This window comes from Equus caballus, chromosome 8, assembly GCF_041296265.1.
Source record: "Equus caballus isolate H_3958 breed thoroughbred chromosome 8, TB-T2T, whole genome shotgun sequence".
Taxonomy (NCBI): Eukaryota; Metazoa; Chordata; class Mammalia; order Perissodactyla; family Equidae; genus Equus; species Equus caballus.
The window spans coordinates 7,177,437-7,392,071 of NC_091691.1; the positions used below are offsets into that span (position 1 = coordinate 7,177,437).

The 214,635-nt window shown below is 47.2% G+C and overlaps 3 protein-coding genes, 1 long non-coding RNA gene and 1 other non-coding gene across 22 annotated transcripts; 2 read left to right on the forward strand and 3 right to left on the reverse strand.

Annotated features, from left to right (window-relative positions):
• Positions 1-13,012: 13,012 nt before the first annotated feature.
• On the reverse strand, positions 13,013-194,068 carry OSBP2 (oxysterol binding protein 2). 13 transcript variants are annotated; one of them, XM_070276204.1, is made up of 15 exons: positions 193,960-194,068; positions 178,101-178,233; positions 145,958-146,166; positions 46,118-46,371; positions 31,236-31,428; positions 30,443-30,560; positions 28,678-28,729; positions 28,258-28,404; positions 26,874-27,119; positions 24,034-24,154; positions 23,645-23,748; positions 23,478-23,573; positions 23,214-23,398; positions 14,745-14,971; positions 13,013-14,587 (listed from the first exon to the last, which is right to left on the reverse strand). In XM_070276204.1, the coding sequence occupies exons 3-15, from the start codon at positions 146,151-146,153 to the stop codon at positions 14,445-14,447; spliced, it is 2,082 nt and encodes a 693-aa protein (XP_070132305.1). In that variant the 5' UTR covers positions 146,154-146,166; positions 178,101-178,233; positions 193,960-194,068; the 3' UTR covers positions 13,013-14,444. The 13 variants fall into 13 exon arrangements, with proteins under 13 accessions (XP_070132305.1, XP_070132304.1, XP_023502608.2 ...); XM_070276203.1 differs by lacking the exons at positions 178,101-178,233; positions 193,960-194,068 and adding an exon at positions 176,861-178,094 and having other exon boundaries at positions 13,013-14,590; XM_023646840.2 differs by lacking the exons at positions 178,101-178,233; positions 193,960-194,068 and adding an exon at positions 176,861-178,074.
• Positions 125,803-144,140, forward strand: LOC111774602 (uncharacterized). Its single transcript, XR_002809626.2, has 4 exons — positions 125,803-126,000; positions 126,647-126,700; positions 143,256-143,304; positions 143,849-144,140. It is a non-coding gene; the product is annotated as an uncharacterized lncRNA (long non-coding RNA).
• MIR3200 (microRNA mir-3200) lies at positions 151,409-151,551 on the reverse strand. The gene has a single exon (NR_128022.1). It is a non-coding gene; the product is annotated as a microRNA mir-3200 (primary transcript).
• Positions 187,785-196,667, reverse strand: C8H5orf52 (chromosome 8 C5orf52 homolog). Of its 2 annotated transcripts, XR_011441721.1 has the most exons (4): positions 196,338-196,667; positions 193,960-194,068; positions 190,602-191,159; positions 187,785-189,660 (listed from the first exon to the last, which is right to left on the reverse strand). XR_011441721.1 is itself a non-coding variant. In XM_023635172.2 (3 exons), the coding sequence occupies exons 1-3, from the start codon at positions 196,604-196,606 to the stop codon at positions 190,962-190,964; spliced, it is 576 nt and encodes a 191-aa protein (XP_023490940.1). In that variant the 5' UTR covers positions 196,607-196,667; the 3' UTR covers positions 189,749-190,961. The 2 variants fall into 2 exon arrangements, 1 of the variants encoding a protein (XP_023490940.1); XM_023635172.2 differs by lacking the exon at positions 187,785-189,660 and having other exon boundaries at positions 189,749-191,159.
• Positions 196,668-196,723: 56 nt separating this feature from the next.
• Positions 196,724-209,251, forward strand: DUSP18 (dual specificity phosphatase 18). Of its 5 annotated transcripts, XR_011441724.1 has the most exons (4): positions 196,778-196,903; positions 197,088-197,155; positions 200,031-201,649; positions 203,330-203,556. XR_011441724.1 is itself a non-coding variant. In XM_023635173.2 (3 exons), the coding sequence occupies exon 3, from the start codon at positions 200,100-200,102 to the stop codon at positions 200,664-200,666; it is 567 nt and encodes a 188-aa protein (XP_023490941.1). In that variant the 5' UTR covers positions 196,778-196,903; positions 197,088-197,155; positions 200,031-200,099; the 3' UTR covers positions 200,667-205,893. The 5 variants fall into 5 exon arrangements, 2 of the variants coding, with proteins under 2 accessions (XP_005612489.1, XP_023490941.1); XM_023635173.2 differs by having other exon boundaries at positions 200,031-205,893; XR_011441723.1 differs by lacking the exons at positions 196,778-196,903; positions 203,330-203,556 and adding an exon at positions 208,467-209,251 and having other exon boundaries at positions 196,991-197,155.
• The last annotated feature ends 5,384 nt before the right edge of the window (positions 209,252-214,635 follow it).

Genomic DNA, 214,635 nt, shown 5'->3' on the forward strand with positions numbered 1-214,635 from the left:
GAGACATACACAGATTATCTTTCTCTCGCTGGCTTATTTCACTTAACATAATTCTCTCAAGGTGCATCCATGTTATTGCAAATGGAATGATTTTGTTCTGTTTTGCAGCTGAGTAGTATTCCATTGTATATATGTACCACATCTTCTTTATCCATTCGTCTGTTGATGGGCACTTAGGTTGCTTCCACGTCTTGGCTATTGTAAACAGTGCTGCAATAAACATTGGGGTGCACAGGACTTTTGGGATTGCTGACTTCAGGCTCTTTGGATAGATACCCAGTAGTGGGATGGCTGGATCGTATGGTAGTTCTATTTTTAATTTTTTGAGGAATCTCCACACTGTTTTCCATAGTGGCTGCACCAGTTTGCATTCCCACCAGCAGTGTATGAGGGTTCCTTTTTCTCCGCAACCTCGCCAACATTTGTTGCTATTAGTTTTAGATATTTTTGTCATTCTAACGGGTGTAAGGTGATATCTTAGTGTAGTTTTGATTTGCATTTCCCTGATGATCAGCGATGATGAGCATCTTTTCATGTGCCTATTGGCCATCCGTATATCTTCTTTGGAGAAATGTCTGTTCATGTCTCCAGCCCATTTTTTGATTGGGTTGTTTGAAGTTTTGTTGTTGAGTTGCGAGAGTTCTTTATATATTATGGATATTAAGCCTTTGTCAGATATATGACTTGCAAATATTTTTTCCCAGTTAGTGGGTTGTTTTTTTGTTTCAATCCTGTTTTCATTTGCCTTGAAGAAGCCCTTTAATCTGATGAAGTCCCATTTGTTTATTCTTTCTATTGTTTCCCTTCTCTGAGAAGGCATGGTGTCCAAAAAGATCCTTTTAATACTGATGTCAAAGAGTGTACTGCCTACGTTTTCTTCCAGAAGCCTTATGGTAACAGGTCTCACCTTTAGGTCTTTAATCAATTTTGAGTTTATTTTGGTGAATGGTGAAAAAGAATGGTCAATTTTCATTCTTTTTCATGTGGCTTTCCAGTTTTCCCAGCACCATTTGTTGAAAAGACTTTCTTTTCTCCATTGTATGCCCTCAGCTCCTTTGTCAAAGATAAGCTGTCCATAGATGTGTGGTTTTATTTCTGGGCTTTCAATTCTGTTCCATTGATCTGTGCACCTGTTTTTGTACCAGTACCATGCTGTTTTGATTACTGTAGCTTTGTAGTATGTTTTGAAGTCAGGGATTGTGATGCCTCCCGTTTTGTTCTTTTTTCTCAGGATTGCTTTAGAAATTCGGGGTCTTTTGTTGCCCCATAGGAATTTTAGGATTCTTTGTTCTAATTCTGTAAAGAATGTCATTGGGATTCTGATTGGGATGGCGTTGAATCTGTAGATTGCTTTAGGTAGAATGGACATTTTAACTATGTTTATTCTTCCAATCCATGTACATGGAATGTCTTTCCATCTCCTTATGTCGTCATCCAATTCTGTCAGAAAGTCCTTGTAGTTTTCATTATATAGGTCCTTCACTTCCTTAGTTAAGTTTACCCCAAGGTATTTTATTCTTTTTGTTACGATTGTGAATGGTATTGTATTCTTGAGTTCTTTTTCTGTTGGTTCATTACTGGAGTATAGAAATGCTACTGATTTATGCAAATTGATTTTATACCCTGCAACTTTGCTGTAGTTGTTGATTACTTCTAACAGTTTTCCAATGGATTCTTTGGGGTTTTCTATATATAAGATCATGTCGTCTGCAAACAGCGAGAGTTTCACTTCTTCCCTCCCTATTTGGATTCCTTTTATTCCTTTTTCTTGCCTGATTGCTCTGGCCAGGACCTCCAGTACTATGTTAAATAAGAGTGATGATAGAGGGCATCCTTGTCTCGTTCCTGTTTTCAGGGGGATGGGGTTCAGTTTTTGCCCATTGAGTATGATGTTGGCTATGGGTTTGTCGTATATGGCCTTTATTATGTTGAGGTAGTTTCCTTCTATGCCCATTTTGTTCAGAGTTTTTATCATAAATGGCTGTTGGATCTTGTCAAATGCCTTCTCTGCATCTATTGAGATGATCATGTGGTTTTTATTCTTCAGTTTGTTGATGTGGTGTATCATGTTGATTGATTTGCGGATGTTGAACCATCCCTGTGTCCCTGGTATGAATCCCACCTGATCCTGATGTATGATTCTTTTGATGAATTGCTGAATTCTGGTTGCCAAAATTTTGTTTAGAATTTTTGCATCTATGTTCATCAGTGATATTGGCCTGTAGTTCTCTTTTCTCGTGGTGTCCTTGTCAGGCTTGGGTATCAGCGTAATGTTGGCCTCATAGAATGTGTTAGGAAGTGTTCCATCCTCCCTAATTTTTTGGAATAGCTTGAAAAGGATAGGTATTAAATCTTCTCTGAAAGTTTGGTAGAATTCCCCAGGAAAGCCATCTGGTCCTGGGGTTTTATTCTTTGGGATGTTTTTGATTGCTGTTTCAATCTCTTTCCTTGTGATTGGTCTGTTCAAATTGTCTGCCTCTTCTTGAGTGAGCTTTGGGAGATTGTAGGAGTCCAAGAATTTATCCATTTCCTCTAGGTTATCCATTCTGTTGGCATATAGTTTTTTGTAGTATTCTCTTATAATCTGTTGTATTTCTGTAGAGTCTGTTGTTATTTCTCCTCGCTCATTTCTGATTTTATTTGAGCTTTCTCCCTTTTTTTCTTTGTAAGTCTGGCTAGTGGTTTGTCAATTTTATTTATCTTCTCAAAAAACCAGCTCTTTGTCTCATTGATCCTTTCTACTGCCTTTTTCGTTTCAATAGTATTTTTTTCTGCTCTGATTTTTATTATTTCTCTCCTTCTGCTGACTTTGGGCTTCATTTGTTCTTTTTTCTCTAGTTCAGTTAGGTGTGCTTTAAGGTTGCTTATTTGGGATTTTTCTTGTTTGTTAAGATGTGCCTGTATTGCGATGAATTTTCCTCTTAATACAGCTTTTGCTGTATCCCATATGAGTTGGTATGGCATGCTATCATTTTCATTTGTTTCCAGGTATTTTTTTATTTCTTCTTTAATTTCTTCCATGATCCATTGCTTGTTCAGTAGTGTGTCGTTTAGTCTCCACATCTTTGTGCCTTTCTCAGCTTTTTTCTTGTAATTAATTTCTAGCCTTATAGCACTATGATCTGAGAAGATGCTTGTTATTATTTCAATTTTTTTAAATTTGTAGAGGCTTGCCTTGTTTCCCAACATATGGTCTATCCTAGAGAATGTTCCATGTGTACTTGAGAAGAATGTGTATTCAGCTCTTTCAGGGTGGAGTGATCTATACATGTCTATTAAGTCCAATTGTTTTAGTTTTTCATTTAGCTCCACTATTTCCTTGTTGATTTTCTGTCTGTATGATCTGTCCATTGATGTGAGTGGGGTGTTGAAGTCCCCTACTGTTATTGTGTTGTTTTTAACATCTTCCTTTAGGTCTGTTAATAGTTTCTTTGTGAATCTTGGTGCTCCTGTGTTGGGTGCATAGATATTTATAAGCGTTATTTCTTCTTGATGAAGTGTCCCTTTGATCATTATATATTGTCCCTCTGTGTCTCTCTTTACCTGTCTTATTTTGAAATCCACTTGGTCTGATATGAGAATTGCAACACCTGCCTTTTTTTCCTTGCTATTTGCTTAAAGTATTGTCCTCCACCCCTTCACCCTGAGTCTGTGTTTGTCCTTGGGGCTGAGGTGTGTTTCCTGGAGGCAACAAATTGTTGGATCTTGTTCTTTAATCTATTTTGCCACTCTGTGTCTTTTTATTGGAGAGTTCAATCTGTTTACATTGAGAGTGATTATTGATGCATGTGGACTTAATGCTGTCAATCTGTCACTCATTATCTTGTTTTCCTGTGTTTCTTTTCCTGTGTGCTTTAGACTACCCATTTAATACTGCAATTTCTTATGCTGGGTTTCTTAGATTTTTCCTTATTTATGACTTGTGACTCTGTTCTGTACTTTTTTTTAGTGTCTACCTTGAAGTTTGTATTTAGAATCTCGTGTATAATATAGTCTATTCTCTGGTGGTCTCTTACTTACTTGACCAATACTGATTTAGACCCTTTGCTCTTCCCCTCCTAAATAATTATTTTCATTTTTTATTCCAACTTGTCTTATTCATTTGTAGTTAGAGTGCTAAGATCGTCCTTGTTTTGGTAGTTTCCTTACCTTTACCCTAATGCTATAATTGAATATTTGCTATCCTGTTCTGGTTGTATCCATCGGTCTCCCTAGTTTGTGGATTGTGTCCCCTTTCTCCCTTTTTTCTTTTTTCAAGTATGAGAGCCTTCTTGAGGATTTCTTGTAACGGAGGGCTTTTAGTTACAAATTCCCTTAACTTTTGTTTGTCTGGAAAAGATTTAATTTCTCCCTCATATCTGAAGGAAATTCTTGCTGGATAGAGTATTCTTGGCTGAAGGTTTTTATCCTTTAAAGCTTTGAATATATCACTCCATTCTCTCCTAGCTTGTAGGGTTTCTGTAGAGAAATCCGCTGACAGTCTGATAGGGGCTCCTTTATAGGTTATTCTCTTTTTTTTCCTTACTTCCCTGAGTATTCTCTCCTTATCATTCCTATTTGCCAACTTTACTACTATGTGCCTTGGGGTAGCTCTTTTAACATTGACAAATCTAGGAGATCTAAAACCCTCCTCTACACACATTTCTCCATTGATCCCTAGATTTGGGAAGTTCTCTTCAATAATTTCGTTAAGCACACTTTCTGCTCCATTTTCCTTTTCCATATTCTTGGGAATTCCTATGATCCTTATGTTCTTACTCCTCATTGAATCCATTATCTCTCGGAGATTTTCCTCATTTTTTTAAATTCTTAATTCTCTTTCTTCCTCTGTCTGGCGCCATTCAGCCTGTCTGTCCTCGATTATGCTAATTTTCTCCTCTATGTTGTCTACATGGGCATTCAGGGAATCCGTATTCTGTTTTATCTGGTCCATTGTGTTTTTCATCTCAAGTAATTCTGTTTGATTCTTCTTTATGATTTCAATCTCTTTTGTGAAGTAACTCCAGAACTCGGCTTGTTTCTCTATCTTTCTCTCTACCTCATTGAGTTTTTTGATTATAGCTGCTCTGAATTCATTATCACTTAGTTTACCTAATTCCAAGTCCTCAGGACTTAATTCTGTGTTTTTATTGTTTTCCTTCTGGTCTGGGGCTTTTATAAATTGCTGGATGGTAGAGGAGTGGTTTTTTCTCATGGTGGTAGAATTCAGTTGCAGTTACAGCCTGTCGCCATAAGATGGGGGTCGAGAGCGGCGTGTTATGAGCTCTCCGCCTTGGGGCAAGATGGCTGAGCCCACTGGCTTCGCTGGGGGGGAGGGGCTGTTACACGTGCCGGTCTGGGTTCAGATCAGTTCTGTTCTCTGATCTCCCAAGGCCCTTCATTCATGGGGTCCCCGCAGACAGAAGCTTTCCCCCCGTCAGCGGGTCTCCACCGAATCAGCGGCAGGAGTCCTGGATGATCCCCCAGTCGCGCGGCCCCTCCCCCGCTCCTTCCCGACCCCCGCCGCAGCAATCGCAGACTCTAGGGGACGGAGCGATGTTCTCTCCTACCGTTCCAGCGCCTCCGAAGGTGTAAGCAAGGTTTATGATCTCCGCCTTCTTGGTATTGTAGGTCTCTAACGAGCTGGCATTATTTTTGTTCTCTGAAATTCAGTTCTTCCAATCTTTTGTTGTATTTTGGAGGGGAGAGAATCCCGGGTCAGCTCACTCTGCCATTTTGCTCCGCCCCCTCCATATCTGTGGACATTCTTGTTCATGTCTCCTGTTGCCTGCACAGTCCTTGGAGTAGACTGGCTGAGTCAAAGGTCATGCCCATGTCAACTTTACTGGGTAATGCCAAATTGTTTTCAGAAGCAGTTGTATCAGTTTACATGCCTATTGGCATGAAGTGCTTCATTTCTCTACCTCCTTGCCTATGCTTGATATTGCTAGACTTGAAATTTTTTGCCAGTCTGACAGGTAGTGTGGTGGAATCTCACTGTGGTTTGATTTGCATTTCCCTGATTTCTAATGCAGTCGAGCACCATTTCATGTCTGTGGACCATTTGGATTTCTTCTTTGATAAAGTATTTCCTCAAGAATTTTGCCCATTTTTCTATTATTTTGTCTTCTTGTTATTGATTTGTATTTTTGTATATTCTAGATACAAATTCCTTGTAGTCATCTGTGTTGCAAATTTTTTCCACTCTCTGGCATACTTTTTTTGCTCTCTTTTTATAGAGTCTTTTGATGAGTAGAAGTTCTTAATTTTAGTGGAGACCAATTTATCAATCTTTTCTCTTTTATTGTTTGTACTTCTTGTAATTTGTTTAAGAAATCCTTTCCTACCCTGAGGTCATCAAGATATTTTCTATCATCTTCTACAGCCTTTATCGTTTTCTCTTTCACACGTAGATCTTTTAATCCACCTGGAATTGACTTGTGTCTGGTGTGAGGTAGACCTCCAATTCTGTCCTTCCTCCTGACTGTCCCCACACCTCTCACTGAAAAGTCTTACCTGTCCCCATTAATCTACAGTGCGACTTCTTTCATACATCATATATTAATATAGGTATGAATCTGCTTCTGGATTTTTATTCAGTTACATTTGTCTGTTGTCTCTCTCCCTGTGCCAATACCGCACTCATTTAATTATTGCAGTTTTACAATACGTTTTGATATCTCATAGAGCCAGTCCTATCAATTTTTCTGCTTCAAGAGTGTCTTGACTATTCTTGGTCCTTTGCATGTCCATATAAATGTTAGAATCATTTTATCAAGCTCCATGAGAAAACCAGGAGGGGTTTCTTTGGAATTGATTGTATGTCATCAGTTTGAAAAAGCTGATATCTTTATAAGTCTTCCAAACCATGAAGATGATATCAGTCTCCATTAATTTAGATCTTTCTTTAGTCTCTCTCATAAAAGTATCATAATTTTTCCTTTAGAGGTCTTGCATGTCCTTTGTTAGATGTATCCTAGGTACTTGATGATTTTTGATGCTGTTGTAAATGATATTTTTGAAACTTCATTTTCTGAGTTTGTTGCTAGTGTATAAAAATGTAGTTGATTTTTATATATCGGTTATTCTAATTTATCTTTAGATTCTTTTGGATTTTCTAAGATATGTCATCTGTGAGCAATGATAATTTTGCCAATTCGCATACCTCAGATATTTTTCTTGTCTTATGGCATTGGCTGGGACTGCCAGTCCGATGTTGAATGTAAAAGGTGAAAACAGGTATATTTTTTGTTTTCTATCTCACAGGGAAAGGTTTTTAAAAAATCATTTTTTTAGACATCATTAAATCAGATTAAGGAAGTTCCTTTCTACTCCTGTTTTTAAGCCTTTTTTTTTCCTTTTAAATATCATGGATGCATGTTGGATTTTATCTGAAGTGTTTTCTGCGTCCATTCAGATGGCTAGGTAGTGTTATCCTTTAATTTGTTAATGTGCTGAATCACATTGGTTAGTTTTCTTGTTTTTAGAGTAAACTAACCTTGAATTTCTGGAATGATTATAATTGTTTTTTCTTCTTCTTCTTCTCTCCAAAGCCCCCCCAGTACATAGTTGTATATTCTAGTTGTAGGTCCTTCTGGCTCTGCTACGTGGGACACCACCTCAGCATGGCCTGATGAATGGTGCTAGGTCCACGCCCAGGATTCAAACCAGTGAAACCCTGGACTGTTGAACACAGCACATGAACCCAACCACTCAGCCATGGGGCTGGCCCTCTATAATTTTTCTCTGTTGCTAGATTTGTTAATATTTGTTTTGAGTTGTACACTAGTTTGTAATTTTCCTCTCTCATACTGTCCTTTATACAAGCCTCAAGAACCAAGCTGGGGAGTATTTCCTCTACTCTTGGGGTAGTTTCTGTAAGGTTAGTTATCCCTTGGTCAGCTGTGTCTGGAGTTTTGTGTGTATAGAGATTTTTAACTAATTTTTAAAAAATGGTTATACTACTATTCAGGTTTTTCTAATTTTTGAGTCAGTTTTAAGTTATATTTTTCTAGAATTTTATCTCAGTTTTCAAAGTTATTGTCACAGAGTTGTTCATGATAGCCTGATTTTACAATATCTCTAGCATCTCTGCTTATGTCCTCTTTTCATCCTGAATATTATTTTTTAGGTTCATCCATTTCCTCCCTTCTTCCTTCCCTCTTTTTGTCTTAAAGTAAAGTTTGTCAATTTTAGTTTTTCTAAGAATCAACCTTGGCTTTCTTGGTCCTCTCTGTTATGTTTGTTTTCTCTTTCATTAATTTCTGATCTTTATTTCCTGTCTTTGAGTTTATCTGGATGTCTATGTTCTTACTCAAACTGGATGTTTAGCTCATTATTTGAGCTTTTAATGCTATAAATTTCCCTCTAAGTACTGCTTTACCTGTATCCTATAAGTTTTAATATATAGTGTTTTAGTTAACTGTATTTTCTGATGTCTGTTTTCTTCTTTGATCCATGAGTTATTTAAACATATATTTCTTAATGTTCCAACATGGGTTTTTTTCCCTTCTATTTTTGTTATTGATTTTGAACTGTCTTCATTGTGATCTGTATCCAGTCCTTTGGAATTTGCTGAGGCTTTATGACTGGTGCAAATATATGGTTAATATTCATAAATGTCCCATGTGCATTTCAGAAATATGTATTCTGCAGTTATGTGTAATGCCCTGTATGTTCCCATTACACCAAGTTTGTTAATTCTGTTGTTCGAAACCTTGTGAAATTTTTTTGTCTGAGCTCTCATTACTGGGAGACATGTTAAAATCTTCCATTATGATTGTGGATTTATCTATTTCTCTTTGTGATTGTGTCCATTTTACTTTATTTTGAGATGTTATTAGGTGCATAAGAGTTTTAGAACTTTATGAATTTTACCTTTTATCATTATAAAGTGACTTTTTATTTCTAGGAGTTGGCATCTAGTAATTTTTTTTTTGCCTAAAATCTATCTTATCTGTATTTTTATGTTTTAGGTTTATTCTTGTAAATAGCATATAGCTTGATTTTGTTTTTATTCCACATATTTTTTGTTCTTACCTGAAGCATTTAACTTAAATTTTGTATAATTATCAATGCCTTGATCATTGACTCATTTCTATCCTCTTTTTTTCTTTTCTTTTCTTTCTTCTTCTTCTTCTTCTTCTTTTTTTTTTGCTGAGGAAGATTCACCCTGAGCTAATATCTGTGCCAGTCTTCTTCTATTTTGTATGTGGGTTGTTTGCCACAGCATGGCTGACAAGTGGTGTAGGTCCATGCCCAGGATCCAAACCCATGAACCCATGCTGCTGAAGCAGAGCACGCAGAACTTAACCACTACACTGTGGGTTTGGCCCCTTATTTTGTAATTTTTATTCCACCTTATCTGTGTTCCTTTTTCCTCTCCTTTCCTGCCTTCTTTTAGATTGATTGAAATTTTCTCCCCCACATACAATGTTTTTCCTCTGTTTTGGAAATTGAGTATTCCTATTCCTTTAGTGATTACTCCATACATTTTACATAACAGTTAACTCACCGAAGTCTAACTCCACAAGATACTTAACATTGTTTTAATAAGTTTTTGTTAATAGCTTTATTTTCCTTTGGTTCCTGAAAGATATTTTTGCTGGGAATACTAACATTTTCTCCTCTACTTTGGAGCTATCACTCTCAGTCTAATCCATGCTCTTTGAAGGTAACCCCCCCCCCCCCCCCCCCCCGCCGGCTGCTTAAGATTTTGTTGCTTTAATGGTCTTGCAATTTCACTATATTGTTTTTATCTGTGTATGCCTTTTTATTTACCCTGATTAGGATTTGTTGGAATTGACTGTGTATTGGTGTTTCTTAAGAGTTCTCGGAAATTTTTCAGCCATTAACTCTTCAAAGATTGCCTCTGCTCCATTTGGATTAGACACATGTGGGACGTCCTCACTTTATCCTCTGTGTCTCTTAGCTTCTCTGTTATATTTTTCACCTCTTTGCGTTTCTGTGTTGCATTCTGGATACTTTCTTCAGATCTCACTTCCTTGTCACTAATACTCTCTTCAGGTGTGTAATCTGTTACAAAATTATTCTTTTTATTGATTTTTTTTTCAATTTCTGCAAGCTCTTTAGTATTTTTTTGAATACTCTTTACTCATTTTCAAGCCATCCTTCTGTTTCTAGAAATATATTAAACAGGCTTATTTTATATTCTGTGTGTGATAATTTCACTATATGGAGGAGTTTTATGTCTGGTTCTGCTGTTATTTCTCTTGGCCCTTGCTCATGGGCCATCTTGTGTGTTGTGTTTCCTTGTGCATTTAGAGATGTTATACTGTGAGCTGCTCATTTTCCTTGCAGCTTTGCATCTGGGGTCCCATACAGCCTGGAATGAGGGGGGTGGGGGCTCCAGAGAGGATTTGTTTGCTTCTCTGGTGTGATTGGGGACGTTGCCAGTTCGGGACCATGCTGTAGTCTCTGCTAGAGGTTTTATTGGACCATTCAGGTAGCATGTGTTTAAGCTGCAAAACCAAACCAAGTGAGGTCTGCTCCCGATTACAGATCCTTAGGGGAATTTTTCCAGCTCTGCTTAGGACTAATCTTTAAGACAAGCAATTTTCCTTGTATTTTATCTTGGATTCACGATTATATTGAAGATACAGCCCTTTGGGGACCCAGCTTTATGGGGGACATCTCCTATGAGATACTCTACCTTGGGAGGGTCATTTGAGGCAGGGAAACTTACAGTTAGGTCACTGGGCAAGTGAATGGCTGTGAGGGAAAAGCAGACTTCAGAGCCTCTCTTACCTCTCCAGGTTTCCAGACCCACTGACTCTGTGGCCTGAGTATTCCTTCTCTTCCTCCAGCTCATGGATGCATTTAAGATGTTTTAAAATTTCATCCAGCATGTCTGCTTTCCCACAGAGGAGGATTATCCGGGCACCTGGTCTACCATGTTGCCAGGAAGAGAAGTCCTCCTTCAACTGGTTGATGCATCAATGATTTACCGTGAAAAGCTTCCTGACATTGACCCATTCTTGCATTTCTGTGGTAACCCAACTCGGGCATGGGTTTACCAACTTGGGGTGTCACTCTTTTGTATCTGGCTGTATTCTGTTTGCTGTTGTCATATTTGGATTTATGAAAATTCTATTCTGGAGACTGAACTATGTATTTCTTATATTTTAGTGCTGTCTTTGTCAGGTTTTGTTGTTGAAGTTATGCTGGCTAGCTTCCAAAGAAGAGTAAGTTAAATAGCATTGGGATCATCTCTGGTTCTGTTGTTCTGTGTTACAGGTTGAAATTTTTCTCTCTGGTGTCCTCTGCTCTCCATGCTGTGCCCCAGCCCTGGAGACGATGGAACCTCAGCCCTGCCCCCGCAACCCCACCCAGTCTGTTAGGAGCACCAACTTGGACTCTAGGGTTTGGGGGAAGCAGGAGTTTCCTGGGCCCCTCAGTTCAGCCCTTCCCAGTTCCACCCCTCAGCCCCCCTCACAACTTGATGCTGCAGCCACACTCCCAGCTGCCCCAGGGGTGTCCCCCTGAGCGTTTGTTCTGGCTAGGCTTCCTGGCCTGGAATCCATTCCTTGAGCACCTACTGTGTGCAGGCACAGGGGCTGCTACCATGTATCAGACAGACAAGGTCCCTACTCTCACGAAGCTCACAGTCCACTGGGCGTGAGGGAGACAGAGAGTCAACAAATGGGTAAAATACATGGTACGACAGATGATGCCAGAGTGTGGGGGAGAACCAGGAAGCCGTGTGCTGGTAGCATGTTTGGGTATCTGCGGTCAAGTCCACATTGTTCCCTGCCCTGTCTCGTTCTTCTTTTTAAGAATTGCCTTAGCTATTTTTTGTGCAATTACTCTCCCATTAAATTTCACAATCAACTTGTCAAGTTTCTGAAAAAGTATTGGTAGGATTTTGATTTGGATCATGTTGAGTTGTAGATTTGGGAAGAAACCACATGAGAGAGTTTGGCCCACCTGTGAAGATGGTGTTTTTCCTTTGAACTCAGGTCTTCTCTATCACTCAGTAAAGTTTGAACGTTTTATGATAAAGGTCTTTACATCTTTTTGTCAGATGTATTCCGAGGCGCCTTCCAGCCTATGCTGCAGAACCTTTTTTTCTGTTACATTTGCTCTTCAGTGATGGCTGGTGTACAGACCACTGAGTATAGGCTGATCTTGTGTTGTGCTGGTCAGAATGGTCTTTCTAGAACACGTGTCGCATGTCACTCTCTGTTCAGAGCTCTGGCTGGCTCCATTCCAGGCTCCTCCATCTCTCATTTTGCCTCGGCAGACTGGCCTTCATCACCTCTGGGCTTTGCCCATCCAGCCCATCCTCTCCCCTGGCAGGCCTCTCCCCCATTCCCCCCCTGGGTCAGGTCCATCCTGGGGTTGCCTTGCCCCCCGCTATCTAGTGAGAGGTGCCCCTCCAGCTCTTCTGCCAGGACTCACCAGGGCCTGCCTCCCCACACATGGGACAGCAAGGCCCTGGGAAGGAAGGAGTTGTGTGGGGCCAGCCTTGGGTCCCATGGTGCTGGGGTGTCAGGGCAGATGGCTAGAGCCTGGCTCTGCTGCCCCTGTGGCACCCTGCCGGACCCATCCTCTCACCTGGAAGTGCTGGCAGTGGGAAGAGGACCCAGTGGGCCGGAGCAGCTGCTCTTGGCCAGGGCCTGGGAGCTAGTGATTCTAGTTGCTTGGCAACAGAAGCAGCCCAGGTCACCACTGTCAAGCAGCCTTGGAACTCAGCAAGGTTGAGTGGTGGGTGTTCCCTTGTGGAGGGTGGTGGGTGCCTTGGCTCGGCCCCAGACAAAGCTGTGACCCCTCCCCTAGGTGCTGTCTTGGCCCTCTGCAGCCTTCCTGGCCCCACCCCCTCGCACCAGGTCTTCCAGCACCAGGTCTTCCACCCGCCACCCTCCATCCAGACCAACCTCCTTCTGCCTGCCTGGTGCTGAGCAGGATGAAGCCCCAGGCTCCTCCCCCATCTCACCTTGTGGGCTGTCACCTGTGCTCCTGCGTCGGCCCTGCTCCACCCAGCCACAGACTCAGGGACAGGGCCGAGGAAAACTCCAAATCCAAGGTTTTTATTACCGGTCAGCAGGTGCTCGCTCACAAACAGTGTTGAGAAGAGGTACATTTCACAGCGCTGCTGCAGGCCCGCCCGGGGTGAGGGGCACCCCGCCCACCCTGACTCCTGAGTGGGCACGCTAAGGCATGTCATACATTGATGTTTTCACTTCTGTTTTTTTATAAAAACAAAACCAGTCCTGGAGTAGAAAGAAAAAACCCTGTGATGAATTTTCAGGACCAAACTGAAGTGGGAAGGGTTGGAGTGAGGGTTCTGGGAGGCTGAGACGGTGGTCACAATGGCCCAGTCTCCCCACCACTGGCAGAAGCCATTGGAAGGGGGTTCAAGGAGAGGGGAGGACACAGCTGACAGGAGGACCAAACTCAGACAGGAGTGCCCTGTCTTCATCATTTTTTCACTTTCATATACCATAGAAATTTAAGCAAAATAGCTATTTTATATATATTTATATATCATATATATAAATCAGGCGGATAAAGAGTTCAGGGGGCACTGAGACGGGCATCCCAGTGGCGCCTGAGGGTGGGGCGGGCTGCTGGGTCTCTGGTGGCCCAGGCGCCAGCCCAGGCTGAGCTGAGGGTTTGTTCTTATTGCTGATGTAGGGCCTGGTTCTGGGCCGGGAGCACCTGCAGGCCCTGCCCCCAGCCCTTCCTGGCCTCTTTGGGGCCAGGGAGCGCCCCGCATGGCCCAGGCAAGCCAAGGGGCTGTTGCCCTCAGATCCACCTGGAGGCCCCTCAGCTCCCCCAGCCCCACGGAGGGAGGGGCTGCAGCCCAGAGACAGCTGACTTGTGCTCTTCTGGGAAGGGCTCTCCAGTTCCCTTCTCTCTGGGCCCCTGGGCTCTGGGGGGCGGCCTTGCTATGTTGCGCTACAAAATGCTCCCGACTCAAGGGGGCCTTCCTGATGTCTTAAAAAGAAGGGGCTCTTGCCAGGACATTTTTGTGGCAAGAAAGCACACTTAGAAAGTTGTCTGCTAAGTGCCGTACTAAAAATATTTACTAAACATCTTGGCTGAAAAGAAATGGAGATTGTTTTTCTAAAAAAGTCAAAAGTGGCTCCCTAGGAGGGGCCAGTTCCTCCCTGGGGGGGCTGGTGACTGGGGCGGCCCAGGGCCGGGCCAGCCTGCCTGAGTTGGGGTGACTGGGAGCTGGGTCCCTATGGGGCCCAAATCCAGAAAGAAGGGGTGCCGGAGACCTGGGGCACCTGGGCTGGAGCGAACCCGGGGCACCAGTTCCTCCTTCAAGGTGGGCACTCCAAAACAGTGTTATAAAAAAAAGAGGAAAAGAAAACGGTGTGGGGGTGGGGGGGCGGTGAGTACTAAATTGAGCGCATTAAAGAAAAGGTGGCCCGGGCCGTGCGGGCGCCTGTATTTGGGGGGTGGGGGTGGGGGGGTATGTGTTGGGGGGGTAGTGCTCAGAAGATGTTGGGGCACATGTGCCAGTCCTGCCGCTCCTTGGCCTCCCAGTAGCCGCCCTTGTAGATGCAGGCCATCTCCCCGGTGTGCGGGTCCACTCTCTTCTCGAACCACAGCGGCATGTACACGTCCGTCTCCTTCTCTGCTGGGTGGGCACGGTGGGCGGGTGGGCGGCAGCCTCCTCCCCGGCCCCCGGAACTCACTGCCCCTCTTCAGGAGGCGCCCCCAGCACCCCGCCTCCTCTCCCGCTGGCCCCCCTCCGCGCCCCCGCCCTCCCCCTGGCCCCCGCCCGGCCTCACCGTCCTCGGAGCCGCAGCCCCGCGCGCAGGCCTCCAGCCGCCGGCGCCGCGACGCGCGCTGCTTCTCCTCCAGCCGCTGCTTCTCCGTGTTGGCCTCGTCCCAGTGCCCCTTCTCCATCAGCCGCTGGTCGGGCCGCAGGCGGCTGTCGGTGGGCGCCACGCCCTCCTCGTGCTCGTTGAGGGTCAGGGCCAGCTCCGAGAAGTAGTACATGTTCTCGGCGTTCTCCCTGCGGCGGCCGCGGCGTGAGCGGTCCCCGCCGTCCCGCGCCGCCCCCGCCCCGCCCCGCCCGGCTCGCCCCCCGCGGTGACCCGCGCGCCCAGCGGCTCGAGCCCGCTTCGTTCTTTCCTCCCCGCGCCTCGCACGCTCGCTCCACTGACCTGCGTCTGTTTTGCTGCATTATACCCCTCTGGGAATTTGCCCATTTCGTCCAATTTCTCAGCGTAAAGTCATTTCGTAATATCCTCATTATTACTGCTTTAATGTGTGACACAGCAACGTCCCCTTTCGCATGTGTGATGCTGGTTCTGTGGCTTCTCTCCATTCCGACAGTCACGTCGGAGGTTCGTCTGTTTTCTCCATTGGTTGAGGATGAAAATTTGTTGATCCTATTTTAGGCTTTTCTGCTTTATTTTGTTTTCATATTCTTCCTTCTACTTTATTGGAGTCTATTTTGCTGTTCTTTTTCTAACTTCTTGAGATGGATGCTTGGCTCGTGGGTTTTCAGCGCTTCCTCTTTCTAACGTGTGCATTTTAGCGCTGACAAACGTTCACTCCCAGTACCGCCCCCCACCCCCGATTCTGGTATGTATTTCTCTCCTGATCACGCAGTTATATTTTCTAATTTCCATTACATCGCCTTTGCTCTATGGACTAGTTGGAAGTATAGTTCTTAAGTTTATACACATATGGGGAGTTTTCTAGTCATCCGTATTTCTAGTATAATTGCCTTGGAATCAGACAATATACTTGGTATAATTTCAGTCCTTTGAAATTTGCTTTGTGGACCAGGATGCGGTCAGTGTCTGCAAACGACCCGTGTGTAATGAAGAGACTGTCTCCAGTTCCTAGTGCGTGTTCCGCACGGTCCAGTGGGTTCTACTGTTCAAACTTATCCTCTTGATGTTTTCCTTCCGCTATCCATCACTAAGAGAGGTACGGTAAAATTTCCCACTTAGGTTGGAAATGGATCCATTTCTCCTTATGTTTCTCCCAGCCTTTTGCTGTGCGTATCTGGGGCTATGTTATTAGGTGCAGGGTGCATTCGGATGTAAGCTCGTCTGCTGAACTGAACCTTTATCATCACGTCCCTTTAACCCTTTAACCTCTAGTCAGACTTTTTGTGTTAAAGTCTCTCCTGCAGTATTAACATCACCACAGCAGCTTTTGTGGAGCATTTCTATGGACATATCTCCTTCCACCCTTTCACTCCAGTCTTTGTTGTCTTAGACAGCGCTCTTGTAAACCACTTACACGTAATATTGACAACTTGTCTGCAATCTGGCGCCTATAATGGGGGCACCCAATGCAATGACTGCTATGTTGGCTTGAAAGCTACTGTCTTGTGTTCTCTTTTTGGCCTGCTCCTTTTTTGGACCTGAGGTGCACAGTTTTGGATTCCTCATAATCCTTGGCACAGGACATCCTCTCTTGATAGGTCCTTGCATGGTCTGCTTTTATTAATGCACACTTGCCACCCGGAACAGAAGGTAGAATCTCGACAAACCTATGTCCAACCGAATGGAAGACTCACCAATCCAGCCCCTCCTCAAGTAGCCATTGGCAAGGCTCTGGGTTCATCAGCCCCTTGCTTTCCTTTTAACATAATTTTATTGCATCTTTAGTAATCTTCAGTGTGTGTGTGTGTATTCAATACACATATTTTACATACTTTTTTTTTGAGGAAAATTAGCCCTGAGCTAACATCTGCCACTCCTCCTCTTTTTTGCTGAGGAACACTGGCCCTGAGCTAACATCTGTGCCCATCTTCCTCTACTTTATATGTGGGATGCCTGCCATGGCTTGATAAGTGGTATGTAGGTCTGTACCTGGGATCCAAACCAGTGAACCTCAGGCCATCGAAGTGGAATGTGCAAACTTAACTGCTGCACTACCGGGCTGGTCCCTACATACTTGTTTTTAACTATATATAAAGAATATCATGATGTATGAAACCTTCTGGGACTTGGTTTTTTCTTTTTCTTTTGCTGAGGAAGATTAGCCCTGAGCTAACATCTGTGCCAATCTTCCTCTATATTTGGGTCACTGCCACAGCATGACTGACAAGTGGTATAGGTCCACACCCAGGATCTGAACCCATGAACCCAGGCTGCTGAAGCCGAGTGCACTGAACTCAACTACTAGGCCACAGGGCTGGCCCCGGGACTCACTTTTTTTAAATTTAATATTATATTGCTAAGATTTATCTATATTGTTGTATGTTGCTGTGGTTCATTTGTCCCAACTATTGAATAACATTGCCCCCTGTGAAAATACCACCATTATTCATCCAATAAATTTGGGTTGTTTCCTAGTTTTTGCTTTGGAGTAAACTTAGGCATGTTTCCTGTTATACATTTGCAGGAATTTGTCTTGAGCATAGACCTAGAAGTGGAACCGCTGGGCCACGGAGCCTGTGATGTTCTTCTTTAGGTGGCGGGGCCAAACTGCTTTCCAACATGGTAGCACTAGTTCACACTCCCACACGCGATGTGTAAGAGATGCTGCGGACCCACATCTTCTTCAACACTTGGTATCATCAGACTTTTTCAGTTTTTCAAATCAAATGAAGGTAAAATGGTATCTCGTGGTTTTGATTTGCATTTCTGATTATCAATGATGTTGATCATTTTCATATGATGACTGGCCATATATGCTTCTTCTGTGAAATTCTTGTTCAAGACTCTTGTACTTTTTCCATTGGATAGTTTGTTTTATTGACTGATTAGAAGTTTTGTATGCATTCTTTTTTTAATTGTGGTAAAATACTCTATGTATTCTTTCTTTTTTTCTTCTTCTTCTCCCAACTCCCCCCCCCCCCCCCCCAATACATAGTTGTATATTCTAGTTGTGAGCACCTCTGGTTGTGCTATATGAGACGCTGCCCCAGTATGGCCTGATGAGCGGTGCCATGTCTGTGCCCAGGATCTGAACTGGTGAAACCCTGGGCCGCCGAAGCAGAGCCCGTGAACTTAACCACTTGGCCATGGGGTTTCTTTGTCGGGTATAAGTATTCTGATTACCTTCTCCAAGTTTACATATTGTCTTCTCACTTTAGTTTTTTTTTTTGTTTTTTTTGAGGAAGATTAGCCCTGAGCTAACTGCTGCCAATCCTCCTCTTTTTGCTGAGGAAGACTGGCCCTGAGCTAACATCCATGCCCATCTTCCTCTACTTTATATGTGGGATGCCTACCACAGCATGGCTTGCCAAGGGGTGCCACATCCGCACCCGGGATCCGACCAGTGAACCACGGGCCGCTGAAGCAGAATGTGTGAACTTAACCACTGCGCCACTGGGCCGGCCCCTGCTCACTTTTAATGAGTAAAATTTCTTTCAATGAACAAAAGTATTTTAATATAGTTGAACACATCAGTGCTTTTTTGTGTCTTGTTTAAGATATATTTCCTTAAGGTCTGAAAGATATTCATCTATATTTTCTATGTAGAGTTTAACTTATTGTTTAAGAGCAAGTCAAACTTAATACTTATTATAAGACCTTTATGTGGAGTCAGTCTTTTTCCACATGGATAACTGTTTTCCCCAGATCCTTTTAGTGAACAATCGCATATTTCCACATGATCTGATATACCACCATTGTCATATATTGAAGATACATACACCCAAGGGCCTATTGTGGGCTTACTCTTCTTTGCCACGATAGCTTCAAAATAACTCCTGATATCTAGTAGGGGAAGTCCTCTTTTCTCTGTTCTTCAGAAATATCTTGGCCCTTTATTCTCTAATATAAATTTAACAATCTTAGTATCAAGTTCCATGAAAATCACGGTTGGGTTTTGCTTGATGGACTGACTCTGTAGATCACGACATCTTTATAATACTAAGTCTTTCTATCCAGGAACATTGTATCTTTCTCCATGAATTTAGCTCTTCTTTGATATCTCAGTAAAGTTTTCTAATTTTCTCTATAGAGGTCTTGAAATATAAGATTTATCACAAGCTCCTTGATGTTCTCTGATACAATAATTGATATCTTCTCTTAAGTTATATTTTCTAGCTGTTTGCTTTTAGTGTGTAGAAATACAACTGACTTTTTGCATATTAATCTTATACTGAGGCACCTAAAATGCTTTTTCTGAATCTATTGAGAAGAGATTTGTTAATGTGATCAATTAATTTATGGATTTTCTAATATAAAGTTATTCTTGAATATCCAGGATAAACTCAACATGATTGAAGAATGATACTTTTTTATGCACTGTTGGGTTGGATTTTGTGGTATCTTGTTGTGGAATTTTGCTTCTGTATTCATGAATGGAATAGGGTAGAACTTTTATTTTCCGACTATTGTTTTAGCCTAGTTAGGTATCAGGATTATCCTGGCCTTGAAGTACTAAGAGAGGAGAGTATTTCTTCTTCTTCTGTGGTCTGGGAGATTTTATATAAAATTAGGATAATATATTTCTTGAACATTTGGAGAATTCACTTATAAAATTATCTGGGCTTTATGTTTTCCTTGTGGAAATTTTTAAACTACTGCTTCAGTTTATTTAATTATTATAGGACTATTCATGCTTTTTATCTCTTCTAGACTCAGTTCTTATAAGTTATATTTTTCTAAGAATTTGTCCTTCCTATCTGAATTTTAATATCTCTTTATACTTTATATGTCATATGAAATTCTTTTCAATAATATTTATTTCTATATTCTCTCTTGATCAGTCTTGCCAATAGTTTCCTGTCAGTTTTTTTTCCTCAAAAAATCAACTTTCAGCTTCTTAACCTTCTTTATTTTACTTTTTTCTATTTTATTAATCTCTGGTCTTATTTTTAAAGTATATTTTCTTCTTTCTTTGGGTTTATATGTTAAACTTGCTCTGATTTCTTAGAAGGGAAACTCAGAAAAGAAAAAGCCTCAAACTTAATGAGCTTATCTACCTATTTAAGGCAATACATTTCCTTTGAGGCATTGCCTTTGTTACATCCAGTCAGTTTTTTTCCTCCTCCCCAAAGGCCCCCAGTGCATAGTTGGATATTCTCGTTGTAGGTCCTTCTGGTGGAGCAATGTGACGATGCCTCAGCGTGGCCTGATGAGTGGTGCCAGGTCTGCGCCCAGAATCTCAACTGGCGAAACCCTGGGGCGCCAAAGTGGAGTGTGCGAACCCAACCACTGGGCCACAGGGCTGGCCCCTGTCCAGTCAGTTTTGATACCTTTCCATTATCATTCAGTTCTAGGTATTTTTACTTTTCTATTCTAATTTATTATTTCACCCATGAGTTATTTAGCAACTTAAAATTTTTTCCAAATATCTGGGGACTTTTTGTCATCTTGTTCATAACTTCTAACTGTCTTATCCTAGACTGCAGTCTGTATGCTACCCTCTGTAAATCTGCTGAGGCTTTCTTTAGGGTTGAGTACACAACTGATTTTACATGCATTCCATGTATCCTTGAGTAAAAGTATGTTCTCTGATTGTTGCCACCATAAGTATGGGTGTAGCCTGCATGGTTTTCGTCTCCTTCATATCCTTGCTGTGCCCCCCGTCCCCCTCTTTGACCTATCATTAAGTGAGAGGGGGGTACTGAAATCTCTCAGTTTCCCACTATGCTGATAGATTTGTCAATCCCTCTCTTTACTATCAATATGTGCTTTGTATATTTTGAGGCTGTTTCATTATGTGCATAATGTTTGAAACTATTATAGCTTCTGGAAGAAGAGAACCATCTCTAATAAAAACGTCTGTTTTACCTGATACTAATATAGCCATTACAGCTTGTTTGGTTGGTATTTTCATGATGTGTCTTTTTCTTTTTTTTTAAAAGATTTTGTTTTTTTCCTTTTTCTCCCCAAAGCCCCCCGGTACATAGTTGGATATTCTTCGTTGTGGGTCCTTGTAGTTGTGGTATGGGGGACGCTGTCTCAGCGTGGTCCAATGAGCAGTGCCATGTCCGCACCCAGGATTCGAACCAACGAAACACTGGGCCGCCTGCAGCGGAGCATGCGAACTTAACCACTCGGCCACGGGGCCAGCCCCCTCATGATATGTCTTTTACTTCCAACCTTGGCACATCTTTGTTTTGGATCTCTCTTAGAAGGTGCATGTATCTGGATTTTAACAAATCCAATCAGTCAGTATTTTGCTTTTTAGCTGGTGAGTTTCATGTATTTATACTTATTATGTGGACCTATATCTGCTGTGTTAATTTACTGTTTTAATTTGTTCTACTTTTTCTACTTAATCTTTTCCTATTATTTTTAAAATCCTATATCTGTCTCTTCCCTCTAATAAGAACTAGCATTCCTTCACATCCCTCGGTGTCCTTCTCTGCTTCCCTAAAACCCATCATGTTAACATTATCTGCACTTTTAATTCTGGGTTATTATGGGAATATTTTCTCTTTTCCTTTGTTCTTAGTAATTGTTAAAAAAAAACAATACCAACTTTTACTTCATGTATCTATTGCAGCACCTTCTGGATTTTTTTCTCCCTCTTTTAAAGTACTACTATGTCCAATACCATTTTCATTGTGGGTTTTGTGTGCCAAACCTTCTGAGGCTGTATGCACGAGGACATTTTTTTATCATGCCCTCATATTTGAATGATAGCTTGGCTGGATATAAAATATTACCTCTAATTTCATTTTCATCGTTACTTTGAAAATATTACTTCAGTGTTGTCTGTTGAAATATGTGACATCAATCTGATTCTTCATCCTTGACTGAAATCTTCTTTCACTCCTCTCTGACAACCATTAGAATTTTCTCTTTGGTATTCTTAATTTCCACTATAGCATGGTCTGGGCGAACCATTTTCTTTATCTCTTGCCTTTGGCAGTCTGCAGGCCCTTTCAATCTGAGGTTTTTCATCTCTTTATTTTTATTCTGGGAAATTTATCTCCATTATTTCTTTAACTATTTCTCTCTCCTCTCCATTTTTCTTTCTTTCCTTTCCTTTTGGGATTCCAATTAAACATATTATTTTAGTGGTTACTCTAGGAACACAATACACATACATGATACAGTCCAAAGTTAATGTGCATCTTGACCCTCCTCTTGGGTAGCATGAGGGCCTTCGAGACATTTCCATACATTTATCCCTCTTCTGACTTACGTGATCGTGCAGCTGTATTTTAGCTTTATGTTTAGATTTTAAACCCCCCAAGTAAAAATTATTCTTGTTTATTCAATGCTCTTTTAGGTTCACAGAAGTTTTTGTTCTTCATTCATTTGTACATGTCAGATCTTCCATCTTGGATCAGTTTCCTTCTACTGGAAGTATATCCTTCAGTGCAGGTCTGCTTGTGGCAAAATGTGTTTATTTGTCTGAAAATGTCTGTGTCAACTTCACTCTGTAAAGACGTTCCCCCTGGGTGGATAATTCTAGGCCGGCAGTCAGTCTTCCCACACGTGGGAGAGCTCGTGTGACTGTCTTCAAGCTCCCGTCATTGCTGAGGAGGAGGCAGCTGGCAGTCTGCTGTTCCAGGGAAAGCCATGTCTTTGTAAAATCTGGCTGCTTAATATTTTCTCTTTGATTTCGTTTCAACAGTTTCACTGTATAGATTTAGGCGTGGGAAATCCTCTGCTGTATTCTCTTCAGATATGGTGTCTTTCCTTCTGGACTCTGACTAGAAGCAGGCTAGAGCCCGCTTCAAACTTGACGTGAGCACGGATACCCGGGGACCTCGCCGAGATCCTGCACTATCACTGGCCGCCGGCTGCCGGCGACGCTGCTCCGGGACTCACTCTGGGTCACTAGGTGGGAAGCCTTCTCCCGCCAGCTTCTCGTCTTTTCCAGGTTTTGTCTCTTTATCTGCAGTTTTTGATTACTTCTTCTGATCTACATTCAGTTGATGGATTATCTCTATGAAAGCTTCCCAGGGAGTTCTCAATTTCAGTTGTTTGATTTTCCCTTTGTAGAATTTTCTATTTCTCTCTCTTTGAAATCTGCTGTGCTACTTTTTATACTTTTTTGTTTCTATTTCATGTTTGGTGGTTGTTCCTGGGACCGTGCAGGGACTCTGTCCAATCAGCCTGTTTAAAGTCTCTGCATAGGACTTGCTACCACCTGATAACGTCCCCTTATTTACAGCTGGCTGCCTGGCTTCCACAGTGGGATGTCAGCCACATAACACTGTTCTCTGCCCACATGTGGACTAAACCCTCCTCACAAACTGCTGTGCCTGCCACTTGCTTCTTGTCTGGCCGGGCAGGGCCCCCTGCCTATCCACTGTCCACTTGCCTCCTTCTCTCCCTCTCCCTGCCTGCTCTCCGCCCGCCCCACAGCCCACTCACGGCAGTGGGTACTTCTTCCACAGCAGCTTGGCTGGCAGCGTCTGGTACACTGTCTTCTGCTTCCCATCGGAGCTGGGGCTGCTGGGGCTGCTTTGCACGATCTTGGCGCACTCCATCTGTTCATCCCACGAGCCTGACAGCACATATTGGGCCTTGCCCTGGCTGTCACTCACCACTCCTGACACCTGTGGACATTGGTAGGACTAGCGTAGGCACACGCCCAGCAACAGGCCCCTCGAGGCTCTGAGAGGTGGCCTTGCTTACCTTCCGGTGTACCTCTTTGGAGAAGTAGCTATAGGGCAAGAACTTCAGCTGGCACTGGTCCTTGGTCTTATGGTTCACAATCTCAATGTCCCCTGTCTAGGGAGGGAGAGGGGTGGTCAGTGGCCAATCCCTGGGTCATATGCCCCGTCCCTGAGGGCGCCCCTGACCTGGTCGATCCAGAGCTTGCCCACGATGATGTTATGCACCGTCGAAGTGCTCTTCCTCCACACGTAGTGATTCCCACTGGCCTGGAATTCTAAGTGGATGGCACCTGGAGGCCAGATAAAGGGTCAGAGGTCATGGCCTGCCATGCTGGGCCCCAGCCAGTCTGCCCACAGGCCTAGGGTCCTGAGAACGGGACCCTGGTTTTCACGCAGACTGAGGGCAGGGCACAGGCCAGGGAGGTGGCCCGGAAGCCTGTGGGGGAGAGGGGAGCAGGCCTGCAGGGAGACTAACGTCACTCCTGGAGGCCCCAAGCTGGCTTCCGGATTGGCAAAACCCTCTGCCTCCTCCAGAATGTCTTTCTACCCTGGGAGGGCTCAAGGCCCCAACTCACCTAGTGGCATGATGGAGAGGTATTTCCCCCGGAACTTGCTGGAGATGGTGATCTCCTGCCAGAGGCTCCAGCCGTGCTTGGAGAACACGTGGTGCGCAGCTGATGGTGGGTGGTGGCTCACCTGAGAGCAGACCCACAGGACATAAGTGTCTGCTGGACATGGGCGCAGGCCTGCCTCCCAACCAGCTGGGGGCAGAGCCTACCCCGTGCCAGTATGCCTGGCTCCATGGCCTTAGGAGCAGCCCTGGCTGCTCCTCTGGGGGTCCCAGACTCAAGGCAAGTCCACAGGAAGGGCAGTGCTCTGAGCAGAAGAGCAAGGGCACGGCAGTGGGAGCAACCTGGGCAGTGGTCCTGGGCCAGCCGCAGCCTGCTGTGGGCATAAGCCGAGGGCCGGGGCATCTCTGCACCTGGCTCTCAGCCTCTGAAATGGGGATGATGACAGCGTGTGCCTGAAGGATGTACCAGTGACAGGCTGCACTGAGGACTAACAAAGTGAGGGTGTTATTCTCCACCGAGGGCTTCCGTGCCCAATTTCTAGTTAACCTCCCCACATGCCTGCCAAGGGGCGTGTTACTGAGCCATGTTACACGGAGGAGGCCCAGACTGGGGAAGCCATCTTAACCGAAGGGCAGGGTTGGGAGTCCAGATCAATGTCGGACCTGGATGGCGGTGTAGCAAGCTCTGCGCACCCACGCCGGGGCCTCCAGTGCCTCTGCGCCTTCCTCTCGCAGCACTGGGCATCCCTGACTGCTGTCTCACCTGCCAGGACACTGCCCGCCTACCTCCTCAGCTTTCCTTGTCTGTTCTTCCTTATTTCCACTGCTCCTTTGGTTGCAGGGTCCTAGGGCTCAGCTTCTCCCCAGCCTCCTCACTCCCTAGGGCACCTCGTCACCATCTCATGGCCTCGTTCAGCCCCCTGCCCCAGCTTCTCCCCTGAACTCCAGGCGTGCACTCCAGCTGCCCACTGACCACTTCTACTCGGACGGCTTCTCAGACTGACCAGAGCTCCTGATGCCCCGCCTGCATCTCTTCTTGTCTCCCATCTCTGTCAGTGGCACTCCCTCTTGCTTCTTACATTTCAGAAGCACAGGCCAAACCCGCCAATGGCTCCTGTACAATGCTGGGTGAGCTGTCCTGAACCTACCCGTCACCTATGGCCAGGGCCCCCACATGCCCACTGGAGCCTCCCCGCCTCCGGCAAACTTAGGGATGTGACCCTCAGGGGCTGGCCCTGGACTCTGTGCCATGGCTTCCTTCCCAGGTAGATGATCCAGTCTTTCCAGCTGCTCACACCAAATGCTTTGGAGTCATCCCTGGCCCCTCTTTCTCATGTTCCTCATCTAATCCTTAGCAAATCCTGTCTGTTCTTCCTTCCAAATGCATTGGGAGCCCACCCCTTCCCCCACCCCCACACTGGATGGGTGCAAAGGCCTCCACCTGCCTCCTTGCTCCACCCTCAGGTCCTGTGCTCCATTCTCCCGACTACAGCCAGAGGGATCCCCATAAAACAAGTCAGGGTGCCAAGCCCCTCTGCCCTGCCCTGACGGCCTCCCACGCAGAGTCTGCCAGCTGCCCTAGCTGCCCACCCCGGTTCCTCTCCGGCCTTGGCTCCTCCTTTCTCCCTCACTGTCTGCATCACTTCTTGACCAACCACCTTCTAAAAGAGCCAGAACCATCGGACATATACAGTATAGTATCTGCCCCCACCACCCTGTGAGGACAGGCACCCCATCTGCTCACTTCCCAGCTAGCTGTACCCACAATGCCTGAACAGCACCTGGCACATTGTGTGCACTTGATCAGCTCTGTTGAACGAAGAAATTCATTCACTCATAATTCAAGCCAAGAACCCTGGGGTCATCCTTGACACCCTCCTCCGCCTCCCTCCCTCTCACTCTCTCCCCTAACATCCAGAACATCAGCAAACCCATTGGTTCTACCTTCTAAACATGCCTGTGCTCTGACCTTCCACCTCTCCCTGGTCCAACCACCATAGCTGCCTCCTCTGGGTCCACACAGCAGACAGAGCACACCCTTTAAACTAGCCACCACATCTGTGAACTGTCTGCTTTCTGAGCTCAACCCCAGGGCCCAGAGCAGCGCCTGGCACACACACCCTAGAAGCTCTATCCTGGCACGTTTGTGCGGCACCCTCCTGGGTCCGCCCAGCACCCGGTGAGGCACCAACAGAATTGCCTCTCATCAGACAAGGCCCCCAAGGCTCAGGGTTGAGAAGCCGCTGCTGAGGCTCGCAGCCCCTGGGGCTCAGTTTTGGCTCTGCCCTACTGGGGCAGAGAATAAGTGTCAGACACAGAGTGTCAGTTTGGGGAAGGCGTGGAGAGGATGGAGGTGAGCCACCCCGTGCCCCAGGTGTGCTGATCCCTGGAGCTCCTCACACTCCAGCCCTCTGCTGGGACTGACCAGGGCCCCGCATGCGCAGACTCCTCCCCGTCTCCTGCCTCCCGGCTCAGTCGTGACCCGATGGTACGGCCCACCTGGACTCCCTGACAGTGTCCTGCCAATGTCCCTCCATCTCTGCTCCACGGTTCCTTGCTTGGAGACGAGTCCTCCCCTTCCCTGCACACTGTCCTCAGAAACGGACAGAGACTCGACTCTCTCCTCTCCAAGCTCTCCTCCTACGGCGGCCCTCACCGTCTCCGGGAGGCCTGCTGGGAAAGCGTGTCCCTGGACCTGCCCTTGCCACAGGATGCCCAGCTGCCTGACTGGACCTCGGCTTGGTGACCCCCTGGCATGTCAAGGTCAGAGGCCGCATCCCATTCGTCTTGCTCTGACCCTGGGCCTGGCAGAAGCAGCTGGACCAGAGTGTGAGCGGGCCTCACCTGCTCACAGAGAGAGCGCAGGCCCATGTCATCGAGGCGGTCGAGCTCAAAGGTCTCCCCCAGCATGGGGTTGAAGGGCTTGGCGATGCGGTGCACGGTGGTGGAGTAGGAGGACACGGAGAAGGCGGCCACCAGGCACATCTGCTCCACCGAGCTGGTGCAGTGCACCGCCTTGTCCAGCAGGTGGTGGTACTCCAGGTCCTCCGTCAGCCGCTGGAGCATCGACAGGGGCTCGTTAAAGTTGACCTGTGGGCCGGCGGGTGGTGGTCAGGCTGGGCGTCTGTGCAGGCCGCCCACCTGCCAGGCCCAGCTGAGACTGCCGCTCCTGGTGCAGACCTGAGGTCACAAGCACCCTGCTTTACTCAGATGTTCGGGGGCATTGCTGCTCAGTGAGGTTCTTCTGCTGACCTTGTCTAAGATGCAGCTCCACTCGCTCGCCTCCCCAGCCCCTCCTGCCTCAGTTTTCTCTAGCCCTCACCACTTTGCGACCTGCTGTCTCTTGTACAGTGTCATTACGTTTCCTGTCAGTCTCCCCTCCTAGGACGTAAGCACCATGAAGGCCAGGGTTTCTGACTTGTTCAGCACTGAATCATAGGAATCAGTTGGTGAATGAGTGAATAAACGAATGAATGGATGGATGAAGTGGGTCTTCCTCATATTCTGAGCTATTATGCAAGTTTTCTCTCGAGAGCTCCTGGGGAGGGGCCCCCATCTCGGCCTCAGACAGGGCAGGGGCACTTGTCCCCTGTGATGCTGGGCTGTGACCCTGAGCCAGCCACAGGGTCTTCCCTGTGTTCTCTCATTTCACCCTCCAGACACTGTGAAGCGGGTGCTATTATTCTCCCCACTTTGCAGATGTGGACACAGAGGCCAGGGATGTGAAGGGACTCATTTTGGGTCACACAGCAAAACCAAGTCCGGCCTGGAACCTGCAAGCTCTTCCTCCATGGAGATGCCATCGTGGCCTGGTGGGACGGGGATAACAGTCCTGCCCTCTCCCGCCGTGTGACCTCACTGGGGTGGGCACCAGGAACAGCTTCCGGCACAGAGGAGGGCCTGCCTGTGTGCACACACAGCCCCATGAAGTCGGGACAGCCGGGACGTTGTGAGGCCCTGTCAGATGCAGAGCTGCCCTGGGGGCCCCCACACCTCTGATCAACACAGAGCCCCTCTCAGGCTCCGTCCCTCAGAGCCTGAGACCTCTGCTCTTGGGGGGCCTTCAGCAATGCCGATGAACATGATTCAGTAATTCGTGAATGCTGCTCAGGTGTCATGAGAATGACACCCTGGGCGGCTTGTACTTCACACAGGCCATTACTTCTCATTCGCACCCAGGAAAACAGCCCCTCGGGACCCACTGAGGCTGCCCTGCCGAGCCCCCTACCGGCATGGGGATCTTGGAGAGCTCCCGGCCAATGCAGTTCTTCATGATGCTCCAGAGATTAAGGCTGTAGTTGGGCTTGTCAGGGATGCGGACACGCCTCTTGACTTTTGGGGGGCCCTTGGGCACAAGTGAGGTGTTGTCTAGCACCTGGTGGAGAAGGAGAGTGTGTCTGTCAGTGGAGTCCAGAGCGCCCCCTCGGCCCTCCAGACCTTGCCCTCACCTCTGACGCAGCAGAGTCTGGGGACCCAGCAGGCCACTGGCACATTGCTGGTGGGAGGGGCAGCCTGACTCTGCCTGAACTGTCAGATGAAGGCAGACCAGGGACCCAAAGGCACCAGGGCGCAAAGCTCGCCCTGGGGGCCTTGAGCTCAAGCTGGCCTCCCCTCTCAGCCACCCTCAGGGTGGTCCCCCCTCACTCACATTGTCTGTTGAGGTCCACTCCACAGAGCCTGTGGTCCCACCCTCAGCTTTTCTGCAGGAAACACAAAAGGGGAGGCAAGTTATTTACAAATCCTGAGGCCTCCTCAGGACCTGGCCACCTTCTATCCAGACCCCTCAGTGAGGTTAGAGGGCAGCCCACCCCAAGGCTGCTCCTCTAAAGGGCTGTCTCCAATTCAGGACACTCAAGTAGGGCTGAGGGACCGAGGGCAGTGATGTGGAGAGGCTCTTACCCACTGCTGCCCTGTGGCAGCAGGTGCTCAGCAAAAGCCTCACCTGAGGTCCCTCCACACAGACCCTCTGGGGTACTGGCTGCCCCAGGACCCAGATGAGGCTGAGGAGGCAGGGACCTCCTCTGGGAGAGCCTCCTGGAGCACCTTGGAGCTCCTGTGTCCTCACTGTCTGCTGGTCTGACTCCCACACTAGACCAGAAGGGGTTCCAGAAGGGCAGGAAGTGGGTTGGATGAATACCTGTGGTAGAGATGGTGAGCCAAAGCAGCAGGGGCTCTGAGGGAGCCCCAAGGAAGGGTGACCTGGGTCGGGTAGGGTGCGGGACGGGCTCTCGGTAGTCAGGGCCTCGGGATGGGAAGGATTCACCAGGGTCATTGTGGGGAAGGGGGACAGGGCGCTGCAGACAAGGGGACACACAGGCAGAAGACATTGGCTCCAGGGGCCTGTGGAAGGCAGCGTGCAGTGCGGTGGGCAGCGGGACAGACATGGGGAGAGAGGCCACGGGGGCACTTGCAGTTCCTCATCCAAGATGGCCTGAGCGCCCCGCCTGAGGCACACGCGCGTGGGTCAGCACGGGCGGCCTTGTGACTCTGACATGCCTCGTGGGCGAAGGCGGCAGTGGGCGGCGAAGGCTGTGGTCAGTTAGGTCGCTGTTCCCCAGGCTCGGAGCAGCAGCTCCTCCTCAGGGAATGGCAGGGGCCCCAGACAACTGTGCAGCTCAATGGCCCCCTCTGTGTCCCCCAATGCTGCCATACTCGCCAACCCTTCTATTGTTAGGACTTTAAGCAATTTGATGAGAATAAAAGACCCCACTGAGGACAGGACTCCCAATTATATTAAATCTATATTCAAGCCCCGGCACGCTGCCCTCTGATCACAGCCCGGCATGGGTGGAGCCCAGCCCGCCCACCTGTCCCACGCTCTTCCCTCAGCACATGTTGTGCACCAGCATGGTCCACACCCACAGGCACTTCCTCAGGGTCCCAGAGAGTCTGACAACATGACTCTCAGTTCTGGTCAATGTCCTGGTCACTACTGTGTGATCTAATGTGTGTTTAGAAACATCCTGAAAGAGCAGGCAGTTATGAAAAATGAAACAAAGGCTTGGAAATAGAAAATAAAAGAGACTTCCGGCATCTCTTGTCTGTTCTGGAATGCTGACATGGTGGGGGGAGTGGTCGGGACCCTGTGCAGCTCTGAGGCAGGAATGAGCAAGCCCCAGCCTTCTGGGCCTCAGCCCTTGGGCCCCAGTCACTCTTCCCCTCCACCCCCCTCTGGAACTGGATCCAGCCAATCCCCTGTTCTCCATCTCCATTTAAAATTAAATCCTGATACAAACTCTATTTGGGCATTTTTTATTTAAGGAAGAAGAGAACCAAGCTAAGCAAAAATGCCATCTGGAGCAAGATTTAAAGAAAACCCCAAGTACAGAGAAGAGCAGATGGAGCATGAGAAGAACAAGGCAGGGATGGAGAGAGTTCCTTCCAGAGCGGCCAACCCCGCCCAGGGAACCCACCTGTCCTCCTTGGCCTCGGTGATCACCGTGATGAAGGACGTGGAGTCTTCCATGGCATCGAAGTACTCTGTATCTTCATCTTCCTCACTGTCCTCTCCTTTGGGAGTCAAAAAGCTTCCTAGAGAGACAAGCAAAGCTGCTGCCTCAGTTTGTGACTTCAAAAAACTGGCCTGCTTCAGGAAGTCCAGAGCCCAATGGCCGCCCCACCTTTGACCCTACTGCCCCCTCTGCAGGAACTCCCCACTTCAGTCACCTGGTCCAGATTGAGCTGGCTGTCACTGCCCTTGCTCCCTTTCTGGAACGCACTTTCCTTTCACTGCTCTGGCTCAGAGGCCTCCCTCCTTCTGGAAGCCTTCCCGGATCTCTCAACATGCTGGTCAGTCTATCTGCGACCCAGCTTCCCTTTCCGACGGACCCCCTTCTGAGGGGACCCATGATCCCTAACCCAAGGTTAGGTGGCCTGCCATCTGGCACCTGGGCAGCCCTGCCAAAGAGGGAACAGCTGGGCTCACTGAACTTTTCTTTTGAGGATTGGAACCTAGATACAGGGAGACTGTTGCCCGTCGGTGGTGGGCATGAGAAATACAAAGCCACAGGGGCAGGCCAGAGTTGGCCAAGACCAGCCCAAATGTGGGCACGTTAAGGGGTATGTGTACTGGGGGACTGTGTAAGCAGAGCCAGCTGGCAGAGGGGAGGCTGAGGGTGGAGTGGATGGAGCGCCAGTCAGATGGACAGAGGCTGAGCGGCCTGGAGCAAGGGACCCAGGCGGGCCTGGCAGCTCTGCCCGACTCACCTTCGCTGAAGCTCTTGGTGGGGTTGCTGGCCCGGCCAGGGGCGCTGCGGAAGGCCCGCTCGAGGCTGTTGTGCTGCTTGGCCAGCTGCTCGATGGTCTCCTCCAAGTGGATGCGCTGCTCTTGCTCATACTGCAGTGCACGCTGCCATTTTCGGCTGTGTGTCTCTGCTAGTTCCAGGAAGTCCCTGCAGGCCTAGGGAGCGAGGTGTGGCATGTGAGCATGGCACCCGGGACAGGGGCCTGTCTCCACACTCCACACCCTGCCTGCCACTTTCGGGGCAGTGAGGAAGGCCCTGGGGGGGGAGCTGTCTCTCCTACCCCCCACTTCCCTGGAGTCATCAGAAACACCTTTGCTGCCCCCTTTGGCTTCTGTGGGGACATGAGGACCCTGCTTTCTCACAGCCAGCCGAGGTACTAGCATCTGCCGTGGTCAGTGTCCCATAGTCAGGATGCCACTTGAGAGCACCAAACCTGGTGCTCTCATTGCTGGTGGACGCTGCCTCGCCAGCAGTTGCTGGGGCTGCTGAGTTTTCGTCACAACTGGGGCCCAACTCTGGGCTGCTGCATCCTCACTGTGGGCTGGACCTGAGGTTTGTCATGACCCCGTCCCTACTGGAACCCAAGGCACTTCTACCAGCTCAAGCCAGTCCCTGGCTTTGGCACAGAAGGAAGGAAAGCCACATCCTACTATATTGCCCGGCTCAGAGAGGTAAATGGTCTTGTCTGGCAGAGGAACTGGGACTAGAACTTTCCACCAAGCTACCTCAAAGTCTGTGTCACAAAACTCTGCTTTTAAGGTTCCCCCTTCAAACTTGTGGTCTACTATGACATCCAGATTCTTTTCAGCTTCCCAGGTCCATAGGTGGTTCCACCACACTCTTATGCAGCAGGGGTTGGTCGTTCTGCCCCTGTCATCACAGTGGAGAGGAGGGCCCAGGCCTCAGCTGTCCCTGGAGGGCAGCAAGGTCCAAGCAGGGACCTCTGGATTTGCCCTTTCTGGACTCTTTTAATGCAGTAGGAAGGGACACGTTTCTCCAGCCCAACCTGCATCGTTGGTCTCTGACTGCCACTCCCCAACACTCCCTCCCCACACTTTGTCTGACCCCACGTGTTAGAGACCTGCTTTCCTGGAGGGAGAGGCACACGGCCCCTCACCTGTGACTCAGGGACAACGCAGCACTATGTCATGGGGAACCAGGGAGGTGATGTGGAGAATCCTGGGAAGGAGCACTCAAGAGGCACCGTCGGGGGCCACCCCCGATGTTCATGCCTTCGCCTGCCCGCTAACTCCTCAGCCCTCTCGCCTCCACTGCATCTCATGTGGACAAAGTAGCTTCTCTAGCAACTGTGCCTGTTGCTCTTCATCCCACCGAATCCCCCAAACTCGGCAGCTGCTCCAGAACGTTTGCTGGATGAGTGAACGCTCTGCCGGGGGGTCGGTGTACTGGGCCTCCTCAGGAGAGCAGGGCTGGACCAGCACCTTGCAGAGGGGGTGAGCTCCTCATGGCTCTGCGTCAGGGCACTCGCCTGGGCTCGGCTGGCTCTCGCACCCCACAAGGAGAGTCAAGCCTTGGGGGCCAGCCTGCCCTAGTGGAAAGGGCCCCCAGCCTGGGACTTGAGAGGGCAGGCTGGTCAGCTGGCCCCAGGCACGTCACTCCTTTAACAAGCCCTCCTCTGGACGCCTTCCTGCCATCATCTCATCTCACCCCCCAGCACCCATGCAAGGCCTCCCCCACCCCCATGCTGAAGATGTGGAAATGGAGGCCCAAGGAAACCAGCAAAGCACAGTGGAAAAGGGCACATTATCAGGAGTGGGATGGCCTGGGATCCTGCACAAGCCACTCTAGCTCTCTGAGCCCTGTCCTGTCTGTGAGACGAACAGTAATGTCCAACAGACCCTGCACTCAAGGCCCCGTCTCAGCTCACTCAGCAAAATCCTTGAGGTAGGAGGAGTGGGATCATCCCCATTTGACAGATGAGCAAACTGAGGCTCAGTTCCCAGCAGCTCCCCAACAAGGCTTTGGGGAGGAGGTGTGTTCACTCCATCTCAGGTTCGGGGACCTCCCACCCTCCACAAAAAGGTCTGGGTGCTGGTGCCTGCCTGGCCATACCTGAGCCACTGTAACTCACTTCTCCAGAAGGGGGGCAGAGATTTACACTGACAGGTGTCCTGGCACAGGCTGGGGTGGGAGAGAGACCTCCTCGGGGAAGAAAAGCAATCTCCTTAGGCACCTAACAGGCTCTGGGGAGGGGAGATGCTGCATCCAGGGCAGCTGTGGGTCTGGCCTATTTTGAATTTGCTAATTATGGATCTGTAAGGCTCACTTGCTGGTGTGGAGCTGTGGTCACTGACTGCTAAGCCATTTGGGGACCCCCCTAATGTCGACCTGAGACTGCTCCCTGGCTTGTGACCTGGAGCCAAGCCTTCACTGCCCTAGGTCCTACAGTGGCCTCCAGCCTTGTCCTCAGTCCCTGCCCTCCTTCACTACTGCAGGCCTCAGGGTAGGACCCCTGACAGCAGACACAGCAACCACCCATCCCAGGGCCAGAGTAGACGGCACCTCTTTGCTGGGTCTGCACGAAAGGGTGTAAGAAGTGGTAGCGGTGGGGGAGCAGAGTATCCCTCTGGGTGCCTCAGGAACATTCCAGACCCTCACAGGAGTCCTGTGAGATGAGTGGCAGAGACCCCCCACCCCATTCCATGGTAGGTGAGACTGAGGCTCTGAGGTCACATGGGAGGAAGCAGTAGACCCAGACTCAGACCCCAGAGCTGGGTCTATGCTGAGCTGCTGCTCCTGAGAGAGCTGGGTCCCATGTCATTCTTGCTTTCCTGTAGCCTTAAGCCTGGCCCCAGCATCCAGTCAAGTTAGTCTCGGTTCCTGCCACCTGTTGGCTGACTGAAGAAGGGGTCTTAACACGGGGAGGACACTGGTCGACTCTGCCACTGGCCGACTCTGCCACTGGCCCAGGCAGCTCACAGGCCCTGCTGAGCTGGGTGCACAGCACACATCAGAAACTCCCCGAAGAGCCCTGGCACTGGCAGAGGGGGAGCACCCTCATCTCCCTGGGCAGGCGCTGGGCACCAGGCACACTGCTTCAGGGAAGCTCCTTGCCAGGTCCTCTTGTGCCCCCAAGACTGAGGGCCAGGAAGAAGCGGGTGCCCAGGTCAACAAGGGGTAGGCGGAGTGGGAACCTGGGTCTATCCGGCTGCAGAGTCATGCTCCCTCACCACAGAGCCAGCCTATGTCCATCTGAGGCATGGTCCCCTTGCCTGCCTGATGGGGGTGAGGGTGCAGAGGCCTGGGCTGTGCCTCGCATGGGGCCTTATTACAGGCGAGACACATCATGGATGTTTCATGGTTTTCTGGGCTCTGCCTGGTCTGGGTGCCCTGCCGGGTGGCCTGACAGACTGGCCTGGCAGCTGCACAAGGCCTCTTGCCTCTGCCCTTGCCCTCCCCCGGCACTGTTCCATCGGATCTGCCGCCATCACTCCCTGCCAACCCTCTACAGCTCCTGTAATCATCTCGCTGTCAATGAGTTTTAACATAGATGGGTGCTTTGCTTTCCTATAACTCACGGTATTTAAAACAAGACTTGTGAAAGAGTCAGAAACAACAGTATAAAAGAGTAGCCAAAGGTCATGGTAAATAATTCCCACAAACTCATGTCAGAGGGCTCCATAAGGCCTCTGGACTTCCTAACAGCAAAAAGAAAAAAAGAAAGATGATTATAGTATGAAAATGAATTATGCTCCCTACCTCTTACCCTTGAAGTTCATGAGCTCTAAATACTTTAAGAATGGCCATTTTCTCTTCCAAGGGCAAATGGAATGTTTGTTGTATTTCCTGGGACAGTTGACTGCCTCTCAGAGTCTTGGCCCAAATCCTCTCCAGCCTCATCCCTCCCCACGCCCTCACGTGTGGCCCACCAGGCACCGTGTCTGCCTCCCCTTCTTCGGCTCAATCCCGAACACATCTGCTCATTCTGATGCCGGCTCACCTCCCTCACGACACAAACCCACCGTGGGTCAGGGCTGTCTGGAGCATTCTCACAAGCACTGAGGGAACCGTTTCAATAGTGTGAGGAGGAATGGAGGCTCAGGGAGGCCAAGGGACTTGCCCAAGGCCACTAGGCGGTATGTGTAGGGCCCATGGACCCCACCTGCAAGTCTCCCAGGGCATGGGATCAGCACCATCACTGCTTTTATTTTGTAAATCACTGTCTGGGTGTCCCTTGAGGGCAGAGGCAGTGTGGGGTCCCGTGGCCTTCCTGGAGTGGAGCTGGGCTCCTGGAGATGCTCACTAGCAAGGATGTCAGGGAATAACCCTGTCTGAGCAACAGGACCCAGCCCGGCCTCAGCCATGCCTGCCTCCCAGCACTCGGGCCTGCAGCTGAAGACAGTGCTCACACAGCCAGGGCAGCTGGGTGATAACCGGGCTGTGTGTGACCTCTACTTTGCTGCCACTGCAGGATAGGCTAGTACGGAGCGGCAAGGGGATAGGAAGTCAAATCCCCGGGACAGCTGGGGCTTCGTTTGGGCCACATGTAGCTGGGCTGGGTACACAAAGATCAGGCCACTCTGTCTTCTGCCTGAAGAGGAGGGCAGGGTGGAGGTTGCTGTCCCCCAACATCGAGGGGCCCATGTAGCTGGACCAGGGCCTTTGCCACTGCCACTGGGAGGGTCATCTGCAGCAGATGAGCTGCCCCGGTCACCCTGTGGGCTGTTGTGAGCCCGTCTGCCCCCTCCATCCCCATGTGCCTACCTGGTGTCCATCCCCAACTCCAGGTGTTTCCTCTGATGCTGGCCTTCTCCAGGCTTCATCCTGGCCATGCCACAGAGAGGCAGGCGCTGGCCCCCCTGAAATGCTGAGCTGGGCTGTGAACTGTGTGCTCACTAAGCTGGATTAGGCCTGGGGCCCAGCGGAGGGGCCGGCTGGGGGCAGCTCCCCAGGGGCCCAGGGAGGGCCTGGCTGACCAAGGCCCTGAACACAGTCACACTTCCTCTGAGGCTCTGTCACAAGCCTCAGAGAGCTCGTGCCCAGCCCTAAGCAGGAGCAGCGCCCCTTGGGCCTCCCTCAAGCCCCCTACCCACACTATACTTGCTCCTAAATCACACAAGGGGCGGGAATGGGTGGAACAAGGAGCCCAGCATCTGGGCCCCTCACAGGCTCTTCCTTGCTGCCCACCCTGAGGCAGGCCCATAGCCTCCTGGGCTTTGGCATCCTCACAAGATGAACAGAGGGCTGAACCCCAGGACTCCTGCAGAGTCCCTAGTTCTGTCGCCTGTTGGAGTGATGGTCCTCAGGATGGGAACAGGGTTCCAGTCTCCCAGCCCTACCCCTTGCCCCCCAACCAGTGCTTTCAAGAGGGCCCCTGAGATGAAGAGGTGCAGGGTCCTGCGGGCAGTGCAGTTCTATCTCTGTGGGAGGGTGGGGAGCCTGTTAAGCCACCCCAAAACAGAGTGAGAACCAAAATGCCCAGGATGGAAAAGGTGGCCCCTCGCACTGGGGCTGGCCCTGCTCAGCAACAGGCTGGGGAGTCGGCAGGCCATGCCTGCCCACCGGGGACTCTCCCTTCCCAGAGGCTGGTGAAGGGGGCTGTGAGGGATGCCCACCCAGGGGAAACTGTGCTGAGGCCAAGCTGTGTGAGCTCCAAGGGGAACTGCTGCTGTCACCCTAACAGATGTCCCATGGGACAGACGCAGAATGTTTCAGAGCTGGAAATCTTTGCCCAGCTAACCAGGAGGGAGGAGGACAAACTCTAATCGCTTTTGCTGTTCCTAATCCTAATCCTGACAATGACCTTGCCGGTCCCCAAACATGGGTGGGTGAGCAGGGAGGGCATGGGGTCAGCCGGCCTGGGTCCCATGCCTGTCCTGTGTGTGGTCTGGGGAGCCTCTCAAGCTCTCAGGAGGGTCTGCAGAGCCAGGACCCCACTCGGGCCTGGCCTTCAGTGGCTGCTTGGAAACCTTCCCTCGTGTGGCACTCAGCCTGGGCTGCCTGGCACTGCAGAGCCAGCCCTTCCCAAACACTGAGGGGCTGGTCACGGCTTCTCCTTCATGTGACTCACATACTGCTTTGGGGAGACAGCTTTTCACTTCAATTCAAACTTTAAAATAGCCCTCTCCACATTCAAAATAGTTTACCCCTTGTGCATAGGAACCGGCACCATCTGGCCACCAGTTTGTCAACTGATTTTAGATAGTTCTGGAATCTATTTTTGTTCATCTCCCCAGGCCCCAAATGAGCAAGCTGTCAGGAGCAGAACAGTGGTCAGTTGGACAGGAACCTGCCCACAGGCCCCGGAAGGATGAGGGCGGGAAGCTCCAGGGCCCCTCACCACTGCTTCGCTCGGCACAAGGAGCCACACGTGATCTCCACAGGGGCTCAGAGAAGCCTCAGAGCGCTTCCAGAAGTCAACAGCTCCTTCTGCTCTGGGTCTTGATTTCTATGATGCCCCAAATCTGAGGCCTTGGCCAAGAACACTGTATCCGCATACCCACCCCACCTACCCCTATCTGGCCCTACTTGCCCCCAATCTGTCCCTACCTGTCCCCATGTGCCCCACCTGCCCCCACCTGTCCTCACCTGCCTGTACCTGCCCTCTCCCTGTGTCCCTCTCTGCTCCCCCACCATGCCTCCTCCCCCATCGTGTTCTGCTCTTGCAGCCCCCTTCAACTGGAGTTGGAGCCAAGTCCCTCCCTCTCTGGCTGGGCACCCCTCCTCCACAGCTTTCCTGTGTCCTTGCCATGAGGATCTGCACCCCATCTCCCTCAAACAGCTCTACTGCAGGCACCAAAGTGTGTCCCTCGTGGGCCACCACCTTCCTTGGTAAACTCAGGGGCCCAGAGTGCAGTGTCTGTTCCATCGGCCCTTTGAGGTGGGCCTGGTGGGCAACCACCCTCTGATGGCCAGGCCCTCTCCCGCTTTCTAACCCCACTGGGCACCTCGATTGTCTCTGGTCTCCTGTAGGGCTTACTTGCTGCCCAGCTCTGCTCACCCCATGGCTACACAAAACCTGTTCCTGGCGAAGGCCCTCCTGCATCCTGCCCGAACCCGTGGGGCTCACCTGTGGGCCCATGTCCAGCATGTGAGAACTGAGGGGGGTCAGACAGCAAGGGCGCCCCATCCTTCCAGTGGTTCAGCCCACACCCTGCAGTCCTTCCTGAGGGCCCCGCTCCCTCACCCCACAGCAGCTCTGCTGGCTTTACCCTCAACACTCAGCCACAGCACTGCTTCTCGCCAGCCAGCTCCTCTCCTCCAGTCCCAGCCACCATCCCTTCTTAGGTGACAACAGGGCCCTCCTAAAGGGGCTCCAAGCGCCTGGCCCTGCCTCACCCACAGCCCCTTCTCTAAGCAGCTGCAGGCTCTTGCTGAAATGCGGTTTGGACCATTTTCCGTGGCTGCGCGAGCCTCATTCAGAGTGGAAGGCGAAGTGCTCTCAGTGACAATACTCAAGGACCCCTGTGACCAGGCTCCTGACTCCCCCACGGCCCTGGCCTCCCGCTGCTCTTCTCCCCACCTCCCTGCAGGTACCTCGTCCCCTCCTTGCTCCAGCTGGTCTGTGCCCGTGACCTCTTGCCCCACCCAGCAGCCTGCTCCACTTCCTCTGAAGGTCTTTTCCCTCTGACATGCCCTATCATCTATGTGGTTATGCGTCCCCAGGAAGATGCAGGTTCCACGAGGTGCGCTTTATTTGCTGTTTGCCCAGGGCCTTGCTGGATCACGGAGGGATCATGGAGGGCCTCCTGTGCCTCAGTGTCCAGTGGCAGCTGCACACCACTCTGCTGCAAAGTGCTCAGTGGCTGTGAGCCGGGCTGACCTGAATTCATAGCTCCTAAGAGCCATGGGGGTCATGGGGTTGAGGGGCTGAGTTCTAGGCACTGGGACAAGTCACCAACTCTGAGGAGCCTCTCACAGCTCAGGTGTAGGAGCCATGTCTGAGCAGTCTGCCTTGCTTGGGCCCCACCTACGGGGGTCTGGAGGAGCAGCCGGCAGGGAACAAGCCCATAGGCTACCAACCCACCGAAGGGCTCAGCACTGCAGCGGGAGATGACCACCAGCACCTGCCACACAGCCCTCAGCGCCTTCTAATTGGGACTGTGGCTGCCTCTCCCCCTGCCAGAGCTGAGGGGAGGAGATGTGAGGGGGTGGCATAAGGAGGTCCCAAGGGCTCAGTGGGCAGAGAGGTGGGCCTATGTGAAAGTCACAGAAGCAACACTTCCCCAGCCTGGCTCTGCCACCCTGGCCCACAGACAGAACCTGCTTCCACAGACCAGGGAGGGAGCCCTGGCAGCAGGGGGTGTGCACCCACATCACCCCATGGTAAGCTTGCCCCCAGAATGACCATGGAAATACTGTGGGGTTCTTCTGTTGAGGACAGGGGCCGTGAGGCCAGAACACGAGGCTCAAGGGCAACTCATGGGGAGCCCAGGTCACCCAGGACAGTCCAGGGGCGCTGGCCTGGTGACAGGTGATGCACCCCTAGTCTTCCACACAGATCCCCTGGCAAGCAGTGGGGATGGCCCAGGGACCACTGGCTATGACCCCAAGTGCTCATACAACAGCCGGGCCTGCAACCCTTGGGCAAAATGATCACCCTGGGCCTCAAGGTGGCACCCAAAAAATACAAATGATGATCACGACAGGGAAGCTGTAACGACACCAACCTTGTGTGGCTATTGTGAGGAGCAAACAAAGTAATGGGAAGAAACTGGGATGGGCTGCTGTTGTAGCACCACCATCATCACAGAGGCCTGTCCTTCAAACCAGGGCACTTCACTTTGCTACAAAAATAAATTTATTGGAAAAGGGAATAAAACTGGAGTTTATTCTTTTCACTTTACGGGAACTAATACCCAAAATACTAGCTGGTAATACGTATTAATTCAATCATTCTCCACCTTAACCACACGGCCGATCCAATGCTACAACTCCAGGCACATCCTGCTCCCAGGAAGGACACTGACGAGGAAGGATTGAGCTTGCGGTCCCCACACCCAGGCCTGGAAGAGCACCTGCGCACTGGCACTCTGTGGTTCGAGGCTCAGTCTAACAAACCAAGACACCTATGGTGCTGTGAGGCTCCTCCGAAGCGGCAGCCTACTTCATAGTCACCCAAATGGTAATCTGAAAAGGGAACTGCTGGGCTGCCTTTGATCAGACTCATGAGATCACCCGCTAGGGAATTTTGCCAGACATGAAGCGATTCATTCATTCGCTCCTGCGTTATTTCACAAGCTACTCTCTCTCTCACTCGTTTGTTAAGGCTCCTGGATGCCGGGCCCTGTGCCAGGCAGGGAAGCTCCAGGGCTTCCAGGATTGCGAGGGAGACTGTGTCCTGTCCTAGCAGGGTGCCCAGCCCAGCAGGGAGGATGGTCAAGATGCTGCAGTAGAAAAGTCTATGAGACACTGTGGACCCATAGACCGGGCGGTGGGTCAGCGGAGCCGGGGTGGGGATGCGGGGCGAGGGTGGGCAGGAGAGAGTTTCCTGACCCTCTGGCCCCTGCTCAAGGGAGGGGCGGGTTTATTTTTCTCCTGTGAGGCAGCAGGCTGCAGCGAGAACCTTGAAGAGCTGGGCACACCCTTAGCAGCGGTTTTCCCCACTGTAAGCCTGCTGAGTGGGCGGGGGAGGTCACATGTGCAGAACGCTGGGCACACAGAGCCACCATGGAAAGTTAACTCCCTTTCCTGACCCGGCTCTCCTCTGGTCAGAGGCCTGCTCCAGCCCCTCCCAGTCCTTTCCTCAGGAGCTGGGGCAGGGGTGAGGGGGAGAGGGGCTGCCATCTGGGAGGGAAGATGGCATGCAGGGCTAAGCCAGCTGGGTAGACTGTGAGAAAGGGCCCTGGGAGCAGCTGTGGGCTTGCGGGATCAGGGTGGAGGGCTTCCTGGAGGAGGTGAGTCCATCTGAGATGTGACAGGTGGGAATGGGGCTGAGAGACTGTGGTCTCTTCAGATCTGGTGAGTGACCCAGGCTGGCGGGGGATGGGGATGGGAGGTGGAGCAGAAAGGGGGAGGTGAGGGGGAAAAGGGGAGGTGGGGTACAGGTGGGAGACAAGACGGGGGAGGGACTGCTGGGCCCCCGGGGATGCTCAGGAGTCATGTGACTCACACGTCCTGTTTCTCCCTCCTAAGGAGGGAAGGAGATGTGTCTGCTCTCCTTTCCAGAGCAGCAGGTGGGGCCACCACCCACACAGTCAATCAGCTTCACCCAACAACCAGGTCCTGCCCATGGGGCCACCATGACTGGAGGCCAAGGAACTGTCCCCAGAGGCCCAGGAAAGGTAACAAGGTGGGTGGATTTAGAGGTGAAGCAGTGTGGGTCCCTGTCCCCGTGCGCCACTTACAGGGAACTGCATGTGTAAAGAGCTCAGCACCCCCTGCACGCAGCAATGGCCCGGCAGTGGTCACTGTTAATATTTTCCTTCCCTGCCTGGGAGAAAACTTCCTGACCCTTCCAGGCCCCGCTCTGTGGCTACTACCTCTGCCCTCTCCAGGCCCCACCCTGGCTCCCAGGACACACAACTGGCACCTGAGGAGCGCTCTCCTGTGGGCTGTGGTTAGCCGGGGCCGAGCCCACCTCCCTGGCTGACTGTGAACCTCCCCAGCTCTTCCCCAGCCCCTCCACAAGCCTGGCCTTCAAAAGCGGGCATGTGAGCAGCTGCGCCTGTGCAGGTACTCCTGGAGAGGGCTGCACTGCTGACCCCACGTGTGATGCAGCCTCACTATGTGAGTCCTCTGGACTGTGAGCTCCACGGGCAGGGCCCAGTGCCCCCCTGGCACGAACCCAGGCAGGCTCAGTAGGAAGCTGCTGAGGTCTGCGTTCCCAATTCCCATCAGGCAGGACTTCCCTAACTGCAAGAGCCACGGAGCCACGGCTTCAGTGCACGACGAGGGGGAGGGTGGCCCTGAGTTCACTATGGTGCTGTCCTGACCTGCTCAGATGCTGCCCCCAGAGAGGCCCCTCCAAGGCGCCACCCTCCAAATCCTGGCAACAAAAACTGCAAGAGGAGGGAGGGGGGCTCAGTGTGGTGGTCTCTTGGAAAACGCAATTACAACTTAATTTCACGAAGCACTGTTCTATTTCTTGGTGACCAGGCTGGGTCATTTCTCTGCAAGGCCAGGTGACCAGGTGCGTGGGACAGCAATGAGCGGCTCTGCAGGCTGAGCCTGGGCTTTCTCACTGACCCTGTTCAGGGGACGAAACAGGCCCGGAAGGGCTTTGTAAACGGTAACACAGCAGGCAAACCTGACATGTGGGCTACTGAGAACTTTTTTCCCCAAGAGATGAGACCCACTTTGGTTGAAACATCACATATTAGGCACTCCCACTGGGCTAATGTTGGGGGCACATCTGAGTTAAGACCTGATCCTGACCTCAGGGGGTGCAAAGCCTGGTGAGGGAATGGATGTTGAAATAACAGGTGAAACACCACATGGTGGTTCCCTAGGTCCTGGGGGGTTCTAGCCTGGAGGAACGGCTTCCTGACTGGGAGCTCGGAAACCCATGGTGATGTCCATGTGCATCTCTGAAGGATGAAAAGGTATCTAAAGGTATGGGGAAAGAAAGGGTGTTCTAGAAGGTACAGCACAGGCAAAGGCACAAAGGGGCTGAAAGACCGGCACTGTTCAGTATTCCTGATCCGGAAATGTCCTCTGAGCAACTTGTTCCCTCAAATGCCTACAGAGGGGGCCATCCTCGACTCAGGGCTCGCTGTACCATGCCCGGGGAGCAGTGGCACAGGAGCGGGCCTGCGTCACCACCCACGGATCCTGGGATCTTGGGAATTGTCCAGAGAGGCCCCCTCCCTGCCCTGCTGGGGCTCGGGACCTAAAGTCTTATGACATCAATGCCCTTTCCCAAATTTGAAGGAGGTTTTAAGACTGCCCCTCTGACTTTTCTCCTGAAGGCTGAACCACCCCAGATTCTTGGCCATCTTGGAGAAAAGTGAAGATGAAGCAGCTGATCCCTCCTCGAGTGGGAAGGGGACTGCTTGCCCAGGGCCCTCTGAAGGATGTGTCTCCCTGCAGCCTTGGTCTGGCCAGCCGTCCCTCATTTTCTGCTCCACTTCCGTGACCCAGGCTCAATCAGAGCCCATGAGGTGAAAACCCCACAGTCGTTCACCATTTACAGGAGGGGCCTGCCCTAGCCGAGAGCGGCAGTGGGAATAGAGGTTCTCCAAACTCAGCATGGGCGCTGCTGGAAGCTTCCCCACGAAGGGCTCATGCCAGCCAGGGCAGGGGGCAGGGAGGGAGGCGGTGGAGTTGCAGTGGGATTCCAACAGCTTCCTCCCCATACAGCAAGACCTGGAACGATCTGGGGGATCATGACTTGCGCCTTCTGGCAACAGCAGGGGTTGGAGGGGCTTCCACCATCCTGAGTGCCCCGCTTCCCAGGAAGGGCTCTGATGGGGCTGCAGCCTAAAGGGAAAAGGCATACCATGGACTCTGGTCCCTGAGATTGGGGGTTCACCCCAGGCGGATGCAAGGCCACCCACTCCATGTGCTAACTTCAGACAGGTAGGGGGCCTCTGCAGCGCTCTGGGGTCTCACCCTTACCACCTCCGAGAGCATGGGGGCCATCACTCCCGAAGCAGGCTGCACAGACCTGGGCTTGCATCCCAGCTTGGCCACTTACCAGATGGGTGACCCTGGGCAGCTCAGGTGACTTTTCTGAGCCTCAGATTCCACTTTGCGCTAATAATACCTAATGGTACTAATGATGGTGTAGGGAGGGGAAAGTGGTCCTGGGTGTGAATCTGCTCCCCTTGGAGCTTGGGGTTGGGAGCCACATCGTTGCCTTAGTTACAGATCCCTGGTCCAACTCCCTCCAAGGCCAGGCTAGAGGTGGGGATGCTTCACCTAGGTGGCCCCTCTGCACACACTGGGGACATCTGAACCCTCCCAGAACTGACCCAGTTCCTGCCAGAGGAGAGGCCCTCATGACAGGTTCACAATAGCAGGTGGGCAGAGCCCTGCCCAGCGTCCAGCTCTCCTGTCACTGGGGTCTGACTCTCCTGGTGCCAGCGGAACTGCAAACAGGCTTTGTAATCAACCCCAGGGGGCTGCGCTTCCCACCAAACAATTCATTATATACTTAGATGACAAGCTGTTTTTATGGCTTCGTAAACACAGATGAGCCTCTGATGTCTGACAAAAGACTTTGCTAGAGATGCCAGCTGAGAGGTTCATTTTCTGGGAAAAGCCAAAACTGCTTCCTTGAGACAAAGCAGCTTCCGTTTCGCGGGCAGGGAGGCAGTGCCAGGGAGGCCAGGGGTGGTGGTGGCTTCTGGGATGGATGAGGAAACACAAATACATCATTATGTCACTAAATGCTTAATATCTGTGCCTGTCACCAGAAGAAGTGCAGGGGCCCAGATCCCTAGAATCTGGGGTCTGTAAGGAGGCCAGCGCGCCAAGAGGGTGGAGGCAGGAAAATGAGAGGGATGATGGGGCCAACTCACAGGGCAGCCGCAGAGCTGCGGGGCAGCAGCCTCTCAGCGCACGTATGTCAACTGCACCCCTGCGTGCTGTGGACAAAGGTGGCACACCTGCAGTGCTCAGGGAGCCTCACACCTGCAGGCCATGATTCCCAGCAGTCTGGGAAGAGGGTGCACCTCGTCAGCCTCAAGCACCAGGGAGGGGATTCCTAAGGCTTCTTCCTGCACCCAGGGTGGTTCCAGGCCCAAGCCTGTCTGTGGCAGGGGTAGGGGGTGGGGGTGGTTCACCTGTTCCCATTTGTGCTGCCCACAAGACCAGTAAGGCAGGCTTGGGGCAAGTCTTGGATTCCCAGCATTTCACCTGGGGATCTTGGCCTGCGGTAGGGCTCCAGCTTCCACCTTCCCCCTTCCCACCCTGCCCTCGGGTTTTCTGGTGGTGGGCCGAGAGCCTGGTCCTGACTCCTGCTCCTGCTCTAATCTAACCCCTTTGCTTTGGAGGCTGGGTCCCCTAGGTGGTACTACCCACTGTCTCCAGACAGCTTGATCGCCTGCCTGAACCGCATTCTATGGATCTGGGCCCCTCCCCTGCATTTCCCCATACCTCCCCTCTTGGGCCCCCTCGTTCCCAGCATGCCACCCCGGCCTGGATGTGTCTCTTGGGAGGAAGCTGTCACAGTCAGACCTGTGCCTGCAGGGTGGAGGCCTGGAGGAGCACACAAATCTCTGGGGAACACTCACCAGGCAGAAAGAAGGGCCCAGAAGCACTGTTAAGCATTATATTCTCTGCCACCATGGAGAGACCCTCCCAGCACCCGGTCACAGCAATGTGGCTTTGAGAACCCCGGGGAGCAGCGACTCCTGTGGCTGTGCCTCTCAGTTTACAGCCTCCACTTACCCATTTGGCTACTGTCAGGTTGGTAGGACCCATGGCAGGTTCAGCTTTAAAGCTCTTTTGGCTAAGGGAACCCCCAATGCCAGCCCCCCACCACACCTACATGGTTCCCCGATCCTGGGTCCTGATCCTGCTGCATCTGTCCAGTGGACTCGGGGAAAGAGCAGTGGCAGGTGTCGTGGGCCAATGTGGGAGCCGTGTCCCCACTCTGTGGGCAGAGTCAGCTGCTCAACTTGGGGCCCTGGCCTTCTTTACCCAGGCCTGAACCACCTGCAAACCTCAACCAGATTCCATACCCAACTCCAGTTTCCACCAGACGATTAAAAAGAACGTTCTCACCCACTGACAACCAAGTGGATGAGATGACACAGAGGATCAAGAGGGAGCTGGAGGGTGCAGGAGGGAGCTGGCTTTGGGAAACAATGTGAAGCCACTGGAAACGGAGGCTTGGTCTGTCAGCACCCCAGCCGCCCGCTCAGGGACTGAGTGACAAGGAGCCATGTCTCTTTCAGGGAGCCCTGTGCCAGGACAGTGATGCTGGTGGGCACTTACGTTGATCATAGCATTCGACGTGATGCGGAAGAGGGTGGCCCGCTCGTTCACAGCCTTCAGCTTCTCACTGCTCTCGTATGGGATTTTGAGGCCTTCCAGCTCGCTCAAGGAGCGCTGGAGCGCCGCACCATGCTTGGCGATGAGGTCATTGCACGTGCCGAGGTCGTCCAACTTCAAGGAGAGGTCCTTGATGGTGCAGTGTAGCTCGCTCTTGTCAGTTGGGGAGGTAGTCTCGTCGTCGTCCCCAGAGTCATCTGTGGAGGGAAACAGAGTTGCCATGGTTCTTACTGACCAACTTGGCACTGAGAGGCCCACATGGCCTGGGCCCAGGAGGGAAAAGCAGGTAGAACCACTCGAGAAAAGAGAGTGCCCTAGAAGGTGCCAGCTCCTGCTCCCAGTCAGCCTGAGGTGTCCACCAGCTTTCCTGGAGTGGGCGCAGGCCCTTCTGAGTCAGTGGGAGGGCATGGGAGGGGGACCAGCTTGAATGACAGGGTCTAGTGATGCTTCGGAGGGGGAAGGCCTGCAGGCACCCAGCCAGGTGCAGGGTGCCAGCTCCCTGACGCTGTGACGTGCAGGCAAGGGCTGTGCTGGGTGGAGAGGGGAGAATGCTGTGTGGGAGCAGCTCCCCTCCCAGACCACAGAGCATAAAGCCCAGGCGCCTTTCTTCACACTGCAGGCCCAGCACAAGCTGACCCGCACCTTCCCTGCCAGCTTTACTTTACTCTCCACCCACCCCCCAGCCACACCAAACTGCCCCCTGTTCCCTGTAAACACTTAAGCACTTGTGCTTGGGGCCTTTCCCACTAGGTCCCCACCACCTGGAACCTCCTCGTACCTCCCCCGCCTCCTCAGAGGTCTCACCCCTATGCCACCAATGACATCCCATCTTCAAAGCCTGCTTGAAGACCCCCTTAGGCCAAAGTCGCAGCTCCCGGATCCCTGCTTCTGCTCCAGCCCATCCTCCTGCAGGTCATCACCCATCTCCCCTGCAGGAGTAAGGCCACTCCCATTTATCGAATGCCTTCTGTGTGTACATGCTGGCTGTGGCCTCTTAATGGCCTTGTCAGGGTAGGGACTGTACCATCCCAGGGGACAGATGAGGTAACTGAGGCTGAGAGAGGTGAAGTCATGCCCGGAGCACCCAGCTAGTCTGTCTCCAGAGTCACCATCTTCATGCCATGCTTCTGGGGCGTCTGTGAGCTGGCCCAGGTGGGCGCTCACTCTCCTGCCTCTCCCACTCTCTCTCGCCTCTTGTGCAGCGGCCCAGGTGCTCTTGGCTCATCCCTTCCTAGGAGTCTGGGGCACCTTGGAACCTGGCCTGCTGCCAGCCCAGCCTATATCCAAGGGTGTGGAGGGCTGTGGGGGCTTCTGGGGGATGCACTGCAGCAGGTAGGGTGGGTGGCACCCACTCAGTTCCAAGGCCATGAACGACCAGTGACAGCCACACTCTCACGTAGTCCTCCCACCTCCACCAGTCCTCAAGAAGGAGGGAGTGGGTGTCATTCAGAAGCTGACATGTGGTCCAGCCTCCCACATTCCCACAGTGTCTCGGGCTCTTCAGACACATGCTGAGCACAGCAGTATGAACCCCCTTCTCAAGCCTGGGTGGAAGCAGATGAACAATGAAGGGGACTCTGCCTCCAAAATGGTGAACTCTGGCCATGTTGAGTCTCCAAGTCTCAGTTTGAGATCAGGGGTCCTTGTGAGGAGCAAACCCACATTGAAAAGACAGATGATAAATATTAGAGACACAGATAAAACTACTTAATGTGACATTCCTCAAATCAGAAAAAAACAAATGGCATTAAATTAGCTTTTGATTTCTCAAGGATAAACCAGCAGATACCCATCAAGAGTGATGAAAATGATTCCCTGGCTCACTTCTCCCTCTGACAAGGAACTCTACTGGTTGGGAACTTACTCCAAAGGAAGGACAACACTTGTACGTACAAAGTTGTTAGGCCTATGCTTCTCAAGCTTATGGCCTTAGGGGTTCTCGAGCTTTTATGACCCCACATGTCCCCTGTTCCACTTCCACTAAGAATAAAACTCAGTGACAGTGAGCATCTCAGAGAAACACAGTAACAATCCACATAGCAACGACACAGCAGACACTAACCTATCCAGAGGGGTAAAATCCTACAGAAGTTTTGCAACTATATTAATGTAAGAACAGCAGCAACGGAAATCTAGGGCCAAATCAAAGCCACACTCCCAGGCACAAAGGAGCCCTCGCCTGCCTCAAAGCCCACATGAAGGCCAGGACTTGGTGCTCTGAGCAGCTCTCGGGGAGGGGCTTGCCAGGCTGCCTGGGTGGTATAAAAAGTGAGGTGGGCGGAGAGAACAGGCTTGAACGCCCGAGTTCCTGGTTCACACTGAGCTCTGCTGCTTTGTGTGGCCATTTCTTTCTCTCCTTTCTCTCCAAGGAGCAGCCTTGTACCCTGCACAGTGATTTCTCTTTTTCACAGGGCTAATGGGAACATCTCATTTTGCCCACTCCTTATAGGCCTACGTCACCTCACTCCCTCTCTGAGACTGTCAGCCTCATCAGGAAGAGGATAGAGCCAGAATATCTACACTGGGGGGCTTGCAGACCCCATCACCCCAAGCCCTCATCTATGTAGGAGGGCTGAGGCTCAGGGCAGGAGGCGTCTGGACCAAGACCACCAGGTAGCTAAAGAACAGCAGTCAGGGTAGGAGCCCACATGCCTGCACTGCTGGTCTCCAAGGACACAGCTCACAAGGACAGTGACCCCATAGGAACCAAGCAGGAGGGACTGTGATGGAGGAAGGACTGGAGAGCTGGAGGGGGTAAGATGGAGGGCCTGGGGCAGGAGGCAGACGGCAGGGACTTCTGCCTTCCCATCCTCCTGCGTTGCCCAGCCCCTGCTTTTCAAAGGACCAGCCATTTCCCTGCTGTGCCTCCCAGCAAGACTGCCAGAGCCATCTATCTGAACTCCTACCTCACTTCCCCAGGCCTTGCTCTGTCTGTCTGTGCACTGCTGATCCTGGCATGCTTCTAATGTTCAGATCAAACCTTCACAGAAAAGTGAATAAGCAGGAGCCCAGCGAGTTGCTCTGCCATTTGCAAACGCCTCTGAAACAAGGACACCAGGCATGGAGGGCAGAGCAGCCAACTCTGCTCTTCATCATCCCCAGAGACAACTCAGGGCCAACGCGGGCCTGCACCTTCTAATGAAAATGACTTCTTGGTAATGGCTGGGCAACTCAGGCCTGACGTTCTTCAGCTAGTGGCGCTCCCAAGACTCCCTGGCTAAAGTGACAAAAGCAAACAGCAGCTCCAGCTGTGGAGCAGAAACAGAACAATCCAGCCTTCAGGCCAGGCGCAGAGCTCGAGATAAGGTGCAGGCAGCTCTTGGGATGGCAGGACCACGTGGAGCAAATGACCGTGGAATAAGCACTCCAGCCTATTCTCAGACACCACCATTTCTAGAAAAGCACCGATTCCTAAAATACTTATCAATTTTCACCAGTTACATACAAGAATGAATTCTCCTTTTTGTTAGATTAAGTCCATACAACTCAGTTTACCAATGTGTTGCAAGGCAGCAGTCACGACCTCTCTGAGCGTCCTGGCCAGGCCAGCAGAGTGTGGCAGTGACTTCTCATCTGTGGCAAGCTTCCTAAGTGGATGAGTTTCCAACCCTTAGCGGCTGTATTGGGATGGCTAGTGTCCCCACAAAATTCATGTCCTTCCTGGAGCTTTGGAATGTAACCTTATATGGAAGCACTGATGTGGATGTAATTAGTTAAGATGAGGTCACATTGCAATAGGGCGGATCCTGAATCCAATACGACTGACGTCCTTAAAAGAAGAGGAGAAAAGACAGAGACACATGTAATGAACGACAAACAGAGAGACTAGAGCGATACGTCTACAAGTCAAGGAATGCCGGCAAGACAAGAAGCTGAGAGAAAGGCCTGGAACAGATTCTGCCTAGGCCTTCTGAGAGCATGGCCCTGCCAAGACTTTGATTTCGGACTTCTAGCCTCCAGGACTGTGAGAGCACAAAATTCTGTGGCTTTAAGCCACCAGTTTGCAGCAATTGGTCATGGCAGCCCTAGGAAACTAACACTGGGGCTTAAAACGACACACGTTTATTATCTTACAATTGTGGAGGTCACAAGTCCTAAAACCAAGGTGTTGGCAGCGCTGCATTCCCTCTGGAGTCTCTAGGGAAGAATCTTTCTTTGCTTTTTCCAGCTAAAAGAAGCCCACATTCCTTAGCTTATGGCCCCTTTCTCCATCCTCAAAGCAAGCAGAGTAGCATCTTCCAATCTCTCTGACTCTGACCCTCCTGCCTCCCTCTTAAAAGGACGCTTGTGATTATATTGGGCTCACCCGGATAATCCAGGATAATCTCCCCATCTCAAGATCCTTGACTTAATCACATCTGCAAAGTCCCTTTGCTATATAAGGTCACATACTCACCAAGTTCTGGGACTTAGGATGTTGACATCTTTGGGGGCCCTTATTCAGCTACCACACAGAGTAGCTGTGGCTGAACTGGACAGTAGGCCGAGTTCTCACCTGTCAGGGATCATTATGTTGGACTTACTGCCCTGGGAGGTGGTCCCTGGATGCTCTCTGTTAGGCACAAACTCCTACCTGGGCACAGAGACCTCACAAGTCCCTCTGTCCTCCCCTCAAAGCCTGGCACGTAAGCCTTCCTGATGGCTCAGGGAGGAGCTGGGTTCTGTGCCAGGCAGTCACGTGGCCTTGGTTAAGAGCACTCGTTCATACACTGGGGATATTAATCTTTCTCTGGAAAAGGATGTTAAGCACCGAATGTGCAGCCAGTATAGAGCTGGGACTCACTGGCCCCCTTCCTATCCATGACTCCCTCATTGGCACAGATCACTCTTGCATGTAACTGGTCTTGAGTTTACTTCAAATCATAGAAGGTTTGAACCAGAGGGAGCCCTTGTGTGTTTGCTGTGCCCCTTGCCCCCGCCCCCAACTTGGGGCTCTCCTCGAACCCTTGAATAGCTGGTTCTGGCTGAGGAGCCCACTGGGCATCCACTCCAGGCCTGGGACCCTCTTTCATAGGGAAACTCCTGGGAAAGAGCAGGTTGCTGTGGAAACAGCCAATGCAGTGGAGCCAGGTGGGCTATTTTTAGAAGTGCAGCTTCTTTTTTTTCATCTTTGGAAGAAAACGGATCAAGTTTCTGGTGGAGAAACCCTGTCAGGGGGCAGTTTTTTTAAACCAAGGAAGCAAAAGCCTGCATAGACTGGTTTGGAAGTGGGGGGAGGTAACATGATGGGGACGTGGGAGTCAGAGGCCCTGCAGCCACCCCATGTTGCACCATCTCCTTCTGGTTTCTCTGGGAAACCTGGCCTTGCCCTCACCTACGAGCTCCTTGGGCTCAAAGCACAGGATGACCGGGGGCCCTCTCTCCTCACACAGTGGCTGGAGATGAGTGAGAAATGCCCTGGCTGAGGAGGGCCTCAGGACAGCAAGGACAAGGCCAGGGGCAAGCCCAGCACTCACCTCTCCCTCTGCACCCACACTTCGTGCTGGGCTGGACGAGTTTTGTGGGGAGGTGGTGCTGAGACAGGTCCTGACAGAGGGACAGGACTGCAGGGGAAGGGCACTGGCCTATGGGGGTGGAGGCACAAGCGCAGGGGCCCCAGCAGGGTCCTGAGCAGGAAGGGACACTCAGATGGCTCATCCACCTCTGGGGGACAAGAAGGCAGGGACCCCCCGCCCTGTCCTTGCCCAGGTGCAGTGCCAGCCAATGTCCCATGTCCTTTCTCCTTCTTGGCTCTTCTGTGGCTCACCCAGGGCCACAGGTGGACACTCCACGGCCTCAGTGCTTTCCTACTTCTGCACCATTCCCTGGATTTCTTTCCTCCTCTCCTCTATCTGGCAGATGGCTCCTCCCCCCGGACAAGGTACACATCACTTCAACTGAGCAGCTGCCCTGAGCCCTCGGGCTCCCTCCCTTTTGGCTCCTCAGCACTGGGCTCCTCCACCAGACTCCAGCCAAGTGGAGTAATCCAAATATGTAAAAAGAACATGGTGGCTTCTTGGATGACAAGGTTCAGAGCTTGCTCATCTCTGCATACCCAGCAGCAAATCGGGCACTAGGCCAGAAACCAGGCAGGGACCTGGGGGGAGACAAAGAGAGAAGTCTTGCCCCACTCCTTGGGAGTTGCGGGAGGAGGCAGCCACTTGAGGGGCCCCAAACAATCATCCATGGGATGGGCAGTGCAAGGCAGGCAAAGGCCAGCAGACAGCCAGGGAATGCCACTGGCTGGGAGTGGAGGTGGTAAGGGACACATGCTGTCTGAGTGCCTGTGTATTCTTGCTCGCCCCAGACTGGCCCCACTGGCCCCGTCCTGGCCCTGCTGCTGTGCCACAGATGAGAGGGCACAGGAAGGGTAGTGAAGGACACCCCCTTCCCAGCACCACGCAGGGGAGCCTGCATCAGTGCAGCATGGGCTCCACTGCACCCGGCCTGAGACTCGACTTTCCAGCAGCAGCTGATGGGCACTTACGTCACCAGGAGGACTGGTTGTGACCCAGTGGTGCTCCCTCCGGCCAGCAGAACGGTTATTGGGGACAGGCACTATTCCCTTCCCTCTCTGCCGAGTCTGATGGGGAGGGGATGAGGACGAGGCCGAGTCCCTGAGCCCTGGCAGCTTTCCAGCCAGTGGTTGTGGTCCCTGAGTGGCCATACAGGCGGCTTTCATCCCATCCTGAGTGCTAAGGACTTTGAGCAGGGAGTGCGTCCTATTTTTTTGCAGTCTGGCTGTGCGAAGAGATGCCCCACTGCAGGGCCTCTGAGGAGCACAGCAGGTGTTGGTTTCAAGTGAGAACGGCGGGGGTGCTACACTCTTGGCAGAAAAGAGCCATTTCCAATCAGCAATGTTAGTGCCTCAAAAATTCAATTACAGCAGGTTTGGTGACTTTTATTTAGATTTCACGAGGTTTGTTAAGCTGCCTGAATTTGATCACAGAATCCAATCAGCTGGATGCTGAGAAGAGACAGAAACAGGCCTTGAAGCAGGTCCTTAGGAGGTCAAGTGACTTCCGTGGGTCTGAGAACCAACAGCCTGGTAGCTTAGTGCCTGCCTACTCTGAGCTCCCATATGTTGTGTCATTTCCACGTAGGACCCACTATGCTGAGAGAATCACATCCAGAAGAGGAAAGGGTGGCATGGAGAGTTACAGATGGTACCCAAGACCCCAAGGCTCCTAAGTGGCAGAGCTGGGAGTGGTGGCATGGTTTTTACAGAGAACCTCATGGCACCTACCACCCCCAAGGCCCTGGAGACTGAGAGACTGCAGCAGCTCGCCCACACCTAGCCCTGAGATGACGCTTATGCCTGCTGGTGCCCTCTGGCCTGGCCTGGAGTGGGAAGGCGGGGAGGTGAGCCCTGCCTGGGGGGTGGTGCTGGTCCTCTGGTCCCCTGCCCCAGAGGAAGACCTGCCAGTGCTCCGCCCCACTCAGGCAATGGGGAGAGGGAGGCTGAGAGGTTTTCCAGGAGCTCCCAAGAGAACAGGGAGCCCAAGACCATTGACAAGAGAAGGGGCTCAGACAGAAGCCCAGGGTGGGGCTGTTGGAGAGATGACTTCAGGCTGGGGTGGGGCCCCGAGAGGACTTTGGGAAGAGATGGTTGCCTTTGCAGATAGATGCACACTGCAGGAGGGTGACGCAGTGGCGAGTGGCACAGGAGAAGAATGCTGTTCCAGGGAGAGGAAGGAACAGAGCATCGAGCCAGAGGTGGGACGGACCAGAGCACTGAATATGAGCACCCCTCAAGTGCAGGGCATGAGGCAGGTCAGAGGCCTCAGTGCTGGAGAGTGAAGCATGTGGACCAGGTCAGAGGTGACAGGAGCCACGGAGGGCTCCTAGAAATGGGAGTGGCCCCCTGAGGCACTGCCAGTCCTTTCTGACTGGGAAACCCAGAAGGAAAGCATGTCTGCCTTCCCCAAAGTAGGTCCTGTGGGACACTAGTCCTGCAGGGGGTTCTGCAAAAAAGGGAATCAGTGATAGGAAAAAAAAAAAAAAAAAACTTTGGAAAACAGGATGAATGACGTCCCTCCCCTCAAGGAGGTAGGTGACTGAATGCTCTGAGAAGCTTGGCCTTAAGGACACTGGAAGGCATGTCACGATCTAATCTGATGGAAAATCAGATAATAATAAATAATAAATTGTGAAACCCTGGCAGGCAGAGGAAACACAAGCCACAGTACCAGTGTCATCTTGACCTTCGCGGTCCTCTGTGGCTCATCTCCCCTCCTCTCTCATTGGTGATCAGCACAGGGTGTGTTGAGGACATCGGGAACCTGGTGAGACCACATCAGGGTTCTCCAGCAACTTCCTCTGGAGAGGGGAGCAGGGGTGGCACCCTAACTAGGCACAGCTATCAACAAGGCCAAGGTGGGGCCTAAGGGATGGGTGCCCTGGGCTGACGTAAAAGCCAGCCTTTGCTTCCACTCTACCAGGGCTGCAGGGGCAGAAACCTCAGCCCACAAACACCAATCTGTAGGCCAGTATCTGTGGCGGTTGAATCTCCAATCATCCCAGGGGAATACCCTCCCTGGGACCCCTCGGCCGGCGGGAGAGGCCAGCAAGCAGTGAAAGGCTAGGCAAAAATCTGGGAGGGCAAAGAAACGTGCTGCCTTTCCTCTCACTGCAGGGCGCTGGGGCACAGGGTAAAAGCCACGAGGCTAAATGAAGGGTGAAAAGTAAGTGCATGTGAGTGATTGTTAGGACGCCCACAGAACCAGGAGCCTCCCTCCTCAGCAGAAGGCTGTAACCCAGAGCCACACAGCATCCTCAAGAAGACAGACAGCTCTGGGAGCAAGGTCCACCTCCAGGGAAATAAACACAGGCAGAGAGATGGAACGTAAAAATAGAGGCGCGTGCTCCAATTATGGCATCTGCTGTGATGCTGAAACAACCTGCCACCCACAGCCTCCTCCAGCCGGCAGTGCCCAGCCTACCTATGGCTTCCCTAACTCGGCTTCCATGGGGTGTCCTTGAGGAATGGGAGTGCCCATCCCAGATCTGGCACTGCAGGAAGCTGATCCCCCCAGCCTCGGGGCCTCTGGGCTCATTCGCCTGCCCTGTCCTGCTTTGAGTCTTGCCCCAAGGTCCCAAGGTGCAGAGGTAGCTGCTCCACAGCCAACCCGAGGTAGGTACGGGAGGGGCTGGGAGCTGAGGCACTGATGCTCCCTTTCCTTTGCCCAGCTGCATCTTAGCATGATGGGTGCCGCCCCGAGGCACCAGGCCCGAGGTTGGTTGGTTTCTGTGAGCCTGCCCCACCTAGACAACAATGAGCTTCCTTGGCTCCTCCCAGCCTCCACTGTGGGTCTTTAAACCCCAAGCCATTCATCTGCCTGCTCCTGGTTCAATCAGAAAGTCCCTCTGCAGCCCAGCCTCCTGGTCAAGGGAACTGCCTGGTTATTTGGTGGCGAGAAGGGCATGAGTATTTTTAAAAAGCTTCTCCAGGAGATTTTACACTGCAGCCAGACTAGAACTGCTGCGTTAGATGCCGGCAAGGCCCCACCAGCTTTAACATCCTGGAATACTAGAGTCTAGCCACATACCTTGCCCCAGTGCTCCATATCTGTCTCCTCCCCACTCTGCCCCCTGCAGCTCCAGGTGCTGCCTCCCAGCTGTGCAGAAGAGGGAACCAAGGCCGAGAGGCTGGAGCAGGGAGCCAGGCATAGTAGGCCCAGGCATCTAGCTCCTGCGGCTCCCTCTCTCCTGTGCCCTATGTGGCCCTCTGGGTAACCAAAGAAAGGGAAAAAATTCTCTCATTACCCTGACAGTTAAGGAAATTAAACAATGTCCTTGCTTCCATGTTGAAGTCTAGCCTTTGCCCACACAACACAAATTCAGTTTTGTGTGTTGCTTTCTCACCTACTGGTCCACAAGTCTTTTGCCAGTCTCTATGACTTGGTTACTTGTTAGCAGCTGCCCCACTTCCCATCAGGTGACAAGCTGTGGCCTCCCATGGTACTGGCTGTTGGGGCCGGGCTGGAATGCTGCAGGAGGACTTCCTTCTGCCCTTGCTGGCCTGTGGGGAGGCACCACCCTTGGCCCACCTGCGGGCACAGCTCCTCAAAAACCACGGACCCTACCTCACACTTCTCTCAGCCAAGTCACCAGGCACCACCCAGACCCCATCACTTGGCTGACAGTTGTGGGGCCAGCAGCCCCTGACCAGCGAGAAGGATCCTTTAATGGACAACACGGAGCCCCACCTGTTTCATTTTGCTCAGCACAAACATCTGTCTCAAGGCCAAAGCAAGTGGGACTAAATTCCAAAGCAAGGTCTGGCAACCTACAGGCGAGAACCTACTGATCTGTCCCAGACGGCGCCAGCTCTGCTGAGCAGGTCACTGGAAAGTACGAGTTTACATTTTCCTGGCCTGAAGACAGCCACGGCTGCTTATCCCTGGAAATTATCTGATGCCCATGTAATCACACGAAAGAGCTTTCCACATGCGGCTGCCTCTAGGCATCAATGACACAGCGTGAGCTAAGACTGGGGGCCCGGAAGGGGCAGGGCTGCATCTATCTGGTTGACCCCCACATCTTGGGACCGGGCATGCAGCAGGTGCTAAATAAGTGCCTGTTGAATGAATGGGTGACATGAGACACATGGATGGAAAAGTGTTTTGTGAACTGAAAGGCAGCGTGCAGGTGTGAGGGGTGAGGAATAAGGTGCTTTGGGGTTAGGAGAAGAGTCCGGGTTCAGGGTTTTCCTTTGTGCCGCCCCTGCCTCTTGAGCTAATACAGGAATCCAAAGTGAAGTGAATCACAACCTGATGGCCCGGTGACCTGGCTCCTTGGCCAGGCCTCAGCTGCACAGTCCCTGCAAGTCCTCTTTCCCACCCTGTAGACCTTCTCTGGGTGCCCTCCTGCCTCTTCTGGCTGCAGCGTGCTGAGTGGGGGCCCCAGCCCTGGGGTGAGCTCTGTGGGGATAGCGAGGAGGAGACCCACAGTTCCTGCCGAGGTGGAATCTCACCCTCTGCTCCATGTAAGGCAGATGGGCGAAGTCATGTCTTCAATGAACAAGGGGACAGAAGAGCTGCTTTTGTTTAATTGCCCTGGAGTCACTCTCTGCTTTTAGCAGCCAGGCAGACCTGGAAGTCCTTCTTTGCTTTTTATAAACCCTGCAACCTTGCACAGTTACTTAACATCTTAACCCAGCTCCTCATCTGTAAAATGGGCTAATGCCTGTAAAGTGCTTAACATAGTGCCTGGCCTACAGCGAGGCCACGAACATCGGCCATTATTACCTGGCTATAAAATGACTCCCACTGAAAGCAGAAAAATCAAAAAGCTCTATTAAGAAAAGAAAAGCATAAAGTAGCAAACAATCATAGCCATCCTCCTCAAGATGACCTCGTCCATCTGTCCGATGCCGGTGGCAATTCTTCCCTGCTCACTTCAACATGCTGCACAGAATGGGGGCTGCCTCCATTGTTCCAGTTCCATGACTGCCAGGCAACCAAGAACACCCAAAGAAGAGACCTCTCCAGAGCCAGGAGGGCAGATGGGAACTTTCAGCACTGGAAAGGCATGTGCCCTGAAGTCCACGCACACCTGGAGCCAGGTAAACATGACGACCCTCTCCCTGCCCGTTGGGGGCCCTGGAGTCAGTCCCTGAGGCCTGGCAGCCAGGCCTGCAGAGACAGAGTGAGCAGACAGACCAGCAGAGCTGAAGGTCAGGCCAGCAGAGGCGGCCATCTGAAGTGCCACCTGGGGAAGGCCCATCTCTAATGGCAAAACTAGAAAAGGAAACTTGGCAGAATGTGTTTGAAGTGAACAGGCTCAAGGAGAGGCCGTGAGAAAGGGGCAGCGGGTGGGATTTGTGGAGGCTGTTCTGGCTCCTCTTTCATTCTTCGCCTAGTTCTAGGCCACTGTAAATGCAGCTGGGAGCCTGGCACCGGCCCTGTATCTGCAGGCATCTAAACATTCTTTCTGGAGGACACTGAGGGTGACGTACAGTCCTCCCTCAGGACCCACCATCCTTGGGAAGCCAGTGCCCTCAGGCTGCTTGGGGCTGTGAGCCCTGACCCAGAACTGACTGCGAAAGGCCAAAGGTGAGGGTCAGCAACGCTGAGGAAGACATCCGCACCTGCAAGACTTTAGGGACTTTCCAATGCCCAGTCTAGTCCTTTAAGTTTTTTATGTTCCCAGGTTAGCAGGAAGACTGCTGGGTGAGCAGGTCCTGAGCTAAAGTGTTGGTTCAGCCACCAACAGGCTATGTGACTTTGAGCAGGTCCCCTCTCTTCTCTGGGCCTCCACGGGGCATACCCACACTCCTCTGCAAACAAGGCCCGCTGGCTAACGCAAGCACAGGCTTGACTCTGGGTGTGGGGGCTCCTCAGCTAGTTGCTCTGTGGGAGAGGGAGGAGGAGGAAACAACCATGGAGCCATGGAAGCATCCCCACTCCCCGCCCCCTGGGATTTGACAACGCAGTAGAATTGGTCATTTGTGAAGAAGCCTTGGGAGGCCAGGATCCAGCAGGGCCCCTGACCACTGCGTGACAGGGGCAGAAAGCTGACTGAGAGTAACTGCATCCAGTGGGGCAGGCAGAGACCGGATCTACCACCTGTGATTCAGGGCCTGGGGCTCAGACCCACAGGCGGAGCAGGAAAAGGAGCTGAGGAAAGGTCTGCAGCAGGAGAGACTCAAAGGAGCCATTCGCCAGCGCCCTCTCCCCCTGCACTCTTCCTTCCTCCTACGGTCAGGCAGCGTGGAAGCAGCTCCCAGGGAGGCTGTGCCCCAGCGCAGGTCCCCCATCACTTCCCTTGCCCGGTCCCCTCCATACCCCACCAGCTGGCCTGCAGTCATCACCCACAGCTTAAAGGGACCCTACCAGCAGGACCAGTGTAAATATCGCTGTGGGTAGGTGGCTTCCAAGGCTTGCTTTAGTGAAAAGCTACCCAAGCTGTTGTTGCAAAGGAGGAAAAAAAAAATCAATCTCAAAATAATGAGGTCCTAGTAAAGTCCACATTCAGGAAGGAAGCTGCTTAAGAGGAGCTTAACCAAAGACAAACGAGGTGGAATTTTAGCTGGCCCCCTCCTGGAGAGGGTGAGAATGAAGGCCTCAGCCTCAGCCTCCCTACAGCCCCTGGCTCTGACCAGCTGTCTGCCCAGCGTCCTTCAGAGAACTGCTTTCTACCGGGCCAGCAAGCTTCATTCTCAGGTTCTAGGCAGTTACATTTCTTACTGTAAATTAATCAATTGATTTATTTTCTAAAAGAAATGGAAATTAGAAATTCCAATACGTGATGGTATTTGTCAAGAAACTGAAGGTGACTGTCCCTAAAAACTGAACGGGGCTGTTTCCAGCTGCCAAGTGCTGGTGACTAGGAGCTGGTGCCTAGGCAGGAGACACGGCTTCAGGGAGCCTTGGGGAGGGTGACATGGTGGAAGTGAGAACCCCTGTGAGGCCAGGGGAGAGAAAAGCCGGCAGAGATGGAGGAGGGGCGGGGTGGGGTAAGAGTGGGAAAGGAAGAACTCATCTCAGAGCAAAGCCTGAGAGGAGGCCACTTGCCCACCTTGGCTGTGCCAACAGGCTCTCGACGCCAGTTCTGGGGACCCCACTACTCAGCAGCTGCTCCCTGAGCATGCCAGGGGAGGCTCCTCACAGCTCGAGCAATGCCAGATCCCCAGATCCTGGGGATCCGCCCCCTCCCTCCTGAGGGGCATCCTTCCCCTCACCTGCACAGCCAGTTTAGGCCCAGGGACTTCTCACTCAGGCTGCAGGGCTGAGGGAGAAACCTGGATGCACCCAAAGACACACCCACCATACAGTCTGCGGGGTGTGAGAACACGATCCAAAACCCCGCAGCCAGGTGGGCTTGAATTACAGCCAGACAGTCTGCAGAGATCCAGCATCTTTGGGCCAAGTTTCCACCCAAGACCCATTTCAGCTTGGCTCCACGGCGGCCTGGTGGGCTCCCCTTAAATAGGTCACTCTGTGGCTGAGAACTTTTTGGTGTCCATGCCCTAGACCCAGCCATGCTGGAAGGGGGAGTGAGGAAGAGTGTAGCAGGGTGCGACGCAGCTTTTGGAGGGCTATACTGAGGAATATCCAAGGCCATTTAGGACAGGAGAGCCGTGGGGCATTGGAATGGCCATGTCCTACAGAAGACCCCTCAGGTGAGCCTGAGGCAGAGACCCAGGCAACAATAACAGTGGCCACTGCCTGCTGACAATATAGTCCCTTTACAGTTCATTAAGCACTCTGCCAGACACTTCCCCCTAGGGTTACCACACCCCTGTGATGTGGGCTCGATTCCAGCCCCCTTAAATGTCGGGGGTGCTGAGGTCACGTGGGGCAAGGTGCCTGCCCACAGTCATCTGGTGGGCAGCTTTGACTCTGGGATTTGGCTACTGGGGCCCTGCGAAGGGCTGGGCCAGGGCAGTGGGAATGTAAGACAGAAGACAAAGAAGAAACAGCTTCTTTACAGTGCTGAAAGAAAACAAAAAAACCCTAGAATTATATAGCTCATAAAAATGTCCTTCAAAAATAAAGGTTAAGTAAAGATATGTTCAGACAAATAAAACAAAATATGTTCAGAGAATGTGTGGCTAGTTGATCGATGCTACAAGAAATGTTAAAGGAAATTCTTCAAGCTGAGAGGAAAGGATAGCAGACGGAAACTCAGATCTAGACAGGGGAATGAAGAGTCCTAGAAAAGATACACATGTGAGTAAATATAAAGGGCACTGGTTTTCTCACTTTTAAACTTCATTTAAAGAAAACTGTAGAGAGCAAGGAAAAAAAGCATATTGTAGGGTTTATGTCATCTTCAAAAGTAAAACAGGACACAGCAGAAAGGGTGGGTGCAATGGAAGCACATTGTTTTAAAGTTCTTAATTATAGCTGAAACAGTATATGATTTGAAGAAAGATTGTAATGTAAACCCTAGAGCAACCACTAAGAGATGTATAGTTATAAACTAATAAAGGGGAAAAACTGAATACTAAAAATAATACTACAGATGGCAGGAAAAGAGAAAAAAAATAGATGAGACCAAACAAATAGCAAAAGGGTAGATTTAATTGCAACCACATCAATAATCATATTAAATTAAAATGATCTCAACATTCTAATTACAAGAGACTTTATCAGACTAGATAAAAAAGCAAGACTCATATGCTATCTATAATAAGACCCCTTTAAATAGAAAAGCAGAGATAAAATAACCAACCATATGCTTTCTACAAGAAACAGACTTTAAATAGAAAGATAGGATGAGTTAAAAGTAAAAGATTTGAAAAAGAAACACCAGGCAAACAGCAATTACAAGAAAGCTGTGATGGTCTTATTAACATCCAAAAGGAGTCTTGAGGACAGAGATAAGGAGGGAAATTTCATAGTGACAAAAGAAGTCAATTCATCAAGATGACACAAACTCCTGAATGTGCATGCACCTCATGACAGAGCTTGAAAGTAAACAAAGCAAAAACAGAAATGAAAAGAGAAGAGACAAATCTACAATTACAGTTAGAGATTTCAGTACTACTCTCTGAGCAAACAAATGAGGATTTAGAAGACGTGAATCTTCAAATATCTTTTATCAATTAACTTCACCTAATTGACATTTACAGAATATGACACCCTACAATGGCAGAATACACATTCTTTTCAACAATACATGAAACGTTCACCAAGACAAAGCATATGCTAGGCCATAAATCAAGTCTCAAATTTAAAATGATATAATGTATGTTCTCTGGCTACTACACAATTAAATTAGAAAGCAATAACAAAAAGCTATCTGGAAAATACCCTAATATATGGAAATTAAACCACACACTTCTAAATAACTAACGGGTCAAATAAAAAACCACAAGGGAAATTATAAAATATTTTGAAATGAATGATAAGAAAATACAACACATTAAAATTTGTGGGATGCAGCTAAAGCAGTGTTTGGAGGGAAATGCATAGCTTTAAATGGCTATTATAGAAAAGAAGAAAGGTTTAAAATGAATGATCTAAGCTTCCACCTTAAGAAACTAGAAAAAGAACTAATCATACTCAACGTGAGTAGAAGGAATAAAATGATAAAGAGCAGAAATCAATGAAACAGAAAACAATAAGAATGGAAAAAATTAAACTAAAAGCTTTGTAAAGCTTTTCTCGAAAAGATCAATGAAATTAATAAGCCTCTAGCTAGATCAAGAAATAAAGAAAATACAAATTACCAATAAGAGGAATGAAATAAGGAACATCACTATTGACATTAAAGGGAAATTAAAAGAATATTATGAAAAATGTTATGCTAATAAGTTTGACACCTTTGATGAAATGGGAAATTCCTTTAAAGAACAAATATCAAAATTGACACAAGAAAAAAAATCAGATAAGGCCTTTATAAAGAAACTGAATTTAAAATTAAAAACCTTTTCCTCAAAGAAAATTCAGGTCCAAATGGCTGCACTGGTAAATCTACCAAATATTTAGGGAAGAGATAATACAATTCTTATAAAAACTGTGTCAGAAAACAGAAGGGGGGAAATAGTTTGCGATTGCCTTATGAGACAGTATTATCTCATCTTATGAGGTACCAGTATTACATTGATACCAAAAGCTGACACATTACAAGAAAAGAAAAATACAGCCAAGATTCCTCATGAATATAGAGGCAAAATTCCATGACAAAATATTAGTAAAGAAAATCCAGCTAAAAAGGATAATAGATCGTGAACAGGTGGACTTTTTCTCAGGAATGCAAGGTTTAACACTTGGAATGAATATAATTCACATTAACATAGAAAGAAAAAATACAACCAACTCAACAAATACTGAAAAAGCATTTGACAAAACTCAACACTCATTCAGGATAAAAACTCAGAAAACTAGAAATAAAAAGGAACTTTCTCACTACTATAAAAGGCATCTATAAAAATCCTACAGCTATCTTCATACTTAACGACAAAAAGTTGAACTTTTTCCCCTAAGATCAGGAACAAGGCATGTCTGCTCTCACCTCTTCTATTCAACATTACACTGGAGATTTTTGCCAGGGCAATAAGGCAAGAAAAAGAAACCAAAAGCAGACAAGCTAAAAAGGAAGACGTAAAAAAGCTTTTAGTTACAGACAGCATGGTCACATACCCAGAAAATCCTAAGAATCTAAAGAAAAGCCACAAGAACTAACAAGTGAGTTTAGCAAGACAGTAAAGGCCAACAAATAACAAATAAAAAGCCAACGAATAACAATCAATTGTATTTATACAATACTAGCAATGAACAACTGGAAAATAATATTTTAAAAATAATACCACCTTTATAATAGCATCAAACCTTACATAAATACTTACAGATAAATTGAACAAGATATATGCAAGAAAACACACGGCTAAGAGAAATTAAAGAAAAGCTAATAAATACCATGTTCATGAATTGGAAACTTTAATAACATTGATATCAATTTTCCACAAATTGATCTACAGATTTGAAGCAATCCCAATCAATACCCTAGCAGACTTTTTCGTAGGAACTGACACGTCAATTCTAAAATTTACGTAAAAAAGCAAGGACCAAGAATAGCCAAAATAGTTTTGGAAAAGAAGAACAAAGCTGGAGGACTTACACTCCCTGATATAACAATTTACTGCACAGCTATAACACTCAAGACAGTATAATGTTGATATGAATACAAATTTGTAATGGAACATAATAGAGAATTCAGAAACAGACCGGTACATATGCGATTAACTGGTTTTCAACAAATGTGTCAAGGTAAGTCAATGAGGGAAAAACTTTATTTAAAAAAATTGTGCTTGAATAACTAAACATCCACATGGAGGAAAAAGAACTTTGATAATTACCTCACACCATACACAAAATGAACAGAAAATGGATCATAAACTTAAATGTAAAAGCTAAAACTATAAAACATCTAGAAGCAATCAGTACTATCTTGAGGCAGGCAAAAATTTCTTAGAACACAAAAAAGCACTAACCATTAAAGAACTGATAAATAGATCTAATAAAAATTAAAATCTATGCTCTTAGGAAGATATTAAAATTGAAAAGTAAACCACAGATTAGGAGAACTTTTCTCAATATATATTCCTGAAAAAGAACTTGTATTCAGAACACATAAAGAACACTTGAAACTCAATAATAAGGCAAATAATGCCTCCAAATAGGCAAAAGATTTGAAAAGGCACTTTAGAAGATAATATATACAAATGACTAAAAAGTACATGAAAAAATGCTCAACATGATTATTAATTAGAGAAATATGACTACAATAGGATATCACCATACGCCCACTAGAATAAGTGAATTTAAAAAGACTAATAATAGCAAGTGTGGGCAGGATGCCAACAGGGCAACTGAATGTTCATATAGTCATGCTCCATATAGTAGCATTTTGGTCAATGATGGATTGCATATATGACAGTGGTCCCATAAGATCAGTATCATATAGCCTAGGTGTGTAGCAGGCTATACCATCTAGGTTTGTGTAAGTACACTCTATGATGTTTGCACAACGATGAAATCATCTAATGACACATTTCTCAGAATGCATTCCCACCGTTAAGTGAGGCTTGACTGTACATTGCTGGTGGGAATGTAATATGGTACAACCACTTTGGAAAACAGTTTGGCAGTTTCTTATAAAACTAAACATACAATTACAATATGACCCACAATTCCATTTCTAGGTATACCTAAGAGGAATAAAAACATATGTTCACAAAAATACATGCATTTAAAATGTTTATAGCATCTTTATGCCTCATAGCAGCCCCAAACTGGAAACAACCCAAATGTCTAGTAACAGGTGAATGAATAATTGTGGTATATTCACACTATGGAAAACTTCACACAACAAGGATGCACCTAAAAAACATTATGCTGTATGAAAGAAGTCACACATACTACTGTTTGATTCCATGCTATGAAATTCTAGAACTAATAAAACTACAGTGCAAAAAGAATATTAGTGGTTGTCTTGGGCCAGGTATAAGGGACATTGACTGCAAAGGGGCAGGAGGAAACTTTCTGAGATGATAAAAATGTTCCATATCTTATGTGGAGTGGTGGCTACATTTGTTAAGACTCACAGAATAGTTAAAATCAGTTCATTTTATCTTTTTAAAATTATACATCAATAACATTGATTTAAGAAAAAAAGAGGGTAATTACCTACTGATCCAGTTCTAGTAATGTATCCTATAGACATGCAGATACACATACAGATATCTGACCAAAGACTGATGCACATAAAATGTACATTTCAGCATTTTTTGCAATAGTAAAAAGTCTGGAAACATTCTAAATGCCTTTCAAAGGGACTGGTTATTAAACTATGATGCATGTATAAAACAGAATCCATGGACTTCTGTGTGATATGAAAAAAAGCTTTAAAACATAGTCAATGAAAAACATCAAGGTGCAGAACAGTATGTATAGTATGATTCACCTTGCCTTCCAAAAGGTATCTATAGTATATACGTTTTTAAAGAACACAAAAGAAAAACAGCAGATAAAAGCAATAAAACCAAAATCTGATCCTTTGAAAATATCAATAAAATCTGTACACTTCTAGCCAGATTGAGGAAGAAAAAAAGATATGACCAATTACCAATATCAGCAATGAAAGAGGGGACATCAGTACAGATCTTACAGACATTATAGGATAGTAAGGAAATATCAGGAACAACTTTATGCCCACACATTTGATAACTTAGGTGAAATAAATCCTCGAAATGCAAAAATATCAAAACTCACTCAGTAAAACAATAGCCTGCATAATCTATTAAAGAAATTGCTTTTATAGTTAAAAATCTTACAACAAAGAAAACTCAGAGCTCAGAAGGTTCTGCTGACAAATTCTACCAAACATTTAAGGAAGAAATAATGCTAATCCTACACAGACTCTTCAAGAAAATTAAAGAGGAGGGAATACTTCCCAATTCATTTTAAGGCCAGTGTTACCTAATACTAGAACCAGACAAGGACATTACAACGAAAACAGCAATAACTGTACACCAATATCCTTTATGAGCAAAGAGACAAAAATCCTCAGAAAAGTATTAACGAACATAATCTAGCAATACATAACATGGGTTCTACATCTTGATTAAGTGAAGTTTATCTCAGAAATGCAAGGTTTGTTCAACATTCAAACACCAATCAACGAACGACAACCCAATTAAAAGTGGGATTTGAATAGACATTTCTCCAAAGAAGATATATAGATGGCAAATAAGCTCATAAAAAAATGCTCAGTATCATTAAAAAGGAGATAAATAAGTGTTGGTAAAGATGTAGAAAAATTGGAACTCTCATACTGATGGGAACATAAGTGGTACAGCCATTTAATAAACACTTTAGCAGTTATTATATAACCCAGCAATCCCATCCTAGGTATACACCCAAGAAAAATGAAAACTGTCCACACAAAGACTTGCACATGGATGCTCACAGCACAGCGGCATTGTTCATAACGGCTAAAAAGTGAAAAGAATCTAAATGTTCATCAACTGATGAAGGGATAAAAATTGTATATCCATGCAATGGAATATTACACAGTAATAAAAAGGAATGAAGTACTGATACATGCTGTAATATGGATGAACCTTGAAAACATTACAATAATTGAAAGAAATAAGTCACAAAAGGCCATACATTATATGGTTTCACTTATTTGAAATGTCCAAGATAGGCAAATCTCAAGAGAGAGAAAGAAGATCAGTGGTCGCTTAGGGTTGGGGGGTGGGGGTGAGAAGAAATGCAGAGTGACTGCTAATGGATCCAAGGTTTCTTTTGGAGGGACAAAAATATTCTAAAATTGAGTGTGGTGATGGTTGTACAATCCTGTAAATATAGTAAAAGACATTGAATCGTACATTTAAAAAGCTGAATTGTACAGTATGTGAATTATATCTTGATAAAACTGTGAAAACAAAACAAAAAACTAGCATGTATGGAGCACTTTGCAGGTGCCAGGGGCTTTACATTTATTATCACAAATCCTCCCAACCACCATACAAAGAGGAACAAACATCTAATATTTAATAAGCATTTACTTTGTGTCAGACACGGAGTGACTTACACAGATCAACTCTTTTACTCCTCACCTTATTGTCAACCCCACTTCACAGATAAGGAAGTTTGGTGAAGCTTTGTAACATGCACACATCCGGTAAGAGAGAGCGTTAAGTCTGAACCCAAGCTGCTGGCTCACCTTTTCACTGTTCCCCACACCATCTCCCTCCAAGCTGTTTATTAAAGTGGCTCTCAAAGTGTAAATCCCAGACAAACATCATTTGAGAACTTATAAGAAATGCAAATCTCTTTTTTAAAGATTGACACCTGAGCTAACATCTGTTGCCAATCTCCTCCTCCCCCTCCTCCTCTCTCTCCTCTTTCTTCTTCTTTTCCCCAAAGCCCCCCCCCCCCCCCAGTACATAGTTGTATATTCTAGTTGTGAGTGCCTCTGGCTGTGGCATGTGGGACACCACCTGAGAGTGGCCTGATGATCTGTACCACGTCCGTGCCCAAGATCCGAACCGGCGAAACCCTGGGCTGCCGAAGCAGAGCATGCAAACTTAACCACTTGGCCAGGGGCCAGCTCCAGAAATGCAAATCATTAAGCTCTATCCCAGACCTACTGAATCAGAAGAAATTCTGTGGATGGGGCCAAAATATAAAAACCAATATAATCCATCATATTAACAGACTAAAGAAAAAAGCCCACATGATGATAATTTCAATAGAGGCAGAAAAAGTATTTGACAAAATTCAACACCCATTCATCATAAAATGTCTCAGTGAACTAAGAATAAAAGGGAATTTCCTCAACATGATAAGAGATCTGGAAAAAACTGAGAGCCATCTTCATACTTAATGGTGAAAGACTGAATGCTTTCCCTCTGACTGGGAACACGGCAAGGATTTCTGTTCTTACCACTTTTATTTAACATTGTACTGGAGGTTCTAGCCAGTGCAATAAAGTAAGAATAAGAAATACAAGAAAGTACATCACAATATATGTTTGTGGACTTATGCTCTTTTATTTCCTCATATTTTTCTGTATTTTTCAAAAATTGTATAGATGTGAGTCAGACCTGGTTCTTATCCTCAGGAAATTTACGGTGTTCTATGATCACAGCCCCAGGGACCCCTAACACTGGAACACAAGTTGGAAGGGAGGCACACTTAACCTTTCAGTCTCCTCATGCCACAACTGAGGACCACACCGAGTGCTCTGGCTCTGCGTGCGGCTGTTGCTGGGGCTGCCTAAACTGGACAGCTGGTGCCGCAGGAGGGACGGGGACAAGTTCTAGATGCTAAGAGGTGGGCTCGGCCTTGCTTCACCTCTCAGTTCTGCTACCTGTCACCAAGTGACAGTCCTGCTGTGACTAGTTCCCTCATCTCTGAAATCAGAACAGTGATTATCTACCTGAAGGGTTGAAAAGAAATTAAAGGAGACAATGTACATAAAGGGCACAGCACAGTGTGTGGCACAAAGAAAGCACTCACTAAAAATGATGACAGTGATGCCCTTTCACAAGCCACACATAAGCTTTAAAAATCAAGGCTCACACTATTCTAAAGAAGGTTTACATGTCCAATCAACATGTGAGAAGTGAGACTTGAGCGCTATAGAGGAAGGAACGAGGACAATGCTGCACCAAGGTTTAGCCCCACTGACCCTATGGATCCCATTGCTTCCGTCACACCCTGGGTTTCAGTCTCATTCTGAACCTGCCAAGAATCACATCACAAGCTCAGCCTCTGGTTGAGGGTCATGTGAGTGAGCAGCTGGCAAACAAGGTCAGGGCCCAGAGCCGCACATGCTCAGGGAGTTGCAGGGTGACCCAAATTCTAGGACACGCCACTTAGAATGGCAAGGCGCTCCATTCCTTCTGAAATGGGCACTAGGGAAAAGCGGAGACATCTTTCCCTTGAACAGTTTCTGCTTCACACAGTGCAGGATCTTGGAGGCCGTGAGCTGCGCCTACAAACCGCACGCAGCACTGCTGGGTGGCACGGCCCACCTCTTTCTCACAGGGACATGAGAGTCCCTTGCAACAGGGATCTTAGTGGTTTTCCATGCTTTTGCATCATTGCATGGGCAGAAATAACCACATCTATACTCCCTAGTGAAACAGATAAGGATGTCAAGGTCCATCAGGGCTAAGGTCAAACTATATACACTGGGACTAGGGTGAGAACTCTGTTCTCTGATGCCCAGCACGCTGCACTGCTCAAAAACACTGACTGACAGCTTGGAGTCGCAATTCAATTAGCATTTTTGCTATGTTAATCACATTCACTCACTTAAGGAGCTTTGACTGAGAACCAACTGTGAGCCAGCTACTACGTGAGGTGCTGGGGACAGAGGCAGCAGGTCCTAAAGGTCACTAAATCTCCAGGCCTCATTCTTTAGGCAACATCAACCGAGAACTCCAGTCATCACCCCTCTTGAGGTTTCTGGAGTCTCTCCTGTCCCAACTGCCCGCTCTGTCTGCTAACCATGGGTCACCTGCCCTGCCATGTCTCACCCGCTCTCAGGCAGCTCTTCTTTTGACCACACCTGCATCTTTGCCTAGGAGCTTGCCCAAAGATGTAGCAAACATCTTTGAAAAACTTTCCTTGAAATATCTCAAGTTTGTCAGCAGGAAAGGGTTAAAACCTCAAATGAACCAGATCTTGTTTGGGGGTTACATTTAAAATTATTTATCACACCTTTGCCAGGCAAAGAAAGAGAAGGGGGTAACGTTTTAAAGTGTCAGCTGATGGAGCAATTGTAATCTGTATGTTCAGGGATGCAGAGTTCAGAAGCTAAGAGCATGGGCTGCAATCCTAACTGCCTGAGTTCAAACAAGCCCGGCTCTGCCAGTCACTAGCAGAATGGCCTGGGATGTAACCTCTCCAGTCTCAGTTTTCTCATATGTAAAATGGGAATAAATATAACAGCACCCTGATAAACTGGGTCACTTGGCCTACAAGATATCACACTGTATTATAAAGTACTTAAGGTAGCATGGTACTGGCACAGGGAAAAAAATTGACCTATGAAACAAAAGAGGGAGCCCCAGACAGACCCAAGCATATGTGGAACTCTGACAGTTGTCAGAGATGGTAGAGCAGATCAGTAAAGAAGAGGGACTGCTCAATAAGCAGTGCTGGGCCAAACGTTTGACCACACGGGGAAAAATGAAATTAACTTCATATTTCATATCCTATACAGAAACCAATTCTGGATGTATTAAGGACTTCACTGTGAAACTTAAAACTTTTAAGGAGAAAGTATAGGTAAATATGTGATTTCCATGCAGAAATCTAAGACTGAATTTATCATAAGACTGATAAATTCAACTACATTAAAATTAAGAGTGTCTACAACAGTGTGGTAATGGCATAAGGATATACATATAGATCAATGGAACAGAATTGAGAATCCAGAAATAAATCCTTTATTTATAGTCAACTGATTTTCAATAAGGATGCTAAGACAATTAAATGGATAAAGAATAGTCTTTTCAACAAATAACAGTGGAATGACATGCAAGAGAATGAAGCTGGACCCCCCCCCCCATCATATATAAAAATTAACTCAAAATGAATCACACACCTAAATGTAAGAGCTAAAACTATAAAATTCTTAGAAGAAAACATAGAAGTTAATCTTCATGAGTTTGGATTAGGCAATGGGTTCTTAGATATTATCCCAAAAGCACAAGAGACAAAAGAAAATATGGATAAATTGGACACCATCAAAATTAAAATTTTTTGTGCTGCAAATGATACCATCAACAGAGTGAAAAGACAACCCAAAGAATAGGAGGAAGCATTTGAAAATCATATATCTGATAAAAGACAGATACAGAATATACAAAGAACTCATACAGTAATAAAAAGACAAATAATTCAAATAAAAAATGGACACAGGATTTGAGTAGATATTTCTCCAGAGAAGACATACAAATGACCAACAAGCACGTGAGAAAATGCTCAACATTATTAGTCATTAGGGCGATGCAAATCAAAACCACAATGAAATACCACTTCACACCCACTAGGATGGTGGTAATAATAATAAAAATGATAATAACAATAATAATACAAGTGTTGGCAAGGATATGGAGAAACTGGAACCCTAACTGCTGCTTGTGGTAATGTAAAATGGTGCAGTTTTTGTGAAAACTAATTTGGCAGTTCCTTTAAAAGTTAAACCATATGACCTAGCAATAGGACCACGTGACCCAGCAGTCCCACTCCTCGGTATCTACCCAAAAGAAATGAAAGCATATATCCATAAAAACTTACAAACAAATGTTAATAATAGCGGCATTATTCATAATAGCCTAAAAGGAGAAGCAACTCAAAAGCCCATCAGCTGATGAATAGATAAATAAAACGTGGTACAAGCACATACATTCAATACAATGGAATATTATACGGCAATAAAAAGGAAGGAAGTACTGATACACACTGCAACATGGATAAACCTTGAAAACACTATGCTAAGTGAAGGAAGCCAGACACAAAAGGCCACATATTGCACAATTCCATTTATATGAAACATCCAGAATAGGCAAATCTATAGAGACAGAAAGCATCAGTGGTTGCTTAGGGAGGGAGACGGGATGGGGATTGACTGCTAAGGGGTACACGGTTTCTTTTAGGAGGGACAAAAATGCTCTATGATTAGATTGTGGTGGTGATTGCACACCCTGTGAATATACTAAAAAACACTGAATTGTACAATTTTTATCAGTGACTTGTATAGTACACAAGTTATATTTCAATAAAGCAATTTTTAAAAAGTGTTTATGGGGGCTGGCCCCATGGCCGAGTGGTTAAGTTCACGCGCTCCGATGCAGGGGGCCCAGTGTTTCATTGGTTCGAATCCTGGGTGTGGACATGGCACTGCTCATCAAACCACGCTGAGGCAGCCTCCCACATGCCACAACTAGAAGGACCCACAACGAAGAATATACAACTATGTACTGGGGAGCCTTGGGGAGAAAAAGGAATAAAAGAAAATAAAATCTTTTAAAAGTGTTTATGTTCTGCAAAAAATATCATAAGTAAAATGATACGAAAATACAAACTAAAAGCTTATAACTGACAAATGGTAGGTATCCAGATCATATAAGAGCTCCTACAAATTCATAAGAAAAAGACGAACCATCCAACAGAAAAGTGCATTTCACATAAAAAGAAACATATATTTACCAATAAAATGCTCATACTATTTTGATATCAGGGAAATGCAAATTAAGATTATACAGAAATACCATCAGACTTGCAAGAATATATGTTACAATACCAAATGTTGGAGAGGATCATAATCAAAGGGAACTCACCCACTGCCAACGGGAGGGTAAATTGGTACAACCACTTTGAAAAACAATGTGGTATTATTTTTCAAAACTTGTCATTCATTTATCTCATGACCAGAAACGGCCCTTCTGGGTATACCCTTGACTTCTGTACATGTGTGCCTGGAGATTTGTACAATAATGCTCACAGCAGCAGAGTTCATTACTGTCAAGAATCAGGCACACATCTAACGTCCATCAACAGAAGAAGGGTAAATGAATCGTGTGAAGAATACTAGAAGCAGCGGAAAGGAATGCAAACAGCTACACCAAACACCATAGATAAGTCTTAGAAACAAAAGGTTGAAAGAGAAAAGTTTCTAAAACTTCAAATCCTAAAAGAGGTATATAGTCTTTTTATTTGAGCCAGAAGAAAACACTAAACAATGTGCCCTCCAAACAAAATGACATTAGTGACAAAACTGTATTTTTAAAAAAGCAATCAAATGATAAACACAAAATTTAGGATAGTGATTCACTGCAGGGAGAGGAAGAAAGGGGATCAAGTAAGGGATAAATATAAATATATGCAGGTGAGTGGTAACAGTCTAGCTAACTCTTGAGTTGGGAGATGGGTTCACAGATGATGATTATTTTTATGCTCTGTAGGTAACATTCATTAAATGCACAGTCTTTTCTCTTGCAAGTGTCCTCTCACGCTGAGGATGGTGCACACTCACGCTGAATGATTTTCTACATTCAGTATCACCCCATGATACTTCTGTTCAGCAAAGTATCTGCCCTTTCCAAAGATTTACCAATATTTTAAGCCTCAAAACACATGTCAAACTCAAAAGGGTCTTCCCATATTAGGGTTTGACAAAATTACAGTCAAATCCCACTTTCTTATCTTTATAAAATAATACTAAAGATTATCTGGAAAAAAATCCAGATTATTTCATAGTAAAAAAATAAAGACTAAAAAAACAGGTAAGAATAGCTCTGACATTTAAAAATAGAATGATAAATCACACTCAGATATCACTACACATCCTTCAGAATGACGAAAATCAAAAAGACTGATACCACCAAATGTTGATAAGGATGTGGAGCAGCCTGAATTCTCCTGCACTGTTGGCGGGAGTGTAAAATGATATAACCACTTTGGGGAACTGTTTAAGTTCCTTTGAAAAGGAAACATAACACCTATCCTTTAATTCAGCACTTCCACAATTAGATATTTATCCAAGAGAAATGAAAGCAAATGTCAGCAAAAAGACTTGCACGAGAATGTCCACAGCAGCTTTATTTGTAATAGCCCCCAAACTGGAAACAGCCCAGGTGGCCATCAATAGGAGAAAGAGTAAACTACGGTATATTCATACAGCAAAATACTAAGCAATAAAAAGAGCAAACTTATGACACATGTGACAACACACATGAACCTTAAAAACATCATGCTGAGTGACAAAAGCCTTGCATAAGGGAGTACATACTGCATTATTCCATTTATAGAGCTTGTAGAACAGGCAAAATAAATCCATGGTGAAATAAATCAAAAGAGCAGTAATGCCTGGGGGTGAGGTGGGGACTGCCTGGGAAGGGGCCTGAGGAAACCCTGGCGTGGCAGACATATCCTGTATCTTGACAGGGTCTGGGTTACAGAGGTGTACACACTTATCAGAACTCAAACGATGGTACACATAAGATTAGTGCAATCCACGATATAAAAATGCTACCTAAAAAAGTAAACAAATACTGAAGTCTGATAATGGTATACATGCTGGAGTGTTTGGGAGGGGTGAAGTGTATTAATGTCTGCAATTTACTTTGAAAAGCATTTTAAAAACCAAGATGGACTTGGTTTTAATGGATAGAAGGATGGATAGAAGGTTACATAGGTGATAAAGTAAATATAATAAAATGTTACTGGTAGAATCTAGGTAGTAGGAAGACAGGTGTTGACTGTACACTTCTTTCAACTTTTCTCTGTGTTTGAAATTTTTTATAATAAAGTGTTGGGGGAAAAAAACACTGATAAGTGAAGACTTGCCCTACCACAGAAAACATACTTTCCAACTACAATAAATCATATCAATGTTGTCCAGATGCAACACTAGACAAAACTAGCACAAAGAAGTCACAGACCTGCGAGAGGCTAATAAATAGATGAAAAAATTTAACCCCATTAGAAATCAAAGAGATGTCCATTAAATAATGAGATACCATTTTCAATTCTCAGCATGTGTCACAATGCTACTAAATGCTGGTGCGGGTGTATGGTGAGACTAGCGGCTGGGTTTGAGTCTAGTTACTAAGGCTGTGTGTGACTAGGTAAATTTTGTCTGTTTCTGTCTCAGCTCCTACACTTGCAAAAGAGGGGGGTGGATCTCAAACTACCTGGGGCTCAGGTTGAAAGCGATCAAAGGGACAGACAGAGATGGATCACACACGTATGCCAATGGCACAGGTTCTCAATGCGCAATAGCTATGATTTGTGGTTATTTCTGTGCAATAGAATTACAGGTACTTTTTTTTTTCTTCTAAATGCTTTTTCTTTACTAAAGTCTCCACAATGTGCACAAATTATCTTTGTAATTTGGAAAAAATGTCAAAAGTTATTTTATCAACCAAAAGAAATGATTTGAGATGGCTCCTCTGATCTCTATCTCTAGCTGTGGATGGCTAGCTGTGTGGCTTCTTGACTGTGTGACTGCGTCCTTCCTGGTCTCAGTTTCCCTGTCTGTACCATACGAATTAGATAAATCACCTCCAAGATCCCATTTGATTGTGACAGCTGGGGATTCTATGGCTACAAGACTTTCCTTCTCAGTTCAACGTGCGAACTCTCACACTGACACCTTCCTGACTCAAACTTTGAAATGTGGAAAAAACCATGAGTGTAACGCCACATTTCCCATGAGAGTAAGAGCTAAAGCAAGCCACAGGCCATTGATACAAGAAATTTTTATACATTGAGGGGTATGGGGAAGCCATTCTGGTTTAAACTTGATTCGGCTTAAATTTATTTGAACCAAAGAAGCCTGACTTTGAGCCTGTCAAATACATTGTACATCTGCTTTAAACATTACCCTAAAGTAAGGATGTACTCTTTGAAGATAAGAATTGATGCCTCCCTTCTTGTGAGGCCAACTCTGAAGATAAGTCTCCCTTCCCATGACACCAAGGTCAAGTTGACTCGCTGTGTACATGCTCATCTGTAACCAAAATATCTCCTCGAACGCTTGAAAGAATGTACCCCTGTCATGCTTGACATATGACCCTTTGTTTGGCAATGGTTTACGACTGTGCTGAAAACCACTCTTCCCTAGAGTGCTTTCTTCTCTTGTGAAGGTTGTGAATCCCAGGCTATGGTCCTCAGTTTGGTTCAAATAAAACTCTCTCTCTCTTTCTTTTACGATAGAATGATTATTGATTATTTGCATTAACACCATTTAAGAAAGCTTCAAAATTATGCAATTCACAGGCAGAAACTCCTGGAATGTGGCTCCTGCTGCTGTGGCCAGCTGGACAGTCAGCCCCAGGTTCCTTGCAGAACGCTACTGCCCAGAACCCACACCAGGGGTCCTCTTCCCTCCTTCTACAGAAACCCACCTAGTCCATTCAGAAGGCCACCATGTTTCAGAGGCCCCTGCAAAGTTAACAGCCCGTGAGGAAGCTCTGCTGTTTGGGTGGGAGCATGGGGACTGTGACCAGGGAGACAGCCAGGCATTTCCAATTAACAGTAAGCGCAACCAGACATTACTGATTATCAGCAGTTTTCTGCAGCCAATTGGACTACCAGCTTCTCACTGTACAAGCGACAGCTCTTCCTAGCCCTGGGCTGGCAAGGAGAAGACTCTGGAGGGGGAATGTGAGAGAGAAGTGGGCGAGGCAAAGGTGAAAGCACACATTGGAAAAACCGCACAGAGTGTTAAATATTCAGGGCAGTGAGCAAAGATGAGCAGAAGGCCCAGCTTTCCACCAGAAAGAGCCGCTAGTGGTCAGGGTGAGGTGAAATTGGCCACAGAATGACCACGGAGGAAAAGACAACCAACTCCAGGGCTCAGGAGACAGAGACTGCTAAGGGCCACATGCGGCCCCATGTCCAAAGCCTGCCCACACCTAGATCTGGAGCGGCCCTTGGGAAAGCTAATGGGTGGATTTGGCATGGTCAAGCAAGCCACTTCCAAACTCTGTCCACTCCAACAAGATGACTCCAGAGCATGGGGGCAGGGTGTCCGTCACAGGCGTGTGACCTGTGTACACACATGGGCCCAAAGTCAGAAGGGCCCCGTGCTTGGTTTAATGCTTAGCTGTCTATCTTGAAACTCAATAATTTTTGAACAAGGGCCCCACAAGTTGTGCAGTGGATCCTGCTAGGGGATGATATTTCCAGGGACCACTTCTCTGAATCCCACCAACTAGGGAAAGCAGAGCAGTGCCAGGGTCCCAAGGAGTCCTGTCTGGCTTGGGTTCCAGCCACATCCAACATAAACCAACATTTATAACACTTCCCTTTGGGTTTCCACACAAGGGCAGGAGAAGATGCAACTGATGAGCCACGAAAGGGTACCCACAAATAACCACCACAAACTTGTGGAGAAAATTCATCCTTTTTCAGTTAGTCAAATGCAAGTTAAAAGACTAACAAGGCACAATTTTATGCCTGGCCAAAAAACACTCTCAGAATGATGGAAGCCTAATGGAGGGGAGATGGAGAGAAGATGTTCACACTGAGCCCCGAAAGCATTAGGGACCAGAACGCTTCCATTGAGGGTGATGTGCCAGAGGAAAGCAGTCACACCCTTTGACTCAGCTACTGCACTCCCGGGAATTAGTCCCAGAAAGAAACACCTGAGAAAAATTTTACACGCCAAAGATGCTCAGGCAGCAGTTTGGCTCTTGGACAATCTGGGAAAAACAAAAATGTCTAATAGAAGGAAAAGGCATTCCAAGTCATTCAACCCATACATATTAAGCCTGTGATAACGTGGGAAAGTGCTTATGATGTACAATCACACGAAAATGGTAATTTTTTTGTCTCTCAGTGATGTAAAAAGGATGTTCACATAAAGGAAAAATACTAAAATAGAGACCTAAAAACAGTGACATGAGGAGTAATGAAGTTATGGAAACACCATGATCTTGAACATGTGGAATTGTTGCCTTAAGAGCAAATAAGCCTTAACAATAATGAATGTATAGGGAGCAGAGGACTGGGCCAGATGAACCTCAGGGTTTGGCCAGGAACAAAGCGTGTGTGTGTTGGGGGGAGGTGAGGAGTGGGTTTGGGGAGGGGATTTCATCAGGCAGATGAGCAGCTGCCAAATGGTTAATGAGCTAAGAGTCACGTTGCAGGGACCCCACCCCATACAAACCACACTGATGGAAAAATACCCCGGGTGGAGGGAGGTACCCAGGGGGCTTGGCTGGCTGTCAGTTCTAGCCTCTCAGGAAAAAACATTTGTCCTCTAACCAGCTCCCACCTATAGTTGCAAGGACACTGGGCACACTGGGCCAGGACGAGGGAGGCTGCCCAAGTGGGGTTCTGTTCCTCAAGTCTGTGACCTCATTCCGCCTCACCACAGCGCCTAGCCTGGGCAGCTACTATTTCTGAAGAATGTGCGTCAGGAATCATTATTCAACACACACATCAGAGGGAAACAGGACATAAAAGGAAATTTATCTTTGGCAGCCTGAAGCCCATAACTTCATCTTTATTCATATTGTTCATCTATTTGATCAGATGCTGCTGCCGTACCGAGCTGACTGGCACTTTATGGAAAACGAGGCGTCAGGGGGATGACTCGTGTCTGCTGAGGGCAGTGCCGCATGCTGCTGGGAGACGCTCCCTGATGAGGTCAGAGGAAGATGCACCGAGAGCAAACCTCTCAGTCCTGGGCAGGAGAGGACTTGGGGCTCAAGCCTGACCCCATGCTGGCCACTGAGGCCTCCCCACCCAGCTTCTGAGGGCCCCTCCGAGCCCTGCTCCCACTTTGGCCTGTGCCAGGCCACCTGCAGGATCACCTGTCTTGGCTTGGCCACCTGGGCAGCCCTCTCTTTCTTGACCTGGAGTCTACAGAGGTCATTGTGTTATCCTCAGGGCAGCCAAATATTGCTCTGGATAAATGTTTATATTAACAGGGCTGTTGCATATGGTTGAGCAGGTTGTGCACTGTACAACCCTAGGGGGCACCTTTCACAACAGACACTGTAGATTTGTTTTTATTATAAAACACATCAACAAATGGAAGAAAAGAGTATTTCTCTGACAAAATCAGTACGTTACAACAGTTTCAGTGGAAGTAAAGGGTCTTGAGGAAGTAGTGCCCTTTTCCAAAGACGGATGCCAACTGGGTCCATCACAGCCCTGCACACCAACCTGTGAATGACAAATGAACCAGTTCCCTGCAGAGTGCACCACATTCTCCAGGCTCCTTGGGGCCACCAATGGCAACAGAACCCAGGCTGGGGCAGCCCAGGGCCTGTCACAGCCTTGTCAGTCTCGCTCGGCCAATACCCTCCTCACTGGCATGCTGCTGCTCGAGGGAATGGCTGCTGCGTACAGGACTGGCTCCTATTCTCCGCTGTTCCCAAGGCAGAGGTCTCTCGTGATTATCACCTTCTTTCCTTTCCGAGCCCTCACAATCCAGCACAGCGGTCCACTCACCACCCAGGGGCTCAGTTTTGGCACAGACATGAAGCCTGTTTGCCGAGGCAGACTTCCAAACAGCCAATCCAAAGCAATGGGGGAAGCCTGCTCTGCCCACCTTTCCCCTCCGCTCCCCCACCTCCTGGCTTCACCGCTCCAATCTCCCTACCCTCGGCCTGCCCCCGCCACACAGTGACATCCACATGTACGCAGGTGTGTGGTCCTCCTCGGCGCCCCCAACATGCCGCTCCCTCTACCTCGGACACTCTTGCATGTAGCCCACCCAATCTACCCCTTAGCTTCCTGCCCACCTCTCTGCCCCGTGGCAGTGCCTTTCCTCAGAGCTCATAGACTCCTGTGCTTCTCAGGCTGGGTGAACATTCCCAAATCTTCTCTATACGGCATGACCAGCACCTCCTGCACTTTGAGTTTGGCCAGCCAGGCCCGTGCCCCATCATCTGTCCCTTCCCAGGGGAGGCACCGGTGCGGGGGTCAGAAGGATGCTGGCTGGACTCCAGCATGCCCAGCCCCTCTGGGCTGGATTTCTGTTACCCACTGCGGACATAGTGTGCCCCACACAGCTGCTGGGACAGTTCTCAGCACAGTGAGTGGCCAGATTTTCTGCTAAATAGAAAAGACAAATTCTCTGTCTGCTCTTACTATTTACTGCTCTTAGCTCTGACTCAAAAGCATCAAAACTTTTGAAACTTCCCCCTGGCACTTAGCCTCTTTCAACAAGGAATCACCCAAATCACCACACTCTACATTCCCCAGATTCTGCCCCAGAAATTGAGCCCCCAGCCCCACCCACTGTGGCCTCCACTCAGGTCAGCTCCTGAGAGTCCCTCAGATTCTTGGTCTATAGCCTTCCCTGCTGGCCTTCCCCTGCCCCTTGACTCTCCATTCCACCGTCATGCAAAGTGCTGGCAGAGCGTGCAGGCTCTGGTCCCGCTCTGCCTGTGTGATCTTGGGAAAGTCACCTCTCCTCCTTTACCCTCGGTTTCCTCACCTGTTGAATAATATGGCCAATAATTGTTTTACTTGCTACCGCTGATAAAGCCCCCTTATATGTGGCAAGGGCTTCACATTGCCCCTCATTTCATGTTCCACGGCAGCCTCACCCCACTAGATGGGGAAGATGGAGCAGCCTCTCCCGCATCACCCTTGGGTCTCATCTGGCTCCAAAGTCCAGACTTGTACCATGCACAAGATCCCACAGTTGCCTTGGCAGGCCGGCTTGCTGAAACTGTTCTTCTCAGCCTCTGTGGAAATTATAGCAGTAAAACCCTGCTCCCCCGACAGGTATCTACTTGCAAAATAATGTGCACGCATACAAGTAGCCATACTTATGGTTGGAGGGATCCAAAAAGTCATAATAATAATAATGACGATGAGCAGCTACCACGTGCCAGGAAGGGGTGGGGGGCTTTCATAGGTATTACTGCTGTCAGGTTAATTCACCAGGTAGAATTCTCACCACCTCCATCCTACAGGTAAGCAGACAGAGGCTCCCCCAGGTGACATGTCTTTGAGAGAATGCCCTGCTTCCATGTGTCACACCAAGTAATGGTGACCACTCATGAGGCCAGATGTCCTTCCCCTCCCTGGGTGCAGGGAAGACATTAACGGGGTCAGTGCTATCCTGAAGACTCCTTTTTGTAAGCCACATACCACCTCCAGAGCCGGCAGAACTCACACCCCTTTCTGCCCACCTGTCCTTTTTGATCCAACCCAACAGTGGGGCCCACGCCTGCCTCTCACCTGTCATGAGGCCCTGACACCTCACTCGAACCTAACTGAGCACCTGCCTGTCACCATCCTCTACCTGCCTACTCATCTTCCAACACCCAGCTGGGTATCCTCCAGGAAGCTCTTCATGGTGCCTTAGGTTCACCCAAGAGCCTCCCCCTCCGCACACCTCTGAGCTTCCCCAGTTGTTCCAAAGGAGCCACTCACCATAGAGAGGGCAGGACAGACTCCACCCATCTCTCCAGTCCTCAGTTAGGAGTGTCCCGGTGAACCAGGAGAAATTCCCAGAGGAAAAACAGGAGGCTAAGGACCCCAGCTGGAAGGGAAAACACCAGCCCAGGATGTTCCTTGCCGCTCAGCCTCAGATGGCCCTTCCTTCCATTCACTTCTAGGCTGCTGGGCTGGTCATGGAATAGTAATTACACAAGAGCACCGAGTGCCAGGTTGGGGGGCACATCACAGATGCAAGTGAGACCCAGCCTCCACCTTTGGGAGCTTACAGCCTCAGAGGAGGGCAAGACTGGCAATCAAACAACCCAGGCCTGCTGCAGAAGGGAGCCCAGGAGAGCTCTGAGGGGAGGGGTCACCTCTAGCCTTGAGGGGTGGGAGTGAAGCTTCTAGTTCCAGGAGGAACTTACTGGGCACTGGGCCTGCGAGGTTGAATTTGATCAAAATGTGAGGGACAGGCAAGGACATTCAGCCGAGTAGGCAAAGCAGGGTCAGGCTGTACTGGCCTGGCTGTGACACCAGGCCCAGCGAAATGACAGATGCTAATCCCCAGGCACTAGGAGGTCATTCTGCACACACATGGAAGATGATTAGAGCAGAGAGCCAGTCCCTCACTTCTGGCCTTAGTCCTTCCTCCCAAGGACCCCAGCAGACACTGAATGCAGGGAACACAACACAGACATCTTGGCAAGCTATCCCCAAAAGGACCCCACCTGTGACTTTTTGAAGGCCCCTCCCTATGGCAATTCTCACTTGATGTTCTATGAATTTCTTTCTCTAAGAATGGTACCTGTCCTAGAATTCAAAGATGCAAAAAACCTCATCAAAACAACATGCCCTCAGAACATTCAAGTACCTGGACTCATGTCCCTGATCCCCTCCTGTTTCCCTGACACATGGCGCAGTCTTTGTCAAGCTGAGTTCAGCTCTCTACACTGCAAACAGTGCGGTCAGTCACATGGAGGGTGGCTGGTAGGCACGCAGGGGCTCTTTGAGGTCCCCAATGAGAAAGTGGCAACCCAAGGCCACCCAGTCCTGACCTCTAGTAAATTTACCTTGCCAGGGTGAGGGTCCCTATTTTCTGCAATTTCAGAGCTTTGCATTCCAACCAGAAAAGATGCAGAAGTCCCACATACATCCATGTACACACGTGCATACACCCAAAGGCAAAGGAGTGAGCTGCCGAGGGCTGAATTCAGTGCTTACGAGAGACCCGGAGTGGGCATTTCCCCTATTTGCGATGCCCGGCTCTGTCTGAAGCAGAGAGACACAAATAAATAGACTGATTGATTTATCAGTAGGTATAGACACATATTATCTCATTTCAACCTCCCAGCCACCTTGTCAGGTAAGTGGGTTTAATGTCATCTTTTAGACAAGGAAACTGAGGATTAAAGAGGCTAAGAAGGTCAGGCATGTGGTAGAGGTGCAGTATGAACACGCCATTGCCTGCTGAGGAGCAGCTTCCTGTCAACAGCCTCCCCAGGCCTCCTTTTCATGTGCCCAGGTCCAAGAGCAGGGTGTAGGCCAGCCCTTCTCAATCCACTCCTCCCCTCATTTATAGGAGTGGGGGCAACTGCGGTCCACAGAGGGGCAGGGACTTGCCCATGGTCACACAGCCTGGCAGCAGAATCAGGACAAGAACTCAGGTCCTCTGATGCCCTGGCTACATTGTGGGACCCCCAGAGTAACAGCCCATGTGATGAACCTCCATAGGCCCAGACACTGTCCTACCACTGAAATGGCCACTGCCTTGCCCTCAGTCCCTAATCCCCCTGGGCAGGCTGCAAGCCCAGATACCCACCAATTTGCACACAGATGGGCTCAGGAGTGTGATGCAATTTCACTGGGACCCTTTTCTAAGGGGAAATTTGTCTGGAGTGACCTCTCATTTCAACACCGTTCAATCTGTCTGAAAAGAGGCCAGGACCCATGTCTGTGCCTGCCACATGCACAGTGAGGGGCCAGGAGGCTCCCACCTCCCAAGCCGACAGGTAACCAGGCCTCCCGCAGACCCCATCTCTGCCTCTGTTACTCCTCTCTCTTTAGCTGACAAGGTTCATAGGCATTATCCTGCCTGCAGAAATGTTCTGTTTAGACACGTGCAGATTGTTTTAAAAATGTTTTTTGGCCAACATTTAAAAACAGACATTTCCAGTTTCTCCTGAAAACTCCTCCATTCTGGCCTTCTTAGGCCCGCCTTCACAAAGAGAACCCAAGGGAGACTCTGCTGTTTGCCCCTGGGGTCTCTGACATTGAAGTTGAGTCCTGGCTGCTCTTGACTGCTGTGCTGGCTCCTGGGCCTCCTCTGGCTGGCACAGCAAGCTCTGCTCCAGGCCCTGTTCTAAGCACCGTGCCGACATACCACCTCCTGAGCTCCTCGTCCCCAGACCCACTGTGCAGAGTGGTATGGTGACAGGCGGGGTAAGAAGCAAGGCCTGGCCCAGAGGGGTCTGGCAATCAACGAGGTTACCCTGTCACCACTCTTGAAGTGCAGCTGCTCTGGCCACACCTGAGTTTCCAAAGGTGAGTATCCCTTCCACAACCAAGCAGAAAGCAAGTGGGTACCAGGCCCGATGCTTCCTGTTGGCCACAAATCTTCTAGAGAATGGCAACCAAGAAAATCACCAGACAGGCCAACAGATGAAGAACACTTTAACACCTATCTTATACATACTTTCTTTTCTTTTTTTTTCCTAACTCCAAAATTCACCCTCAGAATAAACCCATCCAAATTGATAACAGGAACATCATTTAAACTTTGCGTAAAGAACATAAGTGCCTTAAAAATGATTCTATATCCAAAATAAAAACTGGAAATTAAGATCAATCTTCTAAAATCAGAAGGCATACTTTGGACAAAATTCACTTGCATGTTTCTTTAAAGGATTCTTAAGACGGAGCTGAGGTATCAGCTCCCCATGAAATACGTTTCAAATGTTTATAATTACAAACACCCTAAGACTTCAGGTGGTATTTTCAGGAGAATTTGCATGGTTAAACGTGACTCTGGGGCTGAGGCTTGGGGTCTGCAGCTTCAAGGATGCCTGCACTGGGCCAGAGCCTTATGAAGCCATTACTGTGGCCAGTCAGTAGGCAAAGTTAATTACAAGGTTTATTACAGATCAGAGGGCATTAATTTCTAAAAGGAGCTGTTTCTAATAAACTAGAGTTAAGTGAAATTAACTGCCTCTGTGTCTTTTAGGTCTACAGGGTCAAAGAATCCTAATTTTTCCCCAGAGTTTCAAATTGTAACAGAAACACTCATTAAAGTAAACACAGCAAGTTTCACTCATGCAAAATCTCCCATAATGAAGGTGTCAAGCATCAGGAGTTGCATGCAGGAGCTTAGCCAGTTTGCAAGCTTCAACCTTAAGACAGCTAAGCTTTCCCCCTAATGCTGACAAAGGGCTCTCAGGCACGGATAGTGCCGGCACTCCCCAGGGCTGTCATTCAGGACCACCATCTTTTGGGGCAGCATCCTCAGGGCTGGCCCTGGCTCAAACCCAGGAGGCCACTTTATAGTGACTCTCCAGTTCTGTCGCAGCTTCTCCAAAGGGCAAAGGAGAGAGGGTTGGGTCATGCACTGGGCACAGTCGACACCACGGGTGGCCCCAGGACTAGGACATTGTGGGCAAAGCAGTAATTCTGCCCAGGCTCCACGGCATGTGGGCCCCAAGCAGCTCTGGGGCAGAGGGGTAGGCGGGTGGATCAAACACGGACCTGCTGCTTCCCCCTTCTTTCCAGAAAGCTCTGGATTATATTTCGTTTCTTTTTTGCAGAGGTTAATTAGACGGTCACATCTCTAGCTACAGCCCCCTCTCCAAAATGCCCCGCGCGTAAAGCTAGTCCAGAGCGCACACCAGCGGGGTACCGGGCCAGGGGTTTCCCGAGGCTCCCCGCGCCGCGAGGGAGTGACATCAGAGACTCGCGTGGACTGATCATGCAGCAAGCCCGGCGCCAGGCGGGCGTGTGCGGGGAGCCCGGCCTCCGGGAGGAAGCCGAGCAGCACTAACCCTTCTTAAATTTATTCAGGCAGCCGGAGCTGCAGAAGGAGCGCACGGAGGCCGTCTCCCAGCAGCCGCGTCCCTTCATCCCCGCGGCAGGGCAGCCTCCGAGGGGCGCTACATGGCGCCGGGCCCCCGGGGGCTCGCAGGGACGCGCGCACAGCTCGGCGGGCCGCCAGGCGGAGGTGGCAGGCGCTCACGGGTCCCAGTGCCGCGTTACCACAATGCACCACTGCCGCCCGCCCGCTGCCCGTTGCACGAGCCCATTAACCCCGTCGGTGCCATGGGAGCCGAAGGAGGGAGCCCTGGGAGCCTTCTCCTCCCTCCGGAGAGCGGCTTTGGCCCGCACGCCTCCTGCTCGCCCCCTGCTTGCCCGTGCGTCGCCTAGGGCACCCGGGCGCCCGGGCAGGCTCCCCATTTAAACGTCACATTCTAATTGGAAAATCCGAGCGAAGTGCCACCCCAGGCAGCAGAAGGCTTGGCGTTGTTTTATTTCAAAGTAAAAGATGCCCTTGAGAGCCAAGAGGCACGTGGGAAATAATAATGGCCTGGGGCATGACGGTGATTCCAGGAAATCAGGGTCATCTCTGAGACCTGGTCACCCTCTGGTTCTGCTGTGGCAGCTGGTGCACCCGTATCCGGCCACTTGCAGCCACCTGTCCACTTTCTCTGAGGCAGGCAACAGGCGGGGCCCCAGGGAGCAGGGCTGCCTTGGTGCTGCTACCACAGGGCTGCGGTCAACTGGGGACAAACGTTGGTCTCCGCCAGACATCTCTGAACGCAACTCGCCTGTCCAGCTGCCTGCAGGACTTCTCTATGGGATGTGTGATGGACATCACAAACCCAACTGTCCAAATCCCAATGGTACCCCTAGACCTGTGCCCCTATCCTCCCCCAGTCCTCCCCAACTCAGCCAGCAGCAGTGCCATCCTCCCAGTTGCTCTAGATAGAAACCATGGAGTCATTCTTGACTCCTCTGTTTCTTAGACTCACCTCCAGCTAGTCAGCACATCCTGACAGCTCTACCCTTAGAATACAGCCAGGATCCCCTCCTGTCTCACCAACCCCACTGTTGCCACCCAGGCCTAACACCACCATCTTGCCTGTGGACTCTTCCAGGGCCTCCTTAGCAGGTCTCCTGCTTCCACTGGAAGTCTGCACTTAAAACAACAGCCAGAAAGATTCTATTCCAACGTATGTCAGGCTCTGTCACTCTTCCCCTCAGTGGTCTCCAAGACCCCGCAAGCAAGCCCATTCTGTTCCCCTCCCTTCTGCTCTGGCCACACTGACATCTTGGCTTAAGCACACAGTCACTGTAAGGCAGTCCAGGCCTGGGCCGGCCCCACTCTTTGGCCCTGGCCCCACCTCACTCTTCCCTGTTTATGTCTTGTCTTTTCTCCTGGACTACAGACTCTGAGCCCTAGGCCTGGGTTTTAGCCACTGTTCCATCTCTGACAAAGCCTCCCCAACACCACCTCCTCACAGGAGCTCAGTAACCAGAATTTATCAAATGTAACTTACTGAAACTGAATCAATCAATTTTCACCAATTTAAAGGTTTTCAAATACACAATGAAGCTCCTGTTATAAAGTAATAGACTCAGGGAAGGTGGTGCTGGGTCGCTAATTCCCTTCTGGGCCTTTGAAGCAACTACTTCTTCCACCTAGAGAATTAATCCTTAGCAATTGTGTTGGATTCACTGCCCCAGGGGATATAAGGCATTTTGTTACCCTGGGCCTTGGTTTTTTGCCAACAAAATGAGCATCATAATGATGCAAATGGCTACCCGTGATGGAATGCTGCCGAAATGCCAAGTGCTGGCGCTGCCAGCTGCCAGCTTTCCCTACACTTCCTGCAGTTCCTCATTTAATCTCCACTGAATAGCCTTGTTCGGTAGGTTCCACCAACACCCTCTTTTACAGATGAGAAAGCTAAGGCTCTGAGGTAAAGTGACTGCCCAGGGTCTTGGAACCGGCCTGTTCAGGCTGACCTTGGAGGCCACACTCTGAACCATGCTGTGGGGTCCCTTAAGCGGAATACTGCTCCCTGGGCTCCCAGAGGCCTCATAAGGAAAAAGGGGGTGAGACTGGAGCAGTGTCCTGAATGCTTTGGGAAATGCTCATAAACACAGAGGCAATTTTTAAAGGATTTGCATGTGCAAGAATAAATCCAACTGAGGATAATTAACCAGGTGCCAAGTATGATGGACTCTGGAAGCTGGCAGAATCTTTCAACTCCAGAGCCGTGCCCTCCATCTCAGCGATAAGGAAGGGGAAGGCAGAGGGGCTGGGTGCCTCGAGCTGTCCTCACAGGGACGGAATACTGGGGTCACTGACCCTGTTTCCTTTGTCTGCCTACCCTCACCTAGAGCCACACCTGGCTGATAGCTGTAATGGAGCAGACAGAGAACAAAACACACCAGGGAGGAAACCAAACAATAAAGAGAAATACAAAAGAAAATCACGCAGTCCTACTAAGGCAAATACACACACTATTTCTCCTTTGTACATAATTATTTTACGCTGTAAGACACATCAAACAATTATCAGATTCTGCTCATATGACATACTTAAAAATCTGCAACCTAGCTTAGCAGCCAGCCAGAAGGGTGCCAGTTTGTCTTTAAAGAAGAAGATACATTAGCTGAAAAGTCTTAGTTGACCCAGCAGCAAGAAAGCCAAGAGACCAAGCATAAGATGATGGATGGGTAATTTCAACTGCTCTGCCGGCTGCCTTGAGCCCCATACAAGTTCCCCTCCCGTCCATGTGCAGCAATGCTGAACCCCAGCCCTGCTCCTGCCCCCACACTCTAACTGTAACTTCCTAAAACCAAGTGCACTGACTCCACGACCTTCCTGAGGTCCACTCATCCCTAAATACTCTGTGCTGGCAACCCTGGAGGCAGCTGTAACCCTCCCTCCAAGCTCGTATCTGACCTCATATCAAGACCAGCTGATCTGATCACTTCAGAGTCTTTGGTTTCCTCTCATAGCTACAGTTACCACTTCCCTGTCACAGCCCACCTGGCCTGCGGGTGCAACAGCCTCCCTCGAGGCTGGCCTCCCCACTTCCATTTGCTACCAGAACACTGTTAATCAGATTCTGTTCCCAATATGTTCCATCCTTTGCTCAATAATATGGCACACACATCCACTCAACTAAAATTCTCATATACATATCCGTATGTGCATGGAGGGGTGGGTGTGTCTGCTACCCATTCCAGTACTCGGAAACAGTCCTCGGAAACTAGTGCGAGGCCTCTGGTGGCCACGTGGCTGTGCACAACAACCACAAGTACGTCTATACCCTACAGCCCAGTGTGAACAATGGGAAAGAAGCACAAGACTCTGAGTGCAATGCCATTTGTTGCAAAAACCTAAAAGCAACCTGAGTCTAATAGCAGGTGAATGTTTATTTTATCAACTTCATGGCATATCATGGAGCCATTCAGACTTACATATGTGATGGCTCTGCAGAAATAAGAAACTGCTTAAAAACAAAATACTGAGAAGAAAAAGGTAAATCATATGATATAGTTATAATTGTGTGAAAATTATGCATATTTGGAAATGTTAAAACAATAGGATCACAGGTGAATTTCCTTGAGTCTGGGCTCCCAGAATGCCCTGGGCTTCTTTCTTTCCCAGGACCTAGAGTGCTCTGCTATGGGTTCCTATTTATTTGTCTATCTCCCACACCAGACTGAACTCCTTGAGGGCAGAGACTGGTCTTTTCCTACTATTCTCAGCCTCCAGTGTGGCCCAGCACATGGTAGGCACATATTGAACGAGCATAGGAATAAACAGATCCATCAATTGATCAATGAAAGCAACTTAATCATTCATCTGGAGCCCTATTTGGCCTTGCCTATACATGCATACCACCTTCTTGCCTTCTCAAGCCTTCCATCGCTGCCCCCTCTCCCAACTCCTCACAGACAGCATTTCTTGTGCACAACACCATGCAGCCCCTTCTCCTCTGCACCTCTGCCGTTGACTGGACTGCTCAGAGGTGAGCATAGGCTTGGGAGTCCCACAGGGGCAGGATCCGATGGTGGCTTCCTGACCTGAGTTGGCCACAGCCCTTCACCACTGTGAGAATTAGGGACCTTTGGTTCCCCATCTGGGCCTCAGAGTCAACATTAATGAGGGGCTCAAGCCCACAGAAGAGAAGCGCTGACCTTCTCCGTGTTGTCTGGAGAATCAAGTTCTCCAGCAGTCTGTCTAGCATACAAGTTCCTCGTGAGGATATCTTAAGAATGAAGCCCTTTAAAACAGCAGTGTTCTATGAATAGCCATGCGTAATGCTGACTGTCATCATCATTAATAAATGATTCTACGCTGAAGCCAAAGAATTAATTTGAGAGCAATTTATGATAATGTGTTGCTAGGCAATTAAAATAAACTTCCTAGAGAAAAAAAATTTTTATCTTGTCATTGATTATTTTAGGTCAGAAAAATGGAACGGGGGAGAGTGCACTATTCAAGTCACTTTGAAAAAAGGCAAAAATGAGACATTTCAGTAGGGGTGGTGCCTAGGCTTGACTCTGCCCACACGTGCCCTCTATTGCTAGGGGCAGCTGAAGAGGCAGAGCTGAGCCTGGCCCCATACAAGTTTCCTTCCCATCCACGGTGGGGGAGGCTGAACCCCAGCCTCTCTGGGAGTTGAGCCTGGTGGGCTGTGCCCTGGAGCGAGCCAGGGGCTACACTGCATCCCTGCACATGTATGTGGAAGGGCCGCCTGCTTGAGGACCAGGTCACCTGAAGGACCCCACAGAAAATGGGGGTCAGGTCCCACCAGGTAGCTCTGAGGACACTAGCCTCTTCTCAGCCCCTTCTCTTTCCAGAAGTGGCCGGCCTAACTGGCCCCATTCAACTGCTTACATTAGTTATTGACCAAAAGGCCTTCTGCTTGTTGAAGTCTAAACATCAATTTCACCAACAAATCCTTCAAGACAAAGCAATGGTATTCCCAAGGGATTATGTCCATTTGTGTAGTCTTTAATTACTCCTTTTTTAAAAAAATTAAGTGACAAGAAAAAGAATTGAAAATACAAATCTGTTGCAGAACGTTTCTCCCTCTTTGTTGGTTATTAAAATACAAAGTAAAGCAGCATTAAGGTAGATATCCTTTTAAGTATATTAAGATGGTCAAAAATGTATTTAATTAACCCCTAATGCCAGTGAGAGTGCAGTGAGGCTGGCACGCTCACTCACTGTTGGTGGCACTGAATATCAGTACATTCATTCCATAGAGAGATTATAGCTTGTCGAGGCCCATGATGGTGCTGCCCTTAAGTCAGTAATCCGACTCCCAGGAATTTTCCCTCAAGAAATAACTCAAGAGAGGGAAAAGCTTTCAGTACAAACACATTCATTGCATCATTATCTACAATAGCACAAATGGGAAACACAAATACTCAACAACCGGAGGATGATTCCAAACATTAAAGTACATCAACTCAGTGGAATATTATGCAGCCAATAAAACGATCATTATAAAGACAGAAGACTGTTAGCTATCAGATGGGGTAGAAAAAGCAGAGCATGAAGTGTCATGTTTAATATGATGCCAAAGATGTGAAATACAAGTGTATGTGCAGGGAGAGAAGGGAAGGGAACGTGCAAAAATCAAAAAGTTTTGTGAGGGTGTGAGGCTACTGGGGAATTTCCTATATTCCACATGTTCTTCATCTTACTGTGCAATCTTTCCTACAACAATGACAAAAACTGAACAAGCTACATTCAGTCAAGTGATTTATTATTTGAAACTCTTTCCCAAGGGGACAAAGGAAGTACAGAAGAGTTGGCTGGGAATAGATGCCCTGCTCAGGGAATGTAAGTTGTGATGGCAGGATGTCAGGGACACAGGCCGGGACCAATGAGCAAGAAGTCAAGGCAGACAAGGCCTGTGCTGGAAGACTGGGTCTCAATGTCTATCAACAAATTAGTTTAACTGTGAAGTTCAGAATGGCTATGAAGCCCTGTCAAGACAGCTTCTCCCATGATCCTCATGGCAGCTGGGGTGAGGTTGGGCAGGACAGACAGCACTGTTAGATAGCTGGCAAAATTGAAGTTTAGTGAAGTTAAGGGGTTTTGTTCAAAGTCAAAGAGTAAACACAGACCAGAGAAGGGTCAAGAATGCAATATTTTAAACCTCCAAGCTCCATTTTTTCCCACTAAGTAAAAATAAGCCTCTGATTGATCTTACAACATAAATGTTTAGAAATTGCACAGCATCACAGTTACCATAAACAGAGTTAAAAGATAAGAAAGAAAGAGAAAATACTTGCAAAATATATAACCAACAAAGGAGAAATAACCGTAACTTCGAATGAGCTCCTACAAATCAGCATGAAAAATATAAATATCTAAATAGTAAAATGGCAATGAACATGAATATTCAAGTCACGAAATGCATATAATTGGTCAATAAACAGATAAAAGTATACTCAGTCTCATTGGTAATAAGGGAAATGCAAAACAGAGCAAGGAAATGCCTTTTCATTCACCCATCAGAGTAACAAAGAATACAAAGAATGATGGAGTAGCCTCTGTTTACAATCCACACTGTTGGGAGATATAAATTTATGCATTCTTTTTGGCTGACAATTTGATAGTGTCTGTTGATAGTTATCACGGGCATGCCCTTATAACCTAACAATTCCACTCCTAGGAATCTATGCTATGGAAAAACTTACACAACGGTGCACGTACAAGAAGGTTCACTATCATATTCTCTGAAATATGAATAAAATGTAAAGAACCTAACTGTCCATCAAGAGGGAAATGATTAAATAAATTATGATACACTAAGGAATTCTATGCAGTTATTTTAAAAATGAGTTGGGTCTATTTGTATTAACGTGTAAAGATCTCCAAAACATACTGATAAGGGAAAAAGCAAGCTGCTTATCAATATGCACGATACAATCTCATTTATATATATGTCAGTATGTGTGCGTGGGTGCGTGTGTACTTACATGGCTTTGTAAATGCATGGGAAAAGATCTGGAAAAGGACCCAAGTTAACAAATGGGTATGTATATCTCTTGGGAGGGGAGTGAGATGGAGGGAGGTAATGAAAGATGACTAAATTTTGTTATATATTTTAGAATCATTTAAATATTTCACAGTCTTGTGTTTCCTAACTAAAGTAATCTCCCAACAAATTACAATTGGAAAGAGTGTGCCAGAATTAACTCCTGCTCATGTTGAAACCTAGGAGACCCTACAAAAGACTCTCTAATGGTGGAAGGTCAGGCATGAAGGAAGGAGCATAATGAGTGAGTTTTAGGGAAGGAGGGCCCAGAAGTCACATCAGAGAAGCCACTACATCAGTGCACACAGACCAACCTGGCAGGCAGCAATCAGAGAGGGGCTGGATCATTTGGCGCACCCGTGGCACAATCCCCATGAGGCGGAGGAACAGAGCCGCCCATGGTGACGGGCCCTGCAAAGAATGGACACAGCTGCAACTGGATGTAGGGGGGAAGGAGGCTCAGGCACCTATTATCCAGCCAGGCTGCAGGCCTCACCCCACCCTCAACTGTTAGGGTGCTGGCAGACACTCATGGCCATGGACACCAGTGACCTTGAGAGTAACGGCTGTAGCTCAGGGATGAGGCCCAGGAGAGGCCACCGTGTGAGTGTCCAGGCATCCACCTGTTTTCACCTCACCAGGCCTGCTGTGGGCTGCATGGTCCAGAGAGGTGTCAGGAAAGGTGCCAGAAAAGAAGAGAGGATGGCGTAGGCAAGTGCAGACAGAAGGTATAGGGAAGGAAGAAGTGACAGATGTGCTGCTGCTCAGAAGACTCATCCCTGAATGTAGCCACCCTGTCTGATGCCCCCTTTAGGGCCCTCACTGTGATGAGCATGATTCACACCAACTGCTTCTCTTTGAAACCCCCTGCTTTCTGGTCCTGTTGCCACACACCCACTGTCCTCCCAGGCAGGAGTCAGTCCTCACTCCCTTGTTCTTCCCACTCCATGCCGGGGCCCAAGTGATGCAGCCACGCTGATGGCTCATTGTCCTTTCTCCCTGTTTGTGTTTGCCCGTCTGTACCATGAATACAGTTCTTCCCTCCAAGCTCCAAATCCCCACAGCCACCTGGATGTCCCCCACACTCAGCCTGTCCCCACCTGAGCCCAGCATCTCTCCTCTGCTCCCTAATGACAACCTCTCCCTCTCCAGACAATTCTTTCTGGCCCCAGGCACTAGGCTGGAGACCTGAGGATCAGTTCTGGTGGTTTCTCTCTCTCCTTGGGCCCCAAGATACAATGAGTCCTCAAGTCTTGATGACATTAAATTCAAAACAGCTTGCAAATCCATACCCTCTTCTCCACTTGGGAAGTGAGCCACCCCTGGCTCAACAAGGTCTCAGCTTCCATGTTTACCCCTTCTGACCCATCCTTGATGGGGACAGTTTACTGAAAACATCATCTGCTCTCTGTCACTTCCTTTCCATGGCTCCCTGATATCCACAGCAGCAAGTTCAAGTTCAAACTCCTTGGCAAACCACAGCTCACCAGGAGCTAAGCCTCGTGGGCCTCAGCAACTCCTACTCCCCGCTCCTCGGCTCTACCCACTGCTCCTCCCTCCCATGCCTTTGTTCACCTGGCCTGCGATGCCTGCCTTTCTTTCCCTTGATTGGCTCCTGTCATCTCCGGGTGTGGACCTCCCTTCCCTAAGGGAGCCTTACTTGACGGTTGCCCCCCAGAGAGGGGAAAGAAGGCTACTTGGAGGAGGGCCCTTCCTCAGGTTCTCCTCACACCCTCGCACGTCTCTTGCTGCCTTTGCTACACTGACTCATAAGGGTCTTGTCTGTCTCCCTGCAAATGGTCAGCACCTTGAGGGGCGGGAAGGGGTCATACTCACTATATTAGTTTCCTAGGGTTGCCACAAACTGGGTGGCTTCAAACAATGGAAATTTATTCTCTTAAAATTCTGGAGGTTAGAAGTCCACAATCAAGGTATCAGCAGGGCCACGCTCCCTCTGAAGGCTGCGGGGAAGAATCCTTCTTGGCCTCTTCCAGCTTCTGGTAACTCCAGGCATTCTTCAGCTTGTGGCAGCATCGCTCCAATCTCTGCCTCCATCTTCACATGGCCTTCCCCTCTGTGTGTAGTCTGAATCCAAATTTCCCTCTTCTTAGAAGGACACCAGCCATACTGGATTAGGAACCACCCTACTGACCTCATCTTAACTTGATTCCATCTGCAAAGACCCTATTTCCAAATAAAGTCACATTCACAGGTACTGGGCATTAGGACTTCAACATATCTTTTTGTGAGACACAACACTCACTTCGGCATTAGTGGTGCCCAGCACCCAACCTGACCTGCAGCAATGCTCAGACAATCCCTGTGAATGAATAACTAAGCCAGTGTGCTCTGGGGCTAGGCAGGGGAGGAAAAGTCAGAGGAGAAAGGCAGCTTGAAAGAGGCAGCCCTGAAGCTGGGCCTGAAGGAGGTGGGAAAGGGAAGGGATATGTCCAGGTGGAAGGAGGAGCACTGCATGGGAGAGGAGGGAGAGCCAGACTGCAGGAGAGGCCTTGGCTCTGTGCTTTGCAGTGCAGGCAGCTGGGCCAGCCTGCAGAAAGGTTTTCCAGGCTGGGCTGAGGCATCAGCCCTCATGCTGGAGGCAGTAGGGGGCCAGGAAAGGTTTGTCAGGAGAGCAATGACAAGAGCAAAACTAGCGTTCCTGAAAGATTAATCTCCCTGAGGCATACAGGAGCAAGTCTAAAAGGGGCCTGCCTGATGCAGGGAGGCAGCTAGGTCAAAGGATATTGCAAAAAGGATAATGAGAAACTGAATCAGGGCAGTGGCAGCATGGCCTGAGGGAAGGGACAGAATCCAGAGAAAATGAGGTAGGAAGATGGACAGGGCACGGCCTCAGGCAGAAGAGAGGAAGGAGTTGAGGCTCGCAGGGGCTGGGGTTCAGGGTGGGAGACATAAGAGGATGGGGGCCAGTGACTGAAAATGGCAGCCCAGGGAAAGCAGCATGCTTGCAGGAGGAGCGATTGGTTTAGCCTCATGAAATGCCGTTCAATTAAAAAGCAAGCTCACGGGTACACTCATTAAGTAACCACTGAGGCGGGGCATGTGTGCAAAGCAGCTATAAGACAGCCACACGCTTCGTAAATAATTCAAGTTTATGGGCAACAAGCAAGTCTTTTTATATCAAGGCCTGGTACCCAGGCTGTTAGCAGCAGGCATTTTTGGAGAAAGATCTCAAGCCAAGGGAACTAGAAACTCAACTGAATAACCTTTAAATTACCTCGTCACCCCAGGAAATGGAAATCAATGCAGTCTGCAAATGCAACCACGTGCCAGAAGAGGCCAGATGGAGCTGCTTCCTGGGCAGGCGAGTCAGCGGCAGAGGGAGCTGCCCACCTTGGGGACATCTTTAGAATGGCAGAGGTCCCTGGACTTAGGATACCCTTTCTGATGTTGCTACCAGCAACACCCCAGGCTCCCCAGAGAGGCACTGCTGGAGCAGTCCATTAGGAGGGGCTTTTGTCCTGGGGGATGGAATAAAGACCCTCTTCCCCACTCCCCTTCATGGATGAGTCATTCCCTCTCTGGGCCTCAGGCTCTTCACATCATGAGAGGTCGGCCTCATTAATTTCCAAGGGCCCTTTCACCTTCCAGCTCTGCTTATAGCTGTGGCTGTGGTCCCTGCTGCCGGATCACAAGCCCCATTCATGGATGAGGATGAGATGATCTAGAAGCGAAGGTCCTGGACACTAACTTCTCCCCGTTGTGATTCTCTCCAGCTAACCCTAACCCCTGCTTATTCTTCCTCCTCCTGCCACCCAGCAATAGGCGCTGTCACCTCAGTGTGAGGTGGGAGCACTGGATTTTGAGCCTGGAGTTCAGGGTGACCATGGTATGCCACTCCTCCTTTCTGTGTCCTTGGCTCATCTGTGAGGCCCTCTCCTTGTGCAGGAGAGGCAGGTGCTGCAGTCAGACCTTCGGCAACTGCGATCTAACCTCTCTGAGCTTCCGTTTCCTCGTTGGTATCATAGGGATGGCAATGGTTCTCATCTCACAGGGTTGTTATGAGGATTCTACAGGAAAGCCCAGCCTGAAGTAAGCTCCCACCCAGTGTTAGCTGCTGTTACCATGGGGCACGTGGGACATAAACAGGAGAAGACACACGTTGTTGGAGGAAAACCCAGTATCATCAAGAGAAAACCACAGGAGGGACAGCAGCAGCCTCTCCCTGCAACGAAACCTCCCCTACCTCAAACCATTTCCTGGAAGGGTTTCTCTGAACAGAGACACCTCATGGCCTCTGGCATTTAGGCTCCATTTCTCCTGGAAAGAACAGTCCCCCCTTGTCCTTTTGCCCAAGCTCCACTGCTGGCCAGCCAAGGTCCCTGGATGACACCAGACCCAAGGACAGTCCCCACCTTGGGAACACCACCTCCAGCAGGACCAGGCAAACTACCGGGTCCTTTCACGGCCCTCACAGTTTGGTAAGTGTGGGGATTTTGTCTCAACACACTCACATTGCTCTGATAACCACAGCCTACCTATGGCAAGAGATTATTAAAGACAACATTGAGCACCTACAATCTTGTGTTAAGTTTACATACCAGGCAGGCGTTACTTTCTTTATTCTACAAATGATAAAACTGAGGCTCAGGGAGGCTAAATCATGGCATATACTTAATAAGAGGCAAAATGAGAATTCAAACCCAGGTACGTCAGTCTCCAAAGCTGGGCCTCTTTTCACTCCTTTATACAACACAGATGTTGCCACCATCCCTAACACCATTCCACCAGGAACCCCAACTCAATTGCTTTCACTAAAATGAAATTTGTTCTATTATTAAATATTCATCACTATTTCTTTATTTTCCACCTTAGCCTTGAGAAATCCCCCAGAAAAGTTCTGCTCATATTTTTCATGCACAGATGCAGGCCTGCGTGTTATACAACCAAGTGCAAGACTTCTGAACAGAGACTGTGAGGTGGACGGAGGACTATGTATCACCTAGTCAACCCTCAAATGTTATCTTCCTCAGTTACAGAGGAGAACTTGAGCCCACCTTAATTACTGAGGAGGTTTTACGTTGCTCAGAGTATGAAAAAAATAGGTAGCCTGACTGCATTACATGTGCAGAGCAGGCTAAAAGTATATATACCCCAACTTGATCTAGTTACGGAAAACTTTTGGGCTATAAATCTATTTTCAAAACAAACAACATGAAAAGCTCAAACACACTATTTTCCCAAAACAAAAGCAATGGCCTGCTGCTTAGACGGCCTGCTATCATAGCTTTTAGACTTCATATTTTTATGAAACAAGTCAGCAAGGATGTCAAAGCACAGTTATGAGTCAGCCGTCCTTCCAGGCAACTACTCTCTAAAGAGGTTTATTTATCTGGCCAAAACAGAAAGTGTTTACATGGTAGGTAAAAACTTACCAACCCAATACAAAAATACTTTTGGGTGGAAAAAAGTGGTCAAGAATAATGTAAACATATATGTGCAGTTATTATACTTTCCCCCTTATGACCTTCCCTCTCTATAGAAAATTGGCAAGAGACTAAACGGTACCTGGGTACCTAGTGGTCTGCTTTATGCCAAGTAATGCTAGCACATCTTTGGCATGCATTTCCATCAGCACTGCAGCACCATTGTAGCTCACACTGACCCTAAAACCAGCACATCATCTCACACATCTTTTCCCCCTCTCTTTCATTTCATCGGCACTGTTAGGCATCTGAAGATCCAAGAACGTTGCCCACCAGTCGTTTCTGACGCACACAGCTTAGGCTAGACAGATGGAACAAAACATAGACCCCAGTTCTCCAGCATGAGTCTGACGAGATTCAGAAGCTTCATTTACATCCCTCAAGCTAGAACAGGCGCCTCGCACAGCTTGGACTCTAGCATAACCAGACCTCTCCAGGGCCTTGGAGGATGGTCCCTCCACCTCCACCCCCCTTCTTTCCACCCCATCACCTCCCCAACACACCAAAAGTCCTTTGTTAAGGCTGTAAAGGCCCCCAACAGCCCACCCTTCAGGCTCTAGGAGATAAGAGGTCTATGTGTCTGACCTTGCCAGGTGATGGAGATGGGAACCGAGTGCTGGTAGGATCGAAGGCAGAGGTGACCCATCAAGTTTAAACACATCTCCCCCTTCAGCGGATGGCTCAAGGCAGGAGGGGCAGCTTTAGGGACTGAGGAAGCCCAAGGCTCCTCTGGTTGGGTAGTTGCCCAGCGTGACCCCAAACTGCTTACTCAGAGGCACAGGCTGGCTGGACAAGGGCTTTTCCTGTGACAGGCACCACTGGAGTTTAAAATCCCCTTTGCGTGCTGAGAAAACATACACACACACACACACACACACACACGGAGTGCCTGTTCAGTATCCACTCCAGAGCTCCTCTGCCTAAGTCCAGCTCACTCACAAGAGCCAGGTGCACTGAAGTGACCCTCGCCCCTGAAGCCCTGGTTATGGCAGCTCAGGTGCTGAAGGAGACTGGAAGTAGGCAGGGAAAGAGCTTTACCTCTCACTTGCAGCCCCAGTGAAGGCTCAAGCCTGCCTTCTCTGCTAAAAGATGGCTGGCCTCTGGTTCCGCTGAATTCCAGCGGCTGGGCTGCCCAGGGCTGGCCCCCTGCACAGAGAGGGGAAGTATTGCCCCTGTGACACCAGCCTGGGCAAACAGCCCTTCCCAGGGCCATGTAGTGGGCTGCACTCAGGGTGGGGAGGAGGACATGCCTCATGACTGTCCTTTGACTTCTGGCTAAACCCTTTGTCCCCTGGCCTGTGAGGGCAGAGGGACCTGCCCGCTATCCCTGTCTTGGGAAGTATCAGGGCAAAGATGTGAGCCCTCAGCCCTGTAGGCTGCTCAAGATCGGGGCTAGAAGAAATTTACAATGGGGAAGGAAAACATAAAAGCCCAAGAGATCCCATGCCCCAGGACCCGTCCGCCCCATCCCTGCTCCATCTGCCCCAACTCACCCCAGGGAGGGGCTCCCCAGTGTGCAAGTGGGTCCGGCCCTGAGGCTGCGGGGACTCTTGCAGCTGCTGCTGCTGCTGCTGCTGCCGCCGCCGCCGCCGCCGGCGCCGCCGCCGCCTTCCCGCCGCTGCGCTCTCAGTCCATCTCGGTGCAGTGCCAGTTGCCACCGCCGCGCCGAGCCCGGGAGAAGGAGGGCGGTCCCCAGATTGGGTGTGTGCTGCCTGGCGGTCCCGGACCCGCCTCCCTGCCGCCCCTTCAGCACTACGGACAGCGGCCAGCCCGCGTGCTCCCCGCTCCCGCACCGAGCCGGGCCAAGAGGAGCCCTGCGCTCCGCTCCCCTCGGGTCAGTCAGCCTGAGCACAGCAGGGGTGCCGCGCACCACGTCCACATTCCTCCAGCTTCCTCCCCACTCTCCGGAGGAGGCCGCCTCCACCCACCAAGGTCCCGCTCCGAGACCGAAGGGGGCCGCGTGCGAGGCCACCCTCCAGGCCCCCAAGGACCAGACGCGCCTCCTCCACCCTCGTCCCGAGCAGGGATTAGTGCTCTCCTCCCGCCCAGAGGGCTAGACAAAGGCGACCTCTCTGTGGCGGGAAGCGCAGCTCAGCCTCTTAAAATGCGAGAGCAAGGCCCGGAACCCAACCCGGCACTAAGGGCGCTGTCGTGGCCCAATCAAGGCCAAAGAGGGCTGGCCCTTCCGCCTGAGCCCAGTGGGGGCGGGGTCCCTTGAGTGGACTTTGGCATAAGCTCTCATTTCTCACTGTCATATGCCCTGAGCTTGCAAGGAGTTAACCAGTCAAGAGTCTGCCTTGGGAACTAGGGGAGGGAGGGCCCTTGGGGTCCCATCCCCTCCTGGAATCCAATTTCCTCCCCCACATCCTTGCTGCCGGAGCCTCAACCAACCAACAGATGGGACTACTGGTGCCTGGTGACATCACACACAACCGCTTCCACTTTTTCATCTCTGTTCAAATCCCTCCCACTGCTCCTCGCCCCCAGCTAGGAAAGTCCCAGAATGAGGGGGGAGAGGAGTCCTGGTTCTGACTTTGCCTGGGCCACAGACTAGAAACATGACCTGGGCCACCCTGACCTCTGTCCTCAGTGAGCCTCAGGTTCTCCTTTGGGACATGGGGGTGCAGTGGGACTCCTCCTGGTTCCGTCTGAGATAACCTGCCCTGTCTGTCTAGCCAAGCAGAGGGGAATCCACAGACTGGATGCCCCAAGACCCACTCATCTCATGGCCTCACTCAGGCCTTTCTGGAGTCCGAGATGAGGTGCTCCTTCTCTTCACTGGACTAAACCAGAAACTCTTGGCTAATTCTTTTTAAAGCAACCACAACTTTTATGCCTCATTAATTTGAATCCAAAGACATCTTCATTTTTACCATTTGGTTGAGCTCCCCGCTGTTTGAAGGGGAAACCCACATGGAATGAATTTAAGTTGAAGTTAATAAATGCTGTCCAAGCAGGCATGAGGGACTCTGCTCAAACATTCAGGGATCATGGCTGCTGCACAAAGAGCACAGAGCTGAAATATTCACGAAGGGCACTGCAAGAACAGGAATGGGCATTCGCCATCCAGGAAACATGGCAGGCAGGGGGCAGGGGCTCCTTCAGTTTTCACATCAAGGAATAATAATCACAATCCACATGTGATGCATTAAAAAATAAATCAAACTACTACCTCTACAGTCTTTTAACTTAACATCTTTTTTTCTCCTTTGAAAATTACTTCCAAGAGCTTTTTTGTTTAAGTAGCATGCTATCAAAATCCAAAGATAGGAAACAAGTCAGGTGCCAGGAGCACCAGGTTATGTGGGCTTCCTGCTGCAATGGTCACAGGCATCAGATGGGGGGATGAGGCGCCCAACAGCCTTCCAACACCCAACATATGCCAAAGGGACTAGTGACACTGATGAGGAGAGTCTCAAGTCTTTCTTTGTGCCTTTTCTCACTTGGAATAGAATTTCTTGAAGATTTTGTGACAAAGGATCCCTTCAATTTAATTCCTTTAATTGTCTAGCTTACAGACATTTAGCAATCAACAGGATGCCCTTGCCTTTCAGGAGACCAGTGAGGCATCCAGCAAAGCCCATTTTCTACACACACACAAACAAACATACACACACACACACACCCACACACACCCACACTCACACAAAGCGCAGAATTTCTACTGATATGACATGCTCACATTTATACTGAAGACCCCTAAAAATTCAGGGTTTGGAACTAATAGAAACAATCCAAGCCATACAACAAGATTTTAAATTTGACTTCACTTATTCTCTAGGTTCTGGAAAAGCCTAAAACTGGAACACATTCCATTGATTCTCATCCACTCCTACTCCAGGCCCTCTTCCTCCCTCTGCCCCAGGGCTCAGGCTCTTTGACCTTCTCACTAAACACTCATCCTGGTGGGCAGACTATGACTGCCACTGCTGCTGAAAGCTAGTAAGCCACCTGACCTGCCTGGAACGCCACCTTTACTACCGACGTTGCTGTTAAATCCCAACCAAATCCACCCTTTGCCCTCCCAGCCCAGCTGCACTTCACTCCCTCTGTCATGCCCTGACGACACGAGCATGTCTGTGCTTGTCCCTCCTCCTCCCTCACAACCAGCCTGCCCCAGGTTCCACCAGCACTCTCTTGGCCCATTCTTTCCTTCTGACCTTGCTGGGGACAGCGACCTACGCCTCCTCCTCTCTCCCTTGTCCAACATGGCAGCCTACTCCCTGGGCCCCTGCCTCCTCTCTTAACCTTCTCTCTGGCCACATGACTCTTCCTAAGACACCTGGGATAGCCTGTCACTACCCCTGTTACAAACCTAAAATGCCACCAACCTGCTACTGACCAAGTAAGGTTCAACTTCCCAGCCTGACCCTGAGGGTCCCAGGTAGACATCCTATCTCTACGTCATCTCCGAGGACTCCCTAAAGACAGCTCTGACCTCTGGCCATGATATCTCAAGTCTTTGCCCCATGACCTTGACTGTCCTTTGTCAACTCTGAGCCTCTGCTCCACGATCCCTCACCTGGAATTCAGGTTCCCTGTCCACCCACTGGAACTGCAGAGCCCTTAATCCAGAAGTGCTCCCAAGTGCTGCTGTGGCCAGTGCTGGGCCTGGTGCCACGGGGTGCATGCTCACTGTCCTGGGGCATGGCTCCTCACCTTGGCCTCCACCTCTACCTCCTTGAGCCCCCAGGGCACTCCCTGCCAGGACCATGCTCTAGCCACTTAATCATTCCAACCATCCATACTGCTACCTATTTGCTCCATGCCCAGGCATCCTACCCCTCCAGAAAGTCTACAAGAGTCTCTGTCTTCTGTTTTTGTGGACACCTGTCAGTTCCCAGCAAAGTGTTCATAGTACTATTGAGAGGTGCTCAACAGTTCTTGAATGAGCAAACCCAGCACAGGTAATACCAAGAATGGCAAAACTTTAAATCTGCTCTTGAATTTTATCTAATTCATAGTCTCTCTCTCTCTCCTCACACCCAGGCCACATCCTGCCAAGCCAACCTTGGGATGACAGACAGGGGAGAAAGGCTCTAGGCTGCCACAGAATCCACAGAACAAGTTCCTTGCCAATGGGTGATAAAGACAAGACTGAAAAGGCGTTCTGCATATGTTATTACATAGCTGTTTTCAGAACCCTTCAAATAACTCTGAAACCAAATGGCAGGACAAATTGGAACCCACCGAACAGGCCGAGTAACCTATTCTCACCATAGTAATGCCTCAAAAACACAGCTGCTGCCAGTGACTGCTCCACAGGAGTGGTGAGGGGATGGGTAAGCCACAATTCACTTTCTGCAGAATGGAAAATGTATTTACTGATTTCACCAAAGTAGTAACTGACATCTAAGAACAAAGCAAACTAACAATCAGCTTTTAAAAAGATTAGATATGAAATCAGGCAGGGGATGGACTCCTAGCTCTGTTACTCACTAGCCATGAAACCCAGGGCAAGTCGCTTTCTCACTTTGGGGCTAAGTTTCCTTATCTGTATTAAGGCGGCATTGGATCAACTAATTCTTGCAGTCTCTTTTAGCACTAAAAACACAATGGCTCTTCAAAAATAAACCTTTGCATATATAGTTTTTTGACAAAGGTGCCAAGACCATTCAGTGGGGAAAGGACAGTCTTTTCAACAAATGGTGCTGGGAAAACTGCATATTCATGTGCAAAAGAATGAAGTTGGACCCTACCCAACACCGTATACAACAATTAACTCAAAATGGATCAAAAACCTAAATGTAAGACCTAAAGTAATAAAACTCTTAGAAGAAAACATAGGAAAAAAGCATCATGACATTGGATTTGGCAATGATTTCGTCGATATGACACTAAATGCATAGGTAGCAAAAGAAAAAATAGACAAACTGGATTTGATGAAAATTAAAAACTTCTGTGCATCAAAGGATGCTATCAAACAGAATAAAAAGGAAATCCACAGAATAGGAGAAAATATTTGCAAATCATGTATCTGATACAAGATTAACAACCAGAATATATAAAGAACTCCTAAAATTCAACAACAAAAAAAAACCTGATTCAAAAATGGGCAAAAGACGTGAAAAGACATTTCTCCAAAGAAGACATAAAAATGGGCAATAAACACATGAAAAATTGCTGAACATGACCAAACATTAGAGAAATGCAAATCAAAACCACAATGAGATATCACCTCACATCCAATAGGATGGGTACTATTAAAAAAAAAAAAAAACCAAAACAGAAAATAACAAGTGTTAGCGAGGATGCAGAGAAACTGGGACACTTGTGCACTGTTGGTGGGAATATAAAATGGTGCAGCTGCCATGGAAAACAGTATAGCAGTTCCTTGAAAACTTAAAAACAGAATTATCATATAGTCAAGTCAATTCTACTTCTGGGTATATACCCAAAAGAACTGAAAGCAAGGTCTGGAAGAGATATGTGTACACCCAAGTTCACAGCAGCATTATTTACAACAGCCAAAAGGTGGAAGCAACCCAAGCCTCCACTGATAGATGCATGGAGAAGTGAAATGTGATATATATATATATAAAGGAATATTACTCAGCCTTAAAAAGGCAGGAAATTCTGACACATGCTACAGCATGGGTGAACCTTGAAAACGCTATGCTAAGTGAAATAAGCCAGTCACAAAAAGACAAATATTGTATGATTCCACTTATCATACAAGGTACCTAGGGTAATCAAAATTATAGAGACAGAAAGGAGAATGGTGATTGTCAGGGGCTGAAGGAGGAAACAGAGAATTAGTGTTTAACGGGTATAGTGTTTCACTTGTACAAGAAAAAAGGGCTCTGGAATGGATGGTGGTGATGGTTGCACAACAATATGAATGTACTTGATAATCCTGAACTGTGCACTTAAAAATGCTTAAGATTATTCAACTACTCTGAGTTTTCGGGGGGGGAAAAAAAGGTCAAGATGGCAAATTTTATGTTATGTATATTTTACCACAATAAAAATACTTTTAACCCCAAATATATATATATATATAAACAAAATATATATATATTATATATAAGTATATAAATAGTAACAAAAATATATATTAACAGAGAGTGAAAGAATTTAAAAAATATTAGGTAGTTAATTGAGCTTAATATAAGTCATTTCCCTTGTAAATATGTTTACAGTGTTTAAAAACTTGTGATATACAAGGAGTAAAAATAGGAAAACAAAAAAGTTCAACCTCAAATACTATCCTTGTCACCCTAACTGACCAAGGGGCTCTCAGTTAGGGTGACCCAAGCCCAGGAGATCAGCATTTCCCTCTGCAGTTGCCAAGCAGCCACATCTCCAGACATCTGGGGCCTTGTATCCTCACAGCTCCTAGGAAGTTCTCAAAGACTTAATGTTCTCCCCACATGAAGCCCAGGGGCGGTTAGGGAAACCAAAGAAAACACTGCAGAAGACAAATGTAAATTTTCAAAAATACAGATGGCTGAAATGTCAAGAGCCAGTGAGAAGAGCCATTTGGCATATCTAGTGTGTCCTAAGCAGCTTGATTGGAGAGAAGCTTTACTTCAAAATAACTATGATTAATAAGTTAAAAAAAAGAAAGGATAAAAGGGACAAAATGGATATATGGATGGAACATTTCAACAGTACTGGAAATCTATAAAAATAATCAAATGGACATTCTAGGATTTAAAAATATAGTATCTGAGATTGAATTCACTGAATAGGTTTCACAGCAGAATGGGTGAAGCAGAAAGCAGGATTACTGAAGTCAAAGCCTGGTTAATCGAAAATATCCAGAGATAAAAAGATGGAAAAGACAGAACAGAGCATAAAAGACATGTGGGAGATAGTCCAAAGGTCTGACATACACATAATTCGAGTCCCACAAGAGGAAGAGAGAAGAGAGAATATAGGTTAGAAGCAGTCATGGAAGAAATAATGGCCATGAATTTTCCCAGATCTGATGAAAGACATTGGCCCACAGATTCAACAAGTTCAGTGGGCCTCAAGAAGGAGAATTATAGATCAAACCTTACCTAAGCACATTACAGTCAGTCCTAAAAAACCAAATATAGAGGAAAGAAACCTTAAAAGAGGCTGGAGAAAATAAAAAAGGTGCATTATTTTCAAAGAAGCAATAAGACTGTTGTCTTTTTGATATAAAATACAGAAGAGGGAAGACGACAGGATCTTTGAAGCTTAAAAAAGGAGGGAAGGAGGGGTTGAGGGAGGAAAGGAAGGAGGAAGGAAGCTCTGCTAATTTAGAATTCTATTCCCAGTGAAAAGATCCTTCAAAAATTAAGGCGAAATAAAGATGTTTTCAGGCAAAATAGAAAACAAAAAGTAAAGAATTCACTGCCAGCCAACATGCATCACAAGAAATACTAAAAGAGTTCTTTAGACTGAAGGAAAATGGTCCTAGACGGAAGCAAAGAAATGCAGAAAGGGATAAGAACATCAAAATTGTTTTTTTAAAATGTAGATAAATATTGTTTAAAACAACAACAATCATAATGCTTTGTGGCATTTATAACATATGAGTAAAATATATAACAGTAATATGAAGAGTGAGAAGGGATAAATGGAATTTAACATGTGAGGTTCTTAAATTGTTTGGGAAGTGGCAAAAGTACTAATTTAAATTAGACTATAATATATCAAAGATTCATATCATAATCTCTTTTCTTAAAAGAGTGAAAGTACAAACAAGAATGAATAGAGAGAATGAAATAATTAAAAAAATGATTAATAATAAAAAAAATGAGAGAGAAGGAACATCGATATTGTCACATGTGTTGGAATTTCCTTCCTTTTTGTGGCTAATAACATTCCATTGTATGGCTATGCCAAATTTTGTTCATCCCTTCATCACTGGTGGACGCTAGGACTGCTTCCATCTTTTGCCTATTGTGAATAATGCTTCTATGAACATTGATGTACAATCTAAATCACTTTTAGATCAACTTTTTAGTTGAAATACAACCTTAATCACTCTTACCTTCAGTTTTCAGACAATGTGGTAGACAGGATGGGGCAGAGAACCTGAAGTCAGGTAGACCTCGGTTCAAAGCTAGGCTCTGCCACTTACTACCTCAGGGACTGTGGGCAAGTTACTTGGAGGCTCACACACCAAGCACGTACAAATGCCAGGCACACAGCAGGCACACATGGCAGCGATTATTAATGTTACTTTCAGGAGCTCAGAGCACCTCTCTGATGTCAGGCGGGCTGGGGAATGTTAGAGACTCTGGGTCCTCACGGTGCTCGTGTAATAGATACCTGAGACTTGTGCTTTTCATATTGTTCATTTTCTCCCCAACAGACGAGAAGACAAACCAAAACTTATAACAGCTGCCAATCAATGTTTATCTCTATAAAACACATTGTCAACCAATGATAATTGGCCAAAGAGTATTTTACATTTTGCTTGAAAATTCAGTTTCGATTCATCTTACTTTAACTGCCATGTGTTGGTGGCAAACCCAGATTATGAATGATTCATGCATAGACACAATGACTAATTAAACCCAAAAGAGATTATTCATTAAAAAATATAAATGCAAACTTTTTACCCACGGGCTTGCAAGTAGATGTCTGCAGGAAGCATTTGTAGGAAGGTTTATAACCTCAGCTTCTTCAGTGAACAATACTGCAGCTGGCAGATGAAAAAAATACTTGTATTCACACACTCTTTCTTATCATGTAAACCACAGTGATTGAAGCATCTGTACGTGGTTCCTAAATACTTAGTTTTTTGCTGTTTTGATAAATGTTTATGGATTTTTTTTATCATCAGCCCTCTGAGTCTATTGCTCTATTTTGGTGATATCTATCTATACACCCATTGATTTGGGGACAGAGAAGGAGGCTACCTGGGTTCTTAATCAAACCATTTACTGCCAAGACTCCTGAAATTCCCGCTGGTCTGGGAGATAACTGTGACCCTCTCAGTCTCACTGCTCTGCCATTCCATAATTCATTTTTCTCTATCCACAAAATCGAATTAAGATTGACAACATATTTCATAAGTCTATGGCATAGATATCATAAGGAGACAGAACTAACTGCATATAGAATCTCACAATACACCTAAGCTCTTGCAACCTGGATAAGGGCAGTGTTTGAAACAGGAATCACACCGGCCTTGACGGTCAAAGACCTTCCAAACAATGCAAACAATTCAAATACCAATCATCAGATCCTATTCCCCTTAGTTTCAGGGCAGCCATGTGATACAATGAGGCAAGCATAGAGATAACAGAAGAAACATCCCTTAACTGATTTTTAAATAGTTGATCCAAAAGCTTATCGTCTTGAACAACCCTTAATCACATTTGCCAGTGGATTCTCAGCAAGTTACCACAACTCAAACAACAAGAAAAAATTTAACCTATTAAGTATTCCCCCATCTTTTTCTTTTTTTTTTTTTTTGTAAAATGCAGTTTCCTACATCCCTTCAGGCTTGCTTTTATCATTTTGCTTAGAGTCTTGTTGAAATACTGCCTGAAAGCTATGGGCACACAGTTTAAGAAAGGAAACAGCAGTAGAAACCAGAGCAAGCAAACACACACACACACTCCAAATCCAGGCCCCAAACAGATCTCCTTACATTCTCAGGACTAACATGGAGCCTCTGGCTCTGTCCTCGTTCCCGTCTCCCTCCAAATCCATCATTGGGTCGTGTGTGTGTGTGGAAACGCTCTACAAAGCAGGTGACGGAGTTTCAAGTCGTCAAATCTTTTCTACCCCTTCTCTCTCTCTCTCTCTCTCCCTAAAAAGGGAATCAATAGCAGTGCCATGTACTTTCATGGGGCTACATAGGCAAGTCTTTCCGGAACTCTGGAATGCCTGCAGGCTGAGGGTGAAACTTGAGAGGACACAGAGAATAAACCCCGGGCGTCATCCAGCCAACCTCTGCCTCCAGCCCGAGGAGCCCACACCCAATGGGCCACAGCAACAAAACTACAAGTCTGCCAACCCCAGGGACCCACTCCACCTTCTGCAGCCCAGTCACCTTCTAGCATGGAGAGAGAGTCGCCCCCTCAACTCTGTTCCTTTCTGATGACAGCCATTGTCACATGCATAGAGAGGCGCACAAGAAACAACACGTGTTCTCTCTGAGATTCATGTCCCGCCTACCCCCAAAAACATGGCACAAAATAAAATTAAGTTACACTCTAAAATGGAAACAGTTTCCACTGGAGGAGGGAGCAAAGCTGTTACAGAGAAAGAATATCAAGGGCAGACTCTGTTCTTAGAGAAAATTTCACTCTGCCTTGTGCAATTGGGGCTAAAACTCATGTCTGTGCACCTTCTAGTCATCGCTGCTGCCTTTCAGAAAGGCTGCACCCAAATCATCTCCAATCAAACCAGTTCTCTCCCCTTAGGGTCCTCCAGTGGACTCAAGCAAATGGTTGTTCTACATGGTGAACCAGACAGAGCTGAAATGGGTTGTCCTGGGGCTCTTTTGGTTTTTTTCTGATTTTCGTGTGCTCTGTAAGTTTGTTTTGTTTTGTGTTTTTTGCTGAGGAAGATTCGTCCTGAGCTAACATCCATGCTGATCTTCCTCTATTTTTTAGCATGTGGGCCTCCAGCACAGTATGGCTGCTAACAGAGTGGTGTAGGTCTGTGCTCAGGAACTGAACCCGGGCCGCCAAAGTGGAGCATGCTGAACTTAACCAGTAGGCCACCAGGGCTGGCCCTGTAAGTTGGTTTTTCCCTCCCTAAGTATCTGAGCTGACTTGGTGGGCTCAATGGAAAGGAAACCTCAGTCACTTGTGTTAGCTACTAGCTCCTAGAAACAGTGGAAGACGTACAACCTGGAAAGAAGATAGGTCAGACTGTTTCTAAGAGGAGGCTGACTTCACTGGCCTGAAAGCCTGGCTTTGAATGTGCCGAGGAAGTGGTTCCCACCTGCTTGCCAGGCTCAAGCCCTTCCCTTCTGGTCAGGGTTGGACTTCCTTCCAGAGTCTCTCCCTGCAACCTCCAAGATGCATCTCAGAGAAGGCACAGTAAACCCTCCAAGAGCCTCCTTTCAAGCTTAAAAATAGTGTAGTTCTTTCTAAGAGGGTGCAACAATCAAAGCTGATGTTTCATCACTCAGCCCCAGGAGCAAACCTGTCATCTTTCCCTTTGGAGCACAGTCTCTGAGACAGCTAACAGAGTCCAGGCATACCTGGCAAACAGGCTACTGGCACACCATTTTTTGCCCTTTCATGATATTGCATGTAGATTTATCCCAAGCTATTAAAAATTAATTATTCACCCCCAAAGAAGCTCTGAATCAGAAGTCAACATTTACAACTCATTAATTAACACGGTCCCTGGCATTAGAGACTCATTATACTGGAGCTACAGTGCTAATCTAATTTTACATGAAAGGAGACGTGTAATGGCAGGAGCTCTGCAAGTCTGAGCCACAGCAAAATCATTTTATGCTCCTCTTTGAATCTGTCAGATTAAATCATACCAAAGGCCTTGGCTGGTTTGTCAGTCACTCCAGAGCACATCTGGCCTTTGGACTGAGGGCCCCAAGTAAAAGGGGCGTAATACAGCTAAGAGGCCAGGGCCTGCCTCAGCACACCATCCACCACCAGCTCTCCATGCTGCAAAGGGGTGGGTCCTCTCTACTGAAGGGTTATCGCTGGAGGAAAATATTCCATGGGAACTGGGTGGGATTCTTCAGAGAGATTAACGTGGCACTGGGGAAACAGGAGACAAAAGGAGATGGTATCATTCTTTTCCCTTCCCCTTTCCTACTCAGCAGGAGAGGACACGTTGCAGCTGATCAAAGTGCCCCGACCACCATCATTATCACTGTCACTTGTATTGGTGCCATACGGGCCCGGCAGCCAGGCACACTGCTGACACTTTATACATCCTCACAACAGCCTGATTCTTCAAATAAAGGAACTGGGGCCGAGGAGGGTAGGGGGTTGGGTTAGATCATTTGTCCCAGGTCATGTGGAGGGAAAGTGACACAGCTGAGATGCCAGTTTGGTTGGACTCTGGTACTGAAGACACCATGAGAAACAAACAGGACAAAGAGCTTTGCTCTGCCCCTTGAAGCTCTCTCAAATCCCAATGCTTCTCTCCCTTCCCTACTGCCAACCCCCCTGCCAGCGCCACCTGTCACCTGGAGCCACTAGCCCCTCAGCCACAGTCCTGCCTTGCTCTGACACATTCTCCACCCTGCAGCCAGAGGAGCAAAGCTGAGTGTGTCAGGCTCCAGCTGGCAGCCCTTGGATCCAGTGGAGAATCTGGCTGGGAAGGCCTTTCTTGATCCATTATCTGGCCCCTGCTGGTCCTTCCAGCCTCATCTTGGGACATGCCCACCCCACCCCACCCCACCTCTCCCTGTTCCCGCCACCCTTGAACTGTCTTTAGCTCCCTGGATAGCCATGCTCTCTCCCCCTCCTCCAGGCCTCACTTTCACTTGTTTCACTGTCACTTCACTAGACTAATTCCTCCTTGCCCTTCAGGTCTCAGCTTACACATCACCTCTGCCAGGAAGCCTTCCCTGACCCGCCAAACTGGGCTGGCTGCCTCTCCTTCTGCTTCCTTTGCCAGGGTGAAGCACTGGACACACTCCACCGTGATTTTCTGTTGATTTGTCTGCCTCCCACAGCAGGCAGTGAGGTCCCTGGCAGCAGGGACTGGTTTTGTTTTCCACTAAATCCTCACCTCCTAGCACTGCCTGGTACAGAGAAACAATAAATATTGTGGAGTAAATATTTATTCTACACCAACTTAAAAAATACTAACCTCTATAAAATTTAGCAAGAAAGCACGTTGTCTAGCTCAGAAATATTAAGCACTAATATGTGCAAGGTACTGGTGCTCCGGATCTATGATTAAAATTATTCAAGGAACAAAATGTGGTCCACACTTTACATGGTTAGAGAGGAAAACTTAATCTACAGTTGAAAAGCAACCCCAAACAAAATCCCAAGGGAATATTTTAAATGAAACTAAAGCTGATTTTAAAATTTACACAGAAAAATCCCAATACCTTTTTGAAATTAAAGAACAATGAGAGAGGATTTATCCTACCAGCTGTTAAACTATTCTTTAAAGCTACAGGGATTAAATTGTGGGATACAGGCACAGGATGGATAAAGACATCAATGGCCAGTAGAGTGCTCAAAAACAGAATAAATTCTGTTGGGAAAATTAAATATACTTTTGGAAAACATAAAAATAGATACCTACTTCACACCTTGCACAACAAATTCCAGAAGGATACAATTTAAAATACACTTGTTAATGGTCCCTTCTCCCCTAAGAGATTTGAATGGCACCTTTATCGGTGAATTCCTGTAAATACATAAATCTATTTCTGGAGATGCTATCCTGGTTTTAAAAATGAAAACCCAGGATTTCCACCCACAGCAGACTCGGCTCTGTGAGACTACCCACTCGGGCTGGACCATGGACACCTGAGCCAATTCTGAAAATACTGCTTCTAAAGCCTCTTCATGGGAGGGGACAGTCATTCTAAAGGTACTCACACGCTGAAGACAACTTTTAATTAATACAGTCCTCATGATTATGATGGACATTTCTGAGACTCCAGCTCTCCTGGCCATCACCTGCCTGGTGGACCAAAACAGGCATGGCTCTGGGAAGCCCCCAGGGCCCAGGGGCAATGTTGGTGAGGAACACCAGGTTGAGAAAAGGCACATTTTGCATCAAGGTGCCACAGTTTTTCTATTTCCCAAAATAAGGAATCTTCATAAATTGCATTCTTATGCAAACATTCTCAAAGGTAAAGATTTCATATAACTTGTCTGATTTGGGGAGTAACGGTATCAGCAGTATTATAGAGTTGTTCATTTACCTTTAGACAAAAATATGCTCTCTGAACAACTCTCTCTGCTTCTGAGATGTGGTATTTCAAGACCCCAGCAGAATGAAAACAGGCAGAACTTGTGTCTGCGGTGAGCTGTCTTCCCCGATTCCCCTCGGGGTACCAATGAATAGGACATTATGTGCCCAGGTTCCCTACTCTTTGAAGGAAAGAGGACATAAGACACTGTAGTGCCTGAGAAAATATACAATCATTTTTAAAAAGGCAAAATGAGTGTTTCTTCATCAAGAAAACCTGTGTTCAGAGCCAGTCCTGATGGCCTAGGGGTCAGCATGCTCTGCTTTGGCGGCCTGGGTTCAGTTCCTGGGCACAGAACCACACCACTCCTCTGTCAGTAGCCATGCTGTGACAGCAGCTCGCATAGAAGAACAAGAAGGACTTACAACTAGAACATACAACTATGTACTGGGACTTTGGGGAGGAAGGGAAGGGGAAAAAAAGAGGAAGATTGGCAACAGATGTTAGCTTAGGGTGAATCTTTCCCAGCAAGAAAACCTGTGTTCAAACCTTCCTCAGGTTGTCCTGGGACAGTTGACTCTCCCAGCCTGGACTCTCACACACTGCTGGTGGGCATGCAAAATGGTACAACCACTTTGGAAGACAGTGTGGCTGTTTCTTGGTAGACATATATCTACCCTATGACCCAGCTATTCCACTCCTAGGTATTTACCCAAGAGAAAAGAAAGCAGATGTCCATACAAAGGCTTGGACACGAACGTTCATAGCAGTTCTATCTGTAAATAGCCAAAACCTGGAAACAACCCAAATGTCCATCAACAGGCAATGGATAAATTGGGGTGCATCCAACAACAGAATGCCATTTGGTGATGAAAAGAAACAAAGTGGCGATATGTGCAACAACGTGAAGGAATTTCAAAATAGTTAGGCTGGGTGAAAGAAGGCAAACAGGAGTATACACTGTACAATTCCATCTGTATAAGATTCTGGAAAATGCAAACTAATCTATTGTGCCAGAAAGCAGGTTAGTGGTTGCCTGGGGAGGTGGGAGGGGCTGGAGAGGAAGAACAAAAGGGCATGGGGAGTCTTTGGGGGAATGGATATGTCCATTATCTTGATTGTGATGATGGTTTCACGGGAGCATACATATGTCAATAGTTATCAAATTGTATACTTTATAGGCTTATATTGCATGTCAGTTATACCTCAGTAAAGATTTTTTTTAAACATATGTATTCTAGACAAGAAAAGAGTGGTTGGCCATCAAGAAACCCCGTGCTCCACACATCCTCTGCAATAGCCACTGTAAGCCACCAAGACCACAAGGCCCGGCACCTTCCTGTGGTCAGACCTCCCACCTCCTGCTGAAAGCCCAGCTGTCTCCTGGCTCACTTGGGCCACCGGCCCCCACACTGTCCCACCCTGGGCAGACAAGACTCCCAGTCAGCCCATACAAGGCCAGCTCATAGTCCATGGTCCATGCTGGGCCATCATTCACATTCCTTGGAGAATCTCCACCCCAAGTGGATAGGACCTTTGCAGGAGGCAGAGGTGTTCTTCTGACAGGATTCAATTTGTGATTGCAGCTCATCTTCTCAAGCTGCTTTTAGGCAGAAGGACACCAGTGCTGTAACTGATAAAAACCCAACTCACATGCTTTACTTCCCTCTCCCTGAGGTTCAACGTAACAAGACGGCTGCTATTCCAAGGAAGCAGGAGAGCACCTGGGCTTTCAGGAAGCTGCATGAATTCTTTCAAGCCGTGGCCTAGAGAGCTCCAGGGCCAGCTTCCTGGGTGTCCCCTACCAAATAATAAGCAAAACAAGTCTTACCTGTTCCTGCCCCTCACTACATTCTCATCCGGGGATGCAGCAAGGTACAGCTTTGAAGCTGCAAAAGTTTGTGTTTGGATTTCGGCGCCACCATGCATTCCCTGGACATTTCCTGAGCATTTCCCGTGTGGCAGGCCCTGCACTTGGCACTCTTCTTAGAGTCAATGGTCTAGGTGGGCAGACAGATGTTGATCACAGCAACACCACTTCCTAAGAGTGATCTCGGGCAAGGCACCGCGGTCCTCCTCTGTGGTAAGAGATAACAATCCCTCCCTCTCAGACAGACTACCCGACTCACTTGGACGGTGCTCCAGATGCGCCCTGTACAGGACCCAGCACTGCCCACTGTCAGCCTGAGCAACTAGGTGCAGGGAAAGGACATGGGGGACATCCCTTAATGGGTCTCCTTCCCTCCAAGCAGCCCAAGGTCAGAATGCTTCAACCCACTGCAAGGGCATTTCACACAAAGAAACAGAAAAAGCGTGTCTCTGGGGAGTGTAGGCTCCCTTGGAGAGGTGAAGAGGTGGAACTGTGGGCACCCTCGCCGAGAGGCCCCCGAGCTCCTGCACTGGCCTCTCCACACCCACAACTCAGGTTGGGGCCTGAGCCAAAGGACAAATGACTTGGTATGGCAGGAATCATGGAGTTAACCAAATGCAGGAAGGTGGGGGAGTGGGGCTGCTGCTTTTCATTACTAGCACTATTTTCACTCCTTTCCTATGTATATGTATTAGTGGGCTAAAAGAAACATTTTTAATATTAAAATATAATTACTACATGGCATTTACTTTTGGGTTGCTTGAAACAAAGTGACTTGACACAAGTTAGAGCCACAAACACCAAAGGGATCAAATTAAAATGGCCTGGGTGCATTATAGCAGAACGTGGAAAATGCCAGAGTCACAACCCTGCAGCACTGATCCCCATCTCATAAGTGTCAGGTTTTCACACATAGTAGCGGCTGAGTAAAACTCACTCATGAGATTTTCAGCAGCTGTGCCACTCACTAGTGGCTCAATGTACCCCGGACTTATTACTGGATAATCACTTTGCCAAATTCTGAGAGGAAACGAATCCATTGTAGCATATTTACTGCAAAAGCATTGGCACTGGGCTCTAGAAAATGATACTGGGTGACTTGCAGTTTTTAAATAACACTAAATAAGCATGCCTTTCTGCTCACCCGGGGCTGTGAGCCCCTTGAGGAATGGATGCTCAGCCTGAATGATCATTCAATTCAGGCATCTTCATTTGGTTTTAAATAGACTACAAACAGACTAAGGGTTTTTGCTTCATATTGAATGAGAATCTGACTGGCACACACAGAATACACGTCTAAAAGGAAAAATGACGATCAAAAGAATACTGAAGAGCAGAGGCGAGCCTGAGGAATGGGGATAAGCTGGATTTCTGTGTAACAGAGGAGCTGGGAGGGAACGTGAGGGAGAGAGGAACAGCAAAGGGCAGTGCTGCAAAGGTGGGCTGGGACGGGCAGCAAGGACCAGCTACTCGCAGGGAAAAGAGCACCCAACCACCAAAGGGGCCACGGTCCTTTTGCCTTGGGTCCCCACCAGTCAAGTGTGAGACTGAACTTCTCCTTTGTCCCCTCGGCTCTAATTCCACTTCATTCTGGGAAGGAACTGGGGATATTTTCAAATAAATGTGCTTCCTTTCTTTCTACGGCTCTCCCAGGGAAGGGCAGGATGTGGGTTCCTGCCAAGCAGAGTCACTTCTGTCTAGCTCCCGCAGCAACAAGTTCACCCCAGGAAGGGCACGGAGGCCAAGGCAACTGAGGCAGGATGGCATCGCTTTCCTGAGAATGCTGATGTCCATCCATTCAGGAGATGGCAGGTGGCAGTGCTGCCTGGGACTGCCTTGCAGAAGCATTTGCCAAATGTCTGTGGAATGCCACTCTGTGCTGGGTGGTGGACACCGAGAGGAGTAAAAAGTGGTGCTGGTCCTCAAAGAACCCACAAGCCAGACATCCAAACTGTTATGGTTATGCACCCCATCTGAAAAAAGTTTGATCATGTGCCCCCAGTACACGAATAATTATTTCTAGATCATTTTCATGTTGTACTACTTATGCTTTACGATGTTGTGCCCTCCTGGGGACGGGGTACTCATCCTCTTCTTGAAAACAACTAGAGGACAATGGAATCAAGAGCCACAATACCATCCACACCGCCTACCCAATACAGCTTTTCCTGGGAAAATGTCATAGAAGAGAAGGGAGCTACACGAATGGATGTGTTCAGTGAGGCGTTATAGTTATAACAGTTATAACTGCGAGCTGCTCAGCTGTCCAATCAAAGGACAGCAGGGTAAGAAAACTGTGACCCAGCTCTTGACAGAAGAGAAACAAGCACAAAAAGTGCCAACCAAGGCTGCAGAACAGCCTGGAATACCGATGCTGTAAAGCTGAGTGAAAGGAGAATGTGCTGATGGTCGCTACAATTTCAGTTGTGTGTGGGTGTGTGGGTGGTATGAGTGGGGCCCCAAAGGAATGGCAATGGCTGGGATCATGGCAATGTTTTCATTTCTTCTTCTAAATTTCCTTTAATGTCACTATAATGTTTTTAATAACGTAGGAAATCAAGTTTAAGTGAATAGCGGAGGATGATTTTTCTCACCAGTTCCCTCTTCCTCCCTCTCCTCCAAAAGATGGAGTATCAATTTCCTCCCACCAGCTTCCCTGGCTTCCAGACTGATGAGAGTCTCTGCGAACCAGCACGGCTCCACTAATAGGGCTTTCTGTCTTCCTACTCTCCCAGGCTGCTGCCATTACTCTCCCCGACAGCTCCGTGCCCTCCCAGAGCTGAAGGGCCGCGTGGGCTGTCACCGTGGGCACTACGGCATTTTTCTCCCACATTCAGTTATCAACTGATGGCCTTGAGCTACAATTGCATCCACGAGACCCTGAGCCAGTGAGACCAGGCGTTTCTGTACAAGCGGAAGAGTAGCAACACTTTTACATGAGCTATGGCAAAGGATTAACATACGAATATTTCCAGGGAGTACCTCCCCTTAACCAAGCCATGCATCTTCTGCTAACGGGAGTGTAAACTGGAACAAACTTTATGGAGGATAATTTGGCAACAATGTCAAAACAGGAAGGATGCACTTGACCTAGTAATCCCTTTTCTAAGAATTTACCCCTAGGAAGTAATCACACCAGTGGGGGGAAAAAAAAATGTGAGCACAGAAATGCCTGTCCCAGTGGGTTTTTTTTTTTTTTTTTTTTTTGATAATAGGGAAACAAGCAAACAACCTGAATGGCTAAAAAATGTTTAAATTATGCTATATCCATTCAATGGAATATTATACACTAATTAAAATGACACTATAGTTAGATACTTGAACAGGTGATGATATTAAAGAGTTGTTATTTCAGGTATGATAGTAGTCTTGGATTTATGCTTTTAAGAGAGTCCTTGTTTTTAGAGATACACAGTAAAATGTTTGCAGGTGACGTTTGCTTTAAAATAAGAGAAGAGGAAAGCAAATTAGTGGTTGCCAGGGAAAGAGAGGAGGGGGAAATAGGGTATGACTGCTTAATGGTATGAGGTTTCGTTTTGGGGTGATGAAAATGTTCTGGAACTAGATAGAAGTGATGATTGCACAACATTGTGGATGTGCTAAAAGTCACTAATGGTGAATACTATGTTATGTACGTTTACCACAATAAAAATAATAGTAATGGGGAGAACAAAAGATGGGGCTGAGATGAAATAAGACTGGCTATAAATTGATAATTGTTGGAAAGTGAATGATAAGAACATGGGACTATATATATGGATATGTACGTGTATATATACATGTATGTAACTTGTTAGAAAGTTTCCCTAATAAAAAGTGATGCCACAGATGTATATTCGTTGGCACGGAATATCCACAACATGTCGAGTTTAATGAGTCAGTTACAAAACCGCATATTGGGAATTTTCCCATCATGTGAAATTATATACCTAGATCTAAAGGTGTATATATGCACAAAGAAATGTTTGGAATGCTGTTCAGTAAAGATTTAACAGTGATCATTTTGGGGTTAGTAGATTCGAGATTTTTCTCCCTATTATCTGTTTTTCAGTATGGTTTGCACTTTTCTTTTTCCAGTGAGTATTTTTACAAAACAATAAAGCTTTCTTCTCAAAAGAAATGTTTGGGAACCCCCTTTTCACCTCCAGCATTCTGACCGAATGGTCCTGGATGATGGCACATTCCTAACAAAAGCCACCTGGCTAGCTTGATGCCTGGGTACTGACTCCAAAGACAATGCTCTCCACGGTGGCCATCACCCCACAGAGGGGCTGAGGTGGCCCAATTTTATTGTTGGACACCCCTGCCAATGATGACAACCCAACAGTGACCCCTGGCAACTCTTCCTCCTGCACACACTCATCAAGCCTCACAGCCACCCTGTGAAGTCAGCTGGGCCAGGACTGGGGCTGTCCCTGTTTCAGAGATGAGGAAGCCAAAGCCAGTGGGCTTGCCGGAATACCACAGCTGAGTAGCCAAGGCAGGATCCAGAGCCGTAGGGTCTCTTCCTTCTCTCAGGAGCCACCGCTCATTGGTGGTTAGGATCCTGGTGCTAGGGGCTGGGGTTGTTCCTCCACTCAGGAGATGAAGACTACAACACAGTGATCTTGCACAGGTGCAAAAGTCAGATACCTGTATTATCACTCATACCGACATGTTTCTAGCCTCCACCGCAATTCACATGAACAGCAGCCTCTGGAGGGCTAAATATGGCGACTCCCGCTGGACTGCACATTGCTAAGGACACCATTGCTCCTGCTGAGGTCTCTCCAGCTTAGCTGCCTGGAGTCACCCTGGGGTCCCTCCTGACCTCCCACACTCCTGATAAGCCCTTCAGAAGGACCTGCTTTTCAAACTTGGCTCTGTAAGGACTCCCACACAACTTACCTGCATGGCCTGGAAGCTCTGCACCCAGAATGTAGGGACCAAAGGAACCACTGTGCCTGGCCAAAGCACCAGACACCCAGTTCTCACACTTGTTCATTCATTCTCTCTCCCTCCATCTCTCCCTTTATCCACCCAACAAACAGTTGCTGCATGTCAACTCTGAGAAGAACAAGGCCTAGGCACAGGGATTATCAGGGAAGGCAGACATTAAAACAGATAAGTACACAAGTGAACAATAACCACAACTGTGGTGAGTGCTATGAGGAAGAGGCACCAGGGGCCAGGAGAGCAGCCACTGGGGGTGGTTAGCAGACCTGGGCTGGGGAGTCAGGAGGGTGTTCTGGCGAAGAACACTCATGACATAACAACAGCCATCCCCTGTGTGTTTTACTCCACAGCCCATGGGGCTCACACCAGCTGTCTCTCGTCATTTTGACAAAATGCAGGTTCCCTCCTGCAGATGGGAAGCTGAAGTCCAGAGAGGCAAATGGAACAGAGGATGGCACTCAGCTGAGGGGATGGAAAGCCAGGCCTAACCAGTCACAGGTTTGCCTGGAGCCGGCATAGCTGCCACCAGGATGGCTAGGGCTCTATGGCTTCTGTGGCCAGGCCCTGAAGGTGACACTTCTGGCTAAGCTCACAAAACGTCCAAGAGTAGGAGTTCTCTGCAAACACAGAGCTGCCTTATCAGTGACAAGATGTCCCATGGGGCAGTCTGGCCTGCCCACTTCTGATGCTTAACAGAGATGAGGAAAGATGGGCTCACTGTAGCTGCACTTCTTCCAAGGCAGGTACGGTGCCATGACTCAAGAGCCTTATTAAACTGAAAACCCCATTCCTCAAGAGAGACTTCCTCATCTCCGAGCAGTCAAGCATTTCTGACTGCCTTCCAAAGAAAAATGTAAGGTGGATACCGGTGGGAGAGGAAAACCCACTCAGTCATCTACAGCCAGAACTTGCCCACCAGAATGCCAGCTTGCAGCCTCCATCCTGGTCCCCCACGAACCCACTACAATTAATTCTTCTCACTCTACAGAGGGCAGTGCCCGAGGCTGCAGGAGCCGCTAACTCCTGCCTGAGCACTCGGCCTGGCTCTCCGGGCTTGTGGCTGCCTGTTGGCCCAGCTTCGCTTTTCTCTGCTCTAACCTGGACGAAGGGGGCCTACGAGTATGTGGCACTGTGCACACCAAACATCTGGGGCTTGGATGGAATGTTTCTTCTACATCCAGGCATTGAGGGCCTGTGCACAAGCACGGCCTCTCTCCTTTCTGTGGGAGGAGAAAGGACCCCAGATGTGGTAGCCCCTGGAGAGCACTGTCAGCTGAACAGGGGCAACAGCAAGACCAGGCCAAGGTCTGTGAAGCCTTCCAGGGAGTTGCCGCCACAGGTTTCCTTTCGTGTGTGTTGCAGTGGCCGGGGCAGGGGGTGGGGGGGCCTGTCGAGGGGACAAACAGAGAGATCATGAAAACGACCAGGCCCTGCCCCTTGACACCCTCAGGCTCAACATCACTTTTGAAGCCAATCCCAATCTCAGGTGAAAGCTCTGGAGCAACGGTTTTCAAACCTCTTACAGTAGAATCCATTTTTCAAACAGATATCCTTCACCAGAGACCACCAGACACAGAACAAGGGAAGCTACTTAGGCTGACAGAGTGGCCAGCCCGGAGCCCCACCTATTGGCACCCCCCTCCAGATGAGGACAGCCCTTCGCACCAGTCCAAGTTGTAGGAATTACACTGAGGCCCTTGGCTGCTGGTGCCACTGTGCCTAGGCATGCCACTTATGGACGGGCAACCACTATGCTGCCGAGAGCCAGCCTCCATTGGGCCCAGCTCTTTCTGTGCTTACAAGGCCCCCTGGCAACCCAGGCTGCCTGTGAGGGGCCTCTGGAAGCTTCCATGTCTCCTGCCCCTGCCTCCAGGGGACTGTCTTGTCCCCCAAGGATTCTCTTCCACAATTCATGGTTGTTGCGCCTGCCTGCTGGCCTGGCCTCCCTCCAGAGCTGGGTCCGAGCTCATCACAGTTCCCTGGCCTGGGCTAGGCATGGGCAAGGGGCAGCTGCAGAGCGCATGGAGCCCATATAGCTGCTGCCTACCCTCCTGTTCTCTTCCTGCTCCCGCTCCTGCTCCTGGTGGGAGCAGTGAGGGACCACTGGATGGAGGCTGGAGGTAATCAGGGAAGGGTATGTAGAAGAGGTCACATCTTAGAAGCACCCAGAAAAGGGGCAGGATTTCATGCTCCCTCATTAAAGACATTCAGATCGTCCCTCAGGCGTGACCCTACCCCCTGGCCATGCCTGATGGGAACAGGGTTGGGTTTCTGTTCCAAGCTGCACTGAAGCCTCTAGCCCAAGAATTTGAAACTAGGGCCCAGAGACAGCAGCCAGGAGGCTGGACACAGCCAGGGCAAGTCAGGCTCACTAGCAGAACAAAGTTATAGAGGAATAAAGCAGCCAGTCTGCAGAGGAAAAGGAAATGGAGGGGATACTGGGAGAGAATCAGAAGTGGGAGGGTCAGAGGGAGGACGAGCTAACACATCCTCTCTCTCCAGGATGCACCCCAAGCATAATCCCCTACTTTTACCTAAGACAATTTGGGTGGGTTTTTGTTCCCTGCCACCAACTGACTCTGAACAGAAAACCATGAAAAAATAATTTTAAAAAAAAGAATTAGTAAAGAGGTCCCTGTCTATCAAGGTGTTTCCAGTGCAATTAGGAGACATCCCCACATGCATGAGGCCATCACACATAGATCTCTTGTCAACTAGGGATCCAGGCTGAAAAGCTAGGGATGGCGTATGTTGATAATGACTGGCATTTGTCAGCTGTGCCACACGCTTCTATCTCACCTAGAGTTGTTGTGTATTATTTTATTATCATTATTATTGTTGTTGTTGTTATTTATCCTCACAACCATCTTATGATACATCATTATTCCTCCCTTTGATGGGCAAAGAAATTGAGGCTTAGAGAGATTGAGGGCCTAGTCCAAAGACACACGGTGAATCAGAGCCAAGCCAGGATCCCAAATTTTGCACCCCTTTTACTAAGCCACTCCCCTTCATACCATGATGCAAAGGAGATTCAGGAACTGCTTGAGGGGACCCCAACAGAGCCCAGCCTTCCAGTTCCATAGCCCAGAACACCTAGCCTTGAGCTTTCAAAGTTTATCTCCAAATCAAAGCTCAAACCAGCAAAGTGAAGTGCAGGAGGTACCCAGGGAGATGTCCCAGCCCCGCCTGTCTTGGTTTTAGGCAACGTGGGGCCCTCTGCCTTGGAAACTAGTGGCACAGTGAGCCAACTGCCCTGCCTGCGTCAGATCCTGATACTCATGCCCACAGATCCGAAAGCAGGTTCACATCTAAATGTCAACAGAGCATAGGCCTTTCAAATCTGATAATTATAAAGGAAGGCGCTATTATGCCCTTTAGTTATAAAGGAAGCAATTAGTAATCAAGGTAATTGCCCTGGCAGGAAAACGATGCTTAAAGCATCTCAATGGTAAGAATGTATCAAATGTAGATAATGACTTTTTTGTCTACTTTTTTTTGTCAAATGACCCCTACTAGTCCTCTTATGAAGACCACCCCCCAATACAAACATGTTTCAGAATGTCTACTTTCTACTGAAATACGGGGGCCACCTCTGGGCTGGCTCCTGGGCTTAGCGGGCAGGCAGAGGGTCTCACGGGGAGAGGTGAGGTCAGAACAAAGGCTGCCTGTCACCCTCACTGTGAAACTCCAACTCAGTTTCTCCAAGAACTGAACATCAGTCTCCTCGAATTCTGCACATACATTCAAACTCGCTGGTGACCCATTTACGCTGAGCCTCTTTCAGCTGGCACTGATTTATATGGGTCCCTTGGGGGTAAGCTGCTGCCATCTGTATGGGTCACGGGACCACATCTAAATTCAAATTGCCAACCCCTCCTACAGAACAAAATACCCTCACTTTGCTGAGTTTCTTTCTGGTAGCTCTTGCCTTTGCTAATGTGGATACTTGAGAACTGACTCCAACTCATGCCCCACCCTTTATTCTACAGAGCCCCCTGGAAAGGCCAAGCCATTAGAAGTCTCCATCCTTCCATGACGACCTACTCCACCCAAGCCCTGCTGCTTTGGGAAGGGCCAGAATTCTCTCCCAGCTGAGGGATGTTAACTTCCTCTCTGGTTTCTTTAGACTCTGAATAAAGCCCAGCCGTCTCTGCTGGAAGCACACAGATGTCTCTCAGCCCCTGTATTCCCTTTTCTAGTTCCCGCACATGCTCTAAGACACCAGGGAGAGTACTGGCTCGTTTAAACAAACCTCATTCCAATTATCATTAATTTTTTAGATGAGATAATAGTACTTCGGCTCTGTTAAAAAAAAAAAAGGAATCCTATCTTTTAAAGGTACATCCTGAAATATTGACAATGAATGATATGATGATGTCTGCAACTAGCTTCAAGATGATACCGGATGGGGGAGGAGGGTGGAGGCATAGAGACAAGATTGAGTAGACAACTGCTGTGTCTGGGTGACAGGTATGTGCAGGTTTCTGAGACTCTTCAGTCCACTTCTGTTTATGTCTTACATTTCCCGTAACAAAAAAACCGAAAGTTTAAAAAAATCCCATCCCCAAGGTTTCGCAGCATCCTTGAGCCCAACTGTCCTATCTGAGGCTTTTACCTGTACCTCTTTCAACCGACATGTTTGCTGAGCAACAACTATACCCGAGGTTCTGCTGAAGCTGTAAAGTAAAAGCGCTGGCTCCACCTGCAAGGAGCCTTAGGGATGCTGTCCTGACCTGCAGAGTTCTGTCCTTCATTTTAACAAAATCCCCAAAACCTCATTTCTCAAAGTGGGCACTGGTTTTTCTCTCCTCAAAAACCAGGACGGGCAGTCAGGGCCTCCCCTTCCTTGGGCAAGTGGACTGGAGTGAGCCAATATCCAGTCCTGGCATCGCTGAGGGGAAATCCTCTTACTAGATGAGGTGGCCCAGGTGTGAGTCAGAGCGGAGAAGAGTTTGAGAGGAAGCCAGGCTGACCCATCTGCATTTTGGAGGATTTCGGTGGGGTCAACCCCTCTGTCCCAACACCTGAGGACCAACGACCAAGGACCGGGGGCAGGACACATCCTGCCTCCCACTTGGATCAGAGCATGGAGAAAAGCACTGAGACCACAGGGGCTCCAGGCCTGGACACTTGGATGCTGGACTCTGCCTAATCCAAAGGGCTCCAAACCAGAAACTAACTTCCTCTCCAAACGAGGCAGGATACGTTTATATGTTCTGAAGGCTGTGTAGCATTCTTGGGGAAACCTGAATTTACAGCCAAATTAGGGAGGGAATACCCGCCTTGAGCTGCTAACCCATTGATAAACACTGGCTACCTTGCTGGGTACCACTAAGTGTTCATCCTGGGGCCACCACAGAAACAGAAGCCATCCCTTTGGTCAGCAATATTCTTGCCCACTATCAGTTTCAATGACCAATAATTCACACCCATATTCTTTCTCAGTGGGAAACAATACATTCTCTTTATTGTATTGTTAATCCATGCCAGTCCAGTGAGGACCATGAAGACAGAGTTTCTGATGAGTAAAAGGTATAGGACTCCCAACACAGACATAATCCTTCTTATTAGGTAGAGAAAAAGGCTGCACCTACCCTTGGAAGACAGGGGCCAAGAACTCAGACACAAATGGACCTGGTAAATGCCCTACATTCTCTCTTCCATGGAAACATGGAATTTGGGAATGGGGGAATCAAACCAGCTGTGGCAAGCAATCCAGGGAGTCTGAGCAGACTGTGTTACTTAAAATGAGATCCCTGGGGGACCGGAATAACCACACATGGAATGCTTAATAAAAATGGGGGTTCCTGGGCGCCATCTGACCATCAGATCAAATCTCACTGGTCTTCCCCTAAGAATTTTACATGCTCACCCCAGGGGACTTTATGCCCACCAAAGTCAGAGAGAAGTTATTGAGTTTTTTATTATGTTGTTTAATCCATGCCAGCCAATATTTTACTAATTTAAGAAGCTCACAAGAGATCTCCTGACACCTTCTGACTTGTTAAGAGAACGGAGCTTCCCCTCCTTGGGACTGAGGGCTCTGAGAGTTAATAGCCTGAATGTGGCTACATTTTCCCTTTGTTCTGAGAAGAGCGCACCCCTGTTCCCACCTGGCCTCTGAGGAGTGAACAGGGAGGAGGCGGCCACAGAAGAACCCACCACGGCTCAAAACGTGCAGGCATTCTCCATGAGGAACAACTTTCCCCAGCGTGTAAGGAACACTGCCTTACAGGAAACCGTTCCTTCAAACAGGAAGAGAAGAGTGTTGAGTGGACCAAGGGGAGACCACCATTTCTCCAGGCCACTTGCATCCCAAGGCACAAAGGCAGCAGGTTTCCTAGGAGCTGTTTCCAGGGCCAGAACAATTCCAGACTCCCCAAGAACTTATTTCCACCTTGGGGGACCACAGTCAGCAGGGACAGGAGGAAAGCCTTCAAAGTCCTACCTTTTAGAAGATTTTCATTTTGGAGGAACAGGATGGCAGACTGACCAGATGTTCTTTAGGGTCAGCCCCTAAGGCCACCAGCCACCCAAGCCCGCCTCACCCCCTGCACAAACGTTGGCCTCGGTTGCTCTAAGAGCAGAACCTGGGCTGCTTGGGATAATTCCAAGCGCTGGGCTGTGATATCAGAATAGGGCTATGACATCAATGTGGGGGTAGGCCAGCCTGGGGAAGCAGGGCAGGGCAGAAAGGGAGTCCCTGAGGGGCTGGATTAGCCCCCTTGAAAGTGAGGCCCAACAGAGAGAGGCAGCTGGTTCTGTATACACTTCTCACAGCCTCCCAGCAGTCCCCTGGGAGGCGGACCTAAAGATCTTCTGAAAAGGATTCCCAAGTACAGAGAGGTATGTTGCAAGCCAGCTAACTGGCTGGTGCTTCCTTAGACATCAATTTAGGAAGAAAGCAAGTGAATAAACCATCCTCTAGCTCCCCCCTGTGTCAAGTGAAAGGATACTCTCTGTTTTTTGACTGGGAGGTTCAATTTTGGACGCCACCCAGGGAGTCAGGAGCAGAGCCCCCAAGTGGGCTGGATGTCAAGGTTGCCTAGGATAGGGTTAAATGCAAGTAGATAAAATGCAGGACACCCTGTGACATTTGAATTTCAGATACGCGATAAATAAATTTTAGTACAAGCAGGCCCCAACTATTGCATGGGACGTACTTACACTAAAACATTATTTGTTGTATATTTGAAGTTCAAATTAAACTGGGTGACCCTTATTTTTATTTGCTCAATCTGGTAGTCCTACCGAGGGAGCTTTTTAAAAAAATGCAGGTATATCCCAATGCCATTCTCCTTCACATTATCAGGGCAGGGGGACCTGGGAACCTGTATTATTTTAAAGCTGCCACGATGACTATTATCAATAACTACAGCTAACTTTTACTGAGCGTTGGCCAAGCCAGGTGCTAAGCTCTTTTCGTGCATTACCTAAGTTAATTCTCACAGCACCTCTAAGAGGTGGTTCTATTATTAAACCCATTTTACAGAGGAAAGAAATGAGGAAAAAGACAGCAAGCAACTTGCCCAAGGTCACACAGCTGGTAAGTAAGGGAGACACGGTTTGAACCCACGCAAGTTGGCTCCCACTGACTAGGAATCTTTGAATTGGAAGAACTCTGGGAGGCACATAATTGAAGTCTCCACTGGACTGACAATTGGGTAATCTAAAGCTCTGGGAAGCCCATGCTCACGCTAACCACTATGCTACCATGCACGAGAAGCTGAGCCAGGCTGCAGAGAGCAAGCATCTGGCTCAGGCAGGGGGCTGGCTTAGGGAAGGCTTTCCATAATGGCTTATCCCTGAAGGGTAAACAGACCCCAGGGGAAGTACAGTGTGGGAAGGGGCTGGGGCTCGGGAAGAGGGTTTGCGGGCAAGAGGTACAGCATGCACACTGGACTGGCAGGAAGACATGTGCCAATGAGGAGAGGGGAAGCTGGACAGGTCTAAAGGGCAGGGGAGAGCCTTAGAAGGGATATAAGCCAAAACTGCATTTTATTTTCAAATTAATATACAGTAAATTTTACGTTTTTGTTGCTGTACAGCTCTATGCATTTGAACACATATCGATTCATGACACACCTCCACATCCAGGATATAGCGCAGTTCCGTCGCCTCCAAAAAGCTTCCTCATGCTGTAACTTTGTATCACACCCTCCCTCCACCCCTCAGCCCTGGCAACCACTGATCTGTTCTTCATCCCAACAGTTTTTGCCTTTTCCAGAATGTCATATAAATGGAATCATACAACTTTTTGAGAAAGGCTTCTTTCACTCAGAGTAATGCCTTTGAGATTCTTCCAAGCTGCTGCATGTATCAATGGTTCACTCATTGTTATTGCTGAGTAGTACTCCACTGTATGGATATACCAGAGTTTGTTCGATCGTCTACCACTGAAGGACACTTGGGTAGTTTCCAGTATTTTGCTATTAAAAATAACACTGCTCTGAACATTTGTGCACAGGTTTTTGTGTGAACTTAAGTTTCTGTTTCTCTGGGATAAATGTGCAGAGGTGTAATCGCTGGGTCATATGGTAATTACATGTTTAGTTTTTAAGAAACTGCCAAACTGTTTTCCAGAGTGGCCGCACCATTTTATATTCCCACCAGCAATGCATGTCAGATCCTCACCAGCATTTAGTATTATCACTAGTTTTTAGTCATTCTAATAAGTGTATAGTGATATCTATCTTAATTTGCATTTCACTAATAGCTAATGATAATGGACACCTTTTCATGTGCTTATTTGCCATCTGTATCTTCTCTTCAGTGGAATATCTATGCACGTTTTTGGCCCATTTTATAGTTAGGTTGTCTTTACTGGTGAGTTTTGAGAGTTCTTTACACATTCCAGATATTAGTCGTTTGTCAGACAAGTGGTTTGCAAATATTTTCTCCCAGTCTGTACTTCGTCTCTTCATCCTTTTAATAGGGGCTTTTGCAATGCAAAGGCTTTCAATTTTGAAGCCCAGTTTATTTTTTCTTTTATGGAGTGTGGTTTTCGTGTGTTACACATATTCTTGTGTCTCAGAACTTTTCACCAAGCACTAGGTCCTGAAGATATTCTAAGTTTTCTTCTAAAAGTTTCATAGTTTTACATTTTACATTTAAATCGATGGTCCATTTTAAATTAATTTTTGTATACCATATGATGCTTAGGTTGAGGTTCATTTTTTTGTCTATAGATGTCCAATTACTCCGGCATCAACCTTTGAAAAGGCTATCTTTCCTCCATAAACTGCTTTAGCCTCTCTGTCAAAATCAATTTGGTGTATTTGTGCTTATTTCTGGGTTTTCTATTCTGTTCTATTGATCTACACGTCTTGGTTCATACTGTCTTGATTACTCCAGCTATACAATAAGTCCTAACATCAGGTAGAGTGATTCCTTCCAATTTATTCTTTTTCAAAATTGTTTTAGCTATTCTAGATCCTTTGTGTTTCCACATAAATTCTAGAGTAAGCTACAAAAAATCTTGCTGGAATTTTGATAGAAATTCTGTTAATCCTACAGATCAACTTGTGGAAAACTGACATCTTTACTCTGCTGAATCTCCCAACCCATGGACATGGAATGTCTCTCAATTTCTTCAAATCTTCTTTGATTTCTTTTCATCAGCACTTTGTAATTTTTAGCATACAGATCCTCTACATGTTTTGTTGGATTTGTACTTAAGTATTTCATTTTGAGGGAGGAATTATAAGTGGTATTGTGTTTTCAATTTCTGTTCCCATTTGTTCTTTGCCAGTGTATAGGCAATATGATTGATTTTTGTGTGTTGATCTTATATCCTACAACCTTATTGAACTCACTTATTAGTTCTATGAGCTTTAGGGGGTTGTTTGGTTTTTTACCGTTGAATTTTGAGAATTCTTTCTAATATTCTGGATACAAGTCCTTTGTTGAATACATGATTTGCTAGTCTGCAGCCTGTCTTTTCATTCTCTTGACAGTGTCTTTTGCAGGGTAAAAGTTTTACGTTTTTGATGAAGTTCAATTTATCAATGTTTTTCTTTTATGGATTATGCTTTTGATGTCATGTTTAAGAGTGCACGTTTAAAGAACTCTTTGCTTAATCTCAGGTCATTAAAATTTTCTCCTATGTTTTCTTCCAAAAGTGCTACAGTTTTGTGTTTTTCATTTTGAGTTAATTTTTATACAGTGGGAGGTTTAGATCAAGATTCTTTTTTTTTAAACAGGTAGATGTCCAATTGTTCCAACATTACTTGTTGAAAAAGACTATCCTTTCTCAATTGAATTGCTTTTGCATCTTTGTCAAAATCCAACTGACTATATTTGTGAGTCCATTTCTGGACTCTATTCTGTTCCATTAATCTATGTGTCTGTCTCTTTGCCAACACCACACTGTCTTGATTGTAGTTTCTTTATAAGTCTTAAAATTGGGCAATTAATCCAACTTTATTTCTCTGTTTCAAACTGTTTTAGCTATTCTAGTTCATTTGTCTTTCTGTATAAATTTATAATAAGATTGTCTATATTGAAAAAATGTCTTGCTGGGATTTTTATTGGAATTGCATTAAATCTATTGATCAATACGGGGACAACTGACATCTTTACTCTGTTGAATCTTCTGATCCACGAGTAATGTATGTCTCTTCATTTATTTTGGTCTTATCAGCATTTTATAGTTTTCAGAACTGTCACACGCTGCACAAAGATGTTCCGGTCAACAACAGACCACATATTTGACGGTGGTCCCATTAGATTAGTACCATATAGCCCAGGTGTGTAGTAGGCTATACCATCTAGGTTTGTGTAAGTTCGCTCTATGATGTTTGCACAACAACAAAATCTCCTAAGGACGCATTTCTCAGAATGTTAAGTGACACATGACTGTATACAGATACTATATATGTTTTGTGATATTTATACCTAAGTATTTCACAGGGGGCACGGTAAATTTTTTTTTAAATTCTGGTTTCCGATTGTTCACTGCTAGTACATAGAAATATGATTGATCTTTGTGTGTATTGATCTTGTATCCTGTGACCTTGCTAAACTCACCTATTTTAAGAGTATTTTTGTAGATTTCTTAGGATCTTCTACATAGTCATTATGTCGTTTTCAAACAGGGGTAGTCTTGTTCTCTGTTACTAATCTGAATGCTTTTGATTTCTTTTTCTTGCTTTATTATACGGGCTAGGACTTCCAGTATGAGGATGAATATGACTTGTGAGAACGGACATCCTTACCTTGTTACTGATCCCAGGGAGAAAAGATTCAGTCTTTCACCATTAAGCATGATGTTAGCTTTTACCATTAAGTATGATGTAGCTTTTTTGAAAATGCTCTTTATTAGGTGGAGGAACTCCTTCAGGTGGAGGAATTCCTAGTTTGCTGAGAGTTTTTACCATGAATGATATTAATTTGCTTTTTCTACATCAATTGATATGATCATGTAGTTTTTCTTATTTATACCATTAATATGGTGATTCCATTGACTGATTTTCAAATACCAAACCTACCTTGTACTCCTAGTATGAATCCCACTTGATCATGGTGTATTATTCTATTTATATATCGCTAGGTTCAAATGGTTAATATCTTGTTCAGGATGTTTTCATCTACGTTCATGAGAGATATTGGTCAGAAGCTGCCTTTCTTGTACTGTCTTTGTCCAGTTTGACATCATGGTAACGCTGTCCCCGTAAAGTGAGTTGGGAAGTGTGACCTCCTTTTCTATTTTCTGGAAGAGATTGTATGGAAATGGTGTTACTCCTTTTCAAATGTTTGATAGAATTCACCAGAGAAATCAACTGGGCTGTGAGATTTCTTTTTTGGAAGGTTTTAAACCATAAACGTAATTTCTTTAATAGTTATAGAATTATTCAGGTTACATATTTGATCTTGGGTGCAGTTTGGAGTTTGTGACTTTTGAGGAATCAGTTTATTTCATCTAAGTTGTCAAATGTGCGAGTAGAGTTGTTTACTTTATTATCCTTTTATGTCTGTGGGATCTGACTGTTAATTGCTTCTTTCATTCCTGATGTTGATAATTTGATATTTTCATTTTAACAGGCAACTGACCTAGTTGGGTTCAAGCTACACATTCTGACCAGCCTTCTCTTGCTGATGGTTTCACTGTCGGTTCTGTTTTCAATGCCTTTGCAGTGCTATTCAAATCTCTCCCTCACGTGTGGCAGCCAGCGGGAGCTTGGTGTTCATATAGCTTTTAGTTCAGTTCTCAAAGTCTTTAGAATGCTGTTTAGGATGTGATTCATGCACATGCAGCTTGGACATGACCCAGGAGTTCATAAATAACTACAGGGTCACTTTCCCAAGGTCCTCTCTCTCCGTGACATCTTGGTATTTTCCAGTTCCCTAAGGCTCCCTCTTTCTGTCCTGTCGCCAAGACTCGGGCTTTATTTACCTATCTCTGCTGTCCACTTCCCATATCTGGGGCCACATGGTGAGAGGAGAGAGAGAAAAACACAACGGGAGTTCGCTCACCCTCTTGGGGCCACAGCTCTTCCTTTGGAGAGGAGGGTTTCCCTCAGAGTTTTAGGTACCTGCAAGCCCTCCCACCCCCGCCACTGCCTCTATCACTGCCAGGAGACCCTTTCCTGCTCCTTGAGCCTGAGCTAGAGGGCTTCTCCTAGAGCACTGTTTGCTCACTTCTGAGTCTCCCCTGAATCCAGGGTGGAGAGTATTGGAAAGGAAAAAATTTTAAGTAACAGCACCTGTTCAATGCTATTTCAAACTCTGGTCTTCTTCAATTTGCTTGTGGCTAGTCACTTTTCAGGGTGCTTAAATAGCTGCTCCAGGCATTCTGTCCAGGTTTTCTAGCTGTATGGAGTGAAGTGTTCTCACTTCATCCTACCTAGATCTGGAATCAAGCTGAACTGCATTTTAGAAGACTCACCCTGGCTGTTGGAGAGAGTCTCTACTGGAAAACTCTGGAGACCAGAATCTGGGAGGTCAGGTGGCCGAACAAAGGTGGAGGCCATGCAGATGGAGGGCAGTGGGCAGATGCAAAACTGTTCAGGGCTAGTGCTCACAAGATCTCCTGAAAGCTGAACGTGAGAGGTGAAGGAGGGCAGGAGTCAAGGCTGACACTCAGGTTTACTACTTGGTCAACTGCCAGGTCTGGCAGGTAGCCTAAGACCTTCATGAGGGCAGTTTCAAGGCAATGGGTGGTGGGTCAGGTGAGCGGGGTCAGAAAGAAGCCAGGAGAGAGGTTGAGGCTACCAGAGAGAGGACCATAGCACAGGAACCAGGTCCCCAAGGAAAAGGGAGGTAGCAGTCCCCAGGGACAAGCACTGCTTCAAAGAGGAGAAACGTCTTCACTGGAGTCATACAAGGGTGGATACAGCAAGGCTGGGAAATCTGATGGCAGAGAGCTGAGGTGGTCCAGGCTGTGGACCTCTTTTTGTTCTATGAAATGAGGAGGAGGCAAGGTCCATTGCTGGGATGGTGAAGGCAGTGGGAAGGGTATGCAGATTGGCAAGGACTTCAAGAGCCACTAGGAGATGGGGGAGGACGCTGGCAGGGGACCTACACCAGGTGTTCAGGCACTGAGAAAGGCCCAGCAGAAGCCCTGGGTTTAAGGGGGTGCTGGTCTATACAGCTGGGCAGCGTTGCCCCCAGAACTTGGCTGTGTGGCATGTACACCTTGGCTCAGCAAAGGGGCCCTACCACCCCTGTCTGGAGGTAGAATGTGCAGAACTGAAGGGTATCACCAAAAAAAGCAACAGCCTCACTGCTATCAAGTGAGCAGCCACCACATTCCAGTCACCATGCGAAGCAGTTTGTAACATGATTTAATTTATTCCTCTTGGCAACCCTAAGAGGTCTTCATCATTAGACACACTTTAGGGTGGGGAAATAGAGGCACAGAGTGGTCAAGTGACTTTGCCAAAGTGACCCAGTTAGTAAGTGGCACAGCCGAGATTCAAGCCCAGGGCTGTCTGGTTCCCAGGCTGCCCCACGGTTAGGTGGACATGTGGGTGTGATGGAAGCTAGACAACTGGGCAAGAGAGGAAGACCATCTCTGGGAGGCACTGAGGGATGACACAGAGCCAGGCCAAGAGAGAAAGGATAAGAAGCAAGGCCACTGCTGGGGGAGGAGCTAGAGAGGTCTAGAAGGGTACTGGGAGGACAGCTGCTGTGGTGACCAGAAAAGGGCCAACCTCTGACTCTCAGATTACTGAACCGGAGCCCACATGGCCCAGAGGCAGCTGTGTCGGGGAGGCGGACAAGACTGGGTGAGGTCAGGCTGCATGGGGCGTGCTCCATGTCAAGGCATGGCCGAAGATGAAAGCGTACACCAACCAGAGGATGAGGCCTGGAGTTAGAGGACAAGCTCCATGGCCAAGGGCCCTGGTGGACCCAAGGGCTGAGACGGGTGAGGACAATCCCAGCAGGGGCCTCCAAGATGCCAAGATTTAGATGAATGAGTGGCATAGGGAGGTGAATGCTGGAGGTGGGCATAACCCTGGGCCTTGGTCCCTCCTCCCTCTCAGAGGGAGGGGGTTGCCTAGATGGCAGTTAATTGTCCTGACTGCGTTCTTCCATATTGTGATGACCCCCCGGGGGACCTTAAAAAGACAAGTGTGTGAAGAAAGGCATATATGCAAGCCAGCAATACCAGACCCAGCATAGCCTCAGAAGAGCCTCAGTCTAGCCACCAGATGGCAGCTGGGAACACCAGATAAAGCTGTCCATTGTCAAAGGACACCCAGGGGGCTGGCCCCATGGCCAAGTGGTTAAGTTTGTGCGCTCTGCTTTGGCGCCCCAGGGTTTCGCCAGTTCGAATCCTGGGCACGGACATGGCACTGCTCGTCGGGCCATGCTGAGGAGGCATCCCACATACCACAACTAGAAGGATCCACAACTAAAAATGTACAACTATGTACCAGGGAGCTTTGGGGAGAAAAAGGAAAAATAAAATCTTTAAAAAAAAAAGGACGCCCACACTTCAGAAGCTACTTAAACAGCAAATCATCCAGCTGTGGGGTTGCCCGACTCCTCATTGGAATGCCAGGAAACTTCATGTCCTTCCTCATATGGATTCTTTTAATAACACACAAGGAAAGGGCTTGAGAATATGAGAATAAGAAAGGATTGTCTTGAAAGGCTGGTGAGCTCCGGTCTCTCTGGTGATGTGGCGTCTGGCCCACCTCCAGCCCAGCAGGAAGGTCCCCTGATCAGCTGCCCGGGACATTACCTGAGGCCCCAGCCATCAGCCACCTACAGCTCCATGAACTCACTGTTCCTAGGCTCCTCGAGCCTGGCATGCTGGGTGGGGCAGAAAGCATGACCATTTAGTGGCCGTGGCCTACAAGGTGTAGATGTTGTCTCCAGTGTTCCACCACGGCTGGGCAGAGGCCCACAGAGGACACAAGTGGGATGATCCCTCTTGGGATTTGGCAGGTGGATGTGCTACAAGGTCAAGAGGCTAGGAAGGGCAAGATAACTGGCAAGACAGAGGCTGCATGGAGGACCCACAGGTGAGGCTGCCCAGCAGGAAGGGTAGGTAGACAGGAGGAAGGCAGAGGGCTCATGGGACAAGGGTTTTTATGAGCTTGAAGACAGATACATGGATGATCAGTGATGGTCAACAAAGGGCAACATGTCAATGGAAGGCTTCAAGGGGGGCAGAGACAGCCCTAAAAGACAGTTAAAGACAAACCAGAATTGGCAGGCAGGGGCTGCACAGGTCCCCCCAGCCTCAACACAGTAGCAGGAAGTCAGAGGGGAGCAGCTGGAGCACTGCAGAGCAGCTCCAGGTGGAGGAGCCAAGCACATGTGCGGCAGGCCAGCACAAGAGACAGGCTTCCCTGAAGCCAAGAGAGAGCACCCAAGAAGGCACAAAGGATGTGTGGAGGGAGGGGGGCTTGGCAGACAACAGGGTGGGGTGGGAAGCGAGGGGAACAGGGAGAAAGTTGGTGGGGGGAAGCGCCCTGGGACAGCGGAGGAACAGAGAACAGTGGCTAAGGATAGCAGGGACATATGGGTTGATGGCTTCCTAAGAAGCAGTAAGGACAATAAATAAGGAAAAGAGAACTCAATTTAAAACAAACCAACAGAAACAAGGTAGTTGCCAAAATGAGCACAGCCCTTGTCAGAGATTCTGCTAGCCATCGTCTGCTAGCCATCACCGTAATGCGAGCATGGAGGACAAGAGCATCCGCGGTGCTGTGGTTCAGATGCCCACAGTGGCTGCATACAGACTCCAAGTCTTTCCAAACTACAGGGGCAGCCAGCCCCAGCCCTGGCAGGAACTGGTCCTGTGGGGTCTTGGCCTTTTGACCTCATCCATTAAGGTATCTTCAGAAGTCATGGTCCGCCTTGGGGTCAGGCTGCCTACAGCACAGTAGGCCAAAGGGAACAGGTGCAGCAACCACGAGGCCAGGACCCAACAGGAGAGCGGAGGCAGGAGAGAAGTGAGTCACATAGCCTGGGGTCAGTGAAGGGGGGGGGTCAGAGTTTGTCATCAGGGTGGATGTCCTCTGTTGCTCTCAGTTCAAGTGGGCCCTCCTGTGTGCAGCCCTGTCTTGTAATCCTTCCTTCCACTGTTCCCTTGTGGAAAGCCCCTCATCCTGCCCCCTCTGACAGTGGGGCTCAGCCTCCCACCCTCCCACCCCTCTGCGTCGCACATCTTCTGGCCCCCGCTTGCAGGAGTACTGGCCTGGGCTGGGCTGCTGCTCAAGTCTGATGCCAGCTACCTTTTCCTGTAGAGGGTTCCAGAGCAGGTGTCCCTGTGTCCTTGGACTCTTACTCTGCTCCAGGCAGAGCTCTTCTTTCCCTCCACATGGGCCAGTGGCACCCAGGCTGCCTACTCTCATCTCCAGCCAGTGAGCTCCTCAAGGCCGGGTCCAGGCCTGTGCCTGTTCATCTCTGAGTTTCCCACACCTGGTTCAGCTCCCACGACACAAAAAGACACCAATCAAGGTCTCTTCGTGACACACGCATGCGCTTTAATGTACAAAGAACATTTCCCCTTCGAGCAAACTCACATTACTGCGTTGCTTTCTTGCATAGACAGAAAAGGAGTCTTCTAGTGTCTACAATGAAAACAAACCATAAACAGAGGGAGCGTTAAATGAAAAAAAAACATCTGAAGAATTTGAGCATCTCCTCACGCACCTGGAAAAGTCTGCCCAATTTTGGCCTAAAGTCCATTTCTTTTAGTGATTATTTACAAAAAGATTAAAAGAAAAATCTTGTTCCCCCCAAGTAGCAGAAAGAAAGCTTCAACAACTATGTCAATGTCATTTTTGCAAGTGCTACGTGCTTCTGATTTCCCAGGGCCCGATCAACATGACATAACATTTGGGCATAACCATTAAGGACAAATAAACTCAAACAAGGAAAAATATATCATCCGCACCGCAAATACACAGCTGGGAGTGAGTGTGAGAACCTTCACCGAGCAAAACAGAAGGAATACAAAACTGACTGGAGAAAAGGCCATTGAATTATCGGGCATTTGACAGGACATGTTTCACTGCTTTCAAAACCTTATAATAACTTGAAATACGTGTAAATAATTTGTTTCTCCCTGAAGGGCTGCAGGCAAATCCGCTCTTCCCCTGGGGATGAGCCCAATGGCAGCTGTTAGCCAAACCCCTTTTCAAAGGGGTCCAAACAGCCCAAGTGTTCAGACCATCTGATGCAAAGTCCTTGGACCAAAGCAGGTCATTTTGCCGTGTGGGGGCTGCTGCTGCTGACCAAAGGCAGTCCTACCTCTCGGGACAGAAAGGTGGCTTCTGTGCCTTGGTCACTGAGCCTGTCCAGCCCTCCTGGCTACCACCCTCCCGTGGAGGAGCTCTGTGCCCCTACCAGTCAGAGGCCAGAGCCCCAGATCCTGCAGAGGCCGCCCCCTCAGCCCTGAGGGAGGAAGCAAAGAGGCCACCCCCACCAGGTTGATCTTGAACCTCCCCTGGTGACTGCCAGGCTCAGGGATGATTCAGTCTGAATGCATGACATGTTCCTGGCCACAGAGAACCCCCAAGGTCCCTGAACACATCCACTCCTTTGCTCCAGCCATTCCCACTGCCTGGACAATCTTCCTTCTTCCCTGCCTGCCTCAGCTCCATCTCCATATTTCAAACTCTTCTCTATTCCTTAAAACCTAGCCCAGGTCTCTCCTCCTACAAACAGCGTTCCCTGACTTTGTTCCCCTCCCCAACCCACCCCAGCCAGTGACAGCTTCCAAACTTACACTGTGCTAATTCACCTGCAAGTCAATCTAACCTCTGTGGGAGCTGTCACGCCTCATTCATCAACTTTGAGCTCATGCGGGACTGTGCCACTTGAATGACGTTCATTCCCTCTGAAAGGTTCATATACAAGAGCACATATTGTGCAGAGGTCTACTAGGGGTTATTTTTTATATAATAAAAATTACTGTGGCCTGGAAATAGGTATTCCTTCCTTCTGCCCATTTTAGGCAACTGGCAGGTTAAGTCCACAAACGTAAAACTGGAAAACTTCAAAAGCCAAACTTCAGGTGCCCAAGGGGACAGTCACTTCCACAGTGAGCAGAGGCAGATGTGTGCAGCTGAGGGGTGGGCTCCAGGAGTGCTGCCAGGTCCTGGGCTCTGCAGAAGGCCACAGTTGGGGCGAGGCTGGCAGGGCAAGGGCCACTGTCCCAGCACAGACTCCTGACTGACACGGACACTTTCAGGAGGTGTAGGTACAGCCTCCAGGATGACCACGGCCCATCCCCCCACATCCACCCAGAGGGGAGGGGGCTATCTTCCCAGAGACGCAGCCCTCTGGAGTCGCTGCACCACACTTCAGGGAAATACGTGATGTTGGAGGTAGGTCATCTTGCGACAGTGAAAGTATTTTTTCCCTTTGCCTTTCAAACTCCCTGGGTGCTTGAACTCCTGCGGGTGATTTCTGTCACATCACCTGCCACCAGCTGCGGGCAGGATGATTTATGAGCACTGGGGCACACTCCCCAACAGCAATGCTTGGATGAATGAAATTGGTTGCACCCAAAGCACTACGCACTTCCCATATATTGTCACGTAATCCTCCCAGGAACCAAGCAAGAGCACCAAAAATGAGGAAGCTAGAGCTCGGAAATGTTCACTGGTTTGACCAAGGCCCAGAGCTGGACAGAAGCTTAGGGAGAAGCCTGCCAACCATTCATCCTATAGATGAAGAGACTGAGGCCCCGAGAGACATGACACTTGCCGAGGGTCAGGCCTGACACTTGGCTCAGTGCCCTATCCACAGTACCACAGACCATCTGATCAAATTTAGAAAGTGAACAGCTAAAGAAACACAAAGTTAATCCAGAAGGACAGCACTGGAGCCTTGAAGAAGCCTTGGGACCCCACTCCCAGTCCCAGTCCTCTGCTGGAAACTTTCATTATGTCCCTTACCACCTCCTTCCTCTCACAGTCTACTGGTTTGTTTCTCAGACTAAGCAGAAATTGCTCTCACCACTTCCACTGCTGGTTCTGCTTGTGCCTCCCAGTGCCACAGAAAACGGGTCTGTGTCCTCATTCACGTGCTCTGACCCTTCAAACTTTCAATATGAGCAGGCTCTGCCTGGCCTTCCTTTCTCCAGACTAAATGTCACGAGTTCCTTCATCTGTTCCAGGGGTGACAGGTATAGAGAAGCCACCACGCCCCAATCCTCCTCTCCAAGGACAATTCTAGTGCTGCCAAGGGTGTCATGGCTGCTACGTACGCTGACCCAACAACAGACCCTCACTGGGCACCAAACCCAGTGCCAAGCTCAGTGACGGGCCCTGAGGTTACCATGGAAATAAGATGCACAGGATCTCTCTGCTGTCAAGAACTTGGGTTTTATTGAAGAGATGGACAATAAATAAGTAAACAAGTCAGTCAATTAATAATGGCAGACTGCAGTGAAGAAAATAACTAGGATGGTATGATGGATATATCTTTAGAGAGGCTACAACTTAAGGCCCTCTGAAGTGTCATTAAGCTGAGACCTGAAGGACGAGAGCCTGGGGTGCCAAGCATATCAGCAGGAGTGTTCTAGGCAGAGACGCCAGCAAGTACAAAGGCCCTGAACAGGAACTGAGGACAGAGAGCAAGAGGAAGGGGAGGAGAGAAGGCTGTGGACTGTCACAGAGGGTGAGGAGCTTGCATTTTACCCTAAGAGCACTGGCAAGCCACCTGAGATTATTCTGTGTGTGTGTGTGGTAAAATACACATAAAATTTAACATTTTAACCATTCTTAAGTGTACAATTCAGTGATACTTAGTACAGTCACAATGTTGTGCAATCATCACCTGTACCTACAACATTTTCATCACCCTAAAAAGAAATCCCACACCCACTAAGCAGTCACTTCCCATCCCTCCTTCTCCAGCTCCCAGCAAACACTACTCTGCTTTCTGTCCCTATGGATTTGCCCATTCTGGACATTTCATACAAATAGAATCATACAGTATGTGGCCTTCTGTGTCTGCCTTCTTTTACTTACATGTTTTCAAGGTTCATCCATGTTGTCACATATATCAGTACACCATTCCTTTTCATTGCTGAATAATATTCCACTGTGTGGATATACCACATTTGTTTATTCATTCATCTGCTGATGGACATTTGGCTGCATCCACCTCTTGGCTATTGTGGATAGTGCTGCTATGAACACTCATGTACAAGTTTTTGTTTGAACATCTGTTTTCAATTCTTTGGTGTATATAGCCAGGACTGGAATTGCTGGGATCATGTGAGTGATTACATGTTTAACTTACTGAGGAACCACTAAAACATTTTCCACAGTGGCTGCACCATTTTACATTCCCAACAGCAATGAATGAGGGTTCCAAGCCTCCACAACTTGTTACTTTCCATTGTTGTTGTTGTTGTATTTGTGTGTGTGTGTGTGTGTGTGTGAGTGTGTGTAAGGAAGATTCACCCTGAGCTAACACCCATGCCAATCTTTCTCTACTTTGTATGTGGGATGCCTCCACAGCATGGTTGATGAGTGGAGCAGGTCTGTACCCGGGATCCAAACCTGCAAACTCGGGCCACTGAAGCAGAGCACACAGAACTTTAACCACTCAGCCACGGGGCCAGCCTTGGATTTTTTTTTAATAATAGCTAATCTAATGGGTGTGAAGCAGTATCTTATGGTTTAGATTTGCATTACCTTAATGACTAATAATGTTCATTATCTTTTCATGTGTTTATTGACCATTTGGATATCTTCTTTGGAGAAGTGTCTATTCAAGTACCTTGCCCATTAATATTCTAGATACTAGACTCATCAAAAATATGATTTGAAAATATTCTCTTACATTCTGTGGGCTGTTTTTTCTTTTTCTTGATGGTGTCCTTATATGCACAAAAGTTTTAAATTTTGATGAAATTCAATTTATCTATTTTTTTCTTTGGTTGCTTGTACTTTTGGTGTCATATGTAAAAAACCATTGCCAAATCCAAGGTCATGAAGATTTACTCTTTTTTTTCTTCAGTGAGTTTTATGGTTTTAGCACTTATATTTAGGTCTTTGATGCATTTTGAGTTAGCTTTTCTTATATGGTGTGAGGTAGGGGTGCTACTTCATTCTTTTGCATGTGCATACCCAGTCATTTCAGCATCCCTTGCCTATTGAATGACTTTGGTATCCTTGCTGAAAATCAACTGACCATACATGGATATTTTTATTTCCAGACTCTCAATTCTATTCCATTGATCTGTATGTCTATCCTTATATCAGTACCACACTGTTTTGATTCCTGTAACTTTGTAGTAAGCTTTGAAATTGAAAAGAGTTCTCCAACTTGGTCTTCTTTTTCAGATCATTGTGGCTATTCTGGGTTCTCTGCAATTGATTCCATATGAATTTTAGGATTTCTTTTCTATTTCTGAAAAATAAAGGCCACTGAAAAATTTTTTTAAAGGTTTTATTTTTCCTTTTTCTCCCAAAGCCCCCCAGTACATAATTGTGTATTTTTAGCTGTGGGTCCTTCTAGTTGTGGCATGTGGGATGCTGCCTCAGTACGGCTTGATGAGCGGTGCCATGTCGACGCCCAGGATTCGAACTGGAGAAACCCTGGGCTGCTGAAGCAGAGTGTGTGAACTTAACCACTCAGCCATAGGGCCGGCCCCAGCCACTGAAATTTTGATAGGGATTGCATTGAATCTATAGATTGTTTTTGGCAGTATTGAAATCTTAATAATATTAAGTTTTCCAATCCATGAACATGGGATATTTTTCCATTTCTTTAGGTCTTCTTTAATTTCTTTGAGTAGTATTTTTCAGTTTCATCTCCTTGGTTAAACTTATTCTTTAGTACTTTATTATCTGTGATAATATTTAAATGGAATTGTTTTCTTCATTTCCTTTGCGGGTTGTTCATTGCGAGTATAAAGAATTGTAAGTGATATTTGTTGATGTTGTGTCCAGCAACTTTGCTGAATTTGTTTATTAGCTCTAATAGTTTTTTTGTGGGATTCTTTGAGATTTTTCTATGTATAGGATCATGTCAATTGCCAATAGAGTTTCACTTTTTCCTTTACAATTTTTCCTTTTGTTTCTTTTTCCTACCTAATTGCTTGTTGAGAACTTCCACTACAATGTTGAACAGCCATAGGGAAACTGGGCATCCTTGTCTTGTTCCTGATCTTAGAAGGAAAACTTTCAGTTTTTTACTATGGAGTATGATGTTAGCTGGGGTTTTTCATAAATGCTCTTTAATGTGTTAAGGAAGTTACCTTCTATTGTGAGTTTGCTGAGTGTTTTTCTCATGAAAAATGTCAGATTTTGTCAAATCCTTTTTCTGCATCAGTTAAGATGATCATGTGGGTTTTTTTCCCTTCAGTCAATGTAGTGTATTATATTGATTGGTTTTCTTATGTTGAACTGCCCTTGCATTCCTGGTACAAACCCCATTTGGTCATGGTGTAATCCTTTTAATATGCTGTTGGATTTTGTTTGTTAGTATTTTGTTAAGGGTTTTTGCATCTATGTTTGTAAGGTATAATGGCCTATAGTTTTCTGTGATCTTTGTCTGGCTTTGCTATAGGGCTGGAGTCATAGAATAAGTTAGGAAGTTTTCCTTTATCTTTATTTTTTGGGGAGAGTTTGAAAAGGATTGGTGTTAATTCTTTAAATGTTTGGCAGAATTCACCAGTGAAGCTATCTGGTCCTGGGTTTTTCTCTTTAGGGAGGTTTTTGATTACTGATGCAATCTCTTTACTTATCATAGGTCTGCTAAGATTTTCTATTTCTTCTTTAGCTGGTTTTGGTAATTCGTGTGTTTCTAGGAATTTGTCCATTTCATCTATGTTATCTAATTTGTTGGCATACAATTGTTCATAGTATTGTCTTATAATCTTTATTATTTCTGTAAGGTGAATAGTAATGTCCCCATTTTCATGTCTGATTTTAGTGATTTGGGTCTTCTTTTTTTCCTAGTCAGTCTGGCTAAAGGTTTGCCAATTTTGTTGATCTTTTCAAAGAACTAACTTTGGTTTCATTGATTTTCTTTGTTTTTCCACTCTCTATTTTGTTTATCTCAACTCTGATATTTATTTTTTACTTCCTTCTGCTAGCTTTGGGTTTAGTTTAGTCTTCTTTATCCAGTTCCTTAAGGTGTTTGATTATTGCTTTGAGATTTTCCTTCTTTTTTAATGTATCTTTTTATAGCTATAAATTTCCCTCTGAGTACTGCTTTTGCTGTATCCCCAAAATTTTGGTATAATGTCTTTTCATTTTCATTCATCTCACAGTATTTTCTAATTTCTGTTGTGATTTCATCTTTAACTCACCAGTTATTTAATTTCTACATGTTTTTGAATTTCCCAGTGTTTCTTCTGTTATTGATTTCTAGCTTCATTCCACTGTAGTTAGAAAAGATGCTTTATATGATTTTAACATTTTTAAATTTATTGAAACTTGTTTTGTGGCCTAACATATAGTTTATCCTGGAGAATGTTCCACATGCATTATTTATTTTACTTAGAAGAAGTCAGAAAGAGGAATGAGAAGAATGTGTATTCTGCTGTTGTTGGGTGGAGTGTTTTGTACATGTCTGTTAAGTCTAGTTGGTTTATAGCACCCAAGAGTTGTAAGCAGTGCAGTTATATAACTGAATTCTATTTTTAAACACGTCCTTCTGCCTGCTGTTTGGAGAACTGACTGGAAGCAGGAAGATAGTGAGGAGACTATAGCAGATGTCCAGGTAAGAGGGGATGGTACCTGGACTAGGGGGTGGCAGAAAAGCTAGAGGGTAGCAGGTGATTTCAAGAGGTAAGTGGAGGTAGGAAGTAGGCTCCCTGCTGGATGAGAGATGGTCCACAGTCTAGGAAGGGACAGACAGGCCCCAGGAGGACCCGCAGGGTTCTGCCTGGCATACTCTCTGTGCCCTTGACCCAGCTGGTCACCATCAGCCAGCTCAAGGAGAACAGTCTTCCCTCATTTAGGGCTACATGGGGCTGACTCCAAGCAAAAAGTTACAAACCATAACTCCCATCAGCCTAAGAACTGTGGGAGGAGGGCGCTGCCTTGCAGAGAAGGCCACCACAAGTGCTATTTCTCAAGAAATAATCAGGTGGCCTCAACCTTTCTATAAAAGCACAGTACCTGCCTAAAGGCTTCTCCTTCACATACGTTAGTTCATTTGTGCTTCAAAACACCAAAAAGAAAGGAATCCTACCATTTCTCAGTGATATGCAGCATGTGCTACTTTGAGTTGTACCTGAATGTTGTCCTGTGTCCTTACCCAGAAGGCTATCCAACCCCTTGGGAACATGAGACACGTGCTGCATCTCTAGCCCCTGACCATGCCTAAGGGGACGAAATGAAGGAAGACGAGCCTGAAGCTGCTCTCTCAGGGGAGCCAACCTCTCCTAGAAGTCCAGGCTAGCAATCTCTAGCACTGCCCAGCTGAGTTAACAAGCATTTCTACACCAGCTGCAAAAGAAACCCCTCCCACTGGCTGCCCCAGGGAAATTGTTCCAGAATGACCAATCCAATAAAAGTTACCTGATACATTATTTTCAGGAAGTTCCTAGAAAATGCAGCAAATTTTTATTTATTTATTTTATTTATTTTACTTAGGAGAAGCTAGAAAGAGGAAGCTAGTTCTTCCATGAGCAGCAATGTTCCCACACTTGGCCAACAGGGTTGTTCTGAGCCCAGCCACACCACCAGCCACATCATTCACCACATTGGCTTTCTACAGGCATCCAAATTGAGATCAGAGGTCCTGCTGGAGGTCTCAGCACGGCCCTTGTCTGAGATGGCCCCAACACCCTCCTTCACGGGAAATGGAGTGGTACCCTGAGGACCCCTTGCCAAGCTCAGCATCACTGCTGACACACCAGAGCCCCAGGAGTGCTGACCCCAAGGAAAAGAGTCACTATGGGGAGGACCTATGCTCCAAAGGGGTGAGACCTCTAAAAAGAAGGTCAGACTAATATTCAATGGCCTTCAATGTGCGTTAACAAGCTAGTACTGAGGGAGAGTCCCCAACATGGGGAGATGGGGCATGGTGACAAATGTCACTAGCATCTCTCATTCTACTTTGTGCTAGAGCTACTTCCAAAGGTCTCACCGTCTCCCCAACCAGCCTATGAGATAATCCTGGAGAGCAGGGGCTGTGACTTATTCTCACCTGGAGCCCTGCCTTCCTAAAAAAATACACAGACCTGTGGAAACATACACCATTTTCCCTACAATTTATGAAGGATCAGTTTCCCAATCTCCCCTCGACCCCCCGCTGCTGTGTGTGTGGACCCAGTTTTTACCCATCAGAAACATTTGCTATTGCTCTGGGTGGGCAAGGCTGTGGAGAGGCAGGCATTCTCACACACTGCTGTAGGCATCTAATGGTAAACCCCTATGGAAGGCAGCTTGACAAGCTCTCAGAATTACAAATGCACACTCCCATTGAGCCACAACCCCTCTTCCTGGAACGTACACTTTGTTTATACTTATACACACGTGAAATGAAATGCAAGGTTACTCACTGAACACAGTGCATCATAGCAAAATAAAGAAACAACCTAAATCTTCACCAACAGGCTATAGGTTAAATAAACTACAGTACAACCACACAATGAAGTACTGTACTGTTATAAAAACAAGGAGGAAGTTTTTTTATGTACTGGTAGGGAAAAAATTCCAAGATAAATCTCTAAATTGAAAAAAAGCAAGGCAGAGGATAGTGCTTATTTTAAAATAAGTACCTATCTGAATATACATGTAATGACACAAGACACTGGTAGCTCTGGTTGCCTCTGGGTGGGAGAACAGGGTGTGTGGCTGAGGACAAGAGTCAAGGGCAGACTTCACCATATATGCTTTTGAAATTGTATAAATCATATAAAGATATAATATATTAAAAAATAAATGTATTAAAGTAAAAAATAAAACATCTTGCTCAGGACATCTGAGGGGGCCTTCCACCTCGGCAAAAGCAGCAGCTCTGGCTAAATGGTTTTCAATCTCCATAAAGGGCCTGGGAAAAAGTCTGGCCCCAAGCACAGGTGCACGCTCCTGGACTCCCACGTCTGACTGCTGCTCCGGGAGCTGACCCACGACAGCATCTGAAGGGTCTGCTGAAGTCTAGGAACCAGACTTGTCCAAAGAAAGGCACACATAGTACTGCCCACCACAAACATTTCCATCCCAAGAACTGCCAGCCACCCCGAACACCTAAGCATCTCACTGCAGAGGACACACAGAGCTGAGTGGGAAGCGCGAACACACACCTTGACCTTCCAGGGTTGGTCTAGACTAGCTTGGGTCTCCTGGTCACCACTGCCCACTAAGCGCTTTCAATTCCCACTCTCTCCAGACCCATGACACCCATTGTGCCGAGCGCTCACTACCTGAGTGGCTGCTCATCAGGTGAACAGCCTTGGCCTTGGCCAGCTCCAGAGTGGTGATCCAGTGCTGCCGCTCCACCTCTGAGCTGGCCTTGAGGTGGTAGGTCCTTGCCCCATTGGTCAGCATGATACCGCAAGAGTCCTCCTTGTCAAAGTGCGCGGTGCACAGGTTGATGGTGCCACGGCAGGTGTGGGCCATTTCATCCTGATTTCTGTAGGATGTAAGAGAAGGTATGGGGTGAGGCTCCCAAACTCAATAGCTCTAGACTGAAGAAAGCCTCAAGGCAAATCCTGAGAATCTCAGACCCTTAGAGCTGGGAGAGGCCCTGGAGTCAGAGCTGGCAGATAATGCCTATTGGGATTGACTGGTAGATGTTTGGTTGAGAGGGACTCAGTAGAGAGACTGGCAGAAGGAGGAGGGTCTGCATCAGTGCCATATGTAGGGCTGCTCGCTATGGTCTGAACCCTCGCAGACACCAGGAAATGGAGAAGGTGACTGCCCAGGGTCCTGATAGGCAGCACGGCCCACTAACCCCATCCCAGGCTCTTTCCACTAAGTCTCAGAACCACAGAGTTGGAGCAGGGTGGGAACCTTACACTAAAACTGAAATTAGAGACCCAGGACCCCAGGGGGTGGATTTGGAGGCAGCCCCTGCAGGAGTGACCCGGGTACCAAGATCTGCAGAGCAAGGATGTCACCATTCTGCTCTGGCCCTACAACCAATGAGACGAAGGCAATGGCTGGGCTAACACAGCGCAACCTCATGTCAAGGGACTGCCCCTTTGTTGGTTACCAGATTATGGAGCTAATGGTACCAAAGCAAGGGGAAGCAGAGGTGACTAAAATGTGGGCCACTTCCAACTGTGACCAGTGACTGAAAACTGAGATCCAACCATCATGACTGGATCTACTTAACTCACTCCGTTAGATACTCAAAGGAAATTCAGAACCCCACATGACAGACCAAGTCTCTTTTCACAGGGGGTGCTGGGAAAAGAAGAGGAATTGGTCAGCATGTAACACTGCAAGAGGCAGGAGCTCATTTGGCAATTCTGCTGCCCTTGAATGTTCATTATTTCCCCCGACTGTTTATTGTTTGTTATTTTCTTGATTCTTCTACCAGTTCTTAAAGTCAAATGACTTGACACTCAATAAGACATTCACCTTTCATCTGGACAGTTGCTGCCTTTTCTGATTCCCTCATGCTTTGGTTACATCCCTTAGAGAAGATGACTCAGTCTACACCTGAAAAAACCTCCAGCTCTTAGTGCTGATATCTTTCACTTGAAGGAAACGCATTCTGATTTACAAACCTGGCAAAGCTGGGCGTACCTGTTGGAAACTTGCCGTTTTAGATTTAAAGACTTTTAGGCTAGAGATTGTTCAGCTGTTAAATAGCATAGTAACAAACCAAAAAGACACTATGGTTTAGTTCAAAAAAGAAGAATGGGGTGACAGTGTTCTAGGCAGAGGGAAAAGTGGCAAAGACTATGAGGCGAGGAGAAGTTTACAGCTTTCAAAGACAGGAAAAGGTTCCGTGTGGCTGGATCACTGAGAACAAGAGAGTTGACAAGAGAAAAATGAAGCTAGAAAATAAGGCAGGGATCAAATGTAGTACCTTGTAGGTTGTGTTAAGCATTTAGACTTTTATCCCAAAATTAAAAATAGTGGGCTTCTGGGCCTAATGTCAGGAAAGAAGAGGTAGCCAGGAGTTCCAGAAGTTCCTACAGAAAACAGGAAACAGAAGTACCCTGTACAAGACGGGGAGATGGAAACCAGGTGACTATGTGAAATCAGGGCTGGCTGGAAGTACTGGATTACAATCCATCAACTAAAATAAATACCCACGAGTCCATACTGATACAAGTAAATAACTGAAGGGATAAATAAATGGGGAAGAGAGAGATCTTCCTTAATAAAAGTAGATAAAATTATGGAAACAGAAAATCACTAAATGCAATGTGGGATCTTGGACAGGATCATAAAATGGAAAAAAAGACATCAGTGGAAAAACTTGTGAAATATGAATAAAGCCTGAGGTTTCGTTTATAGTATTATAACAATGTTAATTTCCTGGTCCTAAAGATTCTACTTTGGTGAGGTAAGATGTTAACATTAGGGGAAGTTAGGTGAAGAGTATATGGGAACTCTCTGTACTATTTTTGCAACTTCTCTGTAAGTCTAAGTTATTTAAAAATTTTTTTTAAAAAATAATGCTACCATCACATTCTGCCCATGCTCATAGCTGATATGAAGCCTTGTGGCCAAAACATGAACTCACTTGCCCTCAGGCTCAGTGACTGGGTTGGAGATATTCCCAATGTCACTGAAAGACAGAAGCCCTAAGCCCCCATCATAAAGCCTGGTTCTGGACCAAGCTCTCCAGCGGTCAAGGGGGAGACACTTTAAAAATCACCAGATCAAGAAGAGTAGAGTGGTAGGTAAGGCTCGGGGAGGGAGGCAGAACCTCTGAAAAACAAAATTCAAAACCTATGAAGAAAATCAATGCTAATAAAGAAGCCAACAAAGTTAACACTCAGAAGATGAATCACTTCAGACAAAACGGAACTATCAGAGAAACATGAAAAAAATGAAAATAAATTGATTTAGGATTCTCAAAGATGAAGGAATAACATCAATAAAAGGAAGAATAATTTGTGAAACAAAAGTAGCTAAAAATGAAACAAGAACAGGTGGATATGAAAAGTAACAAGAGAATTTCAGGAAATGAAAATATAGCAGATAAGCTTTACCAGTCACCCAGGACCCAAATCTAAATTTAAGCTTAACTCATTGTAACTAAAGTTACTTTTCATTAAAAGACTTGAGGAGATTAATTTTTCTGTTTTACTTTTCTGTGTTATTTGGAAGAAATTATATCGTGGCATATGTGAAGTTGGAGATTGAAAGCCCCTTAAAATTATCAAGGTCCAATGCATTTGCTTATCTTGGAATTTAGCTCTGCTCTTTTTTCATTTAGATATTTGTGGCCAATCCATTCTCCACCAGTGGCCAAAGTGATAATTTTTGTCCTATTTAGTCAGTTTTTAAAAATTTCAATGTCTTCAGAGTCAGTCCTGAAAGGGCCCACAATTTAGGGACATATCCTAAAATTCAGGTGGTTTTTTGGGAGGGGTGCACCTACCCATGTTGTATATAAAGGTTTTGTGTCTCCCTATTGAGAGCTCTGGCTGCAGTAGGCCTCTCTCTAAGAATCAACCTTCCAGGGCCACCCAACAGCCCAGACGGTGGAAAAGTTAAGGCCCCATTCACTGCACTCTGGACTTGGGTCCTACAAGCTGCAGTGGCAACTCCTCCTCCTCGCCAGGGGCCTTTGGAGGAGGGCAGCAATCCAAAACCTATTCTCATGGAGCCCTGGGCAGCTTCAGTGGCTTCATTACCTCAAGTCAAACCAGTCCATGTCCTAGGGCCTCCCAGTTATATCAGAGCTCATATCAGCATACATGATCATACATCTTCTGCCATTTTTTTAAGGAGACACGTTTTGAGGCATTACTTCACATTTGGTGGATATTTTACATATTTAGGACAAGTAGAGACAAAATATGAAACACCTGCAGTAAAACTTAACCGCAAGCAAGGTTACCTTATATAACTAACATCCTTCTAAGTGAATCACACCAACTCCCAACCAAACAATACTCGGTAGTACTGAGGGCCGACATCCTTGCCAGAAATGAGAATGTGACATCTGCCATAACAACTTGGAAGCCTGTAATAGTTAACGTAGCACTTCCGAAGCACTAAGTGAGCTGTAATAGTTAATGTAGCACTATGGCTAGTGACTAACCCACCTGTATTGGGTACAAACCTTGTACACCAGCTCAGAGTCCCCTCACCACCTCCTCCATTCCTTCTCTTGGTGCCCCATTTGGCCTGAGTCACCCCTCCATTTCTGGACTTGGAAGAAGAGCTGAATCTCAGAGTACAGGATCTGGATTCGTGAGTGGCCACCAAGAGGCTGGGTCTTTGCAACTCACTAGTGTGGAAGGGTTAGCGCCTCACAGGTTGAATAATGAGCAGTGGGAAGTGGGAAATGGATGGGAAGCAGGCAGGTAAATATCTCTTACTTACTCTCTCCTGGATGTCTCCAAGGTATGGTTTATCCCTGCAAACCTTCTGGAGAAGTCCATGAGCCCAGAGAACACGAGTGGTCTCTGTGACCCTTGCAGTTTGCTGTGAAGCGGTGGCTGGACAGTAAAAGCACCATCACTTGGCAGCCTTCCGTTGCCCTTCTTTCCCTTTTTGCCTCCGCATCACCAAGGCTCATCTTGCTGCCCCACTGAGTACCCAACCTGCCAGCAGGAGAGACCACCACTGAACCTACAGGGCATGGCCCACTCCTTGGGAAGAACTAGAGGGCCACCAACTAGATTAGACCCCTTCCACCTTGGTGGGGGTAAGCAATTTGCCCTTACTGAAATCACATTTTCTGGTAACAGAGTTGCCAGCAGCACTATGTTCCAGTTATCGACTCCTCATCTGCTGGCCTGGATTCCTATATAACACGGTCTCAGACCAAATCACCCATTTCGGCCAAGAAGGTGCATCAATGACCCCTGACCATGGAATTCACTGCTCTCATCATGAACCCTGCCATCGCTCAGGAGCAGCCAACCTGACAGAACAACAGAATGGCCTGTTGAAGGCTCAGCTGAGGTGCCCTCTGGGGAGACTATGGGCTTGAGCTTCTGTCCTCCAGGATGCAGTATATGCCTTGAACTGACAACTGATATCTGGTGCCACGTCCTACATAACCACAGCAGATGGGTCCAGGAGTGGCCCTGCTCACCGTCACATAGTAACCCCTTGCAGAGTTTGTGCTTCCTATCCCCGTACACTTGGGCTCAGCTGGGTTAGAAGTTCCAGTTCCAGAGTACTGGGGTACAACACAAAAGGCTTCTACTAAACTAGAAGCTGATGCTACCCGCCGGCCACCTTCGGCTCCTCATGCCAGTGACCAACAGACCAAGAAGGGAGTCACTATACTGCTGGAGTCACTGATGCTAATTGCCATGAGGAGTTAGGTTTGTGGCACACGTGGAGATAGGAGAAGAATGTCTGGAACAGAGCTCAGGGGATTCCCTGGGGAATCTCTTAATACTTCCACTTCTGGTAAAGGCTATTAATGGGCAAGGCAACAAGGAACTCAGACCCCTCAGGACAAACATCACAGACCAGCCAAAGTGCTGGCAGAGAGTGAAAGGGATCTAGAACGTATGGTGGAGGAGGAAGATAATGGATATCAATTACAGCATCAGGACCAGCCACAGGAGCAGTGAATGAGCTTGTTTCACAACCTTCTTGCTTCAGTCTTCCAGGCGACTCCAGCTGGCCATCAGGAAGGGGACTCTGTCACTGAGTGGAGTCGCACCTCCCCTCCCAGGGAAAGGGGAAAGACGTCTTCGTTCTCTCTGGAGAATGGATGGAGGTCCCCACATCGCAGGAGAGCTGATACCATGGGAGGGCACGAGCAGACCTGAGTAGCGCAAGGTGTGGAGCGTATTGGACACAAACCTTGTGCGCCTTCTCAGATTCCCTCGACCGCCTCCTTTTCTGTCTCTCTCGGTCGGTGCCTCATCCTTGCCCAAATGTCCCTCCACTTCTGGACTTTCATGAAATGCCACAGAGGGAAATGGGTGATGGAAGCAAAAGGGACATATAAATTCCCCCTCCAATCTTCCCTCTGCAGACTGCTCAGAGATGTGTTTTCTCCTTGCGTAACTTCTGGAGAAGTCCATGCACCAGATCTGCTGTGTCTCTCTGTAGCTCGCATGAAGCCACATCCAGCAAGGTACGCACTACATCATGGTCATTTTTATCTTTCCACTTCCCACTTCTGTCTCATTGCACTGGGACTGCATCTCTCAAACAAAGTGTCAGCTCTTTAATCCTCGCCTTGGGCTATGCTTTCTAGAGGACCTTCACAAAAAATGGCCATAGGCAAGAAAAAAATTGACAGGCAGCAATTTGAATCCAGACACAAAGAAAGACAAAAGCTACTAATCTGGAGCAAAGTCCTTAGCCTTGTGTGTGACTTTCACTCAATACTAGCTCAAGCTGACTGTGATTCATTTGGTAAATTCACCTCCAATCTTCTAAATTCTAATTTAGCAAGTACTTCCTGTGGGCTGCTATATAAAGGAATTGTGCTAGAAACTGGAGAGGGGGTAAATATAAAGATAAATAAGACACATTTTCTGGCCTCAAAGAACATTCCAATTTGTGAAAGAGGCCTGTAAATTGCTAGCTACTATTCAATAAGCAGAGGGAAATAAATTCAGAATAAAGGGGATGTTCGCTTCATGAAAATTCATTGAGTTACACTTTTACAGTTTACCTACTTTTCTGTATGTATGTTACATATGTATAGTCTGTTGTATGTTACATACATATCAGCTGTCAATAAAAAGTTGGCTTCAAAAACAAACTCCAAATGGAAGGATAAGCTGCCAATGGTGGGAGCTCAGGAGACAGAATGGTCCTTTCTGTCCTAGAGGGATCAAGGAGGTACAGTGAAGTACAGTCTCAAACAATGAGGGGACTCTGCCTAGGCAAACACTAGGAAGAGGGCCAGGCCAACCGAGAGCAGTTGTGTGGGGACGTGTGGCTCTGGGAAAGCCCAGGGATCCAGAGCAGCCAAAGGAGAGGGTCCAGCCATGGCCTGCATTGATGACGGGTATTATGAATTAGACTGTGTCCTCTAGGAAGATACGATGAAGTCCTAACTCCCAGTGCCTGTGAATGCGACCTTATCTGGAAATAGGGTCTTTAAAGATATAATCATGTAAACATGAAATCATTAGGGTGGGCCCTAATCCAATATGACTGGTGTCCTTATAAGAAGAGGAAGAGAGTCACAGAGGCAGAGATGGGAGTGATGCATCTACAAGCCAAGGAATGCCAAGGATTACCAGCAAACCTCAGCAGCTATGCAGGCCTGGAACAGATTCTCCCCTAAAGCCTTCAGAGAGAGAACAGCCCTGCTGAAACCTTGATTTGGGACTTCTGGCCTCCAGAACTGTGAGACAATTTCTGTGGTTTTAAGCCATCCAGTTCATACTGCTTTATCAGCGCAGCTCTAGAACACTAACCACAATGGCTGAACAGATGAGTGCCGGAATGACCTTCTGGAACCTCGCACACAGCTGGGCTGGTTTATTCCCACATGCCAATCATGAGACTGCACTTCAACCCTCCACACAGTTCCCACCTAGAATACTCGGCCACCACAGCACCCACACGGCTCTTCAGTTCCTCTAGTTACTGAAGCAGCCCTGCCCCAGAGCTGCCCATTGCTGCTTGGAGCTCTCCCCTCTACCTATACCAGAGAGGCTGGAGACCCAAAAATGACCTGCAGCAAAGATTCCAAGGATGCAGGTTTCCCCAATGACATGCATTCACACAGGACTTAAATGTGGAAGTGAGCAGGAGAAAAGGTATCCATTGTGGCGGCAGGAACTGTGGCAGAGGGCGCGAGCTTTTGCAGCCATCAGCTTCCCATTCTGTGGCTCCCTGCAGCAGCGTCAGCAGTTGGCCCTTTCAGAGCAGAGGCAGTGCGAGTCTGGGATCTGGACTATTCCCTCAGATTCCAGTCCGCTAGTTCAGCCCTCCCAGGGAGTAGGAGGCTACCTGACCCTTGGCAGCACAGCATTTCAGCTAACACTAGCCAGCGTCATTTCTGGTGTGTGCAGCTAAGTCCCGGCCAAAGCACCTCCCCAGGAGTTGTATCATCTCAGAACGGATACCTGTGACTGCAAACAAGGTTTGATGTTTGCTGTTTGGGATCCCTGGCACCAGGGCACACGCAGGCCAATCCCACGCATTTGCAGAGGTTTTTAAATTTAAATCTAGAGAGGCAAAAAGTAGGCTCAGAAAATATAAGCCACCAAGTGGGAGAGACATTCACAATAAATATATTCAGCAAAGAACTTGTAACAAGAAAATATAAAGAACTCCTAAAATGAGTAATAAAGAGGCCAACAATCCAATCTAAAAATGGGCAAAACTTATGTCACTTCAAAAAACAAGATATCCAAATAGCTAATGAACATACGAAAAAGTGCTCAACCTCAGCAGTTATCAGTAAACATACACACACCCCATGATCCCGCAATTCCACTCCTATGGACTTCCCCATTAGGGATGCATACATGTGGCTACCAAAGACATGTAGGGAATGTCTGCATCACTCTTCCCAATAGCCAAAAACTGAAAACACCATGTCCACCCTCACTAGAATGGATACACAAATGGTGGTTTATCCATCTGATGGTTTATCCAAATGGTAGAGTATTATACAGCAATGAGAATAAATGCATCAGAATTACACATAACAATCTGGAAGAACCTCGCAAATACAATGTTAAGCAGAAGAAGCCAGACACAAAGAGAACATATTGTGTGATCCTACTTATAGAAAGTACAATAAAAGGCAAAAGTAAGCTCTGGGGTGAGAAGTCAAAGACAGTGGTTACACTTGGGGGGACAGTGACTGGAAGGAGACACGGGGGAGGGTTCTGGGGGTCTAGTCATGTTTTATCTCTTCAGCAGGGGTAGTGGTTATTCAGTGTGTTCATTTGGTGAACATTCCCCGAATTGTACACTTATTTGTCCACTTTTCTCTATGCATATTGTACTTCATTAAAAGTTTACATGGAAAAGAACAGGGATGGGGAGAATCCTTTCCTGGCAGTGGTGGCAACAGCAACAACTGCTTCTCAGGGGCAGCAGAGGTAGAGGTGCCAGATGGCATCAACATCCAGTGCCTGAGTGTCAATATCCTCTCCAGGATGGTTCTGGACATAACTTTGGTCATGGATCTGGCTGCTCAACCTGCCCTGTTCTCACCTCTCCTCTGAGAGGTCTGTCCTCCTGCCTTTCCAGGGAGCCTGTGAGCTCATGAAGAAGCTTCCAGTAAATATGGTTTTTTGCTTAAAATATCCAGAGCTGGTTTTCTATTGTTCTTGACTAAGAACCTGCTGGTACGCATGGGCAGCAGCCACAGAAGGGATGTCAGACGGCAGGGAGGGCAGTAAAGAAGGTTGTACAACAGAAAACAAGCATGAGAAACAGCAGATTTTGGGTCCTCTACCTCTCAGGCCAAAGGGATGCTGTTAGGACCCTTCCAGGTGTAAGTAATGAAGCTCAGCTATTCATTCTAACTACCACACCCTGGGAGCTTACCTTAGAAGCATCTCACATGGATTAGCCATTTAAGATGTATTAAGAAAGTTAGGAACGTTACCTCCCTGTTCCAGATGTAGAGGCTGAGGCTCGGAGACATGGCAGCTCGCTGGAGGTCCCAAAGGGGAGGCAGCCATTAGAGCCAGACCCACCCACTCACCTGCAGCCCTGCCTCTTACCCACAGGGCTGCACAGACTTGTCCCCTAGGTTTCATTTGTACTCTCAAAAGTCATCAAAGCTGGTTGGATGGCGCTATTCAAAAAACGTTCAACATCACAAGCGTCAGAAGTAACTCATCAAACAGAAGCATCTACTGTGTAGTTTTTGCTTCCGGAGATGAGTCTGTCACTACGAGACCTGACACCATTTCATTTTGCTTCTGGCCTCATTCTTTGCCATTTAAAGTTTCCCTTGAGAAATGTTAAATAAATGCTGCTACAAATTCTAGAGGAAGGACATTTCTAATGTAATTTTTAAAATAAAAATAAAAGAGGAGACAGGAGCCATTCTCCAGTTACTGAAATTCACATCACTACATTTATGCACAATGGAGGATGACAGTAATTTATAAAGGACAGCATACTTATCAATACAACTTACATCTAGGTAGCGCTTCGCTTTCTATGGGAGGCTGTCACAAACATGACTCTTTTGATCCTCACCAGGGCCTGTAAAGTGGCCAAAGCAGACATTGATTTGTTTAGCAACCATGTATCAAGTATATTCTATATGCCAGGCACCTGTAGGAGAGGTTGAGCTTCATTTTATAGCCAAGGAACGGGAGGAGGCCAGGAAAAGGCAAATTATGTGCCCCAGTCCATAGATCTGGTAAACAACAAAGCCAGAACTGGAACTGGGTTTCTTTACCACCAGCACAGGGCTCTTTCCATGGGTATCCATCGAGAAAAAATGTTTTGCTTTACTGTCATTGTTTGTATTTGCTGCTTGCAAACTAGAACATAAGTTTCATGAGAGACAGACCTGGCCCGTCTCGTCCCTGCCCAGCTTAGAGCTGACACCTGGTGAGAGTTCAGAGAGGATGTGCTGGCTGAGTGAATTAATGCATGAGTGCTACAGAAGCACTCATGCAGAACAAACCCAGGGGGATGACCCAGCCCCGGCCCCCACCAAAAGTTCTGCTGACCTCACATGCTTAAGGTGGAATAACAGGGTAACAACGCCCAACCCCGTCAATATCACTCACTGAAAACCCATTAGATCTTTTTGTGGTTCCATCAAAATATCAGAACACTATGTATTACCCAGTGACATCTAAGATGGTTCCCAAGATTATTAAGTGGAAAGTCTGTCATAGAATATTAGGCAAATACTTTAGATCTCAAATTTACACTAAAAGATCTTATCAAATAGAAAACAGAGGGACATATCACTTTTTCTGCCAATGTAACAACAACAAATCACAATATATTTCCAAGTTACTACAGTTTGGAATTGTGAGGTTGGCTCAGCTGAAGTCTCCCTCCTGGACTTCACTGAGCAGAATTCCAAGTTCTCTCCCTCACGCCTCCTCAATTTCTCTCAAATCCATCCCCTTCATTGCAGCTGCCCTGCTCAGCCCTGAGCTGGGTCACGGTTCTCTCTCGCCTGGACAACACCCACAGCCTCTTCATCAGTCTCTGTATCTTGCCTTGCCCCTGTCAATCCACTCCTGCGCTACAGTCTTCTAAAACTTCATTCTGAGCCTGTCAAAATGCTGCTTTCAATCCTTCAACTACTCTCCCTCTTTCTTTAGGACAAAGTCCCTGCTCCTGAATAAGATTTAGCAATTCTTCCTGAGCTAGCTCCTCCCTGCCCACTGTTTCCAAGCCCCCAGCCTGCCAGCCCCCCAGCCGAGCTCGCCCTGTACACATGCTCCTTCCTCGACCTGCATGCTTTCCTGCTCCCTGTCCATTTGGTTACCTCATCCTACAGGTTAGCTGAAATGTCACTTCTTCCAAGAAACTTTCCTTATGTGCCCTGCATGCTCCCATAGCCCCCAGGGCTTCCTCCCTCACTGTCCTTACCATATCACACTCTGATTGCTGCTTTATTTGCCTGACGCAGGGTCTGTGGCTATCTAATTCACTGTGCATCTCCAGAATCTAGCAGTTATCCACCACATAGTTTGTGCTTAGCAAATATTTATTAAACGAATCAATTCAACTTTAAATATCTTTGATTTGATCACAAAGATCACTGCTCTCCAAAGAAAACACTGCTTCAGTGCAAGGTTTTCTTTGATAACCAAGATGGTCTTAAACCTCCATTTAGGTAAAGCAAGTGTAAAATACCATGGAAATAAGTGTTGTCACCAAAATTCATCCATCTGAAAGATAAGCAATAGCTAAGCAATGAATGCCACTAAGTTTTCCTGTCCCTATCAGGCTGCCGAGTTTTGAAAAGTGTTCATATTCTATTTTCCGGCTGTTTCCATAACAGGTTTAATAGTGAGACTCATCAAAGAAATAGAAAGTCTCAGCAAAGAAACAGAAGACAAAAAGAAGAACCAAATGGAAATTTTAGAACTGAAAAATACAGGAACCAAAATAAAAAAAACCCAGTAATAGGCTCAACGGCAGAAGGAAGGGAAAGAGGGAAAAAAATCAGTTAACTGAAGATAGAACAAGAGAAATCACCCAATCTGAACAACAGAAAGAAAATAGACTGAAAAAAAATGAACAGAGTCTCAGGGACCTGGGGGACTTTTGTCATTTGTGTCATCGGTGTCCCAGAAGGAGAAGGCAAAGAAAGAAGGCAGGGAAAACCAAGTATTTAAAGAAATAATGGCTGAAAACTTCCCAAATTTGGCAAAAGATGTACATCTCCATATTCAAGAAGCTGAGCAAACCCAAAGAGGATAAACCCAAAGAAATTCACACCACAACATATTATAGTCAAACTTCCAAAAACAAAAAGACAAAGAAAAAAATCCTGAAAGCATTGAGACAGAAGCAACACCTTACGAAGAAGAAAAACAATTTGAAATACAGAGGATTTCACCAGAAACCATGGAAGCCAGAAGGAAGTGGCCAAGACTTTTCAAGCACTAAAAGAAAAGAACTGTCAATCCAGAATCCAGTGAAAATATCCTCCAGGAATGAAAGGAAAGTAAAGACATTCTCAAATGAAGGAAAATAAAGAGGATTTGTCACCGCCAGACCTACCCTAAAAGAACAGCAAAAGGAAGTTCTCTAAAAAGAAAGGAACTGATAAAAGAAGGAATCTTAGAACATCAGGAAGGAAGAAAGAACATGATATGCAGTATATGGGTTAAGACAATAAACTTTCCTTCTCTTCAGTTGTCTAAGTTGTTTTAATGGTTGAAGCAAAAATTAAAACACTGTCTGATGTGGTTCTATATGTACGTAGAGGAAATATTTAAGACAATTATACCATAAATGGGAGAGGGTAAAGGAACTTACAGGGAGGTAAGGTTTCTATACTTCACTAAAACTGGTAAAATGACAGCAGCAGACTGTGATGAGTTATGTATAAATAATGTAATAGAGAGAGGAACCACTAAAAAAGTTATCCAAAGAGATATACTGAAAAACATTATAGAATGATTAAACATAGGGTTACCCTATGACCCAGCAATTCCAACCCTGGGTATATACTCAAGAGAAATAAAAACCTGTGTCCACATAAAAACATTTCTAACAGCATTACACATAATAGCCAAAAGGTGGAAACAACCCAAATATCCATCAGTGGATGAATGGACAAAAAAAATTTGGTATATTCACACAGTGGAATTGTATCCATACAACAGAATATTATTCAGTCATAAAAAGGAATGAAGTACTGACACATGCTACAACTCGGATAAACCTTGAAAATTATGCTAAGTCAAAGAAGCTAGTTACAAAAGTCTACATATTCCACCCCTATAAAAGTCCAGAATAGGGAAATATGGAAAGACAGAAAATATCTGAGTGGTTGCTTAGGACTGGGAAGCAGATTTGGGGTGGGGGAGCACAGAGGAGTGATAACTAAAGCATATGTGGTTTCTTTTGGAAGTGATGAAAACATTCCAAAATGGACTGTGGTGATGGTTGCACATATCTGTGAATATATTACGAACCAGCAAATCGCACAGCTTAAATGGGTGACTTGTATGGTATGTGAATTATATCTCAAAGATTAAAACAAGAATAACAACTGCAATACGCTGAAAGACATCAAGTCAAGGAGTTCATAACGATACCGAAAAAGATAAGTCATCAGTAACCTTGGGAGGAGCTAGGGATCTAACTCATTTGTTTGATAGCTGGTGAATAAAGGAAAGCAAGGGGCATTGTTTCCACTATTTCCATATTAACTAAACCACTGGGTAACCAAATGGTCTTAACAATTTATAACAATTTATAACTCTTTATAAATTGTTATAACAATTTATAACAATTTATAACTCTTTATAGTTTTATACTCCTTATAGTGTTATAATTCCAAAAGGAATGATAGAATATCATCATTTTGCAACCTGAAATGAACTATTGGGTCTAGAAAATTATCAACAATGGTTGCTTATGGGTATGCATGCATGTATGCGTGTGTGTGTGGGAAAGAGAGAACCAGACAGCATGTGCCCCCTTTCAATGTACCTATCAACCATTTTGTCAATATAATTGAATCCTACTCTAATCATATCTCTAGCTGTCAGTCTATAGGAAATAAAGGAAATAGAAGAGTATGATAAACAACATTAAGGAGATGTAATCAGCAAAGTCCAGTCTGTGGGAAATTACAGAACAAATGACCCAGTTTCTTCAACAAATAAATTGCAAGGGGAAAAAAAGAGAGGGAAAGAGAACATATAAATCAAAAAAGATTACAGAGCCTTTTTCTCTTTCCCAGGCAGCGCTAAACCATGGGGATTCAGACAGCACAGCCAGCAGCAGCAGCAGTACAGCCAGGCCCTGAGGCAAGGGGTTTTGGCCAGTGTCACCAGTAAGGCAGGAGCACCAAGGTCAAGAAAATCGGCCAGCATGACTGACTGTGCAGGAACAGAGGTGATCTGGCCAGCAAGGCTGGGAGGGTGGTTCAATACAGGGGGCTGAGCAAATAAGTAAATATACTGAGGATAACGGGAGACAGATCTGTTACTGCCAGAGTTTGAAGTTGGAAATATGGAAAGAAAAAGTTAGAAAAATCCATCTCTATCCACAAAGAGAGTATAGAAACAATGATGTCCCAATAACAATGAGCATACCTAGCATCCAGAGTTTAGCTTTTAGATACCATTTTCCACTGAAAGGAATGAGGGCTCATTGGACAAATGGCAAATTCCAATACACGATGAACCAGGATCATTTTTTTGTGCCAAAAGCAAGAAAGTATTCAAAGAGTGATGGGGAATGTCAGAAGAACACAAGAGCCAGTTTAAAAGGACTCCTCCTAGCCAAAGCTGGGACAATTTGAGCATCAAAATAAATGATAGTTATCATAATAACCCACTGGATAAGATAGAAATCCATTAGTTCATACTGATATAAATAAATGAATAGACAAATAAAAAGCTCTTCCTCACAGTACAATGTCTACCAATAAAAGTAGAAGAAATGGTGTTAGAAAATCACCAAGTGGCAACCATCAAAGTAACAACTGATTCAAGCAAGAATCATCAAAGGGTGCTAAAACCAGTGGGTAAAGATTTGCTGAGGAATAGGATTTTACATAGCCTTAAAGTATCTCCTCATAAAAATACTTTCTAATTACTTATTAATTAATAATTATAAAGTTAACTTTACAGCGGAGATATCTGGCAAACATCATCTTAACTAAGGATAAAAGTTACAGCACTAGCAGCAGGACAAATTAACATCATGTGCCTCCTGATATGATGCACTGTGAAGGACACAATCATGCATCCTGTGGTATTCCTGCCATAAATGCAGGACCTGAATGTAAACAGAAGGGAACACCAGGCGATCCCAAATTGAGACAAATTCTACAAAGTAACCGGCCTGTATCCATCAAAAATGTCCAGGTCATGAAAGACAAATAAAAATGGAAGACCTGTTCCAGACTGAAACTAAAGTGACAAGACACAACCACCAAATGCAATCTGTGATCCTAGATTGGATCCTGGACCCCTAAAGGACATTATTGGGATAACTGGAAAAACATGAATGGGGTCCATGGATTAGACAGTAGCACTGTATCAATGTTTACACTATGGATATGTAGGAGAATGTCCTTGTTTTAAGGAATACACACTGAAGTATTAAGTGATAATGGACATCATATCTGAAACTTACTCTTAAATAGTTAAAAAAATAATATGTATAAATAGAGAGAGAGAATGATAATGCAAATGTAGTATATTAACAATTGGGGGATCTGAGGGAAGGATGACTTAGGAGTTCTTTGTATTACTCTTGTAACTTTCCTCTAAGTTGGAAAGTATTTCAAAATAAAAAGTTCATTTTAAAAATATGAGGAGAAATATCAACAATTGTAATGTATAGACCTTATTTGGACCCTGATTTCTAGAAAAATTTTTTAAATCAATGGGGAAATTTTAACATTGACTATTTGGTAATATTAAGGAATTAAATTTTTAGGCATGTTAATGCCATTTGATGTTTTTTAGAAAAATCTTCATCTCTAAAGAGATACATACTGAAATATTTATAAATATTATTTTTAACTTAATTATTAAAATTAAGTTAAAGGTGTCAGGCATTTGCTTCAAATTAAATGAGAGTAGGGAGGCCACAGACTGACCTTAAGGTGAGACTTGCTGACAGTGGGTGATGAGGACATGGGGTTCTTTATACCAACATTTATACTTTTGTATGTGTTTGAAAATTTCCATAATAAAAAATAAAATCCATAGGTATTGTATATTAAATTCTTCCCTGTGTGTAACAATGACCAACAGCAGTGCTGAACAACTTGGGTGACAAAGGGGGCCCCTTGGGTCCCAGTGAGCCAGGCACAGGAATGAGGCTGTGCACTGAGTGTCTCAGAATGAGAAGGAAGGAGATGATGGGTCCCTAGGGCACTGGGCTAGATCTATTTTGAGCACAGTCATGGGCTTGTAAATCCACGTTCTCCTACAGAGCAATGCAGGATATTTGAACAGATTTCTTTCTTTTAAATCATCACACAACTTCTGTAGCTACAGCCACAATCTACAGGATGTTCCAGCAACCTCGATTCTTCTTTTTACAAGTGAATTAAAAATCCAGCAGCACTAAAACACCCCCAAAAGTGCTACCCTAAGCAAAGGAAGTCCTAAAAAAGAAAACCAGTTACCAAGCCAAGCAAAAGACTGAAATGCCACAAATTAGAGGTTAATTAAGGAAACACTTAAGTCAAAATTTAACACACCAAAGCCAATTACAAATTTAAATGCACAGATTACAATATGAGCTTACAGATCTAACGGTGAGACATGTAATTTATTCAGGAATTCTACTTCTTCCCTTCATGGCCTCCAATAGGACAAACAAATGGCAAGCAATAGGATATACTGGAGTATACGAGGAAACCATTTGGTGTAAACCTAATTCGGCCTGACCTTGTTTTTCCAAAAGGGCCTGACATGGCCGTTGAGCATGCATTGTACATCTGCTTGAAGCATTTGCTACGTCCCAAAAGCAAGAACAAATGCTCTTAAGATAAACCTGTAACTTCCCCTACACTGGCATTTCCTTAAGGATAAGCATCTCTCTCTAGACTAGGAATTGATTGCTACGCTCACCTGTGACCACCCAGCTCACCTGTGACAACCCAGCTCGAGACAACAGACCTGCTACCCTATGTGTCCACCGAGACAGCAGACCTACTACCTGCTGTGTCCATCAATTGCTGTGCTGACAGAGCAATCTTGTGACTATTGTAAAAGGGACATTTCAATCACATATGATACATGCTCTTTGATGGTATATAACCACTCTGTACACTCCCACTTCTTTGGTGCCCTTCCTTCCTTGGGGAAGGAAGGCTCAGAATAAACTCACCCCAATTATCATTTATAGAGTGGTTATGGATTATTTTCGCTGACAAGTAGTATAAGCATTGACATTACTATTAGATGAAACAATCTTTTGTAAAAGTGACTCCCACCAAGCTTCAAATGACAAACATGGCAGCAGCCTGCAAAACTGAAGGCCTCACACCACAGGCAGTTGCAGACTCCCAAAACAGAGGCTGTGTTTAAAACAATGCTTACAGCTGCTTGGTACATTCATTCTTTCCTTCAATCAACATGGTAGGCCAGTCACTGGGTTCAGAACAGTGAACAAGACAGAAGAGGTCTGGGCCTCCAAGTGGCAGTGGATCTCCTGGGCTCCTATAGCATCCAACAAGAGTGTGTAACCTTCCATCTCCCCTCCACCATTTGAACTGAACAGGGAAGGGACCTGACAGCAGAGAGGGGTCCCCCCATGACAAGGTTCCTGAACTCCAGAAGGACAGCCCACAACCTGGCTACCCCCAAAAGAGGCCTCAAATATGTCTTCCTCATCTTGTGGCAAATCCAGCCCTGCTTTCCTTGACTGTTCCTGTTAAACAGGAGGTTCTCACTAGTGAAGCATTACTGCTGGGAAAACCGTTACATTCAAAACGCCCCTTTCACTTATGAAACAGTTTACCAAGTACTTCAAGGCTTGTTTCAAACAGCCAGGCAGGGCTATTTACAGATGAGAAAAGTGAGGGTCACAGAGGTTTGGAGCCTTACTCCCACATTGGGCTGGACTGATCTGTGTAACCAACAGAATATTGTGGAAATGACAGAGTGTGACTTTGAGGGTACGTAAAAAAGAAAGGTTCCTGCTTGCTCTCTCTGAGATGACTCTCCCTAGGAAAAGCCAGCTGCCATGTTGTGAGGACACCCAAGCAGCCCTTTGGAGAGGGCCCCAGAGTGAGGAACTGAGGCTTCCTGTCAACAGCCAGCACCACTTCTCCAGGCATGTGAGTGAGCCACCTTGGAAGCAGAGCTTCCAGCCCCAGTCAAGCCTTCAGATGAGTGTGGCCCTCATGAGACATCCTGAACCAGATCACCCCAACTAACCACCCACTCATGAATCCTTGACCCATGGAAACTGTGAGATAATGTTTACTATTGTTTTAAGCCACTAAATTTTGAGATGATTTGTTATGCACCAATAGATAATACTTAGAGTCACTGAGCCAGCCTCTCTGAAGATGAAGAATGGCCACATGAAAGGGATACGTCCAGCTGCATGTGACAGAAAAACATCTCAACGAGGACAGATATTGCCTGGAAACCCATCTCAGCTCAATAGAGGAAGAATTTTCTAACACTCAGAGTTATCTAAGGAATACAAGCTTGTCTTGGGAGATAAAGGTTTGCTCTCTGTCACCTGAGAGGTTTGCTCAGAGGCTGCTGCTAATGGGGCAGAGATGCTATGGGTAGAAGTCAGTGCAGAGAAAGATAGTTGGACCAGATGACCTTTAAGTTCCTTTCCTATCTAGAGACTCTTCCACTGCCACACCATGCAACTTAATCAGGGACCTAGAGAATCTCGTTTGTCAGCTTCCCAGGCACCCATGACATACCTGTATAGTGTGTGGCCAGCTAACAGTTACTTAACACTGATTTATTGTGTTAGGCCTTCTGGGAGGAAACAGATGACACATGAGCTTCTGGTTCCACCCTCAAGCAGCTGCACATGCACATAAATGACATATTGCCACAAAGTACAAACTAGGGCTGACGGGAAGGGAGGCAGGAGGGCTGCAGCTTGAAGCTATTAATGTCTGGAAGACTGCAAAGGCAGGACAGGCTGTGATGTACTCAGGTAAACACAGGCAAGAGAGAAGGCACACGGGAATCTACTCAGAGGTTAAGAATGCCCTAATCCCATCTCCAGAAGGCAAAGACGAGGAAACTGACAGGCAAAATAAATTTAAACTTAGGCAAACTGAGGGACTCAAAAGAGATTTTTGCATCCAGGAAAACAATTTCATTTTCTAAAAATAGAGAACTCAAGGGAAGTGCCTTTCTTGTCACAGCATTTAAACAACTCAGCAAAAGGTGGTGACTCCCCTCTGCTTGCAAGTCTCCCAAGACTGGGAACCAGAACACACTATTAGATCTGTTCTCGGGGGCTCAGCAGCTGCCCTGGGACTCAGGAACAGGATCAAATCCATTAGTGACAACAGAAAAAAAGGGAGATGAGCACCTGGATGCTGCCACTGCAACTTCAAAGTGCTTCCGCAGGCCTGTGGTAGGAAGGCCAGCAAACATCTGTGGCCCAGCAAAAGCATTCTCCATCCTTTCCCAGACACTTGGACTCAGCTCTCCAAGCCATTAAGTCAACAGATATTTCCTGAGCACCTCAATGTGCCAAGCCCAGTGCCAGGCATAGATCATCCTTGATACTTCATCTCTCCTCCAACTTCTTCCAATTGGTTCTCCATCAAATTCTCAGGAAGTTGGAGCTGGAACCCTGGAGATCATCTGGTCCAGCCTTCTTATTTTACAGGGGAAGAGTGTGCTCACTGGAAGGAAGGTTAGGCGCTGGGACAGACTGGAGCATTTTTCCCAATTCTTAACGCCCTCCCTGAATTACAATTACATGTCCATACTCTTTGCCCTGGAACTTTGCAGGATCACCCACTAGAGTGGGGAGCAGGTATCTTCCCACCCCACCAATACTGGGCAGGTCTATGTGCCTTGATTCAGCCAAAGAAATATACACTGGGGGGCCGGCCCGGTGGCGCAGTGGTTAAGTTCGCACATTCCACTTCGGCAGCCCGGGATTCACCGGTTCGGATCCCAGGTGCAGACATGGCACTGCTTGGCAAGCCATGCTGTGGCAGGTGTCCCACATATAAAGTAGAGGAAGATGGGGAGGGATGTTAGCTCAGGGCCGGTCTTCCTCAGCAAAAAGAGGATTGGCAGCAGATGTTAGCTCAGGGCTAATCTTCCTCAAAAAATAAATAAATAAATAAAAATTAAAAAAAGAAATATGCACTGGAGTGAGGGTATGCAGGCTTGAGCTGGGGTGTCTTGTTTCCTGCTCACCCTCCTACACTTCTGCCATCATGGTGAGAAGACTCACTCCACCAGCCTGTTCATTCAAGGCAGAGGAGTGTCCCAGGTGCCACTGCCTGAGGCAGAGCTGCCTGGACCATCTGCAGATATGCAAGCAAGAATAAGCCACCACTGCTTTACACCTCTGAGTTCTAGGGTGATTCATTTTGGAGCTGCCTGATCCAGGAGCACGAGTGAGCTGAGGACACAGTTCTAACTCCTGTTTACCCCCTCTCCTGTCAGGATGTACACAGAGCCCACTGTTGCTGGAGTGTGACAGTCAAGGGAAAGATCAGAAGATGACCCTAGAGAGGCACAGACGAGGCCAGTCTTGAAGGTGACTGGTTGTTGTATATGTTTGGAATGAATGGAAAATGAAAAAGGAGACTCTAGTGTCAAAATGCAGATACCTGCCAGCAATCTTTGTCAGCAACCTAAGTGTCTGCTTTTCATTTCCACTCACCTCCTCAGGGGCCATCACAATCATTCTTTTTGTGAGTAGAGGGCTTAGGAGCTACTTACAGAAGCCTAAAGATGTGAGAAGGGACTTTAGAGCTTTGTCTTCTTGGATTTAACTTCCCATGGTCCCAGATGACAGAGCTGCAGTTGGGCCTTGAAAATGACACACTGTCATATTCAATTAGTGTAGGTGTTTTCCAGAAGGGTTTGACTTTTACCCTGTCTTATGTGGTCAAATGATCTTTGATAGGGCCACCAAGAGCACTCACTGGGGAAAGGTCAGCGTCTTCAACAAATGGTGTTAGGAAAACTGAATATCCACATGCAAAAGAATGAAATTGGACCCTTAGCTGGCTCCAGGGCTGGAACAAGACAAGAAGAGCCTGGAACATCTTTTCAAGCCAGACACAATTAGCTATTAATACCATCACAGTCCTATCCAAAGGACTCCAGAGCCAACTGAAGAGGCCCCCACTAAGCAAACACAAGGCAGGACAACAGCAATACAGCAGTGAGATGAAACATAGCAAATGTGCTTGTATCCATGAAGTTATAGTGCTACATAAGAAAACAAACTGACTGGTCACCATTGGAAGATAGGAACCAACTCATTTTTTTGAAAGTTTGTAAATAAAGGGAAAGAATCAGGCATTTATTCTGCCTTTCCTGTGTGAACTGTACCCGAGTAACCAAAGAATAGTAGCTGAGGGCAAGTTTCTCTTTATAGTATTCCTACTAATAAATGAGGAAGAAGTGACAGAATTAGGCTAATCGAAGACTGATCATCAACAGCTGCTAACATCACAAACCGAGAAGACTCCAGACATTATGAGCTCCTGATGGAAGAACACATCACCACCTGATCAAGTTTCTAGATCCATCTACCAAATTAAGGAACTACAGAGGATACAGGAACATGTTAACCTACACCAAGAGAACGCAATCAACAAAACCCACTGTGGGAAATTCTGTGGGTAGACCTTATTTAAGGGTCCTGATATAAACAAGTGTAACAAAAAACACTTCATGACATTTGAGATAATTGGAACTGTGAACAGTGACTGGATATTTGATGATAATAAGGAATTATTGTTCTTTTGTTTTAGTTGTAACAATGGTATTGTGGATATGTTCTTAAATATCCTTTAGAGATATATACTGAAACATTTACAGGTAAAATATTATGTTTGGGATTCACTTCAAAATAGTATGAGGGGACACTGAGATGAAATAAGACTATCCAGGAACTTAATAATTATTGAAAGTGGGTAATGGGTGCATGGGAGTTCATTACACTATTGTCTACTCTTACATATGTTTAAAACTCTTTGAATCAAAGAGTTTTAAATATAAATTAATACAGTGAGCTCTCAATACCCCCACATATCCTTGGCTCATGCTAAGCCTCAGAAAAGAGGCTGAAAAGCTGGGCCATATGTAGCCCCTGTTGTCACTCCATTCTCCTGGAAATTCAGTGATACCCCCTTGAGCTACTGCAATAGTCCAGGCTGCACTCTGGGTCTTCACAAGATGCAAAAAGATAAAAATTAGAAAGTATATCGTCTATAAAACAACTTCACTGAAATCTGAGAATCTACTAAGTTCAAGGTACTATGCCCAGCACCCCAGGGGACACTATTGTGAGAAGACACAGCCCCATGCCCTGGTGGGGAGGAGGGAGGTGCTAATCTAATGGAGAAAAACAGACCAACACACTCAGCTAACAGGAGTGTACAGCCAAATGACATAATACACAAGAGGGCATCAGAGGAAGGATGGTTCCACAAGCCCAGCTCATTGGAGGAGAATCTAAGCAGGTCTATGCTGAGACGAGCTAGAATTAAGATTGCCTTTCTAGGACGTCCACAGCAATGAGGAGGGGTTCTCCTGGCTGAGGGGATGGTAGGTGCAGAGATCTACAGGGGAGAATGAAAGGCAAGTGGTTTGCAGAGGGGTAATAAGGCAAGTTGGGCGGAAGAAGGATCAAGGCCAGGGGAAGGGGAGAGAGAAAGGGAGGTGGGGACCCGGTCGGGAAGAGCAGTGAGTGGTGAGCCCAGGGAAGCCACACACTATATTTTAGGAAGACAGCGCCTACTGCTGCTTCAAAGGACAACACAATCTGGCAGTTTCCTATGCAAGCTCAGCAATGCCATCTGCCCTCTTCTTGGTTTAGGCAATGGCCCAGCAATGCAGATCAAATGGTGTGAGTCAAGACTGTTAAATCAGTATTAAATGCACAGACCTGCGGCTGAGGATGTGACGCGGTGCCAAGAGTGAAGCTAAGTGATTAGAACTCTGAGAACTCTTAAAAACGGAAACAAACGTGGGAAAGAGTCTCATGTAAAAGGAAAAAGTATACAGCACCCAGCACGACCCAAAACTCATTGACGGTTTGCTTTGTATGTATGATTATGAAAGGAGCCTCTTAAAGCCTCATCTCTGTGTGGTGACACCTGGCATGTGATTCACCACACACCAAGCTGCCAATTTCAATTTTGTTCAGTGTTCCTTACCATCTCCTCCTCCCTGCATGCCAGTATTCAGTGTAGTCGTCCAGGAAACAGGCCTGTTTCCTCCATATTTCCTTCCCCGTGAGAGAAGCAGATCTTGGTTTAAGGAAACCCACACCCTTTTACAGGACTGTCTTCTTTGCTGACAGTTTGCCAACTACATCCCAGAAGACTATAGGAGATGTGAAAGCACCTTCTTGAATACCCAGCTCCCAGCACTTCGCCTGAACCTGCGGGCTTCTTACTGATTGGCCAGGAAGGATGCAGACTTCTCCTCCTCCACCAGGTGGTTTGACAACAGTATGCATGTCTGTCTCCCACACTGCCTGGTACATTGTTGGTCCTCAATAAATGATACAACCAAAGCAGGTGGATGCTCACTGTCACAATGTTCCAGACTATTCACTGGGCTCTGCTCTTGGATTTAACAGACCCTCCCTGAAGAAGGTACAAGAGTCAGTAGCAGCTGAAGAACTCACACCAGGCATTCCACCAAAGGCACAAAAGTACTTGTGCAGGAAGGAGGTCCATGTGGCAAGTGTATCCTAGTCGTATGCAAGACCCGAGTCACCAAGGGCCTTGGGGAAGGGCTAGATCAGAAAAGTGTCTATGAAGCAACAAAGGGCTAACCACATGGCCAGAGGCTCCAGACAGAAGGCTCTCAGCACATAGAGCAGCAGACCACTCTGTGCGTTAGTCATTCTGCAAGAAGGGCATGTGCTTTCTCTGACAGGAAACAAGAAGCCACGCTGCCACTCAAAGCCAGGTGTAAGCACTCAAACTCCTTGAACCAGAATGAGTGTCAGCCCTTACCCTTGACTGACATCACTGAAGTCTGCAAGGAGGGAGGTCAGACCTCTGAGGAAAAGAATTGACAGAGCAGGCCTGAGACTGCTCATCCTTTGAAATGCCTGCATCCAAGGTTGGCCCTTGGTTGGCCTCTGGGAGTTTGGAAAGGGGAGAGCTCCCTGCTCCCCGCCCCATTCCCTAACTGGTAAGGGTGGCTGACTACACCTAAACTGCTTGTGCAGTGTAGTTTATGCTGAACACCTGCTTTCCCTATGGGAGTCTGGACTTTGGGAATATGCCAGGCAGAGGGTGTCCATGTGACCAGCCCCCAGTAAAAACCCTGGGCTCTGAGTCTATAACAAGCATCCCTGGTTGGCAACAGCTCACATGTCTTGTTATAACTTGTTGCTAGAGGAGTTAGTGTGTCCTGTGTGACTACACCGGGAAAGGACCCTTGGAAGCCTGTGCCTCATTTCCCCAGACTTCACCCCACACCCCTTTTCCCTTTGCTGATTGTGCTTTGCCTCCTTTCGCTGTAATTATAGCACAGCTGTGAGCACAGCTCGGTGCTGAGTCCTCTGAATGCTCCTAGCAGGTCATCGAACCTGGGGTTAGCCTTGGAGACGCCAACACAGGACCCTGGCAAGGAGTGTCCCAATGTGAGGTGGGCGGACAACTTAGCACAGGTGGAGTTAGAAGGTTGTTTGAGTCCCGGCGCTGCCCATGAGCTCCCACTTCTTCCTCCATTTAACAAGACAATAAGGAAGAACCAGCACTCCTCACTGACACTGTGAACTGGAAATCGCTCTGACACCTACAGAGAACCCACAGATGTGAGGGCCTATTATCTAGTTGGATCTAACATTTTAGGCTAGAGGACTAACCTCTGATCCATGGCCTGCTTCCCACAGGGTTGTGCACATGTAACACATGCAAGGCAAACCATCGGCACACATGAAACCAGTTTAAAGAGCTATGAGACTGTGAAAAGTTTTAAAAGTTTTATCTTTGCTCCCCATTCCTCCAGCCATTGCCATACTTTACAAAGTGACAAATCATCCTAGGTATATACAGACAACACGCACAAACACTTGCAACCCTATGGAAATACAAATGAGGACCACAGATACAGGCTATTGGTTCATTGAGCCTATTTCAACACATTCATATCTGTCAACATAATATATCCAGGTAATCTGCATTTCCAACTGTCACTTCTCTAGCACTCCTGGCTTAAGCCAGCAATCTCCAAGTTATCTTCCCAATCTTATTTCAGCAAACAGGTTTCTGAAATTGAAAACAAATTAAGAAAAATCCAACTTGCACTAACATACTTGGCTTTCTGAAATCCCATAAAATCACAGGCAATTCTCATTCATTCACTCACTCATCCACTGAGACTACCAAGTTACTGGGAGTGTATCAATGGCAAAGCACCATGCTAGGCTCCATGCAGAGTACAAAGAGGATGCTGAACTTGGCCTCGGTGTCTGCAGAAATGCCCACATACACACCCTGCAAACTCCCCGAGGAGGAAGACATGGTCCTTGGGCCAGTCAAGGGCACTGTAGGTATTTCACATGGGAGAAATCCAGTGCAGGGAACTGCTAACACAGGGGACGAAACTATTGACAGAGAATCCTGGAGAAGACAAGGCAACTCCAGAGCCATCGGTGTGGGGAGTAGCACCAGAGCGGGGATGCACTGTCCAGGGTGGAAGCTGGAAGCTGGGACAGCAGTTAAGCACAAGGCAGACCTGAACCACGTTATGGCAGTAGGATTGGAGAGGAGGAACAAGAGCAGAGAGATAGGCAGGGCTCAGCAATTCCATCTGATGTGGGATGAGAGAGGGAGGAGGCAGCCAGCACGACTCAGAGGTTTTCAGCTATTCATAGAAAGAGGAAAGTTAGGAGGAGGAGCAGATTTTGTGGGGAAAATTACAATTCATGTCTCTAGACCTTGCAAAGAACATTGGTTGGCATTGTGCTCCTCCAAAATATTCTGCTAGTCCACTCATGGCCTCTTTGCAATACCCTTGTGTTAAATGTCAAGAAAATATACATCAGATAAATGTTTACACATTATCAACCTGTGTACTCCTTTTCAGCTTCCTAACAGTCTCACAGTATGAAACACTGAATGATATTTCATATTCAAGCTGAATCCAATCCTTCGAGTATTACCTGACACTGAAAACCCTACTATTCCCTGGCACCCAGTCTTCTGGAGAGTTGCCTTTGAGAGTTGCCCTCACTGGAGGAATGAGTATATGATCCTTCCTAGAGGCAAAGATGTCTTGGTGTGCCGTCTTCAGTTACGTGGCTACCGGCCCAAAATGGTCCCAGCTCACCAAATGTTCAGTGACCTTTCTCAGCCAGAGCACCCTCTAAATTTACTTTCACTTGACTGAAGCCTTCTTTCTTACAGACCTAGACTTCTCTGAGGCCTGCTTTGCCAACTGGCTTAGCCATTCCTACCCATAGATCAGTCTGAACGATAAATGAATGAAAACAAATGCTTCTGTTTGAAAGGATTTCCTGGGAAACAAATGTCATTTATAATGTCACCAAACAGGCAACTCATAATACAACGAAACAGAACTTTGCTTAACCAGATCAATTTTGTCATTAATGTGGAAAAAGCTTATACTTGGAACACTCTCTCCCTAAGGATTTGCTGAAGCCAATACCTTTGAAGATTCCACATAACTTATGAATTTTCCTCTAATTTCATGTAATAACATGTTCTCTATGAGATGATAACTGAGCATGAAATTTTTTTAATGGGAACTAACAACCTAAAAAACACTGAGCACAAAACCATATTCTCCTTGTTGGTATCCAAATAGACATGTGCTATATGATTAAGGGTGCCAAGCAATGGAATAAGAATCTTGTCTTCTGTGTTTATTTATATTCCTAGCACGCTGTTGGAAAGAAGTAAAAACCTGCCAACAATTACGCATACTACCCAGAAACTCTATATGTGACAATATTTACAAAGAGCATTTTTTTCCTGATAATGTGAATGTTGCTAAGTCCAGCTGTTGGCACTATGTACTTTCTCCCTTAGAATAAGCTGAAGTGATTAAACGAGCTTTCCAAGCAAAATCCAGGACAGAAGTACCCGAGGAAGCCATACTCAACTGAGAAGCTCTAATCCAAACCCCAACGGATCTTTTCTTTTTTTTAATTTTTTTTTTCTTTTTATCCCCAAAGACCCCCGGTACATAGTTGTATATTCTTAGTTGTGGGTCCTTCTAGTTGTGGCATGTGGGATACCGCCTCAGCATGGCTGATGAGCGGTGCCATGTCCATGCCCAGGATCCAAACTGGCAAAACTCTGGGCTACCTCAGCGAAGCGTGGGAACTTAACCTCTTGGCCATGGGGCCAGCCCCCCCCACTGATTTTCTATCAAGGTAAAAATAATGGGGATTGAAATGCAGGTCAAGACTACAAGATACCCCAGTACACCTACTTGACTGGCAAAATCAATGCTGACAATACCAAGTGTTGCAAAGGATACAGGTCCACAAAATCTCTAATTGCCGGTGGGAGTATGAATTGGTACAACTGCTTTGGAAAATAGTTTGGCATTACGTAAGGTGAGTATTCACACTCTCCACAACCCAACGATTTAACCCAAGAGGAACTCCTGCACGTGTACAAGAATTTTCACAGTCACCCATCAAGAAGAAAATGCATAAAGAAAAAGTGGGACACTCACATCCTGGACTGTTACAAAGCAGTCAAAATAAATACCCGCAAAATCATACACAGTTGAATAAATATCCTTTTTTATAAAGCTAAAAATGGTTGAAATGAAAAATATGCTGTTTAAAATTTCACGTAGATGAGATAAAACTAAATAAAAAGGAAAGAAAGGGGAGGGTGACCAGGATTTGGGGTGGTGGTTATCCTGGAGGGGGGCAGGCTGGAGGATGAGATGGAGGAGGGAGCACAAGAAATATGTGCCCATATTTTCTCCAAAGAAATTTCTCCAAACACCAGGCTTCACTTAGTTTAAAAAAAAAAAAAGAATGGTCTTTCCAAAAGGGAAGCTAGCAAGAGAAATGGCTCTGATTCCTTCTCCAACAGTCACATCAGCCCAGCAGGTAAACCTGATTCTACCTGGCCCCTAAGGAAAGGAGATCACAAATAAAAATTCTTTTACTCTGTTTTCAGCTCACAAGCACCTGAATCTTGCCTCCATTCCAGCCACACACACTTGGAGAACCAGTGAGGGCTAGGGGTGTGGGGAAGGTGGGAGGAGATAACACACACATGGTACTGGGCACAGACGGAGCCCCAGATAACCCACCCTGCTGCTGTCAGGATTACAAGCCATGGGCCTGGAGGGTGCTCAGTTCTTGACCTCAGCAGGCAGGATGGCCATGCCTGGTCTGGAAGGCAGGATTCAGATCAGAAGCAAGAACAGGAGAGCAGTGTCAAACACCTGAAGTGCCGGGAGGCATGAGGAAAGGCAGACCCAAGTGTTTTCCAGAAGGCAGAACTGGAGTACAGGGAAGAAGTGGCGATCTTGGCTGCACCTCAGAAGGGCCTTTTCTGCACACGGAGACTCACTCATCTCCAGAAGCATTTAGGCATAGCCCACAAACTGGGGGCCTCTGGGTAAGCCACCGGAGCTCTTTCATTATGCCTCAGTTTCCCTTCCAATAAAATGGGAATGAGGACATCTTTGAGACTGGCCTCACATGGGACTAAACGAGAGCACTGTTCCTGTGCAAATGTCAGGAGTCATGCATTCCACCCAGGCAAGTCAAGCAATAATCTTGCCCATCTTGGAATCTAAAAATGTCCCAAAATAAAACTACCAAGTTGGACTACACAAGCACACACACAAGAAACTTGTCCTATCCCTTCCTCCCCTAAACCAGTTTTTGTCCCCACAACCTTAACAGCAAGCAATAAGAATCTTCCTTAGTTACCTGGAGAATCTGCACATTTGAGATTACCTTGAAATCAGCCAACTTTCTACACAGAGTTATTTTAGGAAAAGAAGACAGGACATCTTCACTCTTCCAATTAAAGTAAAACAACAAACATGCATGAGGTCAGGTTTTGCTTTCACTAGAACTAGGCCTTCTTGCCACTGTGGGACACTATACTTGTAAATATTACCTTGACCTCTACAGGTTAGTAGTACCTGATAAAATACAGATAACTCAGAAATGCTGAACTCAAGGATGAGTGGGCAGAAGGACACACATCTGGGACAGGGACAGACTTTGGAGTACAAAAGGCCCAGGTCAGAATCTCTCTCTGCTGCCTGCTGGGCTGGTGACTTCGGACAAGCTATGTCCCTCTGTCAAATCTCAGAACCCCTCATTTATACAACAGGACAACCCTGGAACCCAACTCACAGTGTGCTTGTGAGGATAAAATAAGTGAATGTAACATAAAACAGCGTGTGTGGTCCACAGCCGACAGGCCCCATGTATTACGTCCCTTGCCTTTAAGAAGACAGAGTGACACTTATTTCTAGCAAATCACTGATGATCCCTATCATTGCCTGTTTTGGTAAAATGTTTACTTACCTGACAGAGGATGGCAAGTGAGATAAAGACACTGTTTGGAAAGGATCCCTTTTTGCTTAGTTGCCTAACTCTAAAAACATTACACTCAGTGTGATCTGTATGATACAACCGAGTGGGCCGAGGGGCACGAAGACAGCACATGAGAAGGGCGCATAAGAAACACATGTCAGCTTTCTCCTTTGCCAGGAATTAAACACAGTGATCTCCGTTTTGGAGTGGGAACCATCACTTAAGTTTAGTGGAGCTCCCAAATTCTCAGAGACATCATAGACTCAACCATCCTCTAGAGGCTATGTTCCAAAAAAGGCCAGGAAGGACCATATAAATCCTATGGTAGGTGACCTGAAGGGATACAGCCTGGCCAAGTGAGGTGAGAAAGGTGACCTGAGTTTCAGCAAACAGCAAAGTAGGGCCCGCCTGTTTGCAATGACAATGGAGCAGCATCACCTGGGAACTTTCAGAAATGCCAAATCTCAGGCCCCTCCTAGACCCACTGCAGCAGAAACTCAGCAGGGGGCCCAGCACTCTGTGTCAACAAGCCCTTCAGGGAATTCTGATGCTCACTCAGGTTTGAGACCAATGGCACAGAGTGACCTGAGAGCTCAGAGTTTAAGCCAGCCATCCCCAGGGAACATACCAAGGCAATAGCCAGTGAGGAAGGAGAGAAAGCCTTCAGCATCTTTCCTCCTTTCAATCAATGTTGGTGGGCAGACAGTGTTAGCTATCTCACTACTGGACTTCAACTTGAATCCCATGCTGCTTCTGGGATAAGAAAGGTCACAGTGGGATGCTTCCTGGTTATCCACAGAATGCCAAGACGGGCTCCTGAAGGGTAGGAGCTGAGTCTGATACATCTAGGGGGCTGCTGTGCCCAGCCCAAGGTCTGGCAACCAGCAGGCATCAGGAAAGGTGGGAGACAGAGAGACCAACTGAGGAGGGAACAGGCAGCCCTTCTCATGAGTGGATCCCAAGGAATGAACAAGGTTACTGTCCCCCTCAATCCCTAACACAATGATCTTAGCTCCTAAACCAGAAAGCTCCTGAATTAAGGAGTTGGGGGGCTGACTGTGACTTGCCACCCCAGGTCCCACAACTACCAACACTAGAGGGGCCCTGAGACCCCAGATAACTCCCTCACTCCCTAAACCCAAGCGTGCCAGAGGTGATGTCCACAGGGGGCTCTCATGCCAGAGGCCAGCACCCCAGCCCTTGGAGGCTGGCCGGAGGCATTATTTCTCCTTACTAGAGGGCATGTTCCCAAACAACCCTAGGCTAGTGGCGGTGTCCTCCAACCCTGGATGTCCTCTCTCACCATCACTGCAGCATCACCACCCTCCAAACTCAGATGCCCCACCCTGACACTTGCATACCTGTAATAAGACAGCAGGCCATTGCTGAGCACGAACCAGCGGCGCTGGTAGCCCTTCAGGTAGTTGGTCCACTTGAGGAGCCAGCCCTTCAAGCTGTCCAGAGGCAGTTCGACCGTGGGGGCAGTGGAGGTCCTAGCAGCCCCTGACATTGGAGACCCAAGAGACGTCCTCACGTGTCCCGGTCGCAGAAGAGGCAGAGGCTTTGGCTCAGATTTGGTCAAGGACACGCGCCCCACTGTTGGCTCCAGCGCTGGTAGCTGCTCGGATGAGCCCTTTGTGAGTGGCCCAGCACCTACACTTGAGCGCAACTCTTGCCGTGGCCCTGACCCCGTCCCCAACCCCTGCAGCGGTTCCGATTCCTCTTTGGACCCTGGCGTTGGCTCAGACGTCTTCTCGGACTCAGGCTCCGATCTTGGCACCGGCTCAGAAGCTGGCTGTGACACCTGTTCTGACACCGGCTGAGGCACAGGCTCGGGCACTGGCTGGGGCTGAGGCTTGGGCTCCGGCTCGGAGCCGGGTGTGGAAGCGCTCATGCTCGGCGCCGCCGTGTGGCAGGACAGGCAGGGGACAACCGTGAACAGCGACGAGAGCCCACGGGAGCGGCCACCGAAGCCGCCGCCTCTGCACAGAGCGGCCGCTTTCCCCATAGAGCCGGCCGACCGGAGCGCGGCCGCGTCGAGGGGAGGGGGGAAGCGGGAGGCGGAGGCCGGGGGCGGGGCCGGGGGCGCCGTCAGGGGCGCGCGGCGCGAGGCGGGGGCGCGCGCAGGTCCCTCCGCCGCCCGGTGCCTCCTGCGCCCGCTGGCTGTTGCCCGCCCAGCGCGCAGCAGGCAGGGCTTGGACTTCTGTCCCTCTCGCGTCGCCAGCGCCCCGGTCAGGGTCTGGCCCTTGAAAGCGCCGTGGAAACACCTGGGGGTGAGAGCTTGGCAGGAGGGCGACGCGGAAGGGACGGCGCGCTTCAGGCCACCATCCCTGCCTGTGCCCCAACCCGTGCCAGGCGCTGGAGGAACAATGATGAATGCGGAGCCCGGTGGCTCCCAGCGCAGCTCTGCGGGCGGGGTCGTGCGCCGGCGCTCCCCCATCCGGGGTGGGTTCGCTCCCCGAAACCCAGGAAAGCGGGGGTGGGGGGTGCAGGTGCTGTGCTTACAGATCACCAAATGCTCCCGAAGCACAGGGTTCCGGCCCGGCCGGATGACACTAAAAGCTGGGGAAGAGGCCCACCGTCCCCCATGGCAGCCATTACCTGTCTGTGGGTGCTTCCCGTGGCAATCTGGCTCAGTGGCCCGAAACCACAGCTGCCTCCACTTCCTAGGCCAGCTGGCCTCTGGTTCACTGCCAGGGCACTTCGCTGCAAGTGGCGACATAGTTTAGGCTCTCTAAACGAACAGAGAAAGAGTTTTTGTAAACCGAGTTATAGTACAACAAGGAACACATCTAAAAGCGGAGTTCTTAACTTGGGCCTCCTAGATATCCCTGAGTAATCTTGGCTGGCGGTCTGTGAAGCTTCTGCAATAGTCTACGGAGTTCTACGTGTCTATGCAGTTTTCTGGGGAGAAGGTCCATAGTTCTAACGGGATTCCCAAAGGAGTCTATGATCCTAGAAAGGTTAAACATCACAGATTTTAAATAATCTATCCTACAGGGAAAAGCGGATGGTTACCACAAATAATCGGAAACACAAGTTGAAAGGTTGGATATTAGGCTTCTACTCAGACCCTTCCAGCTCTAGACCTCTATGCAGGCTCCCCCTGCTCATCCTAACGTGTCTTACCTCCCCTTACCCACTGTTCATTCCTGATCTTTGCTTGTGACAAAGTTACCTGTGCAGGGACCTGCCTCCTACATGAAGTGATGGCAGGAGCTGAGCAGACTTTAAGGTCCTAGAAACAACAGGTGCAGACACTCCCCTAAGCAGGAGTCCCTGCCATCTTTGCTGGTGACTCGGGGACCCCTTTCTGGGGCACCTGCCCCTGAACGGTGGTCTTACCTGCAGTTTCGCTGTGAGCTCTGGAGTGCAGAAACCTGCCCATTTGGGTCTAGCCCATAAGTACAAAGGTGGTTCTCAAATTTCAGTGTGTTGAGTCACCCCAAGGAAAAGTGATTGCCTCTTTGCAGCAGGTAGGGGAGAACTGGGCAACTGGAGAATGGAGTGGGCTGCTTGCCTTTCACTTATACTCTTTTGAACCTTTTGAATGTTTTAACTGTTTCAAAATAATAATAACTGTTTCAAAAATAATAATAATTGTTTAAAATCATTCTAGGGAAACATTAGAAATTTAGTTTTCCATCCCCATCTCCCTGGGATTCTGAGTCAGTAGGTCTGAGGTGGAATCCAGGCATGCATTTTAATGAGCTCCCTGGGCATTTCTGATGTGGGTGGATCATGGACCACATTTGATGGACAGTGATATGGAGGGAAAATCTTGGGCTTTAGGAGTCAGATGCACTAAAGAAATCCTAGTCCAGCCACTCCATAGCTGTGGGACTTTCAGCCACCTCACTGAGCTTCCTCTTGCTCATCTGTAAAATGAGTATAATAATCCCTACCTCACAGGTTGAGAATAATAAAATCATGTATGTAACGTACATTTGATAGTAGATGCTCAGTAAATATTCTCTGGTGATGTATCTAGAGGGTGCTCGGTGAAATGTTTGGTGAAACGAATTAAACAGAGACCAGAGCAGAAAGAGATGAGACCAAGGTTGACATGCTTGGAAAACAGGCACGAAAATGGGAAAAGCTCAGGGCCTGCTATGTATGTGCCAGACATGTTTGCAACCCCAAGGAGGGAAGCCATCTAGCAAACAAATGCTTAATGCTATGTTTTGACTGCTGCAACAAACGGATGACAGGGCCTAAGTCACCTGCCAGAGTGGGTGAATGTGTCACAGGAAGGGCAAGGTTTGCACTGAGTCAGAGGGACAAGGAGTAGAAGGGCATTCAAGGCAAAGGAATCAGCATGCATGAAGTCCCAACTCAGGAGAGAACACCTTGTCTGGGAAATGAGAGAGCTCAGCATCTAGCTCTGGGAATTAGATGGACACCACACTATCAGAAGTATCCTTTATCCTACAGAAAGTGGGCCTCCTGGGCACAAGGGAGACTTTTCACTTTTAAAGTGCCAGATTCTACCAGTTGGAGAAGGGCTGACTGCAGATGTGGTGCAGGAAATATGCCAGATGAGCCTGCCTGAGACATTTTGTCATGCCAGAAAGTAACGAGGCTATTCAAGACCACTGTGTGTCAAAAGGATTCAAAGGCCAACTTAAAGGGGCTCCCACTGACCAAAGGGACAATTTGAGCATGAAAAGGAATAATGATTAAAATGGGTCAAAACATCAAATATATAAGATCCATAAGTTGAACTCAGAAGTTCCTAAAGTTACAAAAAGAAAAAACAAAACAAAAAAACCCACATGGGTCACCTCTGGAGGTTACTCCAACACTAACTCATTATTTTGAAAACTGATAATAAAGGGAAAGAATTAAGTCTGTACCCTATATCTCATAGTAACCAAGGAGTTTATGATGGGAAAATCTTTATAGAAGAATTTGCTAATAAATGCAGAAGAAATGACAAAATTAGAAGACAACATTATCTTTTGGCAACCACTGATGAAGTAACAGATCTAGGCAATGATAGCTTGCAGGTGATGGGGTTGATGGGGAACCTCATAAAGGACAGATGAGGCTGACATCAGCTGAATCTACAGATTGATCTTAGCGTCACCAAAAGTGCAATGACAGGACACTATGTGCCTCTGGATGTGACCCAGTAGGAAACACCTATCTCTGCCTGTGAAGTACTTTTACTTCTCCCCTCCCCAACCCTCCAAAAAGACCCCTAAACCTGAATCTAATCAAGCTTCTAGCGTGACCAACATAAAAGAAATGCAGAGCACAGAGGAATATGCTAAATGACCCAAGAAGTCAATCAGCCAAATCCATAAAATAGGAAAATCTATATTCAAATTACTTGTTTTATTCAACAAATACATGGCCTAGGGAAAAAAGATGGGAATAGAAAAATGTTATCAATTTTAAAAAGACATGTCAACCAGATGCAATATGTAAACCATGTTTGGATCCTGATTCAAACAAACCAACTGTAAAAAATACCTTTCAGAGATAATTGGGCAATATTGAACACAGATTGGGTTTTAGAGAGTAGTAAGAAATTATTGTGTTATATGTGTTATAATGGTATTGTGATTGTTTTTTTAAGGCTTTATCTGTGGAGATACATTCTGACATATTTATGGGTGAAATTATATGATATACTGGATTTGCTTTAAAATAGTCCAAGTTTTTTTTAAAAAAGTGAGGATGGAGGGTAGATGAAAGAAGAATGGGCAGGTGTTGATGTTAAAAGTGGGTGACGGGTACATGTGCATACATTATATTGTTTTCTCTGCTTTTGTGTATGTTTGAAAATTACCATAAAAAGCTCTTGTTTTACAAATGTTGGGCCTTTTACAAACCTCACCTCCTACCTTTTTATTTTTTTATTTTATTGAGGTCACATTGGTTTTTAACTGTGTAAATTTCAGTTGAATATCATTATATTTCGGCTTCTGTATAGACTGCATCATGTTCACATGAAAAGTCTACTTTCCATCCATCACCAGACACATGTACCCATTTACCCCTTTTACCCAACACCTTCCCCTCTGGTACCCACCAATCTGTTCTCCTTATCTATTTGTTTCTTTAACTTCCACATGAGTGAAATCATATAGTATTTGTCTTACCTGTACAACAACCTTGTAAGGTCCATTCATGATTTGTTTTTACACAAGAGGAAAGTGAGGATCACAGAGCTAAAGAGGCCTGCCCAGAATCACACCTCGGGCAAACGGGGAACCAAGATTCAAACAGAAGGTTCTTTAGCCCCAAAGTCTGTCCACTTGTGCAGTAACACAATAGACACCAGATCCCTCCCCACCCCACCCCCCCAAAAGAAGCCCTGCTAGGCTTCCCCTAAGGACCTTAGGAGCAGGAAAAGCTAAAGTGTGACAAGCAGTGAAGGCCCTTGTGGGCTGGACGGCTCTGGGACAGCTGATCCAACCTCACACTGCAGAGCTGGTCACAGCATCTCTTCCACCTGAGGTCAGCCCTGTGAGATGGCAGGGACAACTGTCCCCATATGTCTGAGTTCAAGGTCACATTGCTAATTGGATAAGAACCCAGGCCTTCCAGCTCCTATGGGCTTTCACTCAAAATCTAGACAGATTCCCCTACAAGCTTGTGGCCAGAGCTAACAAATGTAGATGCTGATTTGTGTCTCATTTTACCAAGGAAAGGAGATTCACGAGCTAAGAGGGAGGCAGGGCAGTATGTAGCTACGAGCACAAGTTTACAAGGCAGGCCTCGGTTCAAATCCCAGGGTGGCTGCTTTCTGGCTATATGCCCCTTAGCTAGTATCTTGTAAAACGAATTGGTGTAAGTTTCCTCTGCTCTTACACAATTAGGTCTGTCTTACCTCCGGTCCCTTTGCTAAATGAGAATATCTGGCTGGAAGCTCTGTGTGGGGCAGAATCATAAACAGCAGTCAGGAGGGCTCTATTCTGTGGTGCCAACATCCACACTGCAAGCCCTAGCTGCCCTCAGATATTTAATTCAATTGCTTCAGAGAAGAGCCATACTGTTTTCTGCTTGGGAGAAATGTTACCTGCACTTTACAAAGCTGAGTGTCGAGAAGGGTAGGGCGGCTGTCTCCCCGCCCCCGCCCTAGGTTGTGTGTGAGTCTATGTTTACTGTATACTGAGTAGATACAAAAGAATATTGCAAAATATATGTAGTGCATACGAATAACCATACAAGACACCCATGGGGTCACTAACCAGTTTAAGGAATAAAATCCCCCATTTTAGTTCCCTGTCCTCCCTTCTACCCTCTTCTGTAACCTGTTGACTTTAAGCCCAAAGACTCCCTGGGTTCTTTCAAGTCAACTGGCTCCCACCTCCTTTTTAGTTGGCTAAGAGAATGATTTCAGGCGCTGCTTCCACCTGTTTCATTCACCAAGCGCGCTCATCCTCTTTCTATACTTACTGAAATCTCTCCTTCATCCGTGATCTATCCCTATCTAAAATTGAAACACCCCCAGCATGGCCTTCCCAAGCCCTCTTAACCATTTTCCTTTTCTCCCAGCATTTGTCACTTTTTTTTTTTTTAAAGGTTGGCACCTGAGCTAACAACTGTTGCCAATCTTCTTTTTTTTCCTGCTTTTTCTGCCCAAGTCCCCCCTAGTACATAGTTGTATATTTTAGTTGTGGGTCCTTCTAGTCGTGGCATGTGGGACACCACCCCAGCGTGGCCTGATGAGTGGTGCCATGTCCGCATCCAGGATCCGACCCAGCAAAACCCTGGACCACCAAAGCAGAGCACGCAAACTTAACCACTCAGCCACGGGGCCAGCCCCTGTCACTTTCTAAATTATGTACTTGGTTGACTTCTGTCTCTTCTTATTATAAGGTAAACTCCAGGAGGGCAGGAATTTTTGTCAGATTTCTTTCACTGCTCTGTCATCAGGGCCTACAAGAAGACTTGGCATATGATATGAACTCAATGAATATTTGTCGAATAGTCTTCTTTCTAGTTCTCTTTGCTGTAAAGTGTTTAGTACTTTTTGAATTTTCTATACTTTTATTTCAGTAGGGTCTCAAGAAAGATGGGAGGGAAACATGGGTGCTAGTCAAACGTCCTGAGCTAGAAGTCTCAAAGTCAGTGGTTCTTAATGTAGGGGACTGTGGACTCCTTTAAGATTATGAGGAATGTACAAATGGGCACTTACACCTGAAATTTTACATAGAATTTAAGACCACAAACTTGACTTTAAGAACCTGTGCTCTTAGGACATTTATGGAAAGATGCATAGAAACTATTAACGCAGTGGCCCCAGAGAGGAGGAAGACGGGAATTCTCCTTTCATCAAATGCCCATATAAATCAATTTTGTATATAGTACCTGTATCACAACTTCAAATATTTAGAAACTAGTTAAATATTTTAAAGGAACCTATGTTCTAACACCTTGGGGCAATCACAAACACAGTCTTCAGGGGCCAGGGAAGTAAGCGCACTCAGCCTGAGGACAATACACAGTGGTGGCAGCTGTGGCTAACCAGAGCTTGCACACACCACCCAAAGTGCTTAAATGCAACAACGAGGAAAACATGGTGTTGATCAAAGTTAACATCCCTGCTGCCAGCCCCAGGAGGACTATTAGTTAGCAACCTCTGCTTTGCCCTCTGCTTAGCATGATAGAAATCACAGGTTTTGTTTGAAAACCTTTCTGGGGAGTCGATTCCTCAGTGATGGAGGATGCAGAATCTCTGAGGCAACAGAAGGAAACAGAAAATAGAAAAACACTTTGGAAATGACCTGAGAGCTCCAGAGAATACAGTCGGTGGTACAGGATGCAAATTTCACAAAGAAAGGAGTAGCCAAGCCTCCATTTTGCCAACTTGTCCAGCCCGTGCCTGGCAGGAGCTCCTGGTCCCATGAGAGAACTAAGGCAGGTTAGTGGATGATGAGGGCACAAGGTATGAGACGGATGGAGTGAGTCCAGCCTAGGAAGGAAGAGCTCACATCAGGGCAGGCTCTGTGAAGAAGGTGGACCAGGAGCCGGGCCTGGAAGGGTCGGAGCTGAATTTCCTCAGGTGGAGGTGAGGGAGGGCTGTATTCCTAGCAGGGTGAACAGTAGGATCAAAGGCTCAGAAGTAAAAAACTAAGAAGCCTCTTTGGAGAAGAGAGAGAATTCATGAGATTTGGCTCATGGGAAGGAGAATGGGAAAAAAGCTTGGAAAGCTAGGTTCCACAGGATCAGGCCCTCCCAGTCCTCTAATTTGCCCTTTGAATGAAGCTAAGGAACAATTTTTTCCCATGGCCATTTCATTCTCGTAAAGCCTGTGCACTCAGCCCCCTAGCATTATCTGAAGAAGGCTTGGCTCTGGGGCCCCAATGACTGGCCATTGTTCTATGACCAGGTTCACTGACCTAAGGAGGCTACGAGGTCCCTAATAGGCTATGGATGTATCTCAGTCCAACTTCCTCCTCCTTAGGGATTAACTGAAATATGAAGAAAGAGAGAAATCCACCAAGGCCTAGAGATAGGATGTATGTTGTCCAGAGTCTAGAGCAAATTAAGGAGTCACAGAAGCTGAACCCCTATCTCTAGATCCTTATTCTGGGGCTCACTTCCCTGCACCAAGCTGCCTCTTGAGGTTTACATGTCAATTCCAAGTATAGCACAATAATTACAATCGTCACCACAACGCCCTTCACATTTACCCCATGAGGTGCCGGGCTTCGTGCCAGGTTCTTAACGAGCATTAGCTCACTGGGTTCTCAGAACAAGCTTCTGAAGTAGGTGCAATTCCTCCTGGTTTTCAGATGAGGAAGCTGAAGCTCTGAGAGAGTGAAACGACTTCTCCTGAGAGGCAGAGACGAGATTCCAACTGAGCCATCCGCCTGAGGGCCCAGGCACATCAGATGAATGAAACCTCACTGCAGCCCCGAGGGATGAGGACATATGTGGCCCTCAAGGCTTGTGGGCAGCACTTCCAGGGGCCAAAGGGCTGATGAGGGCAAATGTAGCTCAAACCGATTCTCTCTGTAGAGCCCAAAAAAGGCTCAGCCACCATCAGCCGGGGTTTTTATGGGATTCTCTTTGTCCTCTAGGGACTCCATTACATAGAACAAGCTCCATGAGGACAGGGGATTTGAGTCGGTTTTGTTTACTTCCAGCACCTACAAGACTTCCAGCACCTACAAGAGTGCCTGGGCCCCATGAGGAGCTCAGTAAACACATGCTGAAATGGAACGTGACTGCCGGTGAGCCACAGGGAGAAACGAGAAAGACCATCACACAAAGCTTCTGGGTGGGGGAGTCCTACCGGCTGAGAGCCAACTCAACCCTAGGGGGGATGTGCACTTGAATAACAATGACTTGGCGAGAGAACCTTTGAAAATGCTCCCAGATGAGCACACTGGTTAAAGGAATTCCATCAGAAAACAATTTGTTAAGTGATAAATACATTAGTAAAGCAAAAATCACGACAAATTATCAAATTATCATTTTGTTAAGCCTGGATTTTTCTGGCTTTCCTCAGAGCAGGAGTTGCTCCCATCCACTCAGCAGGTATTTATGGAGCATTATGTGTGTAAAGCTCTGTGCCACATCTCAGGATCTGAGAACTGGATCTGAACTCTGGAAGTGCAGAGATCAGCCACCAGCACTGCGCCCACCTAGTTGCAGGTGGGAGAGCTGAAGCCCAGAGAAAGGTTGCTGGGGGAGGCAGGGAGTCCTAGTCCAAGGCCTGCTCCTGGCTCTGCCCTCTCAGCCCTCATAGCCATGCAGAATTCCAAAGTCAGCAGCTGGACCCGGCTCTGAATTGTAATACCCAGAGTAACACTTCACAGTTCAAGGAGCTGCCCCTACCTGTTTGTGCTAGGGGTCCCCAGGAATTAAACAACTTGGCCTCCCTCCCAGACCCTGACACACAGGCCTTCCAGCAGATCCTAGCTGAGCACACAAGTGTCTGCTGACCTCTTGTGGTCACCGAGGGATCTGTCCAGGCCCAGCAGAAAGGGCTTGGGATCCACCTCTGGGACATTCTGGTCTGGTGACCTCACTTCTCAAAGTGTTTTCCCATGGCCATTTCATTCTCGTAAATCTGTGCACTCAGCCCCACTTACCTCCTGGGGTCCTCCCTACAATCCCAGGAGGTGAGGAGAGCCAGGATTCCCATTCCCACTTTACAAGTGGGTGGCAGCACCCTGGGATCCAGTCCTAAATCCATTACTAATTCCTTATCTGACCTTGGCAAGTTAATTCCCCACTCCCAGCCACAGTTACCCGTCGGTAAATAGAAGAAATGACCTGCAGAAGGCAGCTCTAAGGTTTTTCCAGCTCCCCAAACTCTCAGAGTGGAGAGGTAACTTGACCAAGGTCAGAGTGAATCAGGGCAGAGGCACTCCTGGTTGGCAGGTCACCCCGCTTCCCCACACAGATCAGAAAAAGTGAGGGGTGACACAGCAAACAAGAAAACCAGTTCCTCCACCTTTGTGTTCTTATTGTGTATTGAAAGGCCACATGGACAGATGGATAGGTGAGTGGACGGATGAATGGATGGATGGATAGACAGATGGGAGCATATATAAGGACTTGGGGATCACTTTTAGCTGCAACTATAGCAGCTACTTGACTTCCCCTGCTCCCTGACAAGCTGCCCATATAATTTTAGCTGTCTCGCCCCTTGGCAGGCTGCTCCACATCCACCTACTGGAGTTCTGAAGCCCCTGCCGGGGCCTGATAGTCTGGAGCTGGGACTCACTGTAAGGAGAATGAGTCCTCATCCAAGACTTCCTCCCCATTGTGTCACTGACCACCATGGTCAACAATGGTACCCAAGGAGGAAAGCCATGAACAGGAGGCCCGCAACATGGGCATCCCTCACAGAGCAGTTCCTGTGGCCAAAAATGGGTGGAATTGAGGTGGATGCTGGCAATGAAGCTGAGGATCAAGAGGGCAGCTGGATAGCATGGAAAGAGCATGCCTTACGTGTGTCACACCCTGGTTCAAACCTAGTGATTCTGAGTAGGTACCTCGGCCTCTCTGTGCCTTGGTTTTGTCACCTGTAAGATGGGCGTGATACCTGACAAGTGTTGTGAGGACTGAATAAGGGAAGATATAAAAGGCCTTGCATGTAACAGGTGCTTGGTAAACAGAAGTTCCCTCCTTTGTTCCAGGTTGTGGAGAAATTCTAGAGAGGGAAAGAACAAGGTCCACTGAGCACCCAACAAGTTTTTTAAACTGGGAAGTTTTTCAAAGTACTCTCAAGTAGTGACATGCATTTGGCACTAGGGGAGGAAGGAATGAAATGTATTTTCAGCAAGAATTAAAAGTATGCTCAAACACACTTGATCCCTTTAAAGAGAGTATTATTCATCTGTCCCCTGCCATCGGCACAATTCTTCAGACACAAAGGATGTTCCACAAAGATTCCCAAGGGCAAAACTGAGGACATCTTTTCACAGCTAATGGGTGGTGGTCAGGACTCCTGCGTCCCATTCTTCTACTTCCTGGGTGAGCATCTCCCTCATCCACATCTCCCTAACCCAGCTTAACTCCACCTAACAGCCTATCCATCCCAGAATGGGTGACAAGTCCTTCTTAGCCATCTGATAGAAGGGAGACCTGGGTTTTAGTCCATCCCTCTGTTAAATAGCTGACCTCAGGTAACTGATGTTACAGCTGAGGCTCCCACAACACCATCTGTGGAATCACGCTCCAGGGGGCTCCAGGTCCCGGCTCCTCCACTTCCAACCAGAGTGATAAAGACAGGGAACTTGCCACGTGGTGGTTAGGATATGGTCTTCAGAGTGAGACAGGCTTGAGGTGGGCTTTGTCGCTTACTAGCTGCCCAACCTCAGGCAGGATTCTCACTCTCTGAGCCTCAATTTCTCATCTATAAAACGGCTCAGAAAATTACCTAAATTGTTGTTGGGAGGATTCAGTGAATTATGTTTAAAAAGAGCTGAGCCTTGTGCCTGGCACATGAGTGCTCAATAAATGTTAATAGCGCAACAGTTTTCATTACTAGAACGGGCTTCCAGATAAGATTTTACTTGGACTAAGAGTTCCGTGTGTATATGTGTGGTGTGTTCACTGGACTAAAGAACCTTTAAACCCCTCCCTAGCTCCAAATTCTTTCTCAAACAATAAAGTCCCATCTAACACCCTTCTATTCTTCCCTGTTCCCTCACTCATTTTCTTTCCCTTAATCTTCTTTTTCCCTCCCAAGAATTAAGCAGCCTCTCCAGAATTTCATCACTTCTTGTTCCCTACTCAAATTTAACATCCTCTGGTTTTTAACGCAAAAATGGAAAGAGTAAGTCCACACAATCAGAGGTGCGTTAGTGATTTATAAAGGCACTCATCAGGCTGACATCCCAACTCCTCACCCACTCCATTCCCAGGGGCCCTCCAGTCCTTTGGACCACAGCATGAGGATGCAAAGACCCTCAGCCAAGGCCAGCCATCCAGGGTGCATATGGCTGGAGACTAGATCGGAGTAAGGCTCAGAGAGGCTGCATTAGGTGAGACCTAGGAGGTGGAGAGTTCCTTCAGAGAGTCTGGAGAAAAGAGGGGCTGGGGCTGCTCTGCAGGCCCTCTGAAAACTCAAAGCCCTTCCCCTTTCTATATACAGTGCCAAGGAAGAAAAGACTTTTGAAATGAAACAAATCTACCAAATGTAAGAAATACACCAAAATGCTAGCAGTGGTTGACCTAATAGGCTTTTTTGGTAAATGTGGTCATATTACTTGTGTAACAAAATTTAAATATTTAAAATTAATTATTCTAATCAGTTGCACTCAGCCAAGAAAACAGACAAGAACCTAGAAAAAGACTGTTTGGCTCCCACTGAAATGTAGCATGCTCCAGTTCTCAAAGCAAGACCATAGAGGGGGAAAATAAAACACCTTGAACATCTGGCTCCCCACCCCGACTCCAGCCCCTGATGGGCTGGGGCATCGCCAAGATCCAGCTTAGAGAAGGGCTGCCAGATGGCGCCAGGCATCAAGGGTAGAGGGACGTGATGAGGATGACGATGAATGAGGACTTCCTGAGGAGGACTTCCGAAAGCCATCAAGAGGACTGAGGTCCTTACCCAGCAGCTGTGGTGATGCAGAATGACCACTCCACGGCAGTCAGGAAACCTGCTTCTAGTTCTTTGCCACTAACTTGCTGAGTGACCTTGGGCAAGTCAGGTCACCTCTCTGGGCCTCAGTTTCCTCATCTGTAAAATTAGGGGACTTGGTTAAGTTAAAAAAATACGTACCAGACCCTTACTCTGTGCACTGTGCTGAAGCTATAATACAAAAAAGGAATAAGATAGTCATTTATTCAAAAAACACTGAGTGATTGCTCCATTTACTAGGCATTGTGGTTACAAAGATGAGTAAGTCAGCGTCCCTGCCAACAAGGCATTTTACAACCTGGTCAGGGAAACAGTGAGCAAAGAAGAAATGGCCAACGCCCCCTTGGGTGCAAAGGTGTGGGAACAGGAAGGAGTGGCCTTTTCTACTGGGGCCAGGTAGGGGAAGTGCCACAGAAGAGGCCTGAACTGAATCTTGAAGGATCTTTGCTCCCTGCTCTCAAAGACTGTACAACCTAATCAGGGGTTGGGACAAGTACCCAATAGCTACAAGGCGGAGTGAAGCCACCACAGGTAATCCAAGTTCAGAGGAGAGACGAGACCCATGTGGCTTAGGCAGGGTAGGGAAAGGCGCAGGCAGGAGGCAGAAGGAGGTCTGAGAAGCTTTGCTGGGGGTGGGAGGGTTGGGAGGGTGGGGAGTGGCAGTGAAATAAGCCTTGAAGGATGAAGAGTTTCCTGAGAGCCCTGAGGTGCTAAAGAGGCATTCTAGATGAGGGGCCTGCCGTGAGTAAAAGCACAATGTGAAGTCAGGGTGTAGTTGGGACAGCAGGCAAGCCAGAGAGTGAGGACTGGCAAGGCTGGAAGCCAACTGGAGCCATCATGATGAGAGCCATTGGAAATGATGGGCCCTGGGCCAAGTACTCCACATCCTCACACCAGTTCTTGCAGGCAGGTTCCCTCACTACTATCCCTTTCAGATAAGGAAACAAAGGCTCAGAGGTTACAAAGTCACATAGCAGATAGATGGCAGAAATAGCACTTAACTCAGGTCTGTCTGATGCCCCACCCCTTGACCTCCTTACCACTGGAATGCTAAGCAGTGGCCCTTCTCATCTAAGGTACCGATGTCCCAGCACACCTGGCCTGGCACTTGACCTCAGGCATGTGGATACCAACAGTCGATCTTTGCCTTAACCGTGTAAGCCAGCTTGATTGGGCCTCTTCCCCTTGGGCAGCTACAGGACTACCAGGACTCCTTCACCAGAACAGAGGGGATGGGGCGGGGCCAGGAACAGCACAATTGCTGAGGGTTTTTGTGCTCCACTGTCCACTGGTCTGGGTTTATTGTTGTTCTATGACAGTGTAGGCTAGCTAGTTTCTAGCTCTTTTTCTCCCATCAGCCTAGTGTCGTCATGGCTCTGGGGAAGATGATTCTGCCTTGACTAGGGTGGCCGGATTTTCTCTTCAGGATGGAATTTCAACTGGAACGGATGCAATCGGATGCTATCCAGGTACTGCTGGACATTCATGGATTCCCGTCTCCAGCGCCCCAGCTTTCTGAGCTGGTCCGTCATGAACTTTTTTTTCAGGTGGTCATACAAGTGGCTCATCTTTTTCTTGGTCTTGTCTGAAGCTCTTATCTTACAAAAAACAGAGGTGAAGTTATGATAAAGAAGCTACTTCACAGCAAGAGAGGTTATCTGTGCTGCTGCTATGGGGATGGAAAATGTGCCAGCTGGACCCAATATTCCATAAACAATGTGACTCACAGGGAGCCTCCATTTTCCTATTTGTAAAATGTGGGCATTGAGCTAGATAATCCTCTGGTATCTTCGGACAGGAATGTGCTATTGACCTCAACATCTCTATGCGAAGACTAGTTAGAAAGAGGAGGGGAGGGGTGGGTGGAGAAAGGCTGCATCTCGTTCCTCCCAGCTTCCTTAACTCCTAACAGTGCACTGCTCATTTGGTGCTTCCTACATATTGTTGGTGACATGCCTTACATGACACTGAACTCTACTTATTTCTTCTGTCATATCATTTCTGTCCTGTCCCCAATAAGACTGTAAGCTCTGGGAAGGCATATCCTTTGTCTTACTCGTCCACTTATTTATTCCAATGAGCTAGCTATGGAGAGGATACTGAGAAAAATCAACCACAGGTCTTCACGGAGACTACAACACAGTCGTGAAGGTATTTCCCAAATATTTGGGACACACACACAAATATTTCTAAGCAAGGCAGAGAGTGATTTCACTTTTACTATGGACTAGGATCTCTCAACCTTGGCACTATTGAGCTTTGGGGCCAGGTAATTCTTTGCGGTGGCGGACTGTCCTGTGCATTGTAGGATATTTAGCAGCATCCCTGGCCTCTAGCTACTCAATGGTAGCAGTACCACCCCACTCTCATTTGTGCTACCAAAAATGTCTTCAGACATTGCCAAGGTCCCCTGAGGGGCAAAACCATCCCCAGTTGAGATCCGCAGCCAGAGATGAAGGAATACCAGCCATCACCCACTGTTTTCAGAGAATTGCTCAGAGGATTCCCAAGACACTAGACCTTGGCTGTCCTTGTTGAGGCCCTGAGAAATGAATGGCTAACTGAAGCTGCCTCTTGCCCTAATGTGAGCACTTTTGGGGGGAAACAAAAACACTGCCAAACTGCCACTCAGGCCTCTCAAATCCACTGAGTTCCTACAAGCTGAGCCCTCAGCAAGTCACTGCATCTACAAACACAAAGACAGCCCCTGTCCTTAAGAGAGAATGTCCTGCACCATGGTCAGTCAGACCTGAGCCTGCAACTCTGCAACATGCAATGACGTACTGTGTGACCTTAGTGAAGTTAGTCCATCTCTCTGAGCCTCAGTTTTCTGAACTATTAAATGAGATAATAATACATAGTGGACGCCGAGTACCTAAAACACATATGGCTCAATACAGCTTTAACAGGAGATCTTCTGAATGACCAGAAGATGGCACAGCCCTCTGGCACATATAAAGCCAACTCAAGAGAGTTTCCAGTTACAGGATTTCAGAGATCCTCACTCCACTTGCCAGAGGTACAACATCCTCTACCTACTGGTTACAGGGGTTGGCCCCCAACCCATCCTGGGCCAGTCAGAATAGCCCATACCATCTGGCCACAATGATTGGGGCATGGATGGGCCCATAACCCAACTGGGGCCAAATGGAGTCCTTCTCCGGGATTTGCCTAACTTGAGCAACAGTGGAAGCACTGCATTTCCTTCCTGGGCTACAGGCCAGGGATTCCTGTGGCCACGGACCCCAGGGACAGCCAGCCTGATGATGATGCCAACATACAGAAAGAAGCAGAAAAGGAGATGAAGAGGAGAGTGGAGGACACATCCAATGGCATTGGAGCCCCTGGTTTCTCCTATCCCAAGTATTGGTGACCCTGGCCCATCTATCCTTGATTATGTAAACTTCTCATTCTCTATTTTGCTTGAACTAGCTCAAGTTCAGTTCGTGTCACCTGCAACTGAGAGGATCCTAATAGATCCTATTTTGCAAATGAGAAGAGTCCCAGAGGAAATGTGATTCCCCAAGGTCACGTGAAGTTGGCCTGCCCATCTCCAAGTCTACCCAATTTCCATTCCACTCCACCAAAGGAAGTTTAGCAGAGGGAAACACCCAGGCCTCGACTCTTCTTTTGGTCTCTCTGGTGCTCAAGATCTGGCACCATCTCTTAAGCCTCCCTCTTTTTGATGTCAGAATCCCATGCACCCATCCAGGTTTGGCTCTGGAACATGAAGGGAAGCTTAACAGAGTCAAGAAGTGGGCAACAGCTCAACTCTGGGCTGCCTGCTCTGCTTGAAGAAACAAGCATGTCCTCAGAGTCCTTCATATTCATTAGTCTCTTCCTCATGACCAAAACAGTGCCTAGCAGGCCCTAAACATACCTTCAATGAATTAATCAAGCAGAGTCTATGGGGTGTTGGCATTGTGGTTTCCCCACCCTTTTTCTGAGGGCTTTTGGGTAAGCAGGTCAAACCCTACTTGTCCATAAGCAAAAGGCAGAAGAACCTCAGTTCTCATATTGAAAATGCGGGATAATCCTCGAAGGAAAAAACTAATCAAGTTGTGTTGGTGCCACTTCAAGATCTAGGACGCAAGACTTCTTTTTATGGGAGATAATAGGAATCCACTCACAGATTCCCTAAATAGAAAGGTAATGTGCTTTGAGAAAAAAAAGTGCCACAAGAGCCAAGAGACTCGGCCCAAGGACAACTGTGACACCTTGGAAAAATAACTAACCCCAAGGTTCATTTGCCTCCTCTGTAAAATGGGGCTTGCATAGAGCACCTTGATGGCTCCCTATCACCTCTAAGATCTGTGATCTACCCCCGGGTACTGGGGAGAGTGAAATGAACATGGGTCAAGCCACTAACACGCTCTAATGCAAAAGCTTTAACTTTACCTCCATCTCATAGATTCGTTGTGCACAGAGGTTGTCACGAGTAATCACCCGAGATAAGTGGCTCTTGGGTAGAAAATTTCTCATTGCTGCTTCACTGGAATTCATTAAGCTGGAGAGAGGAGGGGAAGGTGGTACAGGTTGAGATGGCTGAGGCCAGGGCTAGGCCTGGGCCTGATCTGATGGGGTCCTGGGGTAGTAGTTGAGGATTCCCCAGATTTCTCAGGAGAGGCACAGCTCTGTCATAATTATCAGAAGAGCAAGGGAGTAGACCCAGGTTTCTTCTTGTGGAAAACGTGCACTCAAGGGGTGGGTTTTGGATACTGAGAGGAAAAGCCATCCTGAAAAGGATGTAGAAAGGCCCAGAGCAATTCAAAAGAGAAGTGTCAACAGGGCCTGAGAACTCTCCTCGTCTTAAGGAGAAAATGAGGTTGAGGTGGGAGGCACCTGCTTCAGAGCCTAGGACTAAGGGGCATCTGAAGCGGGGAGGAGAGGTGGTCAGAGGAAACAGGGAAAAAAATGAATAAAGAGTTTGAACAGAGGTTAGGTTGGTTAATTAACAGGGGAATTCTAAGGGAAAAGGGTTTGGAAAAAGTCTAAAAAAGTGAGGAAAGTCTGGGGTAGACAAAGATTTGAGGAGACTGGGGGGTGAGAGGTAGAAGATGGAGTGGAGTAGGGTGGGGCGGGGTGGATTGGAGCCAGGCGCTCCAGGTGAAACCAGAGAGAACAATTTGGTCAAAATAAGGAATTGGTCAAAAATGAATAATATGGGCCGGCCTGGTGGTGCTGCGGTTAAGTGTGCATGTTCCACTTTGGCAGCCCAGGGTTTGCCAGTTCGAATCCTGGGTGGAGACATGGCACCGGTAGGCGTCCCACATATAAAATCGAGGAAGGTGGGCAGTGATGTTGGCTCAGGGCCAGTCTTCCTCAGCAAAAAGAGGAGGACTGGCAGATGTTAGCTCAGGGCTAGTTTTCCTCAAAAAAAAAAAAAAGGATAATACAAGGCACTGAGTTTTCACTTTTTGATAATTTAGTTACATCATGAAGCGGTTTTGCAACTATGTACCTTTAAATGTTTTTGCCCACTTAAAAATAATTGCTCATATCTTCTTTCTAAAATTTGGAAACTATATAAATATATAATAGGGAAGGAATTGAAAAAATTGTGGTTAGATCATACAATAAAATACTGTGAAGTTATGACTAAAACAGATATCCACAGTGTGTTAGGTGGGGAAAAAAAGCAGGTTACAAAATAGTAAACATTTTTGTGACATATTCCTCCCCCCAAATGTGTAAGCATATTGTAGTACATATATATGAATGGATCTGGAACAATATACACCAAAATGTTAACAGTGATTCTCTCTGGCCATTCACTTTGCTTGTCTGTCTTGTTTGATTTTTCTATAATAAATGTCTACTACAAAAAAGACAATTTTTAAAGGATAAAACATTTTGAAGGATTAAAAACATTTTTTCTATTTCATTTTCAGCCAATTTAGAACTAAGGTTTTATGAATGTTTTTACATTTACAAACTGGTAGAAACAAACAAACATCCCCAATCTCCCATTTATATTTTTCTGACAGCAAAGGTATGAGGTGGTGGAAAAGACTGGATTAGAGATCAAGATGCTCATGTACAAGTCCCCTAAATCCTGTTTAAAAAAAAAAAAAGCCTAAAATATTTAAAGTCACATAAAACACTCTTCACTCACTCAGTGCTGCACCAAATTTACCAATACTTCCTGGGAAGGAAAAAAGAAAGGCAGTGACTGGAAATATTCCCTTTCAAGTAATAACCATTTTGAACCAAATTGCTTTCTGTGGCAGCCTGGAGGATGCTGTCAGGGGGTTGTGAAATGGAAGTGGGAGGGGAAATGAGGGTCTGTGGGGTTTGGGGCCGGGCTGAGGGAACTGGGGGCTTTCCCAGAGCCACTGGGGCACGTACAGGTTGAGGAGAGGGGTGTCAGGCTTGAGGGGACCTGGGCCTCGCCACGCTCTAAGGAAGCTCAAGGCTCGGCCCAAAGGTCGCTGGGGACCCTCGGGTTACACGATGTCAAGCCTGGGAGCCTGTAGGGCCGGGCCATTTGGATGTGTGGGTCGGAGGTGGGATTTTCGGCTTCTCCCGGGGGTCCGGGCTGGGGGCGTTCGGGCTCCCGGGTTCCCGGCGGTGCGGAAGAGCTGGCCTGGGAAGGACCTGGGGCCGGATCTGCAAGAAATCCAGACTCTCCCAGGGTCTAAGAGAGGGCCGGGCTCTGAGGAGCACGAGGCTTCCGGGGAGCCAAGGCCGGGGTCCCAGGGGCGGGGGTCAGAGAGAGTTCGGGCTCCCCCAGGGGCGCCGGGGTCTGACAACCCCTCTGGGCACGCGGGCCCCACCTGAAGAACACCAGCGGCTGCGTGGTCCGCGGCCGCAGGAAGCAGATCTGAGGCCGGGCCCCTACGTTCACTTCGGGGCGGCTGGCGACCCTACTGCGCCGGAAGAAGGCCGAGGCCGGGTTGGTACCGGAGCTGGTGGAGGCCTGGGCGGCGTCCGCAGAAGCCGTGGACAAGCCCAGGTTCCATGTGACCGAGGGCCTGGCCTGCTGAGTAGTCTGGTCTTCCGCGCTCGACAACGACTCCGGAACCGCAGGCAGCTTGGAGGCCATGCTCGGCGGGCGGGCGCCGAAGTGGAGTGAGGGCCTGCGCAGGCGCGGTGCGCTGAGAACCGCCCGTTGCCCGGGAGACGCGAGAAGGAGGCAGGACCCAGGGGGCAGGACGGGTTCGCAGAGCCGAGAAGCTGCGGACGCGATAGGATTGTCCCTCGGCGGCCGCCGTGGGGCGAAACGGCGCGTTGCCGTGGAGACGGGCTGGGCGAAATGGAGTGGGCTGCAGAGCGCTGAGCTGACCCTACTTCTCCTTTAGGGCTGCCGTGGTGCCCGCCTGATCGCAGGGCAGGTAACCAGGTGAGTCCAGGCGGGGCAGCTCCGGGGCGGGGAGACGAAGCCGGGGTTTCTCCAAAGACCCGGCGCAGTCGATTCCCACACCCCCCCCCCCCCCGCTACGGGGGACCGTTGCTATGGAAACCAGAGCGCCGGGCCGGCAGAGATTGTGGCTTCCGTGTCGTGACTCATCTTCTCTCTCCCCGAGACCCTCGACCAAGGTTTCGAGTGCGACTGCTTCCTGAACGAACCTGCCCTCCTGCCCGCGGGAGACAGGTAAGACTGTCGGAGTCTTGACACCGAGCAGGCGAAGAAGCCTATTCCAACACCAACTCCCCAGGAAACCTACCTGGCTCACCCCAGGAAGCGGCGCCCCGCTCCGGGCAACCCGTGAACCTTGTTCCACATTTATAACCCAGTATTAACAAACGCCCTGCGGTGTTTGCCGACGTTTTCCCACACAGAATGAGAGAAGAAAGTCCGGCCTTCGGACCTTGCTTTGTGACCCTAGACAGGTCCTTTTCCCCTCTCTGCCTCATTTTCCCCACGTGTAAAATGGAAATATTAACTCCAGACACCGGCCTGTTATGTTGCTTTGGAGATGTTACCAAAAGGGAAGCCAAAGGCTTTGTAGGCTATAAAATGGTGAATGTGAACTGCAGAGTCACTGTTTCTCCACCATCCTCCCCCTCGTGCTGAACGTTCTTGTTTGTGTCATTTCTTCAGGCGATCACTCTCTGGCCCCGAGCCTGAAATAAATCCCTTTATTCTTCACTTCCATGTTGCCCTGCGTTTTAACTTTCCTAACAACAGCAAGAATAGTTAGCATTTACAGAGGGCTCACTATGTGCCAGGCCCTGTATTAAACACTTTACCTGCATTACCTCATTTAGTCCTCCGAAGATCCTTATAAGGTAGGCATTGTTATCCCTATTTTCCCACTCTGTTGTGCCTGTAATTGCCTATTTGATGTCCCTCTCCCTCTAGACTTTGAGCTCTGTGAAGAAGGGGGCCATGGCTGTCTTGTACGTCTCGGTATCCTCAGCACCGAAAACAGTGCCTGATACATATTTCTTGCCTAGCATGAAGATGACTCTCCTCCCATCACTACCCTCATCTTAAAAAGCAGTGTCTCCTCTGCAAACTTCTTGTCGCTGTAATGAACAGCGGTCTCCCCTATTCCTGTTGTCCACTGGACACTAGTTTTGGGGGCCCTCAATCCAGTTCTCTCTGGGTTTTTGGATGATGAGGATCCAGAACATCCCTTAGCATTTAGGCCTCCACCTGGGTTTTGGGGGGCTTTTTCCCTGCCCTCACATGACCCTTAGAACAAACCAGCCCCCGTGGCCCTTCCTGGGGTGAGCCTGATACATTTGACTCCAGGGCACTAGCAGGTAGGATCTGCCTGTGCAACCTTTGGCCTTCTCTCCAGTAGCCTAGGAACCACCTGCCCCTCCACCCAGCCCCTCCCCAAAATTCTAGAGAAACATAGCCAGAGAACTCATCCTTTCCAGAGAACCTCTCAGAAGGCAGAGTCATGGTTGTTGGAGTCATTCCTTCGTTCAACAAATATTTATCAAGCACGACCTTGTGGGGACACTGAGTTTGGCACCAGTGATACAGTAGGAGTGAAGATAGGCACAGTGGTATCCCCATAGAACTCACAGACAGATCAAGGCAAAACCACATCTTCAGGAAGTGTTAGGAAGGAGAGCACATGGGGCCCGCCTGGAGCAGGGACTTAAGCAATTGTGGGGAGGGCTGTGGTCCCAGGTGGTTTCCCTCAGAAAGTGACCCTTGGCTAAGATCCCAAGGCTCACCAATCCTCTGCTGAATGGAACAGATCAGGATCTGACAGGCTTGGAAGGAAAGGGGGTTCTGGGCTGAGACAGCAGCAAAGGCAAAGGCCCCTGGCCAGAGAGGTGGATGTCCACATGGAGCTGCAAGTGGCTCAGCCTAGCTGAGGCCCTTCAGGATGTGGGAAAGGCTAATAGGAAGCAGGAGAGAGGGGTTGGAGCCAGGCCACAAATGGCCTTGACAGCCGAGCTAAGGGGCTCCATCTTATCCTGACAAGGAGCAGCTGCTGAAATGTATTAATCAGGGGAACAGAACTTCGGCTCCTCATTTTTCTGTGCTGGGTGAAGACTGCCATTTGGCCTTGAGAGGTTTGCTGTAAAACTGAATACTCCTATTTCACTGAAAGACGTGAAGATGTGCTATTTTTTTCAGCTTTACTCAAGACTGAGAGAGTGAGGGGCCTAGGATTTCTTAGGAGAAGGCAGGAGTCTGCCCCTCTCTGGGGTGCCTGCGACAGCCCTGCTGCACACAGCATTATGCTGGGATGGCTTGTCTACCTGAGGCCTCTCTGCACTTCCTCTTGGGGGCTGCTGTGGTGCCCCCAGGAAGCTGGCCTCCAGGAAGCTTTCAGCCACCGTCTTTGCCAGGCCCTCCTTGGGGGCAAGGTGCAGAAGTATGGTTAACAATGTAGTACTCTCTAACTTGATGTCAGTTTCACATGGGCACATCCTGTCTCTTCAAAAAAGATGGTTCTTGGAGGGGAGAAGCTGAGACCCTCCTCTCTCTTATACCTCCAGTGACGCCCAGCACAGTGGGCTCTGTTTCCATGTCACTGATTCAGAATCTCATGATTTGAGCATAAAATCAGAAGACTGAGGAGGGAGACGATACAAGTGGTTCCCATTAGAGGGGCTGGAAGGAAGGAGAGAATTTTGAAGAAAAGGGAGAGGACAGCTGTGTGAGCCTAGATGGAGAGTCAGGCCAAGGCACAGCTTAGGGACACAAGTCAGCCTGCCCAACTTGAAATGTGGGGTTGCTCAAGGGAGGCCTTGAGTGCCAGGCTTGGGGGCACAGCCTTTGTCCTGTAGGGCAACACATGTCAGATCTCCTGAGAAGCATGCTGAAAATGCAGATTCATGCTCCTCACTCCGAGAGCCTACTCTGTGGGTTTGGGGAGGAGCCTGGGGATCTACATTTTTGATAAGTTCCCTGGGGAATCCTTCTCAGATGGTCAGAGGACCACTTTGGGGAATTCTGCTATAGGCCAATCCATCCATTTCCCAGAAATCCCCTGGGGTTGGCCTGCTGGCCCAGCTGGGCTCCTGCCCTCTAAACATTCTCTCCCTTCTTGCAGTTTTCCATGACATAGCCTGGCAGAAAAATGCAGCCTTTATGCCTCACTGGCCGCTGACCCACCGGCCTGATGACAGCACCCCCGTGTACCTTCCCGGTTCAGTTCCGGCAGCCCTCAATCAGTGGCCTCTCACAGATCACAAGCAGCCTATATATCAGCAATGGGGTGGCTGCCAACAACAAGCTCATGCTCTCCAGCAACCACATCACCACGGTTATCAACGTCTCAGTGGAGGTGATGAACACTGTATACGAAGACATCCAGTATGTGCAGGTGCCTGTGGCCGACACACCTGTCTCGCGTCTCTTTGACTTCTTTGACCCCATCGCTGACCACATCCACAGTGTGGAGGTGAAGCAGGGCCGCACGCTGCTGCACTGTGCTGCCGGCGTGAGCCGCTCAGCCGCTCTCTGCCTCGCCTACCTCATGAAGTATCACGCCATGTCCCTGCTGGACGCCCACACGTGGACCAAGTCGTGCCGGCCCATTATCCGGCCCAACAATGGCTTTTGGGAGCAGCTCATCCACTATGAGTTCCAGCTGTTTGGCAAGAACACTGTGCACATGGTCAACTCCCCTATGGGAGTGATCCCTGACATCTATGAGAAGGATGTCCGTTTGATGATTCCGCTGTGAGCCATCCCACCAGCACCTGCACCAGGGCCAGAGGTACAGATCTGTCATTGATCCAACACCAAGATCTGAACTTGAACATTCTACTTTTGTTGATAAAGAAAAATCCAGATGATGCCTTTTATAAGGGCAAGGACAAAGGAAGGGTGCTGCCGCCTTAACCTCGTAATCCATATCTTTAAAGATGAGACTTACTAAATGTAAAATGATGAAGGTGAGTTTCCTACCCTGTGAGTGACTCCTGGCCAGAGGGGAGGGTGAGGCTGATGGTGCCCAAGTCAAATAGACCAACGCCCAATGTGTTATGGCAAGCCTGGGACCCTGCAGCCGTCCCCGAGACCGACTAACCCAGGAAGGGGTCTGCCACAGTCCCACTTCATTCTTTTTGAACCCAGAACTAGAACCTTAAGCATCATGACACCTCCTGTGCTGCTCACAGTAAATGCCAACCTACTGGATAAGTGGCCTTCAAGCGGTGCTCTGGGGGCCCCAGGCCAACCCTGCTTCCACCTTCAACCATGGGAGCCCAACTCTGTTTTTCTAGATTGGACTTACTCATAAGATAGTTTTCAAAGAAAGCATTCAACTGTATAAAAACTCTTAAATTTTTTTGAGTGCTGTTATACATGGCCTCAAAGTGCCCTTGGTGACCGCCTACCAGTCTTTGATGAAATGTAGCATTAGTCTCCTTCTCTGGGCCACGTGTGGAGAGTGGACCTGACATTAGGCCTCAAGGATTCCTCTCACAGGCCTTCACTCAGAAGGCTCAAGCTGCGGACCGGATCCTAGCCTTGTCACTTCCTCCCCATGTGATCTGGAGTGCCTTGGAGCCTCGGTTTCCTCATCTGTCCAAGCAATGACAGCCGTTTCTCACAAGGTTGTGGAGAAGATTCACCGATTCCTTAGCGCAGTGCCTGGCATGTGGTAGGCGCTTAGTGTAACCAGCAGCTCTCGCCATGAATGATGCTCTGGCCCTGCTGGTCCAGGTCAGCACAGTCGTTCTCATAGCATCATTTCCCCCATTGGTGCACAGCCCTTTCCTGTTTACAAAATGCCCTTCCAAAAAGTCATCCAGTGTGGAAAAAAAAGAAAATGGTTTGAGTCCTTTCAGACCCCGCCTTAGAGGAGGCCTAGACTTTGAAGCCTTTAAAATCAGACTTCCCATTTTGTGTAATCAGTGTGCAACCTGGGGGTCCTAAAGCAAGGAGCACACTTCCAGCTTCCCCTCAAAAGGCCTTGTTTAGATCACTGACCATTAGAGCCAGTGTCCTGGTCCGGCTGACCCACTGGGGTCCACAGGGGCACATGCCAAAGAGACAAGTAAGTGAACCCTATGTAGGCCCTGAAATCAGGATTGTTCAGATCCCCCAGGGGCCTGAGGATCTGGCTCAAGTCCAGCTATTCTAATCCAGAGGTTTTCAGACAAACCATAGCTGAGAGAAAAGCACAACTACTCAGTGGGTCCAGAGCGGAGTAGAGGTGGCGGCCAACTGCCCTTTCCCTCCAAAGCCACCTCTCCCACACTCCCACAAAGGCGTGCGCAGGGGTGCAATTTTAGGGTCGGGGAAGAGGAAAGTCACTGTTCTAGACTGATCTTCTCATGTTACAGATGAATAAACAGACCCACAAGCACCAGGGCTGGTGTAGCAGAGCCCTCACAAAGCAGCCTTTCTGGAAGAAACCCAGATGGAAAATTTCTTTTAAAGCATTTTTAAAGAGAAGTTTATTTGGATATATATTGTTTCCATTTTTAAAATTTTTAAATTATCATACCGTAAAATTAACTTGTTCATATATACAGTTATGTATGTTTTAACACATTTCATGGCTACCTCTACAGTCAAGAGAGAGCAATTCCACCACCCAAAAAATTCCTTTATGCTGCTCCTTTGTATTCAGACCTTTGTCCCACCCCAGTCTCTAGCAAACACTGATCTGTTCTCCTTCCCTATAGATTTGCCTTTTCCAGAATGTCACACACATTCTGGATTACATCCTAAGAGGATGTAATCTCTGGAGACTGGCTTCTTTCAGTGTAATATCTTTGCGATTCATACATGTCACTTTTTATGGCTAAGTAGTATTCCATTGTATGGATATACCACAGTTTTTTTACATTCATTAATTGAAGGCTATTTGGGTTGTTTCCAGTTTGGGGCAATTTTGAATAAACATTTATGTATAGCTTTTTATGTGAACTTAAGTTTTCATTTATCTAGGGTATATACTTCGGAGTGGGATTGCTCAGTCATGTGGTAAAGGTTATGTTTAACTTTATAAAAAACTACCAAATTTCCAGAGTGGCTATACCATTTTGTGTTCCACTATGAGATCCAGTTTCTCTCCAGTATCTGGTATTGCCAATATTTTTTACTTTAGCCATTCTGATAGATGCATGGTATTAGGTCATTTTGGTTTTCATTTGCGTTTCCCTAATGGTTAATGATGTTGAGCATCTTTTTGTGTGCTTAATTGCCTTCCATATACCGTCTTTGGTGAAGTGTCTGTTCAACTCTTTTGTGCATTTCTAAATTGGGTTTTCTCACTGTTGAGTGTCGAGAATTCTTTATATGTTCTGGATACAAGTCATTTGTCAGATATGGATTTGTAAATATTTTTTCCCAGTCTAGCTTGTCTTTTCATTCTCTTAAAAGTATCTTTTGCAGGGGCTGGCCCCGTGGCCGAGTGGTTAAGTTCGCGCGCTCCGCTGCAGGCGGCCCGGTGTTTCGTTGGTTCGAATCCTGGGCGCGGACATGGCACTGCTCATCAAACCATGCTGAGGCAGCATCCCACATGCCACAACTAGAAGGACCCACAATGAAGAATACACAACTATGTACTGGGGGGCTTTGGGGAGAAAAAGGAAAAAATAAAAAAAAATCTTTAAAAAAAAGTATCTTTTCAGAGCAAAAGTTTTTAATTTTGATAAAGTACTACTTACCAATTTTTCCTTTTGTGGATTGTTGTTTTGGGGGCTTTTTTGCTGAGGAAGATTGGCTGTGAGCTAATGTCCATTGCCAATCTTCCTCTTTTTGCTTGAAGAAGATTCTTGTCCCTGAGCTAACATCTGTGCCAATCTTCCTCTATTTTGTATGTGTGTCACTGCCACAGCATGACTTGATGACTGGTGTAGGTCCACACCCAGGATCTGAACGCATGAACCTGGGCCACCTAAGCAGAGTGCACCGAACTTAACCACTACGCCACAGGCCAGCCACCTATGGATTGATGTTTTGGTGTCATGTCTAACAACCCTTTGCCTAACCCTAAATCACAAAGATTTTCTCTAATGTTTTAAAGTTTGAGAGTTTAAATTTTTCACTTATTTCTGTGATCCTTTTTTATAAGATGTGAGGTTTAGTTTGAGGTTCACATTTTTCCATATGGATGTCTAATGGTTTCAGCTCCATTTGTGAGAGACTATTCTTTCTCCACTGAGCTGCCTTTTCACTTTGTGTAGGTCTATTCTTGGACTCTTTATGTTTTGTTTAATATGTGTGTGTTTCTCTTCACCAATACCACACTATCTTGATTACTGTAGCTTTAGAGTAAGTCTTAAAATAGAATAGTGTGTCTTCTGGTTTTCTCCCTTTTAAAAAAATTGTTTTGGTTATTCTAGTTTCTTTGCCTTTCCATATAAATTGTAGAATAAACTTGTCTATATCAATAACAACAAAAAAACCTGCTGGCATTTCAATTGAAATTGTGTTAAATCTGTTGACCAATTTGGGGGAGAATTGGCATCTTCACTCTGTTGAATCTTCTGATCCATGAACATAGTATGTCTCCCCACTAATTTAGGTCTTTGATGTCTTTCATCAGTGCTTTGCAGTTTTCAGCATACAGATCTTATATGTTTTATTATATTTATACTTAAATATTTCATTTGAGGAAGGACATTGTAAAAAAAATATTTTTATATTTTGGTTTCCAGTTGTTCATTGTTAGTATATAGATGTATAACTGATTTTGTGTTGACCTTGTATCTTGCAACCTTGCTAAATTCACTTATTCTGAGAGCATTTTTGTAGATTCCTTAGCAGTCTACATTAAGACAATCATGTCATCTGCAAATAGAAGTAGTTTTATTTCTTTCTTTCCCATCTGAATGCCTTTGATTTCTTTTTTTTATTACACTGGCTATAACTTCCAGGATGATGATGGACATGAGTGGTGAGAATAGACATTCTTGCCTTGTTCCTGATCTTAGAAAGAAAGTGTTCAGTCTTTTACCATTAACTATGATGTTAGCTACAGAATTTTTGTAGCTGCCCTTTGTTAGGTTAAGGGAAAGTTGGAAAGTATTCTCTCCGCTTTTATTTCCTGGAAGAGATGTGTGAATTGGTGTTATTTCTTCTTTAAATGTTTGGTAGAATTTACTAGTGAAACCATCTGGACCTGGAGATTTCTTTTTCAGAAAGATTTAACAAAGAATTCAATTCCTTTAATAGTTAAAGGACTATTCAAATTATCTGTTTCATCTTGGGTGAGTTTTGGTAGTTTGTGATTTTTGAAGAAGAGATCAATTTCATTTAAATTGTCACATTTATGCATGTAGATTTGTTTGTAGTATTCCCTTATTATCTTTATTATTTGCAGGGTCTATAGTAAAATCACCTTTTCATTCTTCACACCTATCATTTGTCTTCTCTCTTTATTTGTTTGTTAGTCTGGCTAGAGGTTTATCAATTTTTAAGATCTTCTTAAAGAACTACCTACCTTGTGTTTTTTATTTTCTTTATTATTCTTTCCTTCTCTATTTCATCAGTTTCTGCTCTTTATTATTTCCTTAATAATAAAAAGGTTCTGCTTGCTTCGATTTTATTTTGTTCTTTCTTCTAATTTCATAAACTGGAAACTTAGAATATTGATTTGAGATCTGCATCCCACAAATTTTTATATACTTCATTTTCATTTTTGTTCATTTCAAAATATTTTCTAATTTTCCTTGAAATGTTCTCCTTTACCCATGTATTATTTAAAAGTGTGTAGTTTAATTTCTAAGTATTTGGAAATTGTACAGCCATCTTCCTGTTGTTGGTTTCTAGTTTAATTCCATCGTAGTCAGAGAACTATTGTCAGAGAATATTGTATGATTTCATTTGTTTTTAATTTGTTAATGATTACTTTATGATATAGGATATGGTCTATATTGGTGAATGCTTCATGTGCACTTTGGGAAAAAAAGGTTATTTCGGATGGAATGTTTAATAAATATCTATTAGGACCAGTTGATTGGTGGTGGTTTCAATTCTTTTACACTCTTCCTGATTTCCTGGTAATTATTCTGTTGATTACTGTGAGAGGAGTGTTGAAGTATCCAACTAAAATTGTGGATTTGTCTACATCTCCTTTCAATTCTATTAATTTTTATTTCATGTGTTTTGAAGCTTTATTGTTAGGTACATACATATTTAGGGTTGTTATATCTTCATGGTGAATTGACCATTTTAACAGTATGCAATGTCTCTTTATCCATCTTCATGTTTTTTTCCACCTTGATTTTTTTGCCCTTTACTTTGTCTAATATTAATATAGCCACTTCAGTTTTGTTTTAAGTAGTATTTACATGATATCTCTTTTTACCTCTTTTTACTTTTAACCCACCTATAATGTTATGTTGCAAGTGGGTTTCTTGTAGACAGCATATAGTTGGGTCTTTTTTTTATATATCCAATCTGTCTCTTAATTGGTATATTTAGACCAAAATTATGGATATGTGGATTTAGGTCTACCATTTTATTGTTTTCTGTTTGTCCTCTCTGTTTTTCATTCCCGTTTCCTTTTTCCTGCCTTCTTTTGGATTACTGAATATTTTTTAAGTATTCCATTTTAATTTTGTACAGTTTTTTAGAGGTTGCCCTAGAGCTACATACTTATCTTCTCATATTCTACTTAGAATGAATATCTTGTCACTTCTCTCTGCTGGTCATATTGGATAATGTATTAGTTTTTTCTTGGTGTCATAACAAATTACCACAAACTTAATGGCTTAAAACAACATCTATTTATTATTTCACAGTTTCTGTAGGTCAGAAGTCTAGTTGGGCTTGACTGAGTCCTCTGCGTAGGGTCTCAGAGCCAAAATCAAGGTGTTTCATAAGGATGAAATCAAGGGTGTTTTTTACTGGAGGCTCTGATAAAGATTCTGCTTCCAAGCTTATTTGAGGTTGTTGACTGAATTCACTTCCTTTTGTTGTAGGACAGAGGACTCCATTTCCTTACAAACTATCAGCTAGGGGCTAGTCTTTTCTCCTAGAAGCTGCCAACACTCCTAATGCTTTCCATGTGGCCCCCTCCAGCAATGGAGGGTTGAGTCCCTCTCATGCTTTGAATATGTCTGACTTTTCCTTCTGCTGCATCTCTGAATCCAGCCTGAGAAAATTCTCTGCTTTTAAGGATTCATGTGATTAGATTAAGCCCACCCAATAATCCAGATAATTCTGATTTTAAAGTCCATGACCTCAGTTATATCTCTGAAGTCCCTTTTGTCATGTAAGGTAACATTCATATTTCCAGGGGGTAGGGCATGGACATCTTTGGCTTGGGTGGCCATTCTGCCTATCACAGATAGTTCCTATTGGTCTATCTTCAAGTTCACAGACTCTTTCCTCTGTCATCTCCATTCTGCTACCAAGGCCATCTAGTATATTTTTAAATTTTAATTAATATATTTTCTTTGTTTTAAAATTTCTATTTGGTTGTTTTCTGTATCTTCTATTTCTCTGCTGAGACTTTCTATCTTTTCATTTCTAAAGTCTTTTCCTGATAATTTCAACATCTGGGGCATCTCAGTGTTCAGACTTTTTTGGTTCTTTGTAAAGTAATTTTGGCTTGTATCTTGGAAATTTTGAATATTATGTTATGAGACTCTAGGTCTTGGTTAAATCCTATGGAAAATGTTAAATTTTTGTCTTAGGAGGCAGTTGACCCATTTAGTTTCAGTTCTTATCTGCCTCCTGTGGGCTATTAAAAACAAGACAGCAGGCCCAAAATGGAGTGACATATGCTAAGCCCCATGCCACCAAACAAAGACTTAACTTAATTACAGTTTTGACTCTCCCAGAAATGGAATCTTACACCAGTCAATCCGGAATCGCCTGATCAGCGCGAGTTAGGTAATCTGCCTCATAGACCCCTGCCATACCCTAAAGGGCAATAAGCAAGCCACTGTTTTGCCTAGGATGACTTCCTTGTTCCTGCTCCCTCTGCCTGTAAATCTTTCAATTTGCACAGCTCCTTGGAGCTCCCTTCTATCTGCTAGATTGGATGCTGCCCAATTCACGAATTGTTGAATAAAGCCAATAAGATCTTTAAACTTTACTCAGTTGAATGTTTCACAGGGCCATTGTTCCAATATCAGTTCAGTTTTCAAAACTTTTGCAACATAAGTCAGATGTGTCCTAAGCTTGTGCCACCCAGGGGCCAGTCTGAAATCTGGGTAGTCTACCTAGTAGTTTAGTTCTCAGAGTCACTGGAATACTGTTTAGGGTCAGATCCATGCATGTGAACCTAGCAGTTCATATGCAACTTCATGGGATCTATTTCTTAAGCTCCCTCCTCCCTATGATCTCCCCCATCTCTCCAGTTCAAGACTGCTCATTTCCTGATCCTCCAGCTGGAAATCAGGGCCTTTAATCTCCCCACTCTGCAGTATATGTTCTGTGACTGGGTCTGCTCTGCCAAGTGACAGGAGGAAAAGAGAAAAAAGGATTTCCCCTTACTCTGTCTGCCCTGAAGGGGGCCTCTTTCCTAATCCTCAGACCAGAAAGACAGGGCTTCTCTTGGTGTTCTTTCTTTCAGTGTCCACTGCACAGTTCCAGGATTCACACTGCCTTTGAGACCAGGCCAGGAGATACAGGAACAGAAAACAAAACAGGAAACTTGCTGCCAGATTGTTTCTACTTCAAGTTCTGATTCCTTTTCCCAATCTACCTGTTATCATTTCTTTTTCAGAGTTCTCAGGTAACTGCTTCGTGCCTTCTGTCCAGGGTTTTTAGTTGCGTTCAGAGGGAAGAAAAGACTATGCTTATTCTATCTTCCTCAGAATCCTAAGAAATTTATTTTTAAAAATACATGCTCATTTGTGGAAAAAGGAAGATAAGTATGGTCCACCTACAATAGTATCTTCAAGTAGTAGCCAAGTCAACATTTTGGTATTGTGGTATATTTCCTTCCTTCTACACATTTTTTTTCATAGTTGAGAAAATATAATTTTGGATCTTCCTTTTTAAATTATTTTTTTAATATTCAGAATTGGATGTGGTACAACCAGGATTTCACATCCTAAGTGGAGGTTGAGGTTGAGGGCTCTTAAGAGGGTCCAAGTCCTTTCACCAAACAGTTCACTCTGTTCCTTCGGACTCAGAGTAGAGTGGCCCTTGACTCAGACGACCAAAGACACGGAGGCCATGTTGGAGTTTTGAGGCAATCCTGTAATGGGGGTATGAAATGTCCTCACAGCCCAACAGCCGGGCTTAGAGCAGGGGTTCCAGGCTCTGTTTGATTTCATGAAGCTCTAATTTTCCTGCTTCAAAAGTACAGAACTTTCTTTCTTTCTAATGAATTAAAGTCAGTTAAATATGGTTTGAGAAGTTTCTGTGAAGTTCATAATACCCTGTCAGATAAATAGGGACATGCTGGTGGCCCTGGGAATTTCCCTGGACGACTTCTGTTGAGATGATCTCATTACAAATCCCAGGGACAGGTAGCCCTTGACCCTGAAGTACACAGCCCTGCCTACCTATCCCGGGATGTTAAGTCCAAATGCCCTAAGAATCCATCAACCTCCCCTCTGGACTGAGGACCTGTGTCACCTAGGAAGGAGCTTGGGATGAAGGTCAAGAGGTGTGGGCTCTCATCCTGCTTTGTGACTTCAGGCAGACCCTAGAATTTTTCTGGGATTCTGCCTACTCTGTAAGATAGGAGTCCCTGTGCCATGTGTAGTGGCCATAAGAATGAAGCCCACAGACCTCTAATTACAGAAAACAAAATCAACCAAGGGCCCTAACAGGCTCTCGAAATCCATCTCCATGTTTATGCTGAGACTAGACTTCCCTCAGGCTCCTCCTAGCCAGTTCCTGAGGATAGCAGGGATACGAAGGTAGGCCCATTCCTGGGAGACATGGGACTCTTCTGATTGGCCTCTTTGACTCAGAACTCTGACTGCCTTGCCAAACCTTCTTTAGACTGCAGCCTGGTCAAGAACGCTTCCACCCACCTTCCCTCTCTCCTCCACTCGAGTCAGACTTCCGTCACAGTCTGACAGCTCTCCCAGCCTTCCCAGCTCCCTTCCCGTTTTCTCTCACAAGTGTTTGCCCTCATAAAATCCTTGCACTTTTAATCCCATCTTGGGGTTTGCTTCTCAGGGGACCTGGACTGACACACCATCCTCCCCACCCTTCAGAGGTACCAAGAGACATTTTCGAAGCACAAAGCTCTAAACACACATAAAGGCCTCTTACCACAAATCTTTCTAGACTTCCCCTTTGCAAAATATTTGTAATGCTTTTTCCCTGAAGAAAAAAATTTTTTTCTGACTGAGCTGGAGAATACTGGCCGGTGCCTCCTTGTGGCAGACACTCCCTGCAAACCTGGGCTAGACTCTGCACATCCCGTGACTTCAAACCCTAGCTCTGCTCTTCACTGCAGAGTGGGGAGCAGGAAACCGCAGAATCCCAAGAATTAGGAGATGAAGTCCTAGCCCTGCTGCTTCCTCTGTGTGCAATATCATTGCCATGGTCTGAATGTTTGTGTCCCCTCAAAATTAAGTGTTGAAAACCTGATGCCCAAAGTGATGGTACTAGGAGATGGGGCCTTTGGGAGTTAATTAGGTGATGAGGTCATGAGAGTGGAGCCCTCATGAATGGGATTAGTGCCCTTATACATGAGGCCCCAGAGAGCTAGCTCACCCCTTCCGCCACATAAGGCCACAACGAAGTGGGTAACCCAGAAGAGGGCTCTCACCCAAGACCGTGGCACCCGGATCTCAGACTTCAGCCTCCAGAACTGAGAAATAAATTTCCATCGTTGGTAAGCTACCCAGTCTGTGGAATTTTGTTATAGCAGCCTGAATGGACTAAGACGGTCATCTCGGTTCTTCCTTCTTTTTGGATTTCACTTTCCTTGTATGTATGATAAGGATTGAACTAGATCTGTGGTTTTCAAATGAGGTTCCTGGGAAATTTGGCAGAAGTGCCTCAGGAGTGAGGGAGTTCCTGGGTCCTCTAGGGCAACTCTACTTTGGCTTGTTTGATATTGGGCTCCGGCATAAGATGCATGGACAAGGGTTCCTCTGCCAAAGAAAGTTTAAACTCCGAAGAGAAATGCCCAGCCCGGGCAGCAAGTGCTGCTGGGCTGGAATCTAACCAGCTGGGATGCTGGCAGTGCTTAGAGAATGAAGGAGGGGGCACACAAGGGTTGTGGCAATCAGGAGGGAGCAGGAGACCTGGATGCTGGAAGGCTCCATCAGGCACAGGGAGCAAGAGTGGCTTCATATAGCTGGAGGGGTAACAAGGAGTGGGCTTGGAGACATCAGGGCATCCAAGACTTCACATACCAGACCAAGGAGCCCAGACCTTCTCCTGTCTGCAGTCGGGAGCAGAGGAAACAGCCTCCAGCCCTCACTGAGGAAGCATTTGCCAAGTGTCTACTGTGGGCCAGGATTGTACAGTGCTGTGTCAAGGAGGAGGCAGAAGTGTGGCTGACAAGATCCCACCTGGAGCAGGAAGCTCCCAGACTAACTCCCCATGGCCCCAGGCTGTGTTGTCCTGGATCACTCACTCAACAGACATTCCCTGATTTGGTAGCCAGCCTCAGAGATGACCTCAATGGTCTCCTCCTGCTGGTATTCACGCCCTTGTATGGTCAAAGGGCGAGGGCCCACACTGAATAGAGCTGACATGTGTAACCAATAAGATATTAGAGAAAGGATGATAGTAGAATTAAATAATAAATGAAGACATTAGAGAAATGAGCGTCACTTTTGAAATTGGGTCAAAAAGACATTGTGGCTTCTTGCTCTCTTGAATCACTCACTCTGGTGGAAGCCAACTACCGTGTCGTGAGGACATTTAAGGAGCCCTTTGGAGAGGCCCCCATGGCAAGGAGCTGAGACCTCCTGCCAACAGCCGTGTGAATGACCCATCTTGGAAGTGGACCTTCCAGCCCCCGTCAAGCCTTCAGATGACTGCAGCCCTGGCTGACAGCTTGACTGTAACCTCCTGAGAGACCCTGAGCCAGAACTATTCCACTAAGCCACGCCCAAGTTCCTCATCCACAGAAACTGTGAGATAATTCATACTTGTTGCTTTAAGCCATAATGTTTAGGGATAATTTGTTACCCCAAATCAATACAACTGATGCCACTCTGCACCGTGCTCAAGATACTGTCCCCACTGTCATCTGTTCCCCTGGACCACAACGATAGCTCTTCCCTGGTCTCCTTGCCTCCTGTCTCAAGCCTCTTCACCTTCCCCTCTACACAGGATCCAGACCAAAATGAAGGTTCGTTATCAAGAAATATTTGTTGAATATCATGGCCCTTGCCTGCTCAAAACCTTCCATGGTTCTCTATTGTATTTTGTGTTATTTCCAGGAAGTATTTGCAACTGAGCAGGAACAGTGTGATGGTTGAGTTTCTGGCATCCCAGAGCTGATTTGGGAGCAGAGTAGAGAGCAAGAAGAGTCCTTGTTTGCCCTGGCCCCCTGGAATGACAATCCAAAGGCCCCCTGGGGAGGGAGGGAGGGGCCCCCTGGCAGCTGGGGCTGAGACAAGGCATCAGCTTTGTTCTGAATCCACAATGGCAGGATGCCCAGCACAGACCCAGCTTCCCCAGCTTCCTCCAAAGCAGGGCAAGGGGGTGGGTGCTGGGGCATCCGTCCTGCTCTATTACCACAAGAGCATGCCCTGGGGGCTCTCGATGTTCAGGGGAGGCTGAGGGAAGGCGGGTAGCACTTCTTAAGGACCTGTTAGTTTTCAGGCACAATTGCTAAGCACTTGCCATGCTTTAGCCCATCACACCCTCCTGGAGCTAGTCAGAGTTAGGTTCTACTGCTGCTTCCACTTCCCACACAGAGGCACAGGAGGGGAAGGCCCTTGCCCAGGGTCACACAGCTTAGACATGCCAGACTAAGATTTGAACCCAGGTCCGACCTCTGTTCTTGACTAGTCTCTTCTGCCTACTCCTTCCATGGCAGGCACTGTGCCGGTGCTGGGGAGACAGCGGGGAGCAGGACAGTCATCTCAGTCCTCCCAGAGCCTGGTCCAGTGGAGAAGGGAGGTGATAAACCAGTTCTGAGAGTGGGATGTGCTCAGGGTCCTGCCTGGAGAAGGGCAGGGAGCTAGGTTGGCCTTTGGGCGCAGCTCTCAACTCAGCTTGGTGTGGGGCGGGGCAGAGGTGGGGGTGGGAGTGGGGAAGAGCTTCCCAAGGAAGGTGACATCTGGAGAAGGCTTCCCAGTAGGGACTGGGTACAGAGATTGAGGCTGGGAGAGGTGAAGTGACTTGCCTGAGGCAACAGAACTAGTAAGAGGCAGAGCCCAGAGGGACAGTGGCCCATCAATGGGGATCACCCGCTAAGCCCTTCCTGTAAGTATCCCTGTAGCCCTCACGCCCAACGACAGTGTGAAGCAGGGAGAGACCAGACAGGTCACACTGTGAGAAAGGGAGGCAGGCTTTCTGACTCCCAGTCCAGGGCAACTGGTGCACGCTGCTGGGAGGAGTGCTGGGGGGGCTTTAACTGTGACCTGGGGGGAATCACCTCAATGCTGGACAGTCCTGAGTCTGGTGACAAGCCAGCCCCTAGGTCAGGCACAGCTCCAATTTCCTCCTGCCCACCCCCACGACCACCGGCGTGGGGGCTGGCTTTGCTCTGACAGGAAGCTCACTCTTAAGCCAAACATCACACGAGACCTAGGAGCCAGGGCTAGAGTACAGCCGGGAGGCTCCTACCATGGCAGTGGCCCCCTCGAATGGGAAGGGTTCCTGGGTACCAAAGAGGCTCTGCCCCCCCAAAGCCATCTATCCTCTGTCCTGTCTGGCCAAGCCTCAGGGTGGAGCCTGGAGGTACCCAGGCTGCACAGGGATGGGGCTGGGCCAGCGGCATCTCTGAGTCACAGGGAGGGTGGGCAGCAAGTGACTCAGCCTGGGCCCACTTCCTTTCCTCAAGGCCAGCCTGGGTGGAAACCAAGGCCAGGAAACCCTGCGCCTGTCCTCCCCACGGCTGGGGCCTCTCAGGCCCTCGTTGCCCCCACCCTCAGCCTTGGGCTGACCCTTCATGCAGCCTGTCTAGCGCTGGCTGGCACCACAGTCCTCCATGACTTCTGGCTACGTGAAGGAATGAGTGATTCCTCCGAGTCCCAGGCCCTGTAGATCCCAGCCCCAGCCTGGTCTGGCACCATCCTCACACAGAAAGGGGAGACTGTCCCCATTTTCCAGATGAGCCTGGAGCCTCAGAGTGGATGTCAGACTAGCCAGAGTGACATGGAGTGACATGTCAGAGTGGATGACATGACTAGCCCCGGAAAGAGACCAAACCAGCTGGCGCCATCACCCCCTCTTCTCCCTTGGCCCTGCCTACCAGACTTCTGAGTGGAATCCTCGCCACATGGGTCGTCTGCCAATCTGCAGATATGGAAACTGAGGCTCAGAGAGGGGATGCTACCTACCCAAGGTACACAGTGAGGCAGGCAGAGCAGGATTAGGTCCCAGGTCTTCCTAATCCAGGCAGGGTCCTTAGGGTTTTCAACAGGCGGCCTCTAGAGGAGGCAGCTGGGTGGGGGGAGTTAAGCACAGAGAGCCAAGGAAAGGATGAGAGAGAAGTGATGAGGCTGAGTCCGGCCAGCCCGTCAGGGCAGCTCTGGGTGAATTCTAGGGGTCAGGACTACAGTCCTAGGTTCTCGACATGGCAGCCCTGCCCCCCTGCAAAGCCCCCGGGCCAGCCCTCCTGGCCCTCCCTGCTGAGTCCCACCCAA

Bases quoted from the DNA above. Each gene is read 5' to 3' on its own strand.
- C8H5orf52 (XM_023635172.2), bottom strand. From the start codon at position 196,606: ATGGCCTCCAAGCTGCCTGCGGTTCCGGAGTCGTTGTCGAGCGCGGAA. The intron at 194,069-196,337 runs GTGGGGCCCGCG...TCCTCTCTCCAG, and splicing joins CAGCCGCTGGTGTTCTTCAG to CTTAATGAATTCCAGTGAAG. The intron at 191,160-193,959 runs GTAAAGTTAAAG...GTTTTTTGTAAG, and splicing joins AACGAATCTATGAGATGGAG to ATAAGAGCTTCAGACAAGAC.
- OSBP2 (XM_070276203.1), bottom strand. From the start codon at position 177,939: ATGGGGGAGCGCCGGCGCACGACCCCGCCCGCAGAGCTGCGCTGGGAG. The intron at 23,399-23,477 runs GTAAGCAAGGCC...CAATGTCCACAG, and splicing joins CCAAAGAGGTACACCGGAAG to GTGTCAGGAGTGGTGAGTGA. The intron at 14,972-23,213 runs GTGAGTGGGCTG...CGGCCGCCGCAG, and splicing joins TGGAAGAAGTACCCACTGCC to GGAGAACGCCGAGAACATGT.
- DUSP18 (XM_005612432.4), top strand. From the start codon at position 200,100: ATGACAGCACCCCCGTGTACCTTCCCGGTTCAGTTCCGGCAGCCCTCA.